At 35.0% G+C, this 251,137-nt stretch overlaps 3 protein-coding genes across 3 annotated transcripts; 2 read left to right on the top strand and 1 right to left on the bottom strand.

Moving 5' to 3' along the window:
- Positions 1 to 62,165: 62,165 nt before the first annotated feature.
- Positions 62,166 to 122,226, top strand: LOC150093839 (uncharacterized). The gene is made up of 6 exons (XM_090413069.1): positions 62,166 to 62,307; positions 73,154 to 73,518; positions 74,804 to 76,122; positions 117,661 to 117,866; positions 120,682 to 120,864; positions 121,905 to 122,226. The coding sequence occupies exons 2-6, from the start codon at positions 73,323 to 73,325 to the stop codon at positions 122,062 to 122,064; spliced, it is 2,064 nt and encodes a 687-aa protein (XP_090269195.1). The 5' UTR covers positions 62,166 to 62,307; positions 73,154 to 73,322; the 3' UTR covers positions 122,065 to 122,226.
- A 6,657-nt stretch (positions 122,227 to 128,883) lies between these two features.
- On the bottom strand, positions 128,884 to 133,458 carry LOC150093838 (ferric reductase 1-like). Its single transcript, XM_090412534.1, has 3 exons — positions 133,254 to 133,458; positions 129,070 to 129,280; positions 128,884 to 128,920 (listed from the first exon to the last, which is right to left on the bottom strand). The coding sequence occupies exons 1-3, from the start codon at positions 133,456 to 133,458 to the stop codon at positions 128,884 to 128,886; spliced, it is 453 nt and encodes a 150-aa protein (XP_090268660.1).
- A 14,097-nt stretch (positions 133,459 to 147,555) lies between these two features.
- On the top strand, positions 147,556 to 244,041 carry LOC150093837 (angiotensin-converting enzyme-like). Its single transcript, XM_090412533.1, has 11 exons — positions 147,556 to 147,741; positions 231,899 to 231,974; positions 233,868 to 234,141; positions 234,224 to 234,462; positions 234,550 to 234,741; positions 234,860 to 235,130; positions 235,756 to 235,979; positions 236,074 to 236,218; positions 236,420 to 236,518; positions 238,764 to 238,892; positions 243,864 to 244,041. The coding sequence occupies exons 1-11, from the start codon at positions 147,556 to 147,558 to the stop codon at positions 244,039 to 244,041; spliced, it is 2,013 nt and encodes a 670-aa protein (XP_090268659.1).
- The last annotated feature ends 7,096 nt before the right edge of the window (positions 244,042 to 251,137 follow it).

Here is a 251,137-nt window from a genome sequence, read left to right as displayed (position 1 = left end):
GTGGAGGGATCTTGTGGTGATGGTGGATTAAGCTTGAAGTTCAGGCTATATTGCAATGCTGAGAAAGATAATGTGATAAGCAGAGATAAGAGGTAGATGGTTCCATTGTATAAGGCTCTGATTATTACCCAGATTTGGTAGCTGGTATTTGAAGAGACCTTCAGGAGGGTACAAAGGCAGGTAGCAAAATTCATCAGGACTGTGGAACATTGGCTGTGATGACATATTAAAGGTATTTAAGATGCAGAGTTTCACAGATAGAATACAAAGTTGTTAATGACACTGTGATATCAATGAGGCATAAGCTGTTGAGAAATATCTACCAGATAAACCAGAATGCAGTTTGCAAAGTCTTGTGAATAGGAGGATGAGACAGGATATGATTGAGATGTTTAAGTTGGTAAAGGGCTGTTACTAGGTTAATGTGGAAGAACTTTTTCATAGAATAGGGAAAGGAGGGGGAGAACAAGAGAACATACCTGGAAGTTATATAAGGAGGGTGTGGACACAAGGAGTAGGTTCTCTACATGGAGAGTGGCTTGTTAGAAGAATACTTTGCCTGACAGTGTGGCAAATGCAGATATATTGAACGAGTTTAAAGCATGGTTTGATGGGCATTGTGTGTAATACTGTTTGCTTCATGTGATGAGCCTTTTGACTCGATGGAGGTCTGGTATTAATAATAATAATAAACACAAGGTAGATTTTTTTCAAATTGTAAATAAAAAAAGAGGAAAGAAATAAAGAGCTATCTCAGGAAATTATGCGAGGAAGTGGTAAGAGAGTAAATAATAGGAGTTTTTTGTTTGTTTGTTACATGGAGAGCAGTAGATGCATGCCTATATCAATTGCTTAAAACAGTAGTAAAAGTGCAGACAGCCATTTCTTAAATAAGATTAGGGCATGTGTTCAGACTGTGGAGTCTAAAGCAGACTTCTCATAACTCCACAAAGGTCTGAGTAATAATTGTGCAAGTGCACTGTCTAACGTTAACTTAACAATGAACAACATTATTATTATTATTATTCAGGCCTCCATGGAGTCAAAAGACTCATCGAGAGAAGTCCCCCCCCCCGAGAAACACAAAGTCTATCATACCACTCCTTAAACTCATTGATCGTTCTCATCAGGCAATACATTCCATGGTTCAACCACCCTCCATGCAAAGAAACCACTCCTTACCCTCTTGCAAACAGTTTCCTTTCATAACTTCCAGGGATGGCCTCGTGTCATCACTCGTTCCTGCTGTTCAACCAAGAGAAAGAACATTAAGTATGAAATTTATTTTTTTACTTTAATTTCCTAAGCTGAACAATTATGCATACAAGCTTGTTAGAGTTAACATTAGGATAAAATGCACAGAATAATATACTGAACTCGCTTTATAATTTGCCTTTATATCAGATGACATAGCACATAATCTGGCTACATCAATGACAATGTAACAATATTCTAAGTACATCTTTTATTTATTTATTTTTTTTTTTGCTGACAAAAAAAAAAAAAAAAAAAAAAAAAAAAAAAAAAAAAAAAAAAAAATTCTCAACCTACTGAGGAAAGTTTATCTCTGAGAAAAATTTCCTCATTATCTGCTTGCTTGCTTTTAAAATTGTTTTTTTTTTTCTATTTTATTGGATTTATTTTTCTTGCATGCATTTTTTTAATGATGCAGAGTTACTTATTGGTTTAAATATGCAATATGCAGAATTTTTTTTTCTTTGTTTTTTTACTTTGGTTTGTTTCTGTTTTTACAGCTTGATATTTATAAAATTTGTCACACAATGGTTACTAGTCTTCCACATGGTGGTGCATCAATAGCCAGAGTAACGTCATTCCAGTGATGTTATCAATATACCTCTCACTGGATCATGTGGTTTTGCTTACTCTCTGCTATCAGGAAACAGGCTAACATCTCATACTTTTGCCAAATTTATCCCAACTTTCATGTAAAACTCGCTTATCGGAGCACTCAATTCATTTCTACATCCAGAAAATGTGCTTCAAATGCAAATAATCCAGGCTACAAGTCATTCCAAACCTGTTCTGGGCCATTTTTCTTTAATTTGCATATTAATGACATAAGGAAAGATTTAATGGAGGGGTATTCAGTTGTTTGCTGATGATACAAAACTGGGGAGGGTAACAGTTGATAAGTGATATAGGTATCCTGCAAGATGGTTTAAATAAATTGTCAGTGTAGGCAAAGGACAGTGTCCGCACGGTTAACCGATTTGTGCTCTGCAACCATGTGCCTGGGAAAGGAGTGTTCTGCGTTTAATTCTTGTCGCCGACGTGAGGAGCCTAGGAATCTTTCTCAGACATAGCCAAGTTAGCCGGTCTTGGGCGTAGACTGCAGGGTTTTTCTCCCCAGTTTATCTGGGGTTTTTCCTCAGATAAACTGGGGAGAAAACAATGTTTTAAGAACACAATGCTTCACAGACAGTTACACATGGTTGAGCGTGGGGATAACGACCCTACCTCATAGTGAGTTATAAAACTCAAAAATGGGAGGCCAAGGCCCTACACAGAGCTGTAATGCCAAATAATAATAAGAAGGCAAAGAACAGTGGTTGTCAATTTAATGCTGCTGCAAAATGTAAGATAATGAACTCTGAGATAAAACGATTACACATTTTGTATTATACTTATTGTAGTGGATTACAGGAAATTAATGAGGGTAGGGATACTTCAAATCTCTGTTCAGCATGGTGGTGGACAGAGATTTGAAGTTCAGAGGAAATATTGCAAAAGTTGCAAAACAGCTCAAAGGATTACTCGGATGCTGCAGAACACATTGACAAGTAAAGATAGAGAGGTTATTAACCCTCTTTATAAAGCTAGGATTTGGTTACATCTTGACTATTGTGCACATATCTGATCATCTGGGTTTCTTGTGAATCAACGGGTTGTAGAGAGGACTCAGAGAAATGAATGACCAACTAGTGACAGGTTTGTGGAATGCTCCCTATGAGGAATGATTGAAGGTTTGTCAATTGGAGGGGGATATGATATTAACTTATTAGTTACTACAGGGATTCCATAAGACTGACAAAAGAAATTTTTCAGTACATGATTTTTCAGCACATGGATCTGGATGTCAGATTAGTCAACTGGATTCAGGATTGGCTGTCTGATAGGTATCAGAGAGTTGTGTATGGTGGAGCAGTTTCAAGGAGGCAGAGGGTTACAAGTGGGGTTCCACAGGGCTCAGTACTAGGACCTATATTGTTTAACCTTTATACCACTGGCATTGCAAGGGGATATTCAGTTGTTTGTGGATGATGCGAAGCTGGGAAGGATTATAAGTAATAGTGCAGATGTGGTAGCCCTGCAAGAGGATTTGAATAAGCTAGATAGATGGGCAAATGAATGGGGATGTCAGTTTAATGCAGCAAAATGTAAGGTCTTGAGGTTTGGGAAACATTGATGGAATGCTGCATTCTCCATGGGAGGAGTTATAGTGGAGGAAGTAGGGAGAGACAAGAGATCTGGGGTTGATGATTGATAGAAACCTGAAATTTAGGGGACATATTGCAAAGGTGGTGAAGGTAACACAGAGGATTGCTGCAATTATGAGAAGGACACTGACCTGCAGAGATAAAAGGGTTATCATTCCATTGTATAAGTCTCTGATCAGACCACACTTAGACTACTGTTCTCAGATTTGGTCCCCAGGATTTGAAGGGGATAAATTAACTGTGGACAAAGACGGATGACAAAGATGGTTTCAGGACTGTACAAGGATAGTTATGAGGATTGGCTGAGGGAATGTGGACTGCAGAGTTTGGTGGATAGAAGAAGGAGAGGTGATATGATTGAGACTTTTAAACTGTTGAGAGGTGGTTACAGGGTTGACACTGGGGAGTTCTTTCGCTTGGTTGAACAGTGGGAAGGAGTGATGACAAGAGGTCATCCCTGGAAGTTATGAAAGGAAACTGTGAGCAAGAGGGTGAGGAGTGGTTTCTTTGCGTGGAGTGTGTTTGAACCATGGAATGCATTGCCTGATGGAGTGGTGAGAGTGAGAACGGTCAATGAGTTTAAGGAGTGGTATGACAGCCTTTGTGTTTCTTAAGGGGGGGAACCTCCCCTCGATTAATCTTGACAGACTTTATGTTCTTAGGAAGAACCTCCCATGATGAGTCTTTTTACTTCATGGAGGCCTGAATAATAATAATAACAATGATGAGTAAGGAGAGAAGGTGTTATCCATGGAAGTTGTGTAAGAGTGTGGTTAGTAAGGATGTGCAGACTAGAATCTTTGCTTAAAGAGTGGTCAATGAGTAGAGCAGGTTTCCAGAGGTAGTTGTGAATGCCCTAATAGTAAATGAGTTTAAGGAGAGGTATGATGGGTATTGGGTGAATATGATTGGTATGGGTTTCCCAAGATGAGTCTTTTGACTCCATTGCAATACCCATAGAGTCATTTTTATGATAATAACAAGAAGAATAAGAAAGTATTTACAGAAAAAAAAAATTCATCAAATGACTCATAATCAAAAGCAGTGTTTATAGACAGTTCATTGAGGAAAATGACTTATTAAAAAACTAATTGAAAGGCAAAAAAACACCAAGTGTTTGGAAACAAACCTAATAAAGTGTGAAGTAAGTTGTTAATAGAAAAAGCATTGATATCAGATGAACAGCATAACTTCACTATACATGCCACTTCAGAAGGGGGAAAAATTTATTTATTATTGAAAGTACGTTACTTTAACAAAATTACAGTATTTTGCCAATTTATGAGATTGAGAGCAGTTAATGATAGGGAGGAGAGACTGACTGTAGGTGAGAGAGAGGCGTATGGGGAGTTGAGTAAAGTAGATGTTAATAAGGCTGTGGGACTTGAAATTTATATCACCACGTATTCTGAAAGAATGTGCCAGGGTGTTGACATCTATCTTGACATATTTTTTTAATATGAGTCTTGCACTCAGTCAAGTTCCTAAGGAGTGGAAGGCAGGCAAGATTGTGCCACTTCATAAAGGAGGTGATCAAACTCAAGCATCAAATTATAGGCCTATCTGTGTGTCAGGTGTTGTGGTTAAGTTATTGGAGAAGCTTGTGAGAACTAGGATCCAGAGTTGGGTTGATAACAATGGTATTATCTTTGATGGACAGCATGGATTTGCTAAAGGGAGGTCATGTTTTAGTAATCTACTTACTTATTACAATAAAGTGGCTGCTTCCTTGGACAGAGGAAAAGGATACACAGTAATATACTTGGATTTTGCAAAGGCTTTTGATACAGTACCTCATGATAGGTTGACAGTCAAACTAGAGCAGATGGGGTTGGATATTAGATTGGTGCATTGGATTGGAGACTGGCTATCTGATAGGTATCAACAAGTTGTGTATGGGAGAGTGATATCCAGGAAAAGGAAAGTCACTAGTGGAGTGCCTCAGGGGTCTGTTTTAGGTCCATTGCTGTTTAACTTGTATATTAATGATATTGATGAAGATTTGGATGGAGATATTCAGTTGTTTGCAGATGATGCAAAGTTGGGACGAACCATGAAGTGTAGTGAACGTTATGGCCTTACAGGAAGACTTGAATAGATTGAGTGATTTGGCACGGAAATGAGGATGCGAGTTCAATATTGCAAAACGTAAGGTTTTAAAATTTGGAAAACAAAGATGGGATGCAGAATTTATGCTTGGTGAGAATATATTGTTGGAGGTAGAGGAAATAAGAGATCTGGGGATGATAGTGGATAAGGATCTAAAATTTAGGGGACACATCGCCAAAATTGTGAAGACAACACAAAGGCTTCTGGGAATGATGCAGAGGACACTGACTTGTAGAAGTAGAGAGATTCTTGTTCCGTTGTATAAAGCTTTGATTAGGCCACACATGAACTATTGTGCAGATTTGGTCACCGGGTTTTCAGAAGGATGAAGAGATGTTGGAAAGGGTCCAAAGGAGACTGACTAAGGTAGTTTCTGACCTCTGGAATGTCAAGTATGAGAAAGATTGAGAAGATGTAATTTGCAGAGTCTGGTAGACAGGAGGAAGAGGGGAGATATGATAGAGACCTACAAGTTGGTAAGGGGTTGTTATAGGATCAATGCTGGAGAAGTTTTACAGAGAATAGTGGGAGATCAGGGGAGAACCACAGGTCATCCCTGGAAACTGTATAAAAAGGGTGTGAGTAGGGGAGTGAGAGGCAGGTTTTTTTCATGCAGAGTTGTGAATGATTGGAATGCCTTGCCTGAGAATGTGGTGTCTGCAAAGAGTTTGAATGTGTTTAAAACACAGTATGATGAGCTGTGTGTGTGTGTGATAAAAGGTCCACCCAGATGAGTCTTTGACTCCATGAGGTCTTGGGGTGGTAATAATAATAATAATAATATATACATATAGACAGCAGATTTCTTTCAACTACTGAGAGTTCTTTAATATGTTTAAATTGCAAAAATTTCTGCCTCTCTAAATGCTGTAATCCTAGAAGAGTAAAGCAAATTGTCAGTATAGGAAGTGATTTGGTGAATGAATTATATATTGCAAAACACAGCGCCTAGAGGAGAATTTAATAATTACTCTCATAAGCCATATGACAGCTTGTTGTAGAGAGAAAAGGAGAACAGTCACAATTCCTACCTATAATTTATATTCAATAAAGTGTAATTAGCTTTTATCCTAATTCATCCATTGTTTGGTTTTAGTCTGTCTTAATCCATTATTTTTTTCACAGTCCATGAAAGCCTATTGTGTGACACCTTCAAGGACTCATGTGGAGGGCTCCACTATGGTCTGGTTAAAGACAACTCTAGAAGTTAAGCACAGGGTAGTTTCACACTGGGTAATAAAAAATATTTATCACCTGAAGACATTGGATATCTGGGATGCATTCACTTGGCCAACTGTAGTAATTACATCATAAGTTCACTGCAAGTGGCTCTGAATTAAATGAAGTATCAAAATATACAGGGATCAATTTCTCTAAGAAATCAGGGCAAATATTACAAATTTTTGTTGATTTGAAAAGAAAAAAAAAACGGAAATATTACATATAGAAAGAGTAATACAAGGCCTCAAAGTTCGCTTATTTATTTTTATTAAAATTTATAAACTATTTTTTTGACAGATGACCCAATCCAATTCTTCAGTACTCATATAATTACTGTAAATTCTTTGTGTACACGCATATATATATATATATATATATATATATATATATAATTTTTTTCTCCTCCATAATGTATATAAAAGTGAATATAACATACACGTTTGGTAAACGTTCGTCCTCCAACTCTGTCTCTTGCTTCCAGAACAAGCACTGATATGCCTGATTCTTTCAGCCATTTGGCGGCACTAAGACCTATTAATAAAATAAAAAAAATCTATTTATCTTTAAAGAAAACACTTAAAATTTATCATTACTAACTAAATGATGTAACTATTACTAACAAGTATTAAGAAATTTGCTTACAAATCAAAGTACAGTATAATGTTCCTTGACCTGCAAACCAGTGATGTTTGTACTTTGAAGGTTAATATAATTTCTGGAGCGCAGCCAACTGCATTAGCTGCTTATGTTGAATCGACGCTATTTCCGTATATCAACTCAAGGCCATGGTGACGAAAAATTTTACAGTGAGACGTAATTTCACTTCTCACACCATGATACTGAATGAGAAACTAAATTGTTCTATTTGTGTGGGTCATTGATTTTTATTGCGGAAAGCTGCTTTTTTTTTTGTTTTTAATAGACGCTATATATATACGCACAGAACCATTTTCGTAAGATGAGATATAACGAACTTTTTAATAAATATCATCATGAATTTAATTTTGAATGTCCAATTATTATTATTATTATTCCTGACACTTCCAAGGAGTCCGAAGACTCATCGCGGGAGGACACCTACAACTGTCTCAACCACTACACCGAACCAACGCCATCTACCACCTACCTCCACCACAACTGGTATTCTATGTCTGTAAATTGCGTGTGTTCTGAATTAGTAAGACACTCATGGGCTGATAAGATCTAGGGCAAGTAATCACAAATGTCGAAAATGATTTGCAGTGATGATAATAATAATGGCTTCATGAAATGAAAAGAAACAAAAAAAATGGTATTTAGAATCATTTATTAATATACAATCTGATGCAGAATTTGTCGAGGAAAGGATTAATGTCAGTCTTTCACAGTAGCTTCCACTAATTGTGCACCAGGGGATTACCCTCTGCTGGCTTCGTGCTCCAATCCCTGGTTGTTGACCTACTTCACGTGCTTTTATTAACTTACGAGTGCTTATAAGGGCCTTTGCATCTTCACATGATCGTCAAGTTTTTTTGGGGTAGATTGAGATCCAGAGGGTAACAGATGGCAATGCTGTAGCCAATGAAGTTTTAACCGAGGCTAGGCTATTGCCGTTGACCAGAGCCTATAGCACAATAACACCTTATCCATACACTTTCTTCTACAAATAATGGGGAATATGAAAAGCATTCTTGCTTCACCCACATGATCGTCAAATGATCTAGAATGAATGCAGGAGAAGTATACCTCTCTTCTTCTCTCCTCGTGGTGTTCTTCTCCCATTACAACATTGCACATCCCAGACCATTAGGAGATCAAGTCAGCAAGGTACTCGACCAAGAAAGGCAATGATGCCATAACTTGTTCATTTCATTAAAGAACATTTTTACTTATAAATTTCACCATTTTTACTTATAAATTTCACGGGGACTTTACATCGCATATGTGTAGATCTAGAATCTTAAAATGACAGTTACTAATTATATGAAGAGCCAAAGACTTCAATTCGGCGACATGAACTTATTTAAGTTAAGGGATATTCATCCCATATTGTTTCTTAGCCGAATAAGAAACTCAGAGTTTCATGCCGAATATAGAAACTATATAAATTTCGGCGATTCCAAGCGTAAGCAAATACCTGGATAGTGCAGCACCTGACCCATTTGGTAGTGCAAACTGAGGCAACTCATAGAAAGGGTGGAGCAAGCTCCGATCACTATTCTTGGTATTTACCCATAATGTGAACTTATGACACATTAGTAATACAGTAATGTAGACCATTACTGTATTACTTCTCTCATAATGTAGAACAGTAATACAGCTTCTAGGAGCTGTATTACTGTTCTACATTATGAGAGAAGGTCACTACCCAGACCGGTTTCAACCTTTATTGAGGTCTCATCAGTGAGTAGGTAGACCTAGTTAATACCAACTTTGTAGCGAACAGAACTTACATCCCTTCTATGAGAATTGCCAAGAAAGTGTCCTAATAAATTACTAATTATACCCTACTCACTGATGAGACCTCAATAAAGGTTGAAACCAGTCTGGGTAGTGACCTTCTCTCATAATGTAGAACAGTAATACAGTTCCTGAGAGCTAAGTTCACATTATGGGCAAATACCAAGAATAGTGATCGGAGCTTGCTCCGCCCTTTCTATGAGTTGCCTCAGTTTGCACTACCTACCAAATGGGTCAGGTGCTGCACTATCCAGGTATTTGCTTACGCTTGGAATCGCCGAAATTTATATAGTTTCTATATTCGGCTAAGAAACAATATGGGATGCAATATCCCTTAACTTAAATAAATTAAAATGACAGTTTTAATATACGCTGTCCTATTATTAAAAATGATGGGACATGCACATAATATAGGCGTAAGTAAAATTCTCTGTTGAAATAAATTAATAACGTATATATATATATAATGAGGATATTAAAGATTCGCCATCTTTTTATAGTCAAATAAAATAAAAAGTTTCGAAATTTTTAAGTGGCGCAATCCAAGGTGACTCCGATGCCGAAGGTTATATTTCCATAAACTATGGCAAAATTTTGAAACTTTTCCACGGTGTCTATAAAAAGATTATGGATATTTAATACCTCGTTATTTTTTGTTAATTTGCAACCTGAAGCATTCTGGATCTATATCTCTGTAATAATATATTTTCTTGTCTTTGGCGGTATTAAATGCCTAAATTCGTGGAAGACTTTCCACTAATTTCTGGGACACGTGCACATAATATAGCTGTAAATAAAAGTCTCATAAAGAAAATCGATGATATTTGTGCTTTCTTCCTCTTCCTTTAAAGCATTAATAAATTCCAATAAGGCCCTCTGACGTGTAATTCTGAGTTCCAGTTAGTCTCATACATATTTGTTCTATTAGATTCATGGCAGTGCAGGGACATTACCATTCTGGAAGATGTAGGTTAAAACATCTATACCATAAAATTCCACAATGTTGAATACTCACAACTGTTCCAAAACATTAATATACAACCTAGAAGTCAGGATTCTATGCACTACGGCTAGTGGACCTAATCGATACAATCAATACCACAGTAATCCTACATCGTCACGGTGTCACCTTCAAACTGTATCGTTGGGACAACACGCCCAATAAAAAGCATTATAAAAGGCATCCTCCCTATCCATAAACCTCCATCACAGGAATAAAACATGAAGCATGATTCGTCACTTCACAGGATCGATTTTTATTGCTACAACTTCCTACTTTGTGCGCTTTTCTAATGCTAATCGTGTATATTCATTGTTCTTAACAAACAGATGTGGACTGCATCTCCTCTGGGAAAATTCATGGCATGCAGTTCCTTACATATCACAGAAAAACATCTTGGGTTGCCTATGGCTTCTCACATCTCTAGACACAAATAATCAAGATTCTGACAGTGACAGCTTTCTCAAGAGGAAGTAAAGGTATTGGCTCCTGTCACCTCCAAAGTTCCATTTCCACAGCTAAACGCGGACAGAAGTTGCTTAACTAATGTGCAGTAATACATACATTTTCTTCAAATGACATCCCACCATTATTATTCCCCATGAAGCGAAGTTAATTCTCAATATACAATCTTGCTTCACAGCGAATTGTTGATTTTCTTGATAAGCCATAATGTTTGCAAAGTCTTTTTCATTTTACTGAGTCACAGTGTCATCCCATGATTGTGGCAGAATAGTGCATATAAAATATTGTTGCAGTCACTTTACGTTGACGTGTGATATTTACCAAATAATATTCCGCACACTAGGAATTAAAAGATATTAAAATACCTTAAAAAGGCATATTTTGATCTCTGCTGACCAGTAAATATCTTCATTATTTCCGAAATACATTATAAATAACAAGCACAAAATTGGTTATATAATATATTATGAGAAAAATATTTGCAGAGATGTGTCCATTTCAGTTGCGGATTGAGCTGACTGGGGACCATTGGCGGTAAAATTTACGAGGTTCCTAAAAAAAAAGTGTTTATATATGTATATGCTACAAAGAGAAGTAGGGCTTCACTATAACAAAAAATTAAACATACATATATGATTCAATATTTGTGATTCAATATTTTTATTTCAAAATATTGCAATAATTTCTTTATATCGTCAGACATAAAATATATAAAAAATATAAAAATTGAAATTCAACAAAATAATAGAATATTCTAAGAAAAGAAATATATTAAAGTTAGAGTAAAAAGTTAAATAAAAGTTTTCCTCGATTTTTTTCTAGCAAATTCATCAATTAATTGAAGTATCAATGTTGTTTAATACTTCCTGTTCATTATACAATAGTGCTTCTGATATCGTGCCGCTTACGAAGTTTTTTTACTCTTTTTATGACAGAGAAAGATTTTTCTCTCGATGAATGGAAATAGGAACAGTAAAGAATAACATAAAATAAAATAAAATAACTTCTACATTTGGAAAAGTTGTCGCTCAAGATCCCTTCGAGTTCTGGGCCCCTGGCGGTCGCCAGGTCAGATACTCGCTTGATCCTCCTCTCGTCCATTTTAGGTCCGTTCTGCAAGTTGTATAAATACATATTATTATTATTATTCACGTCAATTGAATCCTAAGATTCTTCTTGGGAATATATCAAACTCCTTTTTTTTTCCCCATCCGTCAATACGCAAGTTATTCAGAAACTCAGCCGATGTGTATTTATTTATTTATTTGTTAAACTGAATTGTGTAGCTCAGTGGATGTGGCATTTGCATACCACGGCGCTTGGACGCACGAAGGAAGACTTGGTTTCTAGTCTAGTCGGCGACTAAAGGAAATTTTTCTAAGCCTTTTTTTCCCCGGTTCCCGAGTTAGTCGATCTCTGGCACGGGCAAGCGGGTTTTTCATCCCGTAAACTCAAGAAAACCGACCGTAGAACCCACATTATTTCAGACATTAAATATATTGAGTTAGGGTTAGGGACCACGGCATTATTTAAAGCGTAGATAGTGCGCACTGTTCAAAATACGTATTAAAACGTAATAATTGTTTTGAAAAAATTTTCGCTTAAAATAATCCAGAAATATAGTTATAGGAAAATGTCTTGGCTTGGGCCCCCAAAGCTTGAGGTTCTAGGCACGTGCCTCATTGCCTTAATGGGTAATCCGCCACTGGGGGTGCCAGGGCCCCTCTACTCCCTCTGGGTGCGCCATAGGGTTCTGAAAATTTTAGAAAATTTTCCAAAAACCTATTCCTAATTAAAATTATTTTTTTTTTTAATTTATGTTGTGTCGTGTCTTCTATTTGTATCCTAGTTATGAATTAGCAATCATTGCAGATGCTCAGTCATAGGTCGTATGCGATGCATAGTGTGTATTCTCAAATCGTCTACTCAACTCGGACCCCCCCCCCCCCCGAAGATTAAACCCTGAGTGCACTACTGTTTGTTAGTGCAGTGTTTGTTTGATCTTTTTTTTATGTGACACTTACACTCAAGAAAGATTGTACATTGACAGCACAATAAGCGGCTAAGATTTTTATATTTTTTACATAATCTCGAAGAGCTGCTCTATCAGCGCTTCATTAAGTGAGAAATGGTCATACAACTGATCTGATCTAAAAACAGTCACATATATCAATTTCCATGACGAGATTGAAATCTTCAGCCAGCTTGTTGGAGAGTGGGCACGTTAAGCATTCAGCCAAGCAGCCCAAAGGGAAAACACACCGCACACATACTGCTTGAAATGAAGTCAACAGACACTCCCATGGGACAAGGTTCATCGTGCCATGAAACGAGTCACGTGTTTATAGGCCCGTAGAAATTGGAGGAATATGATGCTCCCAAGTGAATGCACTGTGTCCAGCTGAAATGGCTACCAGGAGAGAAGAGAAGAGAACTGACGGAGTTTGAAAGAGACATTGTGATAGGATGCCATGTTGTAGACCTATCTGTCAACAGTTTGCTGAACAGATAGGCCTGCAACATGGCAGGCCTATCTCTGCAACAATCAGGGATACTATACTGAGATGTAAGCCAGGGAATCAAATGCGGGCTACCTCTCAGTGGACGATGACCTATCACACTCGCCGAACATGACTGTAGGATGCAACGAAGGATAATATGTAAAAACCACCATTCGTCGGCCGACACGTTGAACGCGGAGTTCCGAGCATCGACTGGAATACGAATTTGCAAAAAAATCAGAACTGAGGCTCACAATACGGTTTTCCATGCTAGGATCGCAATATGCAAGTCCCAAATTACCCAAACCAAATACAGCGTCGTCTTCAGTGGTGCAAACAGCGTGGACAGCGGGAAGTGGAACCTTGAAACCGGCGAATCACGCTATACCTTATCGAGTATGTGGAAGGGTGTGGGTGGGTCAATGAACGTCTCTTACCAAACTGCGTAACCCCAACTATGAAATTGGAGGTGGTGGTGTGATGATATGGTCCTGTTTTTCGTGGTTTTTTCTCGGACTTCTGTTTGTGGTCCACAAACATTGAATTGCGAGAGGTATCTGAACATTCCGGACAATGCAATGCAAAAGTCCGGAATGTTAATGTTCGTTTCTACGGAACTGATCACATCTTTCAGCAAGACAGTGCACCGTGTCATAAGGTTGCTGCTACTGCTGTAACTGCGTGGTTTGTGGACATGAACGTCATCACACTTACTGGAGTGTGATCGAAAGAAGGTTCTAGGTCCTACATCTTATTAAGGTGTAGTATGGTGTCTGTGTAAGCCTGTGAAAATGGCACACAGGGAGGAAAAAAGTTCGATTCTAATCTCCGACTTTGAGAATTTTTCCTAAGCATTTTTTCAGGCCGTTCCCGAATTACGGATTAAAAACCAGAGTTTTTAACTTGCAACTCCAGAAATTGTAGCCTTCTCATTATTTCAAACAATAATACATACTACTAGGATTAGACACAGCGAGATTGGGAAGTTCTAGGCTATACTCTCTTCTCTGGATGTCTGTGGAAATCATTGACATCCTTGTGTCTGCTCAGTGAAGAGCGGAGTTTGACTGCTTATCGGTGTCTTCAAGAAGTTAGTTGAGGGTAAATAGCCTTGTATACTGTCTTCGAGGAATAAAAGCTGTTAGCGAATGTACGCTTTTTTTTTTTTTTACTTTTTGGCATATGATTTATAGGAAATTTAGTTTTACCTAATTTTGTCACTACAAATAACAATAATGCAACCAAAACTGAAATGCCTTAAGGTATTTTAATGAAAATTTTCCAGTTTCAACAAATTGGAAAACAGTCAGTTTAAAATTATTATTATAAGATTGAATTGTTGTGCCCTATATTGCAAACATGATCCAATGGAAACTAAACTATAGTCTACGACATACTGTAGTGAATATCCTAAATACCATCAAAGTTTATTAAATTTTATCCAGTCGAAAGAGTTTGAACTTACAACTGCTGAAAGAAAAGACAAGAGGCCGATTGAGATGAAGAGCCTTTGTTCACGAGATCACCAATAGTCGAAAACGACTGGATAGCATATAACAATTTTAATTCCTACCTGGGGAGGAGAGGGCGACAGATAGGTGTCACCATCTTGCGGTTCCTAACCCTAACACTATGCTTTATTATCTGAAACCTCTTACCTCTGTTTAGGATATAGTATAGTGTTATAATGTATAATGTTAGGATTCGGAACCACAAAATGGTGACACTTATCTGCTGCTCTCTCCTCTCCGGGTGGGAATTAAAATCACTGATAGTCGTGAGTCACTTAATTGTGATTGGCTAAATTGCTGTTGTTATAGATGTATGGAGAAAGCAACAGGTTACTAAGTCAATGTATTATCTCTAAACTGCGTCTGTTCGTCTGGCTGGATTGTCTGTTTTTTTTTTGGGGGGGGGGGGGGTGATGAAAAACCTGAATTTCGGAAAGAAAAAAAACTACCTAATAAGGTTAAAAACTAATAAAGTTAAAACTACCATAAGGTATTTTAACCTTATTAAATAAAAATCTCAGGAGAAGATATAAATGTAGAAAGTGTTTTACCTTGGGTACAATAAATGTTAAAGATACCAAGCTATTTTAAATCTGGTTTTACTCCATTTCCCAAGTAAGCAAACAGACAAACATGCAGGATCAGCTAGACTGAATGCAGGTGCAAACTTGACTTGTTTGCGCCTTGCAGGCGCAAACAAGTCAAGACTTGCAGAATTTCCTATAACAGGACTAGAGCTAGCGCTCTCTCTAGCCACGTTCTCTTTTCAGTTAACTCAGACGAAGGTCACCAACACATTGTAAACTGGACTCAAACTTCTAACATCCATGTGTGCTACGATGAACTCGAAAGAAAGATTGTTGAATCTAGGGAAATTTCTCTAGATTCCTCTCATATCAACAACAGCCTGAGTTACAATCTCTCTGACGCACACGTTGCTTCTGTTCAGTACTGGCGCACTCGCGACAGCGCGTAATATTCGTTTGTTTGGAACTCATACTCGCATTTGTTTTGCAAACACGTTACTGTCTTTTTATACTTGTTCTGTTATTACAATTTTAAGTCTCTGTAATTTTTTTATATATTTCTTTGATTGTGATACCTAAGAATGTTGATCTATTCAACGAAACTAGTAAACTAGTAGTATCTTTTTAAATATATATTGTCATCTTTTTATCTCTCGGTAACAGTCGTTAAAGCTTTTGCATAATATTCCAACCGAGTAAAAATGAATTTTGAAAAAAAAAAAAAAAAAATATATATATATATATATATATATATATATATATATATATATATATATATATATATATATATATATATATATATATATATATATATATATATATATTTAAGTAAAAAAGGTTTTAATATAAAAACACTACTAGTTTCTGCCTGTAACAACTTTCTTCAGGTGACATTATAAAAGAAAGAAAAAAAAAACACTAAACATTGAAGGTTAAAAGACTATGAGCAACATAGACAGTCTCTATACATAATTAGCATGAAAACGTTGTAGTTGTATTTGAAGCTGTTCTTTCGTTTGTTGTATTGTTGGGAGACTGCGTGCTTGCATCCTCACGTGAACGCCAGTACATGATTACAGCTGAATGACTATCTGGAAGGTTGTAGCTCAAGTTGTTATTTAGATAAAAATAACATTAGCTGTAATCATGTACTGGCGTTCACCTAATATACATTACCCAAGGTTAAAAAACTAATATATATTATATAAATTAGTTTTTTTTTTACCTTGGGTAATGTATATTAGGGTTACTAAGCCATTTTATAAACTTAGTTATTTTACTCCTAATCCCAAGTATGCAAACAATTAAGTTTGCGCCTGAAACATAGTTCAAGTCTAAAGATGGTACAACACCAGGGCAACTCATTGTAAAGGTGGGTAAAGCTCTGATCACTATTCTTAGTATTTTCCATAATGTAAAGCACATCTCGCTAAAAGATGTCTACTGCAATACATTATGGGTGGGGTCACTACCCAGACCGGTTTCAACCTTTTTTTTTTTTTTTGAGGTCTCCTCAGTGAGTAGCTAGACCCTAAATACCAAGATTTTAGTAATACAGAGCCTTATCAACTTTACCTATATATAAAGAGAGAGAGAGAGAGAGAGAGAGAGAACAAGGAACAAAATGATCGTAAATAATCATTACAGTTGCTCATAAAAAGGTACATTTTGCAATAGCATTTTACACCAGTTTTACTTAGAGCCACTTACAGCATATGGACTGTAGACTTAATTTTGTTTTTCCTAATTCCGCCATTAAAATGATCCAATTTAAAATGTCAAAATGATAGTAATTCCTCAAGAGAAGAAGGATTTATTATCATGTTGAGTCGTTTTGCCAATAAAAGTCTTCATTGGTCTTGAACCTACGACTAGGTTAACAGCGGAAATTTGTGCTCATTCCAGCGTATAGGTATGAATATATAAATACACATCGCATTCATGATCTCTTTTTTCTGCTTACACAAACAGAGTTTGAAACTTTTCAGATTTGATTTTCTTTATTGTCAATATTTTTGTTTGTTTTTGAGAGAACCATCATGGTGTGTGACAAATTCATGTCGTATACTCAAACAGCTCTATTCTTGTAAAAATCGAGGAGTATGTCAAAAGTTCACAATGTTTATTGTACTTTGGTTCATTTTTGGCTCATGTACTCTGCACTCATAATTTTGTTTCGTCTAATTTTGCCATTAACAATAGTTTATTGTTATTAACATTACACGGCACTTTCATGAAGTTCCAGGACTTTTCACAGGAGGTGATGACACTGCACAATATAACCAACTTAACTCCATATGACTCCGGAAACATATTTTTGTCTGTTAACTGTGTGTTCTTCTGAAAAAAGCTGCAGAAACCTCTCTATGGGACCTGCTAATTGATCTCCAACTGACAAAGTTCTTATGTTTAACGACTCCTTGTTCTTTACGGATAAGACCTTGTCTTTAACAACTAAATTTGATGCCAGTCAAACCATATAATTCAAAACCGAAGCTTTGATTGTCGATATTTCGTCGTTTTCTCGAAAATTATGTTAAAATTATGTGTCAAAAGTTCGCATAGTTTTCTATATTGATCAGTTTTAGACTTCTGTACTCCGATACATTTGGTTTCAGTTGGAGTAGATATAATCGGTCTATCCAATTGAAAAGCAGTATTTTATAAAAGACTGGACACATTTTAAGAGTAATTCCAAATATCAAATTTCAATGACATTTCACCCACCTAGGGAACTGTTATTATAATTTTAACTCCTTTTGCTAATAAGAATCATCTGATTGAAACCAAAATTGAACTTGAAGGCTACACTCCTCTGCATATCCTAAATGTCAATTTTCATTAAATTCCACTCACCCAGAGTGGTCTTATTAATGCTATTGGTGCTATTGCAATGTATAATTTTGGCACCCTTTTTTTTGACACCCTGCAAATATTGCCAATGAAACGAAAGTTGACCAATTTCCTTGACAAATTTCAATAATATCTGTCCTGCCCTTCTAGCTTGGAAAAACGTGCTTCCTGATGGATGAATAAAACAAATACAATAGATACTTATGCATTTTGTAGAATGTACCTAAAGTTGTCCAAATATGGAGAAAATTGAGAAAAAAATATAATTTATTTATAATATAAACCAGGATTTAACCCCAGACAAAAATATACTACAATAAATTCATATATAAAGAAATATATATATCTTCTCAATATGCTTTAAATAAAACACGATCGAATATTCAATTTAGCGACTTATTATTGTATTGTAATACTTCTTCTTCTCTCTCTCTCTCTCTCTCTCTCTCTCTCACTTGCTATATCTGTACCATTTTTATAGTAAAATGAGGATTTAAAATTATAATAATTTCACTCTGACTTGGTGGAATTTAATAGAATTCAATAATTAGGAAAATTTGTCACTTCATTTTAATATTGGTTTTAAATGGACCGTTTTAATGGCAAAATTAGGCTTTGGCTTGATTGTTCTGATAAACATCTAGAACAGAAATGATATTAAAGCAACTGATATAACAGTTCTCCACAAGGAAGAACATATCTTAAAACCCTTTAATCTCCATGTTTAATCAAATTCTAATCGCGCTGCAAGAAAAGTCCGCAACTGAGATTCATTAAAATTTGTGTGAGATTTTAATGGAGGGTGTCCAAGCATATCCAACAGTGTTTCCAGATGAGTGGTCAAGTTTAAAACTGGGTATCCCGAGACAACAGATGCCCCAGGTCAGGAAGACCTTTCACAGCGATGACACTTGAAAACATGATCCTTGATGAAAGACGAATACCAGCCAATAACATCGCAAAGACTCTGGAGATATCTAGGGAACGAGTTGGAGTTATTATCCACTAACATTTTCCAATGGAAGCAAAATCCGTCTTGTCGTTCTTCCAGTTACACTACGGAGGCGCTTTCAATATTCACTCAAAATATAAAAAATGGTGTTTAAAAGCATTTATTAACAAATGAAATTCATATTAACACAAATTTTATTAAAACACCCCTATAAATTCTGTTAGAAAATACCATATCTTACTTTGCTTAGGGGCCTATTGGAATGTCCGAAGAAATGTTCCCACTGATCAAAAATACTACATTAAAAGAAGATGTACACTCATGAGACAAAACATTATGACCTAGTAGAGCATTAGGCCTGCTATGGTCGATAAAATCGTTTGCATCCTTCTTGGCATTGGCTCCACTGGACCATGGAAGGTGTCAGGAGATATTCTGGACTAAATGGGCAGAATAACGTCTCGGAGATCAGCAACCGAGAGAGGGGCACTGGCGTCGACCGCCGGATATTGCATTCCACGTGAATTCAAATATTCGATGCGATTCAAATAAAGGGAATTAGGCGGCAGGAAAGCCCACTGAATGTTTGGATTATCCTACATAGTGACAATGTGGGCTTATACATCCATCTCTTTCAATGTCCTGTGTCACAAGTTTCTCACTATGTAGGATAATACTTTATCCCAAACAATCCCCAGGTAAGAATTAGCCGTCAAGGTGTGTTTTGCGTGGATGAGAGGACCCAGTGTTGTCCATGTAACATCACATAAGCTGGGTGGGCGTAATGCTTTGACTTATAAGTGTATAACAAGCCTATCCTTAATAATATAACAGTGGTGGATATACACTTTTTGGGGGGGATGATTAAGAACTATTTTCTTTAAATCATTGTTATTTTATCCAATATAATTTACTTCTTTTACTAATTACATTTATGTCAGATTATTAACTTGCATTATAACATAATAAAGACAGATTTTTTTTGTTTTAAATTTTAGGGACGGGAAAGGTCCTTCCTCGGAATCTACTACTGGTGCATAAGGAAGTTAGAACATATGTCTTTAAGAAAGGCCAAGGTCATGTAATTGAAGTGCTTACTGTGACTGCAGACTTAACTAAACGAAAGCTGTCATCCCATGGTATGGATCAGTTTTGACTAATGAGCATTTGCATTCGTTTAAGACTTCCTCTGCTACTACATGAAGATTTAAAAAAATGAAATAATTAAATAAAAGCCGCATAACTCTTAACATAAGTTTTTAAAATATTTTATTACGGAAAACTTGAATATTAAAAAAATTAACTTTTCATTTACGTATCATTTCCATATAGAATTGCACGTGCGATCCACATGTTGTGAAGCAAACATATGAATGTTGTCTATATTTAAGGACATCGTTTTTTTTGGATCTGTACATGCTTATTGATTTCCTACAAAGAAACATTTTGTGAAACGCAATGGTCGATCGTTGCCGGGAAACGATAGAAATGTAGATCTCATGGAGTAAAAGCGACAAGCAACTACTAGTGTAACATGAAATGATTTCAATTTTGCGCAAGCATACATTACAGTTGCGTTCTAGATCTTATTAGTAGTGGGTGACGATTTGAAGAGTTAAATATAACGTTTCATGACCATGAAAAAAAAAAAAAAGAGCGTACATTTCGTATCAAACTACCTATCGCAAAGAAACCTTGCAATATTGTCCCGATGAAATATTCTTATACAATACTATTTTTCCCCCTTTAAATTACAGTACTTTAGATTATACACAAATAGCATTATTCACCGTATAATTTTGGCCATGAAGTATAGTTTAGCTCAAAATGATATCTTAACTAGCCCGTGTACTTTAATTGTCACAGATGATTAAAAATGAGGACAAAAATGATTATGAAACGTCTACACAGATTACTTTCATGTTGTTTCGTAATGGGATATTGAGAATACTTGTTTTTAATCTGATATCTTTTAAATAAAATGTATCAAATTTGGGGAGGAAAGAATCAAACTCTTGTGAGACTATTGAAAGTATTGAGCGAAAAATTTTAATAACTTGTAATTTTACTGAACAGTTGCTTAAAAAAACATAATTTAGAAACTAGATTTCGTTATTTTTAACTGTTAAACCATGATATTTTCTTTTAAAACAATTCTCCAAATCAATGACCTCATTTAATTATTGGTTAATGTGCATTCGGACATCCAAAATCGGCTTCGAAGATATTCTCAGTGTAAATTTAGATTGAATTTCTTATTTTAAACTTTATTTATATATTATGATTGAAAAATGATAACAGTATATCATACTGTTGCCTTACCACTTCGTTTTCAGTTTTTCGAAAGTGTATTTTACTTGCAAGCTAGTCAACTATACGGGAATCAACGCGTGCACACACACACACCTCGCTGTTTGACTTATTCTAAAACAATTTTCGATTAGCGCGCGCACACACACACATATCAACAACAAACTTCTATTTAATTGCACCGATTAGGAAAAAGTGACAAATGTGACTTTTTCCTAATCGTGTGACTGTTCTTATTTATTTCTGAAGTGAATGACTCTATCTTAAAATTTAACACAAAATTTCTAATTTTTATTTTAAATATAACAACAACGGATTCTAAAAGAGTTTCGAAATTTATTAAATATTTCTAGAGAATCAAACCCTTCCCGTTGTCTATTGGGTAAAGTGGAACTTGTTATTTATTTATTATTTTTAAACAACCCCTCTTGTTCAAAAATCGTTTTTCTTTCACAGTCTGTAGAATACTCGACCAATAATTACTTATCTGCTATTTCGGTTAATTCACGGCTAAAAGGAAAAACGAAACATACACTACAAATAATAAACAAGCAGCTAAAGTGGAAACATTAATGATATCATTAATATAACTTGTTAATTTACTTACTTTTTATTGCATGCTATATTTCTCTATGGATTAATCTGTTATTTCTCTTTATATTATTATTATTATACTAACTCTTATACTAGCCATAACGAAAATTCAATTATTTATTACAAGTGATCTTTCCTAAAAGTTTTCTTCGTATTATTTATTTATTTATTTTTAACCTACTAGGTTGCTTTACAATAAAAATATAAATCCAAAGTTCGTTTATTACACTTCAAATACGAAGACAAACAGCGAAAAAATCAATACATATATGCATAACGAAAGACAGCCGTCTAAAATTACTGCAGGAAGAGACAATACAGTTGCAGTACGTCATTAACTACAATATAACACAAGCTACATACCGCTGATGCCAGCTCCCACAACTATAACCTCCGCGTCATTAGGCATCTCGGAAAGAAATCTGACATTCACGCAAGGCTACATTGCTTTCAGTCACTAACACGATAAGTAACAGTAGATACATTACCTTTTTCAGCTGCACTCCATTCAAGACAAGTGCCATCTACATGTCAGTATTGCAACTACAGTAGTTCACTGTAATTAGGCATTAATTGATTAATAATGATAAAAATGATTAATAATTATATACAATTATATACTATATATTCACATAGCTTTTATAACAAATATATTCAGCTATTGTAAATAAAAAATTTAAAAAATATCATTTGTATCTAGTGTAAATGCCAAATGACACTTTTATAATCAGTATAAATGCCAAATGTGGCTTCTTCTCATGAAAAGGTTTATTTAAAACCTATAATTATTTAGTCACTCATACAGTGGATAGGTTAAGGATTTTTTCTACTTTTTATTGATTATATATATATATATATATATATATATATATATATATATATATGATTTTTTTTTAAAAATATAAATTTAATGACTTAAAAACCGAGGTAACTTATAAAGTTTTTTATGAGAATAATACAACTAGTTTCGGCTTATAACAGCCTTCATCAGGTATTCATTAAAGGAAGAGAATAGTAATAAACATTGAAGTATCTAAAAAATTGAAAATTACAGGTAAAAATTGCAACACATAATTGAAACAAAAAACATTGTATTTTTTAAGTAGTTCTAACTGGTGCGCTATTGTTTATTCATTTATTGTTAAAAATGTATCACAACAACCGAGTAGAAGTCCATAATTTATATATATATATACACACACACACACACACACATATGTGTGTGTGTGTGTGTGGTGATCAGCTTTTACTCGGTTGTTGTACATTTGAAAAAAATATAGATTTAATGACTATAAAACCGAGATAACATATAAAGATTTTAATGATAAATACTACTAGTTTCGGCATATAGCAGCCTTCTTCAGGTATTTATAAAGGAATACTAATAAACATTGAATTATCTAAACAAACTGGAAATTACAGGTACAAATTGCCTCACATAATCGATACATAAAAACGTTGTATTTTTTCAAGTTGTTCCAACTGGCGTGCCATTGTTTATTGCAATTGTGCGTGCAGGTTCACGTGAACGCCAATATTGAATACTGCAACATGGCTATCTGGGATGTTATAACTTAAATTGTTGTTTAAGTGGACCGGGTTCAGCAGGATTTCCCTTGATTCTACAATTTTCCTCTCGAACTCATCATCACAGCGAAAGATATTTTCTGATCTATTCCAGCAAACGGAGTGGCTTTGTTGGTCATCATTAGGATTATTTGAAAAAAGAACATGACTGGATAACGCAGTTGCATGAGATCTTTTGTAAGAGATGTCTCTCTTATGCTCTTCTATCCGTTGTTCAATAGATTTGTTTGTTTGTCCAAAGTATGGGATATTGCAATCGCACCATAATTTATATACTCCAGGGTACTTAAGGTTGTGATGAGTAGGTTTTGGATGGCTGATTAGAGAACGGATTTTAGGAAGTGTGGTGAAGAAGGTCCTGATATTATATTTTTTAAGGACTTTAGCTATTTTTTTTGGAGACTGTGCTAATGTATGGAATGGAGATGCTACCTTTAAAATTAATAGTCTCTGTTGTGCACTGCCTAGGAGGATCTAGAAGAAATCTATTGAACAACGGATAGAAGAGCATAAGAGAGACATCTCTTACCAAAGATCTCATGCAACTGCGTTATCCAGTCATGTTCTTTTTTCAAATAATCCTAATGATGAAACAAAGCCACTCCGTTTGCTGGAATAGATCAGAAATATTTTTCGCTGTGATGATGAGTTTGAGAGGAAAATTGTAGAATCAAGGGAAATCCTGCTGAACCCGGTCCACTTAAACAACAATTTAAGTTATAACATCCCAGATAGCCATGCTGCAGTTGTACAATATTGGCGTTCACGTGAACCTGCACGCACAGTTGCAATAAACAATGGCACGCCAGTTGGAACAACTTGAAAAAATACAACGTTTTTATGTATCGATTATGTGAGGCAATTTGTACCTGTAATTTCCAGTTTGTTTAGATAGATAATTCAATGTTTATTAGTATTCCTTTATAAATACCTGAAGAAGGCTGCTATATGCCGAAACTAGTAGTATTTATCATTAAAATCTTTATATGTTATCTCGGTTTTATAGTCATTAAATCTATATTTTTTTCATATATATAAGCAAGGTAAAAAACGAAAGTTTTTTACCTTGGGATACCAAGAAATTTTATAAATTTTAAGGATATCAAGAAATTTTATAAACTTGGTTTTAATCCATTTTTTCCCCAAGTAAGCAAGTAAGGCACGTTTGCGCCTGAGGAATTTAAAGGTGTAAGGTAACTCGTGCTAAAGGTGGCATTATCTGTGATCACTTGCCTAAGAATCCGATAATCTGTGGGGCTTGTACATAAGCACTGCGACACTGCAGTACCCCCAAGGAAAAAACGAAACAATTAAATTTTGTTCGTGTTTATAAATAATAACAATGCTTACAACATTATATAAATGCAGTACAACATGTTAAAGGTTACAGCTTATGTTTTGACGTGGTTGATTGAATAGTTAATAATTGGAATTGTTCGATTAACGCTTTAGATTACGAAACAAATCCACTGCTATTTAACGCAGTGCATTTGGAATATCGAATGCAATGTCGGAATTATCACGTTCGGCCAATTGCAGCTAGACTCGTCGATATTCGTTTGCACTTGTCACTGCACGTAACAAGTGAATCCGACACTGCTCGTTGGGCAGTGTCTCTACAGATAAATTGTATGCTTGCGCGCGTTATTTCTGTGTACAAAACTTTTATTATTAGTGTGTGTGTTCATGGTGAGGGCGAAATATTTTTAATAAAGCAATTTTTTTTAATATGTAAATTTACTTATTAATAAATCGGTTACTGATTAGGAAAAAATGAATTCTTTTTCTTATTTTGTATATGCAGCACCCCACTTAGAATTTTCGCCGGTCGCCACTGCCCATAATACAAAGCACATATCCTTACGGACATGTATAATGCTATGTATTATGGGAAGGGTCACTACCCAGACCGGTTTCGACCTTCATTGAGGTCTCATCAGTGGGAGCCAGACCCAGAAGTGGTGATACCAAGGGTGAAGTAATGCAGAACTTATATTTACCTATATGAGTTGGCACAAGGTGCTTATTAAACGAGTAATTAAATAAATAAAAATTAAATAAAAATCGCAGGGTGAGAGAAAGACACTTATATTCCGAAAACTGCTCTAGAGAATAAACGCAGAACTTTTCTAAGCTATGCTACTTCACGTTTCCAATAGGCAAGGCGGTGGGCTCTCACCAGACCATGAAATTCATTTTACACCTAAAGTTTTTGTGGGACAGTCCTATATAGTCCACATATTATCTATTATTCACCATCCATGCCATATCTTTTAGAACTCGAAACTATGCTAGTTTTGATTTACGTCAGAAGCAACTGAGACTGTACCTATTCTGCAACTCTCCGTCTCCACAAATCCACCAACTACAACGAACAGCAACTACCATCATCATCTACACCAGCGCCATGTACCGCCCACCACTACTTTCACAGACAATCATGTAATTCGGGTGAATTTGTACTTGTCTGTGAAGTATGATTTCAATGTAAATCTATTATTGTGCGTTGATCATAATTTTTAAATGCATTTTCAGGTACCTGACATATACATATTGCTCATATTTTCAACATACAATTTTTTTTTCCTCTATAGAGGGGAAAAAATGGTCTATTTCATAGTTTGTTTTCTTCTTTGGTCTCAACGTTGTTATACCAATCAAGTTTAGTATTATTTTTTCTATTGTGAACTGAGTACAATTTATAAATATGCTAATATATAGACAGCACTGCTATGATAGGGGAAAACATCACACCATTTGTTTAACACAATTATACGTCCTCATCTTATGCTGAATTCATCATCGCAACGTTGAACACAGAAATGAGATAGTAGTATTTATTCACATTTACACAATTTCAATTTTTTTAGAATTGCACAAAATATTTTTAGTTTCTTTTTAGTATTTTAATTTATATAGTTTAAAGTACAATGTTTAAATGACACTGAATATACCAGTTATGGTTTACGAATACAAAATGGACAGGTTGTAAATACTCTCACTCCATTGGCTTGAAATCGTCGGTAGCCTTGACCTCGGCTACCAGTGACGACAGAAGAAGGTGAACAGCTGCATATAGATTTCCAAAAGTTACAGGTAAATATTTTCACCCAACCCCTGTGGTAGGTAGTCGTTTAGAGGATTTATTTGTTTTTTTACAGCATCTCTTTCATAACATTTCGGGTAAGCTATTAAATCCTTGCTGGTCCCGATTATATGGAAGTTAGACTAACAAAAATTAAAAAAAAAACGTTGTTAGTTGTACGTATTTAACAGAAACACAACCAGTTAATTCTTCCTTCAAGTACTATCTTCTATCCGGTGATTAGCAGCCATGGTTCTCCACTTCTTCCTATCATCTCTAAAGATCTAGAAACGCTGCTCTAGGGGCCAACCATGAAACTTTTTCAAGCCACTTCAGGTCACCAATAAGCGTGAAAGTGGTTTCACACCTGGATGTGAAATTCATCTCCCACCGAAAGATATTCGCAAACATCATTTATGTCCAAAGCCGGGTTCGAACCTGCAGCCTGTTGGTCGGAGAGGGGATATGTTATCCACTTGGCCGACCAGGTGGGAAAAGTTATTTTTACTAAAATAACTTTTCCCACCTGGTTAAAGTAAATTAAGTAATTCAGTGTGTTGAAAGATTTCTAATATGTAGAAATTTGAAGGATCTGTTAAACCAATAAAAAAATCACGCTATTAAGTACAACTGTCAAACTCTCCAATGCATCTGTGACGAATGCAGCCTTGCTCGCTGACATATTATACAGAGGGAACTCAGCAGGTGTTCTGTTGACATATTGTTGGGTGGGGGGGGGGGGGACCGTTTTTAAAGGGAATTACATTTATTCCTGGTATAAGCTGTTCTCATTGATTTCTGCTGAAGTAACTAGTCTACGTAACTCAGTTGGTTTAGACCAGCCCTTTGGTTGGAAAGACCCGGGTTCGATTCCCGTCCATGATCCGAGGAAACCTTTATCATATGTTTTCAAGGAAATGGCTAATTAGCAGTTCCATACGGAAGTGGAGGATTTTTCTTTCCTCAAAACAGGCAAACCGGCTGAAGAACACACCAAGGAAATAAGGATCGACCATTCTGTTCTGTCGAATTTGGTTTCGAACTCTTGCGGTAAAGTGTGGTTCTATGCTTAAGGTTAAATTAGGAAGGAAACAGTCTTCAGACGCTTATAATGTTGGTCTCTTCAAATGAATGGAATTGCTGGCGTTTCAACACTTTTGTATCAGTCTTCAGTGACTGTGGTGGAAACTCGTAATAAAAAATGTCTTCTACATCAGGAAAGAGCATTGACGCAATTTCTTGTAACTTAATATTAAATATTTTTTGGCTTTCTTAAATAGCTTAAACTATTTCGCAATTGCTATATTTGCTGAAAATCTACTTGTACGCATCGTTTGTTTCATTTTGTAAACAAACTGCTGCATGAGAAAGCAGAAAAAGACGTGATCATGTGATTCTTTCCTTTAAGTATCGCCGGATATGTAGATAAATCAATAAAATAAAATCAATCTACTAACTTCTTTTTTTTTTTTGGTAGTCCTCTCACATTTTAGTATCTAACACATTTACATACCCCATAGTCAGCTTATAAACCTCACCAATGATAACAGTGTGAGAAGTTCTATTTGTTTATATTCTATTTAATTTCTGTTAACTTTGGGACAAAATCTTTTTTGTATCACGTTATCAGGTTAACCTTGAAACACCCTTTGCAGTTTGTACTTTCGTACTCGATATGTTGTGTTTGTTTACCGCTCGCATATAGGATTAGATCACACTTGTTCTTGATAGATAAATACATCAATGCCACCTTTTCCTATGTAAAAGTATCGGGACGTGATAATTTCATGATAATTTCAATGCTACGGAAGTTATACTATCTTAGAAAAACCCGTACTCAGCCTTCGTTTTTTATAGGATCAGAGTGAATATTTAGAAATATATAAAAGTCAGTGTCGCGTTCATAAGTCAGAATTTTTGTTAAAGCAAATATATTATTGAAAAAAATAGATAGATTCTATTGCATGATTCGTAATTGAAACGAATTATAATAGGCTACATTTTATTCGTATAAATATTTTCAATCAGTAAGCGCAATGATTATCGCATCTGCTTTTATAAAATCATGAAAGATTTATAAAGATTTGCATACATTTTGGAAATGGTCCGGATTCATAACGTCAGTTGCTTAGGCCATGATTCCAGACAACAACTGCTTAATAATTTCGTCATGCATTACTTGATTGTAAAAGAAATTTCAATTAAAATTCGGTCTTCGACAAGAGGAAGGAACTTTTATACCCTTTTCAAGACATGATAAACAACCAAATAATGTCTCAGATGAATCTTCGTGAATTAGATTAGCGAAACTAAGATTATAAGGCAAGTGCACGGTACACATACGAGCCACTGCATTAGGGACTTTTATTTAATACCGTGTTGGATCTCATTTAGCCCGAATTACGACACATATGCGGTTTGGTATAGATTCTACAAGGTGTTGGATTGCATCTACCTGTACAACATACTAGACGTTCACTTTAACTGGCTCAGATTTGATGGAAGAGGAATTAGCTAACGGATGTTTTTTCTAACATATCACATACATAAAAGGGGTTCAGATCCGGGCTTTGTGGTGGTCAGGAAAAATGGTGGAAATCGCTGTTATGCTCGCTGAACTACCGCTGAACAATTCTTGCGCAATGAACATTAGCATGGTTGTCCATGAAACAACCATCATCTGCTGGATAAAAAGTCAACATTGCAGAGTGGACTGATAAGCAACAATGTTCAAATAGTCCTTGTAGGCGACCCGCTCGCACCAACAGAACATGCCCCATATCATGACATCACATCCAGAACCTTCAGATGTATTTATAAAGCAAGCTGTGTACATTTCATCATTGAGTTCTCGCTAAACTCTCGCTACCGTCGGCACAGAACAAGGTGTACTCTGATTCCTCGGGCCATATGACTTTCTTCCAGTATCCAGTCATGGTGTTCTTGACAATACTGTAGACGAACGTTCAGTGGTTTTCGTACCGATCCTGTTCAATCTCCTGCGCATAGTTCGTGCGATATGAGGTCAGAAACAGCCTTCATTAAATGCTTCGGTCAATTGCTGCACACAGGAAGTTCTGTTTATCCGAACAAGCTTTCGAAGACGATGGTGATCTCATTCCTGACAGACTGTCTTAGGACCACAGTTACACCTCTTAGACAATCAATGTGGGTTATTTTTCTACTGATTAAACACCGGGATATCTTACCTTTGAGAAACCAGTCAGCTTTGCTGTTTTCAAATTTAGCCATTTATAATAAGCCCTTTATTGAATTCCGAAAGATCCCCATTTTTTTCCCATTGTGATCAACACTATTGACTCGCGTGGTGTGACCAAGTATTTTGCATATACTGCGTAAATAACGTTTGCATACATTTGTATAAAGGCTTCTAATTCAGTGGCCGGTATGTGTATCTACAGTATTATAAAGGTTACTTGATTTGATGAATAATTACTACATGAATCTCCCTAATATTCATAGTGATCCTTCTGCCTTATTACACAAGAGTGAACGACATATTTGTAAACGAGATTTGGCATATGCTTCTAATTCGGTAACCACTTAAGGACGAAAAACGTAAAATCAAGCAATTCAAACTACATTAAAATGATTTCAATAATGGATATCGAACGATATTAAAAACCCATTCACGTTTTAAGAGTGCATGTCGATTTATGAGTCCCCCACCTCACACAAGCTTCGAACTGACGAATAATCTATCTAAAATTATATTGAGTCAATGGTTCACACTTAACATTGCGTATCATATTTCTGAAAACTATTTCCAGTCAATGAAGTAATTTGGGTGTATTAGTCCCTTGTATCCTTCCTTCTCTTACACATATTAGGCCTAATGGTTAATATGATCAAAAAGTTGTATTTTTATAAAGCTACTTTAGTAATGATAGACAGTTAATCCTATTCCATCTCTACAGCCTACTTTGCTTGTCAGTTTTGTGTATTCTGTGGCAGGTTTGTCTGTCTTGCAGGTGTACATATGAAAGTAACTCAGCATTAGTTGAAAACTCTTATATCCTCGATGGCATTCGCATCCAAGTTCAACCTAACGGTGTCGTCGCTACGAACTGCACTATGGCAGCGCTGTTAAATTTGATGTCTTAAATTATTTTTTAAAATGCATTTTTATGCCAAGGAAAGTCGTAAACTCTTCGTACATTCGTATCGTGAATGATGATTATGACATAATACGGAATTCCTTCTAGAGTAGGAATTCCGTGTTACGTATTGAAGGTCAATCACGGAACTTTTAGAAGTTAATTTAAGGCTGGAGTAAACAGAGTAGTGGTTTCATATTTGGCAATGAAACCGTCAATCTCCTAAAGCACTTACACGAATATCAAAGCCACAGTGAATTAGAATTCATTGCCTGTTTGTTGGATAGCGGAAACGATATCCAACTTATTTGTATTTTAATTTTCCATATTGTTGGATTTAAATCTGATATTGCATTAGCTTTTAGAGATGACTTTGCTCTAATATTTTCCTGTTTAGTTTCAATTTACACATTGATTCTTTTGTAATTGCCATTGTTTTTTTTTGTTTTTTTTACTCAATTGAGAGTAAAAAAACTGTTGCAGTTTAAATTTACACTGCTGAAGTAGTAATATACCCTCGGTATATCTAGCCGACTTTAAATTGTATTTATTTTTTTGTATTGAATTTTGTTATTATTTCATCCGTAATTAAATTCAAATGAATTTGTCTGATTCTTTTTCTTAAGAGATTTTTCCTGTGAGAAAAGTATTTTTTCCTTACAGAGATTAATTAAGAGATCAAATTTATTTTTAAATTGATGAAAAATTCTTTAGATATTCACGTAATTGAAAAGTTTCCTTCACTAAGTTTCCGCTAAATATTTTGGTATGCAATAAAGATTGCATAAGACTGAATCACTAACTTCCAATTATTGTTAACTTCTTGGTTGAAGAAGTTTCTGATTCTCAGTTTAAATAAGTTGCGTGATTCCGTCAGTGTGTGTGTGTGTGTGTGTGTGTGTGTGTGTGTGTGTGTGTGTGTGTGTGTGTGTGTGTGTGTGTGTGTGTGTGTGTGTGTGTGTGTGTGTGTGTGTGTGTGTGTGTGTGTGTGTGTGTGTGTGTGTGTGTGTGTGTGTGTGACACGCTTTGATGTATTAGCAATCAGTAGCGTGAGGCTGAAAAAGCTAAACTTCGCTATTATTATCATTCAAATTTTCGACTGGATAAAAAATAAAAAAGTGGAAAAATGGGAGATATTAGAGAGGAATTAAAAATAAGCGTTTACTATTAGAGAAAAAATTGTGAACTAAAGACAGAAATAAACGAAAAGGGGGAGCGAGCAAGCAAGAGAGAGAGAGAGAGAGAGAGAATTAATAGATTTAAGGATGGTAATGGTACAGGGAAAAACGATTTAAACCACCAAGCCAAGAAGACGAAAATAAGATTTTTTTATATTAATTAAAATAATAAAACATCCGCTAGCCCTTTTATATCCCCCAACGAGGCAGGCCATTTAATTCCCAACTTATGTTTTTTGAAGATCGATAACCAGTCAATCTGGGAAGGAAGTGAATCAAACAACTGCTATCATCCCGGTGTCCCTGATTTTAATATTAAATATTATTGTTTCAAAGATGTGTTTTCTAGGTATATTTTTGAGCCGTCAGGTTTAAAAGCTGATTTTCCCGGAGGAAGAAGTCTCGCTTTCCCGTGCCAAAGATGGTCTAATTTGCAAGATAAAAAAAAGCCTACAAAAAAAGTTCCTTCTCTTCAGGGCTAGAATTGAACTTACCATGGTCTTTCATAGCTACCTAACACTATAGAGGCAAACGTTATACCATACAGTAACACAAGTACCATTATTATTATTTATTTATTTATTTATTTATTTATTTATCTCATCTCATCTTCCTTTTACCTTGCGGTGTCAAGGTTTATTAATCATCGGACCTCAAGCCGCTCACAGGATAAGTTGGTCATTCTTACGCCCCGGTGTATCCTGTGTCGTGTAGTGTTGAGTTCTGAAGGCCGGTTTGCCTGCTTTGTGGGATGAAAAACCTACTGGGGGAAAAACCCTACTGTTCACGCCCAAGACCGGCTAACTTGGCTATAGCTGAGGAAGATCCTTCAGCTCCTCACGTTACCGACGGGAATCGAACCTAGGACACTCCTACCCCAGGCATATGGTTGCGAGGTGCACAGCCACTAGGCTAACCGCGCGGACTTATTTATTTATTTATTATCAAACTTCCATGGAGTCAATTTTATCGCGGGAGATTCATCTATCACAGACAAACAGTTTATCATACCCTACCTTAAATATATTCAGTATCTCCGCATTCACCATACTCTCGGGCAATGCATTCCAATCACTCACTACTCTCCATAGTCCGCGCTTTAGCCTAGAGGCTTTGCGCTTCGCAACCATATGCCTGGGGAAGGAGTGTCCAGGGTTCGATTCCCGTCGACGACGTGGTGAGGAGCTTAAGGATCTTCCTCAGCCATAGCCAAGTTAACCGGTCTTGGGCGTGGACAGCAGGGTTTTTTCCACCAGTTATCTGGGATTTTTCATCCCGCAAGCAGGCAAACCGGTCCAGTGAACACACATGGATTACAGTCAGGAATACTGACCCAGCCATAGGTTTGATTCGTCAGCTATGCCGGTTCCAGAGCCTGGATAAAATTTGGGGATTGAGATTGTGCCGTACCTTCCGTAAAAGGGACTCACGCCCGTTGTATCATCATACGAAACTAACTAACTACTCTCCATGCAAAACCTCACGCTCTCCTTATACAACTTCCGGGGTTGACTTCTTGTTCTTTCCCTGTGTCCTATCTTCACCCATTCCATGCAAATCTCCTCCACATTAATATGGTAATAATCCCTTAACAACTTATATGTCTCAATCATATTCACTCTCCAACCCCCTCCTATTCACAAATTTCTGCAAATTGCATTTTCTCAATCTGTCCTCATACTCAACATTTCAGAGACCAGAAACCACCTTAGTCATTTGTCTCTAGACCCTTTCCAATATATCTTCATATTTTTTGAAAACTAGGCGACTACATCTGTGCAGAGTAATCCATATATGGCCTATCCTCTTGCAAAGCCATGGCATCGGCTCCTCATAGTTCTTACCAACTTTGCATCATTTGCAAACAACTACATATCACCATTCAGACCTCTTCTAATATTATTAATAAACAAGTTGAACAACAACGGTCCTAAAATAGACACCACTAGTGACTTTCCTCTTCTGGAATATCGCTTCCTCATAAACAACTCGCTGATAACCATCAGACAGCGAATCTAAAATCCAGCACACTGATCTACTATCTATCCTCGGTCCGTCCCAATTTAATTATCAGCTTGTCATGTGACAATTTCTCAAATGCCTTTGCAAAATCTAAATACATGTATCACTGTGTATGCATTGCCCTTATCCAATGTATTTGTCATCCTGTTATAATAAGAAACAAGATTGCTAAAACACGATTTCCTTTAACAAATCATGCTGACTATCAAAGACTATTTTGCCGTTGTCAATCCGATTCTGAATCCTGATCCACATTTACCTCTCTGGAACTTTAACCACAACTCAAAATGCACAGACTGACTTATAATTCAAAGTCTTAGTCTCATCACCTCCCTTATGAATAGGAACAATTTTACTCTCTTTCCACTCCTCTGGAACTTGACCCAGTGCACGATTCATGTTGAAAAAATATGTCAAAGCTGTTGTTAACTCACTGGAACATTCCCTCAAAACACGTGGTGGTGGTGAAATTTCATCACGTCGTACAGCCTTATTGACAGTTTACAGTTTATTCACTTCCTCATATACCCCCTGCTCACTAACTAACAGTTCTTCCTCCTCCTCCTCCTCCCTTCCCACTGCATTTGAGTTCTGCATGATATCACATTCACAAGAATGAAATACCTTTAAGAATTGCTTATTAAATGCCTCAACTATATCTCTGCAGTGGCAATCATTGCACCATTTCCATCAATCAATGTCATTCTTCCATAATCATTCTTTCTTATATTGGTCACATATCGAAAAAACTTCATAGAAGTTTTTTTTTTTTTAGCGTCACTAGCTAATTGCTGCTTGTACTGCACTTTTGCTACTCTTATCAAGAGAGTCACCTTCCTGGTCTGCTCCTTGTACTTCTCATGCAACTGGTTGTTACTAATCATCTTGTGCTTCTACCATAATGCCTTCTTCTTCTCCTTCTTCGTCCAGATTGCATGCTTCCTGATTCATCCATTTCACACCTGGTCTGTTTTTCCGCTTGACCTTTGGAATACATTCTGATATTGCCTTCACCAAATAGTTATCGAGTAAGACCCAAGCAGCATTGATATCCTTTCCATCCACTTTCTCATTCCATGTTATTGCTGCAAGCTGTCTCCTGAGCTTCTCATAATTACCAGCCTTATAGTACCACATACACGCTTCTTGGAAATAAGTCAACGGACACGATCGTCTGAGAAACAAACAGCCACGGCGACGACCACCTTAATAAGATGTAGGACCTCCTTCCGCTGCAACGATTGCAGCAGTCCTACGGGGGGGGTTACATTCCACAAGCGTACGATAGCAATCAATGGGAATTTTGGACAATTCTTCCTGTAGGATGTAAAGAGGTCCTGGACGGTTGTTAGGAAGACTTCTCTTGATCTCACCTGACGTTCCAGTTCATCCCACAGATGTTCAATAGGGTTGACATTAGGATTCTGTGGAGGCAAGATGTGTGGTGACGTTCATGTCCACAAACCACGCAGTTATAGCATCAGCCTTATTCTTTTCCACCTCAGTATGGTATTACTGATTATTGACTGGGATGGTCCATTTTGTTAACAATTTGCTGAACATTGTCTAGTTGAAAAAGATAATGGGTAGTTCCGTAGAAACGCCACAAAGTAGGAAGCATTGCATTGTCCAGAATGTTGAGATACCTCTCGGAGGTCAATGTTCGTGGCATTACAAACAGAGGCCAAACAGGAAAAAACGAGATCATACCATCACATCGCCACCTCCGAACTTCATAGTTGGCGATTACGCATTCTGGTATGAGACGCTCACCAGGCATCCGCCATATCCACACCATCGATGTGCTTCGTAGAGGGTGTAGAGTGATTGGTCGCTCCATAACATAACTTTCCAAGCTTCCACTCTTTGCACCACTGAAGACAACATTGTCTTTGGTTTAGATAATTTTGGGCTTGCATATTGCGATCTTAGCATGGAAACCCATGTTGTGAGAGCCTCGGTTCTGAATGTTTTTGTGCAGATTCGTGTTCCAGTCGATGCTTGGAACTACGCATTCACCGTGTCTGTCGACGAATGGAGGCTTTTACATATTATCCTTCATAGCATCCTACGGTCACGTTCGGTGAGTGTGGTGGGTGGTCCACTGAGGGTAGCAGTCGCGGTTGACTCCCTCTGCTTCGATCTCAGTTCGGTATCACTGATTGTTGACCTGGAATGGCCAAGGTTGTCAACAGTTTGTCGAACAGTCACGCCTACAACATTGCATCCTATCACAACGCCTCTTTCAAAACTTCGTGAGTTCTATTGTCGTAGCCGTTTAACTGGACACAGTTGCACTGACTTGGGAGAATCATATTCCTTCAATTTATACTGGCTACAATTACGTGACTCGGTTACATGACAAGATGCACTTTGCCCATGGGGGTGTCCGTTCACTTTTTTTCCAAGCAGTACATACCCTTTTAACAGAAGTTCTCATGTGGCTGGCCGCCCTCCAAGTGATCACTTCATGGTTACTGTCACCATCTGGTGGCAGCTTTGACACCCGATTTATAATAAAATCATGTGATGAGATTGATCAAATCCACCCTTGATCCTCGTGTACCCTATGTTATGGAGTGCCTAAGGTAACTGTCTCTCAAAAACTCCAGAAATTCATTCTCCAGATGAAGTCTCATCATTCCAATATATATTACCATAATTAAAGTCACCCATAACGATAACTCACTTCTTGCTAACTAGATAACTAAGATATAAATAATAATAATAAATTTAGCCTATAGGCACTATTTATCGGTATGTGTTTTTTTTATTTATTTCTTTCAGATATAATAATTAGAAGTTACTTATTAGATATAATGTTCAATAAACTTCATTAATACATGATTTATTAGTATTATTTATCATAATTTAAAATTATAAATTTAAAAATATTTGTAATTCTATCGTTAAATTAAAATAATTATATTCAATCATTTTAAAGATATTCTGATTAAAGGAAAGAAAAAAACAATAAAAAGAATGATGAAAGAACAACAAAATAATAATAAAGTGAGAAAAGAGGATATAAAAAATATGAAAAACTAAGTTGAAAAAAATAAAGAAAAAAATCAAAACAAGTACAGAGAAAATGAATAAAAAGGAAGATAATAAGAAAAAAAGGAAAACAATAAAAGACGAAAACGGGCAGAGAATGGAAAGGAAAAAAGAAATTTAATTAAAAAGCAACAACTTTTTAATTAAAAACGTAAGTAAAGAAAACAAAATGCGAAAAATAAAAAGAAAAGTATTCCACAAAAAAGAAGCTTTGGTTATGAATATTATGGTTTAATACAATGATTTGAATTTATTTAAAGCATGTAGCCAGCGAAACTATTATCATGCTTTTCTTACACAATATTAAAGACATTATTGACTACCAGATGGAGACACTGCAAACTTATACAAACTTATACAATACTATATTCGTGTTTCACATCTTCGCATTCCCAAAGAAACAAGTGTAAGTTTTTTTTATTTTATTTTATCTATCATAAAGGTATTATGTTCCTTTAAATTTGAACTTTCCTTTATCTTAAATTTCCAAACTCAGAAAATCAATCTAAGACAAAGTTCCTTTCTGAGCTCAGAGTTATGAATTTCTTTTTGAAATAACATTTGATTTAGGACGAAATGTTTTTCATTTACATGCACTTTAAGCATAATGAGTGTACGGAAATTTTTTTTCATTTTTTAAAAGTAAATTATAGTTTAGAAGAAATTATGTACTCATTTCAATGCTCTACATGAAGTGCGTGAAGTAACTTCACGTTACTCCGTGTGTATTCGGAGACGGATGACTTCACCTCCAGTTGTTTTATCCTATAACACACAGCACTTCTTTGCGGATGTGTAAATTCAATTAAAAATACTAAAAGTTTCATCTGTTATCTTCATTATAACAAATTACGGATCTTTCTAAAATTGCTTTATAGAAAATACAATAAGCGGCAAGCATCTAACATAATAAAAAGTTGTTGATATATTCCCAAGATAATTCAGATTAGCGAAAATCTCTAGAAGGCGTAGTTCCAATATTTACAGTTTGCAATTTCGGATTTTTACATTCGTAATACATTTAAAAAATAATTTTTCAAATTTAATATCTTAATAATCACTGACCTCTCTTCACTTAAGATGCAACAAATTATTTTACGCATAATGTACTGTTATTAAAAAACCTTATTTTGTTTACAAGTTCATTTTTCCAAACAAGTGCTTAAATCTCTGGTTTAGTCTTAAAATATTTAAGTGGTATAATACGAAAATGATAGGTCTTTAGAGGTGCTATGTGTTAATGGAAAAATGTGCATCCATCCTAGATGATAACGTTAGGTATTTGGAAACAAACGCAAAAAATATTTTAAAAATCACTTTTCGACCTCTCCATAAATAGTTTGAGAAAGCAGGATCTGCAACTTTTTGAAGACAGATGGGCAACCAGTCTCCATCATTCACTAATAGTGCTCCCAAGGCTTTCTAAAGAGAGAGATAGAGAGTATGACAGGCAAGTGCCGCCATCTCGTGGCTGTATACCTTAACAGTACGGTTTCTTTAATTTAATCGAAACGCAATAAAGAATATTTCAAAAGTTTTTTTTTTTCCCCGTAACAGGAGCATTCTATTAACAGAATTAACTACATCAAGAACTGCATTAAAATTAATTTTTTCATCATATTCGCGTTCATCACTTTATTCGTAACGAAGATGTTGCTTTAGTTTATTTTGTCGAATTGTTAAACTTATTCTAATTTTGCGTCTATTTCTGAATTTTTAGTTATTTCTTTAACATTGATAATTATGTTTGCAATTACACTCTCTGCATTTAGGTTCATACCTATAACTTTATATTTGATAAAATGGTGAGAGAGAAAGAGAGTCAATATACAGTATCTTCAATGATGCAGCATATTCTTCTTATATTTTATTTTAATTCAAATGAGTGGAATGTCATCTCCTCTCACTGGTACAGACACATGCAACTGATATATTCCCACATTCCCACACGCTCATCTCTCTCTCTCTTGCACAAATGTTAGGACAACCATCTCTTGCTGTCCTTTTAATAATACATTTCATAGCACAAAATCTATTTCGCTTGTTGAAATCCGTAATAATAAATTAAATTAAAATACTGTTCCATGTAAAATGAGAGAAAGAGACGTATGTGTGTTTATGTGTTGATTCAGAATAATAATTTTATTATTTTTTATTTTTTTTCATCGACACCAAAGAAATAACCGATTTGTATTTTATTTTATGTGTTACTATCGTCCTCTAGATTTATCCGTTGTGACTAAATCTAGAGGGCGCTACTTCACACAAAGCTTGGCATTATTTTTCAACACGCGTATTAGTAGCTGTAAATTAGAAACAGCAATTATACACTTGCAACTTGCAAGTGTCTTATATTGATTTTACTTAGTGGGTAGTAGTGTATATCACCTGCCATCTATCGGATACATAGTCAACTGTTTCTTCTTTTCAAATAAGAAAACAGTTCGGTGAAAACGGTGCCTTTCTTAATTGTATTTATTAATTTATTACATGTCGTATAACAAATATATGCTTAATTGTTTTGTTATGCCTTGGATATCAATTTTTATATGGATGTTTTGAGAGTATAAAATTATTAATATTAAAACTTCGATAACGATACTCTTTATGCAGATATCCTTGTCACTGAAGCTATTTTTTACCAAACGACTAATACTCACGTGATTAAATTATTAACAAACTTAATGAACATGAACCTCTATAGTATTTGTTATTACAGTACTAGATTTTAGTTTTTGCTATGCAAGTTTTAGGTGCATAAATATTAGCTGGATAAATATAATTTAATTTATAGGGAAATATTTTAAACACATATCCATGATGCAACCCTTATTCTAATATGCAATCAGACACAAATGTGCAGTTGGGAAAACGTGCAGCTAAAAGTATCATGCATAATACAACGATATTTTATACAAAAGTATACACATAAATAAGAATATGTAAGTGCAATAAAACAAAAAATGTCCTGTTTTTGTCTTTATTTCGTCATTATCTTGCTCATTTTTTGTCAGCTTTTTGAAAATTCCTTTTCACCATTTATGTTCTTTGGCTTCGCAAATTTCTTTAATGCGATTTTCTCGTTTATTTTGTGAGTGAAAAAGAAAGAGAAAACTTAGAACATAGCTGCTACGATGCAATCGATAAGATTGAATTCTTTAAGCATCAAATCTCTTTAATGGGAAGAGGACATTGCACACGCAATATTAAATACTCTGAGGTATGCTGGGAAGTAGCCCCCCCCTCCTTTTTTTTATTGCTCAGAACCGGCGCGCTGGGGATGAAAGTCAGAGGTAACCAATCAAAAGGCATCGATTTGCAAAAGAATTAGATTTAAAGAAAGTCACCGATTAGCAAATATTTCATTTTAGAAATACTGCATATGGCAGGTATTGACCTCGTCCAATAATTATTACATAAGAAATAAATAAATAAATAAAAAGTTTCTGGCATATAAAACGTGGTACCGCCGTCATGCAGTCGGTGAAGCGTCGATGCTTATAAATTGGTAATCAATGGCTTTGTCGTGTTATCCTCCAGAAGCCTAAAGTCAAATGAAAAAAATATTCCTTAGGAGCTTGGAATTAACATTCTATTAGACTTTCTTTTTATCGCAACGAATAGAAGAGATTGACGGCATAAGTCAAAAGAGAGGAAATTACTCTCGTTCTGTATCGCATCAATCAAAGTTGTCATCCTTTGCTAGGTGACAAATAAGAGGCATGTACGTGATCACCATTTATCACTTGCATTTCGATTAGATGGCTCATGGAATGAGACGAGGACAAAAACAGCTTTTTTTTTATGCTTACGAAGCAGATTATGAATTCACACGGTGATTGACAATTGTAAAGAAGAAGAAAAATAGAAAGCTCAGCTATAAATTCCATGATTACTAGTATATAGTAGACCATGCTTAATATTTGTGAGTGACAGTCGCAAGTTGTTTTGTTCAGATGATCTCCAAAATAGCTAAGATTTCTGTATTATGCTGTTCGATTTCTGTTCTGAGGCTAATTCGTTTACACTGTCCTGCCAAAATATTCTGACCACCAGCCACAGTGAATAGGTACATGTAGTAATGCGATCCACCGGATCTGAGTTCCAAGAACTTCCCAGGAAATCTAGAAGCATATTGACTCCTGACTGTTTCTGATGGATCCATGACATTCGAATGATTCCGTCTAATAGTATTTGTAAAGCTGTGACCGAGATTCATCAGAAAAAAGCAACTTATTTACTGTCCTTCAAGTATTCAATGGTCCACTGACACCTGTCATATGCAAACCCGATGATTATGGGTACACTGCATTAGGCACCTAGTTTCGAGGCCCATACAGAGGAGAATGTATTGGACCAATAGATGACTTTCCTTGCTCCTGTCGATCAACTTCAAATGAACAGTACGTCATACACACTTCTAACTTTTAAGGTGTTACGAGTGCTACCTGGCGGTGTAGAATCGCCGATTGTGAAATAACGGAGTCGTGATGCTATGAGTGGAGTGTGTATTTTGTGGAGATAAAACCAGTTTCAGAAGAAATAAATTACTTATCCCTCGAGATACCCATCTTTCACCTGCTAACTCAGCCATTGGAAAGGACTGATTATAATGTGGAATTATCGGGCTGGAAAGTATGACAAGCTTAGGAGTTTGATTGGTTCAGTGCCATGGCATGTACAACTGCAAGGACTAGAAGTTGATAGTGCATGAGAGGTAGTTGTGAAGTGCTTGCATGAAGCAATGGCTGACTGTATACCTAGAATCCGAATAATAAATCAAGTAGGGGTTAAATGGATGAATAACACCATTAAGCTTGAGTTGCAAAAAAAGAAACAACTATGGAGGGAATTTAAGGAGAAGGGTGACCGGCAGGCACATGAACGGTATAAAGCGCAGGCCAGAAGGGTGACGAGTGTGGTAAGAAAAGCAAAAAAGGATTACGAAAGAACATTGGCCATGCAGGCTAAAGAGAATCCTAAACAGTTTTTTAGATATGTAGCAAGTAAAAGGAAAAATGTACATGGCAGATTGATTTTAAAGAATGCCGATGGTAGGGAGGTAACTGAATCAGTTGAGATAGTTGAGTTACTGAGTGAGCACTTTGCAAAAGTATATCATCCAGGTGGTGACATTGCAGAAACGAATAAGCCAGTAGATTATACGGGAATTGTGGTTAATGAAGTGGAGGTGAGTAGTCTATTGCATAACCTCAATGTCAATACATCTGTGGGATTGGATGGTATACCAGCTCGTGTTGTACGAGAAGCAGCTAAAGAATTGTCAGTACCCTTGACCATTTTGTTTAATTTGAGTCTCGGGTCTGGGTTAGTCCCGAGCGGGTGGAAAGAGGGGAAAATAGTTCCACTGCATAAAGGTGGTTCCAAGACTGCTGTTGTAAATTACCGACCAATTAGCATATCAGGAATCATTGTCAAGGTCTTAGAGAAAATAGTCAAGAGGAAAATACAAGATTGGATAGAAGAAAATGGGATACTGTATCGGGGACAGAATGGTTTTGTGAAGGGTAGGTCATGCCTCAGTAACTTGCTCACGTATTATAACACAGTGACGGCTGACTGGATAAGGGTAATGGATTTACGGTGATTCTACTGGAGCTTGCCAAGGCCTTTGACAGGATTCCACATGGAATTCTAATCAGTAAATTGCAGCATATGGGAATGGACATAGGGTTGGTGAGATGGATAGGAGGGTGGTTTACGGAGAGATATCAGAGAGTGGTTTACTCGGGAGTAGAGTCCACAAGACGGCCTGTAACTAGTGGTGTGCCACAAGGATCTGTTCTTGGACCACTGCTGTTTAATTTGTTCATAAATGATATAGGAAATGATCTGAGAGGAACAGTTCATTTGTTTGCGGATGATGCGAAGTTGGGTAGGGCAATAGTGAATGCAGATGACGTCAAAATTTTGCAGGATGATTTGGATAGATTGGAGGTCTGGGCTAAGGAGAATGGATGTCAGTTTAATGTGGCAAAATGTAAGGTTATGCATTTTGGGGTGAAAAGATTGGCGGCAGTTTACTGCATTGGTGGAACCCTGCTCCAGGAAATTGATGAGGCACGAGATTTAGGAGTGTTGGTAGATAAGGAATTGAAATTTAGGGGACACATTGCAAAAGTGACCAAAACAGCTCATCAAATCACTTGGTTGCTGAAGAATACGTTGACAAGCAGAGACAAGCAGGTTATTGTTCCTCTCTATCGAGCCTTGATAAGACCCCATCTAGACTACTGTGCTCAGATTTGGTCACCTAGGTTTCTTCTTGATGGGGAGGAGGTGGAGAGGATCCAGAGGCGAGTGACCAAGATGATAGCAGGTCTGTGGAATGAACCGTATGAGAACAGGTTGAGGATTTGTGGGTTGCAAAAATTGGTTGATAGGCGGAGGAGGGGAGATATGATTGAGACATTCAAATTACTGAAGGGTTTCTATAAAATTAATTCAGAAGATATTTTTGAAAACAGGGATGGTTGTGGGAGGACTAGGGGACATCCATGGAAACTGGGCAAAAGTGTGGTTAGTAAAGGTGTTAGTGCTGGGTTCTTTACTTTTAGAGTAGTGAATGAGTGGAATGCGCTCCCTGAGTCTGTGGTGGATGCTGTGACAGTGAATGAGTTTAAGGCGAGGTATGATAGATACTGTATGAATGTCAAATAGTTGTGATGAATATGATTTGGGGCCTCCCTCGATGAGTCTAATGACTCCCTGGAGTTGCCCGTATTAATAGTAATAGTAATAGTAATAATTTTCCACATCATTTTTGAAATTTGTTGTTTTATTTTTTTTATGTGATTAACCACGAAAAGTTGTAAACTCTTCTCTAGAGACGAACACGGAACACACGGACAACGCAAATCACCTGTAGATGTCTTTCTTCCAACTTGCTACCGAGTCATCTTTTGAGAAATAATTTTTGAATCAGTTTCATGAAATGCCTTTTGACTTCATTCTTTATTTAAATATGTTATGTGGAGAATTAGAGATCAATCTTTTCTTAATACGTTGAAGAAATAATTGTTTGACGGATTTCATGGTAGAACATTTTCCAAATGAAAATGTTTGTAGCGAACAAGTGAAATGTATAATTTTAAACTATTTAAATTGATTTGGTTTTCGATGTGATATTGGTATTGAATTTAATAAGAATATTAATTGTTAAAATCTCAAGCTAAAATCTAGGTTTTTTATTATTTTAATCATTTCATATTGTGTTTGTCTCTTAATATTCGCTTCTTTAGACTCAAAATGCACTTTCGGTCCCTTGAGTTGATCATCTTACTGCTGAAATGATATAAAACTATGTTTGATCCTATAACACTTTTTCCGAAATATCTAGTCATTAGTTCATGACACTACACTAGTGTTCTATATACATTTGACTCAAATCTTTCATTCTTTCGTACTCTTAGTCAAAATAATGCTTTCCTTGTTTCTCTTAATATCTATCTGAACCAAAATTAGTTGGTTAAAAACTGATAGTTGTAAATTCTTGCATTATTTTAGATTTATACAATTCCAAACGATTTAGTCAATTCCAGGAACGTCGAAAAGCCGATGGCAACCCCAATCTACTTTTTCTGTTGCTGTTACAGTACTTTCCACTACCTTTCCACCGCCGAAAATTATTTTTTTGCGACTTCTAGACAACTACTTGAAATTAAAGAATAGCAAAATCTGAAACGTCGGTATTGAATGTATCCTCATAAAATTAACCATTGGGAAAGGAGTTTCATATTAAACTCATACAGGAACAGGGATTGATTTCACATAAAGTAGTCTTTTTCAACCTGTGGTTCGCGACGATGGGACAAGTGGTCCGCAGGCAGACTTAAATTAATTAAATAAATATATATTTTTTAATTATTCAAACAAAACAAATTAAATTTGAATAAGTAAATAAAAATTATTGAAACAAAACGAATAGTTAAAAAAACAACAACAAAGATTGGCAGAAAGTTGGTTCCATGAATATTCTGCCACTACAATAATTTGTAGCCACAGATTGACGAGCAATAAAAGAGGGGTGAAGTGAACAACAATATGATTTTATTGCTACAAATACTAAGTATTAAGCCTTCCATTGCTGTTTTGTCATATTTGAAGTATACGTGTTAGTCACATTTCAACTAATTGCTTGTTGTTCATTGATTTTTTATTATTGAAGGTTTTCCTCCTTCAACCAAGGCTCGATATATCTTCAAAAGTGCTAAGTGATACTTGGACAAAGTGTGTCGTGAGTTAACCCGAGTATTTATATATATTTTTCGGGAGCTTTTTTTAATAATGGAAAAGTGACTTAGAAGTAGGACTTTGAAAAGAAAAGCAAATGAAACAGGTGATGCTAACCCTAATTGTGATACACGCGTTGTAACGGCGAGTAAATCTGATACTATTAAAATAGAAGATATAAGCAGTTCAAAGAAAAAATACAGTAGGAAATACAACAGTTCATATTTGGAATTCGGGTTTACTTGGTGTGGAGATGAAAGTGAACAGAAACCTCAATGTGTTTTGTGTTATGAAGTGTCGTCGAACGAGTGCATGAAACTTGCGAAACTCCGACGACAATTTGGAATTAAACATTGTGATGTAAAAAATAAGCCAATTGAATTTTTTCAGGGACATAGGAAAGATATAGTTTCGGCCATGGGTTCGAGTAATAGCAAGGCACTGGAAGCATTCTATCTCTTAAGTTTGAGCATAGCGAAAACAGTGAAACCTCATTCTATCGGGGAAAATTTACTACTTCGAGCTATATAAGATGTAAAAACTGCGCTTTTCAACAAGTTACTAAAAGATATTGATTTGATTCCTCTTTCAAATGACACTGTCGGCCGCAGAATTAATGATATGGCAGGTGACGTGGAATCTCAGTTAATCGAAAGAGTTCAGAAGAGAGCCCTTATTATGCGTTACAAATAGACCTGACTACTGATGTTACAAATGATGCGCAGTTAATATTATACGTAAGATATGCGCATGATAACAACATTCATGACGATATTCTGTTTTTAGAACTTTTTCATCCCGAACAAATGGAAGAAATATTTCACACTCTCAATAATTACATAATATGCAAAGGGATCCAAAGGGGAAAATGTATGGGCTTCTGTTCGGATGGAGCTCGTGCCCTTACACGCATGCAGGCATAGCGAGGAAAGGAAGAGTACATTGGGAAGCGTTAGCCTCCAAAGGAATGCCACCAGAATTTAAAACTGTGCTATACAACGCTGTAAAGCTGGTTAGTTTTATTAAGGCTCGACCATTAAACAACAGGTTATTTTCAGAACTTTGCTATGAAATGGGCAGTGAATATATACAACTTTTGCTTCGTTCTGATATTCGCTGGCTTTCCAGGGGCAAAGTATTAACAAGGTTATTTCAATTTAGGAAAGAAGTTTTATTGTTTGTAAATGAACGTAATTCTGATTTTGCATTACTCCTTGTTGACGAAGAATGGCTGTGAACACTATCCTATCTTTCAGACATTTTTTTTTTAAAATTAAATGGACTAAGTCTCTCCCTTCAGGGAAATTCTTTAACTATTCTTTAATTATGTTTCCATATGTATTCAAAACATGACTTTAGATTTTTTTTTTTGTTATAAATGGCATAGTTTTTCCCAAATGTTGGTAATCCTTACATATGTTTTTTTAAAAAGTTACATAGCTGAGTGGTCCGTAGAATTGTTTTAGGCATTTTACTGGTCCTTGGGCTAGGAAACGTTGAGAAACGCGGACATAAAGGTATACAATATATTTAATAGACGCCTAGTGTAAGACACATATTATCATTCTGAATAAATAAATAAAAAATACTAAAAATATATAAAATTGATAAAAATTAAAAAAAAAATCCTTAGTCCTTCCAAGGTACAAATGCATACAATTCGGTATGCAAAATCATTTTATCCGGCAACCATTCTTTTAGCTTGTATGGATAAAATTACTATTCGCAAATAAAGCTAAATTAATCGTATTAATTCATTAAGAAAGCTAAATTATATCATTAGATTAAAGATTTGATATATTATTAAAAATAAAATAACAGTCTAAAATAATTTTGCAGTTCAGTTTTATAAAACAACTCACACTCTAATAAAATCCATAATATTTATATTATGGATTAAAAAGGGAAAAAGGCCTTAAAAGGGAAACGACCTATAAAATGATGGGATTAGCCAGCGAACCATCACATATTCCCCCGTACATCCAGCAGACCATTAATAATTGCTGGCGTGGTTCCTTCTTTAAAAGGTTGGACACCTCTAAACTGTCTACAGTCCATTTTGAATGGCGTGTTATTGCTGATGCACTTTTACCTTAGTGCTATTTGGCTAAGCCTCTCGTGATATCTTTCCCTAGTAATTCCCCTCACAATATCAAATGTCACTAGGAATTGCATAAACTGCATTGTTCTACAGAACAATGGATATAAATCTAGCAAACTTCTCGCGTGCAAATTATTCGTAATGGTCCATTTTCCATAAAATAAGTAACAATTTCCCAAAAGTTCTTCAGAGAGTTTACTTAAAGTAATGCATTGAGTTGATCATATTATAAACCATAAGGATATTTTATAAATTCCATCATATAATTTTCTTGATAGAACCAAGGGACCTCTGATCACATTGCTTCCACCAAAGAAGATTTTTTTTATGTTGACCCGCATACACAAAAGGTCACAAGACCTATAACACTACAATGCCATGTGTGGACAAGTGATTAAGCAAGTATGATGGAGGGCTTGCTCCGAAGAACAGAGACGGATGAAGGAAGTTGATGAGAAGCAAGCCCTTCATCATACTTACTTAATCATTTGTCCACACATTGCATTGTAGTTGGTGTGTTCGAAGCTGGACAGTATATATGGGTGTTGGCCGGTGGCAGTTCTAGTTCTTCTATGGTTAGAAGAAAGTGGAGGAGTGGTAGCAGCCAATTCAGAGGAGCAATGTCGATGAAAGTTTAGTTAAATTACTCATTTGAGGTCGCCTCGGTCACTGATGATGTCTCTCGAATATTAGACGCATGTATAGGCTGTCGGCGACGTTTAGTATGTTTTGAACTCAAGTTCCGAACAGGTTAAGAGTTTCGTTATGTTCTACTTACTCAGCAGTCATATTTTAACTCCCCTCCCCAATGGCTTATTGTAGTTCTTTTTCTGTATCTTCGTCGTATTCATTTCGTCACTTTCGAAGTCTTTCAAGATTTCTAGAATGAAAATATTTTGTCGTTGTATTGATCATCATCTTTTTCTTCTTTTACGTAAACTTTACTTCTTACTTTGTGGCGTTTCTATGGAACGCCACAAAGTAGGAAGCATTGCATTGTCCAGAATGTTCGGATACCTCTTCGAGTTCAGTGTTCTTGGCACCACAAACAGAGGTCCGAGGCCAAACCAGAAAAAAAACAGGACCACATCATTACATCACCACCTCCGAATTTCATAGTTGGGGTTAAGCACTCTTGTCAGACACGTTCACCGGCATTCTCCACAACCACACCCGTGTCCATCTGCTTGATAGAGGGTGTAGCGTGATTTGTCGATCCATAACACAGCTTTCCAAGCTTCCAAGTCCCACTGTACACGCTCTTCGCATCATTAGACACGACTGTATGTTGATTCAGGTAAAGTGAGGATTGCACATTGTAGTCCTAGCATGGAAACCACTGTTGTGAGCCTCGATTCTGAATGTTTTTGTGCAGACTCCCGTTCTAGTCGATGTCCGTTACACATCACGATGCACCTTGCTCATGGGGTTTCCTTTGACATCTTTCCAAGCAATATACAATATACCCGCAGTGATGATATATATATCATTACTACAGGTTTGCTTTCGCAGTAATGCGTTATACTATATTCTTTCATAACACAAATCAGTTTATGTTTATTCTTCATCCCAGAACTGATTTAATAAGTAACATAAATTACTGCGTGAAAGGTAGCTTCCTAACAAGACACACAGCGAGATATCTTCTACCTATATAAATACTACATGAAATTGTTCAGAATTGAATTTTGTAGATTTATTTATTTTATTTTCGCGAAAATATCATGATATCGGTGGCGAATTAACAAAATATCTCTGAAGGTAATGGTTTTCATTAAACTTCGATTCCTTTTTGTTATAATATACCATAAATATATAATAGTTATACTTTTCCTAATCGTAATTGAAATTTGAAATCAAAATTGAAATTTTAATAGGGATTCGTTAATATAATAGATTAATTTCAAAATTTCATCAAATTCCATCCAGCTGAGACTTATATAAGTTCAAATCGTTTTGTCAAATTTTCCCATTAAAATGCACCCATTGAAATCATGTGGACACATATTCTTGTGTTAATCGTACATCACAAATTTATATTGAATTCCATCGGCTTAAAAGCAAATTATTTGAACTTATAATTCTGACATGTTTTCCCATTTGTATCTCAGCACACATTTTTGTGAGAATCCGAAATACCAACGTAAAAATGAATGGTCGAATATGCATATATTTAGATTATCAACGAATAATTTTAAAGGTGTTTTTTAGCAGTCACAAAATTTAGAGCATGGATTCATATTTATACGACTCGCGTCTTTTATTTACCAAGAACTTTATGCAATTTTAGGATTCACTATTTCAGAGGATAGCTTATATGAAGAATGAGGAAGAAATTGTGCAGGAAGAAATTTTAAAAGCATCTGAGATCTCCCCAGAGACACGTTTTTGAATATCTAAGCATTTACATTTACAGATTTAGATTTTTCTTCCTTTTATTTCGTACACTGAGGGTCAAGAATTCCATCAGCGAAATCAGAAAAGATTTCTAAAAGTAGATTTGTATAGTGCACGAATGTCTAGTTGAAATTCCATTTACGTACGTCTCATAACTGATGCATTGAAATAGGATCAAAAAGAAAGCAACCCACACGATTTAGAAAACAACACAAACCAACCAAATCTTTGTGTTCAGCGCCCATTTTTAAAGAATAGGAAGACGCTATTTATGACAGACAGTGTAGCATTCAGACTAAGTCTTGTTAATGGCATGCGGTAAACGATCTTTTAGGTCTTTATGAAAATTTCCAGGAAAAAAAAAACAAATAAAAAAGCGATGTCCATCTGAAATAGGGATTTCCCAATTTTACATACGTAATCAAGCAATTTGTGAAGACCAAAATGCCAACAGAGGTCGCGGTAATCGCCCCTACAATAATTTCATTTTGTTTCTCTCTCTCTCTCTCTCTCTCTCTCTCTCGTTCTCTCCTATACTATACGCAGAGGCAGTGAGCGTGTAGTTGAAAAGGTATTTCGCGAAGAGATAACTGTTATGGAGCAAGCCATCCGGAGATGATAAGGACGGGATTTATCTCCGCTGCCGCTATATTTTGGCGGCTGTTTCCGTAGTAGTAAGTGAAGGGTAACCGGCATATACCTCTGGGAGGTGAGGAAGGAAGTAGGGCTCAACAGCACGGACTCCAACAATGTTATGCTGCCCTGTTTACTTCGTTCTCACGGACCCTTGGAACTATAAATTTTATTTTTGTTTCAACTTTAATGCGTCAGGTAAAAGAATGTTTAAGTTGTAAGCTGTGGTAACTTCAGGTTTCTTGTGGGGAAAGAGAAGATTCGTCCAATACCCAAGACACAAATACGAACTCACAAGGTTGACTGAAATCTCATTTGTCATAGGAGAGCGTTGTGATGTTTCTGCCTTTAGACCTGTGTCCCGATCCTCACGGGGGATCGGACAAATGACAAAACCATGTACTGGTATTGGATGACTTGACAGTACCAGTTTACGACTATCTACTTAGGTCTGTTGTTGTCGTCTCGCTTACTGTTCTTACCAAACAGATGCATGCACATCTGTACGTATGCCCAAACGTAAACGAACCTTTGACGAGCAATACAATAGTCTGTGTTTTCAATTTTTATGATCATGCGTGAACTACCCTAAACTTTGTTGTGATTCCACTATTATTTCAACTAAGGAAGGGAGTTTAGCGCCCTCTCCCTGCAAGCATATAATGCTTTGACCTTTTTTTCCTACCCCCACCCCCCTATGGAGAATTCTTGATGGTGGATATTTACTTTAAACGATGCATTTTTTAAAACTTTTTAATATTAGTATAAGAAATAAAACAACTTTACACTTTTTAGCATACGAATACTAATTTCTCAATATTTGAACTGTTAATGACTCTTTATAAAAGCAGCCTGACTTGTTTATGACAATTTAAAAGTCATTGCTTATGTCGACATGAGTATAATAGGTTACAAATGATTATATGATTATTTTTAGAATTTCCAAATATTGGCAAAATATTTTCCCAGTCACTCAGCAGAATCAAGCATGTTTCACACACGAGTTATACAAATAAATATAGTTAAGACTAGGAATATCGCCTTTCGTCCAGTACCCTCAGAAATACATCGAGCTGCAGCGATGATGAAAGGTGGAGGCCAGCTGCTAACCGACTCCCCCCCCCCCCCAAAAAAAAAGTAAAAAAAGTTACGGTTAAAGCAGCATCATCTGCTCCCATTTTGGGGAAATAAAAAGATATTAGATTTATTATTCCGCACACTGTGATGTTTTCCAAAATTATTTATATAAGATACACAATTATTTGTGCTCTGTATATTTTTATTCATAAATTCTGGGCTACAGAAATTGTTAGATTAGTTTTATGAGCAAGTATATCTAAATGGCGTTTCTTTCATCTTCGCAGTTTTCTTATTCCAGCCACAAGATATGCTGTAAAGTTAGCCGTATCAAGAAGATGCTTTCTTTAGTAGTTTGATTTTTATAGCTACAGTTGTTTTGTTATGTTTTTGTTAGGAAAAAAATTCAGTGAATACACGTAAGAAAGCGATTCTAGTTATGCCTAAATTAGTGATATAATATGTGCAGAATTAGATGCTTTTTTTTCCACTTAAAAACAGCTATTTCAATTGTTAGTTTGTTGACCAAAAATGAAAGGATGCTGTAGTTAGAGTTGTCAATATTTTTATTTATTAATTGGAATATAATTGGTATTAAGCAAAGGCAATACTGCTAAGTTTTATATCTGTTAGACATATTTATAATATTCCATATTTATATTATTTATATATGATATATTGACAAGTTATATCACATGATACTATGACATATTGTCATATGTCTTATTTATATATTTATGATTTCTTATCCCAAACATGATTTTGATAAGAAATGAAGGAAACAAACGCGAATATGATTATTTACTTGATTGATGTTTTTATCTTCGCATGAACAGAGGTTTAGTATAGCAATTTGCATAATTATGATTTGTAATTTAATGAAATTTAAGGTGAACTACCTCCGCGCGCTCGCAAGAATAACCCACTCGGAATTTTGGTGACAAATTAACTATAGAGGCAACTGTAATTCACTGTCTGGTTGGTCGACTGGATAACGTATCCGCTTTTCATTCAAACTCTGTGGGATTAAATCTCGCTATGGCATTGATGTTGGCGAGTCTTTCGGGTGGTACACGACTTGCATCGCTCTGTGTGAGACCGCCATTCTGTTTACTGCAGATCTGAAAGTGGCTTGATAAAGTCATGTTTGATCTTTAGAACAAGATTCTCAGCTTATCTGCCCCTCAGCACACCTACAGTGCAAATATACGACAGTTTTACAACCTTCAGTGGGTGGAGTTCGTATAAAAATTCTAATATAGGATATTTTCCATTTAGGAAGAGAATCAGTTCTATTTTCTATTTTCTAGGTTTTTATTCCCCAATTCAGAAAATCGAACATAGAACTTACGTAAGTAGAAATAAATACTAATTAGGATTATGAGTATTGCTTCCCATAACGTGAAAATGCGTTCAACCTCAGTGATGCAGAAGATGATGATGAAGAAGCAGAGACGAACTGCCAACATTTTTCTCAAAAAAAATAATAATAAATAAAATACACTGATAAAATGATATCGCCTGTTTCCTTTTTCATAATTACAGGATTATAGGATTAGTATAACTTCCTCAATTTTTCCATGCTCGTAATGTATTAAAGTTGCAGAAATGTATAAATGTTCAGATTATAATAATAAATCGCAACATGAAATTAATTAAGAACTAATCTGTTTTATTGAGTTGGAACAAGAATGTTACGATTGAAACTGAAAATGAACAGAACAAGAGAGAGAGAGAGAGAGAGAGAGAGATTATATAAGTTGGTTGTGAAGGATAAGAGGAGTGTAATTCTGAAGCGTAGAAATATGACGTCTCATTCCATTAAAGTATATGTACTCGAATAGAAGGGAAACAAGGGTTTGTACGCACGTATTTTTTAATTTATAAAAAAAGTTCTGAAATATATTAGGAATGGTCATTTATTAGGCGCATCACTATCATCCATGTTAAAGACAATACCACAATCCGTTCCAGGACTATAAATAAATCAGATAATCAAGCACCGAGAGATTGTGTGTGTGTGTGTGTGGGGGGGGGGGGCCTGTGTGTGTGTGTGTGTGTGTGTGTGTGTGTGTGTGTGTGTGATCCAACGTGAAAGTGGGTCAATAGCACAATCTAAGTATTATTGGCTCAATGAATCGGACTGCTAGCGTTTACCAAACTTTTCTTACGACGGAACACTTCACAAATCCTGAAATTTTAACGGAACACCCTGGTTAGCGTCGAGTGTCATCGGTCTCGTATTCAATGTATAGCTAATCGCACACTATCGCCGAAGCAGGCCTGTATCGCCTCGCAAAAATGCGACAGCGCACATTACAGGCGTGCCGGATCTGAGCGCATCGCATTGACCTTGCTTATGACAGCGCGTTTCCTACAATAGATACCTCCGTACTTCACTCGCGCTCAGAGGTGTCAACAACCGCGGACTGCTGAGTCAAGGTCAGCGCGCGCTGGCCTTAATAGCACAATTCAAACTCAAAGCGAGGAGCGCCTGATTTTCAAACATGTCTGAACTTGTTACAGCATTTAAAACCATTCCAGGCTCATATTAATTTTGATAATTTTTCACGGAACGCATTCACTTTCCGCGTTACACAGTGCTAGACAACGACAGAAAGCATTTAATAAAATACAATTCTTTTGACTAAAGACCATTCCTTGACGCGAAATGCCGACGGAAGATTACAAAAATCATGCCCGCATGCAATAGTTTGCAGATGGACATGCAATAGTCTATCAACTGACATTTGGTGGTTTGCAGTACAACACTGGTTTGAAAAGAGAGCATACCGAAGACACAACGATCTCTGACCCTTCGTGGATGGAGTATCGCAGAAAACGACACTACCGAAACACACACATACACACACACACACACACACACACACACACACACACACACACACACACACACACACACACACACACACACACACACACACACACACACACACACACACACACACACACACACACACACACACACACACTCTGTCATCGAAAACAAACATTCACAGGTAAAATGGTCACAAAGCCATCCTCAATGAATACTGAAGTAGGTGCTTGATTCTGTGAATTTAACTTCCACTTGTTCCACGATAATGGTATGACCTGCCTCTGCCTTTTTGGTAGTTCATACTTTAGCAGGATAATGCGCCATATGACAAGGCAGAGATACACTGCTTGGAAAGAAGTTAAAGGATAGTATAGTGTGAGGAATAGACAGCCATAACGCCCAACTTAATAAGATGTAGGACTTTCTTTCGCTACGAAGACTGCAGCGATCCTATGGGGCATACTTTCCACAACCGTACAGTAATCAACGGGAATTTTTGGACTATTTTCCTGTAAGCATTTCTTTGCAGCACTGAAGACGACGCTGCATGTTGGTTCGGGTAATGTGGGGCTTGCATATTGCGGTCCTACCATAGAAACCCATGTTGTAAGCCTCGGTTCTGAATGTTTTTGTGCAGATTCCTGTTCCAGTCGATGTCCGGAACTCGGCATTCAACGTATCAGCCGACGAATGACAGTTTCTATTCGTCGTTTGAGTGTATATAGTCCTACGGTTACGTTTGGTGAGTGTGGTGGGTCGTCCACTGAGGGGTAGCTAGCAGTTGACTTCCTGTGCTTTGATCTCAGTTTGGTATCAATGATGATTGATCTGGGATGGCCAAGGTTGTTGACAATTTACCAGACAAATAGGCCTGCAACATGGCATCCTATCACAATGCCCCTTTCAAACTCCGCCAGTTTCTTTCTCTCTAACATTTGCCCCCTGACCCAGTTGCACTGACTTGAGAGTATCATATTTATCCCGGCTACAAACACGACACATGTTACATAGCGCGATGTAGCTTGCCAATTGGTGTCCTTTGACTTCTTTCCAAGCAGTGTATGTAGTCCGAGAATGATTTTGGAGCATGGAGGGTGATTTTATCTAGTCTGAACATAACTGAATATCCGTAATGTGAATGAAACTGCTGTTTTCGAATCTGCTACCCGGTAAACGAAGCAAGGGAGGGATGCGAATGAGCCTTCATGGATCAATATCCACGTGGAATTCTTTCAGCACCTCGTGGAGCTTATGACCCAACAATATACCGCGCCAAGGAGTAATGGGAAAAGGATTGGTATCTGTTAGAATTAATTAAAAGGTTACTGAAGCTATATGATCATTGTCTATGTCTGCTAATTACGCGTAATTAGTAGACACAGATGTTAATTCTCCTGAGATTTTGTCTCTCCTACACGACTGAAAATTTACTCCTTTCGTACCAGACTAGCTAACTCAACGTCGACTAAGAAAGCCCAATTGAATTTTTTTTTTCTTTCCGTCATAGATTCGAACGGTATAACTGTTATGTTGCCATTAGTACATTGTGTTTCATCTCTGTGATATTAATTCTTGTTAAACGTAAACTTGGCTATGTATAAAGCTAATTAATGTTATGACATTGCAGTTAATCCTAGCTATGTAAACTGCCTTATTAAAGCGTGTTCATCCGCTAGTTTTCCAAATCTGTGGACGAAACACTCAATTTTCTTAGAGAAAAATTCTTCCACCTTTCTATGAGATCAGGCTAACTTGCCTTAAGTTGAAAGAACACAGATTATATACCGTTTTTATAGAACACAGATTTTCCAACAAAAGGGAGACTATTGCGACGTTTTTATGACATTTTAAAGAGTGTTTAATTGAAAATGAATTAATCATATTTTTTCCCTGCACACTCGCAAAACACGAAATCCGACTAGCATATGCACAATTAACAGACATAGTAGAATGGCTTCATAATCTTTTTTGTTTCATTGCGATTCCTAACAACCTAACCCTACGTCATGAGACAGAATAAACAAACGTAAAGGCATGAATTATGCATAATTGTTGAAGGAAGAGCTTGAAGATCTTTACTTTGACCTCATAAACTACTGAATGCCAGGATATTTTAAATATCCTTTGTTATTATTTCATAGACAATAGAAACTAGAAATAAAAATAATAGAAAAAATAATTAAAAAATAGTATAGAAAAGAATAAGAAATAGAATAGAAAAGATTAGAATAAAAGAATGATGAATAGTTAATATAATTATTTTCAATAAAAAGATATAAATTGTGCTCACCTTTCTACACTAATCTAACTGAATTTCATCTACCAGTGTATTTACTTCGGAGTTCATATTCACTAGCTCAATTATTATCTTTTCGTCTGTTGAATAAAGGATACAAAAGCAACTCACAAGCTCCGGTTGAGCTGAAAGAGAACAGAGAGAACAGTGCTTATACAATAATTTTCTCCATTCTTTGCATGTATGCAGGAAACACGATAAATAAAAAAGAACTAATACATGTTTGTGGAGTTGCCCATTTTTCCAGCACATCTTGTAAAATTATTTTTGTTTCAATTTATTTCGCGAGAGCCTGTGTAGCTCAGTGGATGTGGCGTTTGCACACCACAGCCCTTGACCGCACGAAGGAAGATTTCCTGGTTTCGAATCTAGTCGGCGACTAGAAGAAGATTTTTCTAATCCTTTTTTCGACTGGTTCCTGAGTTAGTCGATCTCTGGTAAGGGCAAGCGGGTTTTTTCTCCCGGAAACTCGAGTTTTCAATTCCATTGAAACCTGTGATTTTGTTCTAGAAGAATATCTTACATGGATTCTGAGAAGAAGACGGAATTTAGGTTATCAGAACGAAAGTTATTTTTATTTAGTGAAGAACAGGATTGTTTAGATTAGGTGAAAGGTAACTAAAATCATAATAGGTTTCGTGGAATAATTTTAAATTTACAAGTTATTTAAAGTCAGTATGTCAGTTTGCGAGAGTCAAAAACCACTTTCGGAAGTTGTGGAAACATTTTCTCCAGTCATCTGTGAGAGCAGACCTAAATTCAATGAGATAAAATAAAAGTAGTTTTCTGCATATGAACTTCCCTCTCTGCACTTCCTAAATTTTTGCAAAGATGTTCCATTTTCTTTTTCTTATGTAACATCATTTTACCTATAAAAATATGCGCGCGGTTAGCCGCTGTGGGTTTCGCAACCATATACCTGAGGAAGGAGTGTCCTAGGTTCGATTCCCGTCGATGACTTGAGGAGCTTAAGGATCTTCCTCAGCCATAGCCAAGTTAGCCGGTCTTGGGCGCGGACAGCAGGGTTTTTCCCCAGTTTATCTGGGGTTTTTCATCTCGCAAGCAGGCAAACCGGCCCGTGAACACACACGGATATAGTCAGGAATAATTAAGACAATCCCTCCAGCAATAGGTCTGAACTGTCAGCTATACCGGTCCCGAGCCCGGATAAAAATAGGGGGGATTGAGGTTGTACCGTACCCCCCCGTAAAAGGGGCTTACGGCCGTTGAATCACCATACGAAATGAATGAACCAATAAAAATACCTCTTTTAAAAGTATAGAAAATGAGCTCTCTATGAATCCATAATAAACAGTTATCGTGGCTAATAATTTTAGTGAGCTTAGTCAGTACAAAAGAAGTTTTCATTGACGAAAAGTCCTCATTACTAATCCCTTAAGGAAATCTCTATAAGGACTTTTCAACCGAAAAAATCTCATATGAGAGAAGAAGGTTTTCCCCCAAGCAACGATAGGATTAACTTCCCCCTACGATTGCATTAATTAGGTTTCTATAAATAACAAACTATTTGTCCCTGACATATGTTAAAAGAAAGATGAGTTAAGATAAAGAGGCTTATAACTCGCTGCAATGCTGCGAAATTAGTATTAACGCTGGGCGGTAGCACAGTAACGAAATAATTTCTGTTTATCATGCAACTACACCATGGAATGATCACCAGTGCGATTGTTACATGAAATGATGAAGACACATTTGCATTCTTTCCCAGCTTATTGCTAGTAGTAGCATCGATTCCAATAATGAATTTCCATATTTAGATACAAGATATATCTCCAAGTTAATGAAAATTTCATTGCCTCTATAAATTTTATTAAAGATCTTAAATTCACCTATTTAAAATCCTTGTAAAAAAAAAGACGAATGGATAGAATGATTACTACAAGTAACTTAATGCATAATAAATAGAAAAACACTATCAATTCAGTAAAAAAAAAAGGAAAGAAAACTCCAGTTAATTAGGATGTCTACGAAATGAAAAGTACATTGTTGTTCTTATCCTTTTTTTACTAGGTTTTATGTCTTGGAGAGAAAAAATATATTCCATATGAGACTAACTAACTCATATTCAGTTGAAAAGTTCCAATAAAGTTTCCTCGCGACCAGACCAGATTCGAACCCAGGTCTTTCCAACTAAACCCAGGTGTTTCCAAGCATCGTCGTTGCAGACGGCCGAATCTCATTGTTCGGCATTTAAAATTGTGAAATCTTACTTATGAATCGGACCTATTTCCATAGAAAGTTCTTTAAATGATTTTCTGGCATTAAACGTGGAGTGCACGCTATATACCAAGCTTAAGGCAAAAACCAGTGTGAAACTCTTTACAGAGAGAGAGAGAGAGAGAGAGAGAGAGAGAGAGAGAGAGAGAGAGAGAGAGAGAAAGAGAGAGAGAGAGAGGACTTATGTAAAACCCTGTTAGCATCTAGAGGGTTCTGATCTCGTATTTCGTAAAGATGTCTTCGGGAATGATGGAATCATGTCTTCAAGTTTCATCAATCCCTACGCTAAATCTGTGCAATCGCATCTTTCTTAACTGGTCTTCTATATTTTCACATCGTCAGCTGTTATTGATTTTGAAGATAGAAATGGATTACTGAGGTGAGCAGCGTTTCCATCTCTTTTAAAATCATCGAAAGATTTTCAGTCCCACCTTATATTTTCTTGACATGTACCTGCCATTTGCTACATACTACAATATCTAATTTTCTTTTGCGCATCTTATTCTTATTTCTTATATCTTATGAGTGTGCATGGCTGGAACAATGATGTAAAGTTTTCTGATTCATCTTTAACGTGAGGTTATTTTTGAAAGTAATCTAAGCCATCACAATTTTTATCTTCATTTATTTCTTTGTTTATTTTTTGGTATTATTCACTAGCTGATTTCTTTTCGAAATTGATCCAATATTCAGATATGTAATTTGTTTGGCAAATTCACATTCTTACTTATATTTCCTTATTACCTCTATCTTTATATAACTTTCGATTTCTAGTATTTCGCTATTAACTTAAGAAATGTTACCATTCTTCTAAAATACTATTAAAACTTTGAATCATTTGCAAACATTGCAGAAAAGGAGCATTGATTACCGAATACATTTTGATGAGTTTTTTACCTACTATTCATAAAAGACAAAAATCAATTTTTGTTTATACGATGGCAATTAAAAATTTCATATACATCCTTTTTTTGGGGGGGGGGAAGGATAATTAGTCCTTCTCGTCGATGATACTTCCCTTTGAAATACTTCTCTTCTGCATGTGAAGAAGTATTGCAAAGGGAGAAGCGGAGAATTTCCAGAGTGTGTGTGTGTGTGTGTGTGTGTGTGTGTGTGTGTGTGGGTTGAGATATTCCCAAATATTCATATATGTGTTCATGAGTGAGCATGACCTGTCAAATTTTCATCTCAAGCATTCAACATTAATGATAGTTTATAAATGTTCCGTTGTCTGTTATCACGTGCCAATTTCTTCAGCTTTATTACGTTGAAATTTGCTTCTTAGATACAAAATGGTCTTCCAAAACTAACACTGTGTTGTTTCTTTCTCTACCTTTGATTAAAACTACTTAAAAATAGTTGCACGGATTATGATTGACAAATCCAATGCCTTCCAGCGCTTTTGAAACACCCAGTTAGTACTTTTTCCAGTTTAACACAACATTTGGTAAAATTTCGGAATGACTAATATTACGAGACATTGCAAACGGAAATGTATGAAATAACAGAAGCAGAAAATGGCATTGATACAAAATCAGGTGATTTAGTTTAACAATAATTATGAATATATTATCATCATGAGATCTCAAAGATATTATTATACTATATTACCATTTTTTTTCTTTTTCCCGAATTAATATCAATCACGCATCTTTTATTGGCGATGATATTTGTAATTCTTCCGCTACTATAAGATATCACTTCAGAATCTTCAGAATCTGAGGTGATATCCCTCAAACGAACATCGAGTCGAATATCGTTAAAAACCGCCTTGACGTACTTAAAATCACTTTTTAGCATTGACAAGCCTCGATTTCTTCCTTTCAAGATAAGCTTCCTACCGAATTGATCTCTTTTAATAATGTCTTGACGCTTTGCAGATATCCTTATCTAATAAGGGAAGTTCAGCCAGGTTGAACTGCGCGAGGCGCCAGGAACTACAGCGCTTCCTCAGATGAAAGTCTGCAGCTATGTAGAAAGGCTGTCGTCGTAGAAGACTTTCCCAGTGACCCACTTTTAGTGTACTCACGACGCTTCTGCAGGCACGTCCGTTGGGCGGGAGGATTTTAGCAAGTGGCGGTGACGATGGCTCAAGTTCCACGTGATTACTTGTCAGACACACGCAGGGTCCACTCACATAAGAAACGCCCCTTCTCGGAGTTCGTTGTCTTAAATGGTTCCGATACTGGGATCATTTGGTACAGCTGTCTTAGGAAGGGGTGAAAGTTATGCACGTATGGTTTTTCGTCTAATCATCGTCTGGAATTACCACAAGTATGATTATCTTTGTTGTTTGTGTCATTACGACCCATTAACTCGAGTTAAGACGTTCCTATGTCTACAGGGCTAAAAACAACTCCTTTTTTAATTATAGGAAATAATTATAGTTCCTAAAACGAATTTCTTACAATGTATTTTATAAATTGCACTTTCGCAAGTTACTGATAGCTGAAAAACAATGATAATTTATATTAAAAACCAATAATAATTCATATTAAAAAATACCAACAGAGCAAACATTAGAGATCCTTTGAATATTGCAAAGATAGATTAATGATAACCGTTAACGTTATAAGTTATTTAATGTATTTCTTTATTTTAACATAATTATTGAATAATACATAATACACAATAATTATGAAAGATATATGGTTATCGAAATGTGAGCAAACAATCTGTAGCAATTTTCAAAAGTTAATATTATCTATAAAATATTACCTCTGAAATATTTAATTAGATATTCATCACTATTTGAGCAATAACGCTACGTTTTTTATAACGGCATTATTCGACTCTGAAATAAAACCAAACGATCGTTTTCAAACTTTGCAAATACTTACATGACCTGCGTTAGAAATGTAGATTGTCTCTTCTCCACCTGGTGAACAATTTCATATGAATATAAAGAAAAAAAAATGAAATTATTTAATTTTTCATTTCTCATTTCTTAAAAAAAAAAATCACTAACTGATATTTAAATTAGATAAAATATTTGATCGACTAACAGGGTTTAAACTACTTTAAAAACGTCGATATTCAATTTGAAGCGGCTTTATTTAATCATACTTTCTGAAATGAGATACTTATAAAAAAAATTAAGTTACAATTTCTAGAAAGTGTGACAGTTCATAGCAAAGAAATTAGAATAAGCGACGCCTAGAGATCTAAGTAAGTACTGTATGTCTAGAAAGATAAAGACAGAAAAGCAAGAGAAAATGAAATGCTGTATTTTATGTCAATAATTCTTCGCCCAAGGCCAAATTTCGCTTCTCTCTGTCTATAGTTCTTTAAAGTTCCCATCTTCACCAGGAGCGGAATTAACTGCATAACAAAGAAGTTGACAAGATTGCAAACGCCACTTTGACGCGCAAGCGCAGGTGCTGAGGCATTGAAGCAGCAGAGATTTACCGTTCGTACAACTCACAGCCGGCAAAGGATGCTGCAGGTTGGAGGATCGTCCGAATTGAAGAATATGGCAGTCAATAGGTAAGTTTCTGTTGAAAACATTTTTTTAAAAAAATGATTAAAGTCGAACTCATCGAATATATTATTCTGTCTATATAACTCAATAACAGCAATTATATTCTGTAAGCTTATTTTTTTTTTCTAAACCAACTGCGCAAATATTTGAAGTTGTTGTGGAAGTATTTATTTTCACATAATTGTTGGTTCTGAATTATAATTGTATCTGAACTTTCTTTAATGAATCTAAGAAGACTGTTTTGGAAAAACGGTGGACGCAACAGTTGAAATGAGCGCTTTAGAAAAGAACAAGGTATAAAATCTGAACGCTTTTAATCTATAGCTAAATAGGGAGGACATTTATATAAATAATATAACATGAATGCAATTCATCGGTTATTTGCTATGCACACTATAATAAATCAGTAAAGTATTACACAGAAGACTCTGTGTGTGTGTGTGTGTGTGTGTGTGAGAGAGAGAGAGAGAGAGAGAGAGAGAGAGAGAGATTAATACAATATAAATATATTTAAATATCTCTCGGGTGTATTGATACTATATTTATAAGTATGCTATTATTGTCAAGCCGTACTCATTACTTCTTACGTACACATGATTCATCACAGTAGTCAGCATCTGTGCCTCGCATTTTTCTTATCTTTCTTTGCTTGTTGCTGGTTCCGATAACATATAATTATCTAGATGATAGATGACAAGCAGATATACGAACTGCCATACGATCTATTGTAGACTGCTCTGTGAAATGGAAGTAGCCTCCAGGGAAAGACTAAAATAGGAGAGAGAGAGAGAGATGATATAATACTGAATATTATTAATAACTTTTTTAAAGATTACTGGATAATTGAATATTTATTCAATTATCCAGTAATCACTATAAGCATATTACACAGCAGCCTTTATTTTAAGATTGCTTTCAGCGTATTAAAAATTCAGTTTTTTTTTTCAATCTATACGAAATTTATCAAATCAATTTGAACATCGCGAAAGGATTCTTTTTCCATATTATGCACAACGTAAACCTTTATCAGATTTGCACATTTTTATTAAGTTCTGTAATCTTGGAAGAAATGTGTCAAAGTTTAATACGATTCAAAATACTGTAGAAATATAAAAGTATATTGCACATGATGTAGTAAAACCTATTTTATTCAAGAAAATAATAATTCAATTTTTATTCATTTATTATTTATTTATTCTTTTTACGACATTATTAATCCCTTAGTATTTCTGAAGTTTTCGTATAAAAAATCGATGCAATTGTGTAACTGATATATTTGGTAGTTATTTTATTAGGAACATCTTAATAACATGGAGAATAATTAGGAGAATCTTAATAACATGGATTACTTCCTTAACCCGTTTTAAGACTTTTAATGCATTATATACAGGAGGCCCATGAAGGCGAGTAGGAGATTAGAATGGGAGGAATAAATTGATGTCTTGATGTCCTTTCTTGATTCTAAGCATTTATAATTCTACTCAGATGCCTGATACGAACCCTTGAACATTTAAGGGTTAACTCAGAACGATCAACCTGGTACATTAATCAAATTTCACTTTACGATAAAAAAAATGAACACGAGCATGACTTCTCTCTTTTCAAAAGCGAGTCATGCTCTTGTTCCTGAGAATATTCCTGCATAGTACGTCGATGGTCTTATGCCAGCACTCCTTCCATCATTCATGGACATCTCTAGTTTGCAACAATGCTTACGTAGGATGTTCCAGTGAGTTGCTGGGCGAGTGGTATCATAGGGAAGTAATGCATTTCTAGAAAAAAGCGTGCTACACTGTTTGCACGGTTTGTGTTTTTATTCGGTGTTTCCGATCGGTCAATTAACACATTCCTTCTGTCTTCTCCATCAGCATGGCAGAACTGAAATTTAGATGCATCGGAATTTGAAGTCATTTATTTCACTCTTCCGTGATCTCAACATTCCTCTTTCTAAACAGTTTCCCTTTTTTGTGATGAGCAAAGCGATGCATGCTGGATGACGGAAGCGGTTGTAATAGTCCAAAGGCACTAGAGTGCGATTCAGTATGTTAGGATCTGATACTACTGCGGGTATCTCTTCGTCAATAATTTAGTAATTTAATCCATTCCAGAAAGTTAATTAGTAAAATCATTTATGATTCGTTACGTTGATTTTATTGAGGTACTGATGACACATCTGTACCTCAAACTTCCGAAAATATTGACGTATCCAAATCATGTTTATAGAGATGCTAGGAAAAACAGAGAATTTCATTTGTACTTCTAGAAATTCTGTCATGCCCACCGAATCTTGTGGCCTTCGTAGCTCAATCGATGATGCCCTTCATTCGGAAAGACCGGATTTAAATCCCAGTCTAGAACGCGAAGAAACTTTATCAGGACCTTTTTAACTAAATGTGAGTTAGCTGGTCTCATAAAGTAGCAGAATTTTCCCCCGGAAAATCAAGTTTTTCATTCCCCCAAAACAAACAAACTGACCAGAAGAACACAAGCAATTTACAAACATAATAGCCTTACGGCCTTAAAAAAGTACCTCAATGGAGCACACTTGCTAAAGGTAATTAATTTTTTTTTCAGACATTTAAATAGTCTCTCGTTATTTTATTGTCAAAAAACTTCGTGATATTACGTACGAGTATTTTTTTTTTTTGTTCCGGACAATATAAATCTTGTGTAAATAGCATGCTATGCTTTCATTTAAAGATAGATACATAGTTAAAAGCAGACGACATCTAGTGCGACTAGCTGCTGGACAATTACTAGAAGATTAATCCCCGAACTGAAATGAGTGTCTCTTATTATAGACAACAAGTATATAACCTTGAGTTCTTTTCTTTTTTACTCATAATCAATGAATTGGCTATTAGATAAACCCGTTAGGACTTGCGAGCCGGTGACCATAAAGGATAATTATGGCGCTACCGACATTCATCTTCACATCATTGAACACGTGCAAGAGCACTGAAACAAGTGAAGTGATCATTATATATCATTTATAGCCCAATAATAGCGAAGTTCTCGATGATCTATTGAAGAATATATTCGAGACATGCGTAGAAGCTTTCACTGGCTTGTAACTGATCATTATAAATAAAAAAAAAATATAGGCATGAAAATGTAAGCGCCGAAATAAAAAGGACAGTTTCTCATGACTGCATTAAACAGTAATATTTTATTGATAAGGGAATAAACCAACAGTAAACACACGAAATACATATTTGTTGTTCATCATAGAAATGTATTAAAAACAATTTATACAACCAAAATTACTTCTAAAATCAAATAGAAAATACATGAGAAATATGAAAAGGGACTGTGATATATAAGATTTACCCAAACAATTATTATTATTATTATTATTATTATTATTATTATTATTATTATTATTATTCACATAATTGATACACAGTCAAAGCAAGATATCATTTAAACAACAATTTGACTGGTGATTCAGAACAATTCAGATTCTACCCAAGAATCTAAGAATAGTCCGTCAGGTGGCGTCGTAAAACATGGACTGTTCCAAGTAATGCTGTTTTTTGTAGATCATATAGGGATCACTTTGTTGATATTTAATTGCTGTAAATAGTTGGATAGCTTCTTTGAAGTTGCACCAAATGCACCGATAACTATTGGGATGACTTTGGTGTGTTTAAGCCACAGTCTGCCAACTTCGATTGCCAGATCTCGATATTTAGTGATTTTTTTCAGTTCTTTGTTGTTAATGTTGTTATCACTATTAATGTTGGTATCAATAATCAAACCTGTCGATGTTCGATAATTGTGATGTCAGGTCTATTGTGTTCCAAATGCAGATCAGTTTGTAATCGAAAGTCCCAGAGAATGTTTTCTGTTTCGTTTTCCAATACTGTCGCTATTTTATGCTGCCACCAGTTATCAGAAGTAGGAAAGCCATATTTTTTGAATACATGCCAATGAATTATTTTGGCCACTTGATCATGGCGATATTTATAATCAGTTTGAGCTATCTTGCTGCGATCAGAAAGATGAGATTGTAGAACATCTAATGATGTTCTACAATCTCATCTTTCTGATCGCATAATCTGCATTTGCTGTTATTATTGATGTTCAAAATTTTTGCTTTGATTGCATTAGTTTGTAATGCCTGTTCTTGAGCTGCTAGAATAAATCCTTCTGTTTCTTTTTAATATATCCATATTGTAGGCATTGCCACATCTTGTTCACGTCAATTTTGTCCTCGGTATCTCGAAGAAATTGACCATGCATCGGTTTATTTTTCTAGTGCACATATCGGTTATTTTGTTATTCCTTTTTGTAATTGGATTTGTTTTCTATAACTTTTAGAAGGCCCACTCGTGTAATTGCGTGAAGCATTGACTCAGAGCTATTGTTGATGTAACTTTTTAAGATAATTTCTTCTTCGTCCACAATTTGTATCCCTAACAATTATTATTATTATTTTATTCACATAACTGATACACAGTCAAAACAAGATATCATATTAAAAAAATTTGACTGGTGATACAGAACAAATCAGATTCTACCCAAGAATCTAAGAATAGTCCGTCAGGTAGCGTCGTAAAATATGGGCTGTTCCAAGTAATGCTGTTTATTGTAGGTCATATAGGGTCACTTCTTTAATTGCTGTAAATAGTTGGATAGTTTCTTTGAAGTTGCACCAAGTGCACCGATAACTATTGGGATGACTTTGGTGTGTTTAAGCCACAGCCGGCGAACTTCGATTGCTATTTCGTATTTAATTGAGCAACACACAGAAATACGAAATAAACAAATGTTTGCCTTTTCAGAATATTATACAGCTAAATCGTAGGTTTATTTTTTTTTTTTAATTATTTTTGTAATTTCACCTATTATTACTGTAGTAGTCATTTTGTTCGTACTTTTCCTCTGTTTATTTAATTAGAATTAAATTAAATTTGTTCTGATGCTGACATGAAATTTAGACCCGCTTCGCAACAAATATTTGAAATTGTTCCCATCATTAGATTAACATTTTGATTACTTTTAATATTAATATCATTACTATCAAAGTATAACAAGATTTATTATAATGATCAGCTTGGGAATTGGAAACGTGGTTTGTATATATATATATATCGGTGTCCATCATGGTAGGAATTATGATTGATCGTGAAAACACAAGACGGTGTTCATTTTGTCGTTTTGTGCAATTAAATAATTTATTTCATATAAAATACGAAGAGAGTTATACATTAATTTCCACTACTTTAAAACCTTGTTTTGTAATGCCATACAAATTAATGCTTTTATTTTGACTTTCTGTTTGTTCTGTGAAGTCGACTTGTAGATGTGGGAGATATGTATACTGAGCAATTAGTAACGATGATGGATAATGTTTTCATTTCAGTTGTAATGTTTCTTTGCATCTATAAGGACACTAGATATCACAGCAAATGCATCCGCCCCTTTTTTTTTCTTTCTCAGGTTATCTATGTTAAAGACACGTGATGTCGAACGCGTTATATTACCCGGTTCAATAACCAACGGGGAAAATTCAAAACAGTAACTGGATCATCGCTTAGATTCACATTATCTCGAATATTTTGATGCTCTGAGTAATTAAATAAATTCAAAATTTTCCATATTCATCTTGTTTTCAATAAAAATATATTGAAATATATATATATATATATATAAGAACGATATTTTTCTCCTTCTAACTCTCAGTCATTTATAAAACTTGTTATAAAAGTTTATAGGCTTAAGCAGAACCTCGAAACCAGATATCTGTTTTAATAATTTTGAATAAAAAAAACGATTCACAGTTAACTTAAACTAGAATATCAACTTTATTGTAGTTGGGAGATAACTCTGAAGAAAACCCATAACAAAAAAAACTTGGAAATAAAGGAAGACTTTTCTAGGAGTCTAAATCAATACAAGGCGTTTCTAATGCACTTCAAATGGTAATCCACAGAGCTTTAGACGTCATAAAGTTTTGATTTGTGTTTCGTTTGATAAAGTTTCGAAGTAAATCGATTCTTTGTCTAACTGTCTAACAAATTTCTCCTAGTCAGTAATACAATAGAAACAAAGATGACTTTCGAAGCATATCATTCAGGATAATGAACCACTGAACTCAGTGAAAGTAGATCCAAACTTTTGAAAAAATAACAACTTTTCATCAGTGGAAGCCCAAGGACAACAGGATATTGGATTAAAAAAGAAAGATAAGAGCATTGCTGGTCACCGATGGATAATAATGGATATAAATGCAGGAACAGGATTTCATCATTTTATCATGCAGGAACAGGATTTCATCATTTTATCATATATATATATATATATATATATATATATATATGATAAAATGATGAAATCCTGTTCCTGCATTTATATCCATTATTATCCATCGGTGACAATCAATGCTCTTATCTTTCTTTTTGAGCTTATATATATATATATATATATATATATATATATATATATATATATATATATATATATATATATATATATATATATATATATATATATATAAGCTCAAAACTACTATGATATCCTGACATGATGAGACACTGGCCGCTAGAAGGCATTTCCGGATTTGGGTTGAGTTGGGTTGGACTGCGTAATCTAATTGCTTAAGCCTCCCATTTTCTCCATTTACTGTATATTGCACCAAATTATATATGTTGAGAAAATACACGTCTAATGTTTTTTTTTTTTTAAATTTCCCTATGAAGTCAACAAATATGGTTAACCGTTTAAATCGTTTCGAAGAAACAAAGTGAATACAATCAAGAATAAAAGAGCTGTTTCTAGAAATTTCAAATAAGATCGGAAATGCTCATAGAAAACAACAACAGAAAAAAAAAAACACAGCTGTTTGTAATTATCATTAATTTTATTTCAGACGAGAAATGACAGGAAAGAAACAAAACATGTTGACATCATTAAGTGTGAAGTAATATGGTTTCAAAAAATTCTGAAAGAATAATATTTGTCTATTAATATGCAGTTTTGATGACAGTAAATTAGCAGACAGTTAACTCGAGAATACATTTTCTCAAAAATTGTTTAAGCAGAATTACGACATGACAAAATGAATTATTTTTTTAAATGTGAATCGATTTTAAGTAAATTATTTTTAAAGTTAATTTTGTTGAAGTAAGTTGTATGCTTTTAAACGTGTCATTTGTGGAACGTAAACTTTTTAAGTGAACTATTTAAAAAAAAATGAGAAAAATATGAAGACCGAAATTTGTCATGGAATCTTCTATTGATTATGGCGACTTCCTTCTAGAGGCAAAATTAAAGTTCTGTTCTTTGTAATATTATAAATTCAACCAGGATTCTCTAACTTCAGAAAACAGCCAGACCGATCACACTGACCATGGAATGAAATGAACAGATGAAAAAGAAACAAACAAAAAAAATTCTGTGGCGCCAAAAGTCTTCTTAGATAATTACATATAAGTTACTTTCAAAAAAGTCTAGTTTGAGAAAAACATACTTAAAATATAGGATTATCAGCGTTAGCAACGTTGGTAACACTAAATCTATCTATGTTGTCTGGAAAACGTTTGGTAGTAAGGAGTGAACTGATATTGCAGCAAAGAAAGGCTGTTTATGTACTTTTCAAAGGTTCTTTATAAATAAAGTTTCTAAGATAATAAATTAATCTTTTTTAGATTGCACATCCTAAACAGTAAACCTAACTTAGTGGGCTTTACTTGAATCCATCGGAAGGAGGATCATTTTTCTTACTAATATGGACTGTTTAATTTTTATTAGAATAGTTAATACTTTTTTGTAGAGTAATTTGTTTATTTATTGCCTTGTTGCCATTGCCTTTAGGTTAATATATCATTAAACCACATTTTCATAACATAAAATCCTTAGGTTCTTTTTCGAAGATTCTAATTTGGTGCAATTGCCTTGTTGATAGTTATAAACATAATTTTAGAAATAATTCGTAATGTTAGTAATTTGTTGAAATTATAATCAACAAAGGAAAAAGTAAGTTTCCTTATCACTAAACGTGTGTCTTGAGAAAAGTGATGAGTGTTATTTTCACTATAGATAACACGCGAATTTTATGTTACAACACGATCTTTTCTTTTATTTGTGTCAGTCACCATCATCTTGTTTTATCGGAAGTTTAGAGTGACATAAACTTCCTGCTGTCCAAAACAGAGTTTTTCGGTGGCTTATACCTAATTCTCCGTCGTTTGAAGGATGATGGTGATGGGTTTGTTTTAAAAAAAAAATCACTTAAAATCAACAAATGCAACGAATACTTTAAAATGCTATATCGATAATTCAACTAAATTTCATGATAGCGTCTTTCGAGGCTAAGTCTTCAAAATCATGATTACGATCTCCAATCGATGGGGAATAAACAAATTATAGGTTTCGATACGAGTTACTGCTACAGCCATACGAATTTCTAGTTTGCCTGGGAGAACCAAATAGTTTGAAATAGAAATCATATCAGTGAAACCCTAAAAGTGCCACAAAAAACCAACAGACTGTTCCTTCAGGATACTGTGTGCTTTAAGGTGTAATAAAAAGGCAGTTCCTGGGAATGGAACACAAAATTTGCTCTTGCAAGCTTTCGGCATAGTAGATTCATGATTCGGTTTTTAGTACAGGCCGAATCGTTTGCTATGTCGTTTAGAATGACTAAACTTATACATAATTTTTTCAATCATTCTAATCAGTATATATTCAGAAATGAAACCCTTCTTGATTTATGATTTTGCGCAAAACATGACCAGCGTCTTTATTAACCTCTTGGATCCTTATGCTAACTGCAATTAGAAAGACAAATTTTATGCGGTTTTGCTAGAGAATATACACTGTGAAATTTTATATAGAAATTCTTTATGTATTTGAATATTATGATATTATTTGTTAGTGATTTCTAAAGAGTTCTTTATTTACTCTGCATTATTATTTTTAATTTATTTTGAATTAATGACTAAATTTTAAAGACAATGAAAATGGTAATATATATTTAAATTGGAATTCATTACGGAAGGTTATTTTAATTCTATATAATCAGTTTTTATTTTGAATTAAATAAATACACAGATATTCATCACTAAAAATATATATATTAAATTCAGAACAATTTCTTTTATCACCTAAATTCTAAAGAATGCTATTAACTTTTAGATAGATAAACATATACTTTTGATGAATTAATTTTTAAATATGTCACTATTTTATCAGTTTAATTTAATGATGCCACGTTAGAGTATACAAAGTATCGAATTATTCATTTCCCAGTTAGTAACCAACGTGATATTACTTACTTTATTTTTTTTTAATTCGACCCCATGCTTATTTAATTGTCAGCGACTGTTAACAAGAGGCCACGCTTTAAAAATTTCTTTATCACTTAAGTATTAAATATTTTCTAATTATCAGCTATCAGTAGTAATACAATGGATAAAAATGATTTCCCCAAAAGGAGCATGTCCCGTCCCTCTCCAAATATAGACCTCTAATGGAGGATGACTCAATCAATACATTGCGGTTATAAACAACACATTTCTATGTTATGCATAAACTAGTGATGATGTCCGTATGATCTTCACTCGCCAACGCTGGTGTGTGTTAATTAGTATACAATTTTATTTTATTTAGCTTGGTGTAAAATACGAGAATGTTAAAAAATAGTTTTTCACACTTGCGAAGACATCTCTCAGGGATGGTTACATGGGCGAAAAGCGCGGTTGCCTCATCTGTTTCTTCATACGACCACGAGATGGCATTATATGGGTGTCAGACGGCCACACCACATCGCACCACAGAAATGTTGTCGTTGTTGTTGTTGTTGTTGAGTCCGTTGAAGAGCCTCTAGATATGACCGCGAGCCTATAGAACTGTTTTGGCAATTTGTTGAACTTTGATAGAGTAGAGCTTTTCTATAGGGTTATCGTCAATTTTCTGTAGAGCAGCAGCAATTGCTGGCCAAGAATAGATATGGACAGTTCTTACATATTTCATAGCTTCTAGTACCGTACGGATAAATTTTCATGCCTTTAAAATGTTCCGTCCTTAGTCTGGTGATGATTGTGGTTATTTTTCTATTTTCATTAATTTTGCTGATTTGATGTTTCCACTTTATAGTTTGTTTTACCAATCTTATTTTGCGACAGAAATAATCTCACTAATGGAAATGTCTATTAGCGAGATTATTTCTGTCGCAAAATAAGATTGGTAAAACAAAAAATCGAGAAACAAATTGAGAAAAAAAAAATCAAAGCACCCGCATCAACGCATAACATCATGGATAGTTTGTTTGATTTATAAGAAGCACACCTACATGGAATGCGAAGATTTGAAGATGCACACACACACACACACACACACACACACACACACACACACACACACACACACACACACACACACACACACACACACACACACACACACACACACACACACACACACACACACACACACACATCAATAGAAAAAAATAAATGTATTTTAGTGACATAGACAATGTAATTTGTCACATGCTCCATACATTTTTGGAATCCCTTCTTCTGGGATTACAAAAGTAGAACTGTAAAATTACCTCTAAGATTAGCTCTGGTATAACATTCAAATACAATATGAAATTGAAATACACTGTTTGTGAGATTATAATTAACTCTCTAAACGACTGTTTTAGTGTTACAGTAAGTTATATGAAATATATGAACAAAAAACTAAAACCTGATTAATAATTCAAATTTTTTACTAGTCTAGTTCAGTTTACTGTTTCATTTCTGTCTTGCTCTTTCATGATTGGCTCATGCAGTGTGAGTCTTAGCGACATGTTTCTTAGGTTATTATATAACAAGGCATTATTCTTTTGTAATTTCTTAGACACAACATTATCGGACAATTAAGCAGCAGAACATCAACGCCCGTCAACACGTGTTCCATGTGAAGAGACCACATGCGAACAGCTGACCTAAATGAACGCTTTGCCTAGAAACACCCTAGCACTGCGGGGGAAAGAAAGAACGCCAAGGCCGCCTCTCAGACAATATCCATGTACTTTTGTTGTCCGCTGGTCCTGAGGACTTATCTCTGCGCGATGTGTAAACTTGAGGGAATTCTTTCCACGTCTTGTAGCGTCTTTGTGACAGTAATCTTGTTGGTTCGCGGATCTCTGTCCGCCAGTTCCGATCACCAAGAGATTAAACGAGAGTTAGTTACGATGAAGGAGATGATGGCTGACATTGAAGGTGAGTGGGTGTTTTGACATAACGTAGTAACCAAAGGAGTTAGAGAGAGCCTTTATTCTTATATTTATTGAGTCTCTCTCTCTCTCTCTCTCTTATGATTTGACAAGGTGATTAATTTAGTTATGCTTACCAAAAATCATATCGTCTCATCAGTTTTTTTTACATGCAAAACATGCAAAACAATACATGCAAAATAATTTTTGAATGTATTGTTTTAAACCTTATAAAGAGAGCACCTTGCACATTTTATTGAATGTGCAATGAGCTCTCTTTTTAGGATGCATTGCATTTTTTTAAATGCTAAATAATTTAAATTTATTTCACTGAAATTTTTTCCATTTGCGTTAGTATTTTAGATTTTTTTTAAAAAAAAAGCAAGTATATTTTTAATTTAAATATATGAAGTATGTTTCATTCAATATTTAAATTAAATATCTTAAATTAATTTAAAGTGTAAAAATATATTTGACATATGATATTACTTCTGTTAGAAATTCTTTCATATATTTCGTCTGATCGGAACAACGTCATAAAAATCAAACTCACATTCATCGTATCATTAACTAGCTACGGAAGCGCCATCTTAACAAAATTCACATTTCCTTTTATCAAATCGAAAAGTCTTAATTAAATTAAACGTATGTAATGCATTTCGCACAACTTTTTAATTTTCTTGAAAATTAAAAAGAACGTATATGGAAATTAAAAATTTCCATAGACGTACATCATTCTTGAAGTGAATGATGAAAGCATATGGAAGTTTATTAAAATCTAGTGATCTTTAGAATACACCCAATAAAAATAATATTTTTATTATTTTATGCAATATACAATAATACTAATAATATCGTAACATAAAGTAAAACAAACAATTTATAGCTGCGAATCGTATTTTGTGTTATTAATTACTGTTAATGGTTTAGTATCCATAATAGATCCATTAATAGTGGTTAATAATAACAAAATATGATTCTTTTAGACGAGGACGGGATCTGTATGATATAATAATTTACGATGGAAGAGGTATTTCAAGATCACATTATAAATAATGTGATCTAAAAATGATTATGATAAATTTCAGAGTAATTTATATATTAATTAAGCGTAACTCTTTATTAATGTGGCGATTATTACAAATAGATATCTTGTACATTTATTATTACAAATAGATATGTTGATAAATGAAATGATATATGTAATGAAATAAATACATATTAATAAATCAATTCCATTAAATCTAGATAAATTTAAAATATTAATATTATCTTTTCTTTGTTATTTGCAGGAAAATTGGAGCAATTCAACACGCTGTACCTTATGAATCTTGATAAAAGAGTCAAAGATATCGAGTCCAAACTTCATACCATATTGGCAAGAGTGGCGGAGTTGAATAGGAAGAGCTCTCTTTTGAGTGAAATACACAATGATATCGATTCACGGAAGGAGTTATTACAGAAAATTTCAAAGAATGTTGAAGACTTGTCCCGAAAACAGCCCAGTGCAGTTGGTCGAAAACACAAAGGTGAAACAGAAAAGCTCGACAAGTTAAGTGATAATGTTCAAGGTCTCTTCCAGATCTTCAGTGGAGTGAACAGAAAGATTGATGGCGTCAGTCAAAAGGTCGATCACTTGGCGGGGATAGCTTCTCCAGAAGATGTCAAATTACTACTGGATAGAAAACTAGCATCCTTGGAAGCTGCTACAGAAAAGTTCAACGAGTGTTCTCTCTGTGATAAATCCACCTTAACGGACACTTTGAAAAGTACTGTCAGACACAGTGTAGATGGCGCTGCACGAAAATTGCCCTCTTGTTCAACCCTGGATGTTGAACGTGGAATCGGGAGGGTCTTGGATTCGAAATTTGACGTCACTACAGAAATGCTCAATGTCGAAGTGTCCCGAAAGTTGGAGAAGATGGCTCACCTGTTGGAAGGAGTGAAACACGAATGCCATCGACTGGCATATGAAGACGTATCTGCACGACATACCCAACTAGATTCGCAGGTCAGAGTGCAATCTCACGAAAAGTTGTTGGATATTCCCTCCGTTCTTGGACAAAGGGCAACAGATGATGATCAACCTCCTTCGAGAGAGAGTGCTGGAAGAATATTTAGGAAACTGTGGAGAAAGTTAACAGAGCCAATAGGCAAAGTGGGTGAAAAGATCGAGGCTCTAACACAAGTTCTGGAAAGTAATACTTTAAGATTTCACAATGAAACCATATCCAAAATCAATGAATTGGCCTCCAAAGAGAAATGGTTTGACACTTGCAACAAACAGTATGAATCTCTAATCGAGAATACGAAAGACACCACACAAAGATTGGGATACATCGAATCGAGACAAGTAACTGTCCAGAATATCTGCAGCAAGATATTAGTGGAAGTGGAACGTATCCGGGAAGCTACAGAAACTGGCAGTTTGGGTCCGAAACCCACGGAAGAGTCTTTGAGCAGCAGAGAAAGTTATGACATTGCTCGAAGTTGCACAGAACTCCAAGCTCAGGGAATTATGAAAACCGGCATATACACCATTCGACCCAAGGCTTCCGAAAATGATTTTTTGGCATACTGCGATCTCCAGACTGACGGCGGAGGATGGACAGTAGGTGGTCAATATCTTTTATTTTTTTTAATTATCTGATCCCAGTTATCGATTAGGATCAGAAATAATACATAAAGGAAATTCGCCAAAATATTCTTTTTTAACAATTACTTTTATCATTTATTTTATTAAGAGTTTTTAGAATTAACATTTGCTAAGTCTTTAAATTTCTGACAAAAGTTGTGAGTGAATTCATTTATGTTTATTAAACACGTTCGCAAGATTTATTTTTTTCTTTAAGCTCACATAATAAACCACAGAGTTTTATTGTTTTTTTGACTTATTAATAATTGGCGGCTGGTTTGAAAATTGAATCTTAATTTTTTATATTCGTTTCTTACTTACCATATGCCTGAATAAATTTAGTACTATACTATTATCTATATTAAAATCGAACTGATGCAGTTATTGAAAATCTATATAAATAAAGTCAAAATGATATCTGTTTTTCGACTATCGCGCAGAGAGGATGAATCGCACTCGACAGAATGTTAGGGATATGTTTAGGGTGGTTTTGGATATATCTTAGGCTACTTGGTTATTTCGTCTGGCTTTTCGTCGTATCTCTTCCCACCTAATAAAATGAGATGCTAGATCTTAAAAAAAGGATTTAGTTTCTCGTTTTGTTTAGTGGACATCTCATATCGTATTTCATATTACATGCATTGCAAAACGAATATCATTACACTTTCTCATTTTATAAGAATTCCATTTTGTAGTGATTCTTTTTTGCTTCATTTTATATACTGTTGTTTTATATGCTTCACAATATAGTGTAGATATTTTTAAAAGCTTTCCATAAGGTTTTATATAAATGAATTGCAAACACACGATTTCTGATGAAGCAAAAAAAGTTTGTTTAATAATCAGTTACTAAGAATGACATATTAGTATGGTATTATAATATCGCGAGCCTCCGTAGCTTAGTCGGTATAGACGACCGTATAGTTCGGGAAGATCTGGGTTCGATTCCCGTTAGTGACATGAGGAACCTCTATCTGGTCTCTTTCGACGAAAGGTGAGTTAGCCGGTCTCTTACGGACGTAGGGTTTTTCTCATCCAGAAACTCGGTTTTTCGTCTCCAGAACAGGCAAATCATCCCCTTGAACACACACGCATCTACAGACATAGGACACTCTAGGAGGCATAGGGCTAACCACCTTAGTTATGAAATTACGGCTAAGAAGTCCAAGAATAGTTGGAAGGTCGTGGGCGCTTAAGTGCCTGTTCGAACGACTGATGATGAATATAATATTGCAGGTTTAATATTTCAATATTATTTTAAGTCATCCATCAGAATATCATCTCTGTTTTGCAAAGATGTTGTCCATTAAGAGAGACACTGAGAATACAATAAAATTATCTACTATCTAGCAGTCGTTAGATGTATTAATTGCACGACTTCATTACATGCTGCAAGACCATAATCTTAATTATAGGAAGCACCAAATGGCGTGAAAGATACCACGTTTAATCTCTAGAGCAACAATCGGGGATCATCTAGTCCTTAGCTCAACCATGATAGTGATATCCTATAGATTTATAATCTTCCAGTAGGTGGGATTATTATTATTATTGTTATTGCCTGCCTTCAACCAGAACCGGAGATTCTCGTATATGAGCTCATCTAAATGTCAAATGAATTACACGAATTATCTATATTCTACTTTCTTCCCTTAAAAGAGGCGTTTAGAAAGTAATTCCAAAAAGATCAAAGAAATAAAAATTATACTTTGAAGTCTTTACTTTAGTTTTTACACTCTTTCTGAAATTATCTCCCTTCACCCTCCATTTCAATATATTTTTTCCACTTCGTAACAAGCTTTTCAAAGCCTTCAATTTAAAAATAACCAAACCTCCAATAGAGCCAATTCTGAACTGAAAGTAAGATGTTCTACATCTTTAAATACGACCTCTCTTCGATTTCCATAAAAATTAACATGTTTTATTGTAGCTTAATTCTGTATCAGTTTGCTCGAATCCTGCTAATAGAATTTTCAATTTCAGTTCTTGCGATCTCTAGGACTTATTCACTGATTCCCACTGATTATACTCAGCTGTCAGATGAGAATAATCTGACAGCTGAGTAGAGAAATAGAAAATTGTCAGATACTGTTTTTGTTCGCCCACTTGGTGCCTAGTCATGAATGTGACCTTCCGCAGTCACATTGAGTTACATCACCAGAAAAACCTTATATTTGGTGGCGAACTTCAATAACACACTTTCGTTCGTCAAAAATTCTACAAACGTGTCAAAGACTTTAAAATGAAAAGCCAAACGGCTTTTATCCCTTTTGTCAAAGGACTTGTTCATTGTGTACTAAATAACAACGAGAATACAACTTCAATTGTATTGCACTGTATACTAAGTAGCAGAGGTGTGGAAGAACAAACAAGACTAGACAAGGTTCAAGGCAATTCACACTTAGACCGATGAACGCCCGCTTGCATTACTTCCGGGACATCCCTCAAACTAACTAACGTTCAGCTTTACTTGTGTTACTCTATGACAGAGTAAAATAGTTAAAAAATAAACAGGATTAGTATTTTTCTTAAGTATTAGCACCTTTTTTTTTTGTTATACTCGCTGTTATAATTTCTATATATTCGACTGAAATAAAAAAAAAAGTTTTCGCAGAGCCTCATATCGCAGCAATAGAACTATTGCATGGTAGGTCTGATGTTTTACAGTTTTCTCAGTTGGGAAGTAGCATGATTTGATTCAGAACTATTTATGCTCATTGTTAACATTATAAGTAAAGATAGAGTGCTTAGATCATCCTTCAACACTTACTACATTTTTCTATTCCATCCCAAATGACAACTTGTCTACCTTCTGTCAGTTTTCAATTGGCAGATGATTGGTTGTCTTTTATATTTTTTAATATTGGAACGATCACTTTTATAGGCTTTCGCTGGAAAAACAACCGTGCTGTATGGTAATACTTCTACTCCGCAGAATTTATGTAAACCACGTACTAGAAAAAGAACTTTTTTTGCCTCTCTACTAGAAACTGACAGACAGTGAGTGAATCTTCAATTTCTCTGTGGGACAGAAGAGACTGCGTCACTTAAAATGAAGTAAACTCCCCAGGACAGAAGTTTTTAGCACAAAGTGAGAGAACATCTCACATGTCAAAGATCCATCTCATGTGAGAATTGAGAAACAGTAGGTTACAAATTTAACGGTTACCATACATGTGGGAAATGGTTATCTAACTGTCAATCGATCCTATTGAACGAATGTAGACGAATGCGCGCGCGCACACACACACACACACACACACACACACACACACACACACACACGCACGCACGCACGCACGCACCAAGAAAGTCTTCTAACGTCTCCTTTTCATTCTTTCTGACCCAAGAAACAATTTAAAAAACTGAAGAAATCCAATGTTACGAATATTTTTTTCTAAATGCTAACGATCTAATTTAAAATGTTTAGAATGGAATAAGTTACTTTTCGAAAAGGTAATTTTGTATACGTGAAAAACATGCATGTTAAAGTATGCCAAAAGCTATCATCAAATACTTAAAACCTGCACTCCACTCCGTTATTTCACAAGTGATAAAACGAATAGAAAAATCAATGTTTAATCAAACAACACCGCAGTTATACTCTGAGCTTAGAAAAAAAAATTCTTTTTTTTTTCTAATCTCACCGCTAAACTACACCGCTAATCTCCAAATGATGTTAATCTACGTCATGTTAGAGCTATCAACGATATTTCTAATTTGTTAATGTGTCAATAAATCTACTAAAAGTCATTTAGAGAATTCCACATCATGATTTATTAGAGTCTTATGCTCAGTTACTAACGTTCTCAAGCATCTGATTTGTGTTTACCAGAAGTTAACTTAGACTAAGTAAGCGTGTAATATTTTCTACGTATAGCAGACTGAATTCGAACACAGTTATTTGAGATTTTGACACTTTATGTGTATAATGAAGAGTGTATTAGTTTATAAGCATTCCTCTGTTATCCAGGACTTAAGGAAGTTACTGCGGTGACCTATCTCAAAGTCAGCAAACAAACATCTCTTAATAGAGATCATCCTGATATACAGTCAACATTGAGATTAATTATGTTTAATCAGCATCGTGATTATAAAATAACTAATTATATTTAGATATACCAAATAGTTTTAATCCTCGCGGCGAGGTCACCTTCGATGTAGTACTTATCTTTGTCTTTCGGGAATTATTGATGCCAGAGAAACATTAACTTTACTAGCCATCTTTATAGCTAGTAAAGTTTTCCCATTGGGAAATTTAATCAAAGGAAGTAAATGATCAGTCATAGCGAGAAAAAATGCACGAAAGTTAAGCAATGAATCTTATTTGGCTCCCTCCAATCAATCTTGATTGGAACCTGAAGGCATTCGAGAAATCCCTAAAACCAATTGATATCCAGAAAATCCACAAAACTTCAATGTAATTAATAATTACATTGAAGCCTATATTATGTTTAAATGGCCTCTTGAGGATTTATATATGCGAGAATTTGAGGCAGAAATTAATAAGATGCCGGAAGCCTAGAAATGAATCCTGTCATATACAAACAATTGACCTTGGTGTTTCTGACAGGATTCAATCATAGAAATTGGTAGCATGGCTTACTTCATTTATCCAAAGCTGGTGGCATCCGTACTCATTAGTGGAAGATAAACATCCTATAAGCAAACTATAGTTATCTATGCAATGTCTTTGACAGCAATCAGAGGAAATACTATCATGACCAGCTATGTTTTCGTACCCTAAATACTTAACAGATTTTCAAGGTAATAGCGACTAGGGCTACCTTAGCTGCTATTTTATATATGCAATCCATTTTGCCTGTCACATTTATGAATAGCTTCTTTACTAAGTCTTTCCAGAGCGGACAATTTAATTAATGTAGTGACACTTGTATCACAGTGACCTCTGTTCTTAAAAATGCGGAAGCATGTTTATCTGACCTCGTCACAATACAAGGGGTTTAGAGATTAAACACTGTTGTTCACGAGTGTTCCTTATTTAGTGTCTTTCTATGGCGTTCCTCCCTTCAGGTGCAGATGACGCCTTATCTCGCTCTTTCACTCACGTATGTAGCCATGGAAACGTACTGATAACCACTGGATGGGTCTCTGTAGTCAGATGTTATCATTCTCTGAACACGGGGACTTTAAATATACATTGGCAATAGCAAGGATGCAATAAAGGCTTTTCGCTATAAACCTGGTCATTCACGTGTTACAAACAGGGTAGTCATATATCGTTAACTACGTTCAGTCACGCTTGTTATGATTTAGAAAATAAAAGTTGAGGCTAAGATATGGTGCAACTTCTTTCAGTGGTTGTTTGACTTTTTTTCCCCCCTTAATAATCGAACTTGGTGAATTTTTCAGATTTTTGGAATTTCAAGTTTTTAGTGGACGTGGCGTCCAACAAGTTTTACCCATTTTTGGTAATGTAGTTGAGGATAGATGATGTTGAAGAAACGAAAATGAGTGTTTTTCATTGTTTCTCGTGAACTTTATGGTGTTCATTCATTTGAAAAGTTTTCAGAATAAACCAAAGTTGAAAAAAAATAATGAATTTTTATTTCTCTACTAGTTTCACATTCCTTGCACTTCCGAAGAAAAAAGTACAAAATTATTGACATTATAATAATTGAAAACAGACGATATTCAAATGTTTAATTATTGGATAATTTAATAAATATTTATAACCTTACGCTCTCATACTATTCACTTGCGATATTTATTAAACGACAAAAAGACGTAATGTCCACATATTATCCTCGCGTGGTTTACTTGTTCAAACGAGAGTTGGAAGTGATTTAATACGAGACCTTGATTTTACATTGATCGCAATCTTTAGGAATGCGTGAATCAGCTGAATACCTCAATCATAAACATCGATCCACATTATTTACACACTACTTGAGTCCTGCCAGATTTTCAGGTCGTAAAATGTTTGATGGCGTCAAGTGCTTTGGCATTTCGTAGGATTAAGTTGGCGCATTCCGAAATGCAACTTTTGTTCTCAATTCTGAATCCAATAGGGTTGTTTTAGCTTGCGAAGATGCTCTACTTTCACCTAAACACTGCTCCCTTCAGTGGCAAATCTCGCTATACATTACGATAGGGTAATGTCGCGACTATCTTCACATCATACGAACATAAAATAGGGATGTACAGCAGTTTTTTCCACTCTCTCTCTCTCTCTCTCTCTCTCTCTCTCTGTCTAACTCTCATCAAATGAAGTGTTTGTTCACTCAATCTTCACTTAAAAATAACTGGAAAGATTGACAAAAAAATATCACTAGGATTTTTTTTTTACTCCGCAGAAATCAAAAATAAATAATAGATTTGAAACAGGAAATAGAAAATAGAGAGAAATGTAAGAATTTTATATATATATATATATATAGACAGTTTTTCTGACTGTTATTATACCAAGCTGGCACAGTGAAAGATTGCCAGTCTAATAGTTCAACACATATTTCGAACGCTGTAGTGCTTTCGCTGTCATGTCCACCTTCTGATTTAAGAGTCACCATCACATTAATGCCTCAGCTCGTTACTTCCATCTGCGCCTAATGGCTGCACTTACAGCGACACGAGCGACTTGAAGACCATTTAATAAAACGGAATTTAGGCATCGTGTATTTAGCGAAGCGAATAGCTTACCTGGATGATCAGCACAGTCGATTTTAATGAACTGAGGCAAAAAACATAAACATTAAAACTGCATCACGATGTAATGCAGATATTTAGCTTGTCAAGAATGTTTTACTTGGGTTGTTATTATTCGTCACATTTGGAAAGGTGATCTGGGACATGTCGACTGAAGGTCACTCAATAATGCCATTTTCTCTGTAATCTTAGTGACACTTTAAAAATATTACAAACAGAGAAAAAATGTATATTTAGTTATTGCATGTATATAGAAGTAATACACTACACAATCAAAAGTATTAGGGAGCAAACGGAATGAATAACAACTCCCTTTGGTTAAAAGATCGTCAGTAATTGTAAGTAAGCCTGTCTATGTAGATGCAGGTGTTTGTTCTTCTAAAATCTCGTATTTTACCTTTCGCAAGTTCAATTATCATGACTTTAAGAAAGCTAAACACTGTGTAAAACTAGCTAAACAAACGTCATGGGAAGACTTTGGTAAGAACATAGAAAACAAATATCAAGAAGGTGGCACAATATTCTGGAGGTTGTTGAAGAAGCTTAGAAATAGAAGAAGGAGTACTGTAAAAGGAATTAGAGATGATAAAGGTGACATGAAAACGGGAGAAAAAGATATCCTTGAGGTATGGAGTAATTACTTTGGAAAACTGCTAAATGAAACAAGCAGTGATGAGAGTACAGTGGTAAAAAACACTGACCAGGCATGCAGTCAGGAATACATATCCATACTTGAAGTAGAAAAAGCAATCAAAAGCCTGAAATGTGGAAAGGCAACTAGAGTAGACGATATTCGACCACAAATACTCAAGTATGGAGGTATAAAAGTCTTACAGTGGCTGCACTGCATAGTTCAGAGGGCCTGGACAGGACGAATTTCAGATGTTTGGAGTAGAGCTCTCATAGTACCCATATATAAAAAGGGAAATAAAACTGAATGTGAGAATTACAGAGGTATTTCCCTACTGAATGTTCCTGGCAAGATTTATGCAAGTATACTTGAGAAACGGTTGAGAAGAATTGTGGAAGAAAAGCTTGGTGGGATTCTGGCCAAATAGAGGCTGTCAGGATCACTTTACGACAAATGGTTGAGAGAAATCCTGGGAATATAACAAAGATCTGCATTTAGTTTGTAGATCTGGACAAAACGTATGACAAGGTGCCAAGAGAGACTCTATTCAAAACACCACAGTTGTATAGTGACAGTGGGGCATTATATCAAGCAATACTTAGTCTTTATTTGAGTTGTAATTCAGCAGTTAGAATGAAGGAAGTATAAAGGAAGGTGGTTTAATTTTAAATCTGGTGTCAGGAATACATATCCATACTATCAGACGTAAGGATGTACATTATCCCCTCTGTTATTCATTATGTATATGGATCACATTATGAAGGAAAGTGGTATTAAACATGATATCAAAATTGGAGACGTTAATGTCAGCTCTATACTGTATGCGGATGATGTTATACTTCTAAATAAATCCGCTACAAGTCTGCAAGATTCCCTGATTAAGAAGAAAAGCCAAACGGCTATTTTTTTCTGGCGAAGTTGATAAATTAAGGGGATAAAAATCCCTTATTTTGTTTTTCAGCCAGTATGAGAAACTCTAAGGTCGAAAACTACGATCTAAGCGTTTCATCGACGAACTATCGGCAAATCCAAGCGTGAGTGACCACTTGGTAGTACCACACCAAGGCAACTCGATGCAAAGGTGGAGCAAGCTCCTTCACTATTCTTGATATTTTCTCATAATGTAAAAACACACAGCTCCTAGGAGATGTAATACTGCTTTACATTATGAGGAGAGGTCACTACCCATACCAGTTTCAACCTTTTTTTGAGGTCTCATCAGTGAGTAGCTAGACCAAGATGATATCAAAGTTTTAAGTGAAAAGAACTTACATACCTTCGCTATACGAATGCCAGAAAGGTGTGCCACTATATTGTATTATAACATATTATAATTAAGAAAAAAGCCATTCGTCGGCATGAAACGCTTAGATCGTAGTTTTCGACCTTAGAGTTTCGCATACTGGCTGAAAAACAATAAGGGATTTTTATCCCCTTAATTTATTCCCTGACTAAATTGAATAACCGGTGTAAGAGATATGGTATGAAGGTTAGCATTAAAAAGACGAAGGCAATGGAAATAAGCAGAAGAATTGAAAATATCAACTGCATTGCGAATGGAGAACCTATAGAAGAAGTAAAATATTTAGTTAGCACGATTTTTAGTGAAGATGGTAAATTAAATATGAGAATAGACAACAGAATCAGCAAAGCTGGTGTAGTAGGAAGTCAACTGAATAAATGTATATGGAATAAGAGAGAAATTAGTCACAACACTAAAGTACCTGTATACAAGGCAGTGTTCAAACCAATTTTAACTTGTGGATCTGAGAGCTGGGTTAGAAATAAAACACTTTACCTAACACTAGAGATCGCAGATATGAGAGTCCTGAGAAAGATTAGGGGCATGAACAGATGGCATCAATGGCAATATCATATTAAAAACGAGGATATTAGGAAAGAAAGACATTGTTTGCTTCCAGGAATGCGTTAGCAGAGCTAATCTCAGGTGGTATGGTCACTTAAACAGAATGGGCGAGGAAAGATTAGCAAAATACGTGTTCTCTGCCAGGTTGGCAGGAAAAAGATCCAGAGGAAGACCAAGATATAGGTGGATTAATACGGTAAAAAGTGCCTTAGAACAGCGCTTCCCAAACTGTATGCCTCGGCCCCCTCGGGGACCGTAGGTTTTGTTGAGGGGGCCTTGAAATAATGAAAACAAATTTAAAATCTTTTAAGACTAAGTAGATATTTTATCTTAAAAGAAACGTATTTAATTTTTATCATTTATTATTTCTTTTTTGTTCTTTTTTATATTTTAATGGAAATAAATCACACATTGGTGCGGGTTCACAAATTTTGCTTCCTGCGTATTTCGGCGTCTAATGAATATCAGTAAATATATGCTTATTCATATAAGTTTCATTTCAAAGCAGAAATCTAAGAATTGCAGTTTCAAATATTTCACCTGATATTGGTGTAGCAGTATTGAAACACATCCATCACATTAAATTGTTATTAAACTTCTCTTATGTTTTTAATGCTTTCTTTATTACTAATCGTTTTACGTTTCATGTGCTTGTCCTGCAAATGTACAATAACAATAGCTATCTATATCAAAATATGAGATAATGTGCTATGTCAAGTGTATGTAAGATGCTAAAAATGTAATATTTGCATTTGATTTTTGCAATATTCGCTGTGTATGTTTTGTATTGAATATAAATACAATAAATATTATATATGTCTGTATATTAAGATTTTTTTCGAAGGGGGGCCGTGAAATATTTTAATTTTTCCAAAGGGGGCCCCTGACATCCAGAAGTTTGGGAAGCACTGCCTTAAAAGATAGAAATATAAGATTTGACAATGTTGGAGCCTTGACAGGTAATAGATTGATTTGGAGGAAAATTGTAGATAGGAAGTTAATAATGATGTAAATTTTTCATGTAGTACTATCATATCCTGTACACCCCAGGGTAAATGTCAGGAATTTGATGATGATGATGAGGACGAAGTTCAGTTATCGGACAGTGTATATATATTTACCTCATAGCTATAGCTGCTTCGACGTGATCCTAAACGCACCACCTGCGTAGCCTCTGCTATACTGCAACATGGATTTGAAATATTTTCCACTAACTGACTGGGTGTCTTGGAAATGGCATGGCATTCTATGCCATTTCCACGAGAGCACAAATTGCATGGAAATAATATATTTAATAGCTCTTTTGGGAGATCGCGTTTTACGGGTATTTTCTCATATTCTTTCCTAGTTCATCCCAAAAAAATTCAATCTGCTTAAAATCGAGTCTAATTCGAGCCTACAATTCCATCAATATCTTGCTTTTATTATGCGCACACCAAATACTCACACATTCATATATTGATGACAAAGGGACTGCTGTGTTAAATGCATAGGTTAGTTTTCGTAGAACTTTGGTCAGAACTCGACTCGCTCTTAGACCTACAGTATGTCATAATCACCTACAACCCTCAATTGTCCGCGCGGTTAGCTTAGTGGCTATGCGCTTCGCAACCATATGCCTGGGGAAGGAGTGTCCTACGTTCGATTCTCGTCGACGACGTGAGGAGCTTAAGGATCTTGCTCAGCCATAGCCAAGTTAGCCGGTCTTGGTAATGGACTGCAGGGTTTTTCCACCAGTTTATCTGGGATTTTTCATCCCGCAAAGCAGGCAAACTGGCCCTCTAAACACACACCGATACAGTCAGGAATACTTAAGACAATCCCTCCAGCCGTAGGTCTGAATTGTCAGCTATACCGGTCCCGAGCCCGGATAAAATAAGGGAGATTGAGTTGGTGCCGTACCTACCCGTAAAAGGGACTCACTGCCTTTGAATCACCATACAAAATGAATGAACCATCGATTAAGCTATCTTTCCGCAAGGCATACTGCGGATCTACTTGATCATTTATTCGTATAGGGTTCCCCCCTTTTTCTCCCTTTGAGGGACGAGTTGAGCCCTCCTAATGAGGGATTTTAGTATATATATATTATGACTGTAAGTCCGTGTATATTCACGGGGCCGGTTTAGCTGTTATGAGGGACGAAAAACCGGAGTATCCGGGTGAAAAAACCCTCTACTTCTATGAGACCTGGTCTCTTTCGACTAAAGGTGAGGCTAACTCACCTTTAGTCGAAAGGGACGATAAATGTAGATCCACTAAAACGTCTATGTGGGGATATGCTCAAGTTGAGTTGTTTCTCTCATTACTTTTGTTAACAAATACAGTATATTAATTTAAAAAACAATTCCATAAAGCCCTCTTAAACTCTCGTGTTTAAATTCATGAACCCAGATCATGCATTTCGCAATTCGTTTAGAATCTGTTTGGTGATTAAGATTGTGAAGTTTTGTTTCTTTTTTAAGATCACAAATAAATTAGGGTTTATTTGTGATCTTTTAGGATATCATTAATTAAAAAAAAAGATTAACGATATCCTAAAAGATATCGTTTTTGCATCAAACAACCACTAAAAGAAAGGATAATAAATAGCCCATATTATTTTATTGAAATAACGATATCATTATTTCGAGTCGTTTTTATTAGAAAACGATTCAAGATGATAAGAATAATAATCCGAATAATTTTGTCTGAATGTGATTGAATGAGATTTAATATTTACAATTACTATTGAAATGTGTCGAATCGTTTGAATTGGACTAATTTAAAGACTTCGTTTCAATTGGTTTGGATTACGACCAAAATAACATTTTGAAGGCAATATTAAATGGAACAATTATTGGCGAAAACGGCTCTAGTTTTAACTCGTGATAATGAATGATGACACCACACGAGAAGGCAATCACGAAACGCACCCTTTTACGATCGTCTGCAATAAATTCTTCACTTATTACTGTAGAACCACCGTCTGGATGAAAGATAACCTGCGTGGGAACGGAACAGAAGTTGTTTCCTTAGCAAAGAACAGAAAGCAAAATCACTGTTGTCATTTGAAGAAAATAATTTTCCTATTATATCTTTTCTAATTCAGTTTCGAATGTGAATTTGACTCGCGTCATATGACTCGAATCTAGAAATATTAGCAACTAATGTGTTAACTGCTGTTCAACTGAATATTTCTGGTTTCTCATTCAAATTTCTTTTTTTTTATTTTATTTTATATTGCTCATATATTTAAATAACTGCAGTACATCCAACGTCGTGCGTGTGATATAGGTTAGGAAAAGTCGGAACCAATTAACATTCTTCTTTAGAGAGGTAACTATTGAAATCTATGGCTGAACATAATGGGAAAAAGAGACTTCTAAAGAATAGAAGTAAAGAAGATGACAGGAGAGGAACAGATGAAACTTCGGTCCGGTTTGAAGGTCGTATTGCAGAAAATGCTGGTTATAATAATGTAAAATTTAACGGCTTAGTGAACAGCGAAGGAATTATCGATATTGAGTTGATAAAAATTTGGTATCTGGTCATAACAGTCAACCATGAAACTATCTTCCCATTGAGTTCAATTTAGTTTTCTCGAAAATCATTAATATGATTATCATTAGACAATTTCTTTGACAGCTGGAGACGTATCAGCAAATTACTGACCAGCAGTATGGATTTCACTATTCTCAATCCCCATCCACTCTCCTAGCCGTGACCATCACCTATTTTAGACAAAACATGTGAAAGGTTTGAAGGAACTGTGGTCGCTTGACATTTACTTGACATGTACTACGATCAGGCGTAGTACAGAAATCGGTTCAGCAAACTACTATCCTATGGTTTCTGCCTTCCACTCGTCACAACTGGATCACCAACGTCTTCGCTTATTTTTCACTACGCCATCATAGACCACTTTCTCCTGTCAGAAAATGCTAGAGCAAACCTTCTAAGTTCTGTATTTTCATCCATCCTCTTCTTCCTGTACATAAATACCTTCTCTTACAGACCTCAAATCCTATCCTTAGCTTCGTTTATGAGAGTAAACCCTATTCGTCTTCTTCCTCTGATATGCTATGTTTTTAACTTCGAATCGTTTGACTAAAATATCTTTCACTGCCTCATTATAACAAATTCATTTGCTTTCTCATTCATTCTACTATTGCTACTAACCATGTTGAATATTGGTTTATTATTTCTTTTCTTTAAATGCTGATTTTCTCCACTCTAACTTCCTTCCTGATAAACCGTGTTCAGTTCAGAATGTAATATTCCCAGGTTCCAGTTGGCTTTCTTCTTCCAGTTGCATTTACTTAGCAAACAAACATGCTATGGCAGTCATATTTTATAGTCGTTTGCCAAAGCTATTGACAATAACTTTTGTCCAACCCTGCTTCCACCACTTTTACTCTCAGATGATTCTATTGTATCACACACTGAAACACTAATTTTCAGGCTTATTAATTTTCCACTAATTCTTTTATCTTGGTGGATGTCCTATTACCATTCAAAATATACCCCATATTTCCTTCCTTAAATTTTTAGATGTCAGAAAGCAATAACATGCCAGTTCTCTATGCTGCCTTCTCTTCTCTTCCACTAGTATTTGTGCTACAACTTGGAAATTAGCTCATATTCAACAGTATTATTTTGAAATGGTGATGGATCTAATGTCCACTTGATTTTTATAATTTTTGCTTCACCAGTCTGAAGCCTTTTGGCTCTTTATTTTAGTAAATTATTTTAACTTTTTTTAGGAATAGGTGGAAACAATATGGTTCAATTTCTCTCTCTCTCTCTCTTCTTTCCCCCTTAAAATATTGCAGAATACGTAACACACAACTCTTGCTTATATTATTCACCTCTTGGACAAAACGCTATGGAAAAAGTTTGGAAATCTCGTGTAGTTGCTCTTGATATCCCTAAGGCATTTGATCAGGTTTGGCACAACTATTATGTAAGCCCCATTATATTTTGATGTGAATATAGTTTATCTTTCCACTTCTACAACTGGGTTGTCTTCTTTATCTTTACTCTCACTTCACGTGTGGTGGTTGGTAGATGATTATTCTGAAACCTTGCCACTAATGATGGGATTCCCCATTAGTTCCAAGGGATCCATTCTTTCACCTACGCTCTTCCTTCTGTATATTAATGGCCTTCTTCATTTACAAATCCAGTCGACAGTTTTGCTGATTAAAATGGGCTAATTGAATGGTTTTTTCATTTGGAAAACTTTGAGCTATACAAATCAACAAAACTTCCTAAATATAAATTCCTGAAATTATAAATTCTGTGCTCCAAACTATTCATCAGTACATTTTTGCACACTCTATTTAATTATAACACTCTTAATAGCTGTTGAACACTAACTTAACTTAACTCCAAACTCAGAGAGAGAGAAACCTTTTTTCTTATTAATTTATTTCCTCTGCTGCTGTCTGAACAACTTCCAGCCTCTTACGCATCTGCTGGCCTTCATACAAATACTTTTTGTTTCCTTTTTTTTCTGAATGTTCTGCCCTTACACGGTGTTAATATACTACATCTTAAACAACCTTTCGTATATGGTATTACCTTAAAAGTAGTGTGGACTGTTTATCGCAACCTTTAATTTCTATTAAAAATGAAAACAATGAAGAAAATTCACAAAATTATCGCAAGACAGATGTTCAGCATTTAAACGACGTGAAGTTGATGCAATAGAAACCAGTATGAAGACAATTACTGGATGGTCGTTAGCGTGCTGCGTATTCTACTTAGCTTATGGTTTTGTTCTAATTAGGCCAGAGGCAACTAAGGGCCGGAGACAATATATTGAGGCTCTTAATTGGGTGTGTTCTTCAGACAAGAGTTTTGTGGATGAAAATTCCGAATTTTATGAAGAAAAAAAAATGCTTCCAATTCCATATGAGACTAGCGAACTCACCTTAATCAAAGTCCTTATGTGTTCTTGTATCGTACAAGGGATTCGAACTCAAGGGCTTTCCATCCCTAGAACAAATATCGCACAGTACTCTACTTCATTATTCTATATCGAAATTACTAAAGTAGACTGTCTAGAAAAGCAGTACCACACTTTACAATCTATTTCATAAGTTTTTATTTTTAATAAATAATAGACCATAAATAACAATAAATCAACATAAATCAACCATAAACCCTTAGAAAGAGTAAAGGACTTTCAATATCTTGAATCGTACATCAGCAATACAGAAAATGATATTAGAAAACGTAAACAGCTGGCTATAGTCTTCTAGAACAAACTTCTCCCTATCTGGAAATCATCATTAACATCATTAAAGACAAAATTAAGGCTATACAATTGAAACCAGTAGATCCATCTTTTTGTATGGTTCTCAAACCTGGAACAATAAGCACCAAAAAACCTACAGATCTAATTAACTCTTTTGGAACTACATGTGTCAGACTAATTTGGATATACTTGGATGGACCGTGTCGCTAACTCTGCTATGCTAAATCTGGCCAAGTAAGAACCATTTGTCAATATAGTCAAAAAGTTACAACTCAAATGGCTTGGACATCAACTCAGGCATACTGAAATATCACCCTTCCTGGAATCCCTCATCCTGTACAAACCAGAAGATGGCAGTCGCAGTAGAGGAAGCCATGCAAACAATTTTGGCAATACATTTACAGTTCAGCCTGTTGGCTGTGAAACCGTCAATAGGCTGAGCTGTAAAACTCCATCTGACATCTACCAGTTAGCTCAAGATAGAGAGACTTGGATGACCATAATTTGCAATGTTTAATTTTTAATATAAATCTCTTTTCCCTTTTCGCATTGCATCATATTGTGAATAAAGTATGATAAAGAGGCCATGATTTGTCCTGAAGAAGGACGGAACCACTTATGAATTTTCTTGCTTATTCATAGTATACAGAGAATAGTCTACATCCATTGAAATGGGAATAAAAGTATAGGATGAAAGGCTATTTGTCAATGTCCACTTGATAAAGTCCTCAAAGTTAACATGTTCTGCTAAAAGATTCATATTAAGTAAACGTTTGTTTTTCCCCAAATTCAAGATTACAACAATTATTTTTTTAGAATAACTCCAAATATTGAAGGCTATAAAACATTGGTGCCATGTCCTTAGAGACAGTTAAGAAAAAAGGAACTACCTACTAATGTCTTTCTTGGATAGCTGAAGGCTTTGAAGAGCAATGTGATAGAGAGAGAGAGAGAGAGAGAGAGAGAGAGAGAGAGAGAGAGAGAGAGATTGTTTGAGAGGATGAAATAAAGTGGAATTCAAGGAGGACGACAGGGAGTGGGTTTCGCTAGTTTGAGATTGGACTGTGAACCAACAGATGTTCATAATCCTGGTTAGCAAAATAGCGCCAATGAAAATATCTATAGGAAAAAAAAATACAGAAATAGACTGGGAGAAAATAATCGAAGTAAGCCTATGAGGGAGAGGAGAAGGAGAAAGATTTATCTGGTCGATGGTCAGTTGACAATCCATCTAACTTTTAAATGTTCTTCAGCTCTTCTATCTTGGTTGGTGCAATTGAAAATGGGAGGCCTTAATTAGATTAAACGAAAAAAAATGTTTTTGCTATTTTCCGGTAGATGGAGACGTGACAGAATTTGACGCCATTAGCTCAACTAGTAACTCTGCTTAGATTACTGTTAATTTTTTTTTATTATTATTTCGTTTCCTCCGAATGAAATTTACAATTACAAAGTTGCAAGTATTTAATAAAACTGTCACTCCGAAATAATAAATAACACGTCCACTATTTTGTTTACATATTTGTTCATCTTGGCTAATTAAAACGAAATTGAAAGTGACTTTAGTGTCATGTGATTTGTTTTGTTTGTAATTTCTCAAATTGAAAACCAGACTTATGCAAGTTCGTATCATAAGCGTTATTATTACGTGCTGACGTAAAAGAATACCAGAGACTGTCAAAAAAAAAAAAGCTATTTTTAAAACTACTATCGCAGTTAGAAGAACCCGTGATATATTTACAATCTCAGGAAGAAAATCCGAATTATCATTACTACATTGTTTTCTTAAATTTGCAGGAAAATCAGAAAAAAAAGTATTAGGCGAACAAATGACATTCTTGTATGTTACTAAATAAAATAGAATTCTGAAAATGTACAATTTTCTCGGAAACAGTAGCGATAACTTGTAAAGTAAACAATGTATCAAAAAGGCTGGAAAATGAATTCAGAGAAAAGGTTTAAGCTAATAGATTCCTAATATCACGTTGTCTTTTTAACAATTTATCTTTCTGTTGTTAGCAACATGTAGTGATGAAGTCCTGATCCTGAAATGGATTCCAGGCCAGTCCTTTATAATATCAGCAAAACCAAAAACACCAATTAAAAGAAAAATGCGATCTCTTTGAGTCATGAAATGGAAACATCTACAAGGTTTCATAATTTTTTAACTTTTAGAAGTAGCTGTTTCTTAGTTCAACTTACTTTTTTGGCCTTTTTGTATAAGTTAGGGCTAACAAATATGGTCATTTTTTCTTTCTTTCTCAAAATGGTACAGCGTTCTCAAACGGAAACCAATTTGTCTCTAGTAAACGTGTCAGAATTTTTACGGTAGTGCAACATTTTACTCTGAAACTTATTACAAATGATCGAAAGTGAACCATTTGGTGCTGCAATCCAGTTTCTTGACTGCAGGGTCAACAGTGAGCAAATACAGTACCCAAAATAAACACACAGTCATTTATTTGAGTTTCTCTCCACGTCACGATACTTTTTAACATTGTAATGTATCTCCGATTTTTCTAAATCGGACTTGGATTCCTCAGGCTTTCTGCCTAATGTATAGAAATGCAGTTAAGTATGCAGGATTCTCTAATAGTATACGCTACTTTAAGCGGCGTGACTTTATTTGAATGGTGTTATTTAAAAACGAAGTTTGGATTTTGACCTTTGTAATGAAATGTTGTGAGAATAATAAAGAAATTAAACTTTTTTAATTTATTTCTGCTAGTTGTAGTCGCATTATTTTTGTGCAATAGAAATTCCTTAAATTCAATTTACCAGACATTGGTTTGTTTCTATAGAAAAACATTAGCTCTCTTTATCTAGAGAACTGGAAGATGAATAATGCATTATGTGGAGTACTGTCAGGCATTGGGATGGCCGTATTCATGAAAAATGGATGTAATTAAAGAAGCGAATTACTTGTTGTCTACGAGTTAAAAGGAATGCGATGGATCGACTAGAAATAAATAAATAAAACTCACTGGAAATAATTAAGAAAATTTTCTCATTCTAAATCAAATTTAAGATAAAAAAATTAGAACTTATAATATACTTATAGATCCGTTTAGATTTATGTCTTCGAAAGAGTGTCAGGTACACGTAAAACATATTATGGAAAAAATATACAGAGTGGTTCAAAATTCCACGTACAAACTTTGAGAGGAGGTAGAGAACATCAAAATCTACCATATTGACCTAGGAAAGCATGACTGGAAACACCACCGGAAGGTACTAACAGGAACACAAAGATACAAAAATAACACGAGGCAGAAAGTAATGTAATAAACTTTATTTGGCGTAAGTAAACAGTTCAATAGTAGTTGGGTACATAATATAGTAAACGAGGTGCATGTCTGCCATCTTAGCTTTCGTAAAACGACCCATGTTCTTCGTACGACGTCGAAAGTTTGAATGAGGAAGCCCCAATTGCTCACCTGGAGCGCTGGCGAACATGGCCACCTATCACTTTCAGGTGGCGTTTCCGGTCATGCTTTCCTATGTGAATAGGGTTGATTTTAATGTTCTCTACCTCCTCTCAAAGTTCATACGTGGAATTTTGAACCACCCTGTATATAAAAGAGATCAGGATTAGGAACAAGAAATGTCTGCCATACTTTTGTCGCCTTTCGCTTAACACGAGCTACTGCAATGGGGAAAGTTGGAGTTCAGCAAACCTGACGATTTAAGAAAAACAGTTAGAACTAAAAAGTCATATATAAGTTAACTAGGAGAGGATGTCGAATGGCTCGCAGGTCGTAAATTGAAATTATAAAATTCCAAAATTCCAAGAACGAAATTCCCCTTTATAGCACAATAATCTGCAGGCAATTTTGATGGCTTCCTCACAACTCGATCGTGAAAAAATGCGCGTGAGAGAAATTTCGTCCTCAGTATCTCTTTGGATGTATGAAGAGAAGGTAAATTGTGACTAATAAAATAACACACGAGGAAGGCCTAGTGGAAAAGAAAACGTTCTATAAAGATTTACGATGTATTGTACACTAATATTATCTTTACTATTTTTTGAGGCATTTAAATGAAAACGTTGTACAAAATCCTATTTGATAGTAAAAAAAAAATAATAATTTTTCAAATGAATGACAATTGTATGGACAACGTAACCAACTGCAATAAATAAACGAAAGTGGCATCGTTGCTAGATTCAATTTATTAGGTTTAATTTTAAAACAGCGAGAAATCAGATTTATTTTGAAACACGTCAAAAACTTTTTTTCCTGTCAAAAAAGATTTAATTTAAACATTCAAGATTTGGTGAGGTGAGGTCGTTCTTGTGTTGAGCTTATTGCAACTAATCTTTTGTGTTCAATATCCTTTCACTGTATAATACGTTTAGCCGAAGTCCACAGTAGCGACAGATTTAGAATATTTTGCTGCTTTTCGTTTAATATTCGCGCTTCGTTTATACAGATCGATCGTGAATAAAATGTACGTGAGGGGAATTTCGTCCTGAGTATCTCTTTTGACGTATGAAGAGAAGGTAAATTGTGACTTTAATAAAATAGCACACGAGCGAGGCCTAGTGGAAAAGCTAACGTTGTTTAACATGCAGCAAACTTTTACAAAATTCAAACTAAGTTCGCTTCGGATGCAATTTAAAGCCAAGATTCAAGAAACGGGAGGAAGAATAGAGGTGGTGTTTTCCAATAAACTGATTTTAAGGATACCTTGAGAGCTATTTTTTGGGAAGGAGAATCTTATTGTAAACCAATAAATAGGTCTGCCATTATTAGATGTCTTGTTATTTTTCTATCCTCCCCTTCATTCTTTTTTCCAGTATGTTTTGTCATTCTGGGGAATTTTGTCTACTGGGCATGACCACAGTCGGTAGAATCGTTTTTTTTTTTTTTTTTTTTGGTAACCAAAATAGTCAACTAAGCCTTTCTTTAGAATCCTAATGAAATATTAAAATACAATTTAATCATGAAAATCACGAAGAATATTGTCTGATGAACATTCAAGAAGTTGTTAGCATTCATCAAATGTTAACAAAAGGGTTAAAATAATTTTCCGCCCACTTAAAAGGGAGAGAAGTTGTCTAAAGAGATGTCATGTCGCATAATAATAGTGAATACGTATCATTTTTTAAAATTTTGCATAATGGATACTGTGATTTAAGGAGTATAAATTCTCAGAGTAGTGTTTTGTTAATATTGTTTATTTTTACGAATCGTTCATTCAATGATTAACTGTATTAATACTCTCGACAAAGTTTTATCCCTGAAATCATCAAGGAGCGGGATGTTTATTGCAGTCATTTATTGACATAGTTAAGGAACTAAGTTAATGCTGATGATGAAACTTTTGGTTTTTGTGTGGATAGGAAGTCATCGTCATCAAATGGAAGCACGTATGAAGTTGTCAATAAACACCATCTGATTTAAATGGAGGAATTTAACGATCTTGATAGAGATATTCGAATTTATCTGAACAACAATCAAAACTGATTGAATCTTGAATTTTCCGTGATCTAACTACTTTTATCTTCATTACAAACCCCCTATTCATCAGTGTTAAGTCTAATATTTGCGTGTGTTCTCTGGCTAGTTTGTCGGTTTTGGGAGAGGAAAGATCCCAAATATCGTAATGGAGTTGGAAAGTCGAGAAAGAACCAACACGGAAAGTGAAGTCTTTTTATCGCCTCTAAAGCGGGAATCAAACCGGTGTATGTCTAAATAAAACGCAATGGTTGTGTCGTATTTTCGACATCGCCAAACAGATAAAGTTATTGGAGTAACCATAAGTTAATCCCATGTTCTTCAGCTCCAGACGAATAGTTGTGTAGTGCTGGCGTTGCTTGCGCAGGTATTTCGGAACTCGGTAGGGAATGTTTTAACGGAGAACAGGCGATTATTTTGCTCCAAGGGGGAAAAAGTGTCCATTATAATAATAATTGGCATCCTTAAAAATAACTTAAAAATTAAAAACAGATATCAAAAGAATGAAACATTTGAATGTGTGCACTTCACCAAGATATCTTTGTTTTGAAATCAAAGCTTGTGGTTCGAATACTACTGTTAATAGACGTTTTCGAAACAGTAGACAATTTTATGAGGCCATCATTGTGAAGCTATCATCTTGCATATTGGATACATGAAATAGAATTTTAAAAAATATGATTTAAGGCTTATCTGACACTAAACCCAATACTGATATGCTATGTGCTTCAGACATTGCATGGGAGGAAATGTCATTAAAAAAAAGGACGGTTGGTGCTTTGGTATTGGTATTATCGCCGTAACCTCCCCCCCCACAGCATTTTTAAATTTGTCTTTGGTATTTTTTTCATTTTAAAATGAAATGTGAGGCTGCAAGATTTAAGGTAACAAGTGGTGTACCACAAGGATCAATGCTTGGTCCATTTTTATTCAATCTGTATATTAATGATATTGGGAAGAATTTGAAGCGACATACAGTTATTCGCTTTGATGCAAAGATAGGTAGGGTAATCAGGAATGCTGCTGGTGTGCTGTACTTGCAAAATGATTTGAATAGCCCGGAATTGTGGGCATTCAAAAATGGATGTCAGTTCAATGTCAGTAAATGTATAGTCATTCACTTCGGCATGATTAGATATCCAATGTCGTATTACATTGGTGGGATTATGCTAGAAGAAACTGACGAGGCTAAGGATCTTAGAGTGTTAACAGATAAGAAGTTGAAGTTCAGGGGCCATGTGGCAAAGATTGCAAATGTATCAAAAGATAATTGCAATGCTGAAAGAACGTTTACAGGATTATGGAATACTGATTATGAAGACAGATTGAGAATTTGTAGACTGCAGACACTAGCAAAGAGGAGAAAGTGGGGTGATATGATTGAGACTTACAAACTTCTGAAAGGGTCGTATAGGATTTCAATCGATGGAGTTTTTCAATTTATGGAGGGTGGGAAAAGGACGAGAGGGCATCCTTGGAAGCTGAGAATGAATTCTGCTAAGAAGGGGTGAGGGCTAGATTTTTCCCTGATAGGGTGGTGTGTGGTTGGAATGGATTGCCTTTGGATGTTGTGAGTGCAAGCAGTGTGAATGAATTCAAGAATAAATATGATAGCTGGTGTGTGTAGTATATTACCTCCCTCGATGAGTCTCTAACTCCCTGGAGGACTTTCTTAATAATAATAATAATAATAATAATAATAATAATAATAATAATAATAATAATAATAATAATAATAATAAAATTCACCTTCTGAACTTCAAAATGAAAAATGTACCATAATTGTTATCCCTATCCCAATGGCTTTAACAGGCCTTTAAGGCCCACAACCTTCCAAGCATGCTTGGATTTCGTAACTGAAGTACGAGGGTAGGATGGTCACCCCCTATGCCTCTAAGTATTCCTGGTTGTATCCCTGTTTGTTCATGGGGCCAGATTGCCTGCTTGCGGGATGAAAATCCCCAGATAAACGGCGGAAAAAACCCTGATGTCCACGCCCAAGACCGGCTAACTTGGCTATGGCAGATCCTTCAGCTCCTCACATCGGCGACGGGAATCGAACCCAGGACACTCCTTCCCCAGGTATATGGTTATGAAGCGCAAAGTCACTAAGATAACCGCAGGGATCATAATTATTATGCTGTGTATTAAATTATTCTCATAATTTGTTTATTTTCAAATACTTGGAAACAACACTTATGTTCATTAAATTTTTCATTTGGGCAGAAGTTGTATCTCCAAATATTTTCATACAATTTTTCATACAAAGATAGTTATTTTGTCTTCAAATATTTTTTTAGACAGTTGGAGATACAAAACAGAATTAAGTAAGATGAGAAGAAAGAGAGGTTAAAAAGATCTGAAAGCTGATAAAGATCAAATGCAGGAGTGTAATCTCAACAAAAGCAACTTTTCTTTCAAACAGAGGTATTTTATTTCATTGGGAAACCTGAAAATATGAAAAAGAGTTTCGGTTATAATTCTGTAGTATATCGTTCATTTTTAATGCACACAACAGACCATCCTTTTTTAGGAGAGTGACTTAATTGTAATCGGAGAAGAGGAACGTTTTTTCCCCATTCAGTTTCTGAAATAGTCAATCTCTGATGATGTCAAGTAGGATTTTCTTCCTTGACTGAAATTCGGGTTTTTAATCTCTCAACGGAGAAAAAAACGACCGTATTTCCGACAATACGGGTTTTAGGTACACGAGACAGCGGAAGTTGTCTGTTGCACTGGTAAGTAAAACTACAAATCGTTGGTAAGCGTGCAATTAACTACCAGTGATGACTAAAGTAAGGAACTGGATATATCTCTCCTAATTTCCAAAAATTAGAACTCTGCTTCCTTCCAGGAATAAAAACGTCTTAGAGGATTTGTGCTATTCTTTTTGAATGAATGAGAATATGAAATAATGTAATTACTGATCATTTTATGCACACAAAGTGTTTCAGGAACACGTTTTGCATTGTTCAGATTACAGGAGGAAACCTTTTCTGGAGTTGATGATTATATTAAGAGCTCGTGGAAGCATTTCTCACAAAACTGAATCTATTCCATTTAGGTTGAATCCAATAATATATTTATTATCTTTAGCCAAACCTACGCAGAATTTCAGAGATACATATGGCAAACGATTCGAAAGTTTCTCTTCCATATTGGTTCCAAAGGCTCACCACGTTTCATTGAGATGTCTGTTACTTATTGGTAAGGTATATGACCTAACAGTTATATACAGGGTGTTCGGGATAAATTTGACATATTTATAATTAATTATATTTTTCCGTAAGTTACATGTATTAACACACACTTCTCTTCATTTAAAAGTTTGGACCCTTCTTCATTCATATACAAGATGTCAGAAAGGATGGATAGCTGGAACCCACCTGAATCATGGAAGAGAATAACTTGTATCATGATGATTCGTGCCCGCCATCAAAATAAGGATATTACGACTGCTGCCCAATGCTCCCTGAATACAGTAAAAACAATCAGGCATGAACTAGAGACTTGCAATGGTGACTACGAGGATGTAGCAAGAAGAAAGATCCCTAGCAGACGATCTGATTGCGTTCGTACAGCAGAATTCCTCGCAAATCTGCAGGAACAGGTGTTGAAGAACCCTGGCATTGGAATTCGGGCTTTGTTCGTGGAGTTGCTAACTGTAGTCAAGCCCTGGATAACAAGGGTAGCCAATGGTAGGCCGTATGTATGGCAGCAGGATTCGGCCCCTTGCCACACCTCTGGGAAAAGTCAAAAATGGTTGTCTGAAAATTTCTACGACTTCACCAGTCCAAATGTTTGGCCTCCAAACTCCCCAGACCTTAACCCCATGGATTATTTTGTATGGGGCGCAGTTGAAAAAGACACCAATCGCACTTCTAGTAATACAAAAGCCCAGTTAATGGATAAAATTAAAACAGTTTTTGCGGCCCTTCCCAGGGAGACTGTAGCATCAGCTTGTTCGAGGTTCCGAAGCAGAATTGAAGCTGTGATCGATGCTAATGGTGGTTATTTTGAGTAAATCTTGTTGATAGTATTGTAATTAACTCTGCCTGTAATGTTTTTTTGTCAATTCATTAAATTTAATAGATACAAAGAAGATTTTCTTTTTCCTTACGAAACTGTCAAATTTATCCCGAACACCCTGTAATGACAATTATAGATCCATATTCCAATTAAATATATGTGTGTATACAACGGTTAACTTCTGCTTAGTTTTTTGGTGATTAGATTATATAAGATTACAGTCGACTCAAGAAATCAGTAAACATTCTACATCATCTCTCCAATCAAAATATCGAGTTCATTTCTATCATCCAAAATGAACTTTGTATCTTTCGGATGGTTTGAATGTTCCCATATTCGCGTGTGTCCAGAAAAATATTTACTGTGTTCTTTGTAGTTCTTAGGTATCTTTGCTAATTGTCTTTCTCCATCTAAGAAACTAGCTGATAATTATGAGTACGAATTTTGCCCACTTGTTCTCTTCTTAGAGGTTTAGCGTCTGCGAGACACCTAATAAACTCGCTTTAGTTGTTTATTTTTAATTTTAAAATATTTTGTTCGGTACAAATTTCTCCACGCTCTTTAGCACGTTCAATTTGCAATTTATTCTTTGCAATTTTCTTTTGCATAATTATTACGTCTGCATATTGTTGCATTGCCACTCTAACCTACGTAGTGGCAAGGCAACAATTGCAACTCTCCCCAGGGCCGAGCAGTGCGATTGTGCAGATTGTGCGCCGCACAAGGGCGTTTGAAAATAGGGGCGCCATTTCACCACGGGAAATAATAAAAAAAAACAAAATTAAATTTTCTTATTCTTGAATTATATCGTACTATATAAATTACACAATTACAAATTATAGTTAATGCAATAAAAATGAAATTTTAAATCAGTCAAATTATTATGAATTCTTAATAATCTAACACAATTTTTAACTTAATCACCAGTTTTATTATAATTTGTTTGAAGTGAAACGTTATCAATTATTACCACAGATTTTATTTCACAGAGTAAGCATCGACTCAGCGAAAATTTTATAAATATTCTCGATTGTTTATTATATTTTTAGTGGAAATGGTTAGTTTAAGACAGACCGTGAATTCATTCTTACGCTGTGCTTTGCCCGGTACCGTCGACAGGGTGTAACATTGAGGCAGACTGCCTCATGGCGCTGCTTAATAAGGGCACGTGCTCGTTCAGCCGTATTACTGCAACAAGATATTTTACAAATATACAGCGTTTAGATAATAAAAAAATTACAGTCATACATTCTAAAACTAAACATTTTAGAACCCACTTATTAGATACTTAAGGAAACAACCCATAAAGCATCATAAAATATCATATATATATATATTAAATTATATTATGCATGAATTCTCCTACTCAAATTGTGAGTCTCTATCGCCACGAATTTCACATTTGAGCGATAACTCGCACCCTGCAGTAAACAATAGTCTATCCCCAACAGCCATTATACTGCAGAAATACGAAAACCAATTAGTTTTATCATGTCACTGGATAAGGTTCACAGACATTTTCAGACTGTCTAATATATTTCTCAACAAATAGTGCAATTACAGACAACTGGGAATATAAACACTAACTAATGAATCACATCTTCCCTCCAACAGAAACTGCCATATACACTCGAGCAAACCACATGTTGCAGGTGCAACATGTGGTTTTGCTTGACACTACCCCCCCCGTCATGAACGTGTTAAAACTAAGAAATATATAGTGAAGCATTTCAGATATTATGGAAATCGGTTTAAGAGAATTAGCATTTCAATTCAATCTCGCGATCTTTTGTTAATACCACACCAATCATATGCAATCTTAATAGCTGCTTTTTCTCTATTGGCCTACAATCGCGCGCATCTTTCACTGCTCATTAGTAATTTGTCAAGGATTGTTCATTACGTATCTCAAGTCTTAAATTACTGGTAATTTTTGCTTGATATAATTGGGAAAGAAGATGACTCTATTTGGGTAGATAACTGATTGCACACAAGAAACCGCTCTTGAGGACAGAAGAAGTGATGGAGAATAAAAGTTTCTTGGTAAGTCATACCCATTTTCAGTTTTTTTTCTGAAAACTTTAGTTTCCGAAAATCCCCGCATACGATTTTTTACCTTTAATTTTAGGAAAACAGTGCGAGTTATAGTCGAGTAAATACGGTAATTTTTTTAGCTTTCAAATTATTAAGTATGATCATTGGTTAAAGACTGGATTTATAAAACTCACAAAAGAGAGCGGATAATATAGAAATAAGCAATTTCACTCCTTTCATTGATGATAAATTTTTATATTAAGTAAAAATGTATAGAATCTTTATAAATTTTGTTCTATTAAAAATAAATAATTTTTTGGTTTAAATGTACATCTAAATTCAAATAAAACAGACATTTACAATGAAATATATTTTATTTTTATTATTATTATTATTTTGATAAGGATACTTTGAAAAGATACTTGGTGATAATGAAAATTAAAGAAGGGGGTACAAGGATATCTGAAGTTTCAGAAACACTGATCTATCAAAAAATATTTAGTCTGAAACATAGGTGTACATTACGATGTTCGTTTTCTTAAATTCCGCTTCGAATTTGGATAGACGAAATAGCGTCTATCCAAATATGCACTTACATTTATATTAAGTGTATTCTGTGTTTAAGTGACTTTAGACAATTTTTGACTTTGATTTTAATTGTGTTCTTATTTTTGGATTTTTGATAAACAAATAAAATTTTAAAGATAATAGTTTATAAATTATAAACATATTAATCAGCTGAGGGACCATAGCTAAAAATCTAAGATTGACGCGGATCGAATTAAATTAATAAACATAGGTTATTTATGAGCTATAAAATTCTTTGGATGATCTACGTTTGTTTACACATACTGCAATTGGCCCTTTCTTGATACTTTTTTGGTGTATTTTTGCATCATTTAATTTTATGTGTTACAGTAACAGTGCTACTGTGCAGTTGCCTTTTGTTTTATAAAATATATTTATTGTTGTTAATAAATGTTTGTGAATTCGGATTATTATTCACGTAAATAAGTACGTCTATTATATTTTTGCTAAGTTTGAAAATCAGTTAAATTGTTTCATTTTAGTTAATTATCTTATTTTGAAAACAAAAGATTTTTTATCTTATGTTGGGTAGACGTCTAGAAAATAAATACTTTTCAGTAAGAGATTTATTTATATATTTGTTCTTGTTCTGGGTGGAAGACATTGGGGTTGGGGTCCTTTTACTAATTTCTTTAATAAATAATTTTAATATTCTAGAAATTTCTTAATTATTAAACAATTACCAGAATGCAAAAAATATTAAATAAATATCACTGAGAAATCAATCAGTGGCTAATATCTCTACATCTTAATTTTCAAAAAATACCTAAGATGTAAGCATATTTATTATTCAAAACATCTGAAAAATCAAATTCTGTAATAATAATAAAAATAGTCAGTCTTGGGCCATTCACCTTAAAAATAATAGTCGGTTAAGGGGTTAAAAAATAAGTTTAAGGGGAAATTTCTGAAATTATTATTTATTTTGGAGGACGACTTTTAACGCTCTTCTTATTTTAAACTCTAACCAAGTGTGTTAACTCCTAGATGTCGGAAAAAAAGCCAAAGAAGTTATCTGGTGTACAAGACAGGAAAAGAATTTTAAATTTTAAATCTAAAAAAAAATTGATATTTGAATCCACTTTCTGCTACTATGTGGGAAAGTAGAGTAGAAGCAATAAAGCCACTTAAAAAGAATATCAAAGAAATTTACCAGGCTCTTTTTGATATTACGGAAGATGAAACTAAAGATATCGATTCTCGAGTTCAGGCAGACAACTTAATTTCAAAGATTTATTCGTTTAAATTTATTTGCTCTGTTCATGTTTGGTACGACATCTTAAGTCTCGTAAATGTTGCAAGCAAAATAATGCAGAATCCGATATTTGATATAGGAAAAATTACAGAAAATCTTGATTATGTTATACAAGAATTAAATACTCGCCGAACAGACCAATATTTTGAAAATAATCTTAGAACTGCAAAAGAAGTAGTAGCAAACGATCTTAATATTGATCCTATTTTTCCAGATATTCGCAAAAGAACAAAAACATAAATATTTGGTTGCGAAGCATCAGATGAGACTACGCATGATCCTAAACAAAATTTTAAAATAATTTTTTTCTTCGCGATTTTAGACACGACAATAATTTCAGTCACAGAAAGATTCATACTCTTAAAACAACATAGCGAAGACTTTAAGAGTTATAAGAGACATTAGCAAATTAAAAGATTGGAGCGATGAAGATTTAATGAAACATTGTAAAGATTTGCACTTAAAACTGAGCGACAATCACGATTCCGACAATGACGATATTGATGGTATGACTTTATTTGAGGAATTAAAAACTTTTCCATGTTTTATTAAAAAAGAATCGGCTCCTCGGGATGTTTTAAATTATATATACGAAAATAAATTAACCGACACGTTTCCGAATACTGCGATTGTGATGCGTATTTATTGAACATTACCAATATCCGTAGCATCAGGGGAAAGAAGTTTTTCAAAACTGAAATTAATAAAAAATTATTTGCGGTCAACAATGTCTGGAGAGCATCTTAAGGATTTATCAATTACAGTATATCAATTGAAAATAATATTATGGATTCATTAGACATTAAAGATATTATTAAAAATTTTGTGGCGGCTAAAGCAAGACAGATAAATATGTAAAATAAATCTACATTTATACTAATTAAATAGTTAAACGCATATCTCCAAATTATCTTTGTTATGTAATATTTCTTTTTATATTAAAATAAAAGTAATTTTTGTTTAATTATATATTCTGTTATATTTATATATTAAGGAATAAACATTTTTGAAAATGTTTATCGTTAAAAATTCCTTATTAACGAATTTCAGTGATTACAATGTTCTACTACTGTTAAATAAAATTTATTTTTGTATATGCGTATAAACTGTTTTGTACTTTAAACAAAATAAAATTTTTCGCAAAAATTTTTCATGGAAACTTATTTTATGGGGGCGCAGAAAAACGTTTTGCACAAGGGCGCCTCCTACCCACGGCGCGGCACTGACTCTCCCAGTACTAAGCCAGAGCATGTAAAGTGTATGTTTCCCGGAAGTCACATGTTCTCCTAGCATGTGACGTAATCTGCTTTGTGTGATAATGTTTTTTCGCAGCGGCAGCAATCCTTGGTTTAAATTGTTGTAGTTCTCGATGTTGCTTGCAAATAAATATTTGATACAAAAAAGTATCAAAGATTAATATTCATCAATGTTGTCAGTAATGTTCTAGAAGACAGGATGCGAGGTCTGACAATGTTGGATAAATAATACATTGGAGAAATACTTAAATAACAAAAATTAATACATAAATAATAAATAATACACATAATATATTGGTAGGAAGCCAATAATTGTGTAAAGTTAATCGTGAAGTGAATTGTACCATCACAGTATCCTATACACGTCCATCAGGGTAAATATCAGAATAAAAACATCAGATTATATGCACCTCATTAATCGCGACTATTAAATAGCTCCAATAAACATCCAAATATTTAAATTCAGTATTTTAAATTGACACATTTTTGAAAAATAGACTTTGTATTCCAGTAGATGGCGCCACAGGAATATATTCCGAAGCATGATGTTTATTAGAAGTTATCTTTAATTTTTTAGGCTGATTTAAATTCTCAACCATGCATTTGAGTTCAATATAGATACTTTCATTCACTGATTCGGTGTTATGCTGTATACGCATACACAGCATAACTAAAGGTTGTTTTTATAAGGTTTTTTTTTTATACTTAGTTTGCAAGGTTATCCATGTCACCAGTATCAAAAGACCTTCACAGAAAGGTAACTATCCCTATGAGCCATTTATCAAGAAATAAAGTAACTTGTTATAATAGTTCATTGAAGGCACTTGTAAATATTTTATTTATGGAGGTGAGCTGATTTATATTCTAATTTGTTATTTTATAATGAGAGGTAACAGATCAATGCATTGTTGAATATTTTGGCCACACAATTTAGCAATGACTGAGAATGTTTAGCATGATTGGTCTGTTATTTTGTATAATGTGACTCCTGAACATTAAAGGCTGTAAACCTATAGCACAATAGCACTATGGGTAGACAAAGGATTTCTTTTATTATTTTTTTAATTTTAATTTTTACTTTTTTTTTATATTTACATGATTTTTTTTTCTGATTTTTTTTTATTGTTCTTTCTAATATGTACATATGTACAATGTACAATGTACATACATAATTACATATGTACAATGATCATCTATTCAGTATATTATTTTACAAGGTTAAGCACTTTGTGCTACATATAATGAGATTTAAATAGTAATGATGATAACAGTTTTTTTTATATAACAATCATAATAATAATTTACAATTATATTGTTCAGAGTTACATAAGTTGTATAATATTACATGTTGTGGTTTACTATTTTTTTTTTCAAGTTTGAAAAGGTGTGATTATACAACAGTATTTACACATATGCAATCTGAATATTATGTGTCCTTATTTTCACAATTATTTATTATTTAAAATAATAAATTATTTACTTTTAAAATATTTTTTTTTACATTACATACATTTGTTACAATTATTATATACATTACATTCATTTGTTTACATATGATACATTACTTACATTTGTTTACATGTGATATTTACATTACGTAAATTGGTTTACATATAATACATACATTGGTTTTCTTGTGATACGTACATTACATGCATTTGGTTACATATGATACATCTTGGATGAGAACTAATTTTTTTTCCTTTCATCCTCGAAGCTTAAATGTAAGCTTATCTGAGGATGACACCAGTTGGTTATTATGTTTTTTTTTTTTTTTTTTGCTGTGTTGGGATGCTACGGAATCTATGATTGAGAAATTCGTGCACGCGCACTCACACGCACACGCACGCACGCACGCACGCACACACGCGCACCTCCCTCCCCCCCACACACAATAAATTGGAATGTACTGATGCGTCGCTGAACTGGAAGCCTGAGCGAATATATTGTGTTTCACTAAGTTTGTATGGTATTTTGGGTGCGTGTTTCTTGTTCGTAGTATTATAATAATATAATGTATAATATAATATAATAATGTAGTATTATTATAATAAATATAATAATAATAATAATAATAATAATAATAATAATAATAATAATAATAATAATATATTTTTTTAACAATTTACACTTTCAGTTTTATATTAAAATAGTTCAACAGATATTTTGGTATTTTGTCATTTACATTTTAATTTTACAATTCATTTTTATTCACAATTCACATTAACAATTACTTTCTATTAACATGCAATAGATAATGCTATACGCATTCATTTCACTTTTCACAATAATAATTAAAATTTAAAAAAATAAAATAAAAAATCCATTGTACAAAAAGACAATGAGACTACAATTTTACAACTTGACAATTCTATATTAACCATGTGAACAATTCGGTACATCACTTTACTTTCACTTATCATTACCTCTCAGAGAATGACATATATTTTTTAATATTTAGCCAACAGTGCTATAATTTCTTACGTTACACGTTTCACTTTCAATATCTTTATAATTGCATAATGTGGAAATTCATGTGAGACAATAATAACGATCATAGTATTCGTTTGCAAATATAGTTCACAGTTACACAAGGTAGTTGATATCATTTATGAGTTAAATTAAATTCCGAACGTATCTATCTTTTAAACTGCTATTATGTAAGATTTTATAATAATATAATATATAAAATAAAATTTCTCTTTTTTATTGGACAAAGTGTTATCTTTATTACAGCCATTTACATTTAGACTATTCACATATTATTTTTTCAGTTATATAATAATAATAATAATAACAATAATTATTATTATTATTATCCTTATTATTATTGGTTAAGGCATTGTGACTTTGAAGTTAATTGTAGCGATTGGCTAATGAGGATTATTTGGTTAAGCCATGATAATCCCACCTACCTCGAAGCATAATTCTCTTTTATGAAGAGAGTGGGATCGGCATACACTATTCATGTTTGATATTTTTATGGGTGGAAAGCAGGCGTTGCGTTGGATTCTGGTGGCTTGTGAAGTGAAAAATAGGTGTGAGTGCTATATTAATTGTGTTGGTATAGCTTCCACAGTTCGCGTTTTAATTGTCTATGCGTTTTAAATTTTGTGATAGGTTGTTGAGTAGCGTGGACATTAGATGTGATATATATATTTATTTTTTTATTGATTGCTAAAATATTTATACATACAATAAACATCTTGTGTGATATTGCACCTTATAATTTTACAGAGTTTAGCACTAAGTGCGCCAATTCCTACATTGGATTTCAATTAAAAATTTTAATAATACTTTTTGCCTTTATATTATGTTTTTACAACACATGTTCTTCTAATATTAACAATGACGATTATAAAGAATTTTTTGTATAATTTTTTATTTTTTATTTTATTTATATATATATTTTTAAAGTTTGAGAAACAGTGATTATACATACAAATTTCTGTATTTGCTTATAAGGATTACTTGTAGATGAGTGACGCAAGTTAATCCCACCTACTTCCAAGCTTGGGTTAGCTTTTATGAAGAGAGTGGGATTTAGCCTTCACTATTTGTGTTGTTGCTACTGTTTATGTATGGGGTGTAGGCATTGGATGCTAGTGATTTGTGATTTGTATATTAGTGTTTATGGTTTCTTAACTTTGTTGGTATATTTTCCAGAGTTCGTTTTTTAAGGTTCTGTAGTTATCTACGTGTTTTAACTTTCTTGGTAGGATGTTGAGTTGCGTGGGTATCTGATGTGATCTCACAAAAGAACCGTATGAGTTGTTGAAGGGTGTGGAGATGTAAAGAGTTGTTGTAGGTCGTGTTATACGATATGTATCTCTGTTGTTTCGATAGGTGATGTTGAAGTAATTCCTTGTTAATGTCATGTAGTGTTTCAGGTTTTTAATGCTCAGAATTCTGTGTATCGCCATGTGCTTGTCGGATATTGGTTGTTGCGTGTAAGGTGTCCAGATCACTGCTGACACGATTTTCCTGTGTAGTGTTTCTAATTTTGTTAGGTGGCTGTTTGATGTATTTGCATAGACTGTTATTCCGTATCTGAGTAGGGATTCGCAGATACCGCGATATAGGAGTTTTGTTTATGTTGGGTGGAATAATGTCTTTAACTTGGAAGAGTTTTACTGCGATGATCCGAAGTTTGGTGTGTAGGTATTCTATATGTTTTGTCCATATAGAATAATAATATTATTATTATTTATAAAATCAAACAAGAATCGTGACGAGTGGAAGTGTCCCCATTGCAGAGAAACGACAAAGGAATGTCGTCTTCGACCGTAGGCGGAAAACAGCACATGCAGAAAACAACCGCAGGCAGTAAACAGCTATCAACAACAGAGGGAATTAAAAACAAAGAAAACAACAACGGAAACCCAGGTGAGCCATCTTTAAATGCATTACTTGAAAATAGATTACAAAACCTAAAAGACTGTTTTGTAATCTATTTTGTTGAACTATTTAAAACACATACCACACAAATTACAGAAAAATTCAACCAATATGATGAATTTATTAAATTTAACAATAACTCGGTAGAAGGTGTATTACAGACCGTTAGAGAAATTAAAAACTGCATTAAAGAGCTAACGGAAAGACAGCATCATATAATTAAAGAGACAACGGAACTACGGCAAGAACTAAACTCTTTAAAGCAACAGTACGAACTCTCAAACCAACAGCAGCACAAAAATGATCTCCTCATAAATGGTCCAGAAATAGCTACGGAACATCTAAGAGACACCGTAATACAACTAAGCCAAAAAATCGGCTCTCCCATTGAATCAAGAGACATCCAGTCAATGCATCGGTTACCACAAAAAAGGAAAATAGAAAATAATACCCGTTCTTCTCCCGTCGTAGTACGACTCACCAACAGCCCAACAAAAACTACACTTATAAAAGCTAGCAGGATTAAAAAACCAGTAGTCAAGGATCTGAAAGGAGACCACGACAATACCCCAGTATACTTGTCCGAATACCTAACGCCATATTATCAGAAAATATTCTACCAAGCAAGGAAAGTAAACACAGAAAACAATTGCCAATTTATATGGATAAGAGACAGCAAAATATTCCTTAGAAAGACACAAGACGCAAAACCAATCGAAATAAAATCCGTAGACGACCTCAACAGGCTGCCACATTGAAAGGAATATTGACAACTCGAAAAGAAAGAACAGCACACCAACCAACATGAATGCAGACCATCAAGCAGACGTAATCACCCAGGAACATTATAATTGCCACATTCTGAAATCAATATCAGAATGGAAACAAGTGACAATCCCCAAAAAAGGACTATCTATTCTCCACATCAACATCAGAAGCATTCAAAAATATTGGCTGACTCTGCAAGCTTATCTGAAGGAAGATATACACGATATAGACATTTTAATACTGACCGAAGTATCTACGACAAACGAAGAGGCATCTACATACCAAATGCCACACTTTCAACAACACAAACACTGCAGACAAACAAGGCGGTGGTATAATAATATTTACCAAACATAAACTAGAAGTAACAGAAATAAACTATAAATTAGAATACGCAGAAAACATATGCATCTAAATTAAAAACATCAAACAAGAAAACTCCCTGATATTAAACGCAATATACAGACCACCCAACTTAAGCACCACAAAATTCCTAGAAGAACTAAACAGATGGCTTTCAGCCACAGAAGTAGGTACCTCAGAAAACTTGATAATAATAGGAGACATTAATATAAACATTAGGAACATAAATAACAACACAGACCAATACCTAGACCTATTATCGGCATATAACATAACAACATCCATACAGTCGTATACACGAGAAGAGATAGTCGGAAACACAACCTCATCCTGCATTGATCATATAAATATAAGGGCCCCTCCAAACAGCCACACAGCAGCCGTCATAACATGCAAACTAGCAGACCATTATTTCACAGCATTACAGTTATACACTGAACCAGAACCCATAAAAATCACTGAGACTACAAAACAGTATTATAGCATTCTAAATGAAACAATAGTAAACGATGAAATCAGAAAAACAGACTGGATGCAGATAGTATCTTTAGACGCTGCTGAAGCTGTATATAATAATATTAAACTTGCATTTAACAAAATATATAACAAAGCATTAACAAAAATAAAAATACGCCCCCAAACGAAACAAAATCCATGGATAACAGACAACATACTAACAGACATATAAAGAAAAGATGCCCTATGGAAACAACTTAAGAAGTAACCGAACAATATTGCTTTAAAAGCTGAATACAAAAGAAAACGGAATCTCCTAACAACCCAGATTCGAACGGCAAAAAGAAACTATTACAGCAACAAATTAACAACAGCTCAGAATGACATAAAGGAAACCTGCCACCTGATTAATGAAATGCTGGACATTATACACAGAACCACTGCCTCGGAAACAATAAAACACAGCTTTGCCTGCGACCCCAAATCCCTCAAACAGTTGGCAAACAACTTTAATCAGCACTTCGTGAACTCTGTCCAAAAACTACAAGAAACAACCTTTCCTCACACAAACGAACATTCTCCACTAGGTCCACGAGCAACCCAGTCGATGTGGTTCCCCACAGTAACAAAAGAAGAACTATCTCTGGCAATTCAACAAATTAACCCTAACGAAGGACCAGGGATAGACGGAATCAGACCAAAAGACATCAAGAAACACTCAACCGACCTACTTCCAGTTATACAAAAACTGTTAAATAAAATCTTCGAAACGGGACACATACCTGAAACACTGAAGACTGCATTAATCACACCTATACACAAACAGGGAAAAAGAAACATTATAAGTAATTACAGACCCATCGCCACGCTCTCTCTGTAATCAACCAAATCATGGATCGCATCGTGCATCAGAAACTCTCCACATACGTTGAAAAATTTCGAATTATACCCAAGACACAATATGGTTTTCAAAAAAATAAAGGAACAGCAACACTCCTGTAAGATTTCACAGATCTAATAAACGCTGCATTGGATAAAAACAGAATAATATTAGTGGTATTCATTGACCTAACAAAAGCAACACACTAACACACAAAACCTTGTTAACGAAACTAACCCATAACGGAATTGGAGGTCGTCTACTCCAGTGGTTTAAAGTATACACGAAAAACAGAAAGCACACCACACGTATAGGATCAGCATACAGCAAAGAGGTACATGTAACCTGTGGAGTACCGCAAGGAGCTGTCCTATCTCCCATTCTATTTCACATATGCACACACACGATATAAGCCAACTCCCCCTAAAAAGTAGAATCTTCCAGTACGCAGACGACACGGCCATAGTATCCATTCACAACAATGCAAATATCGCTTACACAAATATGCAACACGACATCAACCAAATCAGTAACTGGTTAACCGAAAACGCCATATATATATATATATATATATATATATATATATATATATATATAAACCCAGGAAAAACAAAGCTAAATTCATCCTCCTATACACAAAGCGCAGAACCTAAAATCACAACCATGACACAGGTAAAAACAACACGCTATCTCGGACATCACTTCGATGCTGATCAAAGTTGGAATAGCCATACAAACTATCTACATATCAAGCTTAGGATAATAGCAAGCAAACTATACAGATTAAAAGACATTGCCCCAACCCACATAAAAATACTAATCTATAAAGCATTATGTGAAAACATTTTAAGATACGCAATCACATCATACACATTCTGCGCAGACTACAGACTTAATAGGTTACAATGGTTGCAAGATAAAATGGTAAAACTGATAGTCTGGGAACAACCCACTCTTATGCAGGAAGCATGGACAAAACACAAAATATTTAAGGTGAAACACTTATGCCACTACACAGTCATGTTAAAACTACTACAGCCCAACATATAGAGTAACCAGTACAACATATCAGATAACAAGACTACAGTCAACAAACTACATAACATATAAGTACAACAATCAATACGGCAAAGCACTCGAAACTTCTACGTACCTGACATGATAAACAAACTGCCGTTAGACGACAGAAACCTAGGAACATACAGAAAGCTGAAACAGGCGCTGTATAAATATTATAGCGAGAATAAAAATTAGAGCAATTCCTGTTTTTCTCCCCCCCCCCCCACAAACCTATGACAAACCCCCTCTCAAAAACCATCACTACAAGAACACAAAGAAACAAACACACCATGTCTAAATCCAACCCTATTTGCACACACACACAAAAGTTAAACTGTAATAGCAGTCGAAGTCTTCCAAGCACGTACCAACAAACAGTAAAATCAACACTTGGCTTGTCACCAGTATAGGAACATAACCATGAAACCACCACCATCTATCATCTATTATCTTCCTCAGATAAGCTCTGTTATTCACAGTTGCAATGTGTTATAAATATTATATATATTATATAATTATTACAGCATCTATGTATGCAATTTATCTGAGACATAAAAAAATAAATAAAATAAATAAATAAATTATTATTATTATTATTATTATATAAAAAAAATAAAAAAATAAAAAATATTATTATTATTATTATTATTATTATTATTATGTATATTCTATATTCAAAAATTCTGTATAATCTTTATTGTAAATATTAGAAGAACGTGTGTTGTAAATACATAATATAAAAACAAAAAAGTATTTATAAAAATTTTAATTGAAATCCAATGTAGAAAAGTAGCACTTTGTGCTGAATTCTGTAAAATTATAAGTTGCAATCTCACTCAAGATGTTTATTGTATGTGTAAAAAATTTTAGAAAATCAATAAAAATGTTATCATATCATAAAAAAAATAAATATTATTATTATTATTATTATTAATAGACATAAACAGTAGCAACAACACAAATAGTGAAGGCTAAATCCCACTCTCTTCATAAAAGCTAACCAAAGCTTCGGATTAACTTGCCTCACTCATCTACAAGTAATAAGCAAATGCAGAAATTTGTATGTATAATCACGCTTTCTCAAACTTAAAAAAAAAATTATTATTATTATTATTATTATTATGAGAATTTACTTGGAATTTACTTCGATGCAGATATGAACTGGAATAGCCACATAAACCATCTACACAACAAACTCCGAACAATAAGTGGCAAACTCTACAGGTTAAAAGACATAGTTCCCATACGTCTAAAAACACTAATATACAAAGCACTATGCCAAAATATACTAAGATACGCTATAACAACGTATGCTTTCTGTGCACCCTACAAATTAAATAGATTAATGTCGCTACAGTACAAAATGATAAAACTGATCTTTTGGGAACAAAGAGAAAATCACGACCTTATAAACATTGCAATGTCAGAACACAAAATACTGACAGCAAAACATTTATGTCACTATGCAGCTGTGCTGAAACATTATTTCGATACCAACTACAGGACAGTCAGAAATACATACCGTATAACAAGACCTCAGACTACTAATTATATCACATATAAATACAATAATCACTCCAGAAAGGCCACGCGAAACTTTTACATTCCAGACACGATAAACAAATTACCTTTTGAATACAGAAATCTTACAAACTACAATAGCCTGAAAAGAGCTCTAAGGACATACTACGAACAAAAAACACGCATCCAAAATACCATAAAAACTTAATGAAACACAATATATTCGTTCAGGCTTCCAGTTCAGCAACGAATCAATACATTCCAAGTTATTGTGTGTGTGTGTGTGTGTGTGTGTGTGTGTGTGTGTGTGTGTGTGTGTGTGTGTGTGTGTGTGTGTGTGTGTGTGTGTGTGTGTGTGTGTGCGTGCGTGTGCGTGTGCGTGTGCGTGCGTGCGTGCGCGCGTGCACGAATTTCTCAATCATAGATTTCGTAGGTTCCCAACACAGGAGAAAAAAAAAAACAATAAATAATAACCAACTGGTGTCATCCTCAGATAAGCTTCGAGGATGAAAGCAGAGAAATTAGTTCTCATCCAAGATGTATCATAAGTAACCAAGTGCATGTAATGTACGTGTCACATTTAAACCAAAGTATTTAATGTATGTATTATATGTAAACAAATGTATGTAAAGTAAGTATCATATGTATACAAATATAAGTAATGTATCATATGTAAACAAATGTAAGTAATGTATCATATGTAAACAAATGTAAGTAATGTATCATATGTAATCAAATATATGTAATAACTGTAACAAAAGTATGCAATATAGAGTGATTATATCCATTGATATTGTATATATAAAGTGTAAAATTGTAAAAGAAACAACTGTAATAATCATCATTATGAATATTATAATAATATATGTTGTAAACAGTTATTGTTATTATTATTATTTAAAAAAAGACTTTAAGTACAAGAAAGTATTTGTTATGCATAATTGTCTTCATATAATGTATGTAATTTATCTGAGAAATAATGATAATAATAATAATAATAAAAAAGATTGAACTGCCCACTCAGTCTTAGATAGGGTAAATGGCCCTGCCTACTCCCTATACGGGAACAACATAGGCGTTAGCTGATTATTATTATTATTATTATTATTATTATTATTATTATTATTATTATTATTATTATTATTATTATTATTATTATTATCTTCTAAAAAATATTACTCTTCATAAAAGCTAACCCAAGCTTCGAAGTAGGTGGGATTAACTTTCCTCACTCATCTACAAGTGATCCTTATAAGCAAATGCAGAAATCCGTATGTATAATCACTCTTTCTCAAACTTAAAAATAAAAATAAAAATAAAATAAAAAAATAAAAAAATATACAAAAAATTCTGTATAATCGTCATTGTTAATATTAGAAGAACATGTGTTGGAAAAAACATAATATAAAGGCAAAAAGTATTAGTAAAATTTTTAATTGAAATCCAATGTAGGAATTGGCGCACTTAGTGCTAAACTCTGTAAAATTATAAGGTGCAATATCACACAAGATGTTTATTGTATGTATAAATATTTTAGCAATCGATAAATAAATACATATTTAAAAATTATTATTATTATTATTATTATTATTTATCTTTGAATAATCAGAAAACCCCGAAAAAAGAAAGGGGTATATTAATAAATTAAAACAAAGTGCAGATTAAAAATCGTGGAAAATTTTTCATTGTTATTACAGCATACTATAATTTACCAGAAATTATATTAAGATTTTTTTCAACAATAAATAAAATTATATTAATATTATATTATCTAAATGGACTTTAGATAGTATAATGTTATTGTACATGTAATATTATAGTACAGATATGAAAGAATATCAGCATTAATGTATTACATGAATAAGCCGATTGAAATCAGCTGCACATTATATGAACATTGAATAACGCTTTGTTCTTAATGAAGATCAAATACGCAGAAGTTTTGTTGGATACTCGATGTTCATCGAGCTTCATATTTTTTTCCATAGTTACCGAATATTTTCCAAATGTTCTTATTCTAAATCATTTATTCGATCATAGGTGATTCAAAGGCGAGGGGATTATGGAGAACCACGACAAAATTTTACTCAGGATTGGGACAACTACAAGAAAGGATTTGGCGATTTTTTGCAGGAATTCTGGCTCGGAAACGAGAAAATATCGTTAATGAGCACTCAAGAAGATGTTAAACTACGCGTAGATCTCGAAGATTTCGAAGGAAATAAAGCATATGCAGAATATTCGAGGTAAGTAGGGAGTTCATGTTAGTAGCGACATCTATCGTCGAAATTTAATATTCTATGATTAATTGTTTTATTGCAGTGGTTTACCTTTCAATGAAGAGAGGCAAGAAACACTTCTCTTACCCTTCCGCTTATGAAATCTCCTCTCTCTCTCTCTCTCTCTCTCTCTCTCTCTCTCTCTCTCTCTCTCTCTCTCTACTGAATATTTTCATTAAAAATAACGACATATATTACAATCGTTTAGAAAAAAATCATACAAAAAAAATTACAGGCAAAAAATACTAGCTGTGGATGGCGCTAATGTAAATGATTGGTAGTAGAGGATCGGTGTAGTGGTGGAGACGAGAGTTGTACAGTGGGTGTCCTCCTGCGATGAGTCTTCGGGACTCCTTGGAGGTGTCACGAATAATAATAATAATAATAATAATAATAATAATAATAATAATAATAATAATATGCTAAATGCCGGTCTCATTGGCTCAGAAGTTAGCTTGTCCACTCTCCGACCAACAGGCTCCTGGTTCGAATCCAGATCTGAGCATTGATGCATGTGATTGTCTTTAGGTGCTAGATAAATTTGAAAAAAAAAAAAAAAAAAAAGAACGAAACCTCTTAGCCCACAAACGATACTGATGTACTATAGGTATACATAAAAATATATAGCTGTTATGCTGCGCATTTATTGAAGTTGGATGGAATACCAATAATAAATTTATCCAAATTTTTGAAAGGAAAACTCTCCATTATTTATTCACTAAACTGTACACAGGTGACGCTTCATCATGTAAATATATAATGATCAAAGAAATAGTTTTAATTGCGTTTGTCCATTGAATTGAGTAATTTTTACTTTTAAGTGTATTCTAGTATTTTATTTAAGTTTTGATCTGACTGGAATTTCACTTGATTTTATATTTAGTCTTCTTTCTTGTTTTAACTTCGTTCTCAGGCAAAAATCTTCACGAGTATTCTCTTTCGGTTTGTTTTGATTCAAGTTAATACGTAAGATTTTGAGAAAAAAAGTTGTCTAGCAATTGCAATCTTTATTAAAATCAATCAGTATTAACTGCTACTTTACATGATCCTAAATCAAGTTTTCACTAACCCTAATGACGCCCGCAGTGAAGTAACTTCTGGGCGCCGATGATTTTTTAATTTCTTCCTCTGGATATTAATCGCGGATATTTTTTTCTATTTTTCTACGACAAAAAAAATATCCGTTTTTTTTTTGTCGTAGAAAATTTTCATTCGGTACCTTCACTGTTTCCAATACCGTATAAGAAAACAAACATTTATTATTGCAGTTTTTTTCTTTTATTTACATAACGTAAATTCAATTCTCAAAATGGCATAAAAATGTCATAGACTTACGCTTACGTAGAAGTAATACGTTAATTCGATAGTAGAGAAACTTTTAGTAGTCCTCCGCCCCTTTTTTTTTTCTCCAGTCCATTTCAAAGTTAGTCCAGCTTTGCAGCAAGCACAATGAATTAATTTTTCCTGAAGAAACTTTTTTTTTTTTTTTTTAAATTCCAAAACTCCGTCAAATCGAACACAGAACACATAAGTGCATATGAATAAATACGAATTAGAATTTAGGAATTCCTTTAATCTAATCCGCCATACAGATGTCATGTACGTCGATGTTGAGAGGCGAAGACCTTTATATAATGTTAAAGTTAAAAAAAAAAAGACTGCCACTCCTATTAGGATTAGATTTTATTTTATTTTTATTCTTGAATTTCACTGATATTTATCTATAATTTAAAATCCTTAAAATTTACTATATACATCATATTGCTTTTTTTTTTTAAAGAGAAGATGGGGAGAGAGAGAGAGAGAGGGGGGGATAGGGGGGGGAGAGAGAGGGGGAGGGGGGGAGAGAGAGAGGGAAAGAGAGAGATGTCAAATATAGAATGCTAAAAAAGCCGTTCACATCAGAGCAACTCTTTAAGTGGATTTAAGTTTACACAACTTTGCGTACATTTCGTTTGTTTTCTTTCTATCCAGAACAGGAAATAACTGGGTCATGCCACAGTAGAACCACGTGTAGTGCCCATAGATATCCAGTAGCCACTTCCTTTCTGTTATACAGAACACTTCATAACCCGAAGGAGAAAAAAAAGTAACCGGAAACAGGAAGAGAAGTCTAAATAATTGATCACTGGTTTAAAGCATATATATTTTTTTCATCGTGTCTTGTCCTGTCAGACATCAAATGCAGTTTTTTTAATTCTCCTTTCCTTCCGTATATAATTAGCAACTCCATGTCAAATGTTGAAAGTTCTTTATTTATTTAAACAAAAAAAAAGTGTCACAAGTGAATAAGCGGTAAGCTACAGAACTGACTTTTCTGTGCTTCGAACGTTTGAAAAGATAATACTGACAAAAAACAAACAACAAAAACAAACAGAAATTTCCATTTTAGTCTAATTTTCTAAGCAAAGTGACATTCTTTTCTATCACGTCACCGGAAGTGATTTAGAATGTTTGTTTCAAGCATTTTAACTGAAAGAAACTCTCTACACAGCGCCCGCATGCTATTTTTCGAAAATTGCTGGGAAAATAGTATGAGGGCGCTGTTGACGTTAAAGTTGAATATCGTTTGGTATCGCAATGGCGATTTCTGTAATTGTGGCAAAACCTACTGCGTTATTTAACTCTGTTATTTCTTAGTTAATTATTAATTTCATTTCTGTTTTCTTGATGTCATTTGTAAATAATTAATATCATTCATAATATTAAATGATATATGGAATTATCAATATTTTGTTTTGATCTTCTATTTTTACCATTTTACTGCGTATGAATTATGCAGATTTCGAGTTGAAGGAGAAAGCGAACAGTATAAACTTAGTGTTGGAGGTTACTATGGGAATGCCACAGATTCTCTTAGTCTTCATGATGGGAAGTTCTTCTCAACGGTTGACAGAGACAACGACGAGGTAGCATCCTGCTGCAACTGTGCAGACACATTCAAAGGAGGATGGTGGTATTATAGGTAAATTTTCAAACACTTTTTAACACTATTTTATAAACAAACTTTATTTTAATTTTACATCAAAGCAACCATTGATGATATCGGTATTGGCACTGTTGTTTTATAGGCAATAAATTGTTGGAAAGAACAATATCTATTGATTATTACAAAGAGCTTCAAATCAAGAGACAAGCGAAGGTTATTTCTCCCCCCCCCTCTATCTAACTGAATAGACTCTACTGGGCATTTTTAGACTGCACTGAACTTCACATGTACTTCATGAAGTGGATCGCGACTTTTGTTACATTTTAAAATGGCAAATACTGCTCTGTTGTGCATCGGTAAAACATATGGTCAATGGACTTGAGTGGGAAAGACCATTGACCTACTGATCTAATTGGAAATGCAGAAAGAGTGTCCAGAGATTCAGGAAAAAGAGGCGAGGTAGGAGAGTTTAAGAGAACCAGTTTGTACAAGGAACTGGCAGAGAAATTCACACGAATTTTCCTTTCTTGTAGTATCAGTAATTTTCGCTCGGACGTTAGCTTTCATAAAATAGTTCAGCTTTGTTCCTGGTAAACAGATAAATATTCTTTACCACAGTATTCGCCATATATTGCTAACAAGAAAACTGGTGTTTCTTGATTTTCTCTGTTATTGTAAGTTAACAAGGCCAGAATGTTACTATTTATAAAAGAAGTCGAGCATCATAGGATGCCTTAGATCGACAGATAGAAATGATTTTTATGTAAGACTATTTTAGATGTTTTCGAAGCTGAAAAAAAAAAACACGCTTTATTGACACTCACCCCTGACGCTGTTAATTCCTACAACATAGTCCTAGTCCTACTGAATCTATCTAATTCTCTTCCGGATGAGATGATTACATGTACTTAATATTAACTTTTTATGTACTGCATTATGCGAGTCCAGATTGCAGTTCGACACATTCATGGTTAACATGATGAAGAGTTTGTTTTAAATTTGTACAGTATTCTTCAAAATGTTTTTTGTTGCTCTTATATAAATTCAGCAATACATGACTTTATTTTTCTTTACAGATGTTTCGAAGCGAACCTTAATGGTCCTTACCATACTGATCCAACAGACAATGGTTACTTCCAAGGTATCATTTGGGAACGCTGGAGAGGTGACTATTCGTTGCGTACCTCGGAAATGAAGATTCGTCCTGTCTCATTTGATGACATTAAAGATCCTTAGACATGCAGAATGAAAAAAAAAAAAAATAGGTGATACAGATTGCTCTCAAGGGGCTTTTCTTAGCTGGAGAAGTAAGTGCATAACGCTTGCGTGCTTGCAGAGAATTTGCATATACAGCTGAGAGTCAACGTGCCAAAATATGTACCTCTTCGTTGGCCTAAAAATTAGTAATTCAAATCCCATTAGCTACGATCTCTCTATTGTTTTTTCCCTGTTATATGTGTTTCGTTCAACGTTTGTATGATGTTTCGTTCAGCGTAATATGCTTGCATAGTAGCCGATGTTCACCGCAGTCAGACTTTTGTGACATAAGCCATGCTGCAATGAATGTGTATTGTCTCGCATTAGTTGTATATGCAGGCAATACATTAGGTTAAGCCTATTGAAATGGGCGATCGTAGATTGAATTATAATTTAATCATTAGATTTGTACTTCGTCAATAGGTGAAATTCGTACGGAACAAATGAAAATGTTTAAAATTAAGCAGTTCAAGGATAGATATCATTGATTATGAGGGTTGTGTTTATAAAAATAAATGATCAAATATTAACATGTACTGCACATGTTGCTATCAGCAACTTCAGTGGACCTGGAATATTTGGACCGACACCCTACATTAGGGGGTTTTCTTTGTTGAGACAAGGGCTTGTCCTAAACTGTATACTAATACTATATCAAATGAAAAAAAAAAAAAAAAGAGCTGGTCTTGAAAAAAAAAAAAAAAAAAAGCACGATTGACGGCCGAATTTGAATGGCTTCTATCAAAGATATTGAGAAAGTCAAATATATGTTTCTATAAGTGTCTTTATTCATATTCTCTATATACTTTCATAATAATCCATCACTGCCAACAGATATCTAGTTACGATATGCGTTATATACTGGTAAATGCTATTAACGCAACGAATATCCTCATTCTAATACTTTGTACGCTAAATTGAAAGCAAATTCTTGTTATTGAGTAGATAACCAATAAAATATAATTAGCTATATTCTTCAGAGAGCAATATCTTAAAATCTTCAAGAAAACAATACTTCATGGCCATTTTTTTTTATATCACAAAAAGAAAAAAATAACAACTTTCTTTTTGCAGAGAATCTGTTTATTGTGTTAATTTAACAACCAGGGAATCTAGTGAACAATCTATATTAATTGAAAAGTTCGTGTGGTATTAAAATATTTTGGTGATCATTGTCACTAAATATTCAAGAACCATTATGTCATTCCCCTTTGAGCAAAATTTTCAAGATTACCGTGTTAGGTCATTTTTCTCAAATAGTTACCGCACGTAGTTTAGATTTTCAGACTTGATATGGAATCATTGTAAAATCGTATTGAATCCATTAGCATGTAGATAACTCCTATGAAATTACGAGTATTTTAACATACTATAACCCAGAAAGAACAGAAAAAATCTCGGATAAACAGTTGAAACATTTACCAGAATGCATTAATTCATTCTCCTAATATTGGGAAAAAAATTGTACGTCGTCATCATTATTTTTCAAATAAAAAAAGCTCTATTCACTTTATTGTTGTGTCATCTTAATAATTACTATAGAACTTCAAAAATGATATCAAACTGCGCATGTCTGTAATATCGTTAAATCTGCATTTATTTCAATAAAGATGTCTAAAACTTGTTTGTAACTTTTATGTCGTTCCAAGGATGTCAATGTGTTCAGTAAGCAATGCCATTTGTGTTTTATTATTGCTTGAAAATGTGCAAACAAAGCTCTTAATTGAAGTTAGTTATTTGATGTGTAGATATCTGTGAACTGTTACATAACTTACAGAGAGTCTAAGATTGTTATTTAAATAAATATCATTCTAACGAAATCAGATATTTTCACACTTTTAAATCTACAGCTGCATAGTGCTTCCAGTTGATATGATGTATATCTACGGCTGTAACCTAATAAGAATAAATACAGTTACAACAAGAGTTTTCATTTTTTACTTTCTCATATAAAGAAGGAACTGCATAAAAACCTTTTATTGGTTTTACAAACATGAGATTTCTGTTAGTTTTATTTCTGACAACGTCTTTGTAAAGTAAAACAAATGTCGAATACTTATTTGAAATATATAACATTTATTAAACACATCTATACACAAACACTGAAATTTCCAGACTTATTATTTAAAATTATGTAAATAATTTTATGGCTTATGAGGACTGACTTAATTGATTTCATTTAAATTTAGAATTCCTGTTTATTCATCCTTTTTAAGTTATATTATAAAACTTACTACTGAGTTATTTATAATATTCAGTATATATTTGGATTGCTATCAGGTTACTTTGAATAATTAGAGTACTACGAGTATGTTTATTGTGCTGATATGATTTTTAAGATTGTTTTTGTTTTTAGAAATTCTCGTATTAACAGCTTGATTTTTCTCAAGAATGCCTTTTTTATTTATTTTAAGTTTATTTCATTATTTTTATTTATTTCAAATAAATTGTTAAGATTCATTTAAGGCATATTTAAATTACGTAAGTTTTATGATATTATATTATATAATGCGTAATTTCTTTATTGTGTTAGAACATTTAGAGGGTAATATATATATATATATATATGTGTGTGTGTGTGTGTGTGTGTGTGTGTGGGTGTGTGTATACACACAGAAATCCCTCGATTAGTGCGCCTAATGCGTTCTTTAAAACAGGCGCATTAATCGATAACGCACTAATCGAATATAATAACCTATGGGAAAAAATATAATTCGTTCCTCAAATTTTTTTTTTGAACCTTAATTTTTTTATAAAAGAATTAAGGTATGTCTCAGGGCCTAGTTATAGGAAAACCAAGCTGAAAGACAATAAAACATATTCAGAATATAAATTTATTATTCTACTTCTTAACAAAGAATTGAGCTAACGTAGTTTGGCGGGCATTTTGTTTCTTTTTTTCATATAACCGACGGTATGGCCCTGTTGGCTCTTCTACTCTTCTGCAAATTTTACTGCTTCTCTCTTCATCAGGGTCAGCCTCGAAGCATTGCTGCTTAAAACTTCGATTGTACGAAAAATATTTTCAAATTGTTTCTGTGAAAACTCTTTTGGCTGACTATCAGTGGTTAAATTTTCTTCATAGTCTTCGGGATCTTCCCGCTGTGCATCTAAATTTAGCAGGTCGGAATCACTCCATTCTTCAGAATGAGATTTACTTAACTCTTGGACGTTATTATTGAAGGGGAGAAAGAAATGAAGGACGTACGAATTGGTCGTCAACACGCGAAATCACGTGCTTTATAGATAAAATTTCCCAACTGTTATACAAGCAAAATAGTTACTACTCTAAAAACTACAATGATCATAAAAGAGAAGTTAATTTCCCGACGTGTAATAATAAACAACTCATCCCAGAAGATTGAATTATTACCCTATTATCGGAATGGATTCTTCTTTTTGTGACATGCGCAGAAATGTCGAAGGGTCTCGAATCTGTGGGCGTACTATATAGCAAACGACATAAATTTTAGCGGTAAAAATTTGGAACATAGTACACGTAGTATACATCACGCACACTGCACCGTAATCACGGACTCAGTCTTGCTAAATTCGAGAATACAAAACGCCATCTGTTGACTAGACGCCATCTTCTCATAAACTAAACGTAGCGGCTATTTGGGCGCTAGTAGTCACATCTAGGTCGTCATATCAAACTCTGGGCCAAGGCCGTTCAAATGGTACAAGTCGCATTCATTTGTGGTTCGTGGTTGCAGAAATATACAATTTTCAAATCGGGACGTTCTTTTTGAACCCCCCTGTGTACATGGAAGTAGTGTAGTATACCATTAAAAATAACTTTGTAAAATGTTTTAAATCGGTAACTAAATTATTTCATTCTGGTGAGTGATTTTTTAAAAAGTTAGCCATAAAAATGTATAGATAGAAATTTTTAAAATCTGTAATATTTATTTTTAAGATGTATATAGGCCCACTAATCGAATTTCGGTATCGAAAAAAAATGACGCACTAATCGAAAACGCACTAATCGAGGGATTACTGTATATCGATTTTAAGTTAAAGGCTACTTTGTCAGATTGGCCTGCCCAAACACTATATGATTCATTTCGAGACAGGACGATTCAAGCAGTTGAGTTCCTTATTCCTTACCTTTGGGGGTTCCCTAGTACTCATTGGGAAACTTGACTTTAGCTTCCATAGGAGCTTTTCTTTTCTTTCTTCATATTTTATTTTCTTTACTTTCTTTATTTACTTTTTTAAAGATGGATATTCTGGTTTTAGAGAAAATCAACATAGATGAGATTGGATCGCTAAATAGATCACATGATAATTAAATGAATACATATATCTAGAAATAGATAAAACAGCCGCTCGTCGAGATTACGTGATACGACTCTGTCTTCTCTTTAAAAATTTCATCGCAGCCTTCCCTTAACTTTGTTTAATATAAATCTAATTAATACCTTGATAGGAAGTCGATTCTGTGTGCTATATTCATCGTATCTGTTCTTTAGTTTCGCTGTTTTGTAGAATAAGACCCCCCCCCCGTTTTTTTTTTTTTTTTAAGAAAGCGGTATTGCCATCCCTGCATATAATCTACTAACTTTCCTTAAACAACTGAAGAGCCTTATATAAATGTATGTGGAGTAGGCCATCCTAACAAAATGACGTTACTAAAAATTATTTTTTAAAAGAGTTAATCCTACTGAGGTCTTTTCAATACTGAATAGTGTTTACAAATATATTCTACTTTCTAAAAACAATATTCAGACTCTATATGCGATCGTCAAACGATCCCAAATAACAAAAGTACGTCATTGAAATACTCATCATGAAAACAAAAGCCTCACAATCAGATAAATCCTTCTAATTCAAGGACGGTAGCAATTTTGGTTGATGCTGAGATTAGGGAAAATTCTTGCTTTTCCTTGTTGTTTATATCATAACAATTTGGTGTGTTATTATAAATGAATGAATGGCCTTCAATTACATAAATGGATTTTTTTTAAATTAGTCAATTTGGTCCCATCACGCTCATAATTTTGTCTTGAGTGTGCAACAGTTTCTTTCTATGACGATATCTGTGTTTTGTATATATACATGAGCGCACTGATGATGTCGAAAAAAAAACTCATTTTTTTTTTTAGCTTCTATACAAGCGGGAATCCAAATCAAGGAAGAAATTGGCGAAATCTTCAACAAAAGTTCCCCTATAAAGAAATAAATTATGAATTAATAAACAATATTATTAGTCAACATAATATTAACTGACATTTAAATTTCTATTACAAATGATTCAAATAATTATTTGCTGAATTTTTAAATCGATCAATTATTTTTGACAAATTTTGATTAGTTCCTCACCATTGCTTTGATTCCGTGATGTTCACAGAATCAAAAGCGCTGGGGAGGATATTTTAAATTGGCGTTTTGGGTGGCTGAAATTATCATGTCCCCGAACATCACACTAAGTGATGTGACATTTGTCGCAAATGCCGGTTCATGTGAGAATAACGTTTATTACTCCAGAGAATAAATTGAATGGCAAAGCTTACATCACTGTCTTACTCTACGTTCAGTTGGCAAGGGAGTGCTATAGTTCTCTTTAATTTCAACTATCTTTCGGAAGAAGTGTATAAGGAACAATCAATCGTATTAGCTTCCTGTCTTTTCCATAATTGCGAAAATTTTCCAGAGCGCATTTAGCTAAATAGAGCCAAAGGCTTTCTGTAGTTTAATGAAATATCAGCAAATATGGAATCATATTTTATTCTGTTTTTACGATTGCGAGGGTAGGCTACTATATTCCTGTTTTGCCTAAATCAAATCCTTGCTTGGATGCTGATAAGGCTAAAATTATTGCCCTTTTTTGAATATGAATAAGAATTATGAGAAGTCTACTGACCAGATTTCTCTGTCCACACCTGATGGCAAATTTCGTCACGCACACTTTTAATAGATTCTCGCTTTCCTTTTAGCAGTTATGATGGAATATTGTCAATTCTTGCAGTTTTTATAGTTTTTGATCTTAAAATAGCTCTTTCTCTCAAGTATAATACATGCATTCTCTAATTTGAATGGTCTTCTTGAATATAGCAGCGTTTCAATATCTTTTCAGAATGAGTAATATTTATCCCATCTTTAACCTCAGTAATCCAGCTCGTATGAGCAAAAAGCTTCTATCATTTCTTAATTATTTGGTAAGCTATTTTTTTATGGTTGTTCTTCCGAAGACTATTGTCAATTTGTTTGCATTCTTCAGATAATCACTTTTTGTTACAAAGCTTCGTCGCCTTTTTAATTAGTCTGTTCGCTGTTGTTCTCATTGTTCCAAATTGATCCTATTCTGCCCTTCTCGTATTTCTTGGATAATCCAAAGCTATAGAATTGTTGAATATTCTCGGGGATTTCGGAAGAGCTAGAGGAAGCAATATTTGTTTTAAACAGTTCTTTAAATGTATGCGATTTGAGATGCGTAACGTTAAACTTTTGTCTCTTTATTTTTCTTGTGGATGGAAGTCCTAATTTCAATATAGATGATGCTATGACTAAATTATAGTCAATTCCAATATCCAATTCTTGTGATATCTCCATGAAATTATGCGTGTTCGATCGAGTGTCACCCATCACAAAGAAGCAATTTGCAGGATTTGAGGGGGGAGGGAGTAACATTCTAGGACCACACACACACACACACACACACACACACACACACACACACACACACACACACACACACACACACACACACACACACACACACACACACACACACACACACACACACACACACACACACGTATTATTATTATATTATTATTATTTAGATACCGTATTTCAATTAAGAGAACCAAGAAGATAAACATAAAAGCAGCTATAAATGGAAATAAATCAGAAATTAATCGGTGATGTAACATAATTAATTTAACATAAATCAATATTATCAATAATAATTATAATAACTATAAGCAATTATTGCTAATATAAAATTATTTATTGAGAATTATGTTATTGCATACGTACTTGAAAGCAACTTTGCCGCTAGATGGCGGTGCGGTCCATACAAGAGTTGCTGATTTTTTGCCACGATTATCGGAATGGGTTACTGCAGAACATTCGTCAATTATTTTCAAACCAACTCCATTCTCAAAGTTTCCTACTGGCGCACCGCTGTTTGGATCAACAGCTTTTATCATGAGTCCCTTCAATGGTACTTTCGGGGCATCTACTGTGACTGAATAGAAATGTAAAAGTTCGTATTCGTTATTATTTAAAACAATAATAATAAAAGTCCTATACACAAATATGATACTTATCTGTAAAATATTTTCCTATCATTTTATGAAACAGACTTTTAGAATTAATAAACGTAAACAGTGAAATGTATATTAAAATTTATTAGAAATATTACTGGTGGTGACTGGTTTTTCTCTTTCAGTCGTTTTCGACGTAGGTAACTTTGCAGGCCTTGCCTACAAAATATTCCTCGTGGGGAATACTTTGTAGGAATACTTCATCATTACTTTCCCCAACCCCCAATTTTATCCGGGCTTAGGACCGGTATATGGCTGGGACGTATTCGTGACTGTAATCCATGTGTGTTCACGGGCCGGTTTGCCTGTTCTGGGGAGCAAAAACCCCGAGTTTCCGGATGAAAAAAAACCCTACTATCGTATGAGACCGGCTAACTCACCTTTAGTCGAAAGAGACCAAATAAAGGCTCCTCACGTCACGTTCAAAATAGAGCTATGTTCTATTTAATCAATTCATAAACTCATTCAAATTTCATTTTAGAATTTCTTTATCACTTAAGGCAGTGTTTCCCAACGTTTTTTGGATCATGCCCCTCCTCAACGCCTCAAAGATTTTGATGCTCCCCCAGCATAATAGTCAGCCAAGTTCTGAAAAAGTATAATATAAATAGGTACTTTAAATAAAAAAGAAACATGGGTAAAACTGTTTTTAATTTGACTTTCTTCAATGAATATAAATTTTATATTACACCTTGTATATTATAAAACATAAATCGGGAAAATAAAATCCAAGTTAATGCGATCCTTGAGCTTGATGTCTGCTGAAAAGAGTTTTTATCTCAGGTATTAATTTAGTCATTTTCAATCTCAAATCCCCATGGTTTGTGATATCCAGATGATTTCTTTTTTTCCAGTAGCAAGTCATTTACTGCACTAAATCCACATTCAACTAAATATGTCGACGGGAAGGTTAACAGTATTTTTTTTTTTGCAAAACTAGTTGAATTTCGGTATTTCGTTTCTGTCTCGTCAGAAAGCCATGCCATTGTTCCTTTTATGTTGAATAAAGTTCTAACAGACTCATCATTTTGCTTTTCTGAGAGTTCTTGATACTGCATTTGTGATGTCAGCTTTTTTTCTCGGAAAGTCAGGGTTGCAACATCGACAATGATGAGTTTTTTGAGTATATCGGTGATGAGGTGACGAATGCAACATCATTATCTAATTGACCCAAAATAGTCAAATTGCCCCCCCCCCCCCCACCTGTGGGGAGTACGTCCCACGTTGGGAAACACTGACTTAAGGAAAAAAGAATGAACACCGAAATACAGATACAATTTTAATTAAGAAAACAAACTAAACATAATTATTAGATCAGTAAAAATTTTTAAATAAGAACTAATCGGTTAATGGATGAATACGAAACATAATACTACGAATAATTTTCGAGCAATGAATGTGGTTTCCTGAATAATAATGAATGATAGAAGTAAAAAAAAAAAAAAAAAAATACTACAATCGTAATCATTGTGCCAAAATACATGAAAATCAACGGTATTCCTGTTAAGGCAAAACTTGTATATGATGTTATTAGGAACAAATTTGTCTCGCTATTGCCCAACCGGAAACCCAAAGTTTATTCAACCTAGAAACCTATAATTTTGTAACAAATAAAAAATAACAAAAATCCAAAGAAGTTTTTTTTTTTTTTTTTTTTTTTCAACTTTCAAGTATATATAGCTATTATCGGCGTCCTACTTACGTATATTTTTTGATAGCAATTTACCTAAAAAGTATCTTATTTTGTAATCATCATTGCGGAAGACAATAAATGTACTAAATAAAACAAATATTATTTACTGTTCGTATATATCTGCCAATATTTGACTCTCAAAATGCATTTTAGCAATCTGATTGTAATTTCATTATTAAATAAAAACATCGTTAATTGTTGGCAGGAATTTCAGTGCGCCATCTAGTGCTAAAAGACTCGGACTTAGTGCTAAAAGACTCGGACTTCCTTTCGTACAAAAAATTGACACCGCATTACACGTAGTTGAGTATTGTTAAGGACAGTAGAAAAATGTCGTTTTTGATTACCGTAAAGCACAGACAGCGGAAGGCTCGACACATTTTAAAAGTTTCTGCTTCATTGATAATGCATAAGACTAGCGAAACATGTCACATACTTCTGATGCCAAAAAAAAATCGAAATCTGAAAGATTCGTTTAGTGCGTTAAGCGGAATTTAGAGGTTTAGGAAAAGTATGTTTATTTAGGCTTTCTTAATATATACTGCATTTTCAGGATGGATTATTGGATTATCTCTGTTATCTATCTAACAATATTTAAAACTTGTGCGTAGACGGGAAATTTAAAATAATGCCCTGGAAAGCTTCTTTCACTTTTTTTTTTTTTACATTTTTCTTGGATAAAATCTGTAATTTTATTTGGGAATTTAGTTGCTAGTACACCATACACGTACATTAGTGAGCTCTTGAATGTTTTGTTTGTGTGTTTATCTTCATAATTTATGCAAACCTCGAAAAAGTAAATACGCAATTTACAGACAAAAGAAGTTCTATTAGTAGGAGATAGAGGGCGTTGTGTGTAAATACTGAATAGGTGGAGTAGTGAGTGTAGATAGTGGTGAGTAGATGAAATATTAAGTAGTGTAAACAGTAGGTTGGATGGAGTACCCTCCTGCGATGAGTCCTTGAATTCCTTGAAGGGTGTCACGTGATGATAATAATAATAATAATAATAATAATTCATGGCTGTTGACTAGAACAAAGTATGAGTTAGTAGTTAGCGTTAATATTTCAAATAGTGTTTGGTTACTCTTTCATTTTATTTCATTTAAATTTTATCTTCGACCAATAAATAGATTTATTAGGTTAGTTTGAGTCACTCTTGAAGTGGAACGCTCTTCATTCTTAGCTAGGGGATCCGCAAACACTCCATTATATTAGAATCTGGCAACGCTGCTGATCCAACCATCTGGATGATTTATGACTTGCGCACTTATTCCTGTATCACATGAGCTCACTGGAAGTGCATTACGAGTTTCTTTATATTCGTTTGAAAGACCTTAATTAGGATATAAAGCTTTTATTCCTTTACCTCAAACAGTTCCTTATTTAAAACAAGTTCACTGTGACCATACGGAGATAACCAACCAGCATTAATGAAGAAACACATTCGTTCATTTTCTGCAGATCAGAACACGTTGGGAATCTCATCAGAGACTGAATCCGGAGTCGTATGATACACCCCCCACACACACACACATAGAATTTTGACTGTTAACTTGCGTAGTTATACTTTGATTGTTATTGTCCTTTTAGTTTAGAACCACTTCCACATAGGAAGTGGTTCTAAACTGTTGGCTCAAGGAAACTACAATAGAACATTACATCCTTTAAATCAAGGACCTAAAACGGAAGTTTTGATTTAAAGTGAGCCTCAAATGGTAATTAGGCAATCTCTACATTCCATTTTATAATGATGGTTTGTGTTAATTAATGATGGAAAAAATTAGGGAATTTAAAATCATTTATGTAATGTGTGGATTATGGATGTAACGATGTACACAAACTTTGCGTTATTCCTTATAGCAAATAGTCCAACAGTTGAGATTATTCCTTTGGTGTCTAAATGCTATATATAATAAAAGAAACTGCAGTTTCGTAATGACGAAATGTTTAAAAGTTAGTTACATAAGGAACTCTTGCATTTTATTGATAAGAATTTGTCTTTCAACACCTGGAATAGGCATTGAAGATTTAACAAAGATGCTATATTTTTTGCTTTCCGTCCGTCTGTATCTTTCTTTGTCTGTTCACCTTATCTATTCTCACAATTTTGACTTTTAAGAAGTGCAGATTATTCTTTTTAATTTTAAAATTATTCTATTAACACGTTAGTCAGATTTATATTGTTTATTTCTACTTACCAACTATCTTCTGTCCTGGACGGTATGAATCGCTAGTGTGGGTGAAGATATACGGAGAGAGATGAGCAGCTCGTGGTTGATTACCGCTGTGACTTGGCTTCATGCTACCACATACTTTCGCGGGGGCGCCACTTGGCCAGCTTTTTACAGGATATGGAACAATGAGGGCGAGAATGAACGCTACTGCAGCGATAGTGAAAACCATTCTGACGAGCTGTCGAGTCATTGAAACCTAACAGATACTGAAAAACATATCACGTTATTGCAACAAATAAATAAAAAAAATAGTTGTTGGATGCATGCCAACAAAACACGTGGGATCACTTTGTACAAAAGTAGCTTCTTGGAAGAGAAACTGGTTTTAAAGTATAAAAATCATTGGTTAGTTACATATTCCCATCTTTTATCGTGCAGTGTGTGTGTGTGTGTGTGTGTGTGTGTGTGTGTTCGCGCGCGCTGTATATATATATCACACCTGAGGTTACGACCAACTGCATTTTGAGCAAGACGTGATAGTCAGTGCAAAAGATGCCAGCAAGGCTGCAGTTTCCATCATATTTGCACTGACATCGGTCCAATGGCAGTTCTGTGTTTGGAGACAGCTTGTCGACGTGACAGACCAAATGCGTTACATGTCTGTATGGGCCAGCATCGTTTAGAAAAAGCATCGCTGAGTAACGTCCCAATTTCATCATCATGTTGAGGTCTTTCTGAGGACTAAAAGGAAGAATAAAACGCGCTATTAGTAAGGGTATGCAATTGTTTTTTCCTCAATGCAAATCTTCTTCAGCAACTCACTTTGCCCATCGCTGGAGTCATTATTACCACTTCCTCGAAATATTAAACGTTTATTTCCATTTAGTTTTCCATAAACATTTTCAAATCTCTGGCCTTGTCGAACTTTTTCTTTCTCTACCTCAAAAACAAACTTTAGGTGGATCCAATATCTGCCAGAAGGAACGCTGTTCTAATGTACCTGTGGTGTTCCGTTTCTGGACATAAATACTAAACAAGTTTTGAGCCATGAGCGGGTGCGTTATCGTATCCTTATAGATTTGGTCTATTCCGTCGTCATTCAAGCCGATCTAACCTAAATCTTAAATGGAATCTCAAAGACCTGTATACTTCCCAAAAAAGCGTTACTATATGCAAATACCCTTTTCACTAGCTGTTTGAAAATTTTACGATGAAATTTAAAGACATTACGAAGCAAAATACAGTTGACCCTTGAAAACAATGCGGGGGGGGGGTTAGGGACGCCGGGGGCAGTCGAAAATCCACGTATAACTTTTGACTCCCCCCCAAAACGTAACTAGTAATAGCTTACTGTTGACCGATAACAAAAACAGTCGATTAATATATATTTTGTATGGTATGTATGTATTACATACTATATTCGTACAATAAAGAAAGCTATGGGAAAGAAATTGTTATTCAAGAAAAACCTAAGGAAGTGAACATACATTTACAGTACTGTGATGTACTGTATTTATCGATACCGTAATTTTACATCGTCTGTTTACAAGATGAATCGCCTATCTGTCAGTACTTGCATCAATATTTTCCTCTATGATACAAAACACTCTAGATGGTGTACGTATTACTAACACTGACATCAAAAATGAAAAGATAACGTAAAAAAGAAATTCATATTTATTTACTAGGATAATGATTCATGCATTGATAACGAAGCAGCAGCAGCTATAGGATTGCTTTATGGTACCTAGTGCAATCGATACGATTTCTTTGCGGTAGCCTAGCCTATACAATAATGAATGAATCGTTATAAAAATTTTATTTCATGATAATTAATTATTTTAACTAATTAATAGAGCCTCCATAGCTCACTTAGCCGGTCTCATACAGGGTTGGTTTTTTCCTCCCGGAAAGTCGGGTTTTTCGCCACCCAGAACAGACAAACCGGCCCCGTGAACACACATGGATTAGAGTCATGAATACGTCCCAGACATATGCTGATCCCCAGCCCGGATAAAATTTGGGGATTGGAGGAAAGCAATGGTGAACTACCCTGTAAAAATCTCACCAGGAATACTTTGTGGGCAATGCTTACAATGTCACCTAAAGTTGGAAACGACTGAAAGGGAAAATCAGAGAGAGAGAGAGAGAGAGAACTAATTAATAACAGTTAATTTTATGCACTGATGATTCGATATTGCATCTTTACGTTTGTTTACATTTCTCTCGACTGCGAATGGCCATGTACGGTCTGTAAGTAGTTGTGTGCGTAAGTTTTTGATACATTTTATTTTTTTATAATAGCTCTGTGTATATTTTATGGTCGTAAATGATAAAATAGACTCGTGTTTACATATATGCTATGCATTCATGACATACCTAACGTTTTCTTAATTTTTTCGATTTAATAACCATAGATTTTTTTATTTAACATAACATATTCACTCAATTAAAACTTGAGCTTTTTCTTGGTTTTATTCGATGACCGGATATTAATAAATGACATACACAAATTGTCAACAAGTTTCACCAACTATTCTGTGTGGATTGTTTAGGACAAATATAACGGTACACACTAACGTGTGCTAGTAAAAAAGAAAAATGGAGTAACACACTCAAATAAATTAAAACGACGCGTAACATCAAAAGAATGGAGCGTGGTGTCTCAGTCATTGTTTATTGAGCGCGTTGTATAGTTTTTAGCGAAATGAAATTCTGGTAAGTTGAGTGAATTAATTAGGCTTTTTCCAGATGTCTTTCAGAATTCCTTGATTTCTGTTTAGAATTTCTCCAGAGCGAAGTACGGCGACGGTTTCTTTGAGGTTTTTACATCGACGGTCCTCTTCTATATAAGGCATGGAGATGTTATTCCAATCGATGGTGTGGTTAGAGATCGAGAAGTGATGGGCTAATCCTGAAGTATCTGTTCTGTTGTTGTTCACGTCCCCTAAATGTTCTTTTTTTCGAATTTCCAGGCTTCTTGATGTTTGTCCTATGTAATTTAATCCACAGGAACATGGGATGTTGTACACACCGGCGTATTTGAAGAAGGCATTGATGTACTTTGGAGATCTTAAAATGCGGAGTATAGTTCTGACAAGTTTAAAAGCAACTCTGACGTTGAAAAAAAATATTTATTCAATTCTATAAGAATTCTCATTTATTTTATTAGTCCCACCTTTCCCAAAACCCATCACGATATTGTGACTCCACGCAGTCCTTCATCCAGCAGAGTCCTACAGTGAGCTAAATAAGCAACTCCTTCGATGCCTAACATGCACACCTACTCTACAGCCTCTCCGACACACTCTCAAATCGGAGTTACCATGTAATCATTTCTGAGAGTGCCAGTAAGAAAACCAGCATAGCGAATGTCAGTGTCACACACATATACCGTTCCTAGCATGCAAACGGACGCTACTGTCTTTCAGACACATAGTCGGATCGGAGTTACAATATAATTTCTAAGAGCGTATACAGCCAGCAGGTAGACCAGCATGGCGAGTGTCAGTGCTACAAATTTATCGCTCGAAGCGTATTGATACGGTTGCCATCAGAGACAATCGTACCAAAACGGAGAAAGTCAGAGATCACCTCATTTATCTTGTCTTGTCCCGACTAGCTATGAAAAATCAATCCAAATCTCCAAATTAACTTTGGAAATCAGAATTAATTAATGAAGGTTCGTCCAACGCGATACAACAGACAAATATTCTACTCCATAAAATTATTCTAAAAGAGTACTCGTATGACCCGTATTTCGATATTTCTAAGCCACACGGTCCGTCTGCGAGTTTTTTCAAATTGTCGCAAATCTCCGAAAATTTTTCCAATATATTTATTGAAAAAAATCGAGTGGACCTGCGCAGTTCAAACCCATGTTGTTTAAGGGTCAACTGTACATTCAGCTTTACTGGTTCATCGCAAATAATGAGACGTTAGCCGGTAATCGACGCCGATAATAAACTGAAATCTGCATGAAATATTCTGTACTATCAGAGTAAAAAGTCTGGTTGGCATCTAAAGATGCATCCAATCAGAATGCTCTCCAGTTGTATGTCAATGGATGTCTCATTGAAAAATGTCTAAATTTTCAGTTTTATTTTGGAATTGATACAAATAACTCAAAGCTCGTGGCATTAGTTTTTCTGAATCCAAATGATATCATCAAATCTTCTTTCTTTGTGCCAGTTTTGGCAAGGAGGATTCAGAAGAACGATTGTGAAGTTCATGGTAAATTTCTAATCAAAGAAAGTAGAGTGGAGTTAGCATAGTGAAGGTGCAGAATCAATCTCAAGCGACTCTAACCTCAGCTTTTATCGTCAATTAAACACTTACATTTGACTTTAGAACATATTTACTACTCATTGATTTCTCTCCAAAAAGTTAACATGTTGAAGGATTCTCTCTCAACACGTTTTTAATGTTTTTTAATATGAATTCTCTCCATGCATCCAGAACCCGCTGTAAATTATAGTACAACAGTACAGTGGAAACTGAGGGCTAGGTAATTTGGAAACTATTCTAGAGACCAAACTTGGGACATTTTCAAGCCACTTCAGATCTTCAATAAGCAAACCGATTACATCCGACAATGAAAATTGTCTGCGACCTAAAGACTCACAAATATCCATGCTGAGTGAGATACAAACTCACAGCCGGAGAGGTGAGAAAGTTGTACGTTATCCATTAGGCCATCCAACCGATGGTGATTGAGGCCTGTAAAAGCAAAAGACCCAACACACAATCACACTGTGTAGTGTATTACCTCTAAATAATACAATAAAAACTCGATTGAGTCTACTCTACTATATTCAGCAAAAGAGGTTTGCAAAATCTTCATTGTTGATATCTAGTTGCCGATTAGAGAAATTTTTGATCACAATTCTTATTTATAAAATTAATTATTTTTAAGATTTTGAGGTGTTCGGTCAGTGCAAGTCATTTATTCTGATTTATAAGATTTGGCGTGTTTCTATCTGATAAAAATGTTGTCACATAATAAAACACATGTCAGGGCAGGACAGGATCAATACAACCTACTTCTGTTTTACCTGAAGGCAAGGGAAGGTTTTTAGCACTGTCTGCACTCCTTCCTTGCACTGAACGAAATTTCTTTACTTAGAATAGATTAATTACTTCCGACCTATTTAGTTAATAAGGTGTTTCACTTTATAAACTGCCCAAGAAAGTTGTAAATGCTGCAACTTGCCACGTGTTGAGTTCTACTTATTCAATAATCATGCTGTTAAAAGGAACTGATTTGTGAAGGGTTGCGCTTCTCCATGAGGGAGTCCGTTACGTATACTTAGTGGAGCTAACGTTTATATCAGTTAGTTCCACCACGGTAGATGGTGGAACTAATATAGATATGGCACACATTCAGGGTGATACAGATTCGCACTTTCGATACATTACTCAGCAACTGATAGTTTATATACATATGAACACGACTACATTCTTTGTTTCTGACATCCACTCATTAGTGTTGCTCTGTTTGTTTCTGTCAGTTCAAACCAGTTGAAAATTCTATGACAGTGACTCGGTATCTTCCAGGCACTTCTAGAAATTTCCAGATAGAATCGAGAGAGAGAGAGAGAGAGAGAGAGAGAGAGACTATACTAATTTACGTGACTTCTTTGACACAGATCTTTGAAACACAAAACTGATTTAAAATTTTTTTTTAAACACAAAACTGATTTTAAAATTTTAATGAAAGATAGATTCACATTTGTCAAATATACGAGGCTAAGTCCTAAAGCCAGGGTGTTATTTTATTCTCGTCACGGTGCCGTAGTAATAGCCGTGTATGGTTCATGCTCTAATTGTTTTTATTCTCTGTGTTAGTTAGTGTCTTGTCCTTTGGCCGGGGGTTCCCCATAAAAATATAAAGCATTATATCTAATTTAATCAACAGTAAAAATTGGATAATTCAAGGAATTTATATGGCTGCCACCTTAGATGGACTCTTGTCAAAAATAGTTGAATTATTATTCCTAATAATAATATTAATAATGACTATGTAGCATTGCTGTTATTTTAACATAGGAATAATGGCATTAATTTATTATTAATATATGAATAGTAAGATTGATATTAGTTGACGTTATGTAAGGAAATTAATGCTCTGAAGCCAGTATATAATATTACGTTATTCCTTTTATTATCATATATTCTCCAGCTGGTATATTCGTATCTATTTTTCGGGGAAGAAATCCGAGTTTTTCAGGGGGATGGGCATATGCTATCACCTTCATAAGAGATGGGTAAACTCAAGTTGAGCTCAAAAGTGTCTATCAAGGTTCTTCAATTTTTCGGTGGGATTCTTACTAGGATATGGGCATTAACAACCCTGGATGGGCAAATGTTGCGTCTCTCGACTCCGCTGCGAGGTATTATGCATAATATGAGACTAAGTTCTTAGTCTTAATGTCTTTATTTCATTTTTTTTTATTTGTGTAATCGCAGCTTTCTTTTTATGACATGAAATAAATACTTCATTCCTTTCTTAAACTTAAGCTTTAAGGGGAAGGCTTCTTGATTAATCCCGCAATGAGTGAGGTTCTTAGAGTTTAGCGGATCGAATGAAAGCATATAGATGTTCTAGGAAAATTGTAAATCATCGAGAGCTCGAGATAAAGCTGGTGGAGGGAGGGAAATGGGATATCCAAAAGTGTGGTTATGCCATTGTATTATGTATGCATATTTATTTCCATTTTTGGCAAGTTTACTTTTTCAAAGAACTGCTGTTTTATAAAGAAATATTGATTTTATAAATTTCTAATACTACACACTCTGTCAAAAAGAAACCGAATATTTCGAAAATAGAAGAAACTAGTGGTGCCACCTGTTGTATCTTTTTGTTGTCGAAAGCGGCAACCTTCATCAGTGTTGTCAAAAGTTTATGATATTTGTTTCATTAGAAGCGGAGTTATAGTGCCAAGAGTGACAGTGTGTTTTCACGAACGGTGGGAAAATGAGTTCCTAACAGAGAGCTGCGATTGACTTTTGTGTTAAACTTGGTAAAAGTTTTACCGAAACGCACCACATGCTTCAAAAAGCATACGGTGATGAATGCTTATCCCGTACTCAAGTTTACGAGTGGTTTAAGCGACTTCAAAGTGGTCGTGAGACGCTTGAGGACGACGAAAAGCCGGGCCGTCCAAAAACTGGACTGAGCGAAGTTAACATCGAAAAAGTGCCGTGATTTCATCAAAGAAAACCCGAAATCTTCCGTGAGATTGATTGAACATGAATTGGGGATTCCAAAATCAACTGGGCACAACATTTTGACCGAGAGTTTGGGCCTTCGTAAATTGAATTCACGATTTGTTCCCCACCAGTGGACCGACGACCAGAAAATGTATCGAATTGAACACTGCAAGACCCTCGTTAAAACCGCTGGTAAGGACTCAAACTTCCTTCAAACGATCGTTACTGGTGACGAAAAGTTTTTGAGTATGAGCCCGAAACGAAGCGCCAAAGTGCTGAGTAGAGACCACCAAGAGGGGCAAAAAAAAAAAAAAAAAAAAAAAAAAAAACGTCGCTTGGAGAAGTCAAATGTAAAGACAATGCTGATGTTTCTATGATTCCAAGGGAATTATCCGCAAAGAATTCCTTCCACCTGGCCAAACAGTCAATGGAAGTTTTATCTCGAAGTTTTGAAGCAATTGATAGTGAGAATTCGTCGCATACGACATGAATATCGTGATGACCGACCGTTCGTCAAAACACACTGTCATTCTTGGCACTATAATCGACTTCCAACGAAACAAATGTCATAAACAGTTGACACAACACTAGTGAAGGTTGCCGCTTTCGACAACAAAAAGATACAACAGGTGGCGCCACTAGTTTCTTCTATTTTCGAAAAGTTCGGTTTCGTTTTGGACAGAGGGTGTATATTCATTAATTCCACATTAGGCTTTTATCTTCAGTAGTTTAAATTCTCGTCGGAAGAACTATTACAGGGAAATGCGACTGGGAAATTCGTTCTACCTCTAGGAAATGAGTGGTACATCAATGACATGGAAGCATTACGCATTGTGAGGTATTACCAGCCGTTACCAGATTCGACAAGAACCTTCATAAAGGAATCTGCTTGGCTTAGTAGAACCTCGTAAAAACTACAAGAAAGGAAAATTAATAACGAAGTAATTGGGGGGGGGGGAGGAAGTATGGAGGTGATTTAGGGATCACAGAATAAGTGCGTTTCTTCCTAACTGGTTACAACTACTCTCTGAAATCAAAACTGACAAATTTTATTCCAGAATTCCAGAGAGGAAATTGCATCGCAGCACCGACGAATAAATCCGTTCAAACATTTATTTATGCGTTCTATGAAACTCACCTAAAGAGGAAATAAATACGAGTTGCCCGTACATACACCGATAGGCCAGATATAGAATTCTTAAGAGCGGTGAGGCTTTGGTAAAACTAGGTCTGCGGTCAGTGTTTCTTTAAGAAACTTGCACCGTTACAAGTGGCTGGCCACAACCCACCCATACCCTTTAGGTGTGTCTCGCATGCACGAGGCTTTTATCTTTTATTTATGATAAAGAAATTCACAGTATCGTTTAGGGATTACAGATACCAAAATAAGGTCAGTTCCAAATCTCATTTTGAAGGAAAACGTAGCACGCGAAGTTCGAAATAAAAATATCCTTTTCCTAATCACTGTTGTGACATGAAACGTTTATTCTACCCACTGTGAACAAATAGTAAAATAAGTCGTAATCAATATATAACTGGTGCTGCTATCTAGCGAAAAAAATTAGAGTTAGAATTGCATGCGTTTTAAAAATACATAATTGTTTTATGATGTTATTTTTGGTGAAATATCGGATATCTTTATTTAAACATATACGTTATATCGCTTCCTTTTTAAGCTAGTGAAATTGCAAGTATATATTTATTTCTCGTAATTATGGGTGTCTAAGCGCTTCGGGCTAATCAACTAATCATAGTGAAAAAAAAATCGATCAATAAATCAGAAAGTATTACATTCCCTGGAGTCAACGGTTTTCGTCGTACACTTTTACATGTCCTTATTTAGTGACCCTAACTGGACATTGTAAATAAAGTCGTAATTTAGGGATACGTAATTAGACCAGTCTATATAGTGAAGTTTAGGAAATTACTATTTGGACTAATTTAAAATTGCTTTCAAGTGTGTCAAATGCATTTGTGTAAATCTAATCGAACTCAGAATAATTGTTTAAAATAATTCTTTCTATATTATTGACTGGAATTTAGATTTATTCAAAAATAACAAATCTTATATATACAAACATAACAAAATTTATTCAAAAATATACGAAAATAATAATTTATTTTCGTATATTCAAATGTAGAAATTTGCAAGTTTTTAAAAAACATACGCGGCTAAACTTTTTTGAGTTTTCAGTTTAGTTATTCGTCTGACAAAAATTGACGTTTATCAAGCGAACAGTATGAAGCGGTAAGCGCATGCGTGTAATGACAATAGCTGCAATTATGATTGGATATTTTGCTAATTTAATCTGAAGTTTTGGTTAATTCGTAAATAATAATAATAATAATAATAATAATAATAATAATAATAATAATAATAATAATAATAAAGAACATAAAAATTAACACGTTGTCCTTCTGGGTGGAGATTATATATAATAATCATCTTTTATAATGAGATTTTTGCATTAAAGTCTGACATAAGAACGTGAATTGTCAATGTTTGTGATTGTTATTATTTGATTTTTCATAGTTTTTATCCCTGTTTTGGGTGCGCTTGAACGAATTTAGTAATAGATAATACGTATTTATATAAAATATTTATTAACACAGTTATTATTATATTTAAAATAACAAAAAATCGCCATAAAATCTGAATCATGAGTTTTTAAAACAACACTGTTTTGAAAACGCATAATTCAGATTTTTTGCAATTTTAGTCGTTCAAATATCACTGAAAAATATTTAAACAATTATAGCAAGAACGTTTTATGCATATAAAATTTGCAAGCAAGATGCAATTAACAGTGCAGTGTCAGATTGCATTCATACGATTGCGTTTCAATTCGTCCTGTAATTTTTGCTACCGACGGTCTAGTCATATGATGTGATGCCATCTCGTGGCGATATGAGGAAACAGATCACACAAACGCTCTCTCCATTTATTCAATCCTCTTTACTCCATCCTCGCGAACCAATGTGTTTTCATGTGAGATATGCTGTTACCTTATTTATTCTGAAACATCCTCTCGTTTATGCAGGATGGGAAACAGTTGAAGAAAAGTGTAAGCAGAAAATACCAAGTCAATGCTTAAAAACTTCCTAATAAGATAAGACTATTTTAACTTCAACTCTGTGGAAAACAGGACAGAACACAATCTTCGATTTTTTTTTTTTTACTGGAGAAGTCATCTTTTTTTAAATAACAAAATTTAATCCTTCAGCTGAAGAAATCATTATTTAATTAAAAAAATAAATGGCGTAAGAATATTTATTCTATAAAAACAAGACATTATTATAACATTACTTTTATAAACCATAGTTCTTGTAACACATTTTGATTTCAAAGTATTTTATAGGAATTATAAAATTCAATCATAATAACAAGTGTATTAACAACTTTAATCATAATATTAATAACCACAATAGCATATTTTAAACTTCTTTCTTTTAAGGTTATACGGTGATCAGCATTCATATTTATAAATTTAGGGACACAAAAAAATTATTTTTTTTTTTAAATTTTTTATTATATATTTTTTATATTTTTATTTATTTTTTTTTATCACTAGAGGTCAGGCTAGGGAAAAGGCTTAATTAACTACGTAGATTTAGTTTACTGTTATACAGGGCTAGAGCATATAGCTTGGTTCCTTATACACTTATATCCTTCCGATGATGACCTCGATACAGGGGTCGAAACGTCAAGTTTTATTTTATTAGTAATTAATAAAATAATCTGTTCAACACGTATGTTTTCGTGTCAAATTTATAAATATGAATATTTTAAACTTGATAAAGTATTTATGGTTTTCAATTTTATTTTATTTTAATTTTAATGATTTTTTAAAGATTTTAGGGTATCCATATTTTTTGTAAAGAAATACTTCAATTTCATTGGAGCTCGTTGTACGTTGTGTCATTCTAGATATATCCTCTTTAAGATCATCGCATTCTCTCATCCCTGAGTGTGTCAATCAAAAATTACTGTAACCGCTTCTAGCTGCATTGTGACCAAATGTACCTTACCATTAACCCTATATACGTAATGTGGTAATGAATCAATAACATAATGTTTATGAATATAAGTGGTTTTTATAATTTCTTATTTGAAGCCTATAACCTATATATTAAATATATACATCAAACATAATAATACTTAATATAAATTATGTATTTAGCTTTTATTAGTGTATTATGGTAATACTATTCATTACTACACCGAAGAGAATTTGTTTTCCGGGTGAGTGGCAAACTTCCTCCTCCACCCCCTAGCTTGATACGCTCATGAGGTCCGTTGATTTTAGACGACTCCGTTCATGAAAAGAGATCGTAACAGATGGATGGATTGCAGCCACCTGGAAGCTCGAATGGCCTATTTATCGTAAGTGAAAGGAAGATTCTTTCTATAGGGGGTTAACTCAGAGAGTGAATCCCTCAAGGAGCTCTACAAGCTCGTTCAAAGCAGACGTTTACACACACAGCCATGACGAGATTCGAAACCACAACCTGGAGAACGAGTATACCATACACTCGGCCAACCACGCCGGCTGATTTACACCAACCAGCAGGTGAAATCATTGGAGGCTTTGTACATCTTCAGTGATGCCATTTTTTTCCTGTTCGCTGTCATTTAAGATCGTATCCGAATCAAGTTGAAGGAGTTATTTAGTTACCACATGAAATCCCAGAAATTATACGTATTCTAGAGAATCTATTAGGAATCATTTTCTCTCTTATCATTTTCTGAGGTGGCCAAATCTCAGTGCTTCAAACCAACCGTTCACCAAAGGAAGTCTAGCTAATTTCTAAACTCTTCACCTATGAAATAGTGTTATTCTTCACGACTCTAAGTCCTACATGTATGAGCAGTAAGTAAATGAACGTTTATAAAGATTATTCAAATTTGAAAAGGTTACCGAGAGTGTAGTCCCTGGTCAAACCTACAGTGTTATGGATGTTTATGAATATTTTTAGGCAGTAGATACATTTTATCATCCAGTAGGAGGCCATTGGCTCTTACTGAAAGCCGAAAGTGGCTTGAAAAGGTTATATATTTTCTCTCCAATGTGGTTCAGGGATAATCTACCCCTTAGCCCATCTACGCTACTGAAATCTGTATAAGTTTCCAACCATTTGTGGATAGATTTATATAAACAACTGACGGTTATAGCCAATCGTATGAAGGCGATGAAATGCATGCATGATCGAAAACGTCCCCAAATTTAATCTATTTTAAATTTGAAGGCATTTGTAACATATATACAAAATATCGTTGATGATTTTACCCCAAATCACTTCATCATTATTTATTAGTACATTACTACTGTGTCATCATATATTTTCCTACCGAAGCATTTTCAAGAAACACCTCTCTGTCTTTTAAACGTATTCAACTTTATAGAATAAACGTCATATTCAATGTCTTCAGAATAAAAAGATTCTTTTAAACTGGTTATTAGATAAATTCCCTTTCCGTAAATCGTTTAGAATATCACAAGAAAGTTATCAAGAGACCTTGTGCAGGTATTATTATCTTACTATTTTTGTTTCTTTTATTTTAACATTGTGCTTTCTGTATACAACACACAATCCTCGTTTTCAACCATAATAGCCACATTATTGCTGCATTTTTAGCTATTTTCTGAAGGTTCAAGGTTGTATCCTGATGGCTTATAAAAAGCTTTATGACATTGCGAAAACCGTACAGTTCCTGAAGATTGAATAGTAAGAGTCAAACTCATTATACGAATTTCTTATAGCAGCCAGTCATTAAATTTTGTTACATTCTACACGGAGACTTTTGAATAGTTCTTTTGTCATTGTTTTGTTGCCAAGGAAGCGAACACAATAGTTGAAATTAAGTACAGTTGGTAAAGTAGGAATTCTAATTAGGCGGAAGTAGAGGTACCTTTTAGATACTCTGATGTTGCTTTAGATGCGCCGTTTTCTGAGTTTTCCGCAGCGACACTATCATGCTAGCAGGTTTTGGTTGCCAGAAACTCGGGTTTTTCATCTCATAGACAGACAAATCAGCCTTAGCATACACGTAATTTACAGACAAAAATTTACTCATTTACTTTCAGTGGTGGTAGATGGTCTTGTGTGTAGTTGATGGATCGTGGCGTAGTGTGTAGATGTGTTTGTTGAGTGGAATGCCCTCCCACGTGACTATTTGGCGTCCAATAATTTTTAATCTCATAAAAGCTTGTTTTTTTCGGGGTAAATGTACCATCAAACAAACAAAAATAAAAACAGACAATTAACCAAATATATTTTATAGCATGGATTTAGCTCAAAAAAAGAAGAAAGAAAGCTAGTTTAGCGGTAAGTCAAGCAGAAATCTGTGAACCAGTTCACAATGTTTCCTTCGGTATCCAGACACTAGAAGGCATTCGTGTGTTTGCATGGACCACTTGTTCCGTTGTATGCTCTCCGAATTACTCATGGAGTTTCCTGATTTTTTTTTATTAGTGGACACATCAGCATAAACCTTCTTTGTTTATCTGATTTCATTTTATAGCGGAAAGAAAAATTTTATGTTCCTCTCGAGAGGTCTGCGAATTTCTGCCCAAGAGAGCGAATCATCTGACCCATAACTGTGTAGGTTTAAAAAGTTCAAACTTTTTCCCACACCATCGAGTATCGATTCGCTAAATAACTAATTAGATCTCCATCCTGGACTAGTTCTAGGCTGCATAGTACTCCAGAAAAAAAGGAAAATTTCAAGAAAACCACTAGTGGATTCCTATTTTCTCCTTAATGTTTCGAAGGCATAACTAGAAATATGAAACGAATTAAACCTGGGATATAAGTAAGATGGAAGCATAACGCATAAAATCCGAGATCTAAAAGTACTGAATAAAAAACCCAATGGTAAATTATATCAACATGTATTCACATAAAATGTAATATAAATTATAAGAAAATTGTTGTTTGAAAACATTCACAAAATGAGAATAATTTTAACGTGGTTCAAACTATTAGAATATTTCAAATTTTTCCGATTGGTTTTGAGGAGAGCATAGAAATAGCATATATTTCAGTAGCTGCAGAACTGACTCGTATGTGAGGGATCGTTTCCGTCTGGATTTCAATCAATCATTTGCTAAACATGGATCGAACAAGTGACATATCGGAAGCTAAGAAGTTTCCTATGGTGTCTCTAAAGAAAGAAGGCCGAACTGAACAGTTTATAGCTAAGGAATTGAAATGTTCTCAAGAATGCGTGAGTAGAGTCTTGAGACAGTATTCTAATAACCGGAGTTTTCAAAATAATCGCTGCAATAGCGGTCGAAAGGTAATTCAGCAAGATTTAGCTTCTTGACACACTTCCAAGACCACTACTAGAAGGCTCAAAGAAAGTCAAATCAATGTAATTTCTTGGTCGTAAAATTCACCAGATTTAAAGTCCATGGAGAATTTGTAGGGAATTATGAAGAAAGGTCTTCAAAAGGTTGCCCCAATAGACAAAAATGAACTTGTTTCTAGTCTGCAGACCATATGGGCTATTTTGATTAAAAAAAAAAAGACTGAACCGCTAGTAAATAATATGCCCAACCGTTTACGAGCGGTCATAAAAACTAAAGAGGATGCAACAAAGCACTAATCATCATGTTGTTTCCCTTTGACTGTACCTTTTTGTGCATTTATTTTCGCATTATTCTAATATTTTGAACCACGTTAAAAATTATTCTAATTTGTGAATGCTTTCAAATAACAGTTTTCTTATCATTTATATTACATTTTTATGTATTTAATCTACAACGTACGTAGATTAGGCGATGCTAATTCATATTTGGTAATAATTATTTTATATGCAATAAATTAGAATTGCAGAGGTATATTACTGGATTATCTGATATTTTAGTTTCAATAAGTATCCCTAATACTCTCTTTTTAATAGTATTAACAAGAAGGAAATTCGACAGTAATATTAAATCTAGTAGAACACTAGAAAAAATCCAACTCTTCTTATTGGTGCATCAACAAACAAATGATCAAAGAAATAGTCACAAATTCCTTAAACTCGCGAGCTGTTAAGAGCTGGTGAGTCTGAACCCGACCAATAAGCTTCAACACTCTCCAATGAACACATGGTTGTCTTAGAAGAATATTTTGCAGTTTCTTTGATATAATTGATGTCAGCCAGGCTGGCCAAGTGGTTAGCGTATCCGATCTCCAGCCACAAGGTTGCGGGTTGGAATCCCGGCGTGGACGTGGATGTTTGTGATTGTCTGTGGAGATACTAGTGGTGGTGGTGGTGGTCGGCGGTAGATGGCGTTGATGTAGTGCGGTCAGTTGATGGATTGTGTGGTGGAGACAGAGTTGTGGAGCAGGTGCCCTCCCTCGATGAGTCTTTGGACTCCCTGGAGGTGTCAAATAATAATAATAATTCGAGCACGTATTCACCATTAACCTACAGATTGATTAAACATCGCTGGTAAACATAATCAAGTTTTTCAGCAAAAATTATGCCTGCTTTTTAAAAATAATGTACTGACCTTTAAAAAAATTCAAGTGACACTAGAAGACCGGACCAATTATTCAGTTTTCATATCAATTCACAAGGATAGTATTATCAAGGATGATAAGTATAATATACAGCATGAAAATAAATGGTCTTTTCTCAAGAAATGTCCCAAGAATGGCAATAAAACTCCCATTGATAAGTTTTAAATGGATGCATTTCAGGAAACAGCTTGACCCAAAATAGATTTCGGATATATTAATGATTTTTTTCTTATTTGGCACATAGCTATCACAGTAGCAAGATTACACAGCTTACGTCCATGGATACGATTTGTCAATATAAGTTAACTACTTGCAATTCATCAAAGGAAATATAGATAAGGTAATCTACAGGTACAACCCAAAATGCGTTCAGTTTATAAGCCTCTTAAAATCACAGATTAAAAGTAGACAGAATCGCTTATCGTTTCATGGAAATTCAGAAAACATTTCTACTTTCAAAAAAACATGTCGAACTTCGCACACGAGAAATAATAACAAAGAAAAATTACTAGAAAAGTTCGCATGCAATTTTTATTTTAAAAACTCTATTTCCGAATAGCACATACCCTATAGACAACGACCAGATTGTGAAGTGTAACCGAATGAAATTATTATAAAGATTCCAATCTTAAGAGAATTCAATCCTTGAAGGATTTTATGAAATCGTGTTATTTTAAATCGAGATGATAGATTAATGTTAAAAAAGCATGAAGATTAGTTATTAAAGCAGATGTATTAAGATTTAAACTAAAGTCCAGGAAAAATCTAACACTGACAGATGGTGTTCTTGAATGGCGATCGTATCTTTGAGAATGCCAACTCCGTAGATCAGCGAAACGTGATATATATTTTGGGAATTCAATTATAGATGTCGTTGCAAAAGTCACTCCCAATTGGAAAAATTTGAGTCTAGGGTGTGAGGAGCATTTATAAGAAATTTTCAACGAATGACTAGTTATCGGTCTCATTTGTGAAATAGACAAATCAGCCAGAGAACACACACGCATCGATAGTTATTGTTCACTGAGGATATACATAGAATTAAATACCATATCACTCCCAAAATATCTAAAACTAGTTTACTATGTGTTCGTCCTAGGCCATTGGGCTGAACACAGTAAGGAAGATAAAATGATAGTATTTTAAGTATTATTCTCACGTTCCTGTAAGATGACAACAAGCCTTTATGGTTTTGACTTATTTCTTAAAAAAAGTTATAAAAATATCTATAAAATAGATGAGAATGAAGATTGGAAATTCTTCCATGCGTCTGGAGAATGGAAATCTTTTACGATATATAAGAGTTTTGCTGTAATTGATCGACAAACGTTTTGTAGATTTGAGCACGAAACAAATTGTAATTGTGTTAGGTTTTACTGTTTGCTTTTTTGGGGGGGAATGTGGGGCGATCCACATAAGTTTAATAAGCATCAATAACAAAACATCAATTCAGAAGGAATTGATGCGTTCTCCAATGTCCCTTGGAATTATTCTTTGTGAGGAGAATATCTAAGGTAATCGGAAATTCTGTGACGTTTTCTTATGAAAGCTCTGAACGTGAATTTTTTGTTAACTGGAAACAAGTTTAAGTCCAAGAATCTACCGACGTTAACTCCTCATTGTAACTTATAATCTAATGCCAGCACTATACGAATGAGAGAAAGTGTGTTAGTAAACATAATTGAAATGATTAAAGATGAAAAGAGTATCGTTGATCATGCTGATACACCGTCTGTCCAAAAAGAAATCAAACTTTTCGAAAATAGGAGAAACGAGTGGCTCCCCCTATTGTATCTTTCTGTTGTCGAAAGCGGCAACCTTCATTAGTGTTATGTCAACTGTTTATGACATTTGCTTTATTAGAAGCCGAGTTATAGTGCCAAGAGTGACAGTGTGTTTTGATGAACAGTCGGTCGTTACGATATTCATGCCGTACGCGACGAATCCTCGCTACCAATCGCTTCAAAACTTCGAGATAAAACTCACCATGGACAGTTTGGCCAGTTTGGACAGTTTGGAACGAATTCTTTGTGGATAATGTTCTTGGAATCGTAGAAACAAATCAGCATTTTCTTTACTTTTGACTTCTCCAAGCGACTATTTTCGGATGCCCCTCTTCTGGTGGTCTCCACTCAGCACTCTGGCGATTTGTTTCGGGCTCATACTCACACTCCTCGTTTCATCACCAGTAGCGATCATTTCAAGGAAGTTTGAGTCCTTACGAGGGGTTTTAATGAGGTCCTTGCAGTGTTCAATTCGATACGTTTTTTTGATTCGATGCAAGTCCATACATTCATATCGTCGTCGGTCAACTTGTGGGGAACAAATAGCGAATTCAATTTATGGTCAAAATGTTGCGTACAGTTGATTTTGGAATCCCCAATTCATCTTCAATCAATCTCACGGACGATTTCCGGTTTTCTTTGATGAAATCATGCACTTTTTTAGATGTTATCTTCGCTCAATCGAGTTTTTGGACGGCCCAGCTTTACGTTATCCTCAAGCGTCTCCGACCATTTTGAAATTGCTTAAACCATTCGTGAACTTGAGTACGGGATAAGCATTCATGACCGTACGCTTTTTGAAGCAGTTGATGCGTTTCGGTAAAACTTTTACCAAGTTGAACACAAAAGTCAATCGCAGCTCTCTGTTTGAAACTCATTTTCCGACCGTTCGTCAAAACCCACTGTCACTCTTGGCACCATAACTCGGCTTCTTTTTTCTGAAAAAAGTTCGGTTTCTTTTTGGACAGCAAGTGTATATCCGGGAGATGAAGCATTGCCGTGATCAAAATGCAAATAACATTTAAGCGATTAATTCTATATTTTAGATAAAGATTCTAAAATGATTTCATGGGTCGCAGTCAAAATGAATCTAAAATACATTTTCTTAGAATCACGCGAAGGTGAATGCCACTTGCAAAATAAACCGTATTGTTTTGGAAAACAGATAGAAAAACATATTTTAATTAGAGCTTGTTCGTTTTTTATATCGTTTCCTATTCTCATCGGATATTCCACCATACAGTCGATTTTTGGTGTTAATATTATTCGTTTGTCTTTGCTGGCTCTTAAATATACCAAGAATAAACTTAAATAATAATAGACGTTGCTAATTTTGTCTTACAAATTCAAACAATAAGGATCATTATTAGTGCTAGTAACTCGTAATACTAATATTGCGATTATCCCTCTTTCGCTCTTTCATTTGATTCAACCACGTACACAAACTATCGTTTCCACTCATCAGTCTACTCAGATCTAACCCTTACCTTTTGTAGCCGACAGGAGCTCTGCAGGCAGGAGAAGGCAGTCAAAATGAACAGGATACTTCAGCGCTTTCTTCGCTTTAAGTTTCTTTTCCTGATCTACTGCTTTCCGTGGTCGACCTACATCGATGAGGTCATTGTTCCCTTAAAGCTTGTTGATTGGACAATTGTCTTCATCTCCGACCCACTTCCAAATACTCTCGGAATCACTCGACACTGTCCACGTTTAGACACGGAGACAATTCTACGACATCGAACAAACGAAGGTCACATTTCGGATGGAGAAATAAGGAGATAAGGGCTCCGCTCATATTCAAGTCTCTCCACTCCCCCCCCCCTTTCTCTCCCAGAAAGACATGAAAGTTAGAATGTATAATCAGTGAACAATAGACAGACTGAAATCGGGGCAAATGGGCAGATAGAAAGAGAAATTTAAATATTCTGATATTTGTACACGTATTCGCATATATTTCAAGCCTGGCTTCTCTTGCATGGATGAGTACTTCAGTTGCTAGTTAATCGTTAATGGTCTGTGTTATAATCCTTGACGTCTGTTCTATTTACCCCCTGTGGGAGCTATAATTGGAGTGTGGTATTTAATATATCACACCGCACGACTACCCTTGAACAAGTTGCTTTTAATAAAAGTATAAGGAAAATCAGTAGAAATATACATTAAGGTTTTTAATTATTAGCTATGGAAAACCCGGACAATAATTTATCCCTAATGTTTTCTTTCTAGGAGAAGATGGATATCACTTCAGAGAAATGGTACTGAACGTAGAGTTTTGTAATGACACGAAGACAGTTGGATAGTGAAATCCCCTCTAAATAAGGGGAGTTTTGCCTGTTCATTATTCTATTCATTCCTTATACTATTTATGTGTACATTGTAACGAAACATGATTATTCCATTGTTTGTTTAGTACAGATGTGTCCAATTGCAGCACTGGCGATTGTGTAATAAATTATAATATTTGGGCAATTTCGTGCTATCACAATACCTTTTTTCTCCCGAAATCTTAGCAGTCCAAGCCAAGCGCTGCTAACGCTGTCTTTATTTGTGATTTAAGACTGAATCTAGTGGTTTAAACGAGGTAACAGTTTAACCAGATATTTCGTGTTTTATTCCGTATTCTCAGAATTGATACGGCTTGATCTCAAGATATCAGGTGGTTACTGGATCGAGATTATTAAATCACTAGATTTGACTATCTAGTGGTTTCCAGTTGTCCCTGTTTGTTGCATTAACAGTAAAGCATCTGGAATTGACTATGTATTTTGACAATCTCAGAGCAAAATATTGGTATCCTTCAACAGCCTATACTTAAGATTTATTTTAGTTATTTAAATACACCAAGCTTGCCTCTTATACCTGATAGGACCGTGTATGGATCGTGTGTAGTCATCATCACCATAGTAAGAGGTGGCACTGTCTTGGCCTAATTTGATGCTTTAGTTCATTTTAAAAGTAGTTCGTGGAATTTAGATGAAGACTTGAATGAATTCAAATAAAATATTACACCAATTACCTTCGTTCAGTCACGTGCAAAAGTGTCAGTATTATGGAACAATGTATGACTGTGTCGTAATGGCAAAAGTTTAAATCCTGAGAATTACTTCGGTGTAGTTACCACATAGGTGTCCTACAACACCAGGTGTTATAATGCTATGATCAACGGTCATTAAGCCTAATTTAGTTGGAATTACGGTCGAAGCAGTTAAGACAACGAAGTAGCATATTTATATCTGTTAATTGTGTGTCGTTTAATGGGAGTGAAATGAAATAGAACGCTAAAAAAACTGAAATAGTTTGTTCTGATAAGTAGCAGCTTTTTTCTGTACTACAACAACATTCATCCTCATTTCAGTCCACTTACAACTACGTTAGCGATTGCTGACTTTCTGAAGTAACATTTGAGAGGACTTCACTTGATGTTTGGTGATGAACTGAAGACAGTAGTGAAGGTACAGTTGAGTCAACTAAGAAGCCCAATATGTCATGACCGGACTCAAGAAACTACCTGGACATTGTCGAAATTGCAAGGAACACAGAGTGTCATTTGGGTTGAAAAATCACTGTAAAAATTGTAGAAAATAAAACTTCAAGTGATTTCAGTGAATATCTAGTCTGATTATAAAATATGTAGTTTCCTTACCGAAAAAAAAAAAATACACGGCAACAACACACCTCCGAATTTTAAGAATTTATTTATTATCCAAGGTATTTTCATTTCTAACGTACAAAAATTAAAAAAAAAACCAGTCAAACAAATAAGATAAAAAACAGATAATTTTCAACGCGGGCACATTTGGGTGTGTGCGCGCGCGTGCGTGTTCCCTATTTTGAAAGTCTCTGTGAGATTCGATGTGGTCCACTGATATCACTCCATCAAAAACAACGGATTTAAAGGTTGCACCACCAAATCCTTTCTCTAGTCGTAGTAAGTCCACTTCTCATATTCTTCTGATATTCTTTGTTTCTTTCTTTCTTATGTGTCTTAAATCCGAAGATTAATTTCTTCGAAAAAGGAGATAAAGGAAATGCTTCTACCGTGTAACAACCAATACAACCAGTTATAGAGATCACTAATCCCAAGATTTAAAGTGTAAAACTTGGAAGTTGTCGGCACAGTTTTAGATAAAACTTGACAGAATTCGGTAATCAATCAAAAATTACTTCCTCGTAAACGATTAGATTTCGTGATCCAAGAAGGATTTCAGAAAGGAATTTTATGTCTGAAGGATAGAACTAACACAACGTTTGATGACTGAAAGATAAAATACTTTTCGAATTTATATTTTCAGTTGCTTTTTTTTTTTTAAATATTACTCATTTCGTAATTTCTCTGTTGCTTTCCATTTGTAACGTTTTCTTTTTCGAACAATAGATGGCGCTCTGTAAGAAAAAACGAATTAATCTTTTAGTGTTACTTACCTTGACCCTGCTTTAACACATATATTCTTCCGGGTATGTTTCTAGCTTAATATGTCAAAATGTTGGCAGAGGTTACAGGAACTCCAATAATTACTCATGTTCGTATTTCGCTGAAATCACTTTTAACTCCATTGTCCTATCCGAAAACGTTCGTCAATCCTTTGTTAGCCGATAATTCGCGAATAATCTTAAAACGCCTCCTCCGGTGGGAGAGGGGAGAAGGAATTGTATTGCAGGCTGAAAACCACTCGAATACTAATATTGCAACTCGAACTTCATATCTGACGTCGCTCGTTAAAGCTTATGGATTCCACAAAGTGTTGGATTGCATCTACGTCTACAACATAACAGGAGTACCAGCTCCGATTTGACGAAGAGGACTCGCTGAACCACTGCTAAACAAGAATTGTTTAGGAGTGGTTCAGCGAGCATGACAGCGACTTCCACCATCTTTCTTGGCCACCACAAAGTCAAGTCCCGATCTGAACCCCCCCCCCCATTGAGAATGTATGGGATGTGCAGATCGAGACTTGACTTTGTGGTGGCCACGAAAGATGGTGGAAGTCGCTGTCATGCTCGCTGAACCACTGCTAAACAATTCTTGTGTGATGGACAGTAGCACTGTTGTCCACGAAACAACCGTCACCTGCTGGATAAAAAGGCAACATTGTAGGGTGGACTTGATTGGCAACAATGTTGATCATCCATGGAGGACACCCGACCTTCAAGCAATATCCGGGGACCCATTCCATTCCAACAGAACATGTCTCACACCATAACACCACTTACGGAAACTTGAGTCGTGTTTACAATGCAAGCTGCGTTCATTGCTTCATGGGGCTCCTGCCAAACTGTCTTCTCTGCCTACCGTCGGTACAGAGCAAGGTGTACGGTGGCTCGTCGGACCACATGACTTTTTTCCAGTTTACCAGTGTCCAGTTCCACTGTGAACGAACTTTCCATTTCTTAGCAAATCACTAGTTCAGTTCCCTGCAGTGAGATATGGATCGGGAACAGCCTTCACTAAATGATTCTGTCAATTGCTGCAAACAAGGTGTTCAGATTGTCCATTCAAGTCTTCTCAGAGGATCTTGATCTGGAAACTGTCATAGGACCACAGTTACGGCTCTTAGACAAGCAATAGTTTATTTTTTCATTGCTTAAACATCCGAGGATATCTCACCTTTTGCACATACACTGCATAAGTGACGTTTATGTACATCTGCATAAAGGTTACTATTTATGACTGGTTTGGGTAATAATAAATAAATGGAGATTTAATGATAATAATAATAATAATAATAATAATATATAAATCACGTAGAAAGAAACGGTCTAGACTGTTTTTATATTATTAATCGACTATCTGAACAATTTTTTTTTTTTTTACTTTCCTAACAGATTAGCCATTCGACTACTATTCAGCAACTTTATCTTTCTTTCATTGACGTCTTCCTTTAAACTTTTTATATTAGTCTAACTATTACTTATTCCTCGTAGGTTGGTTCGTTTTATTATAATTTCAAATGTCACAAGTCCGCGGGGTTAGCCTAGTGCCTGCGCGCTTCGCAACCATATGCCAGGGAAAGAAGTGTCCTGGGTTCGATCACCGTCGCCGACTTGAGGTGGTTAAGGATCTTTCTCAGCCATAGCCAAGTTAGTTGGTCTTGAGCGTAGGCAGCAGGATTTTTTCCTCAGTTTATCTGGGGGTTTTCATCCCGCAAGTAGGCAAACCGGCGCCGCGAATACACAGGCTACAGTAATAGGACACACTGGAAGGCATAGGGCCAACCACCTTATCCTCGGGACGGGTACGGCTTATAAGAGCTAAGGATAGCTCCATAACAGGCCACTAGGCCTAGCACGTGAAGGGAAGAAGGAATGTCACAACCGCAGATAATGTCCCATACTATACAAATTTAACATTTTACATCACACACTTTTTCACTGAAGATATATAATCTGACTATATTTACGAGTATATGATAATATTACAAATGTAAAGCAAACTGTAGTTGAGCAAGATTTCTTTTCTATACCTCAATAATTAAATAAATCAGATTACTTTCATAGCTACACCTTATTGCAGTTTTAATCTTGTATATATTAATGATATCAATCACAAAGAATTATTGGTGTGAGAGAGGGAAAAACTGATAGGAGATTCCAGAGGGTAACGGATGGCAATGCTGTAGCCAATGAAGTTTTAACTGAGGCTTGGCTATTGCCGTTACCCCGCCATGACTATAGCTTACAGCCAATAACATCCCCTCCACTTAATAATAATGTTCTTGAGACAACTGATATTAAATTTTATTTATGCGACATACCTGATAGAACTGCGTATAAACAGGACAAGTGAATAATTTTGTATCTCAATTAGAATTAAACTTGTTAGCTATTATTTCATTGTTACCTTAGCGACATGTCTGTGACAGTTGACACCATTTACTAGGAAAATTACTAAGACCTAATTTGTGTTTTTCTACTTCCAAGAAAACTATCACTTCAGACAGCTAACCCTTAGTTATAACACTTTCGTTTCTTTAATTAAACGTATCGTGAACTAAGACTGGATACTTACACTGTATTTTTATGCTTTCACAGACATTCAAAGGTTTAAATTAAAGATGCCAAGAAATTATAATCCTCCAAGTGTAAGCAAACTAAGTCTGCGCGTGAAGTAACTCCAGGACTAAGCTACTACTTGTACATAGAACTCAAGGATTGCATATCATTTGCTGATATGAAATCCTTAATGCGAAGTTACCAGCCCTGTATATACAAGTAGCCCATTCATGAAGTTACTTCACGTGCAACATTTATTTGATTTACACTTGGATAAAGGATAAAACCAAAAATATAATTTCTTGGCATCTTTAATTTATGGTATAACCAAGAGAAAAAAATTCACGGGGTGATCTGCATATAATTCGTTAGTACCGTAGATAGGATCAAAGTTGAGGAGAAAGAATATATTTGTTAACATTGGATTTGAAGACCTATGCATTATAATAATCTTCAGAAAATACATAAGAAGGCAGAGTGTTATAAAGACAGCAGTAAAAGGAGCATATGAAGACAAAGAGAAGTGGGTTCTGTGAATTTGGAATTTAATTATGAATGAGTTATGCTTGGAGGCAACTCCGTATGAATAGTTGCCTCCGAGTAACTATGCATACAGAGGAAAATAAAAATAAAAAAACTAAACATCATGGGTGTAGTCACAGCCCAACACAACATCTACACGATCTGTGTCTTTGGGAAGTGGCGCAGTGAGCGACCTCTGATATCCAATATGGAAAACCAACACACTTCAACATTAACGATAGTCATCAAAACTTTAACATTTTTTCATTCTTTTTTTTTTTTTTTGATAATCGGAATTTAAAATAAAATTTTCATACCCACATTTTTTAAAAATATTTTTGTCCATTATTTTGAAATAAAGTGTGTTTCTGTTTTCGAACTATAGATAATTCGTGATAAAATCAAACATTATAATTCTATTTAAAGGATTAAGAATGGCTAGTTAACGTTCTTTCTTTGCATTTATTAAAAGAAATCTGATAACGCTGTTTGTTCCCTATAGAGAGTAGATGAGACTGTTTTATCCGCATCTAAATTTTGAAGAGAGTTCAATCGCCAGCGATTCCAATCATAGATAACTGGCCCAAGACTATCACTAATTATAAACGGCATTCATCAATACAGAGAGGCAAACAAGTGCCACGATCTCGTGGTCCTGAATCCTAACACAGTATAATATTTGTCTGAAATAGTTTGAATTCTACGGTCGATTTTGTTCAGTTTATTTGACAAAAACCCTGTTGCCCGTAACGAGATCGGCGAGCTCGGAAAAAACCTGGAGGAAAAGGTTGGAAAACGTTCCTCTAGTCGGTGACTACATTCGAACTGAGACGCTTTCTTCAGGCTGCCTACCACTATGGACCAAACGGCACATCCACAGAGCTACTTTGCAGGTATTACTTCAGATCTAAATGAAAGGAATCTTCTACTTCAACTTAAAGCCAAGTTTCTTACAATTATTTAAAGACTTTTCCAAAGAGAATATATATGACGAGTAGAAATATTTTTTATTAAAAACTGAAGAAATTAAAAAAAAAAAAAAAAACATGAAATCACCTATCCAAATATCGAGAAACACTGTTATCTATGTATTTGTAAGCAGCTACTTCATTTTAATGCAAACACCAAAAACTACAAATATCAAAGCGTAACACTCCGCTTAAAAAAGGGAAAAGAGGATATCACAAGATACGTCAATGGATTATTGTTAGTACTGAACAAACGGGACTCTCATAAACAACTGTTTCATAACCAAATATATATAAGATGAATGGAAAAGCAGATTTTGTATAAATAACATCCTGATTTCTTTCTATATGAACTGTCACTCACAATCTCTCAACTTGCGTCATTCTTTTAAATTCTTCAATGATTAGAAAAACTTTATAAAAACTTTTTTTTTAATTCTTTAAAAAACCTTTTCCTATGTTATCCATTATACTTAGTTAAGAATGTTGCCCTTTTCTGTTCATTTTACTTGCTGGAAGGAAATATGGACTTAAATCCTACTTCATTTTGCTGCTAATACAACAAGCATCTGCTTGCTCAAGAAACGTAGAAATGCTAATACAATGAGAAGATATTTTGGATTGTTTAAATACTATATTCGCATTGTTTGTTATATAAAAATAATTCTAAATAAAATTATTAATCTACACTATGCTTGGTTATTTAAAACGTATATTAATTATATTACTATAAAATTCGACCTAAGTTTATTCAGTTTTAGCAGTTAAATACAATGGTTCATGAAAACTTTCATGCTCCGTGTATAGATGGCGCCACTACACGGATTGCAAATATCTCTCTAAGTAGGTATTGATTATATTGTGTTCCTTGCATAACAACGGAACAGCAATTAAATCTAAATTGATAGTCGGAAACAAATATGTAATTCTTATTCTTATTCTTTACTGATTAGGCAATTTTTCCTTTTCTGACTTCATTTTTACCCACTTCTGAGAAGTCGTTACACATTTTTTCGATCCTGGTGGTATTACAGAATTTCGTTTAGAAAGTTCCGTATTTTCAGTTCTATAATAATTTTCTTTATTTATACTTTTACTTAAAATTAAACACTTCATTTGTTATTAACCTGTTATTACGGGTAATAGTTCTAATTGGTCATGAAATTCTCATGTGCTGAAAGCAACCCCTATATCCACAGTCCCATTCAAACAGAAGTGGACATTCTCGTTTTCTTTTTTTTTTTTTTCATTCATTGCAAACGGTTTCGGATGTCGGTATTCTCTATGCGCAATCTCGCTGTAAGAGAGCAATGTTGTTACTCAACACGTCGATAACATCGCCTTTGTTCATATTAGTAAATAAAACAGTAAACTAATATGGTTGCTATTCTCTTTCTCATTCCCTTTAATAGATGCACATCAAATTTTGCTTCTGTCTCATCGGCAGAATCTACTCCAAAACAATCTAAACAGAGAGGGTTTAATTGTAAAAGCTCTATAAATAATAATCTCTCTGTGTGTATCTCTCTATCTGTCTTTCTGTCAGTAAAAGCAGGAAGAAAGTAAAGGAAATGAAAAAAATGTCAGTGATATTCCCGAAGCAATCATCCATTCTCCCATCAAGTTAGATGCAACCCAAACGAGCATCAAACCCTTTTAGGATGCGATTTCTAGAAAAACTGTTTTCGTATTACAAAGAAACGTCCGCCAGTTACATCTGTAAAACATCAGAAAGAAATGAATGTGGTAAAGCATGACTTGAAATTCTACCCCTGAAACATTGAAATTGCGATATTAAGCAATTTCAATGTTTCAGGGGTAGAATTTACAATTTAAAAACAAAGTTCTAGAACTTTGTTTTTAAAGCCAATTCAAGATTGCAATAAGTGAATGTGGTTTCACACTAAGCACTAAAATTCATCTCTCACATAAACGATTTGACAGAACCTCCGGGCACACGGTGAGTTTGAACCTGTAACCTTTTGGTCAGAGAAGTGTTACGTATCTGCTGGCACATTAACTCTCCATCAGCGTGCTTATACCCCATTTCCTTTATCAACAACTTAAAAGAGAGACAATGAATTCAATGATGTTTCTTGAAAAACTAACTAAAGGTCCTTGGAGAATATTACATTTAATACGCTCTTCCAGAGGATAGCAATCGACGGATAAAGAGAAGATGATGTTGGACTGTGATGGGTGTTAAATAAAAGCTTATCATTCATTCAATTTTTGACACCACAGGAATGATTGCATCAGAAACAGAAGAAAACTGGTTTTTTGAAACTGTGGCGAAAAAGGATGTGGTAATTCCGAAGAAAGGGCTAGAAGGGAACGTTAGCTTAAGAAAGGAACCTGTGTGTCCCTGATGATTCAGGATATTAGAAAGAATAAGGGAGAGAAGACGTGACATCTTTTTTGGGTGAAATAAGACAAATCTGTATTCTGCTGGCATTTATTATTATTATTATTATTATTATTATTATTATTATCATTATTATTATTACGTAACACTTCCACGGACTCCAAAGACTCATCGAGAGAGGGCACCTACTCTACAGCTCTCCGTCTCCACTCAATCCATCAACTACAGCGAACTGCATCATCTACACCAACGCCATCTACTGTCTACCACCACCACTAATATTTTCACAAAGATCTGTCTTGCAAGATTTGTTGGCAAGATTTGTCTTGAAGTATTAATAACGTGTTTAAAGAGATTAAATTTTTTTAAATTTTTATTATTATTATTATTATAATTATTATTATTAAATTATTCTTAAATTAAATTATTATTATTATTATTATTATTATTATTATTATTATTATAATCTTAAACTTGCATTTAACAAAATATATAACAAAGCATTAACAAAAATAAAAATACGTCCCCAAACGAAACAAAATCCATGGATAACAGAAAACATACTAACAGACATACAAAGAAAAGATGCCCTATGGAAACAGCTTAAGAAGTCGCCGAACAATATCGCTTTAAAAGCTGATTACAAAAGAAAACGGAATCTCCTAACAACCCAGATTAGAACGGCAAAAAGAAACTATTACAGCAACAAATTAACAACAGCACAGAATGACATAAAGGAAACCTGGCACCTGATTAATGAAATGGACAATATACACAGAACCACTGCCACAGAAACAATAAAACACAGCTTTGCCTGCGACCCCAAATCCCTTAAACAGTTGGCCAACAACTTTAATCAGCACTTCGTGAACTCTGTCCAAAAGCTACAAGAAACAACCCTTCCTTACACAAACGAACATTCTCCACTAGGTCCACGAGCAACCCAGTCGATGTGATTCCCCACATTCTCCATAGTCCTCTGGATGGAAACAGCAGAATTATGCACGAGATTAGAGAAGAACAAGGAATGAGAAACGTGACAGAAGGACCACAACGAGTCAAATCACAGCTCAGTACAACAGTAACGGTTACAACATCATCTCTAAGTGCACCGGCTCCCAGTGCTGTCAGCTAATAACAAGACGATGCGTATTAAAGTACCCACTCGATGTATATGATGGAATCTCAGTGCTCTGTATGAGTTTCTCAAGTAATTGAACAATTGTATGCTGTTAAAGCATTCAGCACTGAATGCTTCTACATCGTGTCGAATTTTTGTCGAAGCTATTAGGTTGGTAAATATCTTTTGTAAACTTCTTCTCAACCGTTTACTCTATATTTCAGCATTGAGTAAAACCAATATTAGTATAACAAAATATATAATATGCATATAAATTTTCTTATTCTAGTGAAACTCAAATCACAACATTTGTGCTTTTTTTGTTAAAATAAGTAGTTTCATAAGTCTTCCATTTAAAGCTGTCCAAAAATATGAAAGCATTTCTAAGAATAAACTTTGTGTGTGTGTGTGTGTGTGTGTGTGTGTGTGTGTGTGTGTGTGTGTGTGTGTGTGTGTGTGTGTGTGTGTGTGTGTGTGTGTGTGTGTGTGTGTGTGTGTGTGTGTGTGTGTGTGTGTGTGTGTGTGTGTGTTTCTAACTTGTCCCATATGTTCTCTATGGGCTTCGGATGCCAGCTTTGTGGTGTTCAGCAAATATGGCGGAAGTTGCTGTCATTCTCGTATTATTGTCCATGAAACAACCCTCACTTGCTGGATAAAAAGTCAACATTCCAGGATGAACTTAATCGTCAACAATGCTCAGATATATATTGCAGGATTTCCGACCTTCCAGCAATATCAAGGGATTCCTTTCATAACAACAAATCATGTCTCATATCATGACACAACCTCCATAATCTTGAGTTGTGTTTACAAGTGAAGCTGGGTTAATTCTTCATAGATCCCTCACCAACCTGTCTGCATACCGTCGATATAGAACAAGGTGTACTATGACTCATCGGATTACATTACGTTTTTCCAGTCTGGCAATGTCCAGTCAAGGTGTTCCTGACACCACTGTGAACGACATTTCCGGTTCTTCGCAGAAATCAGTGGATTCTGTATAGTCATGCAACTGCCAATATCGGCCTTGTTCTCCACTTCACTGCTTATTTTTCGGTGAGATATGGATAAGGAACAACAACAACCTTTATTAAATACGTCCGTCAGTTGCTGCACACACACACACACACACACGCACACACACACACACACACACACACACACACACACACACACACACACACACACACACACACACACACACACACACACACACACACACACACACACACACACACACACACACACACACACACACACACACACACACACGGAGTTCCGTTTGTTCATACAAGCCTTCTCAGTTGACAGCGATTTCGTCCTCAAACTGATAGACTCTTTCAGGACGAACGCTGCGCCTCTTAGAGAAGCAATGTGGTTTTGTTTTTCCACTGAATAAACACCTGGGATATCTCATCTTTTGAGAAACCTGTCAGTTCTGCTGTTTTTAAAATCGTCGCTCAAGCCAGACGGGCACCAACAATAAGTAGTTTTTCAACTCCGCCCCCTCTTCCCCAAAATTTGTTTTTCCATTCTGATCAACACTATTGACGCCTACTGAACAGAAGCATTCTTAAATAGTTGCCTTGTGTGCGTTACGGGGCACGTGACAAAGTATTTTGTACATACGCTTGCGTAAGTGACTGCAAAAAGGTTTCTAATTCAGTGACCGATATGTGTGTGATTTGGTCAGACAACTGAAAAATTGAATTATGGGAGATGAATGACGTCACAGTGGCGTGACATCATTAAACACTCGTCATCAGAATTACAATTTAAGGGTTATGGTGAAATTGATTTCCACATATTTCTCTGTTAGCACTTTGTTACGTCACAATGGATGTGTCTGCGATAAAAAGTATAAATTCCTGCCAATGTGGGATGTTCTTGGGCAGCAACGAAATTTTATTCCTAAAACATTAGGAATATTATAAAGGGATTTTGTCCTTAGTTTGGACAGAAACTCTTCTAGAAATAGTGATACGAAAGTTTTCCCTAAGAAAAGAGGTTAATGATCTTAATTGCTATTTCAGTTTGGAGCAGATGGAATGTAGTAGACGACCTTATGTACATATTTGTTATAAGGATGGTCATCCCATAGCTGGCCCCAACTGATGTGGGGGGGATTCCCATTGTAGCTTTCTTTACATCATCTTTGTATTCTACTCCAAACTAAAAACAACAGAACTTTTGCAAGGATGCTTGGAAGAAAGGCAGGGTTGTTCTTAAGCAGCCCTGCTGTTTCGGCACGTATTGGGATACCTAGCGGCTGCGGATATGTAGTTAAGTGGAGCGGCGGGGGGATTTTTTAAATATCAAGCCTGAAAAAGTAGCCTGGAAGAAGTTCGTATAGTATGAAACTCGGTGAAAGTTTTTCGGAAATTCATCTAGTTTTCAGGAAAACCAAATTGGCTTCTGATGCAGGTAACTGAATTTATCACAAATATCGTGTTTACAGACACTATTTGTATATGTAGCTACAGTGAAACAGTCGTTGAAACAGAGGAGTGGCGAAAGGAAGAGGCTCCCACACAGTTTTTTTTTAAAATTTTCTGCAGAAAAACTCATTCTAAATAAGTGAAGGAAATTTTCTTCGGGTAGGGAGGGTATGGGGATGATGATTTTCTACAAATATACCATTATTTTTTTAAACGAAATATGGTATGCATTTATGTATTTATATATCATATAGAATGAAATATATTTAAATGAAAATACTATTATTAAAAACGTAACTGTTTTGTCAATGATCTGAACCACATATTCCTGCGAGATGTAATCCTGATCGATGAGTCATTCGTAAAACATCCTCTGCATCAATTGGTAGGATATCTACAATCGTCAGAATTACTTCTTTCCAGTTTTTTTTTTTTTTTTTTGACCCAAATTTGTCCATTCTGGTAAGGTGGTTAAACTTTGATGCAAACATGTCTTTAGAAATAAATATAAACATGCGAAACATATTAATATGAATTTGGTTTCTATATTCAAGTATAAAAACACACTCATCACAAAAGTGTTGAGAATCGAATTAAACCTAAAGAACCTTGTCTGTGTGTCTTCTTCCTATCATGGATTTCATTCCATGATAGGAAGAAAAAGAAGAAGAGAATTCGCTTTATTCGATGTTAATTACAGAAGTTGATTCCTTTAATTCTAAATATAATTCTAAATATATAGACTCTCGTGTTTATTAAAGAAAACTGTTTTAAAAACTAAACAAGTACTCAAATTCAACACCCGACAAGTTTCGTTAGTCGTCAGATTAACATCTCCAGGGGTAAAGAGAACTAAAAGTTTAAAGCACAAACTACTAGAAATTACGAAAATTAGCTCATCTGTTGGTATTGTGAACATCTAAACAGTTCGTTAAAAAACCGAATAACAGATCTATACAACCGTTAATGGGTGTTAGCTGGAACTAATGCTATTTGTTGTCGCGTTCTGGTTCAAGCTCACTCTGTCCGAGGTCTGAAGTGGGTAAATTTTTAATAAACGCCGACCAAACTTGATTTAAAATCAAACCAGAGTCACGAGATGCTTTCTGAATAAAATTGTTTATTTATTTATTGTTTGCTTGTTCGCACTAGCGGAGTACTAATAGGACCAGCAATAATACTGGAGATCTGACTCTATGAATTATGGTCTTGTCGTCGAGGGGAAAGAGCACTTTTTAAGAGGTTTAATTTCATTCAGTATGCTCTGTAGTTGATTCGGTAACAGCGATGCTATTTGCTTGGAGAGATGCGAAGAACTTCATAAGGGTTTTGATAGGCATGACAGGGTTAATTTCCTTTTTTTGCTTCCTCACAATGCTATCAAACCAACCAAAAAAAAAGCAAGTATTTTATAGACTTATGTAGATAAGTTGAACGCTCTTATCATAGCATTAATTAGATTTATATAAAGCTAATTAAATGCGGTGATCTGCTAGTGAGTTGTACATCTTAAGGAAAAGAAATAAAAGAAAATAATTATTCCCTATATTTGATATTAAGTGTCGCCAACATCCCGGATGGGTCAGCCGCTATGGAAAAAAAAAAAAAAGCTGGTTCAGTCGGTAGAGTGTTAGGCTTTTAACCTAAGGGTCCAGGGTTCGAGTCCTTGTTCGGCCGTTTTTATTTTTAATATATATTATAACTTCTTTCGTGTCCTTCACTAGTTTGTGGTAATAAACTTTCTTTTTGCTATAAAATCACCGCAGAGAATGAGATTTGAAGTTCATCCTCATAGTATTAAATCTGTCAAAGAAAAAATAAAACATTGTTCGACTGTGGCTGCAATTGCAGATTCCCAGACTGTACAAACTTTAATCTACCTACCACGAATAGCTTACAGGTCAGTGATAAGAAATCCATGACGCATGTGGCAAATCAAGATATGTTTGCATATTATTTATCTTACGTCGACGATTGATGGCCGCAAACAAACAGCAAAGTTATAGCAATAAAAGATCAAATACTGTACTCTTATTTATATATATTCCATGCTTTATTGTATAAGATGTGTATAAAGTATTTTGTCTCAAGTATTATACTTAAATGGCATTGTATATCTATTCACATCTGAATATTAATATTTCTAAGTAGATAAGGCAAAGCACCGGATACGGTTTTTCCATTTGTACTGAATGAATAGAATCCTAAACAAAATAATTTTTTTTAAACAAAAAATGATGTTATTGCTTTTAAGGACATCTTATATGATACTCTACTATAACCACGTCCGTGTGGTTAGCCTAGAGCAATAAACAAATTCAAGGAACAAATATTCATGGAGAAAGCGAAGCCAAATTGCTAGTTTATGCAGACGACATAAACTCACACTAGAAAATGAAAAATCCATGGAGGAAACAATAAAAATATTGGACTCCTTTGCAAAGGCTTCAGCTCTTAGGGCAGTGTTTCTCAACGTGGGGCGTACGCCCCATAGGGAGGGAAATTTGAATATTTTTGGGGGCAATTAAAAAATGATGTTGCATTCGTCACCTCATCACTGATATACTTAAAACACTCATCATTGTCGGCCAGGAGGGGACATCAAAATCTTTGAGGCGTTGAGGTGGGGCATGATCCAAAAAACGTTGGGAAATACTGTCTTAGGGTGAACGTGGCGAAGCCGTGCTGTTTGGTTGTTGGCGACTGGTAAAATGAACCAAAACTACCAGCTGAAATGTTGAGAAAAAACTACTTGCCAGTATTAGGAATAAAAGTTGGAGGTATAGACACATATGTAGATCAATGGAAAGAGTGGTATGAAGCCATATTTAAAAAAATTAATAATATGCGAAATTGTCGTGACGTTCTATTTTCATGTTATGTTCTAAATCCGCCATCTTGCTTCAAGTCACTGTTATAAATAAAATAACTAATTGCGAATTGATCACCGATCCAAAAGTAGGGAAATTTATAATTATACTGCGCCACCCTATTTTAGATTAGTCTATATAAAATAGTAGGATCAATTCTTAATTAAGTTAGCAGTCTTCTCATTAGGCCGAATCATTTATTATCATTCTACTTGGGGCACCCGCAAGATTCGAATTTTTATGAACGGTGCAATAAAAAGGAATTCAGGCAAACACAATAATTAGATTAACAAAATAAAACATTTAATATAAGCTATATGAACATACATAAATTCTACCTCTAATTTTAAACAATACAATAAAGTTAAATATTAGGTCAAGTCAATCACATTAGTTCAATCTTTCAAACATTACATACACTTTCTTAGTTTCTGAGTCACAAAATTCCTACACTTAATTAAACACAATAGAACTTCCTATCTGAATGGTTTCCACACAGTTCTCAGTTAAGCTATACACTTAAAGAACACCGCAGGCACTAATTGCTGTAAATATCTCTCAACAATTCTTATTTTCAAATTCTCATCCGTAAAGAATTTCCACAGTTAAAGTTAGGTTAAATGTAGCGTAACTAACATTCAATTCTTCATACATTGAAAATTATCAATATGTCAGTGCTTACCAGAAACAGTTCCTAGTACATCAATTACGTTGCGAATAACTTTCAAAATATATTTGTTGCACTTAAGAACACATTTATAAGACTTCTCCGCAGTTATAACTAAAACACTATTAATCACGCTTCACGACTATGGATATCAACTGTAAGGTACTTTGATTATCCTTGTTACCACTCAATAAATAATTAAACACTGTGCAGTTCTGCTTAGGGCGATTTACAATTAAGTCGCAATTCTAGATTAACTGGGTTTAATCAGAATTCTTCACTGAACGTCCAGTTTCTTCATATTATCTGATTGCGGCATTAAATTCCTTTAATTATCACTGCTGACTTTACTTTCAGCTAACTATAAAATTCACTTCGTCTTTACTCGCTTATAATTATTATCCCGCCCTTGAGAACTTTTTATTTACTTCCACCTCTCTAGTTTATACCCTTGCTTCCTTTCACTTCAAAATTTCCGTTCCAACTCTCCCTTGTTACCTCTATATAATTTTTTTTTATTATCCTTCTCCTAGCTCATGCTCTGTTCCACTCGCGCTCGCTTCTTCGTGCGTCTCCATGACAACAAATAAAATATAATAAAATTGAGCTATTGCATAACTCTAAACTTCTATAACAGAAATAAATAGAGACTATTTACATTTCAATTAATACGCAGTTAAAATTACAAATATAAGTTCTTACAATATTGACAAAATAATAAATAAAACAGCTTAATAATATTTAATACAGAATTATTTACCATTAAAACATTTCTTTGATTAAGCAATTTAATATTAGACAAAATTAAGGTAGTTATATGAATATTTAATTGTAAAATAAGTGATTTACATTAAATAATATTTACAAGTTTTGCCTATGTGATGGAAGATCATGTTGGATTCTGAAGCAAATAATAATTACTCTAATCTCTACATAATCAGAATCCAACAAAATAGACACCTTTCCGTGAGAGGCAAAGCTAGGATTTGCAATATGTACTTAGCCCCCAGACTGTGGTACAAAATACATACCATTCCATACCACGGACAGTGGAAGGATAAAATTCACAGGCTCTTTGCAACATACATATGGGGTTCACAATATGAACCAATGCAACTTACAGCACTCTTTCACGAAATAGAAGCTGCTGGTCTCGGCCTAGTTTACACCCACCTAAATATCTTGATTACCAGAGCCATAACTGCAGTAAAACACATAATAAATCATACCATGGATATGCAATTGCTTTTCTACAAAAGTGCCTCTCTGACAAGGTCATAGAAAAAACCATCTAAGTGGTATTCTTTTTGCCACAACCCACATTTTGGTTGGCAAACCAAATTGCATGATGAACTTTAAAGAAACAGGTTTTGTAGAACGGATTTTTTGGAAGACGAAATATATTGTTTAACACTGAGCTTAGTTTGATCTTGCAACTTGCCAATTCTGTAAAGAGGCAGAAACACTTTATCACATGATGATGTATTGTAAAAAAGCAGACGAAATCTGGATTCTGGTGAAACAATGGATGCCACAGAATCCAATAATTAATGAAAATCTAATATTTTGTGAACGAGAAAATGTTAAGCAGAGTATAAACAATCATAATTATCATAACAATGTATACTACCTGTACATACAGGTGTGGTCATATGCGTGACAGAACAGACGGTGAAAACAACAAAACAAAATTCAATAGATACTTGCAAGATGTCATGGGGAATTCTATCCAATTGAAAAGGATGAACGCAGAAGAATGGGAGTCCTTGGGAATTCGCCTGCATCAAATTAAGTAATGCTATCCTTCAGATAGCTGAACAGAAAGAACGTTCATAATTCTATATATATGCATATATATATATATATGTGTATGCATGTGTATATGTGTGGTCTTTCTTCTGGTGTGTTAGAGAGGGGCAGGGCATCAATTATCAGGAATGCTAAGTGAACTTTAAGGACTCGAAATATGTAATCAAATAATGGTGGGGTAAAATAGCTAGCAATTAAAATTGTTGATAACAGTAATACAAAGGTGTTGAGATTTAAAAATTCAATGTAATTAAAAAAAAAGGCGTTAGCTAATTTTGATATTTTGATGATGTAATTAATAATGTAATGTCATGTAATTTGTTCACTGTTAAAGCAGGAGTGTCAAACTCAAATTGGACTGCGGGCCATTTGCTATAAAACTGAATCTCAAGTGGGCCGCAAAAAATTTTCGACTAAAAAAACCTGCACTAATTAGAATCGAAGGGAAGTGAAAAAATGAGTGTAAATAAATTGGAAAATTAACAACAAAAATTTTATTTATTCTAAGTCATTACAAGGCATAATATTATAATGATTATGACAATTCAAAAAAAATAATATAAAGAATATTTTTATTATATTAATATTTACAATAGAATTTACAAATTAAAACGAAATTAAATTTTATTTAAATAAATCAAATATTTATATATTTATACATGCTAAAAAGTATAAACTTTCATTAACGATCACAAAAATTTGCAGAGCGTCCTGTTAGTTTGTAATTTTTTGTGTTTGCATTGAAATAAAATACTTATATATATATATATATATATATATATATATATATATATATATATATATATTTTTTTTTTTTTTTTTTTTTTTTTTTTACGGGGGAGGGAAAGCCTATATTTTGAATTTTTAAAGGAATTCTTAAATGTTACTGAAAATATTTTGGGGAAAAATTATAATATTTTCGGGTTAAAAAAAAAAAAAATATATATATATATATATATATATATATAATTTAATTTCAGCATTTTATTTTTTTTCCGACACTTGACAACGTTTATTATTAACCAGTCCGTCAAAATTTGGACTCAAAGATTGAGAACATACTCCCTTCATCATGGCAGAAAGGTTGACGTCGGTTAGTCTTGATCTGTGGGCTGTTTTGTTACCTTCCATACATGAGAATAATTGTTCACATAAATAGGTGCTTCCAAAATAACATAAGATATTTGCTGCAAACCTTTTTATTTCAGGATATTTTTGACCTAAATAACTGCATATTTTTGGTACACCAACTTCTTGATATTTCACTTTTAGAATGGAATCATTTTGGAAATCAATAAGTTCCATTTGAATACAAATAGGAGCTTTTTCGAAATTAAAGGAAAAAGGATCCTTAAAAAGCGAAAAAACTTCTTCTTCTTACTCCTTGAAATCTTTAAATCGCCTATCAAATTCTTCTTTTATCTTTTATAGTTTGGGACAATATTGAGAAAAAGATAAAACTTTGATTCTTATTGTTCAACTGTTCACACACAGGAAAGTAATTTAAAATATTCTCTTTTAAATGATTTTGAAACAAAACAGATCTTGTACTCACGTCTGATCATTAAGAAATGCAACATCATGATTTTTCATTTCTAGGAACAATTTGACCTCCTCTAAAAGTAATAAAAAAGCTTTTTAGAACCTTATGACAAGATAACCAATGAATCTCTGTGTAATAAGGTAGTCCTTCAAATTCACTCTCCAAGTCTTTTAGAAATTGTGCAAACTGGCGGTGATTGAGGCCTCTGGATCGGATGAAGTTCACGGTATTTGTCACAGGCTTAAGTACGCTGCTCATTTCCAACATTTTGGAGCACAGGACCTGCTGATGAATAATGCAGTGGAAAAATTGCAGTTTTGGAATGTCTGGATACATTTCCTTTAACTTTGCTGCAAGTCTTGACACAAAACCTTTATTTTTATTTTTTATTTTTTTCAATTCTTTATTTTTGTCTTTATTTTTACCTGTCATTGCTGGAGCACCATCGGTTGTCACTGCTACGAGCCTGTTCAGAGGAAGTTGATATTTTTCAAAAAATGTCCCACACAGCGTCAAAAATGTCTTCCCCTGTTGTGGTTCCATGAATGGGACTCATTTCCAAGAACTCTTCAGTAATATTCATATTGTCGTCGCCATCCCGAAGAAACAAAAGCAACTTGAGCCACGTCGTGAATATCGAAACTTGCGTCAAGTGCAATTGAAAAGCACTGTACGTTTGCGGATATTTCTTGCAACTGGTGACGCAGTCTGCCATTTCGGTTATTCTTTCGATCACAGTATTTTTGGACAAAGAAATATCGCGAAATACTTGCACATTTTTGGGACACGTTTTCGGCTGCTTTTATCATACATTCCTTAACCAAGGAACCGTCACTAAAAGATTTGGAATGTTTCGCCAATAAATAGCTAATTTCATAACTGGCTCTCACTGCTGATTCATTATCTTTCATCAATTTTGAAAATACTTGTTGTTGACTTTGAAGTGAATTCTTCATACTTCTTAATTTTTCTTCTCTCAGTTTACCCTCAAAGCGTGAATATTGTTCTTTGTGAATTTTATCGTAGTGCCTTTTTATATAATATTCTTTGGCGACATTAATTGTTTCGTTACAAATAATAGACACAATTTTGTCCTTTGTTTCAGTGCAGAAATAATTTAATTCCCATTTTTCTTGAAATTTTCTCCTCTCATCAGCAATTTTTCTTTTTCTTGTTGGCTTGGAAAGCGACATTGCCTCGGTGAATAAATATAGTATTAATATTATTAACAATTTTTATAAAAATGTTTGAATAAACCGCAAAAAACTGTCGACCAGTGCACGATACTGTTGCAAATAAAAATAAAAAATAATAATAAAAGGGATTCTCTCACTGCTAGATAGTCGTTGAATGGTGTTCGGCGCATTGACTTCAAAGACCACTGATTGACTGTAGCAGGCAATTATAAACTCATAGCTGAATTCCCATGAGTGCGTATGCTGCGCGTCACGTGAACAGCTGGTAGCCAATAGAATTCAACTTTTTCAGTACGCTACCAGCAGCGTGCTCTAAATTAACAAATGAAAGCATAAATATAGTTTACGATTGATCAGAATCTGATCTAACATTGAAATTGCGATATAAATTTTTATTATTGCAATTATATTGTAGCAGGTTGTTGCATCGATATTGAAACTATAAATGTCGCATGAAAACGAATAAATCGATACCGTATTTACTCGAATATAACTCGCACTTTTTTTCCCCCAACATTAAAGATAAAGCATGGTGCGAGATATATGCGGGGAGTTTTAGAAAAACTAAAGTTTTCATTAAAAAAACTGAAAATAGGGATGACTTACCAAGAATCTCCTCTTCGTTATAGCTACTTGCGGCCTCCAGAGCTGTTTCCTTGTGTGCATTGTCAAAGTCATCTATCCAAATAGCGTCATCTTCTTTCCCATTATTCCAAGTAAAAATTAAAAGCAATTACAAGATTTTAGATACGTAATGAACACCCTTCACGAATGTCTGAGAAGTGAAAGCAGAATGTGAAATAGGCAACAATGGTAGGTCAATAGAGATAGAACAGCTATGAAGATGTGGATATGATTGGTGCAATATTAACAAAAGATCGCGTTACCAAAAACGCAAAGTCAAGACGACATTTTTGAGCTGAAACACTAATTCTCTTCAACCAAATTTCATAATATCTGAAATGTCTTAACAACATTCACGCTATATGTCTTAGTTTTAACACGTTTACGAATTTTATTGCAGCTTTGTGTTTGACTTAATGGGGGACTCACACACATCTAACTAAAAACAACAGATTTTAGTTAGATACTGTGTTTGCCGGTGAAACATATGGTTTTGCTTGTGTCTAAACAGCATGGTTAATGTGGGAGGCGACATGTGATTCATTAGTTAGTGCCGTTTTTATACTAGTTGTCTCTAATTGCAGTTGGGGAAGGCATGTTGTTTACCATGGGGAGCGAGTTATCGTCCCGACGTGAAAATGGTTAAACTTTATTTTCGTATATGCAAAATATGCAGAAACAAATATGCGATGTATACGCAAAACTTTTTAATTTCTTTTTTCATAAAGTAAAATCAGGGTAGAGGGGTGTGAGTCATATGCGAGGGCGAGTTATATTCGAGTAAATACGGTATTTCTGTTTATTATAAAAAAGCAATCATCCTTTTTTAAAAAATCTTTTCTTGAGGCGTCGAGGGCCGCACGCTGCTCTCGGCTCGCCAGTTTGACACCCCTGGGTTAAAGGCTATGAGAATTAATTTCACAAAATGAATTACTTGTAACAAATGGTAATACCCTTAAGGAGGTTAAAGCATATGCAAACATATGATGAATATATCTATCAATGATGTATCTATTTTACTGCTGTGTATTTATTTTTATTTGTATAATAAAAGTAATTCAAAGGTATTAAGAGTTAAACCTGAAGGTAATCTGTATGTATATATATCTATTTATGATGTAAATATTTTACTACTATTTATTTACTTGTTATCGTTTTAATAAAATACATTGAGGTTATCCTAGTGGCTTTGCGCTTCGCAACCATATGTCTGGGAAAGAAGTGTCCTGGGTTTGATTCCCGTCGGTGACATGAGGAGCTTAAGGATCTTTCTCAGCCATAGCCAAGTTAGCCGGTCGTAGCATATAGCTACCCCCACATAGACGTATGGCTGAGGGAACAGAATGGAATAGAACTATAACTGCTTTAAATTAAAGCTGAATTATCATCGATTTATATATATATATATATATATATATATATATATATATATATATAATGTAACCATGGATAATTTCTCTTAGTCGCAATATATGATACTACATTATATTTAATACTTAATTATTATTCCAATAAATTTAAAGAAAAATAAATTATTTTCTATAAATATTAGTGGGAACCTTAAAACATTATTTCACTTTTTAAATTCAAATAATTCTTCGAAATATTTTTTTATTACTGACATATATTTTTATAAACCATTTCTGAAACAAATTCATAATGCTATATAAATTTCGGTTTAAGAGGTGTCTACTGTTTTAATTTATGTATTTATTATTATGTCAATAAATTTTATCCTAAACAGTGGTTATTTCAAATTCTGTATTAGCATTTGATTAAAATTTTGATTGTTTCCGCCTACTGTTCAGATTTTTTTGTAGTGATGGTAGTAATTATTTCTCTTGACTTTTCCCAAAAACCTAATACAGGGGATAGATAGGCAGTTTTCCCATTGATTACCCACTTGTTAAAATTATCCAATGTGATTATTATCATTGCTTTCTTTATGAATAAAATTCTATCCTATCCTATCCTTCTCGTCCGTCCTAGGGCTGGTTGACTCCCCTCCTAATGAGGGGTTACTGACGTATTAAATGCAGCCGGTTCGCCACTCCTCTGCTGCATCCCCTACGGGCGATATTCATGACTGTTTCCGTGTGTGTGTTCACAAGGCCGGTTAGCCTGCTTGCAGGATGAAAAACACCAGATAAACTGAGGGAATAAACCCTGCTGAGGGAGATCCTTAAGTTCCTCACGTCGTCGACGGGAATCGAACCTAGGACACTCCTTCCCCAGGCATGTGGCTGCGAAACGTAAAGCCACTCGGCTAACCGTACGGACGAATAAAATTACTGCCGGTAATTAAAATTATCATTTTAACGAAAGCGTCAAGAGAAGGTGTTAAAGACTACTCATTTAAAATAGACTTCTTTTGGTGGGGAAAATTTTTTTCTCCTCCATAAGAATTTTGTTTTTTTTTAAATTCTTTAAAATTTTTCCACAATTTGTATAGAAAAGCATAGAAAAAACTCGCAAATAATCTTGAGAATTACTCCTATGCGATAGATACGGCCACCTATCGGTGATTTAAAGAACTACTTTGCTTCCAGATTCACCAGTTCGTCAGTTTCGATGAGACCATCATGTGTTCTTTAAAACAAACTCTTAAAAAGCAAACACTTTTACCAAGAGAAGCAGCAGTCGTGATTGACGCAGTCTAAATGACTACCCGTTAATTTGAAGTAGTTGCATGTTTGGTCTGTAGAGCAGGAATACTTTAGGAAGAAGGATTTATCTAATCAAACGTCTCTTAACGAAACCCTTCTATGTTCTACTCAAGAAATGATTGCAATCAAGAATATTCTAGATACGATTCTTAATTATTTTTTCCAATACTAAGTTTGTGAAGCTAATAGGATGAAGTAGCTTGTAATTTTCAATTTTATGCGATGAATTATTCTTATTGAATTAAAATAATCCTTGAAAATTTCCACTTATAAGGTAATATTTTAATATTTCTACCTCCATCCTTATCAATTACCAAATAGAGCTTACTCGATATAGACGAGTAAGCTCTATTTGGTAATTGACCTGGGTTCGATTCCCGTCCATGGCCTGAGGAATCTTTACCTGGTCTCTTTCAACTAAAGATGAGTTAGCCGAGCTCATAGAGGTAGAGGTTTTTTCATCCGGATACTCGGGTTTGTCGTCCCTCAAAACAGCCAAACCGTCCCCGTGAATACACAGAGATCTACAGTCATAAAATCTTAATCCCTCATTAAGAGGGCTCACCCGTCCGAGGGACGGGAGAGGAAAGGGGGAACCCTCATACGAATAAATAAATGACCAAATAAGTTAAAATGTCAACAATCTTGCCTCTTAAAAATATTTCTTCTTCTCACTAACCAATGTTCACATATATATATATATATATATATATATATATATATATATATATATGTTATTAATCACTGGAATATCTTAATAATCTTAATAATCATAGTTATTAAGCACTGGAATATCTCTACCCACACGCCCCACCCCACCCCACACTCTTTGCAACGAGAATTCAGGTTAACATCAATCTCACTGTAAAGATTCCCTGCTAAGTATTACCGCTTTCTATTTTCCTGTAATTACAACTAGCATTACGCTTTTCGATAGCAATATCACTCTAGAAGTCACAAGGAAATCTTCTTAGTATGCGGCTTAATTTCTTCAGATAAAATTTTAAATAACATGAGTTAAGCTTCGTTAGTATATGATAACCTGATATCACTGAAAGTACAATTTAATACCCCCTTTCAGTAACACGTAGCAGGTTAAAGAAATTTTAAGTTACTTAAAATTTCCTTAACCTGATAATACACACCGCATCCAGTCATTTTCCATAAATTTCTTTTGGTATCATATCTACATGTAAATCATTTTAAAATGTTACGAATTTTAAACCTTCTTAAACCTGTTAATATTTGAAAGAAATGGCATCACCTGCCACTTCAAGATAAGTGGCTAATAATATTTCAGTATTACAAGTGGTGGTATAATTTTTATGATAGTTTATTAAATGAACAATAAAAAAATTTGCCTCTTAGACGCAAATGCTGTGATTAAAACCATCACAACCAACAGTATAAGGGAAACAAATCAGCTCCTATACAGCACAGCCTATATCATTTCAGTGAAGCTTGGTTGCAAACCGAAAGAGCAAAAGCCGAGGATGAAACAATCTGCACCATGAAAAATCCGGTTGGAACGAAAAGTCAACAAACTTCGAGCTGATCTGAGCAACTTAAAGAGTTTTAAAGAAGGACGGCTAAAAATAATAACATCAAAAACAAACTCATTAACACATATAATTTGGCAAACAAAACAATTGCAGAAGTTATTGAAGAGCTAAAACAAAGAATTATAGTAGCGACTGCACAGAAAATTAAAAGATATGAAGCAAGAATAAACCAATATGTACAAAATATGCAATTTCGACAGAGCCAACGTCAGTTCTTTCAGTCTCTCCAGAGAATGCAAACAATCATTCACCAGAAAAAGAAAGAACACTCAAATTTTGGAAGTCAATCTGAGATAATCCTATTGAACACAATAAAGATGCCTCATGGATTAAGGAAAGAAATAGAATCAGAAATGAAACAAAAATAAATGAAAATGTCATTATCACTAAAGAGATGGTCAGTGCACAAGTAAGAAAATTAAAAAACTGGAGTGCGCCTGCAAAGACGAACTACATGGATTTTGGTTAAAACATCTAACCAGTCACCGTGATCGAATGGCAGAACAATTTAATTATTTGTTGCAGTCTGGCTCAGTGGAAGACTGGATGATATCTGGGCGCACTTTTCTCTTCATGAAAGATAAGGATGCAGACCCAAGTAACTATCGTCTAATAACATGCCTACCAATTATGCTTAAGTTCACTGCAATCCTAGCAAATTCCATATACCGTTACTTATCGGATAATCAGATTTATCAGATTGAACAAAAAGGCAATTTTCAAAAATCTAGAGGAACAAAAGACCAGATCCTTATTAATAAAATGATTCCCAGAAATTCAAAAAGAAGAAAAACTAACTTAAGCTTGGTATGGATAGTCTATAAGAAAGCATTCGATTCCCTCCCACACTCCTGGATCCTAAAATCACTACAAATATTTGGAATTAGCAAAAACATATATTCGTTTCTGGCTGCTGCTAAGAAATCATGGAAAACAACTTAAATCGTGAATAATGAAGGATTTGGAGATATCAGCATTAAACGTGGAATTTTCCAGGTGATTCCTTGTCACCATTGCTCTTCAACAGTTTTTTGATACCTTTGTCTATGATTTTGAAGAAACAAAACTTCGATATGATATTCCTAAATATAATATTAAAATTTCCCATCTGTTGTATATGGATGACTTGAAGTTATATGGAAAATCGGCCCAGCAAATAGACTCTTTACTGAACACAGTTCGTATTTTCAGTCAGGACATCAAAATGGAATTTGGTTTAGATAAATGCGCAATTTTATCTATTAAACGACGAAAAATTAATGACACTAGCAATTTTAATTTTGATCAAGAGAAATATATAAAAGCAATTTTAGCTGACGAACACTGTAAATACCTAGGAACATTAGAAGCCAATGATATTCTTCACTCGAAAGTTAAACAGGCAGCATCAGAATACATCAAAAGAGTTAGAAATATTCTGAAAACAAAAGTAAATGGATTAAACACAATTAGAGCAATGCATTCTTGGGATATACCAGTGATCCGATACACAGCTGGCATAATAAATTGGAAAAAAGAAGACCTAGACAAACTAGAAAACTAATGACTATGCATCATGCATTACATCCACTAAGTGATGTTGACCGGTTGTACCTACCGAGGAGAATAGGTGGACGGGATCTGCTGCAAGTGAGACAGGCTGTGGAAGAAGAAGAAATTGGTTTAAGAAATTACATCGACAATAGCTCTGAGACAATGCTTCAAGCAACTACACAAGAGGGCCTTCTAAAAGCAACAGGAAACAAATCCGATTTCAAAAAGGAACAACAAAATATCCGATATGTGCGCTGGAAAAATAAACCCTTGCATAGCCAATTTCTTCGAGATACTGAGGACAACATTGACGTGAACAAGACATGGCAATTGCTATAACACAGATACATTAAAAAAGAAACAGAAGGATTTATTCTAGCAGCTCAAGAACAGGCATTACAAACTAATGCAATCAAAGCAAAAATTTTGAACATCAATAATAACAGCAAATGTAGATTATGCGATCAGAAAGATGAGGCTGTAGAAGATCTAATCAGTGCCTGCAGCAAAATAGCACAAACTGACTATAAATACCGTCATGATCAAGTGGCCAAAATAGTTCATTGGCATGTATGCAAAACATATGGCTTTCCTACGTCTGATAACTGGTGGCAGCATAAAATAGAGACAGTATTGGAAAACGAAACAACAAAAATTCTCTGGGACTTTAGAATACAAACTGATCAGCATTTAGAACATAATAGATCTTACATCACAATTATCGAACATCGACAGGTTTGATTATTGATACCAACATTAATAGTGATAACACCATTAACAACAAAGAACTGGAAAAAATTACTAAATATCGAGATCTGGCAATCGAAGTTGGCCGGCTGTGGCTTAAACACATCAAAGTCATTCCAATAGCTATCGGTGCACTTGGTGCAACTTCAAAGAAGCTATCCAAGTATTTACAGCAATTAAAAATCAATGAAGTGACCCCATATGATCTACAAAGAACGGCATTACTTGGAACAGTCCCTATTTTACGACGCCACCTGACGGACTATTCTTAGATTCTTCGGTAGGATCTGAATTGGGCAGAATCACCAGTCAAATTTTTGTTGAAATGATATCTTGCTTTGACTGTATATCATTTATGTAAATAATAATAATTTTTTTATTGTTCTTTCAAATATTTACATATGTACAAAGATCATCTATTCAGTATATTATTTTACAAGGTTCAGCACTTTGTGCTACATATCTTCTTCTTCTACGCGTTATTCCCGCTTCCTATGCAGGGTCCGCGTGTTACTTTTAGATGCGACTTCTTGTTAGTACTACTCCCAACCAACCCGTCGCCTGGTCTGCCGCTGGGGGGGGGGGGGGGTTGGATATATTTTTGACTGTAGAGGCGTATGTTCACGGGGCCGGTTTGCGGGATGAAAAACGCCAGATAAACTGGCGGAAAAAACCCTACTGACCGCGCCCAAGACCGGCTAACTTGGCTATGCCTGAGGAAGATCCTCAAATTCCTCACGTCTACAACGGGAATCGAACCTGGGACACTCCTTCCCGAGGCATATGGTTGCTAAGCGCAAAGCCTCTAGGCTAAAGCGTGGACTATGGAGAGTAGTGAGTGATTGGAATGCATTGCCCGAGAGTATGGTGAATGCGGAGACACTGAATATATTTAAGGTAGGGTATGATAAACTGTTCAAGACGCGACTGGTGAGGGCACCGGCTCGGATTCTATTATAAGATATGTCTCTTTTTTGCTCTTCAAGACGGAGAAAGATTGATTTATCATTTTGTCCGTAGTAAGGTTTACCACAACTACAAATAATTCTGTATACTCCCGGGACTCTGAAGATGGTAATGTTTTTCTTTTAGCTGACTAAGGATAGATCGGAGTTTAGGTAAAGCAGAGAAGCACGTTTTGATGTCGAACTTTTTTTAAAATTCTAGCCGGTTTGGGGGAGAGGGAACTAATTTTTTAAGGCATTAAACTTTAAGGCATTAAAATTATTGAACATATTCATAAACCGAGTCAATCTGCATACATACATACATACATACCTAACCCTACCCTGTCCTCTACAGATAACGGGGAAGATGAAAAGCATTCTTGCTTCGCCACTTTAAGCCAGTCCTTATAAGGGCTATAAAAATAGTAGAAAAAGATTGATATCGACCGTGAGATGCGGTGATTAAAATCCTTGGAGGGTAATAGATGGCAATGCTGTAGCCAATGAAGTTCTAACAAAGGCTCGGCTATTGCTGTTACCCTCCTGCCATGATCAGAGCTTTATTTATATAGCTCAATAACACCTTATCCTTACACTGTCCTCTACAGATAACGGGGAAGATGAAAAGCATTCTTGCTTCGCCCTTTAAAGCCAGTCCTTATAAGGACTATAAAAAATAGTATTGAGATAGTTATCAACGAATAATCGTCGTTTTTCCTTTGCACAAACTCAATATTTGAATGTTTCCTGTTCCTCTTAAAAAAACTTTTTTTTTTATGTTGCTAGCTATGCTTGACAGAGCATTTGTAGCTCAGTTGCTTTAGACGAGCCTTTTGGTCGGAAACACCCGGATTCGAGTCCCGTCTATGACGTGTTTTCAATCAAAAGATGACTTAGCCGCTCTCATAAGGCGATGGAGAGTCTTTCTCCAGGAAACTCGGGTATTTTATGCTTCAAAACAAGCAAACCAGTCCCGTAAACACAGACATAACACCCTCCCGAGATGAGGATTAACTAACCTATTCCGTAGGATTTCGGTTCCGAACGCCTGCCCGGTGAAGTGAAGCGTGAGCACGAATCAGGATGCTCGATTAGCTGAATTTTTAACAGAGAAAGCCCGTCAATGATAGTGAAGTTTTACTCACGGAGTAGTTCTTTCAACTTTGATGTCAGATCAAAGTCTGGAAGGGCTTATGTCAGATCTGTAGCGGTGAGAGAGGGAGAAAACGCTCACCATCATTACTTTTCCATAAGATCCCACATACTTCAGTTGAAACAAGAACGTTGATCTGAGCATATCTGATCTGGGTTTTGTTTCTTCCTGAGTCCTAAAGTTTTATTCATCGAAAAGGAACATGGGAAAGAGAAAATGAGCTGCACGTTATTGTTGTTCGGAAGTTGGCTTATAAATGATGTGATGTTAGAGACTATTTCACAGGCCCATGGCCACTTTTCCTCAAACGGTGTGCAGAAGTTTTGAACTGGCATTCTAAATATAGTTAGGCTTACTTGGAACCTAACACTGGAAACACACACACAAAAAAAGAGAGGAACCAAACATTAATAAATAAGCGGCTATATCAGAAGAGGTAAGCACATATCCTGCTCTTTTAAATATAATACCGTTTGAGGAAAACATACCATCGATACGATCTTGAGAGAAGGCGAAATTTTATTATTATTATTATTATTTGGCACCTCCAAGAATTCCAGGGACTCATTGCGGGAGAGCACATTACTTCACTACAACTCACCGTCTCCCTTGCTTAATCCTTCAGCCATACGACACTACTACAATCAAGACAACGCCATCTACTGCTCACCACCATCACCACCAAATGTATAGGTATTCGAGTTTTCCACTAACTCGAATACCTAAAGTATTGGGCATGAGTACTTTAAACGGGAATTGAGAATCGTTAAAGTCAATCTTTGGTTATGCATAATATTAATATTAAACTGGACAAGTTCGAAATATTTTAATTCTCATTCTTAGATTCCTATTTTGCATTTAACGCAGAATATTGTTCTTACACCAATCAGAATTATTTATCTTCTGAAAATAACACGCTATTCCAGTTCATTCTTCAGATCATCAAGCTTCCGTACGTGCTAACGGATGTATCAGCAAACGTAGTCAAAACCGACCACGACAAGTCTTAAAAATGTCTAATCGTCTTGGAGATGCCTAATTAGTTTCCTGTGTGATAGAAAACTACTAAAAATAAGAATAAGTATGTTAGCAGCCCTACACTTATTCCCACAATGGCAGTAACAGTCTTTGTCTCAACAGAAACTTTCCAGATGACAGTTCACAAGAACTGTGTTGTAAAATCATTATAAATGTTAAGGTGGGGAAGACTGTTTAATACTTAATTTGTGAGTTGTTTCAGAAGTCCTCAGGAAATTAGCTAAATTCGTCTGGATATTTAGTACTCCTATAAGTATTCCATATTATGTTAAATTACTCTGAAAATATTCTCTCGGTGTGGTGAAAAATCAGAGGATTTGCGTATCTCAATGTTTGAAGAATTCGACCTAGTATAATTCAGATTACAGGAAATGTAATTCTCAACTGGTTACAGGAGATATTTTCATCGATCCACTCTATCACAAAGCAAATGATAAAACGTCGATCCTGTTATCCATTTAAAATAAAACCCGCAATCAGAAGGATGACCGGAATTAACAAGATAATAGTGCAATTTTTATATTACGTAAAAGGAAACAGTCACATTTCCTAAAAAATACACAACCAGTCTTGAAATGTTTTATATTTCCAGATATTTTTATTTATTTTAATATTCATAAAATAAAAAAGAAACGTTATTTATATGAATTCATATATAATTTTTTTTCTAGAAAAGGCATTGAAATTATAAATTTATTTATGAATTTCTTAATACACCTTTTTTATTAATTATAATGTATGTAATTATTGATTGTAACAAAAACCCAATGTGCTATGTGCTATATGTGCTATATGATCCCATTGATTTTCATTTGCATGTATCTATCCGAGAAATAGGATTTGATCAGCCTTACGATGTTTATGGGTATGCTGGCTTTTATAAGCTTATAGAGTAGGTCCTGGGGCCATACTTTGTCGAATGCATTTGCTAGATCCAACAATACTGCTGCGGTGTGCTGGTTCCAATTAAAGCCGAGTGTGATGTGATGTGTTCTACCAGGCGGTGTATTTGTTGAGTGGTAATGTGCTCCTTTCGGAAACCAAATTGTTCATTAGGGATGATTTTAAGTTTCTCTGTCGCATCTTGTAGTCTGGAGAGGATTACTCTCTGCGATTCTAGCAGGTGCACCCCAAGGTTCTCTTCTGCCCTCCCCCCTGCTCTTCTCGATCTATGTAGCTGATATCCCACAAAACCCAAGAACAATCATCACCGCCTTATATGCCGATGATACGGCAAAATTGTCCAGTTCTCTCAGCCCCAAGCTGGCAACCAAAAGACTCCAGGATAGCATCTCCTCTCTTGCCAAGGGGTTCTCAGATTAGATGATTCAGGTCAATCCACAGATCGACCTGAATCCTCCGCTATGCTATTTACAAGAAGAAAATACCAATCAATGAGGACATCCAACACTATGAGAAAAAGATTCCGTCGCAAACAGAAACGTATCTGGGAATTAGACTGAACAGAAGACTAAGATTCAACAGTCACATTAAATTCATCTGCAGCAAGACATCCAGAGCCATAGTACAGCTATACCCCGTGATGAACCGCAGAAGTAAACTTCATGCACAAAATAAACTACTAATATACAAGATGGTAATACGCCCTGTAATCACGTATGCTTCCCCAGCGTGGAGCCACACCTCACAGTCTAATATCCTAAAACTCCAGAGGATACAAAATAAGTGCCTACGGATGATCTTGGATGCACCATGGTATGTCAGAAACACACAGATCCATCGGAAGACCAAAACCCCACACATGGCCCCCCCCACTACATGATCTAGCAGAGAAGTTTTTTCACCAGAGCAATCACTCATCTTAATCCACTGATCAGAAAAGCTTCAGAATATGATGAGACAGTCTACAACAACAGCACAAAAAACCAAAAACAATCCTGCTCCCAGCTGAAATCAACTAACTACGTTTCCCACAAAGGAAGAGCATAAAGCTTAAAACTACCCCATTCATCAGTACACCAACCCAAACAGAGGGAAATATAAAAGCATATTTGCTTCGCCCATCCAGTCAGTAACGTTGAACGATGAACCCAATTCGCTTCATGATAATTTGGTTGATTACAGACGCCGATGTGTCTGTCATTACTTATAATGTTTCTTTTTCCATGTTGATGTATGGGAGTGATTTATCATAGTGATTTGTCACTATATAGAAGATGTTTAGCATTTCCCTGCATGGGATTTTTAGCATTGAATTAATAGCAGTGTTTTAAAGATTTTGATAGCATAACTATGCAAATGAACTATAACAAACAATGCAGTTTGCAACACATACACCTGATGTCCAACATTAGTATATCCTGCTGGTTGTACGCTTCCTATCTTTGCGATTCGAAGAAAAATTGAAGTGAGTTTTGTTGTTGTTGTTGTTTATCTTCATGTAATTATTATATTTTTATCTGAATCACACGAAAGGTTGTTAGCGTAACGTAAATGAATATTAGTACAGTCAGACTACTAATTATACTGCACAAAAATGGTTTATTATCATTATTAAATACCAATTCCGTGTGGTTACCCTAGTGGCTTCGCAATCATATGCCCGGTAAAGGAGTGTTCTGGGTTCGATTCCCGTCGTCGACGTGAGGAACTTAAGGATCTTTCTCAGCTGTAGCCAAGTTAGCCTGTCTTGGGCGTGGACAGCAGGGTTTATCTGGGATTTTTCCTCCCGCAAGCAGGCAAACCGGCCCCATGAACACACGCAGCTACAGCCATAGAATATACCGGGAGGCATAGGGCTAGTCACTTTATCCTATGGACGGGTACGACTTAGAAGGGCTTAAGATGGCCTTGCAAGAGGCCAGTATGCTTAACACACACGTCGCAAGGAGAAGATTAAATACCGAAGTTCTAGCTGCAACATGAGGACCTAAAATGGCTCACAGTGATGTAAAATGACTGAAACATGAATATATATTACTTTTATTAAATATTTAATTCAATTTAGGCATCTTATGTGATCAAGCCGTCTTGACTGGCTGAGTGAATCCCGACATGGACACGGACGTTTGTGATTGCCCTACTAACTGTGTGGAAATGCAGTGCATCTGCGACCTTACCACTTTTTCTTGCAGGAAAGCTTCACTCCCAAAGTTTAATGACATACAGCAGTGTTTCTCAAAGTGTGGTACGCGTACCCCCGGGGTACGCGAAAGGTCGTTAGGGGGTACGTGGCAATTTTCGGCTATGCATAATTAAAGGAGTCATTATATTTTTCAACAAACAGTGCAATTAGAGACAACCAGGATAAAACGGCACTAACTAATGAATCACATCCCCTCTCCAAACAGAAACAGCTGTATGGACCAAGCAAAACCATATGTTGCCGGTGGAACATATGGTTTTGCTTAACACCACCCCCGTCGTTAACGTATTAAAACTAAGAAATATATAGTGAACGTGTTTCAGATATTATGGAATTCGGTTGAAGAGAATTAGCATTTCAACTCAACTGTTGAAATGCTAATTTGTCTTGGTTCGCGCGATCTTTTGTTAATACCGCACCAATCATATGCAGTTCTTCGCTTCTCTACTTATCTCAAGTCTTGTAGATTGCTGTAATTTTTGCTTGAAATAATGGGAAGGAAGATGACGCTATTTGGGTAGATGACTTTGACGATGCACACAAGGAAACTGTTCTCGATGCCAAAAGTAGTGATAGCGAGTAGGATCTTCTTGGTAAGTCGCACCATTTTCAGTTTTTTTCTGAAAACTTTAGTTTCGAAAAATTCCCGCACGTATCTCGCAACACGATTTTTTAGTTAATTCTGGGGAAAAAAGTTAGAGTTATATTCGAGTAAATACAATATTTTTTTAGCTTTCAAATTCTTATATGGATCATTGGTTAAAGATTGGATTTATAAAAACCCTAAAAGAGAGCAATATAGCAAATACAAGTAGTTGTAAGCAACAAGAAAACATTAATATTGCATCTGGATCAAATGAAATTGATGAGTGTGTCGTCTGACATCTCTAGAGAACCAAAATTTAAAAATGAATCATATTTTTTGTTTACATGAACATATAAATTCAAATAAAATAGATATTTAATTTTAATTAATATTTTTAATTAATTTATTAATTAATTTTTAATTAATGAATATTTTTTTATTAATTAATAAGGGGTACTTGGTAATAATGAAAATTTAAGAAGGGGTACGTGGATATCTGAAGTTTGAGAAACACTGACATACAGGAATGACAATACAGCATCCAGTGACGTCATAGGTTAATTTTTTTTTCCCCTGAGTAACACGGGATTAATAACACGCCAAGTTTAATCATGGAGCTCTACTCAACTACCCTGAATAATAAATCAAGCATTGTCGTTTCTCCTTCAACTATTATGGACAATATGCTGAAATGTATGCAAAAATATAAATAAACTGCAGACATCAATTTCTCTTTACAGTAAAACAATATTTTTATTTGTAATTAATGTCGGATTTACGGAACGAATCAAATCATCTTCGAAAATGGAACACATTAAGAATTGAACTTTTTTTTAATTTTAGTCCCTTTTTCCGATACTATAACAATAACTATAAATTTCCTTGTTATTGCTTTCCTCTTCACTTCAACCTTCTAATATTAATAAGATCGTCATGTTGTAGTCTTAATTTTAGTTTCTCATAAATATTCTACCATAAACTTTGGGGGAAGGGAGAGAGAGAGAGGGGGGGCTCAATTCATCTTTTCCAAATGAGGTTTTCTTATAAATAACTAAATATTATAACTGTGATAACTGAATGCCTTACAAAACTATATAATGAATTTAATAAACAATATCTTAATATCGTTTAAACTAATGGATTAAATGTGTTTAAAATAAATGAATTAATATCATTAGTCACATTAATATTACACCCGAACTGCCCCATTGTGGTTTTTTCCTCGAACTATTCTGCAATCAGCCTCCCTGTTTGTTCTTCTCTTTGTTCCCAGAATATCAGTTTTACCATTTTATCTTGCAACCATTGTAGCCTGTTAAGTCTGTAGTCTGCGCAGAATGCGTATGATGAAATTGCGCATCTTAAAATGTTTTCACATAATGCTTTATAGATTAGTATTTTTATGTGTCGGGGCAATGTCTTTTAATCGATATAGTTTTCTTGCTATATCCTGAGTTTGTTGTGTAGATAATTTTTGTGGCTATTGCAACTTTAATCAGCATCGAAGTGAAGTCCGAGATAGCGTGTTGTTTTCACCTGTGTGATGGTTGTGGTTTTAGGATCAGCGGTTTGTGTTTAGGAGGATGAATGTCGGATAGTAAGATATTTAGTTTCTATGGGTACGGTTTGGAGGTTTTTGAATATCATTAGCTTTGTTTTTTTCGGGATTTTATATTTTCATGTATGCCGTTTTCAGTTAGCCAGCTAGTGATCAGATTGATGTCGCGTTGCATATTTGTATAAGCGATAGCCTGAGTTTGTTGTGTAGATAAGATAATTTTTGTCACCTTTGCAATGGCCGTGTCGTTTGTGTATTGCAAGATATTACTTTTTAGAGGAAGATGTCTAATATCCTGTGATATATATATATATATATATATATATATATATATATATATATATATATATATATATATATATATATATATATATAATATATATATATATATATATATATATATATATATTAAACAGAATGGGAGATGGAACAGCTTCTTGTGGTACTCCACAGATCACTGGTACCTCTTTTCTGTATGCTGATCCTATACGGGTGATGTGCGTTCTGTTATTCATGTATGCCTTGAACCACTGTCGTAGACGATCTCTAATTCCGATATGCGTTAGTTTGATCAACAAGGTTTTGTGTGCCAAAGGCTGTCTTAGGTTCAATAAAAACGACTAATACTATTCTATTTTTATTTAACACAGCGTTTATTTGGTCTGTGAAATCTTCCAGGAGTGTTGCTATTCCTTTATTTTTTTTGAAAGCCTTGTGTTTTTGGGATGATTTGGAATTTTTCAATGTATGTGGAGAGTTTGCAATACACACTGCGCTCCATGATTTGGTTCATTACAGACAAATGTGGCGATGGGTCTGTAATTACTTATGTTTCTTTTTCCATGTTTATGTATGGGAGTGATTAATGCAGTCTTGAGTGTTTCAGGCATGTGTCCCGTTTCGAAGATTTTATTTAACAGTTTTACAGTTTTAGTGTAACTGGACATATGTTATTTGAGTGTGTTGATATCTTTTGGTCTGATTTCGTCTGTTCCTGGTGTTAGGGTTAATTTGATGAATTGTAAGTGACAGTTCTTTTTTTTTGTTACTGTGAGGAACTGCATTGACTGAGTTCTCGTGGTCCTAGTGGACAATAATTCTTTGTGTGTGGGGGGAGGGAAGGAGAATGTTTCCTGCAGTTTTTGGACAGAGTTCATGAAATGCTGATTCAAGATGTTTGCGAAATGTTTGAGGGATTTGGGCTTGCAAGTAAAGCTATCTTTTATTGTTTCTAAGGCAGTTGTTTTGTCTGTATTGTCAAAGCATTTCACTGATCAGGTTCCAGGTTTTCTTTAAGCCGTTCTTAGCTGCTGTTAATTTGTTTCTATAACTGATTCTTTTTGCAGTTCTAATTTGTGTTGTTAAAAGATTCCGTTTCTTTTATATTCAGCTTGTAAAACGGTATTGTTAGATGACTTCTTAATTTGTTTCCATATCATCTTTTCCTTGTATATCTATTAAAATGTTTTCTATTATCCATGAATTCTGAAAATGCTGTCTGCGTCCAGTGTGTTTTTCTGATTTTGTCATTTACTATGGTTTATTTATGATGCTATTATACTGTTCTACTATTATGCTGTAACAGTATTATACTGTTCAGTGATTTTTAAGACTTCTGGTTCAGTACGCAGCTATAGTGCAGTGACATAATGGTTTGCCAGTTTACAAGTTATGACAGCTGCTGTATAGTGTTTAAAGGTCTTTTGTTTGAAGTTAGGTGGTCTCAATGAAATTTTTATGTATTGAAAGTTTTTAATTCCGTCGAATCTTTTTTTTCCTTCATCCAGTGAAACAGATAACCTGTCTCTCTCTCTCTCTCTCTCTCTCTTTCTTTATCCCCCCCCCACACAAATTTTACAAACACGCCGCCTTTAGGTTTTCAGCCTGAATGTAATAATAAAACACACCATCAATAGGGAACTTAAAGTTACTTAGTTTAGAAATTACTTTAAAATATTATATATTTTGTCAATTATAATTTTTAAACTTATTTCAATTTCAAAATTTATATAGATTACTCTAAATTCTAAATAAATAATATATATTTAATACACCTTTCTTTAAAATACAAGAATTTATTATATAAATAAAATATAGAGAAGACACACACACACACACACAAACACACATATACAGACACACACACACACACAAACACACATATACAGACACACACACACAAACACACATATACAGGCACACACACACACACACACACATATACAGGCACACACACACACACACATATACAGGCACACACAAACACACATATACAGGCACACACACACACACACACAAACACACATATACAGGCACACACATTTGTCTTTGTTACGATAATGGCGTTTTTGAAAATAACAAAAAATCTAAGAATCAAGCCCCCAACAACCAATTTCAGACCAGTAATGGGACAAACAACCCCTTTAAGTATTGCTACAATCAACATTCAAGGTTATAACAACAGTAAAAAACAACATTGGTTACAAAACAACATGCTTTATCACAACTGGGACATCATCTTTTTACAGGAAACTTACATCAACCAATTAAAAACAGTTAAAAACTTGGAAAAGAAATTTCATTTTAAATCATTCTGGAGTTTTGGAACCAACAGAAGCAAGGGCGTAGCTATCATTTTCAATCCTAACTTTAAAGGTAAAATTTTATTTTCTAAAAGAGATCAGGAAAGACGAATTATCATAGTCCACATCAAAATCAACAACTACAGTATTAAATTGGTTAACATTTACGCCCCTACGGATATATCTGATAGGAAAAACTTTTTAAAAAACCTTCCTCCATACCTAGACGGGCCGTTTGAAATCATAATGGGGGGGACTTTAATTTTGTCATGAATCTAGCACAAGATAAAGTAGGAGGTGATAGAAAGCAAGGTGACTTCGGAAAATTACAATTGTCAGAATTATGCTACGAGTACAACCTTATTGATTCGTGGAACTTTCTTTACCCCGATAAATTTTGCACCACTTGGAGATCTAGCAGAGGAGTCAAGACAAGGCTTGACAGACTCTATACTTCTGAAAACCTTACAGTTCTCTTGAAAGAAAACTTAGTAGACAACACAAGTAATGTGATGAAAATTTCAGACCACTCAACCGTGGTAATTACTTTTCTCTTCCCCTCTGAATCATGCTTCGGACCAGGATATTGGAGATGCAATCCCCTACTCCTGGAAGAAGAAGAAGACACAAAGAAAGAAATTAACCAATTAATTGCACAACAAAAAGACTCATCACTGATGACAAAGCAGAACGGTGGGAAAATTTAAAATTTTCCTGTAAATGCAAATTACAAGAAATCTCCAAAAAAATAAAACAGAATACGAGAGCCAAAATAAAACAACTTTACAGATTCATATACCTATTTCAACATGGAAGTAATAATATCAATATTCCCCAAATTCAACAAACCATCCAAAATTATAGAAATCAGATCATAGCCCTAGAACAAGAAGATATCAGATCTCAACTCCTTAAATCTAGAATCAAAAAAGTTTCAGCTGAGTATCAATTTACCAGGGCATTCTATGCTCAAATCAAAGAAGATAGGAAAAACAAAGTTATACAGGAAATTATTCATAACAATATCAGTTATAGTAAAAAGGAACATATTACTGAGGCCTTCAAATCATATTACACTCAACTATATACTGCCGAACAGGTTGACGAATCATTATGGCCCAGGCTACTTCAACAAAACCCCAAAGTGCCCAAGTTTCAGAAAGAATGGCTTGACAGACCATTTTCTTTACCTGAACTAAAGTCCGCTTTGAAAACGTTCAAAAACCATTCTGCGCCAGAGTCAGACGGTCTCCCTATAGAATTCTACAAAACATTCTGGCCCAAAATCGGTCCAGCTCTCCTACAGGTGTTCGAATTCTGCATCAACAGGGGGAATTTGACTAACTCTCAAAAATCGGGAATAATTTCTCTAGTCCCCAAGAAGGGAAACCTCAAAGACATCAAAAATTGGAGGCCAATAACTTTATTAAATTCTGACTATAAAATCTTAACTAAATGTGTTTCCCTACGTCTGTCACAAGTACTCCCAACCATTTTAAGCAATAACCAAGCATGTGCTGTTCCAGGAAGAGAAAGCTCACACAACGTTGTTTTTCTCCGTGACACCATGTCCTACCTAAAATACAAAGAAATTCAAGCTTTACTAATCTCCTTGGACCAAAGTAAAGCCTTTGATAGGGTGTGACATAACTTATTGTTTGAATCTCTCACAAAGCATGATATTGGCCCGTCACTTCTTCACACTATAAAGACTGTTTACCACGATATAAACAGCAGGCTATTCATAAATGAAACATTGTCTGATCCTATTAAAATCACAAGAGGAGTTCGGCAAGGATGTCCTCTTTCCCCTGCCCTCTATGTAATTTACATCGAAATTTTAGCAAACCAAATTAGAAGTTCTCCAGAAATAAAAGGTGTCAAATTCCCACAATCAGCGGGCCCACCTTTAAAAGTTTTAATATACGCAGATGATATCAACATTTTCATAAGAAATGAAAATTCCAAAGAAACTCTTTCACATATTATCAAAACTTTTGAATTAGCATCAGGCTCAAAAATTAATAATGAGAAAACATCCACTCTTCCTATAGGTTTCTGGCCTGATATTAAACCTCCCATCCCTGCAATCAAAATATTAGGTTTATACTTCAATAATGAAAACACACTAGTCAACCAAGAAGAAATTTTGGACAAACTTCAGAAAAACCAAGCTTAAATGGGAGTCATGCCTTTTAGACTTTAACGGCAGAGCACAAATAATAAAACAAATTATGATTCCTATCTTCTCGTACTATGTGACTCCTTTTACTACTACAAAGCACTTTATAAAAAAATGTGAAAAAATAATCTTCAATTTCTTTTGGAAAAACAGAAAAGACAAAATTAAAATAATTAAAATGACAAGACCAATAGAGAATGGTGGTTTTAACATACCATTATTAGAGGAACACATCACTGCAATTCGGTTAGGAGAGCTCTTTAAAAGCCTAACCAACCCTCTTCACATCGCTCATGGCCTGATAAAGTACTGGCTAGGGTCAAGGTATTGCAAATCTTTTAACATCACGCATTCTGTTTCTCAAGTAATCTTTCCTCCGAAGGACTACCGGGACATAATTAATTCCCTCAACACCATCCTACCTTTCTTGCAAGATCCAATACTCTCTAATAAAAGATCAACAATATACCATAGCTTAAGGAATTTGAAGGACACAGAAAAACCAACAATTGAAGATACAACCACATGGAAACACGATACCCTCACGTGCTTGTATTCTACTAGAAAATTGCTCAACTTCAAAATTACTCATAAGATCCTCCCAGTGAATCATCTAGTTTCTAAATGGAATAGACGAGTATCTGACCAATGTGTATTCTGTGGAGAAAGCGAAACCATCGCTCATCTGTTTTTTAATTGTTTCACTGCTCAAGCGGTCTGGCGACTTGTCGAGGACAGATTTAATACTACAATCACTCCTAACCTGGCACTTAGATTAATAGACCTACCTGTGCACATGTCCAAAAACCAAACTAGACTACTCATTTTCACCATAATTGAATTCCGATTCCATATCTGGAAAATTCGTAACGTAGCATATTACAACAAGTGCAAAAAAGGCTTACCGGACATTATAAGAAGTTGTAGATGCAGTATCAAGAACGTTTTGTTAATGAGACTCGAAGAGTTGGACCCGCCTGAGTTCGGTAGACAATGGTGTGTTCCTCCATGCCTTACTTATCTGTGGAATAACCAGGTAAGAATTAAATTCTAACCACTTTCTCTTTCCTTTACCTAATCTCTTTAACCTAATTTCACTGTTATTTAGCCATGGAATTCCTTTTACTATTTGTATCAATATAGCCAAGGAAGAATCTCTCTGAGGCCACCAAATAGCAACCATTCTAATTCGTAAAGTATAACCTATTATCCCAAGTATTAAGAAATTAACTCGTATATGTTTTTAGCTCTTAAGTTGTCAATTGACTAAATGTAATCTTAGGTTGCACTCCTCGCGCACTTCAAGTTTACCCTGAACCTAGAGTTTTTCAACTCTAATACAGAAATGATGACTGGGTAACACCTCACCACTATGTATGGTACTAGTCTGATATGTGTATAAGTGTAATTTGTATATCATACTATAAACATTATATATAAATAATGTTTATAGTAGGATACTACATTAATATTAATATTTGACGTATCGTTGAATGGAATAATCTGCGTTGTTATGTTATATTATATATAGTATAGAAAAATTATATATATATATATATATATATATATATATATATATATATATATATATATATATTAATATATATTAATATTAATATAATTAAACAGAGGCTTGGCTTAAGGGAACACTCCAACCAGTTCGTTTTCAATCTACATCATTTAAATTTTTTCCATTTCGGCAATAACAGCGTCACGTTTACGGAGAACTGTAGCATTACTATTGTGGCACTTTTCATTTCACCAGGGAATTTAGTTTAACTTGCCGCCGATTCCAGTGGTATTTTCTTCTTAGTATGCAATATATTGGTTTACGCTTTTTTTTTTTTCTTTTCACTGGAGCAATGACACTTTTACTTTGAATTTGTGAATCAACAACAACAAAATAAAGTAAAATAATAAACCGTTTATGATTTATAGCAAAACACAGAACTAACGAACAACGATGTCGTAAATAAACGGAGTTTACGAATACTGCGTATCGGCTGATTCACGGCTGCGTCATGTCATTAAAATTATCGTATATGAGCGAATGCAGTGTCGTATAAATGGGCTTTGGTCATTAATGATCATATGAGCCGATCGTCGTAAAGCGAGGTGTCGTAAATTGGGGTTTTACTGTATATAATTCGTATAATTGTATTGTATTAGATTATTGGTATAAATTGTAATATATGGTAATATATTATTCGAAACGAGTCTCGATTGCATTCTACATCGCCATTTTGGATTCAAAGAAAGAGCTAATTTTCTGTTGATAAATATACCCTTGATAATATTGCATTTATTATGGGAAATATTTGTAAAGCTGTTAATCGTTGGATATATTTTTAATACTAACCGCTCACACGAGAGGTCGCAATGACTATAACACAACAGGAAGAGTGGATAAGGAGAAAAACGAAATCTGTTCTCCAGCTGTTCAAACTTTGAATAACTGCAGGACGTACTGCTAAAAGAAGGCAGTATGAGAACAGCTGTTCCTACTAACGGTAGAAACATGAGGTAGAAAACGAACGTCTATGAAGGAGGAAAGAGAATGATCCTATGAAGAGGAAGGGTCAGCCATTAAACAGAGGCGTTTTAAAAGGAGCCGTCACAAATGTGAGAACAGTTTTCTTAGGCTGGGAAGATTTAAAATTTACATAACGTTAATAGCTTCACAAGCGAAAGTGTTAACCTCCCTTCACACCTTGCCAAGGTGTGAAGTGTAGAATGAAATATATGGTGAGGTGTTGCTGCAGACCTGGCAGCTCAGTTGCAAGGGACGAAGAAATGCATCCTCATTTAGTCTTATGGGTACCAAACTCTTGATAAGAAATAAGACGAATTTATTGAATTGTTGTGAGACAACTTTCTCACGCAGTATGTGAAAGAAAGAACTCGAGGTCAAAGAGTGTTGGATTTACTCATAGCGTCAGAAAGGGATCTCTGTCAAGAATATAGCTATTTTACCACCAATTAGTGACAGTGATCATGCTGTACTTTCTTGTGACGTATCTAATGGTATTGATGCTCCGATTAAAACAGGTGATATGCTGAACTACAAAACTGGAAATTATAATCAACTTAGGAGAATACTATCTTTGGTCTCATGGTATCAATTACTGAATGAAAAAAATGTCAGCAATGCATGGGAATCTTTCAGAAGGTGTTTAAATGAGGCGGTATCCGAATGTATCGTTTAGTGTTCGAGGAATAAATAGGTTAGGAGTGAAATGGGTGTGCAACCTTATTAAGCAAGAGATCCACAAGTAGAAGATGATGTAGAAAGAATACCGTGAGAATAAGAGTGAGAGAGATTACGAATATATGAAGCTCAGGACAGAAAAGTAATAACAAGTATTGTGAGGTAAGCTCAATCAGAGCATGAAAAGAAATTGGCCATGCAATCCAAAAGGAATTGTATCGTTATGCAGAAAGCAAAAGAAAGAATGAATGTGGAAGAATAACTTTATTGAACGCAGATGATATTCCAGTGTAGGAAGCTAATGAGATTGTTCAGTTAATGAGTGCTCACTTTTCTAAGATATATCATATGTTATCAAGGTATGATAGCTGGTTTGGGGGCTTTATAGCCTCCCTCGATGAGTCCGTGACTCCCTGGAGGTCTCAGATACTACTACTACTACTAATAATAATAATAATAAATGGCAAGACATACCATATGAGGTGTCCCTAAATTTTTCATGGCTTCCGTCAAAAGGCGGGTAATGTTAGCTATGAGGAATCTTGAGAAAAGAGCATTGTTATTTCCAATATTGGCCGAATAAATAGCAACCATTACTTACAAAGTGGAGAAACTTGGCTGTGCAGCCTATTGATCACTTTCTCCGTTGCCTCTGACAGAACTGAGATGAGAGCAGTTGATTAATAATACTGCTAGCTGACGTTTACCTCCGTCGTTTAGGAATTTACTACGTTTCATCGCTTCCACTGTTGGATATATTTCAGAAAAATGCGAACAGTCGATATAGAAAGGATGGTAATTAGCCTGGAGCATAAGCTCTGGCTGGACCAGAGGCTTGTTGTATCTAAGCTAATGTGGATTCTTCTGATGTTTTTCTGGCGAGCAGTCACTCAACGAATCTTTGTAGTTATGGTGGAAGGTGATTTGTGTTGTCTCTAGTTTTGAATCTCGACTACGACACGAAGAATCTCTAGGAGAGTTTCGGATCCCAGAGAGTTAATTAACTGATCGGTTTCTGTACCGTGCGGAATTAATAACCTAAGTTTCATTCGGAAACGTTCGTCGAATTCAACGCCTTATAGCGATACGAATAATTAAAGGATACAGGACAATATCTTTCGAGGCAGCTTGCAGCTCTAACACCGATCTGCCTGAAAATACAAGAATTCAAGAAATCTCTCATATATGAAGTCACTTCCGGAAGATATGACGAAAATTCTAACATTGATCTAAATTGCTACGAACATCCGCATCACTACCTCTGTAGCGATGCGGACGCCTCACCCAGTAAAGAAAACATGTATTAAGGAGAAGGAAAGCTCTGAAAGTATATACACTGACTGAAGCAAAACCGAAGGGAACGTCGGTTGTTCTTTCATTGCATATACAGTCCATTATACAAAAACGCTACTCTAGACTACACAAGCACAAAAGACGGCATAAAAAACCAGAACAACTATATTGCATTAATAGAACAGACAAGAAATCTGGTTCGAAATCTCACTCTAGAGGGATGGGAAATCAAGTTCAGCTGGCTAAAGAAGAGGCAAGAAACAAGTTACCAAATGTACCTCGAAATCTGCTATAAAAACACTTGCAGAAGAAAGTAGCTTAAACGTGTAGGAAGAAGAATAGGAAACATAGAAAAAAAAACGGATCAAGAACAAACGGATCCAAAAATATTACTCAGAATTAATTAAGTTTGCCAATAAGATCAACTTCCAGTCGTTATAATGTAACATAAATTACTGATATTATGTGAATTATAAAGTGTAAATATATGTATATATAAAAATATAAACATGGATGTAAAGGTCGGAACGTACATATAGATGTAAAATCTAAATATAAATGTGAATATTGATACAAAAATGTAAATATAAATGTCAATCAGTACTAATTTGTATGTGGAAATATTTGTAGAATATACATACTGCAGAGACCAAACGTCTATGTGAAAGTGGGGGGAGAGAGAGAGAGTTAGTAAGGGATGGATCATTGCTAAGTCTAATTGCTCTCCTCTGTATTGAGTCGAGCATTTTGAGAGAGCTTTTAGGGGGCCCCACCCCATATGTGGGAGCAGTATTCAATAGCTGGGCGGATTTGTGATTTGTATAATGCTAATAGTTGTTCGGGGGTGAAATAACGTCTTGAGCGAAAGAGAAATCCTAGTTTTTTTGAGGCTGAGGATGCAATGGTTGAGATATGTTTATGCCAGGAGAGGTTTGATGTGAGGGTGATTCCAAGAAGCGAGATCTCAAACTGTCTAGAAATCTGGGTATCATTAAAAAGGATATTGGGAAAAAAATGGTTCTTTTTTATGGGAAATAGCACAGAACTGGGTTTTATTGGCATTGAAATTTATGAGGTTATCTGAACCACATTGGTGGATGGCTTGGAGATCGGAGTTGAGGATCGCGGTGGTTGATGTTCTGTAGGTTGAGGTGAGTTGTGTAGGGTAAGGCTTATCAAATGCAAGCGAAGAGTGTAGTGTGTTGTTGTCTGCAAAACTGTGAATTGGGTTGGAGGTCAATTGCAGTAGGTCATTGATATATATATAACAGGAAGAGGGTTGATGAGAGGATAGAACTTTGTGGGACCCCAGCATTAATTGAATGGTGAGATGATAGAGAGCCGTCCACCATCACACGCAATGTGCGTCCAGACAGAAAGCTGGCAATCCAACTACAGAAGTCCTAGGTCAGACCGAATGATGGTGGTTTGCCTAGTAGGCCTTTGTGCCAGACCCGGTCAAAGGCTTTGGAGATATCTAGTGCAACCACTTGAGATTCGCCCAACCTCTCCATAGCATTTGTCCAGACATGTGCGATGTATGTGAGTAGATTTCTTGTTGATCGGCATTGGCAGAATCCATACTGGCGGTCGTTTATTTGGTGAGTGTTTTCAAGATAGTATAGGAGTTGGGAATTGATGATTTTTGCCATCACTTTTGACAGGACTGAAGTAAGCGAGATAGGGCGGTAATTGGATGGCAGTGACTTGTAACCCTTCTTGGGAATGGGCTGAATATAAGCCAATTTACAGTTTGTGGGATAGATTCCAGTGGAGTAAGAGAGTGTATATAGGTGACATAGGATAGGGGTCAGTTCTGGCGCAGAAACTTTCAGAACAATTGGGGAAATGACATCAAGGCCAGGAGACTTTTTTGTGTCTAATTTGGACAGTATTTTCCTGATCTCATCCTGGCAAACGGATATAGGGGGCATTGTATATTGGGTGTCTGGAATGGTTGGGGGACATTTACTATCGTCAGTTATGCATGCATTTGAAGCAAAGTATGAAGACAGAAGATTGACTTTTTCTGTGGGTGATGATACAATAGATCCATCTGGGTATGATAGGGGTGGGAATAGTGTTGGAAAGAAGTTACGGCCAATAGCTTTGGCGAGAGACCAAAAGGCTCAGCTGCATTTGGACAGTCTGCTAGTTTCCTGCTTTTTGCTCTTTCTAACCCTGTTTTGGAAGCGTTGAGTGTTTTTTTTTTTTTTTTGCATCTATTACGGGCTTCGGTGTAAGCTTTGAAGGAGAATGAGGTTCTTGATTTCAGCCAGTTGTGGTATGTCTGGTGTTTCATCTCTACAGCCTTGGCACATCTTTTGGAGAACCAGGGTTTCGTTAGGGAAAGGCAGTTCAGAGTGCTGTGTGGAATGTATGTTCATGCCGGTGAGGATTACTTTGGTAATAAGCTCGATGCATATGTTTGGGTTGGAAGGCCGGAAGCAATAGTCCAACCATGGGAATGCGGCATAGAAGTTGCCGAGGCTGTCCCACTTGGCGCTGTTATAGTACCAAACTACTCTTGTATGGGAGAGTCTGTGTAAACGTTTTTGCATGGGAGAGGAGATGAGCACTGGGTTGTGGTCAGAATTGCCCAGGGGGACGACTGGTGAGGAAGAGATCTAGGGTGTTTGGGGAGTGGTTTGGGTTGTCTAGTATTCTGGTTGGCATCTGGACAAGTTGTGTAAGGTCATTGGTAATGGCAAATGTTTCTGCATCTGCGCCTGTAAGATCTGTACAACTGGAGGAGGAAAGCCAGCTACTGTTGTGGACGTTAAAATCTCCTAGGAGGATAATTTCGCTGCTGGGAAAGTGGGATTGGAGAAAGTCGATTTTTAGGGAGAGGAAATTAAAGAGCTCAGGGTGGTTGGTTGTGTTGGGGGAGCGATAGAGCAGCAGATGAATTGGACTGAGTGGGGATAGGATATTTTCAACCAAAGAAGGACAAAGTTGGCTGTATTATTAATTACAGTTTATTAAACATTTCTTCACCGGTATTTTAAGAATACTGTTAACCTAATATAGGTTTTGCTTTAGGAGTAGCGGCGTCACAGAAGAAAGTTCAAGTTTTTTGGCAACTGAAGGCGATATTTTCAGGGGTTCCCTCTTTTCTTATTTTCAAATAAGTTGTATTATGCGCATTTCTAAATATGGACATGAATTTTAATATATAATTTAGGTTATTATATTCAGCTTTTTAAAGTCATTTGACGTCCGCAAAGCAGATATGAATTATAAATCCTAGAATAATTTATTCAGACTTTCCTGAATTATTTTCATGAATATTTCGGTCAGATGTGGTCTTTTTTCTTTTGTCTTTTTTCTGAATTTAGGAAGAAGATCTTGACCTCATACTATCTCTCCCTCAGTCTTCGTTTATCCTCTCTCTCTCTCTCTCTCTCTCTCTCTCTCTCTCTCTCTCTCTCTCTCTCTCTCTCTCTCTCTCCTCTATCTATCTGAGTTAGTTTCTTAGATTAATTCCTTAAATTTACATTTTGATATGTGTGTATGTGTGTGCGTGCACGAATTCGTGTGTATTGTGAACAGTTTAATTCAGCAATATTGATATTCTTGTACATAATTTAATTAATCTTGTGTATATAAATATAAATATAAATTAAAATTGTGTATATAATAAAAGATCCTCCACCTACTTCCTTTTTCCAAAGGAAGTAGGTGGAGGATCTTTTGTTCGAAATAACTTTTAGTAGATGTGAGGACTTAATCTTCATTCTTTTTCTTGATTTAAAACCCGAGTTTCCCGGAGAAAAGCCCTACTTGCACATTCCAGGGATTGGCTAACTCGGCAACGGTTGAAGCAAGACTGAGAAAAACCTCCTCTAGTGGGCTTCTGAAATCGAACTGATAACGGTGCGGTGTTTCTTCAGTTGTTGTGCAGATACGAGTTCCAGTTGATGCCCAGAACTCAACGTGTCGACACACGAGTCTTACATATTCGTATATCCTTCGTAGCGCCCTTGAAAGTTCGGTGAGTGTGATTGGTTGTCCAATGCAGGTGACACTTGCAGTTGACTTCCAACGCTTCCATCTCAGTATGGTATCACTGACTGTTGACCTGGGATGGCCTAATTTGTCAATAATTTGCCGAACAGATAAGCCTGACAATATGACATCCTATCACAACGCCTCTTACAAACTTTTTCAGTTCCCTTCTCTCGGCCATTTCACCCGAACACAGTTGCATTTACTTGGGAGCATCACATTCCTCCAATTTGTACAAACTGGTGACTCGTTACATGGCATGATCGTCTCTTTGCGACTGCTATTCAGTCGGCCAATAAAAATGTTCCAACCGAAATAGAAATTGAATTCCCTGAATATCCGTTGTGTACATCTCCTATATTGCAACTTTTATTACATTTTGCACGCATTCAAGGTTGATTTATTGCAATAAATGTTTTTTTTTACACTTTTTTTTGTGTTTTTCAAAAGAATTCGATTGAAATTTAAAATGTACAGTTACCAATAAAATTCACCAACTGTCCTAAGCCACAACGTCATTTGTTAATAATCACCTATAAAGTTCATAAATATGCCCTTATGTAAAATAATTTTATTTTGTCCATTCGTACGCAAGTTAGTCTGGGTTTCTGTCTTGAGAATTTTACTGAAATTTATAGATGTTCTTAAGATATCAGGTTTTGCTACAAGATTCGTTTTGCGAAAATAGCTCTGGGTTCACTTGTTGTGATGATGAATGCCATCACCAGACATGAATGCGATAAGGACCAAAACAAAGATTAAGAAAAGAAAATGATTTGCCAACACTCATTTTATTTTATTTTAAATTTCTTTTTTTTTAAGTCGACCCACTACATTCACCGAACGTTACCGTGGTGTACTACGAAGGATGATATGGAAAAACCGCCATTCTTCGGCCGACACGTTGAATGCGGAATTCTGGGCATCAACTGGAACACGAATCTGCACAAAAGCAAGCACAAACGAGACTCACAACATAAGGGTTCATGGCAGGACCGCAATACGCAAGCCTCGCATTACCCAAACCAATATACAGCGTTGTCTTCAGTGGGACAGGGTATACGGTGGGACGTGAAAACTTGGAAAGTAGTTGTGTTATGGAGCGAGGATTACGCTACACCATTTACGGAACAGATGGACGGGTGTGGCGAATGCCCGGCGAACATCTCTGACCACAGTGGATTGCTGTAACTGCGTGGTTTGTGGACATGAACATCACCCAGCTTGAGTGGCTTCCACAGAGCCCTGATCTGAACCCTGTTAAACATCTTTAGGATGAACTGTAGCGTTGGGTGAGGTCAAGGGGCATCCTCCAAACAACAGCCTATGACCATATTACATGCCTACAGGAAAAATGGTCCGAAATCCTATCGTACGCTTGTCTGTGGAAAGAATGCCCGGTAGGATTGCTGCAATTGTCACAACGAAAGGAGGTCATCTTATTAAAGTGGGAGCCATGGCTGTTTGTTTCTAACAGTATGGTGTCCGTTGACTTCTTTCCAAGCAGTGTATTTCTGCTTAACGAAGTACTCTTAATCGACCACACTGTGATCAGATGACAGCTAATTATTATACTACATTAGTGCACGATAAGTAAAAAGGATCGGAAAATAATATAAACATAAGACAGAATAACTGAGAATCACATATTAAAAATTGACGTAGTCGAGCTTTTACGAAATTTTCTTATCCGTTAAAAACTTGACAAATCTGATGAAATCCGTGTTTTAACTGGGATTGTCATACTACCGAAATAATTTTGCTTAAAATGTTTCAAAGATGGCAAAATGTACATATTCATAATTCAAATGCTTGGTATTTACATGTAGAAGAAATTCCATTGCACGGGCTTACGTGGAGTGAGAATAACAATAAAGTTGTGTTATTGTTATTCTTACGTAGTAAGAATACCGGCAACAAAACTGTATTAAGATGAAGAATTGATTGAAAATGCAAAACATTCTCCTTGTTTAAAGACTTCGACTCATTTTCTTGTAAACTACCACCTCCAGCTTTGAGCCGTAGTAAATATCGAATGTTGCGTAGCTAACTGTGAAGAGAGAGTACAATTTTTGTGACTATCTTTTATTCAGAGAATTATTTACAAAATAAAAATCGACAAGTTCTTAACTACACTAGAGTGTTTTGCGCTCACGAAAACAGAAGTTTAGCCAAAACTGTGATGTCATTAAGTGTTCTGGGTATTTGTAATCGTTTTGTTCCCCTGCTATTTCTTACCAGGTTACTAATATATGAAACACAATAGATGTTGGGAAGTTTAATCTAATCGTAACTTTGTATTACTCATCGTGGAGAATTTATATTCTCCAAAGCAAAATTATATAAATGTGGACATATTTTTTATATATATTTTGCTTTGTATGTACGCTATTGGATCTAATCTGGATCAGATGAGTATCAATAGACTTCTTATTTTGGTTGTGTTTTCAGATAACCACATGGCCAGAGTGTACGTTGACGTTTGTCTTTTCACTCTTTCTTTTAGGGAGCTTAAAAGCTGCTCGTAAAAGTCAAATAGTTTAACTAATGATTTTCCTTTATATATATATATGAAATACAATAGATACCCTTGGAGGGTAATGGATGGCAATGCTGTAGCCAATGAAGTCCTAACTGAGGCACGGCTATTGTTGTTACCTTCCTGTCATGATCAGAGCTTTAATAGCTCAATAACGCCTTATCCCTACACTGTCCTCTACAGATAACGGGGAAGATGAAAAGCATTCTTGCTTCGCCCCTTTAAGCCAGTCCTTATAAGGACTATAAGGATATATTTTATTAAAAATAAAAACGCCTTGTTGCAACTTCTATAGGTAAAGTTGATAAGGCTCCGTATTACTATAACCTTGGTATTTAGGGTCTAGCTACTCACTTAGGAGACCTCAAAAAAGGTTGAAACCGGTCTGGGTAGTGACCCCACCCATAATGCATTGCATTGCAGTATACATCTTCTAGTGAGATGTGCTTTACATTATGGGAAAATACTAAGAATAGTGATCAGAGCTTTACCCACCTTTACAATGAGTTGCCCTGGTGTTGTATCATCTTTAGACTTGAACTTTGTTTCAGGCGCAAACTTAATTGTTTGCATACTTGGGATTAGGAGTTAAAATAACCAAGTTTATAAAATAACTTGGTTATTTTATAAACTTGTTATTTTATAAATTATAATATATATATACAGTATATATATATATATATATATATATATATTCATTTTTAATATTAACTAACTTAAAACCCGAGAATTATAACAAAATGAGATTTATTTGAAAACGCAACATGTTTCGTCTAGATTGACTTCATCAGGCGTTAAGAACATAGAAAGATATTAAAAGACAATGAAAATATCATTGAGACACTCTAAAGCTATACAATTATAAAATTATAATATGGGAAAACGGAGAAATCTACCCTACTGCGTCTCGAGGAGCACCAGAGAGACCTTGCTTATACGAGAACCAGAGCAATTGCTCTGTCGGACCATGTCCTGTTTTCATAAACACGAACAAAGAAAGCCGCCAACATGAGGTAAATTGGACATCAACTTCAAACCGGAACATTGGTTAAGACAATTCTTCTACGAATTGTTTATGGGAGTAAAGATTATCCAATTTAAATTTCTTTATATAAATACCAAAATGGTGTATTAACATAGTTTTTTATTTTGTGGAAAATTTTTAAACATAAAATTTTAAATTTAAGTAATTAATTTTTTTTCTAGTATACTGATACCTTCATTGTAAATGTTGAAGTCAATAACAGTTTACGCAAAAATAGAACAATCCATGTCTTTTTTTAGACAACGTGTATGCACCTTAATCTGTATTTTTTCCGTATTTTTCTGATCACTATTCTTAGTCTTCATCATATAAAATGAAAAATGTCATTAAATTATTGAAAAATGTTTTAAATGATTATCTTCGCTTAAGATGAAAGAAATCTGCTAAATGTTTATTTCATCTGCTGTATGAAATAGTCTTTTATCTATTTGTGATCCTGGTGGAATTGTGATGCGCTATGTACAGTATATTACAGTTGCCGAAATGCCTATTTCGAATTGGCATTAAGAATAACTAATGTACGCTCATAGATGTGAGACCCTTCGACACGTCTGCGCATGTCAGAAGAAGAATCCATTCCGATAACAGGGTAATCATTCCGTGTTGTTTGTGGGATGAGTTGTTTATTATTACACGTCGGAAAATTAGCTTTTCTTTTATGAACATCGTAGTTTTTAAAGTTTATACGTAGTTTTACATATAAAGCACGTGATTTTGCGTGTGAGTGACCAATTCGTACATCCTTTATTTCTTTCTCTCCATTCAACATGAATTGAATATTCTTGGAAATCTGCCCGGTTCTATGAACTGTGGGCGTACATTAATTTCATTTTTTGTTAATATACGCAAAATAAACCAAAACTAAAAAAAAAAAATTCTACCTCAAATCCTGCTAATGACGTACACCTTCTAGCCCTTTTAACACTATTTTAAATAACTGAGTTAGTCGATTTCAAAATAGCACATACGAAGGGGTAGAAATTCGATTCCGCCAATTAAATTATGATTTTAACTGATTACAATGATGACGGTATGTCAAACACTATTGGAAACGAAATGCAATATCACAGAAATAGCTGATAATTGTAGAATTGTAATTATCTACTGAAGAGAAAAGGAAGCTCGCGAGCATTTGTCAACACAAACGATATCAAGAAAAATCTGTTTTAAAAACTCATGTAGATTTAACTTTTAAATCCGCTTATCGTTTGATCTCAATTTTGAATTTATTCTTATATTCCAGTAATCCTTCTACTCCGTAATCCGTAAGGATTCTGCGATTACTCCGTAATCGCAGAATCCTTTAAAAATATCCTTCTACAATGGAAATGCAATTAAAATTGCTCTTTCTTCTAAGACAGTTTTTCTCTAATCTGTACTGATATTGTATTTTTCTACAGAGAGTTTTCTTCTCGGATTGTACAAAAGGACTACAAACTCCAATTATTAAAATATTCAAGTAGTAAATGTATTTAAAAGACCTCGATATTAAGTAGAGGCATTTTGACCTTATTTAAATTTTATTTCTAAAAATATACAGAAACAAAGCATAGAATTTTCTATAAACTATAACATGATATTTGAAAATAATAAAATTTTTAAATGAAAATATTTTAATTTAAAGTTGATTTCAATATTAGTGATACACCATTTTATTTTATATCTAAACTATGGGTTTCAGGACAGGCTTAAGAATGGTTCCACTGCGAGGAGGTTGAAAATTGAAAAGTCCTTTTTAGGACTCCCAGGGTAACAAATGGCAATGCTGTAGCCAATGAGGTTTTAACTGAGGCTCGGCTATTGCCGTTACCCAGCCATGACTAGAGCTTTTAGCTCAATAACATCCCATTCACATAGATTTTCTTCATTCAAATGACGGGATAAAGAGTCAAGGACTCAGTCCATCTCCCAGTTCTTTTAAAGTTCCATTGCGAGTGGAAAATCGACCGTGAGATGCGGAGATTAAAACCCTGGGAGGGTAATGGATGGCAGTGCTGTAGCCAATGAAGTTCTAACTGAGGCTCGGCTATTGGTGTTACCCTACTGCCATGATCAGAGCTCATAGCTTAATAACACCCTATCCTTACATTGTCCTTTACAGATAACGGGGAATATGAAAAACATTCTTGCTTCGCCCATCTAGCAAAAAAAAAAAAAAAAATAGTAACATATTTTTCTTATTTAAATAAACATTTTATTACCATACTGTGTATCTGTTTGCTGAATACTTGCTTTACTGTTCACTTTCAGCATCTTCCGATTCTATATGATGCTATTTTTTTTTATTTGATTTAAGTTACCAATTTTAGTTTCGTCTTCCAACTAACGAAATATTTTTGCTCCATGTTTTAAAATCTTTCAAATTCGTCTCCTGATAGGTGACAAAACCGCACTGGATTGACTCATCCGCTTGTGTGGGTTTTTACTTAAACACGTTAGATTTTTCAGTTTAAAATTTAGATATCACATAGTGTTGTTTCACTATTAAAAAAAATCCAAAAATGAAACGAGTTGGTATTGTCTATTTGTAATGTAAACGGAAATGATTTTTGATTAATTTCTTTTTTCACTCAACTGAAACAGAAGTACAAGCCTCAAAATTACATAACTTATAAAATAAGAACTACTCTAATATGCACATAATTCTTCATATATACCGGCATGAAATTAAATCTTGAATTGTATTTCTATTACGCCTCTGTATAGAAGCCGAAGGAAGAAATCGATACCCTTGGACTGGACGACAGTAATCTTTATATGATCTTCTCGGCTGAAGGTGGATGATTAGCTAATCTTGCATGGTTGGTGGAAAGATTTTCTGACTAACGAAAGCTTGATGCATTCACATCGTTAACAGATTATACAGTTCCTACACTTCGTGTATGGTCTTAACCATAAAAAAGTGGATAATCCTTTTAAGCGAATCCCATCCTTGAAATGGTGTAAGTCTGTAGTACCTTAGAACCGCGCGTGGAATAAGGGTTGGATAATTTGTAAACCCCCAAATAACCAAAGATGAAATTTTTTTCAGTAAGAGAATCCACACAATGTGCAGACAAAAATACCATTAATGGCGAGTGGATGGTGTGCTGTGTAGTGGGAGATGGAGATAGTGAGTTGGATGAAGCAAAGTGCCCTCCCGCAACGAGTTCTTGAACCCTTCGAGGCGTCATACACTAGAGCACATATGTATGGCATGGCAATAAAATCCGTAATCGCAAACGGCATTGTACTGTATTAATGAATTCCATGCTAATAATTGTATTTTCAACAAAAGCAAAAATACGATCTACCTTTGTGCTAAAAATTACAGACTAAATAAATGGGAAATTCGAGATTAAGTAGCTTTACATGCAAGTGGCGATGGCACTTTCACAAAAATATATATTAGAGGAATTCCAATTTGCAGCCCTGCTGGTAATAAACTGGAGCGTTATCCACTGGACTAAGAAGGCCATCCTTCGATTTATTTAAGCGAATGAAGAAGTAGAGAAATTAGATAAGTGAATAAAATTGTAGAATTACATTTAAAAATAAAATTTATTAATAACCAAAGGAAAATAACAAGCCAACAGTTAAAAGATAAGAATCTTATTATATCCAGAGGAGAAGATACAAAGATGGAAAGAATACCTGACAGAACTGAATAATTACCAAAGGCCTGGCAAACCTACAATCAATGCTCATTCAAAAACAAATTCTCTTCTTCTTAAGTATACTGCAATTGAGCAGGTTCTTCTCTTAGAAGAAAAATAGCATTGTTTTTCTTACTCTTCCTCTGTTTTTTTTTCGTCTAATTTTCTGATGATCCCATTCCCTCTCAGAATATGTCCGAACCAGTTTCCCTTGCTTCCATTTATCCTCCTTAACAGACTTCTTTCTTCTTCTACTCTTTTTAAGACCTCTTCATTAGTTATTTTATCAGTCCATTTGATTTTTTCTATCCTTCTCCAAATCCACTACTCAAAGCTTTCCAATGTCCAATGTTTCAGCTGCATATAAGACAACGCTCCACACATAACATCTTAATAGTCTTTTTTTTAGGTTTCTGTCCATTTTACGGCTGATCTGAATAAATTCCATTTTCTATTAAAGGCATCTCTTCCCATCGCTATTCTTGCTGTTTTTACATCTTCCATCACCGCTAATAACACTTGCTAGATATTTAAATGTCTTTACTTGATTCAATTTTTCCCCATTTTTTCTGATATCCATATTTGCCTCTTTCCTCGCTATTTTCATTACCTTTGTTTTTTTTATGTTAATTTTCATTCCATAATTGATACAGGCTTCCAGTAATCTGTTCAACAGATGTTGTAGTCCTGTTTCAGTATTGATAATAATGCCTTGTCATCTGCGTATCTCATTGCAAATATTCCGTGCAATAGTCCGCGCGGTTAGCCTAGTGGCTATGCGCTTCTCAAACCATATGCTGGGGAAGGAGTGTCCTCGGTTCGATTCCTGTCGCTGACGTAAGGAGCTTTCTCGGACATAGCCTAGTTAGCAGGTGTTGGGCGTGGACAGCAGGGTTTTTCTCCCCAGATTAGCTAGGGTTTTTGATCCCGCAAACAGGGAAACCGGCCCGTGAACACACACATGGATGCAGTCAGGAATACATAAGACAATCGCCCCAGTCATAGATCTGAATTGTCAGCTATGCCGTCATATAAGCGTGCCGTCAGTGGGTGTTGAGATTTCAGACTTCGTTGTAAGTCTAAAGATCAACTTGTCATGTCCCGTACTAAGTCATTAGTCTCTTTTTGAGTTTTTAAAGTTGGATCGAAATCTAATATGCGATAGGTTGATGTGTCTGAAACTAATTTGGTGATCTTTGTTATGTAGTCTTTGGTGTTCTTGATGACCGTCGAGTTGCCCTTGACTGCCTTTAGGATGATTATATCTCTGTTCTTCTTTAGGATTGAGAGAGCTGGCTTTTAAAGAGGAGTTATATTGAGTTTTGGTGGTTTTGAAGCTGAAAGGATGATAGTGCTTTTTAATCGAATACCATTTGCCATTGTTTCCGGGAATGAAGGGAGTGCTTTTTCTATGTTGCTAATAATATCAATCTTTGAAATGCGATCTGGAGTGATAGCGAAGTTGAAACCTTTCTTTAGTATGTCAGCTTCTGGTTTTCATAATGTATGGTCCGAAAGATTGAAAATAACTTTTTCATCAGGGAGACTTACTCTTGAGTCGTATTTTCTCTCATAAAGACTATCAAAGTTTTTAATTTGAGATTTTTTACTGGTTAGAAAAACCTTTTCAAAACTGTTTCGTACCATGCGGTCAAGAATACTCCATAGGTTGCTATCTATGCTGTTAGAGATGTTGTCGAAAAGTTCTAAGCATCTTAGGTCTATCTTGCTAAGAACAAATCTAACGTGTTGAATTCTTTCACGGAGTAAAGAGAAAGATGCCTTAAAGTAAATACGTTTCGCTCTTTTTGGTTGTAATTGTTTTTTAATAGTTAAAAACTTGGGAATGATGTTGAATTGTCTACATCTTTTCAAGAAGGTTAGATGGTTTAACGTTCTAGCTTTTTCGCCATTGCCTCAAATCGAATTATTTCAAAGTGAATGACACATTACATGAACAACGTGTTGGCTTAGCCATGGACAGTCCCTTATCACCTCCCTGCGCTGATCTGTTCATGAAAAAACTAGAGGTGACATCCCTTCCAAACTAAACCCAAAGCCGTTGGTTTGGTGGAGATATCATCATCATCATCATCATCATCATGCATATCAAGGATTTAGTCCTAGCATGGCCTGTTCCGGCCTTAGGATTCATCATTGAATCATTTAAGAGGACGTCCTGTTTTTCGTTTTCCTAATGTATTTTAAGGCTTGTTTTGGTAATCTTCTGTTTTCATTCTTTGAACGTGTTCCATCCATTTATGTTTATATTTTTTATTTTTTTCTATTACTGGTTCTTGGTTTAATTCTTTCATAATTTATTCGTTTCTTTTGTGGTCAAATAGGGTATACTTTGCAGTTTTACTCATAAACTTCATTTCTGCTGTTGTTAATCTTTGTTTGTCTTTTTGTTTTATTGTCCAGATTTCGCTTCCATACATTAAGACTAATTACACCTGTTATTTAGGAGTAGTGTATTGTATATTTTTAGTCTGGTTTCTTTTTGAACTAGGTTTGGTTTAAATATAGAGTTAATTACACCTGTTATTTTTAACTATTTTGCAATTTTTACGTTTATATCTTTTTCATTTTCATATGTGATCATGCATCCTAGGTAGTTAAATGAATTCACCTGTTCTAAGATCTTGTTATCTAATACTATTTTAGTTCTTGCTGGATCTTGTCCTTTAAAGGCCATAGTTTTTGATTTTTCTGTTGATATTATCATACCATAATCTTTGGATATCTCATTTAGATCTAAAATAGCTTTCTGTAAGTTATCTTCAGAATTTGTAATTATTATTTGGTCGTCGGAAAAGAGGAGAGTGTTTGAGTTAACTGTAGGAGAAAGTTTAATACCTTGATAGAAATTTTATTTCATTTTATTATTATTTCATTTAAGTAAATATTAAGAAGAGTTGCTGAGAGGGTACATCCCTGTCGGACCCCTTGGTTTATCTCTCTCGTATATGATAGCTCGTGATTTAATCTTATTTGTATTTGATTATTTTCATATATACTTGTGATAGCTTTTAGGATATTATTTGGTATTTGTCTTTCTTTTAATATGTTAAATAATATGTTTCTTTTAACTTTGTCAAATGCTTTTTCAAAGTCAATAAATGCGATATGTGTTTCTAAATTGTATTCTCTTGTTTTCTCTATTATTAATTTTAGGCAAAAGACCGGGTCTATACATGATCTCACTTTCTAAATCCATTCTCTACTTCTGAAATAAAATTTTCGGAATATTTCATTAGTTTGTTATTTAAGATTCTGCTATATATTTTGTAACAGGAATTTAGTATACTGATACCTTTACAGTTTTTAGGGTCATCTCTATTACCTTTCTTAAAGATAGGAATCACAATTGCTTTTTTCCATTCTATTGGGGGGGATACCACTTGAGTAAATTTTATTTAAAAATAATAGGAGTCTTCCTTTGAATCTTGTTCCTGCGTATTTATGTAGTTCTGAACCTAGCTTATCTTCTCCAGGTGATTTTCCGTTTCTTGTTTCTTTCAGGCTGATTTCTAATTCTTCTTTAGTTATTTCCTTTTCATTTTCGTTAATTGTTTGCCAGTTGTCTTTTTTAAAATATTTGTCTGTCCACAGTTCTGTGTAGTAATTTAGAAATTCTTCTAATTTCAATTCAGTGTTTAATTTTGTTTTCTTTGGTATCTGCATTTAAGTGTTTCAAAATCTTATTTACATTGGGTCTTATTTTATATAAGTCATGTTTTAAATTAGAAACAAATTTGTTTCACGATTCTCTATGTCTTTTTCTGACTTCTTTTTTAGCTGTGACTCGTATTCTTTTATATTCTATTTCACCTTCAAATCTTTTACTGCTTAACCATTTGTGATAGGCTTCGTTTTTCTTTTTAATTATTTCTTTGATTGTATCATCCCAGATCTTCAGTGTTTTCCTTTTATTGAATTTTTTGGTCTTTCTTAAGCTTTTATTTGCTGCTGCATTTAGTATAGTTTTTATATTAAGACATTCCATTTTTATTTCTTCATTTTGGTTTATTTTATCTAGATATTGATTAATTCTTTGTTCATATAGCCATTGTATATTTGTATCATTTAATAGTCAAGTTTTATAAACAAATGTTTTAAATTTTCTTTTTGTTCTTGTTACTTGTAGCCATTTAGTGGTAATCTTAATTTTATTTAAACAAGGAAGTGGTCACTGCTTATTTCATATCCTCTGCGACTCTAACATCTAGTGAAAATTTTGATGTCTTTTCATTTAATATGAAGTAATCTAATATTGATTTCCATCCTCTTGCTGGCCAAGAATATTTATGTATGTCTTTATGTTTATAGAAGGAATTCATTATTTTTAGGTTATTATAAACTGCAAATTCAATCAATTTTTTACCGTTCCTGTTTAGAATATGTTTTCCATGTATTCCTATATTATTATTACTTTTCGTGTTTCCAATTCTTGCATTTAAGTTTCCTGATAAAATTATGTAATCATTTTTATTTATTTTATTATATATGTTTTGTAGCTGATTATAAAAAATCAATATTATCCTGTTCTCTTCCTTCTTCTGGGGCATATAAACCAATTATTGTTAGATAGCCTCTATCTATTTTTATTCTAGCTTCTATTATTCTTTCATTCCATAATTTATAATGTTTTAACTGTTTTGAAAGGGAGTTATGAATCCAAATCATGACTCCTGCTTGTGCTCTTTGGTCTCTGTCGACTCCACTGTATATCACTTTAAAATTTTCAGTTCTCATAGTTCCTTTTAATTTATTTTTTTGTTCAGTGATTACTGCTATTTTAAAATTTCTTTCATTTAATAGTTGGTCTAATTCTATTTCGTTATATGCTATTCCCCTTACATTCCAGTTTGCTATGTGTATTATATTTTGTCGTTTCCAGTGTTGTTTTACCTTTGCCATTCCAGGGTCGTTTTCCATAGATTCAGTCCGATTATCTTTTTCTGTCAGCTTACAAGTAGAATTATGTTCTCCATGTCAGGGGACTAGCCTGACGCTGGAATAGTTCAGTGGTAGGGCTGCTACCTTAAGGCTTCTGAACTAGCCTTCTTCCGAATTTAAACCCATAGGAGGAATATGATACATTGAAGGGAGAAAGAGTAGAATAATAGAAGAATTGCAGTAAGGTTTATAGAGACGGCATAGTTGTAAGGCCAGAAATGAAAAGATCCCATGGCCCTTGAATACTCTAATAGCATAAGGTCATAAAATAAGAAGAGTTGGCTGATAAGGCCTTATAGGAAAGATTAAAGTAAGTGGGTCCTCTTCCTCAAAGTAGAAGAAGGAGAGGATAGATCCAGTAGGGGTCCACGGGAGTGCCACTTCCCTTACAATCAAGATGATTGCCCCCCCCATGGCCCTGTTGGTCCACGAGTCCTTATTCAGTATATTCAGACCACCCCACCATACACACACACACACATGGTGGGCTCCCCTATCCGCCAACCAGAGGACGCGCTCTCTAGGGGTTACAGGGTCGCCCCGAGAGATATGTAGATGATATTTTCATAATTTGGAGAGGCACAGAAACAACTTTATTTGAATTTCTTACAAAAATAAATTCCTTCCACCAAAATATACAGTTCACGTTAGAGCTTGAAAAGAAGAGCCAATTGCCTTTTCTAGATACACTAGTCAAGAAACTAGATGATGGACAAATCCAGCTCACAATCTATCGAAAACCAACACACACTAGACGTTACCTGCACTGCCAATCGACTCACCATACTGCACAGAAACTCAGCATAATTCATATGCTTAAGAATAGAGCGACCAACATTATCTCAGAAGAAAAAGATCTCCTTGATGAACTCATTCGCATATCTCAGACCCTAGTAAACAACGGTTACCCAACAAATATAATCGAAAAGATTCTTCATAGAAACCCTCCAAAACAGCAACCTTCTGTCACGCAATATACATTGTCCATCATTATCCCTAATGCAGACTCAGTGTCAACAAAAATTGCAAAACTCCTTAAGTCCTTCAACGTCAGAGTTGCACTCCAACCTCTCAAGACAATACGCCAGATTTTAATATCGCCGAAGGATATTAATGCCTTCTTCCAATGCGCAGGTGTGAACAGCATTCCATGTTCCTGCGGATTACATAGGGCAAACATCGACAATCCTGGAAATTCGAAAAAAAGAACCTATAGGGGACGTGAACAACAACAGAACAGATATTTCATGATTAGCCCATCACTTCTCGATCACTAACCACACCATCGATTGGGATAAAAGCTCCATGCCCTATATAGAGGAGGATTTTCGATGTAGAAACTTTAAGGAAGCTGCCGTGGTACTCTGCTCTGGAGAAAATCTGAACAGAAATCAAGGAATGATTCTGAAAGACATCTGGAAAAGCCTAATAAGTTCGCTCAGCTTACTAGAATTTCATTTCGTTAAAAACTATACAACGCGCTCAATAAACAATGACTGATACACCACGTTCCATGCTTATGATGGTACGCGTCGTTTTAATCTATTTGAGTGTGTTACTCCATTCTTCTTTTTTTAATAGCAAACGTTAGTTGCATGTACCATTACACATGTCCTGAAGTAGCCAGACAGAACTGCTGGTGAAACTTGTAGACAATTCTTGTATATATTACAAAATCGGTAGTCAAGTAATAAAGCAATATAAAGTTCCAGTTTAATATTTAAGAAGTGACAAAATAAAAAACAGAGATGTAAAGGCTTATAATTATTTAGGAGTAAATGATCACCGAAGATGAAAGAACAGTTATGGAAATAAAATCAAAAATAGCAAAGGCAAATTACTAATGACCTCTGAAATAAATAAACACACTAAAATAAGAATAATAAAATCCTCTGTATGGTCCATCTTGAATTTAGGATGAGAGATGTGAACATATACTAAACCATAATCAAGAAACTGGAGACCTTTGAGATGTGGTGGTGTAGGCGAGCGCTCAATATTTCTTGGAACGAGAAAAAAAAAACGAATGAAGAGGTATTGAAGTTAATGGGAACCTAAAGAGCATGGAAGACGTGATAAAGAGAAAGCGCAAGATGGCAGGACACATATTAAGAAGATCAACAGGGAAAATGTCTCTGAAAAGCAGGGAAAATTAGAGGGATCTCCTGGTAGACCAAGAACTTCTTGGGTTGATGATGTAAAGAAATGGATTGGTAACAAGAGTTATTATGAGATCAAAAGATTGGCAAGGATCGGACACTCTGGCGCACCATGATTGCTAACATTCAATTTGGAGAAGATACTTAATAAGAAGAACAAACTAAGAAATATAATATGATGTGTAAGGAAGTTAAAGCGCTGCTGTTATAATTAACTTACTTAGTTTTTTTTTTAATTTTTATTCTGTAAACTAAAATGACTATTGCGGTTTCAATTGCAATTCCGTGCTAAAATCACTGACGTCCTATCTCTTTTTTGCAGTGCAAACATTTGTTCTCCTGTCTTGGTTTCCTCCTAAATCTTGACAAATTAAGTACAGTATTAATACGGATTACAGTTCATCTACTCGGTTATTTTTTCCATCATAAGTTTAACTTGGGGTTAAAAATGACCTTTCTGAAAACTTCGATTGGGAGATTTGGTTAGCTTTCGGCTGAACATCAAACGTCTAGTATTTAGCCGCTATGTTTAAATACTGTTTGGATTTTGTTGGAAGATTTAAAGAAAGAAGAATTATGCCAATAAATTCATGTGGGTTCAAATATTAAGAAAAACGACTTCCAATTCTATACATACATACATAGAATCCTGCATAATTCTGGCCAGCAAACAATTATCTTTAAAGGATAAAGAAACGTTGGATTTTTCACTTCGTGGTATCTACTATCGCCAAAACAATGTCTCCTAGCAACAATCTATCACCAAAAACCTATTAGCTGAAGTGTGTATATACCGTTACTTTGCTCCTGTCATCTTAAATTTTTTATCTTCCTACTGCATCTCACTTTTCGCATTAATGAAGCCACACACACACACACACACACACACACACACACACACACACACACACACACACACACACACACACACACACACACACACACACACACACACACACACACACACACACACACACACACACACACACACACACGCACACAAGGACTAAATTGCCTATTGGTAACCAGAAACCAACACGGTCAGAGTAAGTAAATCTCCCCACGTTCAAAGTCAATATTTCCCTAACCAATGCCGCTATTAAACTGATTACGGCGATATCAGATACCTTTCAACTCACTTTGGAGCACGTGAGGTCTGAGAGCAACTGGGAAACAGATTTCACCCTCACGCACACACACACACGTTGGAAGAGTGATTGCATCTCTCTAGTCCGTGTGATGCGTACTTTGTAGACCGACATGCTATGAAACGCAAGCTTCTTCCAGATTAGATCCAGCTTTCCAGAGATAGTCAACTCTTATAAGAATATGGTAAGTACAGATTTACTTACAAGGTTTGTGTTTTACATTCTCTTTCTTTATTTTATTGATATAATTGAAATACTCGTATGTATAAACTTTAAAGCTCGTTGAGCAAGAAAAGGCATAGGCAATTGCGCGATGAAAGAGTTTGAATATGAATGAAAGAAAGGGGCAAAATTCATAGACACTATTTCGCAAGTTATTGAATCCTTCCTCAGAAGTCATTCAGAATATATGGACTCCTGAGATGCTAGTTGTGATGATCCTAAGAGAATGCGTTTATTATTAGAAAAATGAATAATCTATTTTTCTCCAACTGAAAATATTTTTAGTTAAGATTAAATGAATGCATTCATCGTAAACTGAAACTTTTTCGTTTTCTCTATTGTGATTAAAATATAGTTATATTATAATGTCGAAGACATTTAATTCTATACGTAATGAGAAGTCTGTATGAAGTTTGTTTAAAAATTAACAAGAGAAACATAATTATATATATACACCTTAATTTGTATTGTATCTGAATCAAAATAATCGTTTTGGAAGTAAACGTATGGGAGTTCAAACTTTCATTAACTTCCTTTAGATCTTTTTTTTTAGTAATTTCGGTCAAAACTCAATCTTAATTCTTTGCTCTCAATAACTTAGGACATCGATAGTATAACGATAAGTCGATCTTTAGTACCACGCTTCTCAAATGATGTGATCTCCGAAGAATCCCTACTTTCATTCGTTTTTTCAGATATGTAACGGCAAAACATCGGCTTGTGAAAATTTTCTACTTTGTCATTGATATGATGGAGAAGCTCGTTCTCACATAGCAGGCTTTAATGTTCGTCGCACTGTATGCACCGAGTACATCCAGCTTCAATACTTTCACCTAAAATACAGCACTAACGAAAGGCAAAAGTTTGATCCTTAGGCTGATGTCTTTTCAGAGTAGCATAATGCCAAGATACCGCGAAGTAAATGAAGGAAGCGATATGATGCAATAAATTCCAGAAGTTGTGAGTGAGAGAGAGATCTTAAAGCACAAATATGATAATAAATAAGAAAACAATAATAATTGATTGCTTTAGTTTAATGAAAAAATACTTTTACTTGCTATAGTTAATTTTAGCAGCATCTACTTCAACTGTTAGAATAAAAATAAATAAATGCAGTTGCCACTTACGCCAATTTATTATTTATGTTTGTAGAATTTTCGTCTACGTTTCATAGCCACTTTCGATATAGGAAGAGATGAACATTAAATGGAACAACAATTAAATGGAAAGCGCGTAACATCATCTCTTCTTCTTCTTGAGTATTCTTCAATTGAGCAGGTTCTTCTCTTAGGAGCAAAAACTTTCCTTCCACTCTCTTCTGTTCTGAGACTTCTCTTTCAAGGTTCTGTACCCATCTCCATTGAGCATGTCACCTAGTATTGTTTTCTTTACTCTTCCTCTGGGTCTTTTTTCGTCTATTTTTCCTTCGATGGCATCTCTGATGATTCCATTCCCTCTCAGAATATGTCCGATCTAGTTTCCTTTTCTTCTTTTTATCCTCCTTAACAGACTTCTTTCTTCTTCTACTCTTTTTAAGACCTCTTCATTTGTTATTTTATCTGTCCATTTGAATTTTTCCATCCTTCTCCAAATCCACATCTCAAAGCTTTCCAAATTCTTCTTTCTTTAATGTCCAAATTTCAGCTGCACACTCCACACATAACATCTTATTAGTCTCTTCTTTAGGTTTCTGTCCATTTTACTTCTGAATAAATTGCATTTTCTACTAAGGCATCTCTTCCCACTGCTATTCTTGCTTCTATGTCATTTTTATATCTTCCATCACTGCTAATCACACTTACTAGATATTTAAATGTCTTTACTTGATTCAATTTTCCCCCATTTATTCTGATATCCATATTTGCCTCTTTCGTTGCTATTTTCATTACCTTTGTGTTTCTTATGTTAACGTTCATTCCATAATTGATACAGGATTCCAGTATTCTGTTCAACAGATGTTGTAGTCCTGTTTCAGTATGTGACAGTAACGCCTTGTCATCTGCGTATCTTTATTGCAAATATTTGTCTACCTCCAATCTTTATTCCTTCTTTCGAATTCTCCAGTGCTTCTTTTAATATTGCTTCGGAATACATGGTAAATAAAATTGGTGCCAGAGAACAGCCTTGTCTTACTCCTCGTCCAATGATACCTGGTTCTGTTGTACCATATATGTCTCTCACCATGGCAGTTTGTTCCATATATAGTGAAATAATTAGCCTTCTGTCTTTCCAATCTATACCAATCTTTTCCATTACTTCCACCATATTATCCCATTTTACAAAGTCAAAAGCGTTTTCAAAATCTATATAACAGATATTAACATCTTTATTCACTTCCACACTTCTTTCCCTTACTATTCTTAACAGTCCAATCGCATCTCTTGTTCCCTTACCGTTCCTGAAACCAAACTGATCTTCTCCAAGAAATGTTTCCACCTTTTAGATGCAATTCTTCGTGTTAAGAATTATATGCACTATAAAATGCTAGAGGATAACTCCTTCTACATGATTCGAGTTCAAACATTAAAATAAAATTGCAATAATTGATTAATTACAATTTTAATGATACACATGAGTCGGGATTATTAATTAGAATAACTTCCCAAAATTGAGAAAGTAGGCTAAACCAGATTTATTGGGCTCTTTAAGTGAAATATATTCTTGATATCCATCAAGACAAATCTGAGAGGAACGATCAATCTGTCCATAATAACACAGGCTTCAAGCACAGGGTATTCTGTTAACGACAAGATAAGAGAGAGAGAGAGAGAGAGAGAGAGAGAGAGAGAGAGAGAGAGAGAGAGAGAGAGAGAGAGAGAGAAAGGAGGATATTTGTATTTGGGAAAGACGAAGAAGATATTGTTTTCGAATTGAACCTTTTAGATCAATCTGACAATTTTCTCTGATATTCCGTTAACATATGGAACAGAAAAGCCAGAAATTTCTTCTCGATGAGGATAAAGATGAAGGCCATAATTGTTAATTATTTTATCGATAGTTTCTGGCTTATAACCATTGGAGATGAAGGGGGCTCTGATAACAGGCATTTCATTATTTAAAAGAGAATCAGTTGAACTTTGTCAATCAAAGAATTAACCACACCGTATATCTGACAGGAGTGATGATGGGAAGCAGCATTAAGGTATTTGCCAGTTTGACTTGGGAATTGCAGACTGCCATTAGGCTGACTCAGAATGCAAACGTCCAGAAAAGGAAGACAGTTGTTATCTTCGACTTCCAGTGTAAATTTTATTCTTAGGTTTACCCAATTTTTTTTTTTTCAAGAATGAGGAATGGGAGTTCGTCTTTTTTTTTTTTTTTTTTGACAATTCAAGTATCCTGGATTAATTGCTAAATCGAATATTTTTACAATATTAGGAGGAATATCATTAAATAGTAATTCGTCGTATCACCAGAGGGAAGAATTGTTTGCGAAGAATGATCAAGACAAATGAAAAGATCTGTGTGTAAGGATAATCATGAAATTTTATTCTTAGAATCTACTGACGTTTTAATGAAAGACGCAGAATTTCCTGTAAATGCAGAGAGAAAAATTATTATTATTATTATCATTCCTGATACCTGCAAGGAGTCAGAAGATTCATCTCGGGAGGACACCTACAACTCTCAACCACTACACCGAACCTCTACTACGAATCATCTCCATCAACCGCCCACCACCACCATACCTAATATTTTTTGTCTTAAGTTGCGTGTGTTCTGAAGGGCCGATTTGTCCTGAGAGTTTTATAAGTCTGATCTAGTCACCTCTTGTCTACTAAGCATAGAATTCATTGGAATAATACTAATAAGTTCTAATACTAATAGGTTCTACACAAAAGTTAATTTCTCCTGAAAGGCCGTATAAAGAAAGCTGCGCGAAGCACACATTCACAATCCTCACCTCAACAAAAGCTATTGCCTTAGACGTTCTCAAATTCGGGTAGTTATACTTATCTATTCTGTAATATAAAATGATAAGCTTTTTTTGTAACGTTTTTGTGTCACGTTTTTTGTCAAGTTATTTGAAACGTTTTGAAACTCAGGGCTACCCTGAGTGTCGAGTCTTCAAAATTCGAGTCATCAGAATTCAAGGATAACCGGCCTACCAGTCCGGAACTCTGGGGATTGGGCGCCAGGGGGCGGGCCCCATTTCGAGTCATCAGAATTCAAGGAGAACAGGCCTACCAGTCCGGAACTCAGGTGGTTGGGCGCCGGGGGGGACGGATCCCCCTAGTATAATATATTATAATACTCCTCTCTCACGTGTTTCATAAAAATTGTAATTAATCAATTATTTTAATTTTATGTTTATGTTATGCCATGACTTCTAATTATGATAAATTCTAATAAAACAAACAATTCAATTGTTGTTTGTTGTTATATTTATCTCTTCCTACTGTATTGAAAATGGCTATGAAACTAACAGAAAAATCTACAAAAAAAAAAAAAAAAAGGTACAGTAGGCGACGTGACACCCGTATTTATTTATTGTTATTCTAAAGTTAAAGTACTGTATTCTACTTATGTCTCGATTTTGAAATCTGCTTCAACTAACAAATCAGCTTCATCAGATAATTATAGTCATCGACCGGATATATTGTTATTAAGAGAGACCTCCAGGGAGTCAGAGACTCATCGAGGGAGGCCACATACTACATACACCAGCTATCATACTTATTCTTGATTTCATTCACACTTCTTGCACTTACAACATCCAATGGCAATTCATTCCAATCACGCACCACCCTCTGAGAGAAAAATCTAGCCCTTACACCCTTCATTCTCAGCTTCCAAGGATGCCCTCTCGTCCTTTCCCCACCCTCCATAAATTGAAATTCTGTATGACCCTTTCAGCAGTTTGTAAGTCTCAATCATATCGCCCACTCTTTCGCCTGTCTGCAGTCTACACATTCTCAATCTGTCTTCATAATCAGTATTCCACAATCCTGATATCATTTTAACACTCTCCTTTGTACTCTCTCCAATATATCAGAATCACAACGGAAACCAGACCTGCGCGCTCCAAAGATAATTGCAATGCTGAACGTTCGTTTCAGCATTGCAATTATCTTTGGAGTTGTATTTGCAATATTTGCCAGATGGTCCCTAAACTTCAACTTTCTGTCTATTAACACTCCAATATCTGTAGCCTCATCAGTTAGTTCTAGCCTAATCCCACCAATATAATACGACATTGGATATCTAATCATGCCGAAGTGAATGACTTTACATTTACTGACATCCATTTTCCCATGCCCACAATTCCAGCCTATTCAAATCATTCCGCAAGTACTGCATATCAGCAGCATTCTTGATTACCCTACCTATCTTTGCATCATCGGCAAATAGCTGTATGTCGCTTGTCAAATCCTTCCCAATATCATTAATGTACAGATTGGATAACAGTAGACCAAGCACTGATCCTCGTGGCAAACAACTTACCACTTGTTACCTTAAATCTTGCAGACGCAGATCCCCGTATACCACTTTTTGATATCTGCAAGTCAGCCATCCTCTTATCCATGCTAATGAGTATAACCCAAACCCATTTTCTCAAATTTATGCAGCAGTCTACCATACTGCATTCTGTCAAAAGCCTTAGCAAAATCCAAAAATATCATGGTGTATCCATTCCCCTTGTCTAGTTCAATGATAACATTGTTAAAGAATGTGAGAAAGTTGCAAAAACATGACCTTCCCTTAGTAAACCCATGTTGTTCATTGCAAAGTAGGGATTCACTGTCAACCGATTTCTGAATGCGGGCTCTAACCAATTTTTCCAAAATCTTCACCACCACTCCAGAGGTACTAATTGGTCGACAGTTTGATACATCGGGCTTTGCACCACCCTTATGCAATGGAATTACCATACATTCCTGCGGAATCTTCCCTGTACTGAGACTCATATTAAACATCCTGGTCAAAGGAATGATCGATTCAGTTGAACACTCTTTTAGCACACGTGCTGATATTCCGTCAGTCATCCCTATTGCTGAATTCTTATTGAGTTTGTGCAACAGCTTTAATACCTGAGCCTCACACACCTGCGTTTCTTCATCTAGTGAAGAGGTAACATTGAGCTCAATGTAGCGTTCACCAGGTTGATAGCTTTTAACGTTCGCGCGGTTAGCCTAGTGGCTTTGCGCTTCGCAACCATATGCCTGGGGAAGGAGTGTCCTAGGTTCGATTCCCGTCAACGACGTGAGGAGCGTAAGGATCTTATTCAGCCATAGCCAACTTAGCCGGTCTTGGGCGTGGACAGCAGGGTTTTGTTCGCCAGTTTATCTGGGGTTTTTCATCCCGCAAGCAGGCAATCCAGTCTGAGGACACACGGATTACAGTCAGGAATACTGACCCAGCCATAGGTTTGATTCGTCAGCCTATGCCGGTTCCGTAGCCCGGATAAAATTTGGAGGGAATAGATGGTATCGTAATCTCCCGTAAAAAGGGGGAACGCAGTATCATCACACCGAATTTATTTATTTATAGCTTTTAACGAAATGGACACTCATTAACTAATCAACCTCGTATGCATCTGTAACCCTAACGCCATCTGAATTTACAAGAGTTATTCTTTCATATTCATTCTTTCTTTTACTTGCAGCATATCGATAGAATTCTTGTGGGTTGTCTTGAGCACGCAGAGCCAGTTTCTTTTCATAATCAGACTTTGCTTCTCATACAACAGTTGTGTCTATTCTAGCCTGCTGCTTATAATGTTCATAACGGACGTCATCCTTATACAAACGGTACTCCTTCCACATCGTCCTTTTCTTATGAATGTCTTGCTTAATCAGATTACACATCCATTTGATTCCTACTCTACTTATTCTTAGAACTCTCGGGACACATTCTGATATCGCATCATTTAAGTATTATTTAAATACTTCCCATACACTGTCGATATTCTTTCCATCCAGCAACCGATCCCATTCCACTGAACTCAGTATACTCCTCAGTTGGTTATAATTTCTTGCTTTGTAGTTCAGCATGTAACCTTTTCTGAATGGAACGTTCATAAACTTTAGTCACTTCGCATTTGAGTATCGCATGATGACTGTCACCAACCGGATGTAGAATAGTTACATCCGGTTGGTGACAGTCCCTGACACTATAATCAAATCTAACACTCTTTTCCCTTGAGTTACTCCTGTCACACGCTGCTTGAGGAAATTGTCCCGCAACAGCTCAATAAATGCATTTTCCTTCTTCTCATGAGATTCTGCTGCTACCCAATCAATATTTGGATAATTAAAGTCTCCCATTATGATTACTCTTTTCCCGCTCACTTTTTCTATTTAGTGATCCATTTCTTCATCACTAGCAACCGATCCACCAGGTCTGTAACAACAATCCACTATGTAATTTGTCTTGTTAGACTCCACCTCACACCAGATGGCTTCAAACCCACTGCCACATGAAATATTATTAGTAGTATTACTACATTCATAGGTCTCAACTCTAACTGGATTTAAGTCATCCAATATGATTAGCAGCAAGCCCCCTCCTCTCCTATCCACTCTATCCTTCTTAAAAATACTGTACCCATGACACTCGATACCAGTTAGTAGGTCTGATTCTGATAGCCAGGTCTCACTAATTCCCGCAAACTGAGGTCGCAACACATTGACTAAGGCAAGAAACTCTACCCCTTTATTTCTGATACTCCTAGCATTCGTGTACAGACATAATAATCTACTTGAATGTTCTGTAGTATACTCTTGTTTGCGGTCTGCCTGACACAGTTGGACAACTTGGAGATCTCTATTCTTCTCTAATGTCTACATGTGTAAGCATCTTTGCACACATATGATTGGTCCGAACCGGACGAACACAAATCCGATATCGTTCTGGCCTCGTCAGCATTCCCATGACAAAACCCATTCCCGTCATTAACACTGTTATATATTGTCGCTCTTGCACTCACATTCACACCATTCCTCCCTTTATGATTTAGTTTCTCTGATTGTCTGTGTTAGGTCTCATACCAGTTATTGGTTTTACCAGACTCCTGATACCAAAAAAATTCAGGTGTAGGCCATCCCTCTTATACAATTCCAATCTTCCCTCAAAATAATTCCACACATCCAAACACTCGTATCCATTCCTTCTACATAGCCTACGCATCGATTCTTTTGCCATCGTACCCCTTCTTTTCATGTTTGTCATAGTGAGGTAAAATACTAACGATGTTCACTTTCGCACTTTTCGCTCTCGCCTCTTCCAACAACCCTTTCATGGTCTCTCTCATACTGAACTTATCACCAGTTAAATCGTTCGTACCTACTACAACTACCATTTCATTTACTTTTCTTTTCTGTTTTTGAATTACTTGAGTTATATTTTTAATTTTCGCTCCAGGAAAACTCGATGTTATAACTCGCTCATCTATAGCATATTTTATTATAGTCATCATACTAAATAATTTCTTTATTTTTACTAACAACGTCACTTACCAGGTTTTCGTTATTTTCTGACTTACCTGTTTCCTTGCTTTGTTGTTTCTTATTTTCCTGTTCATTTTTCTCTTTCTGCCTGTGCTCATTTGAACGTCTCTCAACTTTTTGCAATTCCCGCGTTGTCTCTCTGATGATCTGCTTCAACTTCGCTATTTTGTCGGTTAATTCATTTTCGTTAACCTCCTCCATGTGCACAATAACCTCGTTGGCAGGGCTAACATTCTTGTTCTCGCCTGCGGTGTTTTTTTTTTTTTTTTTTTTATCATTATCGTTCCTGCCCTTTTTTGGCGCCATTTTAAACGTATACTAAATATTAAAATGTCTTAATAAAAATATATGATAAAATACTAAATATACTATGAAATACTAAAATCTATACTAGTATACTACAAAACACTAATTTTCTAAGGGAAAACGCAATAAAAACAGAAAAAAGTCACCAACTTTACGCACAAAACTCGTCGACCAACCACTATGTATCCTCGAACCCAATCAATATTTCATAAGTTCCCATTTGAGCTGACAGAAAAGCCAAAGATTTAGATAATTAGCCTGTAACATGTAATCAAGGCATAATTCGATATTCTTATAATAAAATCCAGAAAGCAATGATTTGCTCCGTATCTTGTAATCTAATATAATATTCTAATAATAAAATAAAAGAATTAAAGTTTAATTATATTCTAGTCTAATAATAAGATATATTCTAAGCCGATTACATATAATATTGAATTCTAATTATATCATAGCTGATAATTATATAATATAGAATTTTAAAGAGATAATATATTATAGTATAAAAATGGAAATGAAACATAGATATTATTTATAAAATATTAAAAAGAGCTATAAAATGTCTTAAAAATAAAAGTTTTAGCTTCTAAAACTTAACTTAAAAAGTTCAAATAGTCAAAATTTTTCCACACCAATTATTTATTGAGATAATTTAAATTAATATTTAATGTTTATGAAATTACGAATAAATATATAAATATAAATACTGTTATAAGTCAGTGTTTCATTTAGTATTTACATGCGACTCTTTAATAGCTCAAAAATGTTAGCTGGCAAAGATTTATTTGGGTATTTCAAACATTGCATAGCTTATTTCTTTGATTCCAATTCAAGGTACCATGTGATAGGCTGAACTCTATACATTTCTTGAAGAAGGTGCCATAATAACCGACTGTTCTGGATGTACAGATGTTTGCAGCTCCTATTTTGTTGTCTTTTGCAAATGCACCTATTTTATGTTCAGTCCTTCAATGCGGTTTAACTGATATGCTCTTTACTAGTGATATCAACGACCATCCATTAGTTGCAATATATTTTGCACAGATCCAATATTTTTATACTATAAAATTGTACTTATATTTTATGAAGATTTTGCTAAATTGATTTTAATTTACTTTAATTTAACAATTTTAACTGAATTTCTACTTATACACCTTAATTTTAATTGAATCAAGAAAATTATAGTATGATTGACGTTGAGAAACACTTTGGGGGCGGAAAAAAAAGTCCTTTTTAGGACTTCCAGGGTAACAAATGGCAATGCTGTAGCCAATGAAGTTTTAACTGAGGCTCGGCTATTGCCGTTACCCAGCCATGACTAGAGCTTTTCAGCTCAATAACATTCCATCCACACAGATTTACTTCATTCAGATGACGGGATAAAGAGTCAAGGACTCAGTCCATCGCCCAGTTCTTATAAGAACTGTAAGAAACACTTTGGGTCGACAGTGAGATGCGGTGATTAATAATTAATAATATACCCTTGGAGGGTAATGGATGGCAATGCTGTAGCCAATGAAGTTCTGAGGTTCGGCTATTGCTGTTACCCTCTTGCCATGATCAGAGCTTTAATAGCTCAATAACACCTTATCCTTATACTGTCCTGTACAGATAACGGGGAAGATGAAAAGCATTCTTGCTTCGCCCCTTTAAGCCAGTCCTTATAAGGACTATAAGAAACATTTTGTAGTTTGCACTGAAGTTCATTTCATGTGTGTGTTTAGTGATCTGATTAACCACCTTACTGGCCATTAAAGATCAAATACGCACCCTCATAAGCTTCGTATCCATCATAAATTTCAATGTAATATCAATGGTATTACAATTTTAATATGCACTTCGCATCCATGGAAATGTGGACGTATATATACGTCCTTGCCGGTAGCGTAGTTAAGGTCTTCCATATATCAGGTAGGATTAAACCTTGGTTCCTGTTGAGGTTTTTTGTAAAACGGGCGACTGTAGCTGCTTTGAAGATTCTGGAACGGTAGTTTTCTTCTATATAAGGCATATAAGTTTTATTCCATTCAATAATGTGGTTGGTTGTAGAGAAGTGGGAACAAAGGCCAGATATATCTTGTCTGTTATTTCTTACATAACCGATGTGTTCCTTTTGTCTCATTTCGAAGCTTCTAGACGTCTGACCAATGTAACTAAGACCACAGGAACAAGGGATGTTGTGAACTCCAGCATACTTGTAGAAAGGATGGAAGTCTTTCGGTGATCTTAGAAATTTCTGAATAGTTTCAATTGGCTTGAAGGTCACTCTAAGATTGTGTGGTTTTAAGAGAATAGCCAGTTTTCTGGAAAAGGTACCAACGTATGGAATAGTTATTATTATTCATATGCTAAAGAAAAGAGCTATACAGTTTATTACGGACCAAAATGATCTACAAGAAGAATTGACTACAATATCCAACGATCTATTCTTAAATGGCTACCCTAGAAGACTCATCAACAAGATTCTCTTCGCCACTATAACCTATTCCATACGTTGGTACCATTTCCAAAAAACTGGCGCTCTCCTCAAAACTTGGACTCACTTGAAGAATTAACCTCTGACCACAACCGTATTCTGCTCCACTTAGACAATCAGAAGGGACTGTTCCTCCAGCCTCACACATTCATACCTTGGGGAAAATTATCCAATGTGCTCCCAACTACTTTTGTCCTGTTCCTCATATTAACTCTGAGGAACAAATCGATGCTGCAGTCAATAAAGTTACTCAAGAAATCAATGCAGCCTTATCATCTATCAACTCAAAAAGACTTCCAGAAGAGATTATGAACTTAATCAGGGAAACAAATAAGGCAAGAAAGAAATAGTTTAATCCCAGGGCTCCCCAAGATAAAAAGTTAATTAACGGGTTGAATAGTACAGTGAGAGATACACTGAAGGCCCACAGAAACAAACTATGGGAAGATAAATTAGCTACCATTTCACTCGGCAATCAAACAGTTTGGAAACTGTTGAGAAATATCCAAAATAAAAACAAAACTCTTCCTCCTCTCAAATCGGATTTAGGCATAGTTCACTCAGATGCTGAAAAAGCCGAAACTATAATTAAAAACTTAGGAAAGCAGTGCAGCCCTTCATATGATAACCTGAACTTCAATCATATTTATAAAATCCACCGCCACGTCAGATACGTACTAAAACAGTGTGATACCTGTACCAGCCAACTCACACCTACTTTTCCAGCCGAAATCTACGACATCATACAAAATTTAAAAAATTAAAAAGCTCCTGGACCTGACGGCATTCCTAATAAAGCTATTAAACTGCAACTCCGAAAGACCATCGTACATCTTACAACAATAATAAATGCCATGCTTAGATTTAAATACTTTCCCTATGCTTGGAAGTTGACAGATGTGGTCCCGATTTATAAGCCTGGTAAGGACCCACAACTGCCACAAAGTTATCGCCCCATCAGTCTGATTTCCAATTTGGGCAAAATCGCTGAAAAAGCCATCCTCTCCAAAATTCAAGTTTCAGTAAACAAACTAAATATCCGTCCTATAGAGCAGTTAGGTTTCCGCAAACTCCACAGCACTACTCAACAGATCCATAGACCAGTTGAATACATTACCACCAGCTTCAACTGGCATCAATACACCAGAGCAGTCTTTCTTGACTTAGAAAAGGCCTTCGATAAATTATGGCACTTTGGACTCCTATAAAAGTTGATTTTAACCGGCATTCCACTGGATCTGATCCACCTCATTAAGTCCTTTCTTTCTGGAAGACGCATGCAAGTTAATCTAGGTGCAGTTTCTACCCAGCGGTAGATCTTGGCTGGAGTGCCTCAAGAATCCCCCCTGGCGCCGCCGATACTTTTCTCGATTTACATGGCAGACATCCGGCATAATCCGATGTCATCTATCATTGCCCTCTATGCTGACGATACAGCAATACTGACCAGATCTCTTAAACCGCATCTTGTTACAAAGAAACTACAAGATAACCTTCTGAAACTGGAACACTGGTTCTCCAATTGGAGACTGAAAGTAAATCCTCAAAAAAAAGCAGTGCTCTGCTGTTCACAAAAAATTCAATATCTCGCAAAGAAAGCATCTTTCTATTTAACATCAAAATTTCCTGGAAAACAGAAGCCAAATATCTCGGCGTACTGCTAGATAGAAAATTAACCTTCAGCCCGCATACAAAATCCTTATGTGCAAAGGCATCAAAAGTCATAGCACGGCTTTACCCTCTTATCAATAGGAACAGCAAACTAGATATTAAACTCAAATTGCTCCTCTATCAGTTGATGATTCATCCCATTATCAATTATGCGTCCTCCACCTGGGGCCATACTTCAAGCTCAAATATCCTTAAACTGGAAAACAAATGCTTCCTCATGATCTCAAATGCACCATGGTACATCAGAAATGTTCAACTTCATCGAGACACAAATGTCCCTTATATCTACTCTTTCCTGCAATCTTTCGCAGTAAAGTACTTCTCAAAATCGTCCTCACATCCAAATGAATTAGTCCGACAAGCAGCAAATTATGATGAATCGGAATTATACAAATATAGACGACCTAAGGATATCCTAGTTCCCTTTCAAGATCTATAACTTGCCCAACTCGGGCTGAGCACGTCGCTCATAAATTTTTTCCTGCACAATAACCTTATCAGATAGCAGGGATTAAAATCATTATACTTCACCCTTATAGACAGTAGCGTTCTGCGTTTTCGATATCATTTTTCAACAAACCTTTGGACAATTAGGAACAAAATAATTAAATAAAATGTAATCGAATGAAAAGGGACTGTGGAAGAACCAACACATTTGAAGTTGATTAAATTGGTCAGAAGTAGCACAGAAACGACTAAGATTACCAGGGAGAAGTTTACTATGTTATGTTTTTTTTATATATATTTAGATTAGTCTCTCTGTTTACTTGTAATGTCTCTATGTGTTTTCCAATCGTTTCCTTGTTTATTTTTTATACCTTTTGTTTTCGAGGTCTCTGAGGAGAATCAACCAGTTCGAAACAGTTGTCAGGCCAGTGAAACCTTATCAGAATGGACCAATAGAAACAGAATATATGGACCCTTGGGCAAGCGATCATGTCTCCTATAATGTCCGCGCTAAGCAACTAATAAATACCGGCGAGTGTATTCCTGTAAGCTCTTTGGTCAAATTTCGTACGAAGCTTTTATAGTTTCTGCATTCGGCTTTGAAATAATTCTGAATTTAATATCCACTTGATTTGTAGAGAATTTTTGTATGTTATTTACTTTTCTGATTACCCTTCCACCCACTAAAACAAATAATAAAAAGAAGATAAAAGAATATCTCGATAAGAATACATAGTAATGAAACTACGATGTCAACGTAAATGATAAAACGTTTTCCAGATTAAAAGTAAATATATTTTATTTTATTTTTTTCTTAGAAGCGTTATGATGTGTTGCAGAACCCAGTTGTGGTCCTTTTACTCATAATGGGAAGATCAACTTCATTTCATTCAGGTAAGTGTTACTGTAAAAAACCTCACGGCTCAAGTTTCATGAGTAGGATCCAGTAACAGTTAACCCCCAGATAGGAGCTGCATTAAATCAATTCATATTCTCACTATTAGCATTAAGACATACATATTGATGTGCAGAAACGTTTATACAGGCTGAAGTTGAATTAACCAATCTTTTGTTGAGGATTTTCCTCCAGAAAACAGACAAATATGCTAGAAATCCCATGCAGTTATGAAACATGATAAAACTCATTTTTATTGGCATAGCTTCTCAAGTGTAATCCTGAACAATAACAAAAAAACTGCCCACTAAATCACCAGATAGCGAAGTCGTTGCTGATCAGATTCGATAATGTTATGGTTACGCCATGCATGCCTCCACCTGATAACTCAAAATGGCTTCTTTGAGGTCTTCCTTTTAGAGCACCGAAGATGTGAAAGTAGCATGGAAGGATGTTCTGATAACTTCCAGTCCATTTGAAGAAAGATGGCTGAACAAATTGCCCAATAGAAGACTGTGCGTCATGGAGAGAAAGGTCATATATGAAATTATCTATAAATCACATGCGATCTCCGATTGCTCGTATTAATGTCCTTCCAAACAAAGGACATTAATACAGCCCAATAACTGGAACAAAATTATTGACCTAAAATTCATAAAAATATCGGAAACTGAAAGTCTTTTAGCAGACAGTAGTTTGGGATATGTCACTTGGTAAGCCGTGTTTGTTCATTTTATAATATCTTACTTTCTAGATTTCAAGAATTGCAATTGTACGATGGAATAATTGTTTTAGAACTATACCCAGGTATCTAAGACCGCAAGGCTGGTTTTCACAGCGAAACATACATCCTCAACAATTCTGCTGGAGTGTATTTTTCGGGAGGGTGCGCTTCTACGATGGAACCATGCTGCCTCTGTACACGACACCTTTAAATGAAAATTCCTTTCAAATGTTCCTTGCGTCCTGAACGGTATTCGATTCGAGGATTTTTATTAAGGTTCCTATTTATATCCTGGAACATTATGAAGTCTGGAACGCCTAATCCATAATCATGAAAATAATCATTCTGATTAACTTCAACGGAGGCATTTGATGCCCGATTTTTATCCAAGGAACGCTTCCAGAAAGGTACGCATAGTTGCGAAGTCAATAAAATGTATGTGTCGGTGTTGATGAGAACGTTTTGTGATTGGACCCAAATCAACACAGTGCTTGAACCATCCATAAGGGAGAGTATGTGGGGAGGAAGTTCATGTTGATGTATTCATTTCCTTGATCAAAATAATTTTAGCATTAAAATGAGTCAATCTGAAGGAGGTTAAAAATTACACGCACACGCACACACACACATGATCAACTTTCATTAAGAGTTGATTTATGACAAGGATTACAATTGTGAAAATATTTTTATACGTTCAAATGATTTTGAGATTATTATGTATAAAATAAGTAATAAAAAAATAAAAATGATTTAAACCAGGTCTTGCTCCAAATATCCAATAAAATACGTTCTCTTGTAAACTGCTGGGTTCACAGAAGTGTTCATCCCTAATAAAAAAAAGTGATATATATAAGAGATGAACTAATATATATAGTAATACCGTGTTACATATATGATAATATTTCTGTATTTTGATTTTTCTTTTAGTAAAGAATTCTTAGAATTAAAACAGAGAAGAGGATATTGTGGGTAGAAAAAAGCATTTATCTATATATTACTAACAAATTTCATATATCATTGGGAAATGTCGTGTGTGTATGCGTGCATGTGTGTGTGCACGCGCGCGCGCTCAAAGAATCATTTGTGTGCACTGTTTAGGGATTTCTCTTAAGGTTTATCCTCAACATACATGTAGTGTAGATTTACAAAACGAAGTTCTTATTTCCAGATTCATCTTTCCTTCTCAAGACCTTGGATATGTTTGATCTTCAGTATAATATAATGGAGTGGATTCAACAGTCTGTCGACTGGAATCATTCAACGAATCTCACTGCGTTCAATGCGGAAGTCAAGGATGAATTCCACGTTGGTTTTAGTGAGTGGATGCACCAGTGGAAAGTTTGGGCTAGAAATATTGAGAAATCTTACCTACCACCCCAAATTAAAAGGGTCGTCGACATAATCTCCAGCGGAGTTTCCTTCAGCAACAGTACAATAGCCAAGTAAGTCGCCTTATGAAAGAAAAAGATTTCTAATTAATATTTTAATTATATTATTGTTCTCCATCTTTTGCTGTCTTTATAGAGAAGCTTCAAATCTTCGAACATTGATGATGTCTGTGTACAGTTCGATGGTGATAAAAGTAGATGACTTGAATGTGACTTTAAACGGTGAAGATGACGTCGATCGGATTATCGGAACTTTAAGGATTCCAGAATTGTCTCGATCCATCTGGAGCAGTTGGAGTTCGAATGTGGGGGAACGTTTGAAGCCGTTATTTCTTGAACTGGTAGGTCTACTCGACTCAGCAGCTAAAGAGAACGGTAAATATAATTATTCGCAGATCTTTATGATTTTGTAGCCGCTGTTTTTAACATACTCCATGAAATCATTATTGGTGTTAATTGCAGGATATATCGATATTGGAGCCGCCTGGAGGTCGGAACTCGAAATGGAAGATCCAGTAGCTGATGCTATGGCCTTGTGGAGTGAGGTGAAGGACTTCTATGAACATCTTCATGCCTTTGTACGACATAAATTGTTCCTGTTGTATGGACCAAAATATATTTCGGAAAATGAATCAGTACCGGTCTATCTGCTAGGTAGGAATCTAAACACCCTAAATATTAAAAACTTACATAAGTCATTGTAAAGATTATACATTTGGCATTGATTAACTGGTGCGATGGGATTGTCTTAATCTGATTTAAATTTTTATAGGAAGTCTTTGGGCAGAAAACTGGGAATACTTGGAGGATCTTGTGATTCCATATCCGGAAGTTGGTTCTCCAAATTTAACAGATTATTTAGTGAAGAAAAATTTCTCTGTGAGGACAATGGTTGAGTTGAGTGAAAGTCTGTACGCTTCCCTCGGTCTCTATAAAATGGTCCCTCAGTTCTGGACAACATCGATGTTTACAAAACCTGCTGGCAATGTAATGGTAGACTGTCATGGAGGTGCCTATGACTTTGCTACTGGTCATGATTTCCGGTAGGTGACGTATGCAGATGTTTCATGCAAAACAATATTCATTTGCATCAGTTTTCAAATGTTATAAATATTAATAAAGAAGAAAAAGTTACTGGAAGTAATAAACCAAAACTATTTAAAATACATATAAATACTTTATTAAGAAAAATATTCAAATAATTAAATATAAGCCATAATTTGTTTATCACTTAACAAACCATTTTATTTATTATATATGAGAATATTAAGTATTGAAATAAAATTGTGTTAATTTTTATTTATTTCTATTTATATTTATTTATATTATTAATGAACTTAATGTCATAATCGAGAAATGGCAAATTATAAAATGAAAACAAGTTAATACTAATTTAAGTTATTAATGAAATCGTGTTATGTATATATACAATAAAGTGTAGCGGATAGATAGGCCCTTTGTGCGTCTCATTTCTCACTGCCTTTTTCCTTTCCAAAAGTCAATAAGGTGGTGCCATCTAGGTTCTTTCACGAAAACTAACAGGAAGAGAAACACATTTAAGAATCGCTCGTTTTTCTTTCTATCCCTTTCATTTTTGTCTTCTTTCTTGTTTTTGATAACTTATTATGAAATTTTATGTTTTTATGATTCCAATTTATTCATTTGTAGCATACGTACTTGTGCTGTTGTGTCCGAGAAAGACCTTCGAAAGATTATCCATGAGATGGGTCATATACAATACTTTATGGCATACCGTCACCAGCCAATGATATTCAGAGCAGGAGCAAACTCTGCATTCCATGAAGGAGTGGGAGAAACTTTTGTCTACAGTACTTTCAGTCCCTCGTGTCTTCACAAGCTTGGTATCATTCAAGAAGATCGCTTCACAAAAGGTGAGTAAAATGGTTCGACTTTTTATCAGTAGATGGTGCGGTTGAGTTGCCTTAAATGACTTCTAGACACTTTTCTTCGTTTTATTCTTTTCAGAACAAGAGATCAACCTTTTAATGAAACAGGCCCTGTCGAAAATTACTTTGCTTCCTTGGGCTTTGGTGGTAGATCTGTGGAGATACGACGTCTTTGCTGGGAAGCTCAAAGAAGAGGACCTCACACTTCGCTGGTGGCAACTGAGGTAAGAGAAGTTATGGTTTAATAAGGAAAAATTGAAAGAGAGAAAGAAATTTGAAACTGAGATGAGATGAGAGAGAGAGAGAGAGAGAGAGAGAGAGAGAGAGAAAGAGAGAGAGAGAGAGAGAGCTTCTCATTCAATCTCATCTGTTCGTTTTGTTTAAGAAAAGTGGTTACCATGACTAGCACTTTTTTTTTTTTTCAGAGAAATTTTTCAAGGAGTTCGACCTGCAAGTCAAAGAGATCTAAAGCGATTTGATCCAGTGTCCAAGTATCACGTAGCACTAACAATACCCTACATTAGGTAAGTATTACAGCGATTTTAGTTTTTGGTGATAAGGGCGTACGATACCATGAACTAAAAGGAAAGGTTAAGAAAAACAAACCAGAATTTCTTCTTTCTCTCTTTGATTTTGAACATCAGATATTTAATACTACGTAAATGTAAATCAAAACAGAGTTTACGAATAATTCAAAGTCGCTTAGTCAAATGAGAACTATTTTCTTTCAGTCGGTTTACGTTGTTAATGAGATGGATATACTTGCAGAGCGACTTGGATGTATTTAACATATTCTCAGATAATTAAAATGCATATACACGATGACGTATGATGCACTTTTAAGAGTTGTTCAAGGTTCTTCATAACACCATAAAAGACTGCATTTCTTTCAAGAGTAAATGTATTCACAGAAACAAGAGTTTGTGTTTGAAGACCAGATTTCCTGGCGATGACCCGAATGTACATTTATGCGATTCGTCGGCCATATTTAGAAGCTTGTTTTCACATCAGTTGATCAACTTCGATTTCGCAGAATTCCAGTGCTTTACCATGCAGAGAGTTCGAACTTACATTTCAGTAAAAGTGAAAGAAGACATCGAATAAAGCGAAAGATTTAAGAGGCTTTTATTGGAAAACCGACCTGACGATGCTTTCAAAAGGATTACCGAAACCAAATTGAACGCTGGAGCTGATTATAGTTGGTGGATGGACCGTACTCCTCTTTATATGTCACTCTGTTTAAAGTAATGATCAATAAAACTGCTTGAACTTCCTTTATTTTAACCATTAATTCTTCTATCCATCAATTTGAGATTTTGTTTTCATTTGATTGTAAGAACAGCACAGTTTCTGTGTGCTCTTCTAAGACAAACCGGCCCTGAATTAGAATTCTAATTCTCTAACTAAAAATTATAAAATTAGAATTATAATTAGAATCCACATAAAAGTTCTAAAAATTAGAACCTTCGTGCATATGTATACGACAACATCCCTTACGCAGCGTATATACAAAACACTTGGCCAGGTGCGTCAATACGTGGTACTATTTAAGAATGGTGCTGGTCAGTAATCGTCAACAGGTTGATCACAATGGGAAAAACAATTTTTCCGCATTGCTTGTCTAAGAGGCGTGACTGTGGTCCTAAGGCAGTCTGTCAAGAATGAGATCGCCATCGTCTGAGAAATCTTGTGCGGACAAACAGAACTTCCTGTGTGTGCAGAACTTTCTGTGTGCACCGATGCATTTAACGAATGCTGTTCCCTATTCATATATCACCGATCTATGCGCAGGGAATTGAAGAGGATCGGCAACCGTATGCCTACACGGAAACCACTGTATTAAATAAAGTTCCTAATTCATTTGCCGGTAGGCGTACAATCCAATCTCCATCGTTTTCATCTTCTATTTCTTCTTTTAAAACTATACAACAGCACGAGAAATGAATTCAATGCTTGAATCAAAAAATAAAAAGCTATGCAAAACTATATCTAATTGGGATATTATATGTACACTGTGTCCAAACCTTAAGGACAAACACTATTTCTGAAAATTACAACCGCAAATTCAGAATTCGGCTTCTGGCTGACAATTTGTATAAATGACGATTTCGAGCAATACAACCTGTTCACGATTAACGGTTACCTTGAAGAGCTCTCTACAAATCATGGCATACATCCTTTGTATACCTCATTGCGGACTTTAGATATAGGTCTGTTATTGACGATTTACAGTAGTTCTGGAAATCGTCTATAAGAAGACCGAAGTGGTACTGCTTACCATCACGAGAATATTCTTGAAAGTTACGGCAGTGCTGAGGTCATAGTATGGGGGAAGTTCTGGGAAAAGTGGCTATGACTGGTAAATGATATTGCAACGGAGTTCTTCAATGTGACGTAAGATTATTCCGTGGTGCTGTAGGCGAAGAATTCATTCTAATGGATGACAATGCCACCACATCGTACACGAGCTGTGGAGATAGTTCTGGAGACCGATGATAGTAATCGAATCGAGTGGCTACCACTCTCCCCAGATCTTAACCCCATAAGTACTCGTTTGGGCCGCAATAGGGAGACGCATTGCTGCTCGAAATTCCCATTTGGCTGAAGTCGTGAAACTTTTTTTCACCTACAGGCAAAAATGTAGTTCGTCCTTAGCTTTTGGACACTAGTGTAATTAGTGTGTATACACTACTGGCTTGTGTTCTCTCTTTCTTTCTCTCTCTCTCTCTCTCTTTCTAATTTCTCAGAGCACATTTTTTTTCTCCCAAGGTATTATTTCAGTCGATTTCTTGAACACCAGTTTCATGAAGCGCTTTGCAATTTAGCTGGACATCCCAGTGAAGCTCTTCTGCATCGGTGCTGTTTCCTTGGGTCTGAAGAGGCAGGAGAAAAGCTCAGGTAGGGACAGTTAATAATTTTTTTTTCCAGCATTCAATATCATTAGAATTATAAATATAACAAATTCTATCGTTTTATTAAATAATATTTTCAGGAAATATAAAAAAATAACACAAATTTTACTTTTTTATGAATTTAATTTAAATAATTATTCCTAGTAAATGAAAATTTACTATATGGATTTAGTTTGAAATATTTTTTGCAAGATTCTCGAATATTTATACTGGAAATCTTCTAATTTTTCTTTCTATCTATAAATACATAGAAAGAGAGAGAGAGAGAGAGAGATAAATTGGTCATGACACAAAAAAAATTCTTCCTATCCTAATGAGAAGGGATTATATCAAATGTTTCTCCCTACTTTGAACTCCTACATCCGTCTTTTAAATATGAAAAACAAGGCACAAATTAACGATTAAAATCTCGACGTTCCATACATTTAGCATAATAATATTTCCCCTTGCGTAAGCATATATGCTCTAAAATATGATGACGATTTTGGTTCGCCGTTCCCGTAGAAGCATGGCAACAATTTACAATTGTAGCAATCAAGCAGAACGTGGGGGGGGGGGTGTAATGACGTAATATGCAAAATTATATGCTCTTTGAAATCTTCTATCGTTTAAATATAATTTGAAGAAAACGTGTTTTTCATCGCGAAAAACAAAGAAACAAACCGACAAGAGAAATATGCAATTAAACATAACATCAGACTAAAAATAATAACATGATTTCAAATGAAACTCATCTGCAAGCTTTATAAAGGCATCCACAAAATAATTCTTCCAGTATAATATAATGGTTTTAGCAGAAACAATGAATAGTAGTATTTCGTTGCACTAAATATGACTTAATATATCAGAATTCATGCTATTTAGTTTCGTAAATTTATTATTTTTAAACATATTTTAATTTTATATTTTATTCCTTAATGCAACTTATATTATAATTAAGATAATTAAAATTATCGGCTTATTATTTTGAAATATTGCTTAAAATTCTATTATTTCTTAGCACACACAAATTATTTTTCTATATAGTAGTTTAATATTTTATATCGTATAAATGCAGTTTGGTGCAATATTGTAGCGCTCCTCCTTTTTGAAGACACTATTAAAATATAAACATTTGAGATATCCTGTTTCTTGAAAACAGGTAATGCATATAACAGATTTCCTTTAATGTCCTGAACTCTTCCCGATTTCGAAGTTTTAATGTAGTATGTTGAATAATCTCTTATATAATACCTAATAGAACATATTTAAATAATTCCATATTTATTTCATTTCTTGGGAGATGTTTTTCGCTAGTTTTAACTACGGCATTCGTTCTCTTATAATTCAATATAATATACTATTTTCTGTATATTCTATAATTTAATCTATTATAACATTTTATGTATATTTCAGTTTGTTTGTTTAGTTTGTTTTCTGTTAGATTGTAATGTCTTCAAAAGAAACTTGGCATGTCAAGAAGTTGAAGATAAAAAATACTAGAGTTAAATATCCTTTCTACACTGCTTTCCATAGAAAAAAAGATCCAACTCTATGAGTTTATTGAACTTCGTTGGTATTTCAATATAGAAATAGAATCTGCGATTAAATTAGACTACTCTTGTCACGTGTTTAAAAAACGAAGGTTGGGAATTATGAAGCGACCTCTGTCGACAAACAGAATAATTTTTCTAATAAGATGAACGAAGTGTATTGCTTTCATTAATTAAAATGAAAACTCTATGATGTTTGTATTTAAGTAAGTATTCTACTTTTCTACTTTTAGGAAATGGAAGAAGTGTAAAAATGTGCACTGTGTTTGCAAACACTCCCCTTGAATAAAATTTTCTCTACTTATCCAAATGTTTACTAATAATCAACATGCTAAAAATCATATTTTTCAAGTTCAGACTACACAAGTTAGTTTCTCTTGATAAAGAAAGATGGCAGCACCGCTGTTCTATTTGTTACTTGAATTCTAAGATCCCCAGTTGAGCGCCGCCATGAATTTACAACTCTGCTAGACAAAATGTTTTTACAGAATGTAAAAGTAAGGACTTTTGCATTTTTAAGTGGATACAAAGTCCCGCGGGAATTTTTGCATCTTTGCTAGTGGAATAAATACTTCATTTATTAATTACCGACGAGTTAGGAAACTGGGATTGGAATAATTTGCAAAGATATGTTTGCTTCCTAACCTAAAAATGCAAAAATTAAAGCTAGCAATTAATAATAATAATATATATAGTTTTTTACTGTATATGTATATTATTTATTGACAGGTATCTTGTACAAGACACGCAGGTCATAAACAGAGTAAGCAAAGATTATATATTAGTTCGCAAAATAGCAATGAATTTAAGAATGGGAAGACAAATAATAATAATAATAAATTTTTTTCTTCACTTTATTATGTCTTGCATACATATAATAATTACATTATAAAATTATAGAAATTACAAAATTTAAAAATTACATAGATATGATAATAGCATTTTTTTTAAATTGGATGATTTTTTTAAAATTAAAGTTATGATTGCATAGTATGCATTTACAAACATGTCGTTCTAGTTTATTTTTTTTTAGAGTGAATTTCATACAAATTTTTCCGTTTTTTATATAATGTGTTAATAATAGTTTGCAATTTGATAAGATTACATTTTTTAACAGCATTTATAGTATAACAATAAGTTCTATATATTTTACAATTTTTGCTTTTAAATGTTTTTAACCTCTGTAACGACAGCACTTCAATGTAATAAATAATTCTTTTTTTTTCTTTCTTCTTTCTGTTGATCTCAGTCAAGATGTAATGTCTCAGCTTGCATCCTCGAAGCTTTTCAATGAGCTTATCTGAGGATGACACCGATTAGATATATGTTTTTTTTTTTTGTTATTGATTTGATTGCTGTGTTGGAAGTAGGCTGATGTTTGTGAGATCACATGAATGATCTGAAAGGTCTGATCAAAGTGAAATTGCCGGTATGTTCTGGTTTTATTGCATCTGTCTTGGTGGTTTACGTTCATTTTTATTGTGGTCTTCTTTTTGAACTAATTAGGAGAGGTTTTTTTTTTCGATGTGGCAGCCTTTCTATGTCTTCTGAATTTTTAATTTGTATCGGCTTTGAAGTTTATGACTTCCTCAAGAATATCTTGGCATCTCTGATCCACAAAAATTGGTTTTTTTTTTTTCTGATTTTGCTTTTCTTGCTTGGTGCAACAGATTCCGGTTGAATGGTGTTAAATATTCGGATAATGCGTTCAAGTCCTTGGCAACTGTTTTTTTCTGTCTGCTGGCTTTTATGAGATTGTTTCTTGTGGACTTGCTTGCAAGACGAACTATAACTGGTGCTGGTCGTGGCAAGCCTTTTTTTTTTTGCTCTTCCTAGGAATCAGATTTACGGTCTGAATGTCGTTAAGCTGTAGGGGATGTCAATTGCATGGCCTAATTTTAAAACTTCGTCTCTGAGGTTTTCTGTAGGTGCCATTTCAGGAAGACCGTTTATGACAATATCTTTATGTTGTTGCTGATTTGAACGTTCGTATTGTAGTTTTAGAGAATGAAGTTCTTGAAGGAGTTCGGATGTCTCTTTCATCAAATTGTGTTGTCTATCATTTAGTGCATTAATGCTGATTTTAATGTATTTTACTCTTTGCAACACTTCTATCACTGCTAAATTATTATGTTTGACCAAATCTTCATATTCGCTAGATTTATTTGTTATTTTTTCGTTCTGTTTGTCAAAGAGTTCTTGCACAAGATCTACTAAGCTAGCTTTTATAGTCTCTAGATAGTTTTCTATTAGTATATTTAAAGAGTTGAAATTGTAGGACTCACCTGCATTTTTTGTTTGTTCAGTTCGTCATCTGATTTTGCCTCCGATATAATCAGCTGCGTCGTAGGTGCGTTTCTTTGTTCTTACTGCAGAGTATGCAAGTTTCATTCCTCGTGTGTTGCATTGAATTTACGTTGCCAGGTTGTTTCTGAAAAGCCGGCACATTTTAAGTGTAGAATCCTACTGCATTTCGTACAGGTTATATAATTTCGGACGATAAATCCCCCAGGCATTTGATACACTTCATACTCACCTTTCTTCCCTTGAGCAACTGTGGCGTGATTGTAAAGATGGCGATGTCCTTTGTTCTTCGCTCGTTGTTGACTGCGGTCCTCTCTGTTCACTTTTCAACACTTCAATTTGAACAGGAGTTGGAACCACTTTAAAACTATAAAAAATGGCAGAAGTGATAACACTGTGCGCCCGTTCATATGCCTACACAGCGCCCTCTCTATCATCGCTCAAAAAAAAAAATAAATAAATAAATAAAAAATAATAATAACAACTGATTACCCTATATTTCCTTCTTTTAAACGAAAATATAACGTAATGAATTATGTCATAAATATGAAACTAGGAGTCTTCGCAGTGCAGTCTCAAATAATCTGTAAGTCCGCAAAGCTTTGGTCCATTGTTTCAAAAGACCTTTGAACTACCACCGATGAAAGGTGAAAACCGATGAAACTTACAGTACATCATTAGCACTGTGGATGTAGATAGGCTAAGGGTTTAAATTATTTTTATTTTAATATTATTTGTTTGCTTTAACACAATCTAAACATCTACTCCAAAGACCAGACATGGAACTTCTTTTTCACCCAATTTTAGGTCTCCATTAAGCAAAACACCTGGTGATAAATTTCATCGCCCTCACACCGGGTGATGAAACTTATCACCAGAGGACGTGTCATTTCAATTGGCCCAATACACAAAAGGATAGAGAGTGTATTAAATAATTATCATTTATGACCATACTATTAAAATTCCAAATTAGGTAATGTTTTCTATTTACCAGTATTCTCCATTTAACACACCAAGGATTTAAATTAAAACTGAAAATAGCAGAAGTATGTGTGTGTGTGTGTGCGTGTGTGAGTGAGAGAGAGAGAGAGAGAATACTAATTCCATATGACTCTTTTCAGAATAATGATGTCTTTAGGAGCCTCTCGTCCATGGCAGGAGGCACTAAGTATATTAACCGGACAGCGCCATCTGTCGGCAGCTCCTCTGCTAAAATATTATCGCCCTCTATACCAGTGGTTGGTGCAAGAAAACAGCCGTCATGGAATACAGCCAGGATGGACCAAACGGCTTTCTTAATTGTGAAGAAAACGACAAGATTTCCAGTCTCATCCCAGCTAAAAAAATATCGCGGAGAAATATTTAATTCTTTCCTTTCGACATTTATTGAGGAAACAAAGCTTACAGTTTCTTTCTCTCCCGTCAATCTACGGTCAGATGGTGTTGTTTACAAAGAGGTGACCTTTGTGGCTGTTAAGAAAAGCCTGGTGAACGAACTTTTACAATCTCGCAAGTGCGATTTGCTGCGTCCGCATCAACCCCATCTGTGCCAAGGAATGGGAAACACGACGCACGAGGTTTAATCCGCCTCCCACTGCTTGCCAATCGACACCCACGCTATGTGCAAGCCTTTCTTAGTCTGTGCGTTAGTCTACCTAAATAAAATAAATAAAGTAATAAAATTCTGATAAATGCATGCGTCATCAATGCACTCATAAATGAAAAGGAGAAATTATAATTAAAGTAAAAAGACAGGGGGAGTGAAACTTTGCTTCTAGATGGCGCTGGAAGCGTTCGAAGATATTCACACTTTAGTTATAATTTAGGAAGATAAACTGCCGTTAAGCTAATTCTTCTTCTAGACAGAATAAAAAAATATTCTATCCATATTTAGTATATTAAGTGATATTAATAATGTTCAATGGATCTGCAGTTACTGGGAATGACTTCATTGTTGCTGAAACTCATAGTTACAACTCTAAAACCTACAAGAATAATTTGTATGATAGATGGCGCTAGTGGTGAACCATCGGGATACACATGGTTTACAGGCGCATCATCGCTCAAATGGTAGACATGGTTTCATTTCTAACGTGCCATTTAACCACGGGGTTTCCTAGTTCTCGTGACAAATGGTCTTTCTCACGACGTTACCACCCCATCAACAAAGTGCCCCCTAACTGTCTATCTCTACTAAGTTAAGTGACGTGCCAATAGTCGACCTGGAAAGGCCATCTCTGCCGGGAACCCCACGGAGACTTCCATCAAGAAAGAAGCAGAAAACCGGCAGGAGACCTGAGAAGAGGAGCGCCTAATGAGACGCAGCCGCTTGTTCAGGAGCTTGCGTGCGTGCGTGCGTGCGTGCGTGCAATGTATTAAACCGTTGGAGTGATCGGTGCAAAATACGGAAGTCATCGGGGGTTACAGTTCATATGTCAATAAGTCAATAATCGAATTACGTAGTCTCTTTATTTATTTCTATGTGAGCAACTCCTTCTCTCTCTCTCTCTTTCTTTCTTTCTCTCAAATTCATTTTTAGAGAGAAAAGGTGGTCGCATAAGTGAAAGAAGGTTGCATAAAAAAGGCCTTCAGAAAGATCATGCGCTGACCATCGGATGACACACGTGATACCTGCTTAACCCCCCCCCCAACCGGCCACGACGTCTATAGACTTCCAGATAAATCTGGATACGAAGCTCTAAAAAACCCATTGAATAACACGGATAAGAAGTGCAATTTGGTGTCACTATTTCATCCACATTAACGTGAGTTTTCTTTTGGAGTGCATTAAATCAATATTAAAGTCAAATTCGCTTGACCATGAGGTACCAGAAAACTTTTTTTCGGCTGAATAGAGTGCAATTTCATATTGCCTATTAGGGACAAGCGTGTGCTCGGAAGTAAAGTGATGAATCCACAAGATACTGTGTTATAAAATAATTATTAAAGCAAAATATGCACTCGATCTAATTTTTTCATGTCTTCCTCCCACATTTAAATTTTAATCCATATTTTTGTCTATTTACGTATTGGAGAATTGGGTCTGCTTTCAATTAGCGAGAGAGAGAGAGAGAGAGAGAGAGAGAGAGAGAGAGAGAGAGAGAGTCTTATGATATTACAAGATATACTGTGTGGGTAAAACCAAAGCAGAAAAGAGGAGGGAATAAAACATTCTGCGTTCCCGTGTTGTTCATATCACTGTCAGTCAAAAGGTCACACTCATAGGATACAGATACACTTACGTCACAGTCAACTGTGAAAGGCATTATCATTATCATTATGAAGGACTTGCAGGCCATCCAGTGAGTCCATAAAAGTGGTTAAACGAAGGGAAGTATTTTTAACTGATTTTTTGGGGAAAAAATTGACTATCCAGGCAACTATAAAAATGACTGATTTCATATGTGGGGTTGTAAATTAGTCCCCACTGTTTCCTTGTCATTTGTGAAATTCCCTTAACACGACATGCTAAATTAAAATGTCAAGCCAATCCAAATTAATCACGGTAAGTAACCATCCAATGTATTATAATACGTTTACGCTGAAATGGTATACCCAGAAGAGAATAAAATGCATTATACAAAGAAAATCGACTTGTAAATATGCTACATCCATAGAAAAACTAACAGATTGATAAAATATTCTGACAGGAGATCTTTGGATGAAGACAATGATTTCATGTTTCTCCTGAATAGATAAAAATCCAACTTGCTTATTGACCACTTTACCAAAACTAAACCTTAGGTGACGCTTCCAAAGATGACAGCCAGATTTTCCATCACATCACTCAAAATCCCAGAAATAAAAACGAAAACTCCACCTATAAGAAAACGACTCTCTTAATGCAGTGTCCACGCGGATAATCCCGCATCGAAGCCATCTGTTCGGTGACATGACAGCTACACATCCGTACAAAGATTTATGAAACTTTTTACTGAAAGAGACACCAAGTCTTCTCTTAACATAGCCGTTCTTTTGAAAAAAAAAAAAAAAAAAACTGAACCACGCTTCGTGTCTTCTAGTAAACATCCTAGTGGAGATGTTGGGAGACGATCTCCTTCCGTACGTTAAGATAATAAACTATGCCTATTCAGACTGGAGTGGTTCGACATTGATGCGAGGGCAAAAAGGAACCCAGACAAAACTGACATACACTGACAGAGCCCCTGGGATTGTCTTCCATCGTTTTGCGCCTCTGCGTTCAACGCAACCCATCATTTATACATAACAGAATAAACATAATAGGAACAAGCGGGCGTGGAAGTTGGGGATAGCCTTTCTCATCATGCGATCCGTAATAGCAAACGTCAGGGAGTTGATAAATAATCAACCTCCGCGTACGTCGAACTAAAGGAGAGGTTTGATTATTAATGATACTGATGAAGAATAATATATGCAGATATTTTAGAAAATTGTTTATCTATGAAGTTTTCTTGCTTCTCCTATTAATTACAGCATAAGTGATGGAAGGCATGCCTGTTGTTGTTGTTTGTCGAGAATTGATCGTAGAGACTCATGAAGGAAGTATTGTTACAATAGCATTCTTCTGTAGTGACGTCATTCTATATCACAATAACTGAACCTCTGTTCGTGGGAATATGTTGAATAGACATCATTTGTTTTGTCATTAAAATGGTCCCAGAGAATTCTCAACTGAAATTATCCAACGCATAACTATATGTATTGGATCATTCAGGAACTCTTCCCTAAGATCTAACTTGCTTTTTTCAAACTTCAATAAGCTGTTTGGTGTTCATACACTAGGAATACTTTACACAATTATTCCTAAACGCATATAATTTTTTAAAAAAGATTTCACTACGCAAATGATAGCCTCGAACAAACCTGGATGAATCTACAGGTTTTCGTGTGATTTGAAGAAACTCCAAAAAATCAGAGACTACAGATAAACTGAGTATCAACAGACGAAATTAATTCAAAAGTTTACGTATTTTGTGAAAAGAGCCTAAAACTGCGAGGCTCACCACTAAAATGTAGGTTTCACTTAACTCAAAAACAGACAAACCAACCGCGGAACACAGAAAGGATGATCACAATTATTTACCCTAAGTGGGTGAAGGGCACGTTCTTCTTTAGTGTGGAGTATTAAATCCTCATGGATCTGACTCTTATTTCCCTCTTTTCCTCCCACATCTACTTACTAAGACCCTCCTTTTTTCTATGTGTACATAACTGGGATGATTTTAATAGGAATGGTTTGGTCTTTATGTAGAACAAAAATTGTATTAATTGTCATCAAGATATAATTTTCTGTCGTTTCGAATTGTTTTTTTTTTGTATTTTTACCGTTAAAATTGATCCAGCTTAAAATGTAATGAAATAAATTCTAGTACGCATCCCGAGTATCCCATGTACAAATCGGATATTTTGTAAAAACATCTCGAAATCCAAATGAACCACAGCTAATCTGTTATTGTATGCGAAGAAGTAATTTTTTTAACATCCGTGTGTTTATATCATTGCCCTTGTACGACTTTCTTTTTCACGATGAGAAAGTCGGTATTTTAAGAAGAGTAAGCCTTTTGTGAAAAAAAGTATAACGGATCCCTTATTCTGTGAAACGAGACAGCATAAGAATATAATGTACCAAACATGTCTTTTTTTTTTCTAATATTTGCTATCGTTCTCAATATAGTTGCCCTCGTAGGCACAGGTCCGAATACCATTTACCCTCTCCCCAATGCAATCCTTTTATTCTTCTGTGATGCCTTCCAGTTTCTCAGAAATAAATTTGTAATTTCTGAGAAACAATTAAAATCAGCATTTTCTCCATATTCTTCATATTTCGAAATTACAGTGGACATACGTGTAATATGTTTGTGAAATACTCTCATGCGAAAAGTTCTAGACAGATCAGGTAGAATGAGCAGAGGCATTGTCATGATGAATCAGTTTCCATTTTGCCACTTTTACGGAAATTATCGCTTTGCGCGCGCAGGTGTGTGTCACACAAATTTCTCTCTCTCTCTCTCTCTCTCTCTCTCTCTCTCTCTCTCTCTCTCTCTCTCTCTCTCTCTCTCTCTCTCTCTCTCTCTCTCTCTCTCTATTACTATAAGCATTAAGACTGAAAAATGGACACAAACATGAGTAAGAATTTGCATTTTAAAGTTATGTTGAAATACAGGTTAAAACAAATTACAAATGAAAACAAAAATGTCCCCAAAAGGACTCCGTAGCTGTGTAATTCTGTCTGAGTTTGGAGAGTGACGTGATGACAGATAAATATAAATATTATCCCGACGTTCGTAGATTTCTTTCTGACAGAAGAACAAAAACTCATGATGGACATGCAGACAGATGCATAAATAATGACTAGACTGTTCGCTCTCTTATGTGATATTCTTTCCGGTGACATTTGTAATTCACAAAGTTCTTCGTCACTTACGTGGCGATGTTCCTTTAATAGCCACTTTACCGACATCATAAAACAACAATCTTTATTGGGAATACTTTCGAATTGAGACAGCGCGACTGACAGCTGCATTAAGAGCGAAAAGTGTCACGCGTTTTTGCTCGTGCTAATGGATATGACTTTCTAAAAGTTCCTTCAGGAGATCGATGCGGTAATTACTAACAACAAATTATGTGTCGGGGGACTCAGCGGGCATGAATAATGATATGATTAACGACCTTCTGAATTTCACAGCCTCTGTTTTAAACTACCCCGCGCACATGCATTTCCTTGCACTTCACCACCTCTGACCCTGAAAAGACGTGTAGATGGTGCCGTCAGCATTTTATTTCCGCTCATAATGATGAAGAATTCTTTCTCTTTTGTGATCTCTGGAGAACAGGAATATTTAACGTCATAACTACTATGTTGAGTTGAAAATTTTGGTTGTCTGTCTCTTGGTTACTCCATGTCTGTTTTTGTTGTGCACTGAATTCGCTTATTAGAGCCTGCGCTGTCTGTAGATCTAAAAAAATCAATGTCCATTATTTCTGAAGACGGAAACAATTTATATTCTCAACACGGAATCAAAATTACTTTAAAAAGATTACTCAATTTATAAAATCTACTGCTTGTCTGTGCAAGTTGTAGTAGTGAGAGTGGGAGATTTTTATGCCCTCCAGAGTAACGCATCATTGAAAGTCACTTGCTCTGCTCTGGTTACAGTGGCCAGTTTCAGAGACACAGTTTCAAGTATTTTATATTGTTTTCCCAGTAGTCAAATGATTTAACAAATATAGTAATTCAATACATATAACTATTGCCTTGAAAAAATGCAGAGTTTATTTTTATGTACGTTCTGTCTAAACGTGTGTGGCCCGTGACGCTACCACTCATCATATATTGGCCCTCGTATAGAATGAAGTTGGCCACGCCTGTTTTAAATGATAATTTCTACCATTTAGGACGAAGCAGAAGTGTAATAGATCCAGGGCTTACCAAGCACTGAATATGACTCGTATTTTGAGTTCTATCAAGTGTTCGTATTATTTTTCAAGCATAATAATGCTATATCTAGTTTTTATAAACCTACAGATAGATTTTGTCCTTTAAGCAATATTATATCGTAATCTAAAACAGGCAAGCAATGTATTTGTTATGTACGAAGCCTTTATCTTAATGTTTCCTTTTATGGCTATCCCAAGGTAACTTCGAGGACGAGTATCTGCATTGGTGTTTCTTATTTATTCTGTTTTTCATTCTTTGTGGATCTCCATTTTTTTTGTCTTGTTATGTAAAGAAAAAAAAAAGAAAGAAAGAAAATTTTTTGCTTTTTTACTACTTATCAATGTTCAGTTTTTATTTATACATTTTCAATTTATTGTATTTAAAAAAGGTACAAAATTATCTCGTAAAATCGCTTGAGTGAGCGGAATGAGTATTATCCTTTTGTGAATTTCATGCTTTTTACCTTCTGCTGAATAAAATAGAAGCTAATAAAGCCAAAAAAAATTCATTATGTGTGTTGTAACTAATTTATTAACAAAAAGTATTTTAATCTTTGTGGGATCAGATTAGTCAAATAAAACCGAGTACAATGGCCAATGACATCCAAAGAGAACTTTATTAATTTCAAAACATCTATTTTAACTATTTAATACCAGGAAGGGAATGTCTCATGCATGTATCTTAGAAACGAAGCTATTTGTTACGGACATAATGAAATTTCCTAGTTTTAGTGATTAGTATGGTGAATAGTCTGTTTTTTTAATTGGCGGTAATTATTGTTCATTGTGAATGACTGTCTTCCAGATTGACTTCAGAAAGCATAGTATTTTAATCGCGTAAGGCAGTGTATTTGAATTATGCAAGCATTCAAAACTGATTCTCAGTGGACGCATGTTACAATCAAATAATATGCAAATGAGGATTCGTTTCTGAGGCTATTCATCATAATAAACACCTCTATGTGTAGAGTATTTT

Source organism: Typopeltis vanoorti, chromosome 23, assembly GCF_054136105.1.
Source record: "Typopeltis vanoorti isolate ZY-2024b chromosome 23, IOZ_Tvanoo_1.0, whole genome shotgun sequence".
NCBI classification, from domain to species: Eukaryota; Metazoa; Arthropoda; class Arachnida; order Uropygi; family Thelyphonidae; genus Typopeltis; species Typopeltis vanoorti.
The sequence above is the reverse complement of the archived record's forward strand: the minus strand, read 5'-3'. Positions and strand labels throughout refer to the sequence as shown.

What these genes read in the sequence shown, in the direction of transcription:
- LOC150093837 (XM_090412533.1), top strand. Translation starts at nt 147,556, where the DNA reads ATGGATCGAACAAGTGACATATCGGAAGCTAAGAAGTTTCCTATGGTG. An exon ending in AGTACCGGTCTATCTGCTAG is followed by an intron (nt 234,742 to 234,859) that starts GTAGGAATCTAA and finishes AAATTTTTATAG; the next exon opens with GAAGTCTTTGGGCAGAAAAC. An exon ending in CTTCGCTGGTGGCAACTGAG is followed by an intron (nt 236,219 to 236,419) that starts GTAAGAGAAGTT and finishes TTTTTTTTTCAG; the next exon opens with AGAAATTTTTCAAGGAGTTC.
- LOC150093839 (XM_090413069.1), top strand. Translation starts at nt 73,323, where the DNA reads ATGTACTTTTGTTGTCCGCTGGTCCTGAGGACTTATCTCTGCGCGATG. An exon ending in GCATATGCAGAATATTCGAG is followed by an intron (nt 117,867 to 120,681) that starts GTAAGTAGGGAG and finishes TGAATTATGCAG; the next exon opens with ATTTCGAGTTGAAGGAGAAA. An exon ending in GGAGGATGGTGGTATTATAG is followed by an intron (nt 120,865 to 121,904) that starts GTAAATTTTCAA and finishes TTTTCTTTACAG; the next exon opens with ATGTTTCGAAGCGAACCTTA.
- LOC150093838 (XM_090412534.1), bottom strand. Translation starts at nt 133,458, where the DNA reads ATGGTTTTCACTATCGCTGCAGTAGCGTTCATTCTCGCCCTCATTGTT. An exon ending in TCCAGGACAGAAGATAGTTG is followed by an intron (nt 129,281 to 133,253) that starts GTAAGTAGAAAT and finishes ATTTCTATTCAG; the next exon opens with TCACAGTAGATGCCCCGAAA. An exon ending in AGCGGCAAAGTTGCTTTCAA is followed by an intron (nt 128,921 to 129,069) that starts GTACGTATGCAA and finishes TTCCATTTATAG; the next exon opens with CTGCTTTTATGTTTATCTTC.